General features: G+C 40.5%; 7 protein-coding genes across 26 annotated transcripts; 3 read left to right on the top strand and 4 right to left on the bottom strand.

Moving 5' to 3' along the window:
- Positions 1-8,188: 8,188 nt before the first annotated feature.
- On the top strand, positions 8,189-36,852 carry GEMIN8 (gem nuclear organelle associated protein 8). Of its 2 annotated transcripts, none has more exons than XM_059466910.1 (5): positions 8,189-8,297; positions 9,064-9,113; positions 12,715-12,754; positions 15,557-16,022; positions 34,794-36,852. In XM_059466910.1, the coding sequence occupies exons 3-5, from the start codon at positions 12,752-12,754 to the stop codon at positions 35,042-35,044; spliced, it is 720 nt and encodes a 239-aa protein (XP_059322893.1). In that variant the 5' UTR covers positions 8,189-8,297; positions 9,064-9,113; positions 12,715-12,751; the 3' UTR covers positions 35,045-36,852. The 2 variants fall into 2 exon arrangements, with proteins under 2 accessions (XP_059322893.1, XP_059322892.1); XM_059466909.1 differs by lacking the exon at positions 8,189-8,297 and adding an exon at positions 8,374-8,496.
- A 15,172-nt stretch (positions 36,853-52,024) lies between these two features.
- On the top strand, positions 52,025-158,276 carry GPM6B (glycoprotein M6B). 7 transcript variants are annotated; one of them, XM_059466523.1, is made up of 8 exons: positions 52,231-52,249; positions 133,424-133,543; positions 144,093-144,279; positions 147,652-147,808; positions 150,910-151,081; positions 152,948-153,021; positions 153,341-153,406; positions 155,708-158,276. In XM_059466523.1, the coding sequence occupies exons 1-8, from the start codon at positions 52,246-52,248 to the stop codon at positions 155,855-155,857; spliced, it is 930 nt and encodes a 309-aa protein (XP_059322506.1). In that variant the 5' UTR covers positions 52,231-52,245; the 3' UTR covers positions 155,858-158,276. The 7 variants fall into 7 exon arrangements, with proteins under 7 accessions (XP_059322509.1, XP_059322506.1, XP_059322508.1 ...); XM_059466525.1 differs by having other exon boundaries at positions 154,074-158,276; XM_059466529.1 differs by lacking the exon at positions 52,231-52,249 and adding an exon at positions 125,653-125,956 and having other exon boundaries at positions 154,074-158,276.
- A 437-nt stretch (positions 158,277-158,713) lies between these two features.
- On the bottom strand, positions 158,714-188,255 carry OFD1 (OFD1 centriole and centriolar satellite protein). 2 transcript variants are annotated; one of them, XM_059466514.1, is made up of 22 exons: positions 188,113-188,255; positions 186,056-186,256; positions 185,233-185,301; positions 185,120-185,147; positions 184,243-184,350; positions 183,405-183,541; positions 181,215-181,388; positions 179,174-179,280; positions 178,164-178,283; positions 175,774-175,847; positions 175,036-175,127; positions 174,699-174,888; positions 173,917-174,047; positions 173,441-173,552; positions 171,351-172,007; positions 169,002-169,137; positions 166,123-166,223; positions 162,621-162,740; positions 161,296-161,447; positions 160,545-160,715; positions 159,839-159,909; positions 158,714-158,898 (listed from the first exon to the last, which is right to left on the bottom strand). In XM_059466514.1, the coding sequence occupies exons 1-22, from the start codon at positions 188,206-188,208 to the stop codon at positions 158,853-158,855; spliced, it is 3,093 nt and encodes a 1,030-aa protein (XP_059322497.1). In that variant the 5' UTR covers positions 188,209-188,255; the 3' UTR covers positions 158,714-158,852. The 2 variants fall into 2 exon arrangements, with proteins under 2 accessions (XP_059322497.1, XP_059322498.1); XM_059466515.1 differs by having other exon boundaries at positions 161,296-161,444.
- A 204-nt stretch (positions 188,256-188,459) lies between these two features.
- Positions 188,460-193,511, top strand: TRAPPC2 (trafficking protein particle complex subunit 2). Of its 2 annotated transcripts, none has more exons than XM_059466537.1 (5): positions 188,460-188,519; positions 189,327-189,437; positions 191,067-191,215; positions 191,939-192,020; positions 192,836-193,511. In XM_059466537.1, the coding sequence occupies exons 2-5, from the start codon at positions 189,345-189,347 to the stop codon at positions 192,932-192,934; spliced, it is 423 nt and encodes a 140-aa protein (XP_059322520.1). In that variant the 5' UTR covers positions 188,460-188,519; positions 189,327-189,344; the 3' UTR covers positions 192,935-193,511. The 2 variants fall into 2 exon arrangements, with proteins under 2 accessions (XP_059322520.1, XP_059322521.1); XM_059466538.1 differs by lacking the exon at positions 188,460-188,519 and adding an exon at positions 188,601-188,846.
- Positions 193,512-195,870: 2,359 nt separating this feature from the next.
- On the bottom strand, positions 195,871-207,251 carry RAB9A (RAB9A, member RAS oncogene family). 6 transcript variants are annotated; one of them, XM_059466530.1, is made up of 3 exons: positions 207,085-207,248; positions 203,572-203,659; positions 195,871-198,894 (listed from the first exon to the last, which is right to left on the bottom strand). In XM_059466530.1, exon 3 carries the CDS (start codon positions 198,856-198,858, stop codon positions 198,253-198,255), a length of 606 nt encoding a protein of 201 aa, XP_059322513.1. In that variant the 5' UTR covers positions 198,859-198,894; positions 203,572-203,659; positions 207,085-207,248; the 3' UTR covers positions 195,871-198,252. The 6 variants fall into 6 exon arrangements, with proteins under 6 accessions (XP_059322513.1, XP_059322516.1, XP_059322514.1 ...); XM_059466533.1 differs by lacking the exon at positions 207,085-207,248 and adding an exon at positions 206,572-206,990; XM_059466531.1 differs by lacking the exon at positions 207,085-207,248 and adding an exon at positions 206,340-206,541.
- A 5,873-nt stretch (positions 207,252-213,124) lies between these two features.
- TCEANC (transcription elongation factor A N-terminal and central domain containing) lies at positions 213,125-225,313 on the bottom strand. 5 transcript variants are annotated; one of them, XM_059466518.1, is made up of 4 exons: positions 225,214-225,302; positions 223,061-223,188; positions 222,829-222,930; positions 213,125-214,325 (listed from the first exon to the last, which is right to left on the bottom strand). In XM_059466518.1, the coding sequence occupies exons 3-4, from the start codon at positions 222,839-222,841 to the stop codon at positions 213,229-213,231; spliced, it is 1,110 nt and encodes a 369-aa protein (XP_059322501.1). In that variant the 5' UTR covers positions 222,842-222,930; positions 223,061-223,188; positions 225,214-225,302; the 3' UTR covers positions 213,125-213,228. The 5 variants fall into 5 exon arrangements, with proteins under 5 accessions (XP_059322501.1, XP_059322500.1, XP_059322502.1 ...); XM_059466517.1 differs by lacking the exon at positions 225,214-225,302 and adding an exon at positions 224,942-224,980; XM_059466519.1 differs by lacking the exon at positions 223,061-223,188 and having other exon boundaries at positions 225,214-225,248.
- A 9,707-nt stretch (positions 225,314-235,020) lies between these two features.
- EGFL6 (EGF like domain multiple 6) lies at positions 235,021-265,034 on the bottom strand. Of its 2 annotated transcripts, XM_059466210.1 has the most exons (12): positions 264,901-265,034; positions 260,913-261,025; positions 258,619-258,711; positions 255,691-255,810; positions 254,734-254,853; positions 253,899-254,033; positions 252,050-252,172; positions 245,011-245,337; positions 240,260-240,340; positions 239,027-239,113; positions 237,414-237,679; positions 235,021-236,240 (listed from the first exon to the last, which is right to left on the bottom strand). In XM_059466210.1, exons 1-12 carry the CDS (start codon positions 264,966-264,968, stop codon positions 236,145-236,147), a joined length of 1,629 nt encoding a protein of 542 aa, XP_059322193.1. In that variant the 5' UTR covers positions 264,969-265,034; the 3' UTR covers positions 235,021-236,144. The 2 variants fall into 2 exon arrangements, with proteins under 2 accessions (XP_059322193.1, XP_059322194.1); XM_059466211.1 differs by lacking the exon at positions 240,260-240,340.
- Between the last annotated feature and the right edge of the window lie 23,324 nt (positions 265,035-288,358).

The raw sequence follows: 288,358 nt of genomic DNA, 5'->3' as shown, positions 1-288,358 counted from the left end.
ACCTCAACAGCAGAGATTTTCCCACACATTTACCATGTGATGCATAAACAAGTACTTCTGACATTTGCAAGACTCAGATTTCACCCCCCTGCCCAGAAGCAGAAATCAGCTTCCCACAGATCACCAACAGTCAGATCCCATGGCTGAGAATATATTGAAGGCAAGGCTGACATGACTCACTTTCCTCAGCACTCACATAAGTTTTTTGAGAAAAGTTGTTTCCCTTCTTATGCCCTCATTCCTAGGGAAGACGTCACTGTGGTAGTCCCCAGGTACTTCTGCACAAGGACAAACTACATTGAGGGAGCAATAGCCAATGTTTCCATGCAAACAACAACCCAGCAGAGCATTCTCACTGAAATAACATAATGGAGGTAATTATACAGAGGAGCTAAGTCCAATTCCTGACCAGAAAAATGAAGTAAAACAAACTGATGATGCTCAAAATACTTAACTTTTTTCCCATTAGTCATTCCTACTGCAACAAAAATGCTATTTGTTCCCCTAAATAGTTTTTTTTTCTCTATGTTGGCCAAAATATTTGTGGCTGGAGCACTGTAGTATCCCTGGCTAAGCCAGTAGAATGGCTTGCCAAACAATGTCTGTGGACACACACAAACGCTGGAATAGAAAACAAAATGTTGATGCTGGCCTGTCAGGAGTCAGGTTTTCAAGGTCAGTGAGAGGTAAGTGATTTGTTTGTTCTCATGGGGGTAAGTATTAAGCCTCTGAGGCTTAGAAGGGAATTAAGCCCAGACATTTCATTTTCTAAGGAAGTGATGTACTCAGCAAGCTATTCGATAATCAGAGGGGGCACATTCATTTCATTGCCACCTAAAAGAGAGATGTGTTGTTTTTTGAGAGAATAGCTGCAGATAAAGATCCCTCCACACAGCAGTTTCTTCACTTGTTCTCACCTACCTTTAAATACACAGCAGAAGTACCTAAGCTTGTATCTATGTCTGCTTAAAGGTCATTGGAGGCAGCCAGAGAGCTCAGCTCAGAGGCTAGATGTGATTTCTGTCTCCTGGAGATGCAGGACTTCAATGACTATAAAGGAAGTACAGGCACTACAGCTGGGAGGTTAAAGTTGATAGAACAAACACAGGTAGCAGTACAAATGTTTTTCAGGAAACTCCCTGGGACATCCAGCTGCCTTCCTGGTTTGAACAGAAAACCACAGACATGGCTTTCAGCTTTGGATCCCACCTTGTGAATTAAGGACTTAAAAGACACGCACCTGTCTTCTATAATATCTGTCCTTTTTCTCCTCTCCTCCCTGTTAGTCAGCTCCTCAGTCAGCTTCAAGTTTTGCAGATCTAATGTTGATCCCTAGAGAGCTACTCTGGAAAACCTCAGGATCCCTGATACTACCAAGCCACATGTAGCTGCTCAGCTACAGGGTACTTAGGAGCAGTTCAGAAGTCACTTTTACACGAAAGCTGTGCCTCCCGGGGCTGTGCTGGCCCCACAGCCAATGGGTTATCTAAAGCCTTGGCTGCTAGAAGAAGCTGCTGAGACTGACTTTGCTGGGTTACAATCCACCTTTGCACGTAATTCAAGAGCCATTGCCATCTCCTGTCATTGTGTCTAGAACGTTCTGTAGCTTTTGGAGCAGTGTAACAGGCATCTTGTTGTTCTCAGACTGAGAGCAATGCAGACATAGGCAGCCTCCACTTATCTGGAGCAGGTGAACATGAGTACACACCCAATCTATATTCTGCACTCCTTCCCAGTGCACTTCTAGTGTCAGTTCAAAGCCTCTGTGGCTAAAGCCACTGATAGCCAAGGATATAGATAACACCTTGTGAAAGAGTTCCTGTAGCAGGGAGATTGGCCAGCATGCTGTGGTTTGCCTCTGGATCTCAGTGCAGCTTTCTGTAGAATTACTATCACCCACTGTACTGAGAACAGCCACTTACAATTGTGGAAATTCAAAGGGTCATGGAAACACCATCAGTGGGCCAGTCTGCAATAACAACTCATGGTGAGAGCAAGCTATGGCTCACAAACAAGAAGCCATTGTTAATAGCTGTCAACACAACAGGTAGCTACAAGAAATAACAGAAGAAAGGAAGAAAAGAGGAAAGATGGAGGGCAATGCTAAGAAATCAAGCCTTTACAAGACCTGACTAAGTATGTAACTGAGAGATTTTAATTGGATTCAAGGTGTTATTCAGCTCTTCTGTGATTAACCTCTCAATCAAAGGTTTATTTTTGAGGTTATGCAGAAGTTAACACTTGCACAATAATGGAAAAAACTGATCCCAAGGCACTGGACTTGTACAAACACTTTGCACACATAGATGCCTATTCATTTTGGCGAAATCTGCTTTTCCACACCTCGCAGGCAGTTCATGATATTTCAAAAACCAATAAAGACATTCAGTGCACAAATAAAACCAATAAAAATCTATAAATTATTTTAAGAAGCCAGTTGCATCCCTAATATGCCATGTTTATCAGAGAGGAAAACAAACAAACAAACAAGACAAAACAAAACAAACCCTGACCAATACTGTATTAAAATGCTGGAGGTTATGTAATCATTATTGGTCATAAGTAATTTGAAAATTCTTTTAACAATAACAGACAACTGAGTGGACTAAATATTAGTCCGGGGAATTACCCTGTATGAGTTCTGTGGACTAGATTCTAGTAATTAGGGGAGTAGGTATTTCAGTATGTGTGCATCCTATATGCATTTGGGAACCTTTTTAGAGTTCGTAATGTTACAAAAATGGAAGGAGAAGCAGAATAATGAAGACAGGTAGAGTGCAGTTTGATTCAGCACTCTTTCTTGGGGCTACATTGAGGCAGGAGAAGCTGATATCACACACTTTGTATGCAGCAGCACTTAAGGCAGGAGAATTGCTGAAGGGATGGGAGCTAGACAGAGCAAAAGGATTTACCCGGAGATCCAGTCCCATCCCCCACTGCCGTGGTCACAGCATTTGGCTGCACAACTCTTACCTGATCCAAGGCAGAGTCTCTCTGGGGGCAAAGGAATCAAAACCTGGCCACATCTTCTGATGTCTTTACAGTCTTCACTCTTACCATGACATTTTCACATGTTACCTGCCGACTGCCTGAATTTAAAGCACTTCTGGCAATATTCATGTTTTCCCAGTTAAAAACAATAATGACAAATGTGAAACACTTACATTTTTTTCATATAAAAGAAACAGTACTATGCCATCTGTAGTTCCTAATAAAAATTGCTAAATGCTCTTGCATAATTATGCCAAAATAACAATGACACATGAAATAAAACCAATTACTAAGGACCAAAAGAATTAAATTCAAAGAAAGATGAAAATATCAGAGTATAATGTTTTATTGTGTCTACATACTGAATACAATTACCACACAAAATTCTCATATAAATCATCATAAGCTGCTATGCTGCATGTTCCAGTGTTAAGCGTCCAGGAACAGAAATTTAAGAGTTAGCTGAATATTCAGTTTTCTTTTGCTTTTCAGACTCTGAAAACCTGAATGGTTCAAGATTCTTTTGTTAGCTTTCAAGAAAAAGCTAAACTTTGTGCCATCTGGAAGGTGAGAGGAGGTGGCACATTTCAGCAAGCCAGAGGTCGAGTCAGGGCTATTTGGGAGATCTTTTACTACGGCAGAGCAGCCAGCTCAGGCTGCCTTGTGCCGCTGTTTCAGACAGAAGGCTCTGCTTTACCATTTACAATGCTGCCATCTATTGACCCCGTGGGCTTTTATCTCACGAACCGTGGCAATATTTTCCTTTAGCAACTTTTTGCACTTGTTTTTGCACTTGTATTTTTCTCGATGGGATTTATCTGACTAAACATACACACCTGCAATAACAGCACCATGTAAGAATTGCCTCAGGCTCCCTTGAAAATCACTGGAAGAAAAAAGCATTTCTGGGGTGGGATTCACATCTACCCCAAGTAAATAACCAACATATACCAGATGAACAGCACCCAAAATGCATTACTGTGCTTCGCCCGTGGCAACAATGATATCTGGAGAGTGACTAGCTCAGGTGTAGAGATCACTGTCAGACTGTAAGTGAGCACAGAAAGACAGCAAAAGGAATATTATCCCGTCCCAGTGGGGGAAGTTTTTAGAGGTGCCCCTGATATTTAATTTATCCATGTACAGTGGGGCCACAGGAGCTACAGAAGAGAGATATGAGCTACATCTAACTTTAGATAAAAGTATTGGTCTAGAAGTCTACCCTCACTTCATATTTTCTTTGGCTGTAAAATTGTTTTAAAAGATATTTTACCTCTCCCCAGCTCTGCCTCTGGTAGCCTGTCCCTCAGAAAGCCAGAGGTAAGAGAAGTCTCACATGTAGCTTCCTACACACAAATACAGCCACACCCCCCTCCCCCATATCCACCAAAAGAGGTATCTTTTCCTGTAAATTTTATGAATTGTAGGTTCACATTATACAGGAGCTAGACCCAAGAAGGATTTATTTTAATCCAAGCAAATATTTTATATAATGATTGAAAATCTGCTAGAAACAATGTAAAATATTATTTTGTCTTAGTAAAGCCCAAGTGGAGTCAATAATTGCAATATCTTGGACAATATGCAGTTCTAAATGTGACTTATTTTGAATTACATTTAACTCATTTCAGTAACACAATCTTTGCAAAATAATGGTCTACCCACAAATTTGCACAAGTTTTGCAGAATCACACACTTGAGTGTGACAGATATATGATTCTTGAACAGTGGAACAAGAAAAATAGGTTACTGCCTACTTTCCAACTTCCAGTCATTGCCACTGTGTGCTGGAAATGACCTCCCCTTCAGATCTGATGCCCAGAGCGCTCTCTCAGCTTATGTAAGTGTGCTGCAAATTTAAACCTTCTACACTTCTTTTTTTACAAACCTCCAGTCATTGAACTCATAGCTCCTTAAAGAATAAGTTAATGAAATTAATTGGCTAATTAATGAATCTGAGTAGCTGACAAATGTTCTCTAAGACTTGACAACTGCAAATGCTGTTTCTTATGAAGAAATTTCCACACTCGAATAGGTAGCAACATTTTTCTTGCCAGGAAACATTTCCCAGCAAAGAGTGTCCTTATTTTTAGCCTATTGGAGCAACATTGAAAGCTACAAGGAACACAGTCATGGAAGAAAGTAGTTCAAGAGGGACGTGCTGCATTATGGGACACCATTGACAAAACTGATCAATAAATCCAAGGCTCCCCTGTGATGCTTCTGGCCCTCAGCCTGTGAGAGATGTCACACTGGAATCAATAGGAGCTATGCTTTCATCACCAAATCATTATTTTTGAGAAAGAAATTGCAGGGGTATTCACTTCATTCTAGACTCAGTTTACATTATTTTATGCTTCATGGGTGTAGAAAAAATGTATTTACGAATCAAACTTAACGTGAGATCTTTTCTACCATTGGGTTGTGGGAGGGACCATGAAGGGGGCTTCCTTTAAAAGCAAACCTTGCCAGGGTGCTCCTTCTCCTCTGATAAGACAGATTTTAAACTCATTAAATATCTACATGGTCTTCCAAGGCAAACACAGCTCATACAACAGCAGATATCTTGTGAAGTGAAAGATTCAGAAGTCATCCAGGGAAAGTGAGGTGAAACACAGAGAAAGAAATTGGTTTTCAGCAGACAAGAAGTACTGACTTAACTGTTTAAAAATGTATATAATTAGAGGTTTATTTAATGTGATATTTCTGTAGATCCCATAGCATAACTTTTTCTGTGTTTCCAGACAATAACTGTGCAAGTGCAAATATGCATAAGTAAGGCAGATAGAAGGAAATCAGCCAGAAGCAGTGAACCAGGAGAATGTACATTTTATAAGTAAGGCTACCCAAAAAAGTAGTATTTCAAACTGAAATATTAAAAAACTACAAAACATTACAATGCTGATTGCATTTTCAAAATCGACATAGCACCAACATTACTAGACATTACTCTAAGTCTTTGCCTGAGACTGATAAGTTTAACAAAACCAACACATATGCCATATCTTTCTGCACATTGCCCTGATGCCTTTCTCCCATACAAAGTGCAGAAGTTCAGCAATAAAGCATGCCTTGATTTTAATATATGTGTAACATAATCACTATAATCAATATAATTTACTCCAACTAAAGATCTGCAAAGTCCATCACCACTTTTTCTGAGAGTGGCCCATGTCAGTGTCCTCAGGAATGAACAGGGCAAGCATAGAACAGCTCTTTCTTAGTGCACCAGGACTTCTCAAGTCAGAAGTGTGTCCTGATGACTGACTAATAGATTCTCCACTTATGATTTGTCTGATTCCTTTTTTCACCTACTGACTCTCCAAGATAACCTCGGTGTGCTGCTGTCCACATCCTTCTGCCGTCAGTGTAAAAGCAGATACCAATGTGTGAGCACAAAGCAACCCAGATGTGCCTCTAGGAATACACAGATCAGAGCAAGAAAAGCTGGAAGAGCCTCTGAGTGCACTGGGTGCCCATCAGACAAAACAGGCTGGTAATTGTATAAAGCACTTCTTTCTTGGAGAAAGGCTCTCTCTGAGTTTTTTGGCCATGCACAGGGAAATCACAAAATACTTGGGATGCAGGGGCTGAATGGGGCTGAATTAAAATCCACTGCAGTATCTAGACTTCTCAGTTCTGCACAGATGCCTGACTTCCATGGGAAACTATACAGTGACACAGTAACTGGAAGAAAAAAAAATACACAGATGATGTAGAAGCCAATAGAATTTCAGAAGCAGTGACTTAGTGCTCTGAAAATGCTGAAAATATATTTACATCCTACCATTTTTACTACTTTTAAAGAAGATCTTGTGAAGTACTAAATGTGATACCCTTACCAGGCAGATTAGTAACAATTATTTTTAAAACTAACTTTAGTAGATATATGGGAAATAAATGTAGAAATCTGCTATATGAGTGAGACTCAATATGAAATTTCATTTCACAATGGGCATTTTTAATTAAAGCAGGTAACAAAGAGAAGTTGTCTCAATATGATTGCTGAAATTTTCAGCAGGCAAGCAGCTAGAGCAGTAAGCACACAAGGAGAGCTGAAAAACGGGAATAATCCTGTGCTGAAAGTATTAATTAAAAGCATGGAAATTACAGAAGAGAGTAGCCTTAGTGGAGAGAAGCCCTAGGGGAGCCCTTCTTGCTGGGATCAGGAGCATGAGCCATACTTGCGTGTTACAGCCCATCCATGAGGTGCCCAGAGAAAGGCACAGACAATGGGGTGGCACAGTATGCTGAGGATCCTGGGCTGTTCAGAATGGTACAGCTCAGTGGTTTATTGACCATGAAGAAACACACACTAACATTATGGCACCAGGTAATAGCTGGCAAATTTAATACAGAGAGTGTAAAATGCTCCATAGGGGAAAATGCAGTCCCTGCTCTGCCAGATGTGACAGGTCCCTAAGGGACTGCTCATTCACAGTCGCATGAAAATACTGGCTCAATGCTGAACAGAAAATTAGATATTAACTATGGAAAATATAATAACCAGAGGATAAAGTATGGCAGGGCCACAGCACCACCACTATAGCGCACACATATTTTGAGTAACGTGTCAGCTTGGTGAGCACTGTGTGCGTGCTCTGGAACTGGAGATGGCGACCAGGGGTCAGGTGGGACAGCAGGAACTCAGAACTTGCTAGAGAAGGGAAATGAAGCTGGTGAAGGGTCTGGAGCACAAGGCCTGTGAGGGGCAGCTGGGGGAGCTGGGGGTGTTTAGTGGGGGTGTTTAGCCTGTTTTCTCCTGTTTAGCCTGGAGGAAAGGAGGCTCAGGGGTGACCTTACCACTCACTACAAGTCCCTGAAAGGAGGCTATGGTGAGGTCTCTTCTTGGTCTCTCTTCCGGGATTGCAAGTGGCAGGACGAGAAGAAATAATGTTAAGCTGTGCCAGCATAGATTTAGATTGGACATAAGGACAAAGTTTTTCACAAAAAGGGGATTAGACATTAGAATAAACTACCCAGGGAGGTGGCTAAGGAAAGACTGGACGTGGCACTCAGTGCCATGGTTTAGATTTTCGGTCATAGGTTGAACTGGATGATGTCGCAGATGTTTCCCAAACCAACTGATCGTGGAATTCTGTGGGCCGGCAGCTCCAGGGGCGGCTGTGGGGAGCGGGGCCCCGGCCGCGCCTCCCCACAGCACCACGAGATGGCGCCGCTGGCCCGGGGAGCGCCGGCGGAAGCGGCGGGGGAAGCCGCGCTGGGCCCCGCCGGAACGGAGCGAGGGAGCGCTGGAGGAGACCGTGCCCGGCTCTCCGTGCCCGCCGGAGCCCCGCGCTGCCCGGGTGGGTGCGGGGACGGCGGTGCCCCCACGCAGGCTGCGGCCTCCCGCCCGGGAAGGGGACCGGGCTGAGGGCCGTGGCAGCCGGGGCGAAACGGCGGCGGAAGCGGGAAAACGAAGGGCTCAGGAAGGCGATGTGGGAACCCGAGCGCCTGGCGGGGCCAAGGCCGGGGATTGTGGCCCCAGGCGGTGGTTATGGTACCGTACGGGCGCGGGGCTTTGGCGTTTGTGTGCAGTTTTTCGGCCCGGGGCCTGAGGCGGCGATGAGCGAGCTCGGGCAGAGCGGCGCTCCGTGCGCTGGGGCAGCCGGGGCACAGGGCCCGTGCTCCTGGCAGCCCTGGGTGTAATTGTGTGCCCTGCTAGCACGGGCCGGAGCTGCTCAGCGCTGCTCCAGCCTTTCGGTCACTTACCGGAGTCTGGGCACGAGGTTTGTGAGACAAGGAAATTACTTACTTCAAAAGCTGCACTGGAGAAGTGCCATCCTGTTCCTTGTTTATGACTTAATTGACCAGATATAGATATAAAACTTAAGCTAACTGGGCTACTGATAATTGTACAGCTTTCACAATTTATTTCTTCCCTCTGATTTTTGGCCAAAATAGCTTTTGGGTTTATGTCCTGAAGCTCAGAGAATAAAGACCCTCTTTTGGGGACCCATAGTGGATTACACTGCCTCAACTTCTGATAGGGCCAAAAGATCTGTAATACATATGCTAAAGTTTGAGGACATTATTTTGCTTTATGCTAATTTGTTTCCCTTCCATTCACAGGAGTTGCTGCTGTTGTTTTAAGGACATTGATGTGAACATCATAGTGATAGGTGGGTGTTCATAGCATTCCTGTTGGGATGAGAAGGGGATGAGAAGGGGCTGTAACTGTATCCTAAGTTCTGGACAAGTCTTGTATTTACAGCCATTGTCAAACCAGAACACAGGGTAAAGTGTTGGGAATTTTTACCCCTTCTCTGGAAGAGAAATAACTTTTGCTGCCAGCTGTCCCAGCAATCACAGGCTTGTGTTTCTTTGTGACTGTAACTAGGGCACTTTGGTATTAAAGTTAACGTCACAGCAATGCGCAGCGTTAATCTGAAGCACAGAATGTCAGACCACTTTTCAGACATTTCCCTCTTCTGGTGGTAATTCTGCATCAGAAATATAAAATGAAATAGTGTTCATGGGAGGATGCAAGCTATTGATGTTGTTATGTTCACATTTTTTTAGCTAGTATGTACTAAAGTGAGTTCAAAATACACAGCACAAAATTATGTTTCATCCCTTAAACTGTGAAGTTTACTGCCAGGGGATTTATTGGAAACACCTGTTACTCATGGGGGTTTTGGCTTTAAATGCCAAAACCAGTTTGGGGATAAAAAAATAAAAGTTTCTGAACTACCACTTGCTGAAATCAGGAGAAATGTACCTGGAAAAGTAATTCCTTTATGTTAGCGTCACATTTTACTGAGTATCTCCTACTAACCATTGCCAGAAACAATACTGAGTTAGGGCAGCTCTGGCCTGACTGAAGACAGTTTTCACAGCAGGGACAAAAGCAGCAGTGGGCAGAGGGGCTGGTCAGCTCTCTGTTGTTAGGGTCATTTCCAATTCAAATGTAGTTGGCTTTTTCATGAAAGTTTTGTAAAAATGTGTTTTGTTGAAACCTGCTGAATTTATTGAAATTCCACCTTCCTTTTATAACATACTATGTTTTTACCATAGTATCATGCAATAGGTTAGTTAATCTTGTGTCGATGGATATTGTGAATAGTGGAACCCTCACTGGTCTGCACTGGGCTTGGGAGTTGTCCCTGTTTCCTTTATGTGGCCACACTGTATCCAACACACTACTAGTCCCACAGTGGTCCCAGAGTGGGATTTACTTACCAAGTTATAAACCCCAGTGCATTGAATTTGAGTTTAAGGTATTACAGACATTGTCTCCATTTCTATTGACTCCAAGGGAGTTAAATGCTGTCATTGCTTTGATGGGATTTATTTATTTTTTCTAATGCTCACCTGCCTCAAGCTGGTAAGGGGGACAGATATGTTTTGATGAAAGGGAGTACATCCCTGGTTCATTATCAGTGGAGGAATATTTTAAAACTGAGACAAGAAACTAGAAAAAATGTCCATCATTAATGATCAGTATAAGCAAACAAATCTCTTTCCCATTTTAAATTGTACATTTGGTCATGAGTTTCATATATTCAGTGGCTACATATTTCATTTTTTGAAGTATAAATTATAGAAGTAGAACTATTACATTTATTTTTCTGCTGCTTGTCATGTTTCAAATTTGATGTAGTTTGTTTTGGAAGAGTAATTCAACTGAAAATAAAACAAACTCACTTTTTAATTTCATTTCCTTGCTTGCAGCATTTTTGTGTTCTGCTTTATATTTGTAGTCTAATGTTTCATAAATAATTTATGAAAATAATTAATGTTTCTATGTTTGGCAAAACAGGTTTTTCATATTTGGTAAACTAATATAGTTGGATGGTTTTGCCAGGGTTTTTCCTCTCCTTCCCTGTCAGAAACATAGGTACATGTTTTGTGTTAATAATAAAGTATCAGACTTTACCAATTACTGCTTTAAAAATTATTTACATTGAGATCAATCCTGATTTCTGTTTATTGTGAAACTGTTTCAAAGACATTTTTGTCATGTAGGAATTAGAGTGAACATGAAAATTAAACAAACCTACTTTTCTGTAGTAGAAAAGGAAAGAATTGGATATCATGAGCTTAGGTTTTTAAGTATGAGAAAAAGACTTTATGGCAACCTTGACAGTATCCAGATGTATCTGGGAAAGATATATATGGGGAAGAGACAAAAAGTATATGTGTACATCATGAGAGTGGAGATGAAAGTTCTGAAGAAGGCAGTGGTTGTAAATGAGACATTTGAAATGCACAAAGAGGGATGGCACAGCAATCTTCTATCTGTGCATGGGTTTTGGGTGCTAAGTCACTGCAGTGTTTTGCAGTGATCTCAGAGCTGGGTTTCCTTCTTCCTCCAAGCAGGCAGGAGAGAATCCAGCCTGCTTTAGTTGCCTTATGCCTGAATCTGCAGCCTTTGCTGGCATGAGTGTTTCCATCAACTGCAGTGGGACTGCTCCTGTGTTTAGAGCTTCTTGCAGACATGGGGTTATGGTGTTACCACGGGTTTATGGCTTTGAGCTTAGTGTGGCCTTTGGACACATCCAAAAGGACCATCATTTGCTTTTGTAGTTGCTGCATGATTTGCATTTTGTTTGGCCATTCCATTCTCCTTTCATGCAGTATGGCTTGTCTTAAGTGACAAAAAGTTGCTCTTTACTGAGTATTGTTAAATATGAGGCAGAACACAACTGTACTGTATTCATATGCATTTTGGAAAACCCTGGCTTTATCCTGGTATGAATCTACAGGGATTTTAAGTGCTGTCTTGGCTATATTCCAGTGTTTCTGGGAATAGCATTTGACCATATCTTGAGAGTTGCAATAGGTAGTTTAGTGTACTCTTATTTCTGTTACCTTTCACTGGCAGTTAAATAAAGTTCAGGCTGAGGGTGAGAATGTCAGGAGAAATATGTGAATGAAGCAGCTAACCTATTAGTGTAATAAAATAATTGTCAGATAAGAGGAGATTAAGAATATTTCTCAGTGATACGTACTGGTAAACCACCCTGGATATTGGTTTTTATTGGTTGGTGATTATACATCCTGCCTGGTGGTTATAGAGTTCTTATTCTCCCTTTCTACCCTCACAACCATGTTTTTCTTTTATTTTTTTTTCCTGTCTGGTTGCCCCTCTTCCTTATGCCTTTTCCTCACATTTAAAAATTGTGGTTGCAACTTGAACTGACCTGTGTTTTCTTCATGAGAGGCAGGATCAGATGCTGGAGGGAGGGAAAAAAAAAAGAGAGCCAAAGAGAAAGAAAAGACAGTATGTGGTCAAAAGTCCACCACAGGTTAAACAGAAACCTCACTGCATGAGTGGAATCAGGATGGGTTTAATCATTTTATGGCAATTGCTTTTTTTAATGCAAGTTCCTGTGCAAACACAGCTAAAAAGTGAAAATAATTTGTTTCCTTTAAGTTGATGGTTTTTGTTTGGCATTAATTTGGAGAATAAAGGTTGAGGAAGCATGAAAAAAAGAGAAGAGCAATGGGAGAAATGTTCAGTTCCAGCATTTCAGACTGCATTTTGTAGAAGGCTCTATTTTAACTTTCTCATTGTAGTGGAGAGTTTTAAGGAATGGGATTTTTATTGCTGCTAATCAAGATCTATCAGTAAGAGACTTCAACTTGCCCCAACAGGGATGGGATACTTAACAGCTGTAGGTCATAGTGCTCAAATATAACAAAAAATCTATTCAGTGCCTGTGACCACCTTAATACATATATTTTTATGAATTAAAAAGCTACTCTTTTCTTTTCTAGTTCACCTTGATCATCACCAGAACAAACTCCACAAGAGATGGTAAGAGGTCTTCACAGGTTTCTATGGAATAGCTTAGTCACATTTTATATATAACATGCATATAAATACTTTCATTGAACTGTGAGTGCAGACATGTAAAAATTAGATGTAAAAGTCACTAAATTGCTTTGAAAATAGATTTCAGATTACAACAATGAGTGATTTGTCTACTCCTGGGAAGACTCCAGAGAAATAACAGGAGAATAACAGAGGACTCTGATCATTTGCCTTGGATTTATAGCTTTTGTTTCCTTGAGGAAATCTCTTATTTCCATTTATTCCACAGCTGAAAAAGCACAGACACAGAATTAAGTGAGACTAAAAGTGTTCCTTTCCATTTCCACCCAAATGTAAAACATTTCTGTAATTTCTTTTTTAACAGATGTATTTTTAAAATTCAAATGTAAGGAGGTTTTCAAGGGTTGCTTTCAACAAAAAACCCTCACAAAAAGTAGTTGGACAAGCACCAGCATCACAGTTCCATCTGTATGAACTGGCTTTTTGTCTTCCTTTCCCCTAAATTAACAACTGGAGCTAGTCAGCCAGACAAATCAACCAGCTTGATTCCAGAGCTTTCAGTAAAGTCATCAAGTTCCTTTTTAGAAACATTTTATAAGAACTGGAGATAATTTTTGAGCTTTAAAAGAATATATTGTCTTTTTTGCAGATATATAGAATGTAGGAGATACCTGCTTTTGTCAAACATCATGGTCTTTCAAAACTGGATTTTAAAGTATTTTAATATTTAAGGAAAAAAATAAGCAAAATGTTTTAAAAGTAACTTGTTAATGTATCAGGTTTGATAATAGGACATTCTCATCTGTCTGCTGAAGGATGAGGAGTCAGTATGACATTCTTAAGCAAAGGGAAACAGTAAATAAAGCATTGTTCATCCTAGCTGTTAGGTAGTTGGATGATTAAGGATGAAGAAATTCCATATGGAAGGCAGATGCTTTCCTTCTACCCACTCATCCTGAGAATGCTGCATTTTGGGAGCTCCAAATGCATGGTCTTGGAGCAGTGCAGTGTTAGACCAAGAGGAGAATAGCAGTGAAGTTTCATCTCCATGAATTCTTTCTTTTCAGAAAAGATAAATTGACTGCACTTTTAAATCACATAGCTGAGGTACACAGCCCTTCACAAATAGGGTGCAGTTTTTGATCAGGAATACCGTAAGGAATGCAAATTTGTGGAGGTTTTCTTTATGTACTCTGTTAGCTGAAGATATTTTGTTTCTGAGAGCACTTAGGAATGACCTAAAAAAGATATAGCATTGATCTCTTATGGAATAATAGGCTAAATTTTCCAGAAAAAAAGCCAGCATAAGAGTTGCAATTTTTATTCCAAACTCACTAGCATTTGCTTTATTGTCTTAGAACCAGAAAGTGAAAACAAGTGTAAGTAAACTAAGTGAACCTCTCTGGATAGTGTTAAATGGAAAGTATTTTTTAGGTTTGAGTTTTCTGGTTTTGCCTTGGGATTTCTTTTCACCACGGAATCATTTTTTAAAGGGACCAAATGATGCCAGGGTAGATCAAGAAAACAGACTTAAAGGTTTTTGTCCTGTATGTCCTTAAAAGGAAAAACAAAAGGAGAAGAAACCACCTTAATAAAAGACTGTAAATGTCACATGCATCTCTGAAAACATCAGCTAGTTTTGCCATAGTTTTGAGTGTTTGCCAGAACATGGCTTAATTAAAATTTTCCTATTTAAAGTAGAGGCATTCTGTTTTACTCCAGATAAAGTATTTTCTATGGAAGTTAAGACATGAGGGAAAGGGAGAAAATATTTGCTTTTTAGTTTACTTGATCTAGACTCTAGTGTAGTTTATAGCTTTGTTTTTTTAAGATCCTCTATTCTGCTTTTTGAGGGCGGGATGAGGTGGGAGATGAAGTGGCTTGTATGAAGGGAGCTTAAGGCTATAGGGACTGTGGGGCTTTGTAGTTGCTGGTGAAATCTGAACAGCATGAAACTTCTTCAAGAAAAACTAAGATTAGCTGGAAGACAGGAGAAGGTGTTTTACACTATGTTTCTTTGTATAGAACTGTTTTTCTCTGTACTCTATCAGTGGCACTTTATTGCCTCTTTTCATGTTTTGGTTTGTGATGGATACAAAATGGAGATTTACTGGCAGCTTGCATTTGCCTAAATGCAGTCTCATTTTTGATTGTGGCCACGGTGGAAATACGAACTTGTCTGAATTGCTGTTTGACCTTTTCTGAGAAACTTTGGCAGGAAGATGGAGGAAATACATTACTGGAGGAAATATGTTACTGTTAAAATGAATGCATTTGTTTAATGCAGAGGAATCCTAATCTCTTGTGTTTTCTGTCTGTGGAGTTGGAAATTAAGTATAGGATGTAATATCTACACCTTGGAATTACTCAATTCTTAAAACTCATGTGAGTGTCTAAGGAATTGTGGACTATATCCACATGGCATATTTCCTAAAACAGACTGTTTCTTACTGTAGTAGCTATGAGCACTTGGAAAATACCTTCTGGACACTACAACTTCTCTGTTTCCAGTTCTTCAGTGATAGTTGATGCCAAAAGAGTCTCTTGTAGGAGTAATGAGGTGTGGTGCAAGTGCGCTGTGCTCACACACGTTGTTTTTCAAATCTCTGTGTTCTATCATAGCTAAAGGATGACTAAAGATTAAAAGGCAGCATTGTGCTTGCATTTAGTTGCTCCCCTCATTTCTCTCTCTCTTATACCTTCTTTTTGGGGGGAAGCATGATTGCTGTGGTGTGTGGTTGATTGTCTGTGTTCTTTCCCTCTCCCTGTGTGCTCTGGCTGCAGGAGGACACGGAGCCGTGGTACTCTCACAAGGTGTACGCCAGGTACTGGAGGCACTATGACTCAGCCATGCGCTGGATGCACAGGCACCAGAGAGCCTACAGGAGAGCCATGGAGTCCTTGTACTGCCTGCCATGGCATCCCTGGCATCCTGCTGCAGCCTCTCCAGGCAGCCACTACTCAGATTGGCACGGGAATGACCTCCCACATATCCAACACTATTCTTCCAGCTACGGACCAGATGTCAGAGCTCCGTGTCATGGGGGAGCTCAGCAGTACGCAGGTGCCTACCAGGAGAGGGAGGATGCCGATGAGGACTCCGAAATGGAAGAGGATGCTGAAATGGACTCTGAAATGGAGGAAGACTCTGAGTCTGAAGGAGAGATAGAATATGACTTGAGTAACATGGAGATCACAGAGGAGCTTCGTCAGTTTTTTGCAGAGACAGAGAGGCACCGAGAAGAGCTGCGTAAGTCCATGCTTGTTCTGTGTTTATTGGAATTATTACCAATATAAACGGATGGGACATGCCTAGGCTTGTCTGGCCCTTGCTGCTTGACCAAGGCGGCAGCTGTGGTGGTTTCACCCCAGAGACACCTTTGGCTGGCTGGATGCTGTAGCTGGGTGCTTGGGACAAGTCCAGGCATGCAGGAGCTCAGGTTTACCTCTGGTGGAGAAGCTTTAAGGTGAGGTGAAGGAAAGGAGTCGGGTTCTGCTGGAGAGTTTCGATCCAGAGCTTTATTCCTGGCCCACAGGCCTCTGAATCCCATAACAGCTGTAACAGAACCTCCCCGAACCACGTGGTTGTTGTTCCTTTTAACCCCGGGGAGAGGGAAGGGTAGGGATCCCACCAACCAGGTATGGGGGGAAGTCTCAGAGGACAAATGACGCCTGGATGGTCCAGTGTCCCCCAGGGCTGAAAGGCATCTTTTGAACTCTGTCAATCACTCTGGAATGTCAGGACTGACAGACAGCACTCAGCAGGGGGCAAGGGAGGGGGAGGGAGAGGTGTTTGGCAGACCTGGGGCAGGAACCGGGATAACTCAGACAAGCTGTGGCATCTCACTGCAGTATGTGTTTTGTGGTATTTGGTGGCCGTAACATTGAGTGCTGGGTGGCTTCAACATTTACAGGTTGTGTAAGAATTCACAGAAATAGGCACTGCAAGTGAGGAAGTCAGCTGACTGAAATAGGCAGAACTGATGGGTACACTTAAGTACCACTCATTAGAAGTAAGTGTCAGAAAATGTTTGGAAGTTTTTGGTGAGAGAGAAAAAAAATTATGACTGCAAAAAAGAAAATAATATTTTTGTCCAGAAGACAGTAATTTATCTTTAGTGCTGAGGAAAAAAGCTCCAGAATGTTTATGAATGAATCTAGTTAATGTGCTGTATGTTTGAGGGGGAACCCACAGGAAATGCTTGAATACATCACGGAACACTAGAGTAACCCTCAATGTATTTTATAACATGGAGCAGCCATTTTGTTTGTTATTTTTTGGCTAACCTGGCAGTAAAATTTCATTACCCTTTTCTCCTCCCCCTGCATCCTCTTCATTCTGTACTATACCACAAGTTTCTCTTTGTTGAGCATCTTGATCTGGACCCAAGTCCTTTGGTAGGGAATGTAAGTCTTATGATTTTTCTCAGGTCTTGATCCTCAGAGGTATTGGTCATCTTTGTTTCTGTGAAATCCTTAAAAGAATAAAGGATTATTCTGTACTTTATTGATACTTTACTCATATGCAGATGTTGCAGAAAAATTTATCTGTTTTAAGAAAGCAGAATAATAAAAATAACTTTTCTCACATGACTCCAGTAGAAAATGTGTAATGAATGTTTATTAGAGCTTTTTCTGCTTCTCTGAAAGAGAAAACATTCTAAAATGTATAATAAAGGCAATGATTGAAAGGGAAATAAAAAGTATTTTAAGTTCTTTGATCAGCAGGTATCAGAGGGTGAGTTGATAACTCAGCTTAACTTTACACTTCTCATCAATGTGATGCACAGTTGATCTAGTTAGCAAAGTGAGTTAAGGAATTCTGTGGTAGTGCCTGATATGAATCCCTTTCTCATTGTGCTTTTGCAGAATCAGCATGGTGTTCTCTGTTGAAATGTTCCTTTGATGAGATACATGGTGCTTTAAGACACTGGGCTACTTCTGGGAATGCAGAACATTTTCTTTGGATTTTTTTTTTACCAGTATGATTAGTGGTATTTAAAGGTATGTGAGTGATTGAAGGTGTTGTCCTGGAAATTGGGAAATCAGGGCTTAGAGATGTTCTCCTGTATGACCTTGGTGTAGCTATTTAGTCTCTTCCCGACCCCTCACTGGCTGTGTTTGCTAAAAATATGATTTGTTCTTTATGATGAGCAGGTGAATAGGGAAGAAGTTTGTGACTCAGAATACAGATTTTACTTTTGTTCCTTTCACCACAGCAGTACTCAGAGCCTTTTGGAATGATTTGGTCTCTGCTCTGTGCTATGTAGTAACCTAGTTCTGGATGAGTGCAGCTCCATGTGCTTCAGTGGCACTGCTGCAGGTGTTCATGCAAGTTCAAGCAGGCTCTGGTCTTTCACTACTGCAGCTTCTCTGATAAAGTGAGGATAGTGCTGAGTAAGCATCATAATTCCTCAGAGCAGAAAAGAGTAAACAAGTACTTGACTTACATTAAATTTAAAAGTGACATAGAAATCTAGGGTGAATGGTGCTTTCTAAATGCTAATTTTGTGAGTAATTGAAAACACAGTATTATCTTGTTTGTGGTGCATCTTTTCTTCCATGGTGAGGGAAAATGAAAATAGAAGAAATTTTTTATTCTGTAAAGTTTCTCAAAAGAAGAAACATAAGCAGCAGGAGGAGGGGAAAATCATTGTTTCTCTAATGATTTGGAAATGAGCTGGTATGGAGACCATGTTGAAGGCAGTAGTACTTGACTTTAAGAGGTAGTTTTATTAATTTTCCTGATTGCTGTTTATGAACAAAATTAAATTTAGAGGTTCATTAAGCTGTGATCCATAATGATGCTATATAATGTTATATCTTTCATAACGTTTAACAGTTGACATTCTGTATTGGTGCTTGAGAAGATTGAGATAATGCATCTGCAAAAGAAACCCTCAGTTACTTGAGCATTTTCTCTCTAATGGCTTTTCCTTTTAATCCCAAACTGCATGTCTTTAGGAGCAGATTTATAGAGAAACTTGGGTAGCATTAACCTCAGTAATGCCTGAAATTTACACCTCCACTTCTGAGAGAGACGTTTGTAAGGGTGAGGCAAGAGTTTCACATAGCATTGAAAGCAAATGAGATTGTTTGGGTGTGCCACGGTAGAATACCAATAGGGACCTTGACAATCAGTTAAAGTAAAAGCCAGTCGTTATGGGACATTAAGGGAAGGCTGTGTCTCATGTGTTCTTCCTCTGGCATCAATAAGGGGCTCCGGGTGGAATTCACAGCCTCTGACCCCTGCACCTTGATATTCATTCGTCTGGGAGAAGACACACACAGCTTGCTCTTCTAAAGGCAGAGTTTGCAAGAGATAGATACGCCCTTACGGGCAGCTTAATGAGCTGGGAGTCACAAGGGAGCAGAGCATAAAGGGGCAAATAGGAACGGGAATTTGGCTCTTAGGGAAGGGGATACCCATCTCTGTCAAGTACGACCTCCATTAGTTTGGTGATTTTCTACCTGTCCAAGTTAGGAAATACTACACAGCATTAATGCATCTATTTTGGACACGTGTAGTGAGTCCTGATTTTTCATGTGAGATACAGCTGGTTCCCACACCTGATCCACAGATGTCTCTTAGGCATGTAGAAGGATAATCAAATAGATTAAAAGGAGTCCTACCTGATATCAGTCTCTTCACCTGATCTAGAGCCTACTGGACATAAATGATCACATAAATGACATCAGAGGATAAGATCTTGCAAATTTTAACTGTGAAAGACTTAAATAGGCCTGAGGTAGGTGGGAATGAGGTGATTCAATCTTGGAGGTCTTTTCCAACCTTAATGATTCTGTGGCTCTGTGAAAGGCATTTGAGCCTAGATGGTGGCATACAAACCTTAATGCTAATTGCCAAGAGAAAAGCTCTACAGATATGAAAGATGTTGTGTCAGAGTAGCCAAAGAAGAAAGCTTAAGTTTTATTTCATTTCTTTGTAGCAGCCACAAACTTGAAGAACAAGCGGATTTCTAACCTCTGTAGGATTTTTGGTTTTGTTTTCTCAGTGGGCATTTGCAGTGATTGGCTGACTTGCAAAGTAAGGGCTTTGAAACTGGCAAACTTGCTGCATTATTTAACACTTCTGCAATGACGCAGTTCACAACCAGCCTCTTTTAAACCAATCTTTTTTTTGTCTTTGAAGTCACATCAATTTCTTACTAGTTTTTGTATTTGTATCATGTATTGTAGTCAATTACATGTTCCTGGAATGGCGAGAAGTAATTATGAGTAAATTTTGGCTGAGGCTGTATGAACTCAGACATACTAATACATTACCAACTTATCTCATGTTTTAGATAAATGGCATTTGGTTAAGACCCTTACAGACAGTTTTAATTCCTCTACATTTGTTTCTTGATATGCAATCATAATTATATAGTGATTCTCTTTTTAAGAGGGTTTTCTTGTCAAGCTAGTCTGTTGTTCTGGTTCTTCATGTATCTGGTGATCCAAACATTCTGTGTGCATCCTGGGCATGTTTATGGTTGCATTTAAGTTTTCCCTCTGGCAGCTGAAAAGCATGAAATTGTTCTGCTGGGTTACCATACCTGTCAGACCTAGATATGGTAGCAGATTCTTCAGGCATCCTAGATGTAAAGGATAGGATGCAGTAAATTGCCTTTTTACATTTGCAAGAATTAAAAGGGCAAAAATCAAGAAAGGAAGATTCACAGCCCTAACAGTTCTGTAAATTGTTATTGCACATATTTATTAGACTTTTAAATTTAGCCTTTGAAACATGTAGTTTGTCCTTATATAAATTTTCCTTGTTTCCTTTTGCATATAAGAGAAAATCACTGCTAAAATTGAGTGAGTACAGCATTGCAAGTACATTGATAACCATTCTGTAGTAGTTAACAGGACACAGACAGAATCCTTTATTTAAAAGCAAAGAAAAGCAAGGGAAAGTACCATCATGTCAGTTCATTACCGAAGGATAATAGTCTATCATTTGTTAATGCTCTAGCTAGTTTTTTCCATCAAAGCCTCTGTTCCTATTGCCCACACATAGCCTCCAGCTTTTCCCAAAAATAATGTCTGAACTTAAATTCTTTTTATGCTAGATGGAAAATATTTTTTTTAGAAATGAACGGAAATGGTGAATGAAGATGTTTGTTTCAAAACTGCAATCTGCAGACTTTTCCCCTCAGGTTTTTTCTCTCTGAAAGATGGTAGTTGCCACTGTCTCTTCTGTGAAGAGGAAGTAATGGAATTTTCCATGTTTTGTAACTTGCTTGAATTGTACCAGATCCATGAAGCTTTTGGTTTTGTTTAAAGCTTGCATGCCTCTAGGAAAACAGACTTTGATTCAGGGGTTTTGCCACCATGTTTTCCTTCTTTCCTTCATTTTTGGTAATTGCTTTTCCCTGGTTTTTATCTGCCTTTTTCATCATAAGACTGTAGCTCAAATTCTTGGAACTACAGACTCCCCACCGTTTCTTTTTCTTTCTTCTTCACTACCCTAAACTGTCCAAGCAGTGTGGATGGTGAATTTATAAATATCTGCTCAACTTCCCTGCCTTTAACAGCCTTTGTTGACAAACTTTTTGACAAACCAAAAAAGGCTTGTTTGGCATGAACTTCAGCCACAGTCTGTAGAGGCTGAGATGCTGAAGCTTCTGAGAAATGCCTGTGAAATAAGAGTGCTCTCTGCAATATGTGTGGGTGCTTCAGAGATGCTTTTGAAACATGTTGTTTTGTGAACTGAAGGAGAAATGTGAAAGTTACTCTTTTGTACCACATCTCTGATCCTCATGATTGAACCTTTTGCTGTGTAGCAGCAGAATCCTCTCAAGTGCACACACTGTGTCCAGCAGAGGCTGTTATTCAGTACCAGAAGGCAACAATTGAGAAAATGCCCCTTACCAGAGAAACAAGGAAAAGTGCCCCAATTTTCACTGCTTTAATATTGAAAACTAATCTCTACTTGCAAAATTAGAGAGTCTGAAGAGCAAGAGTTGTGCAGAGTTTTAGATATGTTTCATGACAGACAAGGTTCTCTTTATACAAAGCATATTAATTTGTAAAATATTGTCAAGAAAATGTCCTTGGATCCTATGGTAAAGACAGAATTTGAGCTTAAGAGAATGTGTATCTTTGCTCTGTGAAACCTATGGCTTGCTGCTGCTGGAAGTAATGGAAGAGAGACATTGGAAAGCTCAAGGTACTGCTGAGGAAACTGAGCTGTGTGCTCTGGACAGTTGCAGAGGAGTTGATACATGTACCTAGAAATTATATATAAAGTCTTTGCTCTGTGTATGTGCCTCAGGCTGAGTCTGTCTGACAGTGTTGGCAACTCCTGAAAGTACACCAGAGCAAGGCCAGGCTTCTTGTTTTCTGCTAAGGAATGCTGCAGGCTTCAACTCCTAGGTGGCATCTGGGCCTTCTGTGGACCCAGCTCCCATGGGTGCAGCCAGGACAGCTGGGTGGAGCTGGTGCATGGAATGCCAGTTCCCTGGGACCTGGAATGCCAGTTCCCTGTCTGCCAGTGGCTGTACTGATCTTAGTTTATCTAAGCATGCTGTGGAGTGCTGGTATTTGAGTTACAGCAGGTTTATAGCTGGGAGTGTGGGAAAAGAAGCTCATGTGATTCAGTGTGACTTTAGTGTAGATGTTGCTTTAAGAGGAATGCCAAGATGTTGAACATCTCTACTTCCTCTTAAATTTGATGGAAATGAAGAATGCTGTCTTAATATGAACATACATACTAAACTTCAGAAACCTGTGTTTGAAGTTGTCATCCTTTATTTGTCTGCCTGATGTGTTCCTGTTATTGTAGTGAGACAGTACATACACTAGGGGGCTTGTTGAGAAGTTCAGCTTATTCATCTTTATAAGAGGTTTTGAGGACCTCAGCAGGAAGAAAGCAAAAGCCTCAAATGCTAGAATACTGAACAATCTGATCTAAGTGTTCTTTATAGACTTTTTGCTTAACAGTTAACTTAGATGTCATGCCTGTGACCAAAATGCATCTCATTGACAGCACCTTTGCTGAACAAGCACAGAGTTTAAGTGACTCTTTCTCCCAGGAAGCTCTTATCCCTAAATTATTCTTAACTCAGTAAGAGAAGTCTGGTAATCTTGTACTGTTGCTTCCCTGGTAAATCAGTAATGCAGTAAAATTCCTTTTGACTGGACTTGTCTTGAGGATACATGAATAAAAACAGGAGAGACAGGTCATTGCTCCTCTCAGCAGCTTTGTTCCTCACAATCTGAGATCTATTTGATACCTGGGTTTGGTAGTTAATTGGTTACAGAAGGATCCCTGGTCAGTACCTTTCTCTGATGGATCAGCCACTGGAACTTTCTCTTTACAAAGAAAATAGATGTGGTAATTCAGTTTTAGATCATGCAGAGTGTCAGCACCTGTTTTGTGTCCATCAGGTTTCCAAGGATTGAAGGTACTGCTGTGACACACTTGGGCTCTGCAAAGTTTTGGCAAAGAACTGACAGGTGGGCCCCAGGGCTGAGGCCACATGGGCAGCAAGGAATCTTTCCCCAGTCTTGTTCCTTTCAGAATGCTGTTATAGAAGATTGCTTCATATGGGAACAGTTTGGTGTGGGAAGATGCAGACCCTCAGACTGCTTACAGTCAGAACTGGTGCTGGTAATTTTTTGAAGGCAGGTTTGCCTGCTTGGTTATTTCATTAGCATCTGCAGCTGCTCTGAGTGGCTCCTCTAGTCTCCTCTTCATTCTTTGTCCTTGCAGGGAAGGCTGTTAAAGCAGCTGCAGCTGCTGTGGAAAAGAGCAGGTGAGACCATGCTGACAGACACAGCTTTAGGGAAAAATGGCATAAAAGTATCTCTGTGCTAATCACTCAGCTTGGGCAGTCTGTTTTCACAGTTGATGCACTTTTCCCTTTTCCCTAAAATTCCTTGATTACTGGTTCCATCTGGGTGCCACATGCAGCATTTCTGGATCTCTAAATGATCCTAGGGAAGAGCTGTGTCTCAGTTCTCTGCTGATAAATCTGAATTCATCTGCCTTTAGTGTGACACTTTCAACCTTGTAAGTGGCCAGTGACATTGTGGATTATGAAGTATTTTCTAACACAAGCTATTTTGGTATCTACTGGGGGAGCTTTTTTTTAGAAAGAATGTTTAAAGTTTCAGGGTATCCAGCACTGGAGTAATAGTGAAAAGCAAATGCCGGAGAGCAAGGTAGAAATGGATGTAATGATGATGTCTTCTTTCTACACTCATGATGTGCAAAATCTGCTCAGAAGCTGCAAGAGAGCATGGCAGCAAAATACCTTGGGTGTAACACATTTTAGGTCTCTCTGTTATAAAGCAGATCCCCTGTACAGACAGATTTGCTTGGAAACAGGTTATTTACCCTGGCTAATTTTAGTGGGGTGTTGTTAGTGCCAAGACTTCAGAGGCACCATTTGCTTTTCAGCATCTCTCACTGTGCCTCACTTTTATCAGAAGCATCCAGATGGAGTTCACATCCTTTGTCATTAGGGAAATGTGGGTGCTGGCATGGCAGTTCAGAGACTTCCATGTGCCTGGGTCTTTTCAAAACTCATTTCCTTGGATGCTAAAAATCAAGTGAGAGAGGCAGGCAGAGTTTGTTAGGCCACCTATCTCAGACTTGGGTGGCCTGTACAGACTTCTATCACAGCCTTGGTTATGACTAGATCTACAAAAGCTTTCAATGTAGGTAGAATTCAGAAACAAATATCCCAAGTCTTTGTCTTCCACATGCCTGCCAGGAAGAAAAAAGCTAGTCATTTATACCCAAAGGATGATGCATCTTGAACCCTGAGGATACAAGGGAACATTGTCCTTCTTGTCTTTTCCAGTGACAAGGGTGAGCACCTGTGCCACTATGTGATGTCATCTGCTGTGAAGCTCATTCCAAAGAATCCAGAACACCTCCTGCTCTAGGAATTTGTGTCCATTTCCTGTGTGTTTAGACCTTTAGCAAAGGGGTGATAGCACTTCCCTGTTGCTCAGAGAAATAGAGAAGGTTGATATAGCATCATACTGAGAAACACTGCTGGAACCTATGAAGTACCCAGTGCAGAGCAATCCAGCTGTTCATTGCTGGCCTCCAAACTACCCAAAGCTGTTTATGTGACTATTGAAATTTCCCACAGTATTTCAAGGACACATGTCTGAATTTGTCAGATCACTGCTCTGGTACACTGAAATCATGGAGATAAAGTTAAAAAGTGAAGGCTAAATACTGAATGGATATTTTTACTGAAATAATTAACATGGGTGTTACACCATTGAGTGTTATCATTTACATTTAGCTGGATAAGAATCTCCTGGGTTTCATTTCATTTGTAGTTGCTGTAGTGATTGTTGCTCTAAAAGTCAGCTCTGTGTTCACAGAAGTTGTAGAAAGGAATGTAGGTCTCTAAAGAGTGTGCTGGGCCTCAGTTTTTCTGTGGTTGTTCAAATGCTGAAACAAATGCTGCTGTTCTCACTTTGTATGAGCCTTGCAGAATACCTTGATTTCTAGAAGGTCTGCAGTTTGTGATGTGGTTGCTGAACAGAGTGTTGGCAGAATCACTCTAAAATTCATCAGTTGTCATTTCCTTGGGATTTTTGGCCACTGGTAAATGTAGAAGTGTCCAGACTGTGAAGATTGCGTCACGTACAACATGCTGATGGAGGAGGTGTTGAGGTGGTAGATTGCAGAGCAGCTGTCTGGCTTTGGAGAAGCATCTGCATTTTTCTGATCTCTCCATTTCTCACTAGTTGATGCTGGGGATGTGAAGACATTTGCATTCTCTGCTTTTGCATCCTTCCCTTGGCATTAGGTACTGACCTCTGTCATGAGCAGGCTGTCAGACTGGGGCTTTTAGACTGGTGGCTCTCCTTGTGTAAAGTCTTCATCAAGTCACTGAAATACTTAATGTAGGAATTATCCCCTTGAAGTGACAGAGAGGAGACAGAAAGCTCCCAAGTGCTAAGTACAACTTAACTTTCTGACAAGTGGGATGCCAGCTGTCTCTCTTAAAGAAGAGTGCTCAGGTTTGTGCTCCAGCACCAAATCCTAGAACTACTTTTGAAATCAAACATTCCCATTTTGTGGAAGGTACAATGGATGCACATCTGCAGGTTTCTTCTGGCATATGTCCCCAATGTTTTTTGTTGTGTTTTTAATACTGGGCATAGGAGTCACCATCATGGATTCAAGTATATTTCATTTAATTTACTAGAGTGCTGAAGTGAGCAATGAGAAATTCAGAAGGTCAGAAGTAAACTTATATTTCCAAAGTTACTCTTCAACCCTTCCTTCCAAAAACTGTAATATGTTTCACCAACTCCTGTAGTTTGACCCTTTTTCCAGATATATCTTTCCAAATGCTTGGTCAGGCAGCACACATAGTTTACTAGCAGCATGGAGAAAATGTGTATTTACTTGCTGAAATTAATTTTCTCTGGATTAGACCTTGTTATTTAATTCTGCATGTCTGTGGTAATACTGAATTTTGGACCTGCCAGTTAACTGAAAGGTCAATTCATAGCCTTGACTATACTTCCTCCCAGAAAATCAGCCACAAACATGGCTGCAGGTTGTTCTCCAAAATGTTTTTCAAGTGTTTTTGATACAGATGCTCTCTCATATCAAGCAATAAACCAGACTTGAATTCAGCATTGTGGTGTGTCTGGAGTCAAGAAAGAAATTTCAGTGTGAAGTTCAGATGTGTGAGTTTGATCTAGAAGACTGACACAGGCTATTTCCTTTCTTTTTTTCCTGCAAGTACCAAACTCAGTATTATTTAGCTGTCTAGCAGCTTAGTGCATTGTGAAACATGTTCTTCCAAGAGCATGTGTTTAATTTCCATTCAGGGCACACATTAAAAACTATTGTGAAACTCATGTTTCTTCTGTGTTTTGGTTTGCTTTTAAAGTAGTGCTTTTAAAATTTAACATTTCCTTGTTCAGTCTCCTCAGACTGTGCCATAAATGTATGTGAAGACATAGTTATATATAGATTTAGGTAATCCTTCTGTTTACTCCAGCAGTGTTGTCTTTGTCTGGTGTCAGCATTGTTGCCATCAGTGACAGATTGGAGTTGTTTTGGGGGATGGGAGTGCAGAGTCAGCTGGTCTGTGTTTAATCTTATTGAAGTAGACTTGATCCTTACTAGAGGCAGCTGCCAGTGCCTGATCCTGTTCTAATTTCTTAGCAGTGGTCGTTCAGCAACTTGCTATCAGTTTGATTGTGTCAGATGGCACCAGGGCACAGACACCTTGGTGCCTCTGGTGTGCTGCAGACCCCTGACTGCGCAGGGCTCTCCTCTGAGTTTTCTTGTCTTCATCAACAAATCCCTGATTGTGAATTACATTTAGTGCAATCAAATTCTAGAGCAGGCTTTCACTTGAGATTCCATTGACTCGGTGATTGTTTCATATTCATGAGGTTTAATTGTTTCAGTGCATTTTCTGGTTGGACTAAAAATACTCCTTTTTAGGGGTTTTATTGTGGAAAGTAATAGAAGAAAATAAAGGTGATTTGATGTTTAGCTGGGCAGTAACCAGTGTAGCCTAGTGCTAATGTAAACATGGGCATGAAGGCTTTTATTGTTTCTGTGTAGGATCCTTGGCAGTTTGTTTTGGAGACCACAGAACAATCCTTGGTTTTTAATCTTATTTCTAAAATAAAAATCGGCTTCTTTATTCTCCAGTTAGCTGTATAACTTTGTGCCAGTTGCTTAACCCAAATAACAAAATAATGAGAGATAATTAATTCTTTAAAGTATTAGATTAATTTTACAGATTATTTACAGTGAGGCATGTGGTTAATTAACTTGAGAGTGACACATACCATTAAGTACCAAACCTGAAAGTGGAGTACCTTAGTTCTAATCTTAGTTCCTTGGTTTCTATTCATTTTTATTTCAAAGGTAATTTTTCTCCATTTTCTGTCTTGGTAAGTAGTTTTGCCCTGTTTCTACAGAGCTGTCCTCTTCAAGCTGTGTAGAAAAATTGGATTACAGTGAAAGAAGGTATTGGAGTGTGTCAGATGTGCAAAATCTGCTTGCTGTCTGTTTTGACAGCCTGTTGCAACTGTGTCTGAGGCAGTGCACTCTCTTACCTGAGATTATTTCCTGCTCTTAGCAATAGGTTTCAGTTGGGCTGTGCTTCAGTAAACACATCTTGGTGCCAAAGCCAGGCTAAGCAATTCTTCTTCCTACACATTTGCTCCTGCTCTGGTGTTTCCAGGGCACTGAACTGTTCTAGAGCTAAATATAATGTGTTGAAGTTTTGTTTGTTTGGGGGGGTTGTTTGTTTTTTGTAGGATTCTTTGTGTTGCCCCTTACACAATTGTAGCATGAGGGACCTGGGAGCTGGAGCACGCAGCTAAGGGGGAAGAGTAGAAATTGCATAAGTTGGTTTTGTAGCTGAGGAAGGAAAAATGTCCATGGAACCATGGTTTCAAGCTGCCACAGGCTTGCCAAGGAATCACATCTGCTCTTACTTCAAAGCCTGTTAGGGAACGTTTTTCTTGAGAATATTGCATTGCTTGTAGATATATGTGATGAAATAGTCCATTTCTTTTAACTCATTCTTTCCTCAACTAGCAAATGGAAATTTTGTCAGTGTAGATATTTGGGGTTTTAATATCCTCAGGATTTTTGGTAGTTTTTTTTCATGATTGTCATGACTGGTAGCTGAAAGCTTAACATTGCAGGCAATAATTCCCACCAAAAGTAATTTTTATTCTGAATTAGTGTTTTCCAGTCAGCTACAGCATTTGATTTTTCTGTATTGGTGAGAATGCTTGTATAGTAAGATAGGGCCTAGCTGTCCTTGAAGATCAGACTTCTCCTAAAAAAGGGAAGGTGAAAGTTATGTGGTGTCAGAGGGAATTCCTTTGTCACATCTTTTAAAGCATCTTTTAAATTTAAGAAGTTTCAAAAGAAGTCTATTTTCCCCAAGCCAGCATACAGCTAGAACAAGGCTGTACATTCTGCTATAAAATCATCATTCAGTATGTTTCCACAATTTCAGTAAGTTACTTAGTGTTCCATGTAACCTGCCAGCAAGCAGGACCATGCTGGTTTTAGCTACCAGGAATATTTTATCTTTACAGATGTGGGGGTAAGTCACAATTGTTTGTATCTTGTAGACTCCCACTGATGGAAACTTGTTCTGCAAAACTTTGCTCTTGATAAAGGGTAGTACTTGAGATTCCAGCCCTGTGGAAATCTAGAGCTCTGCAGAAATTAAACTCCTTGAATATCCTGTGTACAAATCCTGATTTAAATCCCTGTTTTGGTGGAATTCCTTGAGGCAAAGATTTTGATTTTTCCCATGTTACACCCAGTTCATGCAAGTATGGGTACAATAAAATGGTCTGATTCTATCACATCAAAAAACTCTTATGTAGGTTTATGGTGAAGGTATTTATCTTTTCTAGGAAGATGAAGAAGATGGCATTTTGCATGGAGAAACCTGTGTGGGCAGAACACTTAGCACAGCAGATAGGCTCGTGGGAAGTGGCATTCAAAGAGAGAACTAGGAGTTTCTAATCAGTAGAAATGGGTAGTGGTTTTAACAGTTAGTGTGGGCTGCTCAAGATCAGCTCAGGTAGCATTTAAGATGAAAAGCTCACTAAGAGCACACACAGCAGTAGCAGAAAATAATTAATCATTTCAAATAAGCAGACAACTATGTGAACACACAGTCTGAAATCATGGAAAATTAAAAACACACCAAGACTGGAGAAGGTGCAATATTTCCTTGAAAAATAATGTGCTAGCTAAGCAAGCAACTGAAAGTCAGTAATGGCATTCAGCACTTGGGAGGAGCAAGCCCTTGGCCTCTTAGCACACCTACCATTGTGTGAGGCAGCACATGGCAGCCTGCTGAGTGTGGGCACCTACAGACCTGTGGGGGGGAAGAATGTCTGTTAAGAAACGTTGTCAGATGGAATTATTATCACTGGCTGCAGTGAGCTGAGGGTTGGATGTATAAATACCAAGAGCTAAAAATGGTACAAGAAACCACACAATGCTGGGTATGAATCTTTCATTTAAAGTCTGACATAGATAATTACCTTCCTACTTCTGTCTCCTTTTAATGTTGCAAAGTCTCTCCAAAGAGACTTCTTCCTAAATAAGGAAATTTATTTGGGTTTTGGTTTTGAAGTTGTTTCTTTTCCTTGGTTTATTTAGCTGGGTTTTTTGTTTTTTGTTTTTCTTTTAATAAGAAGAGGATAAGTTCTGGACAGGAATTTTTTTATTATTACTGCTTAAGCTTCTCAAAGGATATTACAAAGAAAGAAATGTAAAGTGGATCAAACTTGCAAAAAGTGTGAGACGTTTTCCCTTTTATAAAATAAGAGAAACAAAGCAGCTGAGTTTCTAAGGACCTAGGGGGGAAATAGTTTATGTCTTAGGTCACAGTCTTGCTGAAAGTAAGAGGTCATTTGTGTGCATATGAAGGCCCAAATGCAGTGAATGGCTAATACAGTAGTTAGTGTACTCTTCTGGCAGTTCCAGAGCATGGGGGTAGTTGTCTCTATTTGTTCACTTTTCTTTTCAGCTAGTATACACCTGATTAAAAGTCATTCATAAAAAGTGGGAGAAGTGGTGAAGGGAGAAACAGTAATCTGAAACTTTGTTTCATAAGGCCTAGAGTTACTAATGATGGTCCAGAAGTGTAGCATGAGTTAGGTAGATGCTCTGCTTTTGGCTGGGGTAGAATTTATTTCCTTCACATGACTGATTTGGGGCAGTATTTTGAATCTACACTCAACACAGGGTTGATAATATAGAAATGTTTTGTTATTGCTGAGTGGTGCTTACACACAGCCAAGGCCTTTTCTGCTTTTCCTGCTGCCATGCTGGTGAGGACCTTGGTGGTGAATGGGAGATTCAGAGGACCCACAACTGGGACAGGTGACCCCAACTGACCAAAGGGATGTTCCAGACCATCTGCCATCATGCTCAGTGTATAAAGTGGGGGGAAGAAGAAGGAAAGGGGGGACATTTGGAGTGATGACATTTGTCTTCCCAAGTCGCTGTTCTGTGTGTTGGAGCCCTGCTCTCATGTACATGGCTGAACACCCTCCTGCCTCTTAAAAAGCCCCAGAAGAAAACCACAGGGGAGCTGCCACCAGTGCTGCCTCAGCTCTCTGCCTGCAAGAGTGAAAGGAAAGAGCAAGAGCCACGGGCAAGAGAGAGCTCTGCCTGCACAACACCAACTTCAAAATGGCCAGAACCTGCTGGCCCCAAGGCTCCATTTCCAGATGTAGTGTCTTGAAGACACACTTCCCATTCTGGGCACAGATAGATATGGACTACAATAACCTTTTGGGCAACCCAGGACACTGGGTGCATGACAGAGCTGGACCTTTTTGCTTTGTGGTTAAAGAGTTCTATTTACTGTGTTTGGGAAACGATGCCCCCGCTGTTTTTGGCCAGTTAATGATGACTTCCCAGCAGAGCTGAACTTGGTAGGAATAAGTTAATTTTGGAGAGAGCTTCAAGAGAGAGAAACAGCATCTTAGAAAAGAAATGGAACTGGCCAACTGGGAAAACGACAGCAATGCTTTTTCTTTGTGCAGGAACCATCCACCACTGCAGCTGCCTGCCTTGTCAACATTTGCAAAATACTGTTCCTTGATTGGGGGAAGCTTGCCAGTAGTTGAAGATGAATGCTGTAAAAGAAAGCATGTTTATTTTAGTCTGTGTGAAATAGAAGGAGGAACTACTTAGAATTGTGTAAAATTACTTGTTTTACATTTATAACTTGGCAGCCCAATGACTTGAGAATTTGAAATGTGAAACTGATCTGAGAGTGAGCTGGACACTTTGTTGCTGCAGACTGGGAATTAATATTTTGATAACCATGCTATCATCTGCTTTGTGGATGAGGATGTGTTGCTTGCTTCAGAGAAATTCTGGTTGTCTCCATAGGCTTGTGGTTATAGACAGCTTATAATTTTGTTTGTATTTCCATTGTCAGATTCTAGTTGTCAGCTTTTTGATGAAGAGGTAGTTGCACATTTGGCTCAAGTTGTGCTGCTTTGTATTGTTTTTAAACTAAACTCTGAGGTAATGGATAGAACCCAGACTGCTGGAAATTACAGCACTTCTACTTCCCAGCCCTTGCCCCACCGAAGAAAGTTTAGTGTGCATCTCAACAGGACAATACTTTCTCTGTTATCTATTCCTTATGTCTATTTTTGGAAATATTGTTTTTGGAAAAGCAGTAGTTTACATGCCCATTTAGTTTCATGACTTCATTCCTTGATAGTCTATGAAAGCAAATAATGCTGCCTACTGTGAGGGTGGTGAAACACTGGAACAGGTTGCCCAGAGAAGCTGTGGTTGTCCCATCCCTGGCAGTGCTCAAGGCCAGACTGGATGGGGCTCTGAGCAACTTCATCTGGGGGACACTCTCCCTTCCTGTGGCAGGGGGGGTGGATTCAGATGATCTTTAAGGTCACTTGTAGCCCAGATAACTGATTTGAAACTGCAGTGTATTCCCTGCAGCTGCAGTGGTATTACCAGCAACAGCTGTCATGTTCTGTGCTCAAATCCAGCCTTTGGTGCAAAAAAATGTGGGTCCTTAATAGCACATTTCTGTCCTGAGCCTCTGCCTGGATTCTAGACCTGATTTATGTGTCTAAAACTCTGTAATACAATCACTCTGGGACTTTTTGAACCAGTAGCTATGGAACAGCAGAAATAAAGCTAGAAAGTTACAGGCACTATATCTGATTAGTGTAAAGTAAAACACTCTAGACATACATCAGGTAATTCTGAGAATGGAATTTAAATTGGTATTATTATTTTGATTGTTACAATTAGGATCTACAGATTTATGGACTACTCTGTGTTGAGAAATGGAGATTGATGCACACTAAACTGTAATCCACTCATCCATCATGAAGCTTCTGCTAGAGACCCATTTAATTTCCAAACAGAAGAATTCATTATCTATCTCCAGAGAAATTTTTTTCTTAAGGATCAGCGTGTGCAGTGAGCTATCAGACAGCATTCTACAGCAAACAAGAGAGGAAGCAGCTGTCTCTAGCATGCAGTTATGAAACTGAAGAATTAAAAATTTCCCTGGGCAATACAGAAGTACAAGAAATTATCTAGTGTCCCAAGAGAGTTAACAAATATGGGTCCAATTCATTGCCTTGCCAGTTTTCCTGTGTAATCTACAGTGAGAAACATTGGTTTGCCAGTATAGTCTTGTTTGGTTTTATCAGTCTAAAACTATTCAATGTAATGTGCAAGAAGTTTGTGCTTAAAAGCATGCTGTGCAGGTGTGGGCAGTGTGGTGTCCCAGGAGCTTGGTTTCAGTGGGGTGCAGGGTGTAGCCTGGGTGCTATACTGTGCTGAGCTCTCTGTAGACAATGTTAGTTTCTTTAATTCAGACCTTCTGGTTAAAATGGCCCAACACCAAATAAATCTGACTCTTCCAAAAACACATATGGACTCTAATGTATATTTCCTTGTGAATTCTGGCAGTGCAGACTAATGCAGGGGTGTGCCCTTAAAGCAAAATCACAGAAATGGCTTTCTGGAATAGATAGCTAATAACTCCTCAATCCCTTCTATGACCAATACAAATGGTGTTTCAAATGACAGGACAAAAGCTTTCTGTGTCTGTAGCACAAACAGATCCCAAAGTTGAAGTTTCTGATCGTATTGTTTAAAATATCTGTTTTCTGTGAATGGTGTTCAGGGGATAATTCCTTTAGGAAGGCTGACAGTCACTTGGCTGCTTGGTACAGTACTTTCCAGTATAAAAATAAACTGCAGATGTTTGACACACAAATGTCAGGATATTTAACTTTGGGTTAGAGTTTGCAGATGCCATGTGTGTTGTGGAAGCTAAATCTCTGGGTTAGGGTGAAAGAGAGAAGAAGTACATGGCACCAAACACTGAGAGAAGCATGTCTTGTGTGTGACCAATGCATCCTGACCTGTGGAGACTCTGTCCTTTTTGATGTTCAAAAAAAACCCTACTGCTGTCATCAGTAGTGAATTGTGCCTGTTACACGGTTTTGAGGATGCTCATTTGTTATTGAGGAGTTCAGCTGCTGGGTGATTTTCTCTCTCTTGTAGAAATGCCCCCATAAGAGGGGAGTTTTGTGTAGCGCTCTGATGTTTTAACTGCACAAAGCATTGTTTCTTTCATCAGAGCAGTACCCAGGAAGCAGAAGTAGATTTGGACATGCCACAACCAAGTTCTTGCTTCCAGTCAGGCTTACCACAGCATTTTTGTTGACAGATTGGTCCAAATGTTTCACCTCTTGAATTGTTTTAAATCCTCTCTAAAAGACGTGATGCATGCTTTATGTTGGTGGTGTTTTGTTTGTTTTCAAAGCAATAGAGTAAGGCTGCCAGCTTTGAACTTTGCAAGTCTTGAGAAATGGCTGAGTTTGGACAGTTTATCTAAACACGATGCTTACAGCTGTGTTCCATTGAATGCACTTAATGGCTGACATGACAGACCCATTTGTTCATTTTCACAGAGTAGTAACTGATTACATTTCTCTTGGCTATCATTCAGCTAAAGTTGCATTGTCCTGTGCATTGTTTCCTTTCTCAGCTGCTAAGTCATTATTTTGGAAACAACTCTCCTTTTTGTTTGATTTTTTTGGTGTGGGGAGTGGTTTGGGATTTTTTGGTTGGGTTGTTTCAGTTTTCTTGGGAGGGAGAGGGGGGTTGTGTTTTGGGTTTTGTTGTTTTGTTGGTTTTTTTTCAGGGCCATGTGTGTTTGGGGGAGAAATGGAGCAATGTTGATTTTTGCTTAGTAGTACTAATACAGAGGTTTCCTACACGTTTAGGATTCAGTTCCAGGATCTTCTTCATTTCTCCCCATTTATTCCAGCCTGGCTTTATCATCACATTTAGTAGGAATTTCTGTATGGAAAATGAGTGCAGCTGCAGCCTAGAACATGTGGATTTTTTCCTTTTAGACTCAGCTAAAATATGAATATATAATATTTTTAAAGTTAAAATAAAGCATGATTATTTGACAGCCCAGTAACTTACATCTCTTATGGTTTATTTGTCTAGGGAGGCAGCAGCAGCTGGAAGCTGAGGACCCCTACGTGGAGGCTGATCAGGACCTGCACTGGCGGGTGGAGCGGTCAGTGGAGCCGCCCACAGAACGGCCTGGGGAGAGGCGCATGGCAGAAATGAAGAAGCTGTATGGTGCTGAAGCTGCCAAAATCCAGGCAATGGAGGCTGCCATGCAGCTTGTCTTTGACAGGAACTGTGACAAAAAGCAGCCCAAATACTGGCCCATTATTCCCCTTAAGCTGTGAGTACCTGCACTGTGCTCTGACGTGGCAGATTAATCACACCAGAAATAAGTAAGAGATAAATCACACCAGTGCTACAGGGTCAGGTGCCTCAGGCTGGGCTGCTGAAAGAACAAACTGCAAGTTTGGTTTTGGACTTTAAGGGAGAGTCTGGCAAGGACAGTATGTATTTCTTTGGCCTTTTTTCTTTTACAGTGTCTGTCAGTGATGTTCACATTCAACACACATACAATTGTCAAGTAGTAATAGGAGGGACAGGAATATCAAACCTGTCTAAAATTCAATCATTTGATACTCACTTGCCTTGACCACACATGCAAGAAGCATAACAATGTCCATACCCAGTGAACTGGGAAAACTTAAAGCAATGCAGAGAAGAGAAAGACTTTACAAATTATCTGCTCTTCCTGTTTAGGAATTTGAGTGATCCCATTTTCTAGTCTTATTTAACATAGTAGTATTAGGATCTTGTTTCACACAGCATAGCTTGAAGTGTTATGTCTGCTAATCTTGGATTTTTTTGAGAATCAGGAGCCCACTGGCCAAGATACAACTTATCAAATTACCATAGCCCAGACATTGGAATTCTTTTTAAAAGGTTTGTAATAAAGCAGGAAGTTTTTCTTCCAGACTGATACTTGTCTGGCAGGAGTTTGACTCTAAAGCAACATTATATAGAAAAATGTTTAATGAAAGGGTGGGAGGATGGGGCAGAGGCCTGATGTGGTCCTGTCTGTTAGAGATGTGTTTAGCAGAAGAGAAACTTAAGAGGACACAGTGCTATTGGAGCCAGTGCCTACAGTGATTTTTGCCTTTCTAATAAAAAACAGCAATGGGCTTGAAGACTTGAAGGTTTAAAGAAGGCTTATTAGAGTGATAGACTGTATCTGACCAATGTTTACAGAGCATGTACCCCTGTGGGCTATATGTCAGATTTATGTGCAGGTTTCCAATGGCCAAGTGCATAGGACATGCACAAAATTTAAGCATAAGCAAGTAGATCTGTTTTCATCCATCTGCACAGAGATGTGCCTCTGTGTGTGCTCATCCATCTGCACTAGCTGGTTTGGTCCTGCTTCTGTCACTCTTTACTTTGGGCCAGTTGTGTTTGCCCCACAGAGTGAGGCACACTGGTGGTTTGTGTAAATGAAGCTGAACTTGCCCCTCAAAACCTGTGGCTCCTTAGAAAATGGCTCCTTAGAAAATGGTGCCCTGAATGCTTAAAAGGACTCTCTGCTGATAAAATATCATTGTGGATTGAAGGGCAGTAGTTTGTGACATTGCTGCATTTCCATGCCAGGGCAAAGGAATCGTCTGCTGGTTTCATAGTGACACACTCATCTGCCTTCCTGGCAACAGAGGAAGGTTACAAGTAAAATTTTAACTTCAGTTTTCATGCTGACTGAGTGTCCAGAGTTTCTCTGTAGCATGTGTAGTTTGTAATGCACTCAGCAGTTGCTGTGCCCTCTGCAGCAGCCAGCTGCAGCAAAACAAGTCTGCAGTGCAGTTTGGAATATCTTTGCTTTCAGTAGTAGTTACTGTTTTTTCAAAGCAGAATTTCCATGTCAGTTCCACATCTTTCACAGATGAAGTTAAACTGAACACTGAAATGAAAAAGCCTCCAGTTTCCAAGACTTACTTCTGATGTGATTAATCTGAAAAACTTCAATGAGACAGGAGAGAGAAAAGGATTATTAACAGTTCTGCATTTGTTGTTACTCTTGTTTTTGGTGGGTTTTGTCAAAAATTCAGTGTTTTGTTTGGGTTTCCTTCCTTTGACCAAATAAATTTTCTTCTTAACACCTTGTAAATTACTTTTATTTTTTTATATAAACAAACTTCCGTACTTAAAACTCTTCAGTTCTTAGATAGTAAAGCTTTCTTTTAGCTGCTGTATTGTTTAAGGAAGATTGAACTTAGAGCAGGAGTGGTTTTAACATATGGAGAAGCACGAGGAGTGTTGACAGGACTTTCACAGCAATGTCAGGCAATACCACACATGCATGGTGTGGTGCAAAATGAATGGGAGGGTTGCTGTATCCACTGGGGGAAAACCTTGTCACAGATTAACATGCATAAATTTCTCTGTTCCTATTTGAAATGTTTCCAGTGTGGTGATGGTGTTTTCCCTGTGCAGTTCAGTTCAGAAAAAAAAGGAAGAATGGGTGAGGTAGGACTGGGCTGTTCTTACTTTTCAATACAGGTTCCAGTTCTTGCTGTGGTTGATTCTTTATCCAACTGGTTCTGCTAGCAGAAGCAGAAATTCTGGTCTCAAAAAGTATTTGTGGAGACCTCATATAAGACAAACATTGAATTCCTTTCCTACTTCACATAAAATGTAAAATAAATCTATAAAAAGAAATATATAAAGGAAATTACCTTGCCTTTGGTTCTTATAAGTATTTTTAAGAGGGTTTAATATGCTTAAAAATGCTATGAGGTTAGAAGAAGAGAGAACTGGATGAATTATTCCTTAGGAGCTACCTACTAACTCCTGAAATACCCTTCTGCAGATTTAAAAGTTGCTGCCAAATAATCTCATTTCAGGGGATAGGCCAGCAAAAGGGGACATCTGGCCAACTACCCCTAGATGTAGCATTTTGCTGGAAATTCAGCAGAACTTGAAAATTCTGTGTTGCAGTTCTTTTACTCTCTCTTCCATGTCATTTTACATTTCTGATAAACACCTCACACAAAATCATGTGATCATGAAGGAAATGCAGCAACAACTCAAAAATGGCACTTCAGTTGTCTGTAACATTCACCTTTCTTGCACACATGTATTCTGCTGCAGTCCTCAGTCATGGGAGCATGTGCCCCTTGTTTTGCCCAAAGACACAATGTTCCTTGACTAGAATGCAGCTGTGGTGCTGCAGATTTGATTCCTCCTTCTCCAGAAGGTTGCACCTTTGCTTTCAGTTATGCCAGCTCTTGGTGTAGTCCTGCCCAAAGGGAATTCTTCACTTGCTGGTGGTACTGTTTCTCATGAGCTTTTCCCAGCTCCAGTACAAGGATTATTATACCCTGAAGTCAAAAATTGTCATCCAGTCAGTCTTCATTTCAAAAACTGGTTTCCTCATTTGTTACAAACAAATCAGCCTTATTTTCAAGAGAAGAGTTTGTGATTGGTTGTAGGTGCTTTGAAGATAGGAGAAAAATGTAATAGGTCTTTTCTACTAAAAGCCTTCTTAAAAGGAATGAGCAAAAAACCCCTTTCAGAATTGGTGTGATACAAATGTGACATAGAAATGAAGCAATGACCTGTTTCCTACTGAAAGAAAAATTGCTTACTTTTATGGTGACGTTGTCAAGGGCTCTTGTTCTTTTAGAATTTTTTCCCCATACAGCAGCTGACAGCTCAGTGTGCCTGTGTGTACAGAGAAGAGATTCAGCCCTTTTGATGAGCATCATTTTCTCAATCAACATTACAGGTAGGTATTCATCCTTTTTGACAGGGGTCTCATTAATGGCTGGCTGCAGACATCTCACATTTGGAAAAAGTGTTAATAAAAAGCAACTTAAATTTCTCTAACAGCCTTTATGAAGGATAAGCATCACATATGTAACACATAGAGATTTGGTCATTTGTGTCTTTCTCTTAGTAAAAGCTTCTCATTCATTATGTGAAATATGTTGTAAATATTGGTGTCTTCATCTCTTGTTGCACTAATAGCAGTCTAGCTCTTGATGTAGAAATTGAGAAAAGCAAGACACAGATTCAGCTGCTTGAATTTTGAGTTTTAAGTGTGATTTTTGGCATGCTGGGCTGAACATTTTGGCTGAAAGAATTAGAGAGGGGCCAAGATAATTGCCCAAAATGTGAAATATAGTCTGTCAAAATGAAACATCCCAACTCTGTTTTCCTTCTGGTTTCTTAAAAGTGTAACCTCCTGGAAAATGTATTATTTGATAAACAATACATTCATGCTGTGACAAAAATCTTTTTTCATGTTTGTGTGCTAATCAATCAGCTGTCCACCCTGACTAACCTGTTGTCTCCTGTGTTCCTGCATGGATAGTCCAAAGGACACTAATTCTAATGGGCTGTATTTTAGGTAGGATAGCAGCCTGTAAGGGAGTCTCAGCTGCTTCTGAAGGGTGGTTCTGGCCTCAGGGTGTTCAAGGCTTCACACCTCTTCCTGGATTCTCACATAACTGGAATTGCTGAGCTGGCACACAGTGACAGTGCAGAGGAGCTCACAGTGGGTGGGTGACAGACCATGACATTGCCATTTGGGTGTTGTGTTGGAGACCTTGGCTGTCATGGCAGAGGAATTGCTTGGACTCAGTCCGTTCTTTGGTATTGGTTGTACAGGCATCAGCCTCAACTACTAATATTGACAGGCCAGGAATGCTCTGTCTGGCTTGGCCAAAAGTGGAGAAAGACTTGGTTCTCTTGAGCTTGCAGGGAGTAATGGAGATTCTCTGAGCATGGATTTCATTACACAGTCACAGAACAAATTTTTTCCCCTTCAGTCATTAATCCCTTTCTTCTAAGAAGGCAAGCAAACAGAATAAATGCAAACACACATAGCTTTTGAAAAGAAAATACTTTTCAGCCTAATGATGCCAATACCACTGCTGGTTCCCTAAACTACATTGAGATCTTTTGCCTGCAAAGCCTTTTGAAAAACCAAAATACACATAACTGCTATCCCCATGCCTGTTGTTTTCAGCCATCCCAAAGACATAATTTGTAGGGAGGAAGGAATGAGAAAAGAGGAAAGAATTGGTGGGGATTTCTTCTAAATAGAGTTACAAGTGGTACTCCTTAACTTTAAGAGTTTGTTTTAAATAAAAGCAACAATTTCTTGACTCAGTAAGAAGTGAGGAAAAGTCTATGAGGAGCTATTAAAAATACACCACTGTCTTTGGATGTCCGTAATCTGGACCTTACTGATAGCTTGGGAGGGCTAAAAAAATAGTGTTTTATTCATGTCCCCTAGACAGCTGCCATCAGGTGTTGGCACAGGAAGATAACAAGATTTCTGATCTGTTTATAGGGATGTTTAGAATCTTTCCACATGCTTCTACTGAAGATGAAGATTGAAATCCCAGTCCTGAGGTTCAGCTTTCAGCTATCTCATACATTTTCTAGTTAGAGCAACCCCTCCTGTTTGGTGATTCAGCTCCACCAAAGTTTACTGTTATTGAGGTCAAAAGGAGTCAAGTTGGAAGACACCTAGTGCTAAGCTGTTTAATGTAATCCCATTTACTTGTTATTTAGCCCGAGATTCAGTAAACTCTTTTGGTCTAGGCTTGTACAAGCAGCCAGCATGAAAAAGTCTCTGCATTGTATTTCAGCAATTTTGATACTCATATAGCTGTGTTACTCCCATCCTTTGCATTGAACAGGAAAAGATGTCAGTCATCATGTCTGGTTTCTGCTACCTCCAGCAATAACATCATCTCATACATTTCAGAAACTAATTAGGAAATTCCATTTCCTGTCACCTCCACATCTGCTTGTTAAGGCTGCAAGGCCTGCTTCTCACTTGCAAAGTGTAATAAAATACCAGGAAATTTAAGTTGTCCTTGTCAGAGAGTTGCAAAAAATGTAAATGTGGTTACAGATTATGTATATTAGGCTTTTTTTAGAATTAAGATCCTATAATATCTTCTATGTGGACTGAAGGCGGGGACTTCACAGAAATAAATGTTTGAAGTATGTTTTTACTTAAACAATAACTCATCAAAGGCCGTGCTTCTGGTCTGTAGCATATTCCATGAAGTGGCTGAGTAATAGCTGAAGGCTCCCCTTCTGCTGTCCTTTCCTGAAAAGTGGTAAGGTTGAGATAAAACCTCAGCCAGTTCTGCTGCAATGCACTTGAAACACAAGTTGTGTCAGTTTCTCCAAACAGAATAATTCTTACGTGACTGCAGAATATAAATCTGAAATGCATTTTAAACCAATAGCAGTCAAATGAATAATACACTGTGTAATGGGAAGGTAGTAATATTCACTACTTTTTATCAGTTTTTCTCTATATATGTTGATGAATTTAGGATTTCCAGTAATGCCAGACCACACTGCAGTAGAGACAAGAAAATATTTGTTGAGCAAAGCATGACATTTTCATTGATACTGCTCTGCAACAGAGTTGTGTCAGCAGTGCCACAGCTGTTTTGCTGTCCTGTTTTATTGTCACTGCCCTGGGTGTTAGGGGCACACTGGAAGTCCTTCCTCCTCAGAGAAGCCCCATAACTGAGCATGTTCTTACCAGCTGTTTTTATCATTATATTCTGGCCCTGTGGTGCTTGTCACCTTTTTCTGGTGCCTGCTGGACTCAGATGTGCCAGCTGCACTGTTTTGCTCTGAAAGGATGCTGAGTGTGGGATATGTGTGATGACATGATGGTCCCATAGCAACAGGCTGTGATATCATCAGTGCCAGATGGTGAATTCTTTCAGGGACACATCAGAAAGAACAGCTGTGCTATAGAAAATCCTTACTCCAGAACTGCTCTTCTCTATCACCGCCGAAAATAGAGAAAATGGCAGAGAAAATTTTTCCTCCTTTGCTTTTTGTGTTGAGCAGATCCCTCTTCAGGTCACCTACCGCTCCAGTGTGAGAGCATAAACGTATCTCCAGAGTGGAAAGTAATTTATAGAGAACTTGTTAACAAGATTAGTTATTTGCCCTTCATGAGTGTGTTTTCCTATGCAGACCTGCTTTAGAAAGATGTCCTGTACTTTCTCTGTCAACAGCAGTTAAATCTCATTTAAAAGCAGAAAAAGAGCTGCCTTGCTGTCTCTTCCCTTCAATAGCTCTTTTAGCCTAGCTGTGTTACTTGCATTTTCAGGTCTAACAAAATGAAATCTGTTTCTCTCGTATGGTTAGAACTAAAGCTTTTTGTGGTAAATACATTGATAATAATTAGCAGCACTGGTGATTTGTGTTACTTTTTGAAACTGTCATTCCATGCACAGCCTGCAGTGCAATAGTCCCATCAGCATGACAGAATTGTTCACCTCAATCCAAGAAGATAGGATGTTCTACTGGAATAAAACATACCAACTGCTTGTATTGTTGGAAATTTTTAAATACCTCCCTAAAAGCCAGTAATTAAACAATTTTGTTTTGCTAGTTAAACTTCCTTCATGACAGGCTTTTGAAGTCAGAATTTATGTAAAACCCTTAAAATGCTAAAAACATTCAGCAGATTTTCAAGTACAATGCAGATTTTTTTCATTCTAGTAGGATGCCCAAAATTATTATAATAATTGTAAAGAAAATATGTCCAAAAACTGTGTTGTGTTTCTTGATTTTCCGAAGTTATTTTGATTTCCTGATTTCCAGTATTAAAATCTGAGGTGTTTTCTAATATAATTCTTAGCCGAGCAACCTTTAAAATGTTGAGTGGCTTAGCAGCTGCACTTCCAAGGCCTGAAATAACATCTGAATGTATACTGAATGTAGGAAAAACACCTACACTGCCTCTCCCACCACTGCCACCCCCATAAGCTACCTGGAATGAAATGAATATGCACTGTGATGCATTTTTCTGGCCACATCCATGACACTTTGTATCTCCTAGAATCCAACTGAGCAGTTTCCTGGGCTTCTCATTTCTTCAGTTCTTTTCAGCACACAAAGTCTCCTTCCTGACTGTGTCTCTCCACCCCAGCACACGCTGTTCTGCAGGCTGATGATGCTCTCTCAGCCCCTGCACTCCTGTCTGCCTCGCACAAGGAGGGCAAAACCTGTTGCCTGGACACTCAGTTGCTGGCAGAGCACATGAGAAGGACTGATGGAGATGACCAGATTTTCTGATCAATGCCTCTGGCACTATAAATGCTGAAAGCAGAAAGTACCAAGACCCTTCCCAAAGTATTGCCCCTGGCCTGTCAGTGGGTAAGGGAAGAATTTTCTCTCCTCTTTTCCTACCTAAAAGAAAATATCCTCACTGTTGTGCAAATGGTGGGAATTGTGTCACTGCCAGTTTGTTTCTCTCCACTGCAGCCAATCACCCAAAACCTTTCTAAAGTTGCAGTGCAATGAACCACCACAATCCTGTTGAACACCAGGGAAAGCCTTTTGTAAGACTTTCCCCTAGTGGGAGAAACAATTGCTGAATACAGTGCCTGGCCTGCACAATCCATCTGTTAAATTTATGTGTCTCAACAGTACATCTCAGTCAACTGCACCTCCAAGGGCTAGGAGTAACTGTATCTTGGGAGCTCAGCCATTTGGAAGACCAACCAGGCAACTGTGATCTATTACCACCCAGCAGATGAGGATGTTGCTAAGGCAGTTTCTCAGTGTAAGAATGATTTTATCTCTTTTTTCTCTCTTTTCAGCCCTCTTGGCCAGCTGGCATCCCGTTTTTTCCTTTTCCAGCAGGCATTGGTTCAGTTTGGCGTGATCCTTCAGAGTGGGAGCAGCAGCCTATTTAGAGCTTCAAACACGTAAAGACTGACTGGCTGGAACCCCAGAGAACAACCTAGCAAGAGGCTGATGAGGGCACTTAGCCAGACCATCTCTGAAACAGTATTGTTAAAAGAACCTGATGTGCATGTTAAGTAAACATCAAATATGCAAAACCCAGTACATGTAACTTGCAGATAATAGCATAAGGTAATGGGCCCTATCTCCAAATAAATAATAGCACCCTCATAATCACAGGCAGTTTCAATATTTTCTGTTCACTTTCAATGCCCTCTGGATGGGTCAAATCTCTAACACAATAAAACTCCCCCAGGCTCCAGCAGGAGCTGGATTTAGTATTAAACCCTGGGTAAAATGAGGGAAAGAAATTTCTCTTGCACACAAACAGGCAAAAGCTCTAGAATAAATGTGATCCAGGAAGTTATTATATAAAGGCATTGATAATTTCATTTGCATATAAAATAGTAACAAGAACGGAAGCTAAATTATCCCATATATACAGAAACCCTGGGTGTTCAGGATTGGCTATTCATTATTCTCTTGTCATATAAAGCAATTCAGTCTGCAGCTGCATTTCTCTTACAAATCCAATTCAATCAAGAGACCCGAAACATCGTTAGCAAACCCACTGATTTATCCACCAGTAAAGTGCTGATACAGGCCTCTGTTCCTGCTGATAATAAATCTTCTGCATAGCAGTGTTGGCTCTCTCTAGGGATCTCCCATTATTCTAATGACTACAGATTTCAAACTTAACCACTGGAATTTTTCAACCTGAAAGTCTATAATGGTAGGGTTCAAAACCTGTGGGAGTCATAGGAAAGAAGGGACATGAGCCAAACCATCCAGTTGCCTCAGAGATGTGTCTAGATGAAACTGCAGATAGAGCAGCACCTGGTGCCTTAGAAAATTGCTGTAGTAGGACCTTTTTTTCCCCCGTTCTGAAAGACATTGTCTCCCGTTTTGCTCATCACTTCTATTTCCCTCAGTGGGCTTGCCTGCAGAGCTTTGCCTCTCTCTCTGCACCTTTCCCTGGCTCCTGCTTGGTTTGTTGCCTTAATTGCCAGCCTGCCAGGCTCATTTACCTGTGCCTCAACCTCTGTTCTCCTGCAGAACTGCAGGAAATGCTCTGATAACCCCTGGTGGATGTTGTCTCTGGTTCCTCCTGCACACTGTCTGCCACCAGGGCTCTGGGCAGTCACCTCCGCGCTCATCACAGCATCACCTTGTTGATACTTCATATTCATGAGCCCTTACACACTCCTTCAAGGCCTGGGATGCACTTCTGCTTCCTTTCCAAGGTGATTTCAAACAGTGTCATTTCTAACAGCCCAACGGGTGTTTGAAGTAATGTTGTCTTTTGGGAATAATTCTACAAGCAGCAATTTCTGTAGCTTCTGTAACAGCCTTGGGTCATTTTGTCTGCCAGGTTCTTGTGATGTTTGGTTTGCCTGTGGCCCTTTCATCTTTTAACACAAAGAAGCTATTTCCTTGGAATATTGGATGGCAGAATTAATGTTCTAGGCTATCTGGCAGTTACAAAACACTCATGTTCAGCCTGAACTTTATTAAAAGAAGTACAAAAAGTAAGAATCCAGATTCACCTATGACAGTATAATGTGTTTAATATAGCTTTAATAAAAAGTTTTATTACATTCCTCACTTGGAATATTATTTTTCTATTTGCTGAACATGATATCCAGGAGAACAAGAAGCAAATAACAAGAGTTTTTAAAAAGTGTTCTTTATTTTAAAAACATAGGCACTCCTATCTATCTTATGTATGCTATAAATAAAGGATAAAATTATTATCAATGTAAGATACTTGACACTTTCATTTACTTTTTTATCTCTCCTAATTGAAGAATGGATACCTATAGGTGACTAGTGTGTTATGCTTTTATGTTTAATCATATACTTGTGCATCTGCAAAAAATTAGCTGTCTGTACTGAAAGTAGGAGGAAAATGCTCTTGTTTAGAATAGATATTTGGATTTTTTTAGGAAAAAATCACCAGGCTTAGTCTAGGGAATGAGAAGTTACATTAATCTTCCAAACTCAACATTTAATATCAAAATGTCATCTTGTTACTTTTCAAGTTCCTCAGTTTCATTTATCAGGTTGAGCTTTCTGGGATGCTCTCGCTCATCTGACCAGAGTGGCTTGAGCTTTTTTATTCCTGAGTGTCATATTTCTGGCAGGTCTAATGTGTTTGGCTTCCTGTGAAGTCAGAAGGAGGTCAGAAGCATTTCCATGATGTCAGCAGATCTGAAGCCACACCTTCCTCCCAGAACCACATCTCACAGAGCTGATGGAGGATGTTGTGCTTAGAGCTGCTTCTGTTACCTCCCAGTGAAAAACCTGCAGGGCTGTGCCAGCTCCTGTAGCTCCCCCAGCCCAGGACACCCATCCTCTGCAGCCTGTTGGCACTGTGGGCACAGCAGGGATGTTACACTATTGCTGGCTAATGGAGTCTTTCCCATCTTTCCTCCAACACATCACAGTTTTGCCACAAACCACAGCTCTGGGTAAAGCCACTTGCCAGAACTGGACTGTGCAAAGCAGGAAGAGCAGTACAGAAGCAATAAAAGATACTGTGTGTGGGGAGGGAAAATCCCAACACAAAATCCAAACCAGCATTTTGGAATGTGTGTTGGTAAAAAAACTAAAGCTGAGTGGCCCTTTAGGAGAGAATTTAACTCAGCTTTGTGATACAGTTTAAGGCACCATTCACTTTTACAGAGCAGCATTAAAACCTTCTGTAATCAGTTATGAGCTTGTACCTATTGGCAGAAGTAAAAAATGAGAACTAAAGTGAAATCAGCTGGCTGTTTCTCAGTCTCCACTGCCCAACTAAAGCAAGAAAGGTGTTAAAATGACTCCTGCAATTTTCCTCTCCAGTTTTTTGAGTTTGATTTTTCAGTTTGCAAAAAAGGCACCTGAGAATGTTCTTAAATGCTCTCTGTGCCTGCCATCAAAGGAGTTCTCTACTTTGGAAAGAGAGAGAGAGCCTTGTCTCAAAACGTACTTTGCCAGGAATTCTGTCCTGATTAGGCTGCCTTGGAGCGCTTTCTTGGGAAGTTGCCATGCTGAAGTTGTTGGATGGCAGCCATGTGTTCAACACTCTCAAAATAAAGTCTTTTCCCTTATTTGCAGTGCAATAGAAAACTGAGGTTAAACCTATTGATGCCACTGGAGGGTGGGGCTAACATACATATGTATGCAATTATTTTCAGAATATTGCAATGAGTGCATATATGCTCACACAGAGGTTGCTCTGAAGTTGAATACTAATGTTCCTTGGGTATATATTTTGCCTCCCTCTCGTTTCTTCATTTGCAAATTATTCCACATTCAAATCTCCCCAGTGGTACTCATGAAAATGTTGGATAATCCATACATTTGAGTCAGCTCCCCCTAAAGACCCTAGGCTGGCCTCTCCAGCCCACATGATCATACCTCACAATAGGAACTCAGCAAAGCACTTCAGTAAGTGTTTATATCCAAGACTTCTAGACTGAACTCATCATCTCTGATCAATCTCAAGTGAATTTTTCAGCCCAAATGTTTTAGAATGAGGTATGTGGAAGAATGCCTTCATAGGATTATTGTATCGTGATTCACATAGCAGGAGGTAAGACTTTCCTCTCTCTCACTAGGAGAAAGGGTTGTCAGCATTTCTACATTTCACAGATCCATTCAGGAGGATGAAATGAGGCAGGCTGCACATGAAAGGAAAGGTTGTATCCACTTGTGGTTTATTCTGTATAACACTCATCTGTTTTCAGATTGTTGGTGCACTCATTCACTCTCAAGCTTTCTGCTCCATATAATGCTTTACTGAAACCACTCGTGCTCTCTCAGACCACATTTCATTTCCTACATGGTTCCCTACCAGGTGTGGGCTATATATGTGGCATGCAGACAGAGAAAGGCACAGACGCAATTGTGTGTATCCAGAATAAAAACAGCTTATACCGTGATACATGGTGCCCCCCCAGACCTGGATCTCTCAGGGACACTCACAGAATATCCTTGCACATAATTGACAAATTCTGTGCTTATGTAGGGCTAAGTAAAAACAGAGATCCTAATCAATATATTAATCCTTTGTTTCCAATGATATCTCCTAAATTTTGTGCCTCTAAACTCACAAAGCAACACTGTAAATTCCACAATGAGTTCCACAAGGGATGTATGAAATAGAGATGAGTCTATCTTTCAACACTGAAGATGTATTTAGTACTCCATAATTAACACAAAAATGGTAATCACTAATTTTCAGATAAAATTAACTGTGGTGCATTGGGAAAAAATATGCATTTTGTTGAATATATAATTATATATTTTTCAAAGCAATCACTGCTTATATTTCCATATTGAGAAACAGTTGTTAGAAATGTGACCTACTTGGTAATAAGAAGCAGTTTTCATTTTGAATACTATTTATTTCTTATACTATCATACCTGAATGTTAAATTCTGGGAGGGGTACCTACATGTTGGCTAAACTGCATCAAATTACTTCTCAGTTTTTATCTTTCCCTTTCTCTTTTTTCCCCTGGACTAAACAGTGCCAACGATCTGAACCATTTTGTTCAGCATTTTGCAGTGACAGCTCTCTGCAGTGAGCACCAAAAAGTAGTTTTGGTAGGAGCAGTTGGAGTCTACAATGGATCAGCTTCACATAACAGGTACAAAAGACAGAGGAGAGCATGAGTCATTCCCCTTGATCCACCTCGAGCTGCTGAGAGGTGACCACACAGGTCACCTCTCCTTTACACACAGATATAAAGTGCACAAAGTGTACAAAGGGATCCAGCTGTCACCTTATTTCTCTTTAACATCCACGGCCTCTGTGAACAGAAGATCACATGGGAGAGAAAAACCATAGTGTGCCTCAACTGCACATGGAATCACAGAAGCTCAGTACAGAGAGGATGGCTGAACCCCCCTTGAGAAAGGCCTCAGAGAACACTCACTGCAACTAAAACCAGTTTTTATCACTTCTGATTTCCCTAAAGCTAAAATACATTTGTGTTAACATTCAGAAGGAGGCTGTTTTATGGGTCCCTGATTTTATTAGGTTTTGGAAATTTGCAGGATTTTTGCAAAAGCAAAGTAGCACCCCATACACTCACTCTAATCCTCTGGAAAATGGCCATGACTGCTACCCACTGACACTGCCTGTGTAGTAGTCAGAGGAAGGAGTATCATGATTAACCATTAGCTTCACTCTTAGCAGAGGGAGCCATGGATAGAGCCTCACATACAGCTGATGTGGGAGCTGAGAACCCACTGAAACACACAACCCATTAGCACACATTTTTATTAAACCACTATCATTAATGCACCAGAATGTTTAGTCAAAGCTGAAACATTAAGTGGAAACACACTGCCTTTGATTCAGTTTTTAATTGGGAAGGTTTCCTACCTAGGGCAATCTGTCTAGTTAGACAGCCTGAGGAAAGAGTGGGAGTGGGAAACAGAGACAAACAGGTAGGAGCAGCTATCACACCATTCCATCCACAAAAAAGGGATTTGTTTCAGAGCTAGGATGTTCTGCAGTGGAGAAGTGGAGAAACAGATGGAGTCTGGTAAACTAAAACCACAAAAAATAATTCTGTGCAATGAGCCTTCCCTTAATCTAGAAATCTGTTTCACCACTAATTGCTGGAAATGGTCAAATACAGTTAAATATGATATTTCATACTGATGACATGACTAGTTACAACTAGTGAGACCCCCACATTCCATCTTGGCTCTTCTTGACTAATCTTGAGACTGAAGTTAAATCTCCTTCTGAACATCAAATGGCCTCCTTAAAACATCTCCAGAGAGGAGCTTACTGCTCCAGAATCAGTTAGGAGGCAATCCAAGCATATTGCTACAGGGGATGAAGGTGTCTCTTGAAACACCTGGTATCGTGATGTTAGTATTAGGGTAACTGTGCACATAGAAGAATGTTTGCAGATTGTCACCTAAACTATGGAAAAGGTTTTAAGCACCCAACATAGACAATGACATTAATCAATGCAGAATTCTAACTTTCTCTTTCTCTTTTATGGATCAAATCTGCAACAGTTATTTTATAATCCCTTGATAAGAGATTGTTTGGATCAGTCTGGCTTCCAGCATCATTTACAGCAGGCCTGTATCCCTTCCTTACAGCTACCAGCTATAGCATCCAAGGGACCATTCAAACAGGGAGACTTGCTGAAATGCTGCAGCCTTGGTCCTCTGCATTGTGTGCTAGATACAACAGCAAGAGCATGGACCAGAATCCAGTCCTAAGCCTTTCCCAAACAGGGAAATACCTGTTTCTACATCCATCTTGGTTTTGAAATTAAATCCATTAGTTTCTATTCCTAACAGAAATTTCAAGTATTCCTGTCTCCTGGACCTCAATTGAATATTACAATGTAGTTTTGCTTAAGGAACCAAAACTTGTGTCAACTTCTGTCTCCACTTTTCAGAGACTTGGTACCTCTGTGAGTGGAAATCACCTCTCACTGTGGAGCCATAACCAATATTTGGACAGCTGTTCTTTGCTTTACCCTTTGGAGAAAAAAAATACCAATATTTCTGAGAATGGCAGAAAGTGAGTCCCTCCTCTCCCTGCAAATGTGTTGATATGGACAACTTCTTCTGCACTCCCTCAGGAATATCTGCCTCATACTTCAGAGTAAGTGTGCTAATCCAGCCTGGACAGCACTGGCCAACTTCCCTTGAAGAACTCATCCTATGGATTTCAGTGATGTAGAGTTACCCTTAAGTGCAAGTACAATCAGAACTAAGGGGCATTTTTCAGCTGATTCTATTACAAATCAAGCAGTATGCTGTACCAACTTCAAAGAATATAAATTTTAACTAATTTTTATTTTTAAAAAAGAAACTAACTTACACCTTCACCAGCACATGGTGCTGTACACAGTGGGATGCTCTTACCATTTGCCTCTTGTTCCCTCCATATTTCAGTACTATTTAGTGCCACTCTAGTTAAGGGTCACGTGCTAGTTCCATAATTAATGTAATTTTTCAAAGGTGCATAGCTCATCTACTTTAATTCCCAGTGGGGCCTGGAAGCAGCTTGCTAGTGATCAGTTTAGCTATGATTTTTTTTATCTTTATAAAATGGCTTACTCCATAAATCCACTTATTGCCTGTTAGAGGAGAGGCATTTACTCCCTGATCCCATGGTGCTTGCATGGTGTTGAGCTCACAGACATTACTGGAAAAACATATATGTTCATTAATCAATGCAAAAGCCTCAGATCATTTTGGCCCAGGAGACTGTGATTTATTTTTTTTTTTTTTTGTTAATGGAAAAGAAACCACACATTAACATTGCAACTTTAATAATGAGTGCACACGCTATTTTGGGAGCAGGGGTCTGAATTTCCGAAGTATGAACTAATTTCCCTAAAAATTGGTGTTCACACTTCTGTCACTCTTTTGCTTTTGAACATTATTAATATGTTCTTAAGCAATTGATCTCAATTTGAGTTGGAAAATATTGTTACATAATTGAATAGATTGATGTGTTAATGATCATAGGAGGAAATGAAATATTTCCTTACACTGCACATAAATAACAGAAGATTAGTGTATTATTATTGTGGCAAAGACAAAGGAAATGCATGCCAAGTACCCAGTTAATGTAAATCAGCACAATCTGATTGATATTAGTCACTGTATGCACTTATTCTGTCTAAAGCACAGACCTTTGCAACTGAAGCAATCAAATTGCTCTAATGGTAAAAGTCCAATTCAGGAAAACAACTAAACTGGAAAAGCTGACTTTGCCACTCTTTTCCATACGCATCTTCAGTGTGTGTGAAGGATCACTCCTGCGTGATCTTCACTGTTATTTTACCTCCAGCATCTCTAGGTATGGGGAAGGGGCTACTGGTAATCTCCTAAAGGAGAAGCCACCTATATGCCCCGGAACTACCTGGTCTGTTTCTTCCAGGGTCCCATTCACCGAATTTTCCCAAAGCCAAGACACATTCCTCGCAGCGCCTAAGGAGTGGCAGAGTCCCTGCGCGCACCGTCCCGCGCGGCTGTGTGGCTGGAACGCGCTCAGGTGGAGCTCCCGCAGTGCTGCGTGACGCTGGGAGCGGCATGAGGCGCTTCGGAAGGGGCTGTGAAGATAAGGATCACATTGCTGAGCACGGGTACGCACAGTAATGACTGAAATGATGTTGTGTTTGAGCACACTCTGCCCTTGCCATTGTCACAGAGAAACATTAGGGGGCAGGTGCCTCTGAAGGTCAAGGGTGCCCGCAGCTCAGGTTCCCAAGGTTTCCCAGGCGAGAGGGTCAGGGGTCCTGCCCGCGGCGCGGCGGCTCGTCCCTGGCAGCCCCGAGGAGGGGGATGTCACACTGGAGGAGGACAGGGATGTCACACTGGAGGAGGACGGGGATGTCACACTGGAGGAGGACGGGGACAGGGGCGGAACCGAGCGCGACCCCCGGGCGGGGCGGCGGCCGCGGGGGGGCGCTGTGCCCGCTGCCCCGCTCGGCCGGGCCGGGCCGGGCCCCTGGAGCGGCGCAGGCGGGGCCGCCCCGCCCCTCCCGCCCCTCGGCCCCTCAGCCCCTCCCGCCCCTCGCTCCCGCCGCAGGCGAGCCCAGCCGAGCCCGCCACTGCGAGAGCTGCGGCCGCTGCCCTCTGCCAGCCCGCTCACCCGGCACGGCACAGCCCGGCACGGCACAGCCCGGCACGGCACAGCCCGGCACGGCACAGCCCGGCACGGCACAGCCCGGCACAGCACAGCGAGCCCCTGCCCTGCACCGCCCGGACCACGCGAGCCGGCCATGGGTAAGCGAGCGCGGCTGCGGCAGAGCCCGCGCCCCGGACCGCAGGGCAGCCGCGGCTGCGGGAGGGTGGGCGCGGGGCAGCCCCGGCGGGGGCAGCGGCAGCGGAGCCGCCTGTTGAGCGCCCCGGCGGCGCGGGGAGGGGGAGCGGCCGCCCCTCCGCCCGCCTCGCTCGGCGCCGCTGCCGCAGGAACTCCGCGCAGGCAGCGGGAGCGGGGACGGGCGCAGGGACACCCTGTCCGGCGGAACAACGGGACCTTGCTCGCCAGCTGCAGAGCGCTCCCTTCCTCTGGAAGTAAATCATTGATGTGGGTGATGATGATGATAACAATGCAGAATGCGGGATCTGTAGTTTCGGAGGCGGTTGTACGCAGCCGGCCGGAGCTCCTGCATCCCGTGCTCCATCCCTCAGAAGCCGAGGAAGAGGCGCACTCTGGGGGCAGGGGCGGCCGGAGCGTGCCCGGGGCTCTCCGCGGGTCTCGGTGCCGCCGCCCGGCGCTGGGGGCTGGCTCGGTGTCCCCCGGCTGCCCTCGGCATAAGGCGGAGCGGGGGGCGCAGCTCCTCTTCGCCAGACACCGTCCCCAAAGGTGCGGGTCAGCTTTTGCGGGGCTGTGAGGTTTGATCGGGAGGGGGAATGGCCTCGGGACACAGGCGGGAGAGTGGAGTGGGCAGTGCTGAGCGCTCCCGTGTGCCGGGCGTGATGCAGCTGTTAGGTGTGAGCGCTGGGGAATCCTGCGGGCCATTGGGATAACGTGCTGCGCTGTTCCCTCGGCTGCGCTGGGTGGAAAGTGGCAACTTTTGTTCCCAAACTTACGGGGAGGGTAGCGCTGCATGAGTGTGTTAACAGGAGCAGAAATGGGGCCCTAGGGAGGGAGAGATCCGTAGTGCACATGGGTCCCTCGGCAGCCAGCGCTCACCTTCAGCACTCCCATCCTTTCAGCGTGGCACTTTAGTATATGGGCTGCTTCCCGCGAGCTCTCTTTCAACCAACAATACCCCCAAATTAATTAAGCAGTAGTGAAAGTTAGGAGGTTTGGGAAAAGGAAATATAGAAAAATACAGCTCTGTCTTTGGTCTGGTTTGCCACTGGCGTATTATTGCTGAGAGGTTGCAACTGCTAAAGCAGAGCTATCAGTGCGTGCCCGAGTGTTAATATGCACATACTGATGCTGGCACTCTCTCTGGTTTTAATTAAGAAGAAAAAAATTAATTACTCAGCCAAAGCTAAAGGAAGCTGACGGAATCCTATGGCTGCTACTTTGTTAAATTAATTCGCATCACCTAATTCCCTAATTTCTAAATGCTTATTAACTGGTTTGTTCCCCAGCTTAGTGAAGATCAGACTCCTCTAGTATTAATGTCTTTTTGCTAAGCTTTTTAGAAGTTTTCTACACCCCTTTTAGTACACAGTAAAGTACTGATTCCTGTAGCTTCAGCAGCTCTGATGGTTGAAACAAACCAACCAGCTGTATTAGCAGCATCAAAAACTTTATTTTTTATGTCCATATTCTGATACTCATTTTTTAGACTATTCTTTTCCTCTGTGAACTTTTGATATTAAATGAAACTGCAAAGTGGACAGCCTCTTCTCTTGTCTACATCTTACTACCTTCTTCCTAACTTACACTTTTACTGGCATGGATTGATGTCCAATAAATCTTGGAATAGCAAGGGAAGAAGGATAGAAACAAAGGAATGTTTTTACTGCCTTATTAAGGGAAGAGTATCGATTTCCATGTAAAATTGTTCTTAAATGTCTTTGCTGCTAAGTGTATGAAATTGGTTTTCCTTCAGTGAATTAAGCTATTAGCAGTTTGAAATCAAAACGCTGTTTTAAATCTTCGTGAGTGATTCATCTTAAGAAGAAGCCCATCTTTATTTCAGTCGTAATAATCTTAAAAACCCACTAAAGTTAATCTTGCACATTGTGAGACTGCAACAGTGTGTGAAGTATATAATTTATGTCCATATAGAAGGTGTTGTCCTGAATGTAGCAGTTGGGAAAAGGGGAGTGGAGACAAGAAAACTTTTCTTGAACATTTTGCTCATAATGATGATAGTAACAACACAAAATCCCAAGGTCTGCCGAGTTCTTTGCTTAGAAGCATTGTTGGATGACCAAGCTGTGCCTGAGTTAATGGTGGTTTGGTCCGTCAGGAGAGGGGACTTGGAGCAGAAATTTCATATGAAGTACTTCAAAAAGAAGTCACAAAAAGAAGCCTTTGTCAGCTGGTGATCCAGTCGCCCATGAATACAACGTTTTGTTTCTGTCATTGCATAACTGTTGCCTTGGCATTAGGTGGACTGAGGCTGATGTGATTGTCTCACCAGGCCTTGTGTGGAGCCCCAGCGCTGTTGCTGAGCGTCCTGGCCTGATGGCAGGGATGTGTTGGACTGCTTCTCATTAAGGCAGTTTGAGTTGTCCTTGCTCACACAAAACTTTTGTGTGGGACTGGCTTATCCAGGCTGGTTTTTTGTTTTCCTTTTTGGAGGCTGAGAGCTCTCTGCAGCCATTATTGTTCTTTGGGCTTTTGGCTCCCTCAGCACTTCTGAAACTTGGGCTCCCTATTGCCAGCACTGGCTGGGGTTTGCACTGGCTGGATGGAGGGTCCTCAGTAATGACCAGTGCATTGCTTTGTGCATCTCCTGTGAGAATTCCCACCCATGGGCATCTTACACTGTGGCACACACTCTCTAAAACATAGTGTTTCACTTAGAAAGTGGAGAAGGGGGCTGTTATTTTACAAAATGAACAAAAAAACTCAAAAAAGTTTTGGTTCCTGAAAGTTTGAAAAGCATGATACAACATCATTTCTTGGGAACTGTGTGTTTTCGTAATTTTACGCTTTTTCTTCTTTGTATTCTCTAAGTTGTTGCTTTTTACTTAAAAGAAAAAAAAAAGTGGCTGGAGCAGTGTGAGTATATATATTATATTTGGGTTGGTTGGTTTTTGGAAAAGGAATAATGAAGAGAACACTGTCTGCAAACAGAGGATGAAATTCTGCCTGTCTTTGTGTGGGTTCTAGTCCCATTTCTTTCAAGTCCCCTTGCAGGAACTGCTGCCTTGTGGAACCTAAAGGCCTGGGAATTCCCAGAGGTGTCACACTGGGGCCATTTCCTGTCCTTCACACCTTCTCCAGCCCATCCAGCTCCATCAGCAGTACCTGTTTCTGTGTCCCTGCAGTTCCTCCCTGCATCCCAGAGCAGACCATCCCTTTTCTTGTAGGCATTATCTTCAGGAGTTCCAGCTTAGGGGCTGTTGCCACCCAGAGAAATGGTCCTTGCTTTTACACTAAATGTGTCTGAGGTAGGTTCAAATATTCCCTAAACCAGGCTTTCTTCTTATAAACAGTTGAGGGCAAATCCTGAAAGAGACTCAGTCTACTTTCTTTCTATTCAGCTATTCATTTCATTCAGTTAGGAACTGAAATCTTTAGTGTCTAACATTAATAGTAAAATCTGATTAGCTTTGGTCATTAAGGGTGGCTGGATTTCAATTGCCAAGTGGTGTAGTCCATATTTTCTTAAATCATACACCTCTTAAACATATTTAACCTTATTCTTATTAAAAGAAAAGAAACTAGTGTTCAATTTGTCTTCTCATAAAACCTGTGAAGTACAAAATTTTGTACTGCTGCCCTTCCTTTATCTCCACAGCACCTGTTTGTGCTGTTAAAAGTTACTTAATTTGCCTTCTTACTGTAATCCTTTTTGTCTGAGGAGGGGGTGGAGGAGAAAATGTTGTGTATCCTAAACAATTTGTGTTTTCACTATATTTACAGGTTCTTCCTCATCCTCTCTTTTGAAGTGTGTGGTTCTGTAATACAGGATATCCTCCATCCTGTGTGTTAATTCTGTGTCTGATAGATCTTGAATTGTTCCATTTCAGAAAAACATACTGGATGATAAATTGCATCCCTGGGAGCTCTGAACTGTCAGTGCCTGATTGCCTGTCTTTTTCAGACTGTTTATGGAATTTTTAAAACCAGTTGAAGTCTCCAGGTGTCTTCTAATCATAGCATATTTTGGTTTGAGCTTTAAAGATCAAATTAATCCAACCCCTCTGCTAGTGCAGGGACATCTTTTCACTTGCTCAAAGCCCTGCCTAGCCTGATCTTGAACACTTCCAGGGAAGGAGCATCCAGGGATTGGGCATCCACAACTTCTCTGAGCAATATTTAGTAATATCTCAAGTCCTTACTCTAAAAAAAGTAAGTCCACTGTCCATTTCAGGGTAAGGTGAAAAAACCCTTGAAACCAAACCCAGTGAAGCCCACTTCCTGGTATCTCTTTTTTTCCTCATACTGTGGTATCACGTTATCTGAGTCGTGCACGTTTTCATTAGCGAGGATTTTCTTTTCTCTGAGGTACACAGTTGTTGAAGGCAGATGCAAAATAACTCCTCTTATTGTATTTCCACTGATAGTTTTTGGTTAGAAATGTGTTGTTGTCTTTTCAGAAGTGGGAGAGCATTGTATCCAGTGACATTTCCCTGAAGCAGAGCATTTGCTGAGGGAGCTGCTGTGCGCTGCTGCGTTACCTTGTTCCCCACAACGGCTGCTCTTCCCACTGATGGATTTCTCTTCTGTTTGACCTCCCCCACGGGCACCCCAGCTGTGTGTGCCCTTTGCTTCCCCAGACATGCACACAGCTGGTCTCCATGAGTGGCTGCCCCACAGCGCCTTGCCCCTGTGTGCAGCTCCTCGTGCCATTCCCACCGAGTGCTTGCACGGAGCCATGGGAGCTGCATTCCTCGAGCCCACCTGTGGAAAATTCCATCTCTTGGTGGCCCCACAGTGTTAATGTTGTGGAAGATGATGGAGCACATGGCATCTCACTGGGCTTCCAGTGAGGTGCGTGGTGAGACATTTGGGAGGTCATTTTCCAGGGTTTGCTTAAGCACGCTTGTGGCTGCATTGGTTTGATAGAAATCAAGATTCTTTCTGTTTCTTCTGGCTGGTTCCTTAAAATCCATTTGTGTACAGATGCCTCTGGGTTTGCATTGGTGTGAGCAAATGTAAGGAAAGGTAGTTTAGTTTCTGTGTGGAGCATCAAAGATGGTTGTATTCAAGTGATGTGTCCCAGCTGAGCCTGCAGCTTTTCTCTGTAGCGGTGCAGAATCCTGTGCAGGGAGGATTACTGGACCAATACCCACAGTGGTCAAAAGGCAAAACAGAGCCCATCACATCCATCTCATAAGCTGGCTTCTTCCAGGTCATGTGCAACGTAGCCTGTGGCCCAAAGGAAGCAAACTTGGCTTGACAGTACCCAGAGAGGAATCCACATCTCCTGATCCTTTTCTATCATTTATTCTGCAGGCAGGTGTGAACTTGAGATAGCTCTGGTGCAGGGATAGCTGTGCCAGTCCAAATCCTGTCACCCCCCCCCCCCCCCCAATAAGGACAGTGGGCATCAGTGGAGATGTCACCATTCAGTGTAACAAGTAGGTAGCGCCCTGTGTACCACTTAATTCTCAGCTGTTTGTTGCTTTCTATTGCTGCTCTGTCTTGGTGCTTTGGCAGTCTTCCTCTCCATAATTATTTGTCTCTTGGGTTTTAGGCTCAAAAGCTTGCATGGGGAGTTGTGGCTTGGGAAACATTTACAAGCAACACAAAGAGCTATGAGAATTCAACATCTTTTGTTCTCCCTGGTTTTGGAGCTCTTTGATGAGCAGCATATTTCAAAATGTGAATGGAGCTTATGTTTCATTAACAGAAGGATGTGCCAGCCACAGCGCTATCAATAGATACAAACCTCAGTGCCTTTCTCTGCATCACTTTTGGGCATATTTGTTTTATGCTTTGATAGTTGTGTGTATGTCACATTTGGAAATTGTAGCCTAGAATTATATGTACAGAGAAGAACTTTCAGAAATGTACTTTAATATTTGGGATTTTTTAGAATTTTTTTTTCTGTGGGGAGATGTTGAAAAGGACTGTGGTTCAAAGCTAGCTGGGACTTGGGTCATGAGCAAGACTGGATTTCATGAATTGATTTGGAGTATCCAGTGTAAGATACAACCTTCATAATTTTGTTTGGGGTTTTTTTTAATGTCTGTTAAGTAAAATCTGTTAAGATTGCATAGAGCAATCATTGCATATTGCAGCCTAAAGCTCTTGTCTTTGAATACACTCCTTCATTGCCAGTGGAAATACAGGAATTGCCCTGGTGTAAACCATACATAAATCAGAGTTGGATTGCACTGAAGGCAAACAGGACAAAAGTTTTGCAGGAGTAAGGAGGCAGCTGGCTTGCCTTGCAGGTGCTGGTTTGTGGATAAATAGAAAGGACACCTTGTGTTAACAATGCAGCTGCTCAGGAGATCCAAACCCAGAGTAAATGATGGGAGTTCAGCCAGAGGAGGTTTATGTTTTGAGTAGTGTGCTGGTTATCTCAGTATTGGAAACACACCCTTGGGTTTATTGGTTGTTCTGCTGAGCTGGGGCAGTGGAGCCTGCCCTGGTGGCTAACTGGGGAGGAATCTGACTGCCCCATGCTGCCTGCAAGGCACAGCTGACTGGGACTCCCCAATGTCTGGCTTTACCCTTTAGTCTGTGTTTTTGCCAGCTTACATGGTAACAGATTCATTGAGGCTTCTCATCCTAATGCTGAGTGTGTATCAGGGGAGCGGCTGGGTGCAGGTGAGCACTGTTTGCCTGCAGTCACCTGCTGACACCCTTTGGGAGCCCACTTGGCTGCTGTTGGGTCTTAGCTATCACTTCAAGAGAGATTTCACGTGCTTTTTTAATTCTGTGAGTTTATATGTGTTTTGTGACTGGGCACAAATGTTTCATAGCATAAGACAGTGCTTTCATCAACTTAAGACTTCTTTTTAAGATTTCTTAAGTTCAAGGTTCTGCAAAATTCTGTAAGGATTTTCTGGAATGGAGTCCTTGACACACACCATGCCAAAAAACACCATGCAAGTTTGAACTATTGCAGAACACTGGCTGGGTCTTCAATGCTTTTTTGTAAATTCTTTACTAAAGTAGTTTTCATTTTCTTATTCTCTATGTTTTCTGTATCCTATATTTGTAGCTTTTTTTTCCTTGATTTTTTTTTTGAAGGAATAACTTTTGCAAGGTTTTAAGTGATTGCTACTTGTGTCTAAACTTATGCTTTTGTTACCAAAACTGTGTTGACATAAATGTCGTGCACTTTCCCAAACAAAAGCGTAAAATGAGTTTTTGTATTTGTTAAGCACACAGCTGAAAATAAGTCTGCCACATGGAACTTCCCTTGTGGGAAATTAAATGCTTTTCTTGAGCTGTTTAAAAAAAAAACAAGTCATGAGGAAATAGAAATGTCTAGTGGGAGTATTTTGGAGCTCTTTTGGTGCAAGCACAGGGATCTACTCCAGCACATCTGTCAAGAACCCACGACTTGCAAGGTGTGAAAACAAGAACACTTAATGCAACATCTGCTCATGCTCTGTGACGGGCACAGGTACCAAAGCCTTGAAATCTCTGAGATATTTGTCATGCCATGTCAAGGGATGTAACAGAATCCAGTCCATACAATGGTCTGTTTCTCCAGCCAGAGAAGTTATTAGGTACTAAAGCTGATAACAGTTACATTGAGCCAAAGTTTTGCATAAGCCAATGCGAGGAATGCAGTGCAGAGGGGGCTTTGCTATGTGTGGCTGATGTAGCCCGTGTTAGTAATTATTTCCCTTATGCAATGTGTACCTTCACTTCATAGACATTTCCCCCATCCTGTGCTGAAATTGAAGTGGTGATTTCTTATGCTTGGTAGTTGTCTGATGAAAATCCCCCAATTCAGATTATGCCTGGAGACTTTAAGAAAAAATGATGTGGAATAAAAAATATCCAGTAAAGTAATATTTGCTGGATTTAGCCTGCAATTTTTTGTCTCTCCCTTTAAATTATTTTTAAACAGTTTGAAAATACCTGTTTTTCTCCTCATGCTTTACTAGGAGAAGCATACAATAAATGCTTAATCTTTAACCTTCTCCTGAAATTCTTGGACATTTTTCATGTTATCTTGTTATTTGCCACTGATATGCTTGCAACACCAAGCTTGAGAAATTGCTGTAATCTACCACATACTAAATTCCTCTTATTCCTCAGTGGAAACCTCAGAAAAGAAAAAAAAAAAAAAAAACAACCAAAAAAAAAACCAGAATAAGGAAGGAGTAAAAAAACCTCTTGAAAACGTTGATTTAAAGTAGCTGTGGCAGACTGAAGGTAGGTATTTGAGGAGTGGGTGGAACTGAAACAAAACACAAGTGAGGCAGCAGCACGACTCAAGACTCAATTAGTTTCATCCTTAAACAGTCTGCAGATTTCATTAAAATGATTTTATTTTCCTGTAAAACTTTATTTGTGGATTTTTTGATGTTTCCTATGGCTGTCATTATAGAATCTGCTGAATGTTTTCCCATAACCATCAGATTTCCAGCTTGTCCAGTTTAGGCTCTTTCCATTATCCTCACAGAGAGGAAGTGCTGGATATCATGGTCAAACCTTGTTCCTTCCATCCCTCTAGGCTGTTTTAGGTTTGTGGGCAGGGATGTGTGTGGGTAGATAGTTCCCTGCCCCCTTATTCCTGTTGGCATTTGATCCTCCACTGAAGACTTTCCATGAAGTGACATCCAGAAGCGCTTGCTGGTTTTCACACATGGTAGGTGAGTGCAGCTGTGACTGTGACTTGTGCTTCCAACTAAGTGATGTACCTCTCTGAGAGGCAGAAAACAGGAGAGACTTTAAAAGAAACAGCTTTAAAATAAACAGAAAGTCAAGAGCTTTCTTAAGGCAAAATTAAGTGCCTTACTGGGGGGGAGGTTGGAGTTTTAGATTTCTATTTCCACAGGAACAAAAAGGCATGGTACATGTGGAATATTAAGTGTTGCTGCCAAGGCTAATGGAAATGTCCCAGCTGCTGTTAAAACCTGACATATAACTGTGTTAATTACTGCACACTGAGTCTTCCGTTCCTATAAGAACATGCAAAAAAAAAGGTTCAGGAAAATGCCAGGGTAGTTACAGTCAGCGCTAGTTACTTGTCCTCCTTACAAAAATGCATTTAGTTGATAAAAATGCTTTGTTTCATGTTTGATTAGTTGATCTTAGATAGCATTGGTATTTTTTTGGCTGTAGAGATACCTGCAAAATTGGTCAGTGTGATGGCTGTAGAACAGCTATCTACTTTCTGAAGATTACCTACCCTCTTAGAAAGAACTATGTTCAAAGTGGTTAGAGAATTGGAAATGTTCCTTATTTGCCAGAGTTGTTAGGGTTTAGCTGAGGGATGAGAATGGAAACATAACCTGAGTTTCTGTTGAGAAGAACCCGAAGAAACCCCACCAGTTACTTGGAAGTTTGGCATCCTTGTTCATTAGTTGTTCTTTGGCCTGCTAATGGGGTGCTCTGTGCAGGACTCCTGAGAAGAGACTGATGGGGATGTTCTGGTTTTGGCCAGTATTTTCTGGTCTTTCTTTGGTATTTTCTTTGCAGTAGCCATGAGGGGCAGAGCCTGGAGATGTGTGGGTACATCTGGGTTGCCATTCTGTACCACCCACATCATTGCCAGGGATGGAAGGAAGGGACTCCAGCTCACAGCTCAGGGGAAGAACATGGGCATGGCTTTTGGGTGGTGTGGACATGTGGAGGGCGTCTGCCACTGTTTTTCACTTCGTGAGCATTTTTGCCTGTAAATCACCTTCTCTTTATACACTTCTTTTATTAGTTTTGTTACTGGTACTGTTCCTTTTCTTATCTTGCTGCTCTTTCTAGTAACTTGTTCTTATCTCAACCCATAATCTCTTCCTTTTGTTTCCCACCAGAGTGGGGGAGGAGGGGAGAGGCTTGTTTTCTTTCTAGTGGGAGTGCTGTACTGGGGAGTGCCCTTCCTAAACCAAGACATTGGACTTCATAAGATGACACAGAAGGGGAAAAGCAGTTCTCCAGCCAAAATGTGAGTTCCCAAAGCACTCCTTCATCTTTCCCATTGTATAAGGCAGGTTTATAAATTCAGAAAACCCCATCATGCTTAAGTTCTCGTCTAGTGTATTCCTTTTAAAAATACTTGGTCCTTAAAACTCTTGTTTTTTAGGGAAGAGACTGGTGAGATTAGTAGGAGGGAAGCATGCCTTTTTCCTTCCATATGTGTTGGTGAGCGTGACTGCTGTGCCCACTTCCCACATGGTCAGTAGTCTGTCTTCTTCTGCATGTGTGAAACATCCCTTATGTTGGCTGCTGTACCTTGTAAATAAAGTGTTTTCTATTGCCTTACTCAGAAAATATGTCATGCTTTTTGTTACATATGCTTCATTGCTCCAACACTTGAGCTTTGCATTTGCATGTGGTTCTTAGATCTCTATGCAGAGAGATTTATTTTCCCTATCCAAGTTTAAATATAGGAGAAAAATCATGGAATTGTAGGATGGTTTGGATTGGAAGGTGCCTTAACAATTATCCAGTTCTAATTCCCCTGCCGTGGGCAGGGACATCTTCCACTAGACCAGAGCTCCATCCAGCCTGGCATTGAACACTTCCAGGGATGGAGCATCCACAACTTCCTTGGGAGACCTGGTTACAGAGTCTCACCACCCACACAGTAAAGAATTTCATCCTAGTATCTAGTCTGAACCTGCCCTCTTTTCAGTTTAAAGCATTACCCTTGTCCTGTCTCTACACTCCTTGGTAAAGGGTCCCTCCATATCTTTTCTGTAGGCTCCCTTTGGGTACTGGAAGGTGCTACAAGATCTCTCCAGACCTTCTCTTCTCCATGCTGTACAGCCCCAGCTCTCTCAGCCTGTCTCCATAGGATCTCCAGCCCTCTGATCATCTCTGTAACCTCCTCTGGACCTGCTCCAAAGGGTCGATGTCCATCCTGCCTTGAGGACGCTGCAGCCCAGAGCTGGGTGCAGTGCTCCACCTGGGGTATCACACTGCCAGAGCAGAGGGGCAGACTTGCCTCCCTCAACCCGCTGGCCGGGCTGCTTTTGATTCAGCCCACAGTACAGCTGGCTTTCTGTGCTGCAAGTGCACACTGCTGGTTCAAAGTCAGTTTTTCATCAGATCATTCTTGGCAGAGCTGCTTTCAGTCCACTCATCACCTGGCCTGTGTGCATGGTTGAGATTGCCCTGACTCAGGTGCAGGACCTTACTCTTGGCCTTGTTAAGCTGCCTTTATTTGCCATTTTAACACTATTTTCTTGTGTCAGGCTAAATCACTGACATAACAGTAGTATCCCAGAATTTAATTTATCCTCAGCTGTTGCTTCTGGTCCCAGAGACATTCAGTACAGCCAGAGACATTTTGTGCACTCAGGTGACTTCCACATCACGAGTGGGCTTGTAGCAGTGACCTGTGCTCTTCTGTGGCAGACACAGATGGAACTGTGACACTTGAAGCCATCAGGCTTGGCAGCTGTTGTGTGCCCTGTTTGTCCTGAAGGGGACAGCTGGGGAGGGCACCCTGGTGACAAGGCTGCATCTCAGACCTTCCACAGCACTTGGGCCGTAAGTGCAGTGCTTCCTGCTAGCAGATACTGGCAATTAATTTAAAATCCTCTCCCTAGGTCATCATGACTTTAAGGAGCTTTTGCACTTACTCAGAAACTGCCTTTCTTCTTGAGTGTGACCTGCCAAGGCAGCTGTGTTTCTCTTAAGCACTGAAGTTAATGACACAAAACATGAAGCTTGAGAGGAGGAGATCAGGATTCCAGCACTTCTTAGCTGTGTACTCACTGTCAGCGTCCCTTCTGTGGGAGAGCAGAATGATCAGGAGATTTTGTGGCTGCAGGACAAAGTGTAGGCTGTGGCTTGGACATCTGTGATACTTTCTGCAGTGGCTTTTGAGGATGGTCCTCATATGGCCTTCCTGGGCTGCTGTGAAGGAAGACAAGCTTTCTTTTTTCTCCCGCCGTCTTTTTGTTCTTTGTTCTTTTACTTGTTTGTTTTATTAATGAAGTACAAAGGAAAATACACTCTTCAGGTGTAACAGTAACATTGTGTAAGAGGGTCCTCCTTGATTGTGTGGAGGCTGCTGACACACTCTTTGGTTACATCAAGCCCTGTGGAGTAGGTGTAATCAGAGGTAATGACAGTGCCCCTGTATGTGCTATGGCACAAGTTGCAGAGTGTGGAAATCTGGCAGTGTTCTGCCCAGCTGTGTAGCTTCTCTCCTCTCAGGGTTATGTAGTAACCTAAACTTAACCTCTGTTCACATAATCCTAAACTGGCCATTAACTCAATCGCACATGCAGACTTTTTCATTTCCAGTTTCGCTTGGGAACACCAGCTCTTCGGTCTCTTTTCATGAAGCTGTGTGTGGGCTTACCTGCATTTGCATTGGTAGGAGTTTGCTCAAAAATACCTTCCCAAATGTTACCCCCAGCAGCTGTGTCCCCTGCAGACACGTGGAAGGGGCAGGACAGCAATTGCCAGCAAGCATCAGCACCATCTCTTGTTTCCCTCATAGCTATGGTGAGCCTGGATGTGAGAGCAGGAATGTATGCACTGGAGATGATTTAAGGAAATGTGCAGCACTGCATGCTAATTGATTGGGGTCATGGTACTCACAGGATAAGTGCAGCAGCTTCCTGCCTCCCAAGTGGTTCCTGTGCTTCTGATGTGAACCTCTTTGGCTCATGCCAAGAAAAAAAAACTGTGTAGTAATTAAAATTAACCTGACCTGCTTTAGAGGAGCCTGGTTTGAATTAGGGCATGATTATTAACTCTAGCAGTATTTGGCTTTGCTAAATCTTTCCCTTTGCTTGCACATCGTTCATTTCCTGCCATTCCATCAGCTCAGTAACTGGGGTGTATCTGTTTATATGAGACCCCTCATCTCATCTAAAGGAGGAGGAGGAGACCAAGGCTTGGCTAAGACAAAGCACAGGCTTTGTTGGGACTCTGTCAGGGCACAGGGCCTGGTGGGTGACAGGGTCTCATGCTGTCCCATGTGCAGAAAGCCAGCACTATGGGAATAGAGAATGGGGACTGAGAAGATAACTTTGCATAACTGACCTGAAAGCTGTTCTTCTCATGGGTGTCTAAAATAGTTAACATAGTTGGGCTGCCTGGAGTTTACTGCATTAAATCCAAGTCCTCTGAGCTTTAAGGGTATTGTCTTTTATATCTGTGTGTGGAAAATTCAAGGAAAGCAAGAGTGCAACAGAGTTTTAATCTCAAACCATGGAAGCTTCACCCATTTGAAGGCTCAAAGTCCCTTGCTTGTGATTTTTGTTCCCATGAGCTAGATGATGTGTCTATTTTTTCATTATATGAAGATGACACCATTTTAATGTCTCTTCAAGCTCTCTTTGTTGGCTGGGAAATAGGTGAACAGGAATTTTCATTAAAAAATGCAGTAAGGCCTTTTTGAAAAGGAACATTTTGCATCTGGTTGTCTTTCCATCAGGTCACAGCTACAGAGTGCCAGTTTCAAGGTCTCTTATTTGGTAGTTGTGCTACTTGTTTTCCAAGGCATTTTTCAGACAGGAGCCATTGGGGGCTGCTGAAATGTTTTCCCAAATTCTTCCCTGGTGTAGTGCCTGGATGCCCTGATGCTCCTGCCTTGCTCTGCTGTGCCATACAGTGGTAAGGTCCTCCATGACTGATCTCTGGTGATATAATGAATATTCTTATTTTTTCACCATTTGTTTGTTTTTACAGTGTTTAAAAAGTTGATGTTGGCAGAAAAACAAAAACCAGTAGGATTATTTTTTGATCCAAAGAAGCAGGATATTTGAATTAGAAAGGTCTTTCTCTCAAAAAACTGAAATATTTTTTTGGAAAAAAATGTTTAACGTGCACATTGCGTTATGGTGCCCTTTTTTTCCCTCTGAAAGAATTGTCTCTGCAGTGAAATGAAATTGATCCTTAGTTTGAAGGCTTGTATTGGGCATTCCTTCAGCTTGGGAACAATTGGAAAGGAAAGCAAATGTGTGACTTGTACAGAGAGGCTGTGGTTTTGGCTCTCATTTTCCCTGATTCTTCCTTTGAAGTTCTAATTTGTCTTTAGAAAACATGAGAAATTAGAGGTCACTAAACATAATCTTCTGTGCTCCTACAAAATCATTAACCACTGATAATACCTAAACATGGCAGTCCCTTCTCCCTTTTTGAAGAATCACATTTTTGCAAGATCACATTAACCCCTACTAGCTGTAAAGTGTCCCATGTTCTCTAGAGAGCATCTCTTTGATGTCTCCTTGCTTTCTGTGCAAGGATCAGTGTCCTTCAGAGAGCTGCAGATGCCTAGTTCTTTAACACTGCAAAATCTTTGCTCTTGGATCCTGCTCCTATCCAGCCATTGTCTGTTGTAGTCCTTGAATGCTGAAAAAAAAAATCACAAGACTCGCTATTATTTTGGAGGCTTTTGTTTGCTGTTTGTTTTCTGAGCATTTAGTGGCTGGTACTTACTTCAAATTTTCCTTCTTCCATGGTGATGAATGGATTTTTTTTTTAATTTGATAGTAGAAAATGAAGGCTTTCATAAATGCTTCAGAACTGGGATTTGAGCTGGGCACCTGATCTTGATAAAGTTGCTGATGGTATTGCAAGAGGCAATTCAAGTGTAGCTAGCATATTTCTTCTTGATAAACTCTTCTCACCTTTGCTGTTGCTTTGGGAAAAAAAGGCTCAATGTGTTCCACTCTACCTGCCCCTGCTTTTCATGCTCTTCTCCTTTGTACAGGGATTACTGTTGCAGATCTGTAGGAAAGCACAAAGCCTAGGCAAACACTGAGCCTCCAGAGCCTATGAAAAACCTGTGTTTTAAGGAAGCATATCCGAAAGGAAGTTGTGGAAACAAAACAGGGATCTCTTCTTTTGGTAGGTGGTACCTGTTTGCTGTCTGGAGGAGAAGTACTGTGGTATACCACAGGGACAGTACATTTTAAATTCTGAAAATACTCTGAAATGGGTTTCTTCCCCCATCTCTTCCGCCTAGTCAGACAAGATCTTGCTATTTATTTTCTTTGTTTGAGTGATGTTACATGTTTGTCTGATACTTCAGTGCATTCCCTGTTGGGTCATTAAAGAGGCTCCATCAGTTGTTACATCTTTGTTACAAATGTGTAGTTTAATACCAATAAATTTGAGAGTGTGGGAATGGGGATTTTCATAGTATGCCATTAAGGAAGTGTTTCAAGACTGATGTAAGGGTCATATTCTTTTGCTTTGCAAGCTCTGCATTTTTCAGGCAAGCTTTGCCATAACAGAGCAGTTAGGAAGCAGTGGTTAGTGGGTCAGACAGGCCCAGGGGGCTGAATTGTGGTTTGCTCAGCCAAATGTTAGTGCTTTCTAATCAACGCTGAATTTTGCGTGCAACATTCTCTTCCTTCCCCAAAGCCATAACAAAAAAAACGGTGTTCAATTGGGTCATGCACAACATCTGTCCTTTGCTAAAGCAGTCAGGGAGGTACCCCAGTGAGGGAGGAGAAGCTGCCTATAGCTGCTGTTGGAGCATCTTTTCACCACTCTGGCTTTGGAGTCTGGGATTAGCAGCTGTCAATGAAAATCTGTGTGCACTCCTCAAACCCCAATTTAGAAGGAAAAGGAGAATTTCCTTTCAGATTTTGTGCTGCATTATTACAACAATTCCAATAAAACTGTGTCATGAAAATTGGAAATGCGATTAATTTGCAGTGCTGTGAAATAATTGCATAGATTTCTTTTCGCCCTGTTCAGCTTCCTAAGGTGTTAGGCTGCTTCACACTAAGGAATTGTTTTGTCAAATCTCTCTGCTGCCACCTGTTCAGTCTCTAGTAAATGTAATTAATGTGATGGTAGGAATGACAGAGGCTTTGGCCTCTCTTGTCTAGAGGGTTTATGTATTCTCCACCACAGACTATGTGTTAATTGGGGTATCCTGATAAGTTTCAATTTGCTTTGGTACAGACCTTTTTTGACAAAAGGCTCCATGGAGGCCAATTTAACTTTTTAAAAGTTCATTGCAGTTAAAAAGCCTCAGTGAACATATAGTGCAGGCATTTTTGATGTGAAGTTTTTAAGTTCAGCTGAACTTCTTCCAATTAATGGAAGTTTATTGAATTCATCACCCAAAGCAGGCTGAGTCTGTGCTGTATTTTAAGCTAAGAATCACAATTTACTGGATACTTACCAGTGGCTGCTGCAAAGGAAAATAAGAGCAAAAACTGATAATTTTTTTTTTTTTTTAAAGTTCTGACGTAATTCACTCTTCCATTAAGAGAAATAGGAGGATTTGTTTGAAGGGACTCACAAGGATGAATGGAGTCCAGCTCCTGGCCCTTCACAAGACAGCCCCAAGTGTCACACCATGTGGGCGACAGCGTTGTCCAATAATTTCTTGAACTCTCTCAGGCTTGGAGCTGTGACCACTTCCCTGGGGAGCCTGTTCCACTGCCCAACCACCCTCTGGGTGAAGAACCTTTTTCTAATATCCTGTCTAAACTTTCCCTGACACAACTTCACGTTGTTCCCTTGGGTGCTGTCACAGCTTGCCCCGTGCTTTCCTTCATGAGGAAGCTGTAGACTGCTGTTGCTTTACTATTGCAAAGAACAGGAGAGTTAACCTGCTTTTGCATTGTTTTGGGTGAAGAGCTTAAAAAATAAAAGCAGTAATTATTTATAAGGGGTGGTTTTCTACAAAATATTGTGGCAATGGATGGCTTGCCTCTGAAAGGTCCAAAGCCAAATAGTTTTAAAGGTAATAAAGATTGAAGTGGATAACTCCTCTCTGGAAAGCCTGGACTAGTTGTCTTCTCATAATGTTCAGTGTTTGCCTCTCATTTCCCATTATTTGGCAAGCTGCAGAGAGAAGGTGGGTGCAAGTATAAAATGCATATTGATAAAACCCAAAAAACCAAAAACCCAAATATGCTAGAACACAGATCCAAATGCACATTTATTTAAGTAACTAATTCTCAGAGGAGAGCTGTGTTTCAGGGTACAATCTGTTAGTGTCACATCCTGATTAGTATGAAAATTCATCCCAGTTCAGCAGTGCACTGATAGACAGGTCTCCTCAGATGCACCAGCGAGCAGCCTTGCGAGCCTGAGAGGCAATGCTTGCTGTACTGGCAGCAGAACATACAGGGAGTCTGCTTGCTCAGGGTCTCTGTGTGCATGCTCCTGTTAAAAGACATGTTGGAAAACACCCGTGCACAGCAGGCAGGATTTAGCTGATTTGGGACTTTGCAGTAGTGGTTTATTGCTATTGCAAACGCTTGCTTGCTTTAATGGACAGGAAAAGTCATATTTTATGTTAGACTTAGAAGCAGAAAAAAATGGTTTGGAACAGTGTATAAAGCATGACTTGGAATAATTTTTATTTGGCTGAAACATTGCATTAAAGACCAAATGAAAGACTTCCTTAGCTTCATTTTTCAGGTAAGTAATTACAGAAATATGCATTGGTATGTGATAATCCAGGAAACAACTTCTGATTATAATGAAATCTACAAAACATGATTTATACTATGAGCGCCATCTTGGAGATGTGATTGAAGATCACCACCATGGAAATGAAGTACAGTGCAATTATTAAGCTTATGCAGAGAAATGATTTGTGAAAGCATGATTACTGGCCCCTAACAGATGTTTCAGGCTAGGAATGGGGTAATGTGTGTACAAACTTTGGCTTGGAATTATTTTTTTTTTTCCAGAACCACGCAACACTTTGTTTTTCCAGCTCTGTTTTTACCACTGGTTTCTATCTAGTAACCAATTGTAATAAGAAAAAAACTTGGTCTGTGGTGGAAATTGTAGTATAATTTCAAATGTTTTGCTGTTCCATAGTTGCAAAATACATTAATAAAAACCAGGGTTTCTGACAGTCACGTATGTGTTGGGAAGTGTTGTATTGATTACAGATTACAAGGACTGCAGCAGAGCAGGCTTTTCTGAGTCGCGTCTTTCAGTCTTTTGTAAAAATGCAGAAACACCCCCAGATGTGAGTTAATTTTTCAGTAATGAAGTGCTAGGAATTACTTTTACTGCAACCTTCCTGGGTAATAATTCTTCTATAGATAACTCCCCTTGTATGGGCATCTAGTGGTATCAATTAATGCTGTAATACACTATTTCGAAACTGCATTATATTGGGAGTAAACTTTCGTCTCCTTGAAATGAAAGAGATGAAAGTTTATTCTTTCTGAAATAAACTGAAATGCTGAAACTCCTTTAGATACAACCATACTTAAACCTACATGTAGCAGCTAGGTGGCAGAAACTGTGCCTTTTAAAATAAAGTGGTACTATAAATGCAGCAGTGTTGCTTTGTAGTGACTGTTCAGTTTCTTTAAAAGAAAAAATTTTGTGATACCTTTGTATTGCCAGAAATGTGTCCTTTGAGAAGACAACAGTAAGCAACTTCCTTCAGTTTTATTGCTGGTATCTTTTCTCTAAGTGTCTGAATGGTCAGAAATACATTCTTCTGTTGCATACCTGCCATCTACGTGATTATAGAAGAAAAATAGCTGAGAGATGTCACCTTGTGCTTTCATAACTGTGGCATTCTCAGTGTCTGCTGCATCATTTACCTGTCATACCTTGCACACCTATAAACATACAACAATTAAACATGTGAGTGTGCCCCTGTAGAACAGGAGCCTTGAGTGTTAACTATTTAAAAGCAGGGACTGTTTCATGGGTTTGTTTATCAACGATGGCCCAATGATCTGCTGGGTTTTTCCTCTGCATAAAACTTTGGCCCAGCAGTGTGTGAAGGTGCAGTCCAGTCTGTGAGCTACCTGTGCTGTGGCAACAGCAAATACTATTTTAGCATGCACCATCTTATCAAAGTTACACAAGTTAGTTTGTTTTAAGAGTCCAGTAGACTTACTGAAGAATGACTAAGTTATTTTGTGTGACAGGTTGGGAAATAAGTGCCTTGTTACAAAATGGAGTATTTAAGAAAATGCTTGAGGATGCAGAACATCTGACCTCTCTAAATGAACACTTCATGTGCAACAGCTCTCTTAACTCTTGGCTTTTCAAAAAGCTTGATTTCTTAACAGCCAGGTTGGTTAGAATTTGCAACACATGAGCTGCAAGGTGGGGTCGTGATGCTTAGCCTTCATTAAATGGGACATTAAATAGAATTGTGTAACTTTACTAGACTCAGAAGACAATATGCAAGTTTTCCTCGTAGCTGAAATTGTCAAGAGCAGGATGTCCTAAAGGGCAGTGAGAGGGATTTTGGGGTATCTTACATGTATTGAACATTGAGAAACACAAGTCTTACATGGCAGTTGAATAATTTGTAGGGTTATTGTAAAGCCCTTTCAGTCACTCTTGCTTTTTAATGTCAGTTTTATACATTAACATTGTTGAGAGAGGATTATGTTTTTGAGTACAGAAAGTGTTGTCTGATTAAAATGTTCTTGAGAATCTTCCCAAGAGCTTTTCTTTATAAGAACAAGCATATTGACTTAGCAAAATGCTAAGCTGTTCATTAAGGCAATATGCTGTAGCTGCCAGACTCAAGTGATTTACATGAATTTGAAGTCATAGCTGTACCTGTTTCTTGGGTTTATGGCTTTGAGCAAGTGAGTTGAATTCTTTTAGCCCACTTCTCATTCTTTTACATATTCAAGGTGCTTTATGGGCAATTATTGTCTTCAAAATGCTTCAGTGCCTAAATGGAGGGTGATGCTGAAGAAGTTTCTCTGTGGAAACACGTGACTCAGAGTTGCAGATTTTATTCATACTTGTTCTTGGCATTATCAGCTAGTGTGTGTGTTTGCACTCTCCAAAAGAGTGATGTCTGAAAAGGCTCATAAATCACATCCCTTTGGTTTCTTCTGTTGCAACTATGAAGTTGAAGACTGGAAGGCAAAATGAGTGGTAGCTGAAAAAGAGGCATTGCCTTGCCTTTAAGAAACCAATGGCAGATTTTTGCTGCAGTTTCGTTTCCTTCCAGCATTCTCATGGCAGTGTCCTCTCTCTCTATGTGTGCTTGTCTAAATATGAAAGACTTATAGTTTTTTATCATTTTAGAGGAGACAGACAAAATTATAAAACAACCCCCAAAAACTAAGCAAGAAAAAACCGTGGAGAACTCCACTGCCACCTCAGAATTTTGACTTGAAGCTCTCTTGGAGTTCTTCCTTCCACCTCTGGAGATTCATAAATATGAAGCATGTCCCAGCTGCCAACCAGCCTGTAATTGGTTTCTGTGTTCACCTTGGAAGGCTGAGCTCCATGGTCATCCAGACAGCAGAAGGATCTCAGCCTCTGCTACATGACTGAGAAGAGGTGGCAGACAGGGTTTAGGGTTTTGAAAAGTGTAGCTGCATTTCCTGGAGTTCCTATGCTTGGCTACTCTTGAATGGAGAAACTCTTGTTCTCCTTCCTGGTCTTGAGACATGCAGTCCCTTCCTCTTTGTTAACCCATCTTTAAAGACTGAGTTTTCCCTTGTGCTCTGCTGGTAAAGTCGGTGTGCTCTGTCAGTGGCCATCCAAAGGAAGGGAGAGAGCCCACAGCTGGAGCAGGAGGAGGTACATCTGTGTGGGGCCCTGCTCCCTGCTCCACCAGTGACTGGGTGACCTGGGTTAAAGAGGAGAGGGAGCGGCTGTGAGCAGGGGGATTACACTTAGGGATGGGAAAGGCTGCACGTGGAAAAGTGGAAAGTCATGGGAAAAGAAGCACTCCTTGCACATGAGGTTAATAAAGAAAAAAATTGTCTAAACGGGAAGTGAGTTAAAATTTGTGCTTGGGACCCTGTCAGTTAAATCTTGATTTATCTCTTCACACAACTTCTGTATGTAGTTCAATACATTATTACTGCCATAGATGTCAGTGTATGCATTTTATTTTGGATACGTAATGCTAGTAATGCAATGTGGCATAAATCATCTGGAATTTAAACTCATGTTGTGCCCATTTCACAATTTAGTACTTCTTTCCACTGTTAAATTGAGTTATGGTTTAACATCTGTTGGGACAAATTGGGCTACATGGCAAATTATGAGAGGGAAAGTGTGTTACTATTACTCATTACAATTTTAAGTCTAATTTCTCCTTGTCTTTCTCCCTCCCTCATTTCATAAACTAATCTCAGTCTTGGCTTTAGAGCCACTGATTTACATGTATGAGCAGTTTCTCACCTGAGCAGCCTCTTCTCTAGAATTATGGAAGAATTCCTCATGAATTTAATACGGAATTCACAGTCTGGTTTAGAAGAATTTGGGAAGCTGTGTCAATACTTTACATTTCTCAAGGACACAGGTGATCATGGTATTTTCAGGCCAGATTCTGATATCTCTTCTTCATCAATAGTTTTCACTGCAAAAAGGTCCAAATCCAAAAGCTGAATGTAGAAATCCAATAAAAGCAGCAGAATTTTACTCTTTTTGGCTTTTACCATGTCCACTGTGAACTTGAATAATGTTTTTTCATCATGTTTGTGAGATAATCCCTTTTTTTTTTTTTTCTGCTTGATTTATTTCTAACAACTCTGAAGGCCAATGAATATGGTATTTTCTGGAATGAAGTGTGTGTTTGGAGGCTGGGGGGAGTGTCAAGCTGTTTTTTGTGCTTTTGTTTTGAACTGCTCTTCCACAGAAGACGCGGTGTCCTACAGACAGATAGAACAATGCTATATTCCGCTGTAGCCTCGAATCACAAGCAGGGGCTTTGGAATTAAAGCTGGCGAATTGCCTGGATATGTCCAGTTTTTAACAAGCACTGCTTTGTGCATTAGCACCCTACGCTTCCTCCCTCCCTCCCCCCGGTGCTGCCACTGAAGAGAGGAGGAGAAACAAAAAAAAATAAAAAAAAAAAAACCCCAAACAGAATAAAAGCATCTGTTAGAGTGAAAATGGGGAAGAAAGAAGGGATGAAAAGGGCAGGAAAAATGTATGCCAGAACAGCTGTCAAATTTGTCAAAAGAGCTGGAGAGCTGGACATTTTAAGTTAGTCACACTGCTGAGTATCTGATTACCTATGTATAATTCCTTTTTTTTTTTTAACATTAGGAAGAGTGTAGTTGCAACGCAACTTTTTGTACAGAATACAGCTCAGTTTTCATCAGGATGTTTGAATGCTCGTTTACCAGGACTTTGTACCCAGGCATGAGCATGTGAAAATTTGACACTCACATGTTCCTTCAGGGAAGGGCACTGAGGCTCATAAAGGCTCTAGACAGTGAGTCATATGAGGAGTGATTGAGGGGGCTGGGGGTGCTCAGCCTGGAGAAAAGGAGGCTCAGGGGAGACCTTGCTGCTCTCCACAACCCCCTGAAAGGAGGCTGTAGCCAGGGGAGGGTTGGCCTCTTCTCCCAGGTAACCAGGATGGGAGGTCATAGCCTCAGGCTGTGCTAGTGGAGGTTCAAGTTGGACATCAGGAGGAATTTCTGCATGGAAAGATTTGTTAGGTGTTGGAATGGATTGCCCAGGGAGTGGTGGCGTCACCATCCCTGGAGGTGTTTAAGGAAAGACTGGACATGGCACTCAGTGCTGTGGTCTGCTTCACAAGGTGATGTTCATAGGTGGAACTCTGTGATCTCAGAGGACTTTTTCAACCTAATTCATCCTGTGATTCTGGGATTCTTTTTTTGACTCTGCAATGGAACATATGTTGTGGTGAGGAGTACAGGTTATTATTGAATATAGTAGCTAAGTCAAGGTTTGACAGACTTTGAGATACATTTTAAAACAGTATTTTATTAAATATTACTGTTTGTGCTGTCTTTCTTCTTAATTTCCTGAAAGATAAATAAATGGAAGTGCCAAGCTCACAGGATTATTCTTCTTGAAAGAGATCTGTGAAAGTATTTATCTGATGACCTGAAAGACAGTTACCCATGAAGAAAAGTACAATCCTATGGTTGATAAGCTTATTGACAAAATGGTAGGTGAAGAGCCCCTTCTGACCCCCTGGTACCCTGTTTAACTTTGGTCAGGCAGGGTGATTGATTGCAAATCACCACTGAGGTACTATTTTTACTCACCTAAAAAATGTTGGTCTGGTACATTTAATGCATGTAACATTTCAGCCTACCTACAGAGCATATTTCATATTTAAATGAGGATATGTTCCTAAAATCAATTGGCTTGCAGTAGCTGCATCCAGTACTGCACTCCAAAGAGGAAGGAATCGTGAACAAGTGTGCAAATAAGCCAACCCTTTAATGAGAGAGGGGATAACGAGGAGGTGGCCCTCTGTGCTCCCCAGCTGGGCTAAGCTCATGGGAGCTGGAGTCAGCAGACAAAGCTGAAAACTGAGAGCTGTGAAGCTGAACAGAATTCTTGCAATTCTTTTGAACTGCAGGCAAAATTGACAGTGAAAATTGTACCAGAGGAATGTATAAGCTCAAATATTTTCAGTGTAGAGAGCAAAGGGAAATCTATAGTCAAGCAAATAACCATAACAGATGGTGGGTGTTTTCTGCATTTGCATTTTATTTTTGACCCAGGAATGAGGCTCTGGAGCAAATCTCATTTATCCTTGTGCACTGTGCTTTGGTTCAAACCTCAGAGCAGTCCTGGAGTCCATGACCTGGTTTCCTTTTGGATGAAAATGGCCTGAAATTTGCCCTCCAGGAGGGCACTTGGGAAGTTGCCGCCACTGAGGGTTGCTCAGTTCATGGGATCAGGTTAGAGTTGGTTTGAAGTCACCTCCTCTCCCCTGGAAGTGCATGGGCACTGAGACCTCAGCACAGTGCCTATTCCCCCTGCAGGTCTGCTGCTATTGCTTTGCAAGTTTACTTTTCTGTTGAACCTCCAGTGGCTACTTAAAACATGTTGACTAAGCTATAGATAGCTTTTTTGGTAACTTTGCATGTGGTTTTGTCATGTATACAATATGCAGGTCTATTTTCAGAAGATGCATAATCAAAGTTTTTTAATTTATTGAAAGATGGAGGATAAATAATAAATCAGTGTATAGTTGTTCTTGGTTTGAAGGAAAAGCCCATCATTTTAATGCACTCCAACACCTTCAGTATTTACCAGTTAACTAAAACAACTGTATAGCAAATCTGCCAGCATGTGTGGAGCTAGTAAGCAGAAATAGTTGCATCTGATCACTCTTGACCATGTGCATGCTGTATTTTAAACCCGCATGTGATCTGCCACATGCTGCCAGTGATCCACACTTGTTTTGTCACAAGTCTTTGTGAGAAGGGGCACATCTGAGGGAAGCTGGAGAGTGGGGAGCCCTTCTGAGGAGCTGAGAGCTCACCCTTGTCCCTCTCTCTGCGGTGAGGGTGGGCTGTAAGTGCCAGGGCAGCCATGGGCTCACCTGGTGCCTTCAGCACCTCCTGAGCAATCCTGCAGGGTTGGTGAGGGCAGAGCACTTGCACTTGGGCTGGCTGGTGCAGCCTGGCAGTGTGCAGGACCAGCTCTGGGAAGCACCTCCTGACCCCTTGGGTTGAGGTGGTGGCTACAGTTGGGGTTTTTTCCCAAATCTGAATTACTCTCTCTAAGCAACTGGGCTAGCAAATAAATAAAATGAGCAGGAAAATGAGATTTTAAAAACAAAAAGTCATTTCAGTAGTCTCTAATTGTGGGTACTTAGCTAGAGACTGCTGCTAATCTGATTTGTCTTTCTTTGAAACCTAACCAAAAGCATAAGCTTCTTGAGTATATGCTGCACATATACTGTAGGTGATAAATGTGTGTAAACCTCAGCTTAGGTTTTCAAAGTTTCAGAGGTAGTTATGTGTAGCAGCGTTTTGCTTATGAGGAAAGCTTAAGAAAGTATTTTATTTAGTTTTTGATTTGCTTTTATGGCACATCTCTTTCCACCCACCATAACTCCCCAGCTGTGCTTGAATAGCTGATCAGGGTTCAGAGTAGTATCTGTGCCAAGGAAATGGTGCATGTGAAAAAATCAGGAGGTAAAAGTTATGTCACAAGGGAGTCAAGTTATCATGACTCATTTCACTCTGGCCTTTAGATCTGATGCTTTTTTTGATTTTAATTAGTTTCTATAGTTCTCCCTTTAAACTGTGTTTTGGTTTGGCAGAGCAGATTTGATGAACAAGTAAAACAATCAAGTGATGCTGAAATGGTGGTGCTGACTAGGCTGTAGCACAGCTTCTGAGATTCTGGAGAGTTTATTCAGGTAGAAGGGCCACCAAGTTGATCAGAGGGATGGAGTTCCTCTGCTGTGAAGAAAGGCTGACAGAACTGGATTAGTTCAGCCTGTAACAAGTAGGCTTTGGGGTGACCCAATTGAGGCCTTCCACTACCTGAAGTGAGCCTACAAGAAAGATGGAGAGAATCTTGACAAGAGCATGTAGTGACAGGACAAGGGGGAATGGCTTCAAACTGAGAGTAGGTTTAGATTAGATATTAGAAAAAATTCTTTACCATGTGGGTGGGGAGGCACTGGAACAGGTTGCCCAGAGAAGCTGTGGATGCCCCATCCCTGGAAGTGTTCATGGAGCTGGAGCTCTGAGCAGCCTTGTCCAGTGGAAGGTGTCCCTGTCCACAGCAGTGGGACTGGAATTGATTTATCTTTGAGGTCCCTTCCAACCCAAACCATTCTATGATTCTATGATATTTTAGTCAAAATGGGGACACACCATGGCTTGTTGCAGCCCAGCAGTGGAAACCCTCATCTCTTGCTGGGCCTGGTGGGAGCTGTGGCTCTTGTGCAGGAGGTGCAGGTCTGCATGGGGCAGGGCTGTGTGCAGCCAGAGGTGGCTGTGGCTTCAGTGCTGTGGCTCATTAGAGTTGGTTCCATGGAGTGAAACCACTGCTCCCAGTGTCCCTGCTGAACATTTTACTGCAGGGTGGAGAGTCATGTCAGGTTAGCTCTGGTTGGGGTGCTTTGTGTGCTCCTGGAGCATGTCTGGGTTTAGTTTCAAGGAAGTAAGTTTGTGTGCTCTGAAGCTACACCACCGTGTGGGACAGAAGGGATGACTGGGAGATGTGTCAGAAGCGCATTTATCTCTTCATCTAAATAGTAATTGTTAGGGTTTTTTGCTCCTCAGCTGTTCAGTCTCCGTGTGTTCTTGTAAGAGGTCAGTGCTGATTTTGCCTGTTGAATTTAGCATTAGTGTTCCCTGGCTATTGAAAGGATCACTGCAGTGTCCCTAGCTTTTTGTTTGGTTTGGGCTGAAGAATATCACTTAGTTATAATTCACATGATATTGTCTGTCACTACTAAACTGCAGTGTTGCCCTTGTCAAAACTTGGCTCCAGCTGTTCACCAGAGTGGTGTGAATGGTGTTTGAGTGTGCACATCTGGTCATTTTGGAACAGGTTTAGTACATTCTTTTCTGGTTTAGAGTTCAATTTGCAGCTGTAAAGCAGACAGACACAGCACTAAATTACTCAGTTTCAGATAAATGCTTTCTTTGTGACTGCTTTGTGAAAAAGATTTATGGCAATACTCTGAATCCTGTTATGTTTCTTCCCCTTCTTCTGCCACTTGCCCAAAATCTGACATCCTACAACTTATGTGTTAGTCTTAGCATCTGCTTACCGAGTATATAATTATTACCTAAGCTGAAGATACAGATTGTGTAATTAAAGCAATAAGCTGAAGTACAAATTTAAATTGCATACCTTTTGGCAGCTGTAGAAATTGAGAAAAATTTAAAAATTTAACTTTAGCCCATGAGTATCAGCAATTTCTGTGTCCTGCACTTGAGGCACATTTTTGTAATACTCTTAAAATAAAGCTAGGAAAAGGGATTTTCACTGTCTGGGAGAGTCAGAAATGGATTCACAAAAAGCAAAATTAGATTTTTTTTTTCTCATAGAGTTTCACTTGGATGTGTTTCAATTAGTAAGGCCATTTTTTCAGAGGGGAGCATGAGCAAAGATAGTTACTGATCTGGTGTAGGTCTCAGTGATGCTGAGATTCAGCAGAGTTCTATTTTAAAGACTTAAAATAATAAACTGAAAGTATTTGTTTTCCCTTGTAAGCTTAGATCTTGGTATTTCTTTCTAAGTAATACATGATGGAGGAGAAATGGAGAGTACCTCTTGGCCACAATTGCATCTTTATCTCTGCTCAGCCTTTCACTTTGTCACTGGTAGTGTCTTGGTCTCTTGCCTCTTCTCTGAGTGAAGATGTTAAGGCTGTACCTGTGTTACCTTTTGCAGTTTCTAGGAGGATCAGTCTACTTAATTTTTCATTAATAAGGATCAATCCATATTAATTTGATTGTAAGTCATTGTAAGAGAGACGTATCATCTATTCATTAAATTTGAGCAAAGAACTGGAACACTTACTGTTACCTGTGCTATAGGGGTGTAAACCTTCTGGGTTTTAAGGTACAGTGTCTTTTACAGAGAGTTGTTGGACTCTGTTTCCTTCTTCAGTTCCCAGTTGACTGGCTGAGAATGCTTTTTGTCCCACCTCCTCCCAGCAATTTCTGTCTGCACCGTTGCTAGAACCAGCTGCTGTGAGCTGTTACCACTTTGCTGCTTTAGCAGTTCTTGGGATAGAATGCTCAAGAAAGTGATGATTCCAGGACCAGTCAAAACAGGTGCTAAGTGCTAGACAGAGAGACCATGGGAAGTGTGGGTGGTGATAACTTGCTGTTTGCCACCTGACCTGAATTATTGTACATTATTGCTCCTTTTTGCTTGGGATGCAGAGAAGACCTTGCTGCAATTATCTGTAGTCTTATCATAAAACCCTCTCCATTTTATTCTGCTCTGTAAAATGGCTTTGAAAAATGCCTCATCCAGTTCCAGCAAAGGGCAAGCCACTTACCTGTTTGTTGGTTGAACCATTTGGAAGATGGGTGTTGAAGTGGAAACCCGTGAAGTGGAAACAGAGATGTTTGCTTTGTACCCTCATGAGCCACACTGATCAGGCACTTGATGGTGGAAGCTGCATATTTGAATTCCTCTCTGGACACATATTACACTGCTCTGTATTCTCTTGACAACCTTTCTACCTGTACAGACTGAAAAACAGCATGGGTGCATTGACTATGATGTCTTCAGAATTATGCACTCCTGTGTGTTCTCTTTGCCAGCTTAATTTAGCTAAGTTAGCACACTGCTAACTTTAAATCATTAAAATGCCCTTACTAAGTAAATCACTCAAAAGTGATTTACTCTTAAACTATAAGTGACTACTACATGATTTTCATTTGGTGTAGGTCAGTTTGAAGCCTCATGCTTTTTGCAGACTCCTGATAGAGAGGTGGCTCATGTGAGGAGAAGCACTTCCTGAGAAATATCTTCTTTTTTCTTTTTTCTTTCTTTTTTCTTTTTTTTTTTTCTTGTTTTTTTTTTTCTTTTTTGTTTCTTTTTTTCCCCTTTTTTTCTTTTTTGAGCTGCAAGAATTCTATATCAATGTGGAAGGTCATGTTTTGTTTATTGGGAGGGAGGCAGAATGCTGTTTTTCAGATGGTTTTATGCAGCTGAGTCGGGGCTTGAACAGTTAAATTGTATTTATTTGTAACAGATTACTACTCCTGTAAAATCAGTCAGAACACAGAGGTTTTCCCTCTTCTAAGCCTTTAAAACTGCTTAGGGCACATATGTGCACTAGCACATATATATGTGCATATAAATATAGCAAATCTCTTCTACATGGTCCAAGTATTTATCTGGTATTGTAATCCTTCTGTTTTACCATGAAATGCAGATTTGCTGGAATATTTTATGTGAATTTCTGTTGAACTTGCTAGGTGTCTGTTGCAGCTCATAATAAAAAAGAAATCAACTCTTCATGTCCAGTAAGTTTGGTTTTATCCTCATGCTGTCTTGAAGGCTCTTGGTTGTTTTTACAGTGCAATTAAATTTATTTTTTTCTCTGTTGTGGTAGAAGACTTTTGAGAAGTGTGGTGGCTCTTAGCAAGAGGTCAATGAGACTGAAGTCATTGACAAACCTCTCTGTTGTAGAAAAAGAAGAGCACACCCTTTGGGGTGCTTTGTTATGATCACTGCTTGTTCAGAGATGGATTCACTGGTGCTGCTCTGTTCTGTCAGTGTGAAAACCACTACAATGTTCAAAGCAGATTAATAATGACTTTTGCTCCTTGATCTGTCACTTCTTTGTAACTGCTTTATTGAGAGATCAGAGAGGGAAATCCAGCAGAAATCCAGTGAAATATTTAGGGGACCGGAGCATATGAGAAAGGAGTCAGAGGGAAGGAGGAAGGCTGGGATTGAGGGGCTGGTCTAATCCCCAGATCTAAACCCCAATGGATCTGTGTGAGAAAGTGGAGGTAAATACTTCTTATATGTGCACACCACAAGGACAGGGACAATTGTCACTTGTAGCAATAAAAGCAATTTTTTTATTGCACACAAGAAGAAAAAACTGTAGTGAGAGTGGTTAAGTGTTGGAAGTCACTCAACTTATGGAAATTTTGATCTTGGATATTTTCAAAACTCAACTGGTCAAGGCCTGGCAATCAAGTCTAACTGCAAAACTGTCCCTTTTGTAAGCAAGAGATGGGATTTATTCACCTCCTGAGGCCCCTTCAAATGACTCTGGCTTAATTTGCACAGTTCGTAACACACCTTTGTGGGGGAAGAAACACCCCCATTTCTCCTGCATCCCCTCCAGGGAAATACAGACACAACCAACTGTGGGAGAGAAATCCCTGGCACAAAAAAAGACTTTGTAGGTTTATTATCAAGTAGTTGAGAAGGTCCTTTCAGACAACTGGTCTTTCAAACTGCTGCCAAACTTCACAGGGAAACTTAATTCTGTGATTTGACACCACACTCTAGGTGAAAATGATGCAAGTCAAATTTTAAATAGATACTAAATAGATGCTAAATATCAGTAAATATATGTTCCTGTAACTCTTAATAGCTTTATGTGACCTTGTAGTCATATATAACTTATCACACATAACTTCTTACAATGTCCTGCTGTGAAGACTGCAATGAGGTCAAGTTTCAGCTCTCAGTTAATGCACATTTGGTGTCTCATCCAAACTTATCATACAGACTTAGAGCCTGTTAGTAATTTTGGTAATGACCAGCACTTTCAAATACTTCATTACTGGAAGATTTAGTCTGAGTGCTTGTTGTTTAAGCATTATGTAACGAGTCAGGCCATTTATGAGTATTCCTTCACATGATCACTGCATAATGCTGAAACTAGGCAACCATAGATGGATGATGGAAATGGCATCAGTCAACACAAGATGATTTTCCATTTTCATTTTGAAATAACAAACATTTATTTAAAGGGTTGATGAAATTTTTGTCTTTTCTCTATACATTAGCTAGTCAAAGTAATTGCTTTACCTGTGACCACCTCTGCTCAAGGATCAGGTCACTATTTTAAGAAGCCAGAATAAGTAGTATAGCCAGTGTTAGGTATTGAAAAAGTATTTGTTTGAAAAACTATTTTGTTTAAGCTAAGGTTTTTTTCACATTTTCTGCCACTTGAAATAATCAGTGACTCTTGTGTTTCAGTGAAACAGAAAAAGAAAACAGAAATAAACAGGATGCCTCCTACAGTGCTGATTGGTAGCTGGGAGCTTTTTCTCCCTGCTCAATCACATAAAGGATCTACATCAAAGTTGTCAGTGCCACCGGTCTCTCATTAGGCACATTAGCTCCCTAATAGGGTGAGAAACCAGGGAGCCTGGTGCACCTCAATCCTCTGTGTCACCATGGAATTGCCCAGCTCCTCAGCTGCTTCCATGTGTGAATCGTGTGGTGTGACTGATTTCATAGACACACAAAGATTTGAAATTATTATTCCTCGTTACTGGAATAAAAGATGTGTGTGTTTTTGAAGTGTTTCCACAGACACTCATTGAAGTGTTTTCTGACATCCAGAAGAGCTGAGTGTTTTGAACCATCGAGACTGGGTTTTCACTTCTTGTGAAGGTGTGTCTAAAATATAGCTGTTGGGTTTTAGACAACTGTCATTGAAATTTGCCACGGTTATGTGGTTAAGGTTATTGTATTACAGGTTCAGAACTGGACTTTTCCTGAATGGAAAAATTGCTTTTAAGAAACTGATGACCAAACAGAACAAATATGTATGTTGAATAGTTACATTTATGGAGTGCAGCCAATACCAATGTGTGGAAAGAATTGCATAAGTCTTAGGAGATCCTGGAAAGATCTGCTCACTATTGAACTATAAAAGATTTTCAGAAATTCCTGGTCTTTTTAAAATATTTTTTATTGCTTTCTGTGACAACATTAAGGACAGAGATGCCAAAAAATCTGTGGACAAAAGCTGTTATACATTATCCAGAGCATTACGGTATCATTTCTTTAACTTCATAGTTAAACAAAGAAAAGTAACTTCTAAAAAATTTCATTTTAAAGGATTAGCATATATGAGCATAAAACAGGAAAAAAAGAGCTTAGTTGTACTATTCTTGAGTCAATAAAAACCCTAGCATGATCGACCTTATTTTACTGACCTGATGAGAAAGAATTGTTATGTTTTCAAAATGCAGTTCCTTACAGCTAAACAACAAAATGCCAAAGGAATTACCCTCTTCTGTCATGTACCATCCAGTAAAAGGTATCTGGGTAGCTGAAATTGGTGGGGAAAGCCTTTATTCCCACGGACTCTTTGGATCAAAAAGGAAATTACAATGTTGCTGTTCCTAAAACCCTGCCAAATGCCTTGGAATGGGTCTTTGCTTCACGGTGGTAGTTCAAGTCATGAGATGGGCAGGGGTGAATTGTTGGGGCTAAGAGCTTCTCCTCCTCTATTCAGACCTTTGAAAATGTCTTAAATTGCCATTCACCTTTGGTGAATGCATTTCCTTTAAGTGCTAATCTCCTGTCAGCTCTCTAATAGATACATGGCTGTTGCTGAAAGCATTTGTAACAAAACAAGGTGAAATAAATCTGGTCATCATGTCAACCATGAGAAAACACACTGTTACCTATCATCCCCTCGGCTCTCCCCATCTCCTTGCAGTCTCTGTGCAATTCCAGCACACATTTGTGTCGCTCCTTGGAAAACCTCCGGGGGCTGACACTGGGGGCAGCTCTAGGGGACCTGTTCCGGTCCTTACACCTGAGCTGGGCACTTGTCTTTGTTTTTTCTTTTATTCCTCTTCCCTCAATCACCACCTCCTCATAATTTCCTAATAACCAGTCTAAATTTCTTTTTATCATCACTTCAGGCCATCTGTACTGTTTGTCCTGAGGGAATAGGGAGGATGTTACACTCAGATCCTCTCTGCAGAAACCTTTCAGACATCAAAATCTTCTACCATGCTTCTTTCTTTTCTTTATAGACTATCAATCTAGTGACAGAGGGAGGTCTATCAGAGTTTAAAAAGTGAAGATATCTGTGAGCTCACAGGTGTGTTCAGTAACCAATATGTAGCATAAGCAGTTGGGGAAAAGCACGTGTACACTTTCCTTCTGTTGACCACTCTTACCTTGATTTACATGGCCTTTATCTGTGATGGTCAATTAGTGACCCACAATGCTCAATAACACATTGCTCAACAGAGAAGAATGACTTAGAAACAGCTGGGAGCAGTAATTTCTTGGAGTTATTTGTTTATTCTTGCCTGTCCAGTCCAAGCAGTGTCTGTAGGTGGATTGGGAAGGTGGGCTTGCTTTGCAATGCTGGGGTTTGTGTCTGTGCACCCAGCCCAGACCTGAGCAGCTCCTCATGCCCGGGTCAGTCTCCACAACACCTGCAATGAAATGCTTCTGCTGGAACCAGACTGGGGGATTTTAATCTGGCCTTGCTTGAAGCTGCTGTTGCATTTTTATGGAGTGCAAAAGGCAAAGAGAGGTAAGCATCCCCATGCAGGATCCAGAAACAGTGCCAGAGAACCTGGCCTGGGCATTTCTGCTTTTATGGTTTCTTTAAAAAGTATATTAATGAGGTGGACCGTGCAGACTGCCTACAGAAGTTCTAGATGTTGTTGCCTGAAAAATCTTCCCACTCAGGAAATAAAAATGGCTTTTTAATGAAAGCTTCTTTTGGATTAAGCAAAAGCTTAATCCAATTCAGAGTGGAGTTTACGTTCGTGTGTATAAGCTCTGAAATAAGTCTTGGTTTGAGCTACATTTGTTAGTCCAGTGAGAAATTATAACTCTTAAATTGAAAGAATCTTGTTTGGAGGTACAGATGTGGCCTCTTGCATGTTTTTCTGCATACTTTCATCAGCCAGTAGTTTTCTAAGGAGGCAGTGAGTATAAGGATGGGGATCTTTGTATATGTAGGAGTTTGAGGTGATGATTTAACTGGGGAGAAAAGAGAGGAAAAACAGCTGGCCTCTATTAGTTTCTCCTACCAGAAATGGGATTTGACATCAGTAGATGAAGCTTTATTGTGAACTGCAAGAGGATGTAGGGATGACAGCTTAACCCCAGCCTCTTAGTGAAGATTCAGTGGGATTTCTGTTTGCTGAATGCCCCAGCACTTTACATGATGCCCAGGAAAAAATGTCATATTATTTACTGGTTTTTAACTTGGGCTCTTCTGAGTATGATAATGAACTTCAGAGTGAAGAGAGGAGTTAAAACAAAACTGAATAATACATTAAGAGATTCTGAAAGCTGCCAGTGATGAAGCTTGCTTTGATGCCTTGTTCAAACACTGGTCAAGACATAATTGAAACCCTGATCCTGTCTCCAGTCCCTTTTCCTCTTGGTGTGGGTGAACCCACTCACCTGCCTCTGTGGCTGAAAGCTTGCTCAGTTGGGTTTGTGGTGGCCTCTACTGGTGTTCCTCTGCAAGGGAAAAAAGTTTTTACTAGGAACTAGAAAAGTTTCCAAGCTCTGGAATGTTCTGGTCCCTCCTGGCTGTTGTAGTCCAGGGAAGGTGTAGGCTCCTTTCTTTCTTTGTTTAGTTTTTTCCCCCTTGGATGCCCAAAAGTTGACTCTCGAGCTGTTAGAGCAGGGGGTCAGAGCTTCTCAAATCTGTCTGTGAGCTGAGCTGCTATGCTTATCTAGCTCATGAGGATGGCAGTCTGGTGCAGAAAGTCAGGTTGTTGGAAAGCTGTGACCCAAAAGCACATGGTTGGTTTTGAATGCTGTGCTTTGAGTTTATCAATTTTGTCTCTTGGTCAATAGTTAAAGGTTACATATTTAGGCTTCTTATCAGGAATAAAATCCAGGCTAGAAAATTTGGGTTTGTATTTTGTTTTAGGCACCTTATAGCTCATGTTTAATGGTTGAAAAGCTGAAGCCCTGTTAAAAGCATTGAATATCATGAAACTTGAGATAAAATCATGAGATGGCAGTGTTGCTTCTAGCAGCTGATCTCTTTGGCAGTGCTTCATTTTCTAGGTCTCTGTGCAAATGCTTTTTGCTTGCTAAAAGCCTTGTATTGACAAATTACAGCCAAGGCTAAATGCATGATTATTTCCACTATCTAACCTGTTTATCACTTTTGTGTTGCTTCTGGATTTGTCAGTTGAATTTCTCACAGGCACAAATAAGTGCACTTGTTTTCCTGGCAACGCAGAGATTTGGAATATGGTTAAATGTATTTAAATTAATCTGACATCTGGGGATGTGGGTAGTGAGAACAGGTTTCCATGTTACCAGCTAACTTTAGCCTTGTAGCTGAGGAGATTCTCTCTGTAGCTGTGTGGGGTGGCAGGAGGGAGCTCTGGCATTGCTGACTGTCAAGAGTGCCTGAAGGGACTGGCCTCTTGACTGATGCGCTTCAATTTCATCCAATCCATTTCGACCACAAGGGCATTGTTGGCCTAAGAGCAGCCAGGGAGCTTTCCCGGTCAAGTTCAAGTGATCCTTAAACTCCTTCTGGCTGCTTCTGTCCTTAGCTTTTAGCCTGAGTCTATTTAGGCATGCTTTGAAGGAGGCATTGCCAGTGGGTGTGAGGGTACCCTTGATCTGGTAGGCAGTGCCTTATCAGTTTGTGTTTAAGTATTTGAGATTTAAGTGGGTAAGACCCTGCCTCCTTGGGCTCGCCAGGTACGTCAAGACTCAGCTGACATTTGCCACCAGAAGAGGTTTCTGTGAAGTCAGTGTCACATGCTGCTTGCTTACCGTGGTCTGCTGGCACTGGAATAACACTGCAGTGCTTCCACATTGAGCTTGGAAAAGGTCTCAGCTTACTTCTGCAGCCCTTTAAACAGATCCAGTCCTTAGCACGATCCTTCTCTGTGCATCAAAGAGTAGCTATGCCCTTTAGGCACTTGGGAGTTTCTTCCCCGGGTCTTTTCTTCTTGCCCCAAAGCTTTCCTGCAGTTTGTATCCTCAAAGGGTGACGTTTTCTTTCCTTTCAGCTGAAATAATGGCTGCTCTTGCTGCACTTGAATAACATTGATGTCCTTTGAGCAGGGGGAGGCAGAATAATTTCCTGGCTAGACAGCAAACCAAACTGGCACAGGGATAAGCTTTTAAACAGCTTGCATGCTGTGTGGGCAGCCTTCTCCAGGGAATTCAAGGATGGGAACTTCAATATATGGAATCTGTGCATGGAAATCAACACAAATGTGCCCTAGAGAAGAAGAATGGGCTGTGGCTGAGCACAGTGGTGGCAGCTGCTTCAGAGCTACAGCAAACTCAGGTGGCTGAGCTTGGCTGTGTGATACCCTGGTGGTGGCCTCTTGGTCTTTGCAGTGCTGTGAGACTGTGGAGGCAGTGAAATGTGGCTTAACAGTGTGAACTCAGGAGGAGCAAGTACAAAAATGGAGGGTTGAAACAGAGCAATGAAATGTAAAAATATTCCTTCCTGGAAAGGGCCTTCATGCCATTTAGAAAGGAAAAGAGATGTGCTTGCATTCTTCTGCCAGGATCCCCAGTGCATGTTGGCTTGGCTTCAGTAATTTTTAGTAGAATTCAACTTCAAGCACTTCCAAATGAGCAAACAGGAGTTGAATTAACTTAAAGGACTCTTCTCTCTTTGAAAGACAGAGATAACAAAAGAAAAATTCATTATAGATATGAATGAATTGCAGATACTTGCCCATGTCTTGTTTTGGGGCTTTTTCGTGTCACTGAGACTTGTGTGCAGCTGTTCAAGGTCTGTAAGAGCTGTCCTGGTGAGGGTTAATTTTGGAAGGCTGTAATTTACAGCTAAGAAAAGATTCAGGATTTCATAGAAAATTTCAGCCATGTTCCAAGTACCCACTAACAGCTTTAATAGAGCAATTCAAAACCCTCAGGGAGTATAAGGGGAGAGAGATACAAAAAATGGCCAGATTTACTTTCTAACATCTGCTTTTGTCACTGGGTCAGAATACCAGGTTATTGCTCTGACACAGCTGGGCATCATTACTTATGTTTTTAAGCAACATGAAATTCCTCTTCCCGTGTTCCCACAAACATCATGCTATAGATATTTTTTCTGTATATACATATGGACATGTTTATTTCCTAGGGGATGGATGGACTCTCATAGTGCTTATTTTCCCATGCTGTTATTTCAAGACTGGTTGATGGTTGCAAAAGATAATTCCCCAAAGAGGAAGATACCAGATCTAGCTTCTTTCAAAGCTTGTCTTGGGCCCAATGCTCATTAGTTAAAGGGGAGGTTTCTTGCTGTGTACTGTGGGGTTGAGAAACCTGAAGGGGACAGCAGAATATTTTGTTGCTGTACATAAAAGAAAATAATTTTGTCCTCCAAGTTGCTCCACCTCATTTTTTCAGTTAGGTGTTTGCATCAGGCTGTGTGGATACAATCTCTACTGTAGGCTGGAATCTCCATGAAAACTTTGAGTTGTCTTACACAGAGTACCTTCAATGGCAACTTTGTTAAAACTTTGTCACCTTGTTCTCAGAAATACCAAGTGAGGAGTTCCATCTTGATTTTCTTAAGTGGATTAGCCCTGGCATAGCTCCAATGCTACTCAGTCTTCAAGGTGCCTTCAAGGTTGCAATGTCATAATGGCTTTAGCAATATTGCTCTCAAAATGCGCCTGTTAGCAATTTTCAGCATTAATGATAAACAAAATGAAGTGAATTCATGTAGAAAAACTTTACAGGTAGTTTAATCTATCACATTAAATAGCTAGCTGATACGTAACTTTTTGTGCTTTAAGTGTTGTGGAATTCTGGGGGTTTGTTTTAGCAAATCTCCTGTTGCAGAAACTGTTGCAGCTGGTTTACAGTCAATGTGTTTGGTTCAGTTAGTTTTGGAAACAAAATTCTAGTTTGAGGTTTAAGGAGCCAAGACACAGCAATATCAAAGTGGGATCCCCCTAATAACTTCAGGTATTTATGAGCAAACTGGGGGAGGGAGGTTGTGAAATTCTGTGCTCAGGACGAATGACTGGGAGGCTGACTTGGGTTCACCTCATGGGTTGGTGTTCTGTTGAACTTAAGCGTCAGTGCCCTCAAAGCTGAGGATGGATAACACTTGTTTCAGTGGTGAAAAGGGGCTTTGGATGGATGTTGTTTTCATGTGCAGTTTCCACAAGCAGATCAGTACAATGTCTGTCAGGCTGTTTCAGGTAACTCTTGACAGTGTCGCAGAGCGTAGATTAAACAAGGCTTACGCCTGACTTTGAAAATTGTTAAAATTGTTAAAATTGCTGCTGTTCTCTTGCAGATGTTGCTGTTGCAAGGGTGCTTTGGGATTACAGCATTATGACTCAGAGGTGCCATCCTATCTCCTCCAGTGCTGTTTATCCATCTGTGCTGACAGTTTTCTCCTGACTCTGTGCAGGGAGAAAGGGAAAGAGACAAGTCTAGATTTGATGATTTGCTGTATAATTCTCCTACTTCAAAGGCTATTGCGTGTTCTTGTCACCTTCTGCACTATTTATGTTGTATGTAAATCATCTGATCCATGTTGTGCTCCTAATAATTCTCAAGCTGTTTGCCTGAGTTGCTCATCACTGTCTCTGCTGCTATGGAAACAAATTGTTCCCAGTTTCCTAGGAAGAATATTTACTTTTTTCTGTGATTCGGTTACGATGCATCAAAAATTGAGAGTCCAGGCATTGTTGTCTAAAACCAGGTGCTTTTGGAAGAGTTTTTGGATGATGGGTGACACTGCCTAACATTTGGTGTTTGTTCTATTTGGAAAATCAAGTGAAAGAGGCCGGGGAAGGGTATTCAATCATATTTGCTGCATTCTGTTAAGGGAAGCACTGCCCAAAAGTCTTGCAGCAACACGTCATTTTAGAAAATGAATGACTGCCATTGTGTTTTGCTTGTCCTTTGTACCTCCATGACAGTATGACTAGTGTGCTCCCATTGACTTTCTCTATGCCAGCATTGGGCAGCCACTACTTATTTCACAGAATAACAGAATATTCTGAGTTGGAAGAGACCCACAAGGATCACTGAGTCCAGCTCTTATGTAAATAGCCCAACAGGTAGCAAATCCACATCCTTGCCATTATTAGCACCATTTTCTCACCAATGAGTTCTTTGCCTCATTGTGAACAGGAAGTGATGAATGCAAAAAACCAATCTTTTCCTAATTGTGATATCCTTTGCATGCACTAGTGGGATTTATGGTGGCACAAAGCCAACTTTTGCCTGCTCTTAGCTGGATGCTGGATTGTTACTTAGTATGTTCCCAAAAGCACTAAAGTCATTAAATTGTTTATCCTTTTTTATGTACATGAACAATGCAATTTTTTATGCATGCAAACCTTTTTTATGCATAATGAAGGGTCTGGAGGAAAAGCTATATGAAGGATGGCTAAGGTCACTTGGTCTGATCAGCCTGGGGAAGAGGAGCTTCTGAGAAGTCTACATCTTCCTCACAGGGGGATGCAGAGGGCACCAATCCCTTCTTTCTGGTGACCAGTGACAAGACCCAAGGGAATGACAGGAAGCTGTGTCAGGAGAGGTTTAGGCTGGATATTTGAAAAATGTTTTTCCTTCAGAGAGTGCCTGAGCACTGGGATGGATTCCCCCAGGAAGTGGTCACAGCAGCAAGCCTGATAGAGCACACAAATTGCTTGGACAGTGCTCTCAGGCATCAAATCAGTGTCTCAAGGTGTGATTCTTGGGGCTGTCTTGTACGGGGCTAAGAGCTGGACTGTGATGGTCTGTGTAGGTCCCTTCTAACTTAGAATATTCTGTGAAACAAGGTATTCTGATATGAGCTGCATTGCTACTCAGACAATTCTGTTGATTTTGTTTGTGCCTTTTTTTTTTTTTTTGCACAGACTTTCTGGTTCTTCATAATAGTGCCATGTGTATATGGAAAGAGCTCCCTGTCTGGAAAGGTGATTTTTAACTAAATATCCCTTTCCTATCAGGCCATGATCTCAAACTACTAAAGTCTCAGATTTTGATAAAGTGTGCCCTAGTTTCACTATTGCTTTGTCCTTTTAGTCAATGGATATTTCCTCCCATCCATTTGGTTTGGGTTTCTTGGGTTTTTGTGTTCAGCTCCACTTATCTGAATGGCAGAGGAATCTGTCTATGATGACAGCAGTCTGCTTTCTTCGCCTCGCTCAGCAGGAGCCTTCACCCTAATTGAGCATTGTAGGTGCTAATGCAGTAAAATCTTTGCTGATTGTGACAGCTGACAGCATATGGCTGCTTCTCCGCAGAACAAGAATGCCCTCACACAGCAGAGCTGCAGGGTGGGCAGATCAGTTGCATTTTTGCATTTCACCAGCTGGAGCAAACTTGCATCAAAATGGCTGTGGATTCCCCTTCTTGGTACCTTTAGTTAATTTTCATCCTGCTGTTATTGAGTATCTGTGGCTCTGCTAACAGGGCTCTACCTGTTAGCAAAACTGTAGGAGTGTTTGATTTCAGATTTGGTGGGACTCACTGCTAGCAAACTGGAGAAAAGGGAGAGGGAACAGGGGAATTGAGGATCATTTTGATTTACTGGGCTCACAAATCAGGTCCTTGAGTGACAACTGCAATAGACAGAGGAGAATGAGCTGCATCACTCCCAAATGTGTCTTCCCCTTTCAGTACTTTGGACCTTTGAGAGTACATCGTTTTAAGCATATCTAAATTATTTGCTCAATTTTTCATCCTTAAATTTGGCAGGAAATGCTTCAGAAAGAAGCTGCCTTTTTTTTTCTTTTTTTGACATCGATGGTTTTAATGTAAAAAAAAAAGAGATTTCTAATGAAAAAAGAAAAATTGCAAGCAAATCATTAAATTACATACTAGCTAATGATCTGTGCCTGTCTCATACCATCCTGAAGGTAAACCTTGATATTGGACATGGAAATGAAGATGAACTCTTGCAGTCTTTGTGATTTACAGCCAATGAAACTTGACAATGGAACAGGGGAAGAGAAAGCTACAGAAATACCCTTTTGTCTCCCAGTATAAGCCAGGGAGAGTGAGCAGTGCCCTGCCAGGAAGATTTGGCTGTGTGGCATGTGCTGCCATCCTGTTCTGAGGCGGATCAGGTGCAGGGCTCAGCAGACGCTCCAGAGCGCGAAGGGCTGGGGGCGAGCGGGTGAAACACTGACTGACTTGTGTTGGCAGATGGGAATTGAGGGATTCATTAGTCATGCTGTAGTCTCTTGTTTTGCAGTTTGTCACGATGAAATGAGAAAAAAGAGTTGCCTTTCGATAGCTGCAGAGGGCTTTTAAATACTGCAGGTTGGAGGCTGCTCTGCTTGTACAATGTTTTTCTCTACAGCGTTTGATCATTGAGACAGTTGTCTTGCAGATCAGAGGAGACATACATGATGGGATTAGCATTACCAGCTCCTCTTGATTGCAGAAAGTGCTGGATCTTATTTGGGAATAAGCAGAGAATGGTCCAAAGAGACACTATTCTAAATGCTTTTTCTGTAAGTAAGACCACCTCTTTCAGCTGCTGTATAATCATGCACTACTGTGGTTCTCATCTGATTGATTTAAGGTCTGTTCCAGTAAAAAACAGTCAACTGGAAGATAAGCAATTTATTTTTTTCCAAAGCATCTTACTAAACAGTACCTATTTGATACCCAAATGTGTATTCTACATCTGTCTTTGCTTGTTCTCTCCCCAGGAGGCTGTAATGTGCTTACTTATGAGATATTTTGCCTTGCTGTTCTACAGTGATTCACTTTTTTGTGTGGAATTGGGTCTAGACCTGTGCTGTCTGTCAAAGAAGTATAGGATATGAGATATGTTGTCCTGGTCACATTATTTTAATTTTAGATCACAAGAGGGAGGAGGAAGACAAGCAAGTCTTTCCAACCACCTACATCTTCAGGGTTGAAGTCACAAGTGTCTAAAAGGGTGTTAGTAGAAATGATTAGCTATGAAATCATCCATGTAGGTTAATAGACGGGTAAATATACAATGAAGTGGAAAATGCCATAAAATTAATAGCTGAAGAGACATGAGCATTTGTAACCTTGCTAATGTCGGTGGCAAAATGAAGTACTCTGGAATAAATTAGAATAACAATGAGAGGAGTAAGCTTACGAAAAGTTTGAAGGCTATTCTATCAGATTTGGGCAGCATTTCTCAACCAGTCACATCTCAGAGGCACACTTCTGCCTGAGAAAACACAGTCAAGCCTTGTGAAACAATCCATCCAAGAGGAAACCCAATTTATGGGCCATTTTGCATTGCTTGCTTGGTACAGGAAAATGCAAAATTCCTCCACAAAGTGAGATCAGTTTAAAGGGACTCAGTGTTGGCAGATCCTGGGTGAGAGACTTCAAAGATCAGTTTCACCCTTTCTTTTACTGAAGTGTAAGTAAATAGAAGGGTTTTAAATAAGTGTTCCTCTGGGTAGTAAATGCCGTTTCACAGAAGTCTTTCACCAAATCTTCCTCTTAAGACATTAAATGTTGTGCTTTCCCCATGCTCTCTTTTGTCCTTGTTGCTCTGCAAGCACTGGAAATTTTTCATGTTAGCTGTAAGCAACTACTCTTTGTGTTGTGGTGCTTGTCACAAATACCCTTTTAGCTTTTACAGGAAGGGACATAACCTGCCCTGTTTTAGACAATTCAGGTAAGTATGATATTTGGAGAGAATCCCATCCTTGAACATTTTTCTTGAATTAAGGGAACTGGTAATTTTTTTTCCATTTCCTTGTTAGCTTTGAGTAACCAGTACAAGAAGCTGATGGCTGAGCTTTCCAGGAATGGTGCCTTTGGGGCGCTTAAATACAAACCAAGAGGCCTCATTTGCTTATCTCTTAAGGGGCTGCTTCTGCACAAAGATGACCAGGGTCCTTTCAATGCTGAGGAAAATTAACCTGACAAAAACTGAATCTCCCATCTTTGAATAGCTTCTGGATATACGTGCAGTGCGGGAGCAGCTTTTTTACACGTGTGTGGGGGGGAAGAATTGAAGCATTCGGTATATCCAAAATGTTCTAACCATACTGTCAGTGTTGCTTAGCAGCAGAGGGTTTAAAATAGCGGTATTACTCAACAGTGTGAGCCACATTTGCACATGGTAATGTTCTGTGTCCTGTATTGACTTGCTGCATTATAAAAGTGCTAAGTTAATGTAAGGAAAGTGAAGATAGCTCACCTCCTCCTCTCCTAACTTGAGGAACAAATGGCTGCACAGTGCCATGTCTTCCTTATGGTTTTAACAAGCAGATGTCCAGCACAGGGATGCCAAGGTGTTTTGGTCCCCAGGTGTGTGCATGCAGACCTCATTTGTGTGCAGAGGCCTCTCACACCCCTGCTTGCCTCTGAGCAGGTGCAGCTCTTGACCCAGCACCTTGTGCTGGTGCCAGCTTGGGCTGTGTGGTTGGTGCAGCATCAGCTGGCTTGGGGGGGCCTGGCAAGGGACAACAGCAGGTGTGAACAACACTCAGTGGTCTCCCAGCATAATTTCTCAGTCCCTGCTAGTGCACATTCCCACCACTCATCTGCTTCCTGGGTGGTTTGGTCTTCTGAAGTGATGCTGAGAGTACCTGAGGTGGAGGCATCACTCACCCGCTGTCTGTGGGAGTCCCAGCCTCCACTGGAGTAAGTCAGAGGACCTGCAAGACTGCAAGTCCTGTGCTTGCTGTCATGTCCAGAACAGTGGAATACTCTAGTGATGAAGGCAGTAGATCATGGTGGCATAAGTAAAAAGTCTGACTCAGGTATCAAGGAGTTCAAGAGTTTTGGCCTCTACAGGATTAAACTAAGGGTGAATGGTAGTTAAGATGTATGGTAGCTACTGTAAATACTATAGATTAATATAATAATTTCATGTAACATTATAGATTACTATAAATAATATTATATAAAGATAAACAGCTCAGTGTGGTACATGTTTTACCTGCTTTGAAGATTTTCAACTATTGCTTTAGAGCCATAGCAATACTCCCTTAGCTTTGCTGGTGATTTTCTTAACAAATGTGAACTACATATTATTGTGTCAAAATAGGGCTGTATTTTAAAGCCCTGAAGTGAATTAAAATAGCAACTGGATCTGTCTTTAGTGTTTTGTATGCTGTACTATGGAAATAAAATGTTCACCAGATGCAGATATTTAAATGCTGACCTTAAAATAAGGCAATTATGTTTCTTAAGCGGATCTCTCTGTTTTTTTCAGTATTTAAAACGGTGGCCTATTTCTTCAGTGAAGACTCATAAACAACCCATCTTAAATGGCACAGTTAGAACATCATTCAAATTTACAGCTATTTTATTTATGCTTTGCCTGAAGTGTGGACAGGCATTCTCTCACACACATGATATGTACAGTGGAGAAGTATGGCCATTAAGCGTTAATCTAAGACTGGGAGTTGTGCATGTAAAATACTTCACTCAACCACTTGCAGTTTACAGGGTAATGTTTCAGAAAGAAATGTGGTAGCACTTGTGACAAATAGCACAGTATAAATTACAATGATTCATGTTCATTTAAACTGCTGGTTTAAAGTTTCTGAGGAAGAGAGCTGAGCTCAGTCAACTGTTTTGGGTTGGGGATAGCAATGGATTTAATACTTTCAGGACTTACCTGCCATTGCTTTACCACTGTAGAGACTAAATACACAAGAGAAAATGACAGTGAAAAATTGGGCTTTTTTTCCAATTGCTTGGAAAGATGATGATTTTCAGTTGTTAAAAGAAAACAAAACAGACATCCCATCTTAATCAGAAAAAGATGTGCCACAGGCTTATGCATTTTTTTCCCCTGGAATGGTTATGAAATACATGAAGGTCATATGAGACACCTCAGATTTCCCTGCACACATGCTTTGTACTTCAGAAAGCAGTGAGTCTCTGGAGATGTCAGTTGCTAAGAAAAATATCCTTGTGTTTCCAATCAGGCAAGCGGGGCTTGTAAAACCATCTCTGCAACCTCCTGTAGCTTTGTTTCAAAGTTCCTCCCAGTAGAGGTGCATTCGCAGGAACCCAACTTGCAAATTCTTCAGGTGCACAGGAGATGGTGCAAATATTTCTGCACTACTGGCTTTCCACACTGGGGCCATGTTACCAGCTGATGTCACATGCAGACTGAGGATGTCGCTGTCCTTTGCTCCTGGTTTGCCTGAGAGCTGGCAAAGCCATTTAGAGAGTATGCTTCAAGGGCAGTGCTTAAGGATACACTACAAAGAGGAGAGAACTTTTTCAGCTGGGATCCCTGTCAGGGAATTGCTCTGAACAGATTCTTGGCTGGAGGAGAGGAAAGCTGGGGAATTGGAAAGTGCTCAATACAACTCAGTGGTGCATAGGTATTATTTACTCCTGGTTAGTCCCTGAGCAAATGATTTCTCTATATAGTGTACAGGTACAAATATGTGTGCTATGACCAGCTTTGAAATGTTTATCCTGTATTTCAGAAGTAACTTGTTCTTGTGATTTCTAGTAACAGTGCTCACCTATGACCTTTTTTCTGGATGGCTTCCAAAAACAAAAAATGTATATAGTTGGAGGAAAGCAGCTGAATGAAAATTAGCTGTCCGTATACACAATATTGTGCTTTATATGGCTGACTGCCCTTACTGACACATAGAGATGAGCAGGATTTATTTTGTTTGTTGTAGATGAAAATCTTGCTAGAGCTTGAAGTTTTTCACAGGTTTGTAAAATGAGCTTTTAGTAGCCTTACAGGAATCACCTGGGCTTCAGCAGGGCTTGGGTTTGGCCCTTTGACAGCATCATTTCTGCGTATGTGCTCAATACAAGTGTTGGCTCAAGGCTTGTGTGTTGCCTTAGATTGCCAGTTTGTTTTCTCAGAGACCTGGTGACTCCATACAGGAGGAGGGATGGGATTCCAGTTCTTTCTACCACTCGGTTGGTTTCCTTGTTCCATTTTTGTGTCTGTGCGTGCTCAGGATCATGAATGTAAACCTCAAGCCTGTTGCTATGTAAAGGAGGAAGAAAGCTGCACGTTCAAGCTGCTGCTGGCACAAGCCCAGGTTTGCCATGAGTGTCTCGCATTAGGCCCTGAGGCCAGGCCAAGCTGAGGGATACATTTCCGGGTTCCCTTTGGCTTTAGAAAGTAGTTTCACATCTGGAGACAATGCTTCCATGAAATGCTTATTCCCTTTGGGCAGAGGCAGATGTGGGCCCTGCACACAGGCCACGTCCCCACACCCGGATGTTTGTTGTGCTCTGCTCAGCTGCTCGTCTGAGCTCTGGGTGCCTGCGGGGGTGGCAGTGGCAGAGCTGGGGGAGCGGCACCCTCCTGCTCACACGTGGGGTGATGGGTGCTTCAGGGCAGCCAGGTGGGGCTCTTCTTAGTGGGGCCCGGGAAGGAACCTTTGCCTGCATCTTCTAGGCCTTCCCAGGTGGATTTTTCTGGTCAGCCAGATAAGTGTTGTAGTGAATGGGGTGGTATTTCTCTTTGTTTTCAAGTCTTGCAGAAGCTACTGCTGAAGTGTATGCACATGCCTGACCTAAGTTCTATTCGTGTGCTTTTGCACCTTGCCAATGCAGGATCTAAATGAAAAACAGAGCTCAGCTGCATGGGTATGACTTCACTTCCCTGAAGTTTGTTGCTTTCCCATGTTTCCCAGTTGCACTCTCCTTGCCAGATGTGCAGGTAGTCATCAGCTGTGGGGAGTTCTTACACATCATCTCCTGTTCTGGGATGAGTTAGCCTTTTGCTGTTCCTCACTTTGCTTCTTGCTTTAAAGAGAGTTATTCTTCTTAATTTTTTCCCCACAGCCAAATGAACAATGTGGTTGCATGTTTTTGTTTAAATCTTGGTCTTTGCTTCTAAACGCGGACTGGCTTTACTCTGTTTTTCTACCCCGGAGCAGCAGTTGTGAGTAGCTGAAAAGGAGTTGAGCTTTAAGTGTTATAAGTGTTTCCTTAGTGTGTGCTGTTGCAATTAAGGGGCAGGCCAGAACGTGGCAAGCTGTAACTTTGTGTTCTGTCTCTGGCTGCCTGGTAGATGCTTATGTTTAAAACATCCGTCTTGGTCTTTGTTGTTGAGGGAGAGTTTGAGATGTCCCTCAGGTGCAGCTTCTTCTCCTCCAGGGGGTGAGTGTGCTCCTGACAGTGCCTGTGTATAGACTGGTATGGTTTGGTAGGAAAAGCTTGACCTGAGGCAGAGCTGGGATCAGCACTTCACTGCTGGCTGAGGTGTGCTGTCCAGTGCCTTGTTTCTTAAGCCTGTTTTTGTTTTGATGGGTAGAAGTGTCTAGAAATCAATCCAGGAGCTGGTACTTGCAGAACTAAAGCCAGCACAAAGTCCACTTAATACTGAGTAAATATTTTTGGGGTCTGTCTGCATATTTCCTGTGGTCTTCCCTCTGCAATTTATATGTCTTGGAGCTGCCAACACACAGTGGTGTGTATGAGCTGCAGGATGGGGGGGTGTGATGCAGTCCTAGATATCTCTGCTGCTTCCTGCCTCCTCCAGCCTAACTCTGTTGCTGTGGCAACTCGGAGCACCTACAGGCATGGAGCTGTTGTTGCCTATCCTTGCCATCATGCTTCATAATCCTCATATTTCTGTGCCTCTCCATTTATCACATGTTTTAGGACTTGGGGTTTCTTTTGACCAAGGCTAGAAACTGCTAAATTTTTAGGAAGGTGTTTGTCTAAGACAAGATGCCATAGATTACTTTTGGTCATGCTGTATTGTGTGTTGTGATTGTGTTTGATTAAAATTCCTCAGGCTTCTTTTCTGAGTAAAGCAAAGCACGTGGTCATGCAGTGTCCCAGTCACACCGTAACAAAGGACTCCATTGCAACATTTCATTAGAAGTCTGTGTATATCACAGTTGCTCCTATTTCCAATAAGAAACCCACGAACAACCCAAGGGAAAGTCAAATGTGCTGTCCAGCTATCTGCAGCTGTTTGGAAAGTGTTTTTGGAATCCCCATCCTCTGTTTTGTAAAAATTTCTTGTGCTCTTTTCAATTATAAGACCTTTTTAGTTTTATCAACTATTAAAAAAAAATTATACAGAATCTATTTTGCTGTCACTTCCTTTAATGTAATACTTAATCTTCCACTAATTAAGGTCTTTATCATGAGCAATTACTGTCATCTTATACAAACAATTGCCAAAAGGTTATCTTCCTCTAATAAGAGCACAGGAAATTGCGCTAAGGATTACAGGCTCTATGGAGGTTTGCCAATAAATCTTCTACATAAAATATTTGTAGTGGTTGTAATTGCATACTGTACTTCATGCTAGTGCAGAATCACAGTCTTCCCTCGAGTTCATCATGCCTGAGTCTTAGGGCTTTTATGGTGCTTATGTGTTTAACATGCACTTGCTTCTGCAGCCACAAAGTAGATTTAAATTACAGAGGAAAGAAAATGGCAAATATTTTGCTTATCTCCATTACTGTGCTGCAAACAGTAGTAACACAGAAGCAGATACAGGCCAGTGGAGGGGATACTGTCATGCCTGAAGGGCTGTGGCAATCCCTGTTGCTGGGTATGCCTGAAGAGAAAGTGCAGGCCAGAACAAGGGGCATCAAGTCAGACTCATCAAAGCAGATTTGGTTTCATGGGGTCTGCAGTGAAATTGTGGTGTTTCACCCTTCATTTCAGATGAAACAAATTCATGCAGCTGTTCTTGCATTTCTTTCCTTCTGACTTGGCTTGTGGTTAATAAAAACACAAGCTAGAGAGAATGAAATTTGTGCATGTCCTCTTTTTGTGCCACTGCACCTCTGACAATAATGTGTGTCTGCTGGAGAAAAATGTATGGAAACTGTACAGGTCACTGTGGATACTTAGCCATACCCACTCCCATTTGAGTCATTCTTTGACTAATTAGATTGCTCTAGTCAGGAGTCCTGCAAAATTAAACATTGGGTGTTAGAATCCAAACAGAACTTTTTTTTTGTTTGTTTAATTGTCTTTTGACTAAGGGAATGACTTCTTGTCTCTGGAATAGGATTGTTAGTTTGGTGTTGACCCCAAAAGGTGTGGTTCAGAGACATCTTTCACTAGCAAACTACTATCTCAGCTTTGCCAGTTGTGCATCCATCTATGGGAAAGGCCATTCTTAACATTTAATTGTGTGATGTGCAGTTGTGGGAGGCACCTCTCATGGCAGGACCATTCTGCAGCTGATCTGTCCAACCCCTCTGCTCCTGTAGTTCATCACCCTAGCTTTTCCTCAGCCTTCCTGCATATGTTATGTTTTTCTGGTGCAGATAGGATGTCTTGGCTCTTACATGGATTAGAATCTTAGGAGGCAAACTTCATTCAGGAGCGTTGCCCATACTGTGATCTAGCCCATTTTCTTTAGTACATCAAGGGCTTTCTTCTCATTCATCTAAAACATCTCCTTACTTATTTAAAACATAGCATTTGAAATTGCCTTAAGTAATCCAGTTCTAGTGCTTACCAAAATGCAAAATTAAAACAAAAGCTAAATTTCACGTTTATAGTCTATTTAATATAAAAATAACATATTCCAGCCTCAGTGCTGACTTCTGAGTCCGGTTCTTCAACACCTCAGCAGGCCTCCAAATCTGCTATGCAACTTGCAAAAGGAAGCTACAGTTACTCTGAAGCCAAAACTGGCCATTATAAAACCTCTGTAAGCTGGCTGCTAGTCTCTGAGTTCATTATGAGGGAGGTCATTCCTCCTTACAGCAATGAATGTAGCTTTTGAGTACATTTTGAAAGTTTCATTTAATCACAGTGTGGATGAATTGTTTCAGTTGTGATCGCCTGATGGGAAACTAACTTTCTTCTTCCTGGGAGAAAAAATACTGTGTTGATTCTTGCAGCAGCTTTTAGAACTACAGGATGTGATTGCCTTGATTTTTTTTTTCTTTGTTTTTTAAGACTTGAAGATTTTGGTACTAACAAAGAAAATTTTTCCTTTCATTTTTTAAATTACTGAGTAGTCAGTTTTCTTTTGAAATTGGTGAATATGCAGAATAAGATCTTCAACAGGCTCTTTCTGTACATCTTAAAGTTTTTTCCCCCCAAAGTGTTTTCCAGTCCCCCATAAAAAACGTTTGATTGCAAAATGCTTCAAAGAGTGTGTCAGTTTCAAATTTGGCTGAAATGATTTAAGTAGGGGAAAGAAAACAAGTTGGTTGTTGGATTTCTTTTGTTTGTTTGTTTCTGTGGATAATCTTTTGTGCCCTAATTGGAAGAATTTGAAGAAGACACCAGGTTCATCTTGGAGATGTATTAGGATGAAAAAACATGTCCTCAAGCCAGAACACAAGAATTGCCAGTGAGATCCAAGGAAATGTTTTCTGTTCCCTGTGAGAGTGGTTAAGCATTGGAAGACATTGTCTGGGGAGGCTGAGAACATCCTTAGAGATACTCAGTGCAGAACTGGACAAAACCATAAGGAACTGGAAACCACCAGAAATCCCTACAACCTAAATTATTCAGTGATATTAATCTTGTTTGTGTGTGCAATATCTATGGTATTGGATGAATTTGCTGCTCTATTATACAGTTGTATTTTCTGCATGATTGATGAGAACTGCAGAGAAATGTTGAGGGGGAGTCTTGGCAGAAGTGAGGAGTCTCCAGCAGCAGAGAGCTGGTGAGCAGCTCGGGTCAGGGGTCCATTGCAGCTGGCTGCTCCTCGTTCAGGATATTGTCCTGCAGCCATGGAGGGATGGGGTGGCTGTGCCAGTCCTCCCTGGCCACCTTGTGAGGACTGTCATGTTGTAACTATCTCTGAACAAGTATGCCCAGCCTCAATTTTCATCATGCACATAAAAATGGGTTGCTGAACAGAAATGGTAAGTCTGAAGTACTGTGTAGCTTTACTTTCCCTAATAGTGACCCTTTGCCAGGACCAGTGTAGAAGAATCCTGTCTCATAGCACTAGGCCCAGAATGCTGGGAAAAACAAATAGCAGTGCTTTCTAACATGTCTTCTCCCAGCAAAACTCCAGAACTTTTTCCAAGGAAGTATGTGCTTCAAAGCGTGTTGAAATGTTAAACTTTCACATGACTTACACTAAACATTTAAAGTATCAAAGATATTCAGTTTTAATCCTCTGTAATCTTTTTGATTACTCTGTGGTTGTTGGAAAGGCTATTGATTACCTGTTGCTGGAGAGATTCAAGATGATCAAAAAGGCATGTATTATGTATTACTTCCCAACACAATAGATCAAAAAGGGAAAATTCTTTGGCATTAACTATGTTTAAATATTTCAGCAGAAAGTCATTATGGTTTTCAGAAAATCTTGTATTCTCTGTTCTATGTTTCCTTCCTTGCTATTCTGAAGTAGTTCATTAATTCGGGTTATCTTAGTTTTTAACATGGATGTGTCAGTGCTGTCCTATTGCAGATCCATAGAAATTCTGAGCTATAAACATCAAAGAAATTCTATATCAATGAGGTGTGTGGTCCAGGCTGGAAGGAGATAGGTAAGACAATTTAATTTCTGGTCACATTCTTCGTATTTGTGTCCTTAATGCTTATTTTCTAAGATGTTGGTGACAAGGAGGACTGCAGACCTTAGGAAGCACTGCATAGTGCTCATGAAAGACAAACTGTTTCATTTTCAGATAGATCTGAAGAATTTTTTTTCCTGAAAATTCAGACAAACAATATTGAGATGTATCTTCTCTGCTGTATAAAGTTGCAGAAGCTATTTAAAACTGTCATACTGCAGAGCTGAGATGAAAGTCTTTGTGGCTGTTAGCTGTAACTCAAAAAGAAATCCCTGGATTTTTTTTGTCTCTCCCACCATCCTTAGAAGTGATAAAGTAATTCCTTTAATATTAGCTGTTCATGAAGTACCCAAGCTGCATAGTCCAACCAGTCTAATTAAGGATGACTGTTACATTCTTATTAACCAATAAGGAAAAAAAAATGCATAAGAAAATTTTGGTCACACCATTTAAACAGTAAAGAAATGCTATTGTGAATAAATTATACACGACATAAAATGTCTTCATGAAAATCCAACAGCTTCAAGTAAATGTTGAAGCAGAGGAAGTGGTGCATGGATAGAGGAGAAAGAGAATCTGGTTTTTAATTAATTTAACCAGCTGTAGGTGATGAAGATAGAGAGTATTGATACACTTGAAAAAGGGATGCATCTAGAATCCAAATGTAGGTCACAATCCACAAGAGGAATAAATTGCAGTTTTAGGCCCACAGAGTGATGGATAATGGAATGTAAACTCTTGGTGTAGAGCACTAGAGGAAGAGACACAGCTGACCCCCAGTTACAGGAGTGATGAAGATTCAGTACTGCGTGAACGGGTTGATTCACATGAGTAGCAAGGAGAACAGTAATTGTAGAAAAGGTGTGAGAGTGTGAGGTTTTGCCATGATCCAAGAGCAGGTCAGTCTCTGTGTGGGGGAATATTTCTACCAACAGAGTTTGGATTCATAAGGCAGTGGCATAACAAGTTCCAGTGTCTGGAAGCTGGAACACAATATGCATGCTACTGATCTAGTAATACTCTTTATTATGCTGATGATTCATCTATGAAAGAACTAAGCCATAAATGTAGTAGGTCAGTCATCTGGCCAGTTCTTTCAAGATAGATTTAGCTGTCTTTCTCCAGAAGAAGTGTCATAGCCTTGCAGGAAAGGTAGAAGACAGTGAGATGATGGAGGACTCACTGGATGAAGTTGTGGGCTATGATAATCTGGAAGCTTTGTGATCTGGAATAAGTCTGTCAGGAACTGGAGTGAGGCCATCAGGTTTTTTTCAGATAGGCTGCTGAACAGCTGTCAGACACTAGCTGCCAGATAACATAAAGAATGTGTCCTGCGTTGCCAAAATGTCTAAGTGATTTTGGCAGTGGAGGGAAATGTGGGCTTGTTTCATAGTCTTTTCACCACAGGAAGGGATGATGCACATTATAATCTGTTCTAGCAGAGCATTTGTTTGGGCACCAGAGGAAACAAAAGAAAATACAGGACAAAAATCCAGATCAGTGCCCTGTGGAGAGAGTAAGACCAGGTCTTGGAGGCTTTTATGTGCAGTTAAGTTTCACTTTTAGGATGACTTTTAGAAGCAGATTCACTAAATCATTTAGTACTTTCTGCTGACATTTCTGACTTGTTTGAAGCTGTTATACATCATTGCTTGAGAGTAGCCTCTACTGGACTCACCAAGGTTAGAGATGGGAAATTTATGTGCTTTCATGTGTCTTTAGTCCAGCAAGCCTTTCTTCTCTTCACTTAGACTGTGCCATTTTGGGGCTACTGCCCTTTCACAAGTGTCAGATGTGAATGTTGTGCTTTACATCCAAATGGATGCTAACTTCCTGCTGATTTAGGTGTCCCCTTTTCTCAAACCCAGCCTCCTGGAGGCTTCACTCCCGTCATGATGCACATAGCTTGAGCTGCAAAATGTAGACCATGGAAATGTTGAGAGGGAAACTGAAATCTCTTGTGCTCCCAATCTTTTCATTTTCTTTGTGACTCTGCAATACCATTTAAGCATGTGTCCTGTGGGTTTCGGAAGGAGTACCAGACTCAGTTTAGCTTGATGGGTGTTTATGTGCACATACTACCTCCAGTTAAATCCCAATAAGAAAGTCATCTTCTGATGCAAGTTGGTCTTGTCCCCCTACCTGTCTTGTGACACCCTGGCCTGTTAGAGCACTGTATCACTAGCAGGTGATGGCTGGTGCAGTGTTTTGTCTCCTGCCTTTCAGGACAGGCTGAGGTCTCCAGGTCTTTCTCTAGAGCCTTCCATGTGCATATCAAATATGTTCAGTGATTCTTCATTACCAGCTGGCTGTTGTCACTCTTCTGAGCTTTCTAATGAGAAAGGGATAAAGATGGTAAAAACATTAAACAAACCTGGAATTCCTCAGTTTATAGAAACAGTGATGCAGTCTATGGACATAAAATGGGTAACTATAAGGAACCCTAGATTGTACAGACACCATTGAGTGCTGTCTTGCTCCTCCTACTTGAAGGTGCCTCATCTTGAGAGAGGCATGAGGAAGATACCAGTGCTTGTTAACAGGGATAACTGTCAGCCATTCCCAACTTCACAAGCTGATAGTGAAGATTTACATTAAAATAGTGACTGCTAAGTTAACTTAGCAGTCAACTGGAAATCAGGAACCAAGGAAGGATGATTATACTATATAAGCACAGCATTGTTCATATAGTATAGAGGTTTAAAATATAACTTTCCTGCTAGTACTGAGAATCTGCTGGAAGTCAGTCTTAAAACATAATCAATTGCAATGAAGCGCAGCAAAGAAGTTATGATTAATTTTTTCTCATAATAATAATATTTAGATATAATTTGTGACTGTTCAGTTCTGTGAGAGTCTTAGATCTCTAGGAAAAAAATTCAGGAAAGCCACCAAGGTTCACCTGGAAGTGGGGATCAATGCACTTTCAAGTACATTTATTTGCTCAGCCAAAAATGAACGTGTGCAAACATTACAGGGTTCAAGGGGAAATCAGTGAACCAGCTGGCATCCAAAGGAAAGATCTTACTGATTATCTGTTTCCACAGAAAAGCAACTTTAGCCATTACTATATTTTGCAGGACCACTGTTATTGGGTATTTTCTTCTGTAACTGGTGTATAATCAAGAACTACTAATAGAAGTTGAAAAACAATTTTATAGTAATTCATAAGTAGTTCAGTATTATCAAAGATGAATCATTCAATTAGATGCTATCCCTCAAATGCTTTTTCTGTTGTTAAATCCTTACTTCTTTCTGTGAAGTACCTGCTTTGCTTTGCTGAAGTTTCCTCACATTTCACACAGAAGATCCTCTCCCCCACTGACTCCAGACTGTGCCTGTAGGTCAGATCTCTCTCCTCATAAACTGGCAGTTTGCACTTCATATGTTATTGGGAAGTTGTAACAAACTTCTTTAATTTGTTATGCTTTTCTGCAAACAGTGCTGGATTGCAAACTCCTGCATGGTGCTGTGCATGATGAAGGAAGAGAGCACAGCTCAAAGTTCTTCTTTGGGCCATCATGTGCTCAGGTTATTTCTGAATAGCAGCCCCCTATCTGGGGCTGTATATGTGCCTGGTGTGGTTTTGTGCTGCTCTGTGATAAAATGAAGCAATGTGGCAAGATCTGAACAAAAACTTACCAGCTTTTACCAAAAATATATTTTTTCATACCAGCTTTTCTCAGTCTTCAGCCTTAATTAATCCTTTTTCTTGATTATTCACTTGAAATGAGTGAAGTGCAGCAATTCACAAAGTCCACTTATCTACATAGAGCCATGAGGTGTATCTACATATAGGATGATGAGTTCCATGTGCTTTCCCAGGAGTTTTGTGACTAGTTTTCTAGGCCTGGCAGCAGGATTGAATTACTGGCATTGTAATGCCTTGCTGAGTTGTGATGGGGCTTTTGGAGAGTATCTTGGGTATCACATGCTGGAGGGAGAGAGAGGAGTGCCCATCCTCTACTTGTAATGAGATCTAGGGAGAGTGAGAATAAACCCACTGGCAAGTCCAGGTGTGTTTACACTGCTGTACCTGCATTTGTAATAAACAGATAATTCCATAGTCACAGGCAAAATTATTCCTTTTCCTCATCAGATGAGTCAGTTCAGAAAGAGATAAAGTTTCTATACCACAAGGGCATTCCTGCCAGAGGACAGATTTTTGTATCAGATGCATCGAACAGGCTGAAATTGTATCTAATTAATGACTGTGTAAGCTGGCCTTGTGCTAGAAGGCCATATGTTCATTTGTGTAGACATGATGAAGACAGGCAAACAGCATCTGCAGAGATTACAGATCTGCCCCAGAGCTGCTTACTCACTGTGAGGCACTTGATGAGGAAGGCGCTGCTGATGCCAACTGCCTGAAGGAGCACTGATACTCACGGATTGTACATGATAATATGTGAATTTCCATGGCATGTTGCTGCCTGCAGTCTTTTGTCACTATGGGATGGGGTCCTCAGCATGCTGATTGGTTGGGGGTACCTCATCTGTGGAAGGGTTGTGATATAAATGTTCAGATACTCAGGGAAGCCTGTGTGTGGGCAGTAATGTGGCAGGTAGTGTACAACTGTTTGTTTTTAAAGAGAGGAGGGAAGCAGGCATGAGTGGGAATGGCTCACCTGTGTGGACGAACAGCTGAGAGCTTTTCTCCAGCCTGGTGGAGGAGTGTCTTTCATTATCAGGTCCGCTGGTCCTGAAGGTGTGTGCCATAGCCAGCAGGAATGTGTGTGTGCATGTACTTCTGTTAAATATATTTCTAGCCAATGAGGGAAGGGAAAGTGTGTTATAAAGGTGTTCAAATAGTAGTTCTATTTGTGTGTAAAATCTGTCCTGGAAATCTCTCTCAGCCTTTGAGAAGACACTGAAAGTGATTTTTAGTTGTTTTCCTTTTCTGGTGGAAGACATTGATATCAATAATGTTTCAAGGAGTGATGAGGAGACTTTGGGAAGGGCCAGAGGAAAGAAAATAATTTTGCTGTGATCCATTTTGTTAAGAGGAATGGTGACCATTTACCTTTCACTAGAGTTATGTTGTCTCAGTAGTGACATGATGGCTTGAATTGCATAGGCAGAGTCTGGAAAAATTCTATTGAGCTAGAGGAGAAAGGCATTTCTTTGTCCTTGAGGAGTTTTGTATTTGTCCTCTGGGATGAAGGATAAATCAAACAGGCTACTTTTGGAAAACTAAGAAGTCACATCATTTTTCCCCTGGTATTTTTGCCATTTCAGACAGCTCTGTCTTTTCTTCTACTCTTATTCTGCCAGAGACCAGCATTCTGGGTGGATGGCTTCCAGTGCTCTTCTGCCTTGAAGAAGAAACATTAGGCAGAGTCAGAGAAGGGATATTGTTCAGCTTTGTGGCCACATATATCCTCACTGTCTCCATACAGGAGCCCTTAAATCCTCCAAAAGTGTGGGTTTGCATTAGAAGATGGGAAGGTTTACAGCTACTTGGCAGTGATCTGGAACCACTTTTACACTTGTCTGTACACCATCAGTGGGCAAGTGGGCTTTTCTGATCAATTGCAGAAGAAATTGGAGAGATTTAAGTTGTCTCAGTATCTCTGTGGGTTTAGTTCTTAATTATCCTTTTGTGCCATTCTGCTGAAGCATGTTTGTTAATCACTCCAGAGTACTTTAGCTTCTTTCAATATATTGAATTCCACTTGGATGCTTTTAAAAGTGTTTGCACAGCATATGCCTTTCTTAGGAGTATGGGAAATATCCACAGTCTGAAACAAAAGTGCAGTGTTCCAAACTCAACATCCATGTTGTTATCCCGTAAATTAGTACGCACTGTGCTGTTACGTAAGTTTGCCTTGTGTCAGAATAATAAAAGCTGAGTGTACTAAAAGGCTGATAAGGCTGCCATGAAGAATTACATTGTTCAAAATTTTCTGTCTTAAAATAACACCTGTTGCCTTACTGACATGCTGGTAGTATAGTGTGTCTTGAGAGCTAGTAGAAAAAAAAGAAAAGGCAATCTTTCAGGCCGTTCAGGTCGGAGTTTTGGCAGCCTTGAATTTAGTATTGTCTCAGAGCCACTCTTATACAAAAGGACTTCGAGAAAGCACAGCTGTTCTGTATTTTTGGATATTAAAAATGGACAAAGTCACTTTTCAGTAATACTGCCATAGCCTCGAGGACCGAATGCAAAAAACAAGTGCTCCTTCTGTTGGCAGGTGGGAAGTTCAATCCCTTAAAAAGCAAAATAAAAAATAATAAAATAGATGGTTGTGCAGATTCTGAGGGTAGCCTGCAATGAGGGTGAAGGGACAAGCACCCACAGCTGCCAGAGAAAATCACTGCTGGCAGTGTGTACGTATAAAGTGACAGCGCACTTCCAGCGGCCCCTAAATGAGTGGCAGGGGGGAGAGGGGAAGTTCACCCCTGCCACCACAGCCACGCACAATGATCGCCTTTCTGGGTGCCGAGGTCACAGCTGCTGTCTGGAGATTACTTACAGAAGCACTCTTCTTCTCTGGAGAATGAGGTTTCCTGGAGGATTAAGCACAGGCTGAAAGCAGGAGGAGTTATTCAGGAGGGAGACAAAGCCTGCGAGCCCAGGGCTGTGACAGGCGACAGGGGCGGAAGACTGGGCAAGAACAGGACTGCCAGGAGTTGCTGCTGGGATTGGAGAGCCTCCAGTTAGGGATCCTGAGGTGGTCCAGTTGTGGGGTGAAACCCACTGAGGGTCTGGCATGACCTTGCCTGCTGCAGGACTTGAACTGTTGCTTTCCCACTCATGGGGAGGTGGATGGAGTCTGAAGGGCTCTGCCACCTCCTGCATCTACAGTCATTTCTTGCTCTTAATCTCAAGCCTTGTTTATTATTCAGAAATTGTGACCAATGCAGTAATCTGAACCCCCATGTAAAGGTGCATATGCACTCCCCATCTGCTCAGAAAGTGATGCTTTTTGCATTTTCTTCTGTCACTGATGTGTTTCACCATGCCTTCTAAACCCAGTGCCTTGGTGCTTCCTTCCTTCTTCCCTCTTCCTTCTTAGCTTTTTTTTTAATCTCGTTTTTTCTCTCTTATCCTACTATTTCACCTCTTGGGTACACACATTCCCAGGCAAGTATCCAGAATATCCTTCACCCACGTATCATGTGCCAGCACCTCTGTTTTGTGTAGGAAGGTCTTCTATATTTGAAGCCAGGGCCATCTGTCTCAATGCTAAAAGAAAAAAAAAAACAAAAAAAAAAAAACAGGTTTCTTGCAGTTTTCTGCAAGGGCAGTGGCCACAGTTCTTCTGCATAACTGTAAAAGGAAAAATGCAACCAATTCTATAGCAATAATGTCTAAAACTTCTATTTATCAGTTCTAAAGTTAAGTCTTATTTCACCTGCTGGATCAAATTTCCCACAGATCCCATATGCTGGCAACTTCTTTTGAGTAGCTTCAGAATCCTAGTGCTTTTTATAATCTGAAACAAATGAGTGCTGGAGTGCTGCACATAATGTAGGAAAGTAGAGGTGGAGGCAGAGGAGGCTGACAATGCATGCATTCAAACAAAGTGAAAGTGCAAGTGGGAAAAATCTGACTGTTGGTAGAGCTTGTCAGAGGGCGTTTCAGGCATATCATGTATTAGGAAATCATAGTTATTTTAAAAGCAAAAGAATGAAACTTCTCAAAAGGAGCAGAATTCCAGAAGTAGGCTAATGAGAAGTATTGGATGCCAGTGTTTAAATGTAATGTCATAGTTGCTAGTTGTCCCTGCTGTATGGATGTTTCCTAAGTGCAGTGTGAGTCTTAACCAGATCACATTTTAAACTCTATTTCCATTTGCTTCTCACTCTGTAAAATCCTCTCTAAAAAGGAGCGTTGTCAAATAAATTGGTAAGAATTAAAATACTGCTGTTGTAGCTGAAAATAGTTCCTGCTTTTGATGTTGATGCTTAGGCACAAACAAAAATAAACAGGAGATCATACAAAAACTGTTGAGAGGAGAAAGTGTGAGGTAGAAATGTAACCTGTGCTACTCACTTCTGGCCCTGGCCAGAAGTGTTAAGAGCAAAATGTTGAACAGTGCTCACTTGCAACAAGTATTACATAAATTCTTGCAAGGAGGAACTGAAGCAACTTTGTTTTTATTTTTTTTTTTTGAATCACCAGTCTAGTCAAGAGTACTGATGACTGGCCACATCTGGTTGGTGAATTGGATTAAAATTTAATTAGCATACAGAGTTTAGAAAACTTTTACAAAGTTTCAAAAATAATGTGAAAGGAATAAGGAATAGCTTAGCTAAAAATTCAGAGAAGAATTACTGAAATGTTTCTCTGAGCATAACTTGAAAGTTGCTTTCCTGCTCCTTAAAGATGTAGCTCATGTAGCTCACATGAATGGTAACCTAATTTATGAACATTTTCTGTTCAGATAATTTGTTAAGTTTAAAGATATCTGTAGTATCTAATTGACCCCTGTAGCTGAGAGTCCATTTGGAAATCTAGGCACACACTGAGGAAGATCAATGAAGTTATTTTACTGTTTGTGAAAACAATTTTTGTGGCCTAGTTTATGCATCAAAAAGGATAATTCACCTGTCCTATGTTTGTGAAGTACCTCAGCAAACACAAAAGGATAGTCTATGCACTTTATGTACTTACTTTTTCAACACTGTGTTTAATGGCATGTTTCCAAGCAAAAACATACTTTCCTCTTCAATCTCATTCACTTACATATACATCAACTATTTGGTATAGCAAAGTGGTTAAATTCAGGCTGAAATGTGGTCCAAAGGAGAAATGGAGGCAGAAACACCTTCTGTAATTCTTACTGTAGAGGAATAGAAATTCTTTCCCCATGTCTCTAAATTTAGAGCTTACACTAGCACTGAGAAGCAGTATTTTTAAAATAAAATGTTGATTTGTGAAACAGAAATTACAAATATTTTAAGATGCAAATGGCTGCTTTTTTGTCTTCCTTCTCCATTGCAGTTCTGAGTATCTGCTCAGCCTTAGGAGTGCAATCTCTTTTTCTGTGTGACTGCACAGGGCTTATATACAGAGCATATCCATAACGGTGCTTCAGCTTGCAGGGGTGGGAAGTAGAGCCCACTTTGTATTGGCAGTATTTCTTTTGTGTCCTTAAAAAAAAATTCTTAAACAATATTTATGAGAAAGGATCAGCATAACACTACCAGATGATTCAAAGTAGAAAAATTACATTTCACTTCTGTAGGGCATCCCACATACTTAGTTGCTATGTCTTGGCTTAGTTGGGATTCTTTTGCATATATATATATATATATATATATATATACACACACACACACACACACATACATATTATTTTTTCTCTTTGATCTATTTAGAAGAGAGATAAAATTATGCCAACATCTGCAGTGATGTTACATTGCATGCAGATAGAGCATAGGCAGAAATAAAGGAGGAGTGTGTCTTTTGGGGAGAAAGGGGTTTATAGGTATCCAGGTCCTTGAGTATTCCTGGGCTTCTTGGCTTCAGTGGTACAGCTCTGTGAGGAAAGCCCCTCTGGAGCAGAACACAGGCTGTTTCTCCCTGGTTTGGGATCAGTTTGTGCATCAAGTGTGGGACCATGCAGGATCCCTGTGGAAACTGCAGTGCTGTAGAATCATGGGTTCTGTCCAGCCAGAGCACTCCAGCTAGGATGCAGTAGGATGATGTGGGGAAGCATTTACTTCTTCTCTCACTCTGCTCTACCCTGCTTGCATCACTCTCTTGATCTTGGCCATGATGTAGCTGGTGGCCCAGCTCTTCAGTATTTGGCATTTCTGCTTTCCAACCTTGACCTGAAAGGAATTTTATGTTTTATGATCCTGATCCTCTCTCCAAGGACAAACTTGAAACCCATAGTATTTTTTCTTTAACATCTGTGTGTCTGAATAAGTTTTGGGACTCTTGCAATTGGAGCAGAAAATTCAGGCTAGCAAATTTCTACCATTTCTTGAAAGGACTGAAAATCACCTCTGCCTTGACACCTGCAGCAAGATCTCCCCCAAGTCAGGGCAGTGTTTAGAAAGTAACAAAAATAGTAATGATCCTTGAAATTGGTTTTGTTAGACTGAGTTAAAAGGACAAGAAAGGAAATGTGTGGAGCTTGTCCTGCTTCATAGCCCATCAATCTCTTGTGTGAGTGCCAGTAGTTTTGGGGTTTGGTTTTTTTCATGAGATTAATATAGAAGGCCAGAAACTATTTCTGCCTACAGGAGCAGGCATAGTATATCCTGCATTCTCTGTGTCTTCCTCCTCTGACTGAATGCTGAAGCATGAAGCATATTCTGTGATGTTTCTATGCTGTGCACTTGCACAGCAGAAAACAGCAGTAGGTGGGATATTGGAAAAGTTAATAACACTTACTCAATGTGGAGGTGAGAAGGTAGTTTTGTTTCAGCAAGATAGTGACTCATGATGCCAAAATGAATGTGATGAGGCTGGTTTATTTTAGCTTAGATATCACACATACCTGTTGAGGTCTGAGATAAAGCAAGCAAACCCTCAGTAAGCATACTGTCAGAGTTCAATACCCTGTAGTGATCCAAGTTGTAAAAGCCTGCCTCATCACATGAGAGCACAGAGGGCTCTTTCTGGGGCTCTTTGAAAGGAAGAGTGGTGCCTTTGTTGGCAGGGTGCTGCCCTGTGCCAGAACACCACAGCGGATGGCAGCATGTGCTCTGCATTCATCGTTGGTCTGAATCCAGGGATTCTGAAGAATAAAGGAAATTTGAGAATATTTCCTGGATTGGGGAGTGCTATGAACAGGTCCCATTGGGTGTCAGCAACATGAAAGGCACTGCTTTACCCTGGTCTGAGTTCGTTCACTTCCTTTCTTCTTCACACCCCAAGATGCTGAAGAGAAATTCTGCAGGTGAGGCACAGTATTTCTAAATACATGGAGGCTTTTTTTTCCCTCAGCTTTCTCTTTCCTTGGTTTAAATTCAAAGTAATGACACTGTTTTACTTGAAGTTTCTTTTGATAGACCTTCATTCCTAAGAAGCCGAAAATCTCATTGCTGAGTTTACTGGGGATATCTCTTATCACCTGAGGTGGGTTGACCCTAGCTGAACATTCAGTGCCCACCAAAACCACTGCCCTCCTCAACTGGGTAATGCAGAGAAAATGTAGCACAAGTGTCATGGGTTGAGATAAGGAAAAGTATATGTGAATGGAGCTGAGATCTGTTTTATTTCATTTTCTGTGTCATGCTGTTGTGGCATTTGCTTCAAAGGACTCATCTCAGAAAGAGTGGTTACAAAATGAAGTTCTCATTCTAGTGTAAATGAGAAAACCAGTCCTCGTTTTGGTCTTTAATTCCTCTTTTCTCCTGCCTAGACTGTTTTGTTACTCTCACCCATCTGTTAATAACCTAATGAAGGCCTCTGAAGGGTTTCTTAAGTCGCTTCTCCTTTTTTTTTGACATTAGACCTTCCTGTGGTGACATGACAGCCTTGTATAGTGTTTTGGTACCAAGTTGTGAAATGCCTCAGAGCACGGGAAAACCATGTCCAGCCTTTAAAGGCTGTGGTGCCATATAATGTGATAATGTGTAGTCCTCTTCAGCCAGATTCCATAGTGTCCCTGAACAAACACATTGAAAGTGAACCTGTGGCTACTGGAGACTATGAAAAAGCTTTCCAGGGAGTCAAGTTGGCAGAGCTGGTGCATCAGAGGAGTGTGAGTCACTAAGGGTCAGACCCTTGGGCTGTGGATGCTCAGTGTTGCAGTGTTGTGGGGAGAAGGGGAGGGTCCCTGCTGGAGGGAGGAGGATGCCCACAGTCAGACCTCAGTCGCTGCTGCGCGGCTGCCATATGGACATGGCTCTGTGCCAGTGCCAGCAGCTCTGTCACTGCCTGGGGACCGGTGAGTGACATGCCTCTCCTGCCAGGTCATGCAGATCTGCAGGGGCTGGCGCTCTGCGGGAGGCAGCGCGGTGCTGCGTGGGCGCTTGGCACATGGCTGGGGATGGTTGAGAGCAAAGTGCTTGTGCACAGCAGACACTGTTGAGTATCTTGAGCTTTGCTGCAGAAGAAATCAAGGAGGAGAGATGGTTGCTCATCCTCAGGAAAGTTTCCTGAAACAGAACAAAAGAGTGTGAACAAAGCAGACATTTCTCCTACAAGACTTCTTCTGCAGGCTGCAACTCAGGCTTTTTTTCTGAAGAGCTTTTATATCCACCTCACTTGCAAGCTGCCTGCCTAGGATCTCATTGGCATTCTGCTTTTCTGCTGTAATCTCATGTTGTTAAGGAGTGTGATTTTTCTTCTTAGCTGTGCCACATATAGAAGATTACATAAATACTGTGGAAATTTTGGGAGAGGGAAATGAAGAAGAAGAAGAAAAAGAAGAAAAACCAAACCCAAACCACAAACCCTTCCTCTAAGAAGCACTTTGACTTTGTAATCTTATGTCTTCCTCACAGAGGAAATTCTGTTTAATGTAGGAGGAAGGCAGACATGCCTCTTTACCAAGAAAACCACAAACTGGCTTCCTAATGCTCCAACTGTGTTAATGAGCAATTACAGACAAACACACTGAGCTGAGGTAGATTTATTCTCCTGGCAGCTGTTGACCAAAGATGGTTTGATGCAGCAGTGCTTTTTTCCTTCTCTTCAGTGTTGAACTCATTTCCATCTCCTTCCTCTTGCCCTCTTTTCCTGGATAAATAGAAATTCACTTTCTAGATTGAAGCCATTTCATAAAGGTGATACTTCTGAGATTCAGCTCTCCCATTAAACCAAAGGATAATTCTAGGATGGACAGGAGGCTTTTTTTTTTTTTGCTCCTCCTTACAGCACAATGCTTCAGTTTCTCATTTTCAAAACAGGTATTTTAAAAAATGTGCCCAGGATACAGGGGTATAATTTAGCTTTGAATACAGGACCCTTTCTGATGGATTGTCATGAATGTGTTTGAGTTCTGAAATCCTCGATGACAGGGTGTGTGTCAGTGTTGAGGGCAGCCAGGCCAGCTCTCTGGGGGGGACTCTGGGCTGCCGTTCAGTGCTAGCAGTGCACAGACACCGTGTTGCTCTTTGCAGTATCGAAAGGCTCTTTTAAAGTCTGAAACCAATCAAATAATAAGGTTTTATCGGTTGTGCTCCCTTCTTTATAGAAAGAGTGAAAATTTGTTAAATATGCTTGCAACTGGCGAAGGAGAGGAGGAATAAAACTTCAAACAGTGCTGCTAAAAACAGCCTAGGCTGCTTTTGTTTGGACTTGCAAAACGCGGCAGCTTAATGCCTCCATTGTATGCAGGGGGAAATATGCTAATTCAAAGCACATTTCCCATCAGAAGCCCTTTCAGGCCTGTCATCGCTGAGATATGAAGGATGATAAAAGCGGGGAGCAGGGGAGGCCGCTGCTGTGGGAGCGCGGCTGCGGGCATTGTGCGCTCAATGCGGCTGCCGAGCCCGCTCACCCGTGAAGGCCCGGCCCGGCCGGGTTCCCATGGGCGCCGCCTGCCCCGCCAGGGCCCGGGCCTGGGGCGGCCTCAGGGTCCGCGGTGTGCGAGCACCGGCTCCAGCGCCCATCCCGCAGCCCCCTGACCCGGGGTTACTCTCTGCGTAACACGGACAGCTACTTTCTGTTCACTTTAAGTGCACTTTAAGCTGAAATAACAGATTTTTCGTGACAAGGCCTCCATCGGTTCTTTTCCAAGTTGCTGATGCGTGCAGGGCAGTGCCGCTGAGCTCCCTCTGTAAAGGGACGCCTTCAGCTCGGGAAATGGGGGATGCTGCAACTGGCAAGAGTTTTTTCTTTTCAGTTATGCAGCAGAAGGGAGTCTGTGAAAAGCTGCTTAGTCTGTTACCATATCTATATGGTTATGTTTGAGGTTGAAATAAATGCATTCATCAGTGTTTGGTATGTCTGTTTGAGGTTGAAATAAATGCATTCATCAGTGTTCGGTATGTATTAAAGATCTTTAAATACTGACTGATATGTATAAAAGCCTAGAGTTTGGGATTTTTTTCCCTTCTCTCTTAAAGTTGTGAAAAGGTCTTTAAATGATGGGGTTTGTCCCAGGACCCTGTTGGTCCAGAACTAGGGAGATGCTCAGTTTACTCAGGAATACATTTTCTGTCTTCCTTTAAACACGTGTGTGTTGTTTTATTGTAGAGAATTTGGGCTTTAGTGAAATTGACGACCTGATAATGTTGCTATGATATTTGCTTGGAAACAGTTTGAAGTGGCAGTGAAAAATCAGTTATAGCTTGTTTGGTTCCATAAACCTGCAGTGTACTAACGGCAAATGAAACTAGGAAAATGGGCTTTTGATTGTGTTTGCAATCTGGTGATGTTCTGTCTGCAGTAGAATATGTACTGCACTTGAACACACAATTAGTTTCTAAGACCATGGGTAGAAGTAAGTGCTTATAAATACTCTTAAAGCTGTGGCTGGTCAGTTTCTTCCCTGTGCTAATAAACTTGTGAACAAGCAGTTTGGGCTGGGTGATTTTGGCTAAGCATGAGAAACTATGGTCTTTTTCTGCAACTTGTGGGCAAGTCTGTGAGCTGCAATGTCCCATGTTGAGCAACATGCCTTTGGTCACATCCATCTACACTTGACATAGTAGTTTTTTTCTACATAGTGTTCTTCTTCTGTTCTTCAGCAGAAAAAACCTTAGTCAGAGCCTTGGGTGTTGTTTCTGCCTTGGGCTTTTATCTTGATTTAATTTTAGGGAATTTTTTTTTTCAATATATAAATCCCTTCTCCCTTTCCCTGGTTCCTTAGCTCCTTTCTTTTCCTCTCCAAATGGTGCAGAAAGGTGGAGCAGATAATTGCACTTCAGGAATCAGGAGTAGTGAGATATACGGAAGATGTGTCTGTAGTAGTACAGAAATCAAAAATGCCAAGGGCATTTTCAATAACTAATGTGAGTGTCTCCAGAGGAAGCACACAAAGCATATGTTTAGTGTTTACACCTGGGAAGCTGTGAGTGCAAGAGAAATGGTTACAAATGTGCTGAAAACCAGAGAGTAGAAATAAAACGGGATGGGAATGATGGAAGGAACAGATAAAGAAAAGGCAATGCTGGATGAATTTCACTCTGAGTCATGACAAAGTGCAGAAATTATGTCTTTCAGCTGTTTAAAACAAGTAAATGTCACGTTTGGAAAGAAGCAGAAATGGGGATGTAACTAGGCATTGCTCAAAAGAGAGTCTGGGCAGTTTTCAGGCAGCAGGAACAGGGGCCATTTCAGAGGCTGGGACCCTGCTCCTTCTGCACTGGCTGCAGTGGGGCCCGGGCCATTGTGCAAGCCCTCCTTTGTGCCAGGCCTCAAAACCTGCTGAGCCACAGAATGGCTCTTCTCATCAAACATTGAAAGGCTCCAAGCTTGAGACACTTAGAAAATTAGACAAGACAAAGTGTTGGAAATATATACTCTAGGGAATAATCCTGCCCTGGCAAGGGATTTTACTTGACAGCCTATCTGGGAACCCAGGCTGAAAGCTGTTACTTTGTCCTTAACTCACCCTATAGCACTTTTGTCTCCAAGCTCACTTTGTATGCAGGATCACCCACTGCTGAGGTTCGGCAGAAATTGAGGCGTGACATGATCCAGACGGAGCTCCAACCACACTCGTTGTTAGCAGGTTAAGTCATTCCTTGTTTACAAAGGTAGAGGGGTGGAGGTTTTTTCTTAATTGTGCCTAGCTCCCTGAGTGCACACTTAGCTTTTTGTGGGCTCAAGAAAGACCTGTAGAACACTTGAGCGGTGTTGTTTGCTGTTCACAGCGGCGCTCTCAAAGGTTTTGCAAAGTGCAAAAGAACCACTGCTTTCGACATGACTGGGATCCCAATCGCTGCAGCTGGAGAGAGGGGACTGGAAAAGCTAGACTGGAGAAGTTGCTTGGCACATATTTAGTCGATGAGTTAATTGGACACTCTCAAAGTGGGACTTGTTAATGTCCTGCTGCTTTCCTAATGAGGATATCTGCTGTTGCAAAGAATACAGTGATTAATTGGGGACTGTTTCGTTAGTGTCTTAACTGAGGATTTCATGACTTGTGTCTTATGTGTGAACAGAGACTACATTTGCAATTCAACAGGCAGTCCAGCACTGCATGACAGAACTGAACTGGTCCGGGATCTTTCCAAAGTATAGTTGAATTACACTAGAATGAGAATTTTCTATCTTGGGGAAACAGCTACAGTCGTCGTGACTTACAAGGTGCTGAAACCTCAGTGAATTTCAGTACCTCATACCAATCATTATTGTGATGTTTTCTTTTATCTCAACATTTTGATATTTGAGTTCAGTGGGCTTTTCAAAAAGTTGTTGCACAACTGCCCAACAATCCATGAGCTGCTCTAGGAGCAATGTATGGCAGAGCCTGGGGCCGGTGGTGCTGGTTTTCCAACCTGGGATACTGAGATAAAATGGTAACAGTGCTCCCAAGGTGTGCTTAGCTGTGCTGCAAACTCCAGTCTGATCTTGGCTAACTTGGTTCGTGTCCCTGAAACCTTGACCTGCAGGAGTCTGTAGCAGTCTGTACACTGGGATGGCTGTGCATTCACTATCAAACTGAATACCTATTGCATGACTGTAAATTAGTATGCATTCCCCACAGCTGTTCCAATGGTGTTCATATGGTTTACTGTTCAATAAAAATACATACATAATTGTATGCATTTTCTTCATATACATATGAATATGCAAACATGCGTGTTTTCTGCATGTGTACATAAACACACATATCTACATCTGTGGTTTATGCATGGACTCCTTTGTGACATTCTAGGAGGATTCTTCATCCTTGTCCTTCCCCATGTACCCCCAGCAGTGTGAGGTACCCTTCTATAATGAGTGCCCCTGGTTTCTTTTTGGGGAGCTGTAGGCTTTTGCACTTCTTTTTATTTCCCTGCTTTTTTCCATGCTTTGTGAAAAGACTGGACTGAAGCCAAGACTGAATAACTAAACGAGCACTGAATAGATGAGAGATTGTAGGTGGGATGCTGAAGTCTATGCGAAGAGTGGGAGGGCAATTTTGAAAATCAGAACTGGATGTAAAGTTAACAGAGAATTGTCTGAGTAAATGTGACTTTGTGGAGTAAAAGGCTAAGTTTGTGTAAAGGCTGAACTCAGTGATGTTTATTTATAGACAGAAAAAAAGAAATCAACAGGTAGCCTCCCAATGCCAAGCCTGTGTCAAGCTCTTGTGTTTTGAGATGGAGCAGCTGTATTAACAGGAGTATATTATAATGATACCTTTGCTGCCTTCTAAATTGCTGGCAGAAATAGCTCTTCTACAAGTACAAGAGGCACTTCTACTTGAGTGCTGGCAAGTGTGACATAAATATCTAGGATGCTATTTCAGTATGTCCAAGTATTCAGAAGCTCCAGTTAGTTTCCTGAGATGGCAGTAAGCTTTGACAACAGTATTGGAGGAGAGGGTTCACAGCAAAAGCTAAGTATGTTGGATTGTCTTCAAAGTGCAGAATTCAACAAAGACGAAAGGCTTGAGCATATTTTTTTCCCTGCTGGACTACAAGGCAAAGGCATGGTAGCTGAGAATTTCCCTTCAGTTGTGATGGACAGAGGGAGCAAACAAAGGTGGTTATGTGTGCCAAAGGCAAAATGTAGCCCTTAAAATTCTGGAGGAGCATTTGAAGCACTGTTGAAGGCTACATGTACTAGTCATATATGTGAGGATCTTGCCACTGATGAACAGAAAAATTTATGGAGATTGGGTAACTCAAAGGCTTGTTTTGCTGCTTCATTGTAAAGTTAAAGCATTTGAAACTCGCCATGCAGTGCACTTGTGAAAACTGTGCCATAAAATTGTGGAGCTGGAGTAGAAGCTGAGGACAGCCACTGGAGCTGGAGCTCTGAACACTTGCCTAATGAAAGTTCCTCCTGGGGGAGATGCTAGGAAGTCTTTGCTTTCATTTTCTGTATTTCCATGTTCTTTCTACTGTAGTCTAAATGGGCTCTAGTTTGATACCATATTTTTTTCTGGCTTGCCAAAAGGATGGTGCTTCTCCAGGCAGCCTCACAGGAGAGGGATGCAAGAGGTGATATTGATTCCAGCTTAGTTTCAAATGTACCCTATTTGTTTTCATTTTTTTGCCTTTCCTTGGAAGTCTTTGGGACGGTTGAGAGTCCTGTATTTTGTCTGTCAAGAGTTTTGAATTATTTTCCCCAAATTTTTCTTTTTTAAATACAAGTTTCTAAAATCCAGGAAAATGTTACCAAGGCCCTTAGATTAGATAAATAAAATCCATCACTTTTAAAAATTATTTCCTTCTGTGCTGTTGTCTGCCTTTCATAAGTGGAAATGGAGCTCCCACCTGCTTAAGAAGACATCAACTTTTTCTTTCATTTTGACTTTCATTATAGTTCTTCAGGCTTTTTTCTTTGGTAGACTTAACATCTCTACAGCTATCTTTGAGACTAGAACTTGATGAAACCTAACTATGGAAAAGCCATGCAGAACCATCTGCTCACTTTCTAAGGGACTTGTTTTTTCCTTTTGTGTTCCAACTAAATGTTAGCTGTTGGTGTATGTTCTGGGTCTGGGCTGTTTATTACCTTTGATTCTCAGCCGTGGCTGTAACTGTAGTGGTCCAGCTGGAAACAGGCAGGCTGGACAGAGAGCTGTACATACCCCAACAAGTGAGTGACATCTCCTTTGCCTGCTGCTTGTCACCAGGCATTTAGCTTGGCAGCAGTCATTGACATCTTCATGAGGCTTTGTTAAGGGAGTCACAGCACTGGCATCTTCATGCTGTTAAGGTTTGCTTACCCTCCTGGGTAACTCAGCGATTTTCTTTGGCTGCAGAGATAACTACTATCCATGCTTAAGCCTTTGTTTTTGCTCTTTCTAACAGAAATTTGAGACTGAGACCCCTAAGTGCAGTGCAGACTCATGTCTGTGTTTTATACTGTAGTATAAGTGCAGAGATTTACCACTGTTATTTGCTAATTTGTATTCCATTTTCCCAGTAACCTAGTATATCTGAAAGAATGAACCCCAGTTTTTAAGTTTTTGTAAGGTACTTGCAAGATCTATGACTGCTGCACAACTGAAAACTTGTCATGCTTTGATTTTATCCACATGGAAAGTTTGCCTGCTTTTGCATAAGCATTTGGATTGGGTTTTATAAGCAAGTCTTTGGTAACTGGTTTAAAGCTGAACATGAGCAATTACATTGCACCAAGTGGCTTCACGTGTATTTGTTCTTTCTCTTAAATATTAAAAAAAAAATATTCTACAAGTCATCTTTAAAATTATTTGTTTGAACTATGTGTCAGTCTTGTTTGAAGGACAGTCTCTGTATTTTAACTTCTGAGTCTTGGATCTCATAGATAATCTCAAATTGCTCTTCAGCTATGTGAGAACACTCTTTATTACAGCTCTGTGAAGCCTTTGTAGAAATGGCAAGTGTGTATTCATCTCCTGAAAGCTTGTGAAGAATTTGCTGTAGCTTATGGTAGAGCTTCTCAGCCTGCAGGAATGTAAACTAGATTCAGTGACATTAAAGATAGATGTTCAAAAGAAACTGGCACATGAACAGAATAGGGTTTCTAATGTATTTTTTAACTTCTGCAATTGTGCTATTTTAATTGACTGAGCAAAAAGATTAAATGTGTGGTTTGGGGTTTTTTTTAATACCTAGATAAAATAGATTTAAGTCTTTTTTTAAAACTATTTTGCAGTAAATGTGACTTGGTCTGCAGTGCCTTCACATACTTTCCTCCACTGCTATTCATCCTGAGGTTTGGCAGTAGGCTCAGAGCTGTGCTTTAGCAGCAGAAACCCTTGCTGCTCAGCCCCTCTCCTCATTTTCACTTTTATCTTGTTCTGAAAAAACAAAATGCTGGGCTGAACTTCTCAAATGTAACTAGCTGCCTGCCCTGTTGCTGGTTATCTAAATCAGCTTGGTCTGTACAAGCAGGTTTTTACTGAATATCAGTCTTAAAAGTTTTGGGTTTTAAAGATTTTTTTCCCTTTGTGGCTTAATCTTGTGCTGTGTTGTCACAGGCATAAACTTGATGTCTCCCAGTCTCATCACATGTTATGACAAGGATGTATCTGTTTAAGGGAGGGAACATTGAATGAGACAACTTGCTGGCTGAGATTAATGCTTGAAGCACAAGATCAGCACCCATATTAGCACTGGAGGAAATAGTATAGTTTGTTTTATTTGCTGTATTTATCAATGATGGTGTAAAAGTTTGAAAATCTAGAAATTACTTAGGATGATAAGTGCTTCAAACCTGTCATACATTGGAGCAATCCAGAAAATAGTAACAAGGGAGGGGAGAGAATTTTACACTCATATATCACTTGGAGCTTTTAGAGGATTATTTACTTGGTAGTGTTAATGCTTTTGAATAGTTGGGCTTGATGATTTTTGAAGCGCTCAGTTCAGGTTCTTGTGAACTTGATTCTGGTATTGTGCACGGATTTTTCATTGCCTGTTTGGGGAAGGGGTTATTCTGGGGAAACAGTTGAGGAAATAGTCTCCCAGCCTGTTAGTTTTGAGTTTCTGAAACAGCACAAACTCTGAAGTCCTGAGCCTGCCTAAAATTCTGCTCACCAGTAGGAGAGTGTGCAGCTGTTTGAAGGAGTAGATCTCACTGGTAAAGAGGGGAGGGCTACAGTCATGGGCTTCCTCCAGGGACAGTCTGTAACCACAGGTTATGTCTAATGTGTTTTCTGTTTAAATAAAGGAAATTCCAGATTATGTTTGTATCTTCTGTGTGTTTATACTGATAAGTGCATTGATATTGCACCACTTCAATTAGGTTATGAACAGACCTTTTGTAACTTAGGATAGTCTGAAGGGGGGTTTCAGCCTTTTAAAGTTTTAGACCTTTCAGTCTAAAAGCAAAGATCATTAAGAAAGAGAGATCTAGACTGTGACAGAAGTACCAACTGCACAATGAGGCGTTCAAAAAGAGAATTTTATGTCAGAAGCAATCAAGTGCTTTGACCAATTACTAAAATTTATGTGACTTTCAGCAAGGAGAGTGTATTTGGTATGGAGTTTCAGTCTTACTGATGTTAAATGGGGAAAAGCCCCACTCTTCGTAGAACCTTTTCTTTGTGTAATTCTTATACCAACAACTTATAGTAATGGTTGAAAGAATACAGCAAACACATCAGCCATGCTTTCACCTTTTGGCTGATTGTTTCAGGGAGTGTGTTTGCAGTGCATGGTCTTGCTGGGGAGGGATTTCAGTCTGTGTGTGGACTGCTGTCTTGGCACTGGAGAGGAAGGTGGGGGAAGTATGCCTTGCCACCTGGGTTGAGGTCTCTACTGTGCCTACTGATTTGATTACTTTCAGGAACCCAACCCCTTGTCCCACATTGGCTCCTGAGGATACTGCATGCCATCTACAAATTACTGCCATCATCCTGCTTACACAGAGGTCTGCTGAAGTGGGAGCTTCAACAGCAGACTGTTCCTGGACTCCAAGGAAGCATTTTAGGCAAATGCTGGGCATCAAGATTTATGCTGTGATACAAAACCTTAGGATATGACCAAGACCTCCTGGCAGCTGTGCTGAAGCCTGAACTCTGAGCAGTAATGCCCAAAGCAAAGTAACAGCTGTGTTGGTTGAGGTGAGAGAGGAGGGTTTGTGCACTAATTTCTTGAAAGAGATGAGAACCTTCTCTAATGGTTGGGTCTGAGGGCTTTTGTGCTTTTCACTTGACATCTAGAAATAAAAATGCACAGCAAAATTGTGGGTTGTAGTATCTTCAACTAGAAGAGACTAAATTGCATCTACAAATCTTTGGACTGCTTCCCTCTTCCCACTCTCCTGTTTGAATTTGTTATAGGGAACATGCAGGGTGTAGGTTTTGACATTCTCAGCATTTGCTGAATCTGCTGTGAGTCTTTGCAGGCTGCAGAACTGGCTGCAATGGCTGGACCACAAAGGCCATTACTCCACGCTTGCTCCACCATCCTACACACACAAAGGGTGCCTTTGGGCACTTGTGCCCTGTGCTGTGCGTTGCACTGTAAGGCATTGAGACAAGCAAAGTGACAGGCAAGGTTAATTAGCCCCAGTGCAGCTTTAAATGTGTCAGGTGTCCTGGGTTTTGGGAGGGGAACAATACCCCTGTGTGGTGTCGCCCTGCTCTGTGGCTCCCCAGCACAAGAGTGGGCTGGGGACACCTAAAGTGACCTCATGCAGTGCAATGCTGGCATGTTTGAGTTTGTTGCTCCCAAGTGCAGCTTATTTGATCATGTTGCAGTCTGTCTGGATTTGGGGAGTGATCAAACGTGCTGAACAGCAACTCTGTGCTCACTCCCAAGCATGGCTTTAGGTCTCTAGTGGCAGACCTCCTTTTAAAGCTCAAGTTGTGTTTTCTTAAACATTTTATCCTTTAGAGTGTTGCACGTGCATTTTAGCTCACTTGAACTAGCTTCCTGTCTCCTTGCTTGGATATTTTTTCTTCTTTTTTCCCCCCCCATTGTGCTCACGAGTCAAACAAAGAATTAAAATTTTCCATGTACGTACATATATATGCCCGCTTTTGCTTTTATGCTTCTCTCGCACAGTCTTTTACCGTGGGTGAGCGGATCTCTCAGCAAAGAAAGCAAACAGAGAGAGCAGACCCATCACCCCCCACCCCTTGAAAGAGCAGAGGGCATGTGGAATAAATCAAAATGCAAAGCATAATAACAAGGTCCCATGGGAAAGGGAGCCGTGTGATTGTGTGCCGGCGTGCACTCCCCTTGGAGACGGCGGCCGGGGGGCTCACCTCACCGCGGCCGGGGGCTCCTTTCTTTCTGCCTTGCATCTCCCCTCCCGGTGTCACCAAGCCATTCACTACCCGGAGAATTGATTAACGTTGGTTGGGAGACGGGAAAGCGGGGCAGAGCGGAGGGCAGGAGGAAGGGGGCGCGATCGGGCGGTGCTGTCCCCGCGGTGTGGCACGGCGAGGCACAGGATGGCTATTTTATAGCTGGGGACCCTGGTGACGTATAGCTGAGCGAGCTGGCACAGCTCCTCGTGGACCAGTCAGCGGAGCGAAATTGAAGCTGACAAGACTTTTCTGGCATTTTGGAAAGGACTGTAATCTACTGTAGGGGAGAACAGAGCCGCTCAATCACCGCCGCTGTAAATACGAGACGGAAGGGAGTGAGAAAGGAGGCGAAGAGAAAAAGTGCTTGCTGGGGGGGGAGGGGGGGCGGCATTTTTGGTGGATGGTATGAAGCCAGCCATGGAAACTGCAGCGGAGGAAAATGCAGAACAAAGCCAAGAGAAAAAAGGTACCCAGGGGTCTAACAATAGCCTGTTTAAATCTTTTCATTCAGGGGGCTTAAAGAGGTTTAGGCCAGTTTTGTCACTTTTTCAAATAGCTCTTAAACAATCATCACTGCGTCTTCGGGCTTTCAGCCGTCCTTTCCTGCATGGCTTGACAACAAATTAATAGAGCATCAACCTTTCTGTCTGCGTCTGTATTTGCTCTGAATCTGTCCTAACCCTACCCGAAATGATGCTTGCAAAAGAAGTCTCGTTATTGCTGCGTCTTTGACAGATTTTGGTAAATTTGGTTTACAGAGGTAGCGTGTGCCTGTGTGTTTGCATGTTGTTTTTGGAGCCGTGATCTGGTGTTTTCATCGAGACTAGCCATGTAGCGAGGCTTTGCAATGCAGTGTGGGAGACCTAGGTTATAGCAACATATAATAGATTATAATGTCACACAACCTTCGTGTAGTGAGTTCCATGCCAAATGCTACTCTTATTTTTAAAATTCCTTTTCTATGGTGTCATCTGGCAAATTTTACTTTGGTAGCTATCTGCCTGCACTATGATGAGGGAGAACAATGCAGTGAGTTTTGCAACATTAGATTTCAGGATGTGTTGATCACTGAGAATTGCTGCTTAATGGAGAGAACAATTCCATGGTTATGGTTCTGTTGTAGGGAGATGGCAGCGCTGAAAGAGAGGGGCTTCATCCATCCCAGCTTTAAGGTTGATTCTCTTTGGTCTGGAGTGCTGAACTTCAGAGCATAAATTCAACTCGCAAGGGATGTTATCTTTCTGTGTTGTATAATTTGTGTCAAATAACCGTTCCTCTTCAGTGTAGCAGACTGCTCTACAGATCATAGCAGTTTGTTGATTTTTTTTTACTGAATGGTACAACAGCAACAAAATTATTTAAATTTCCACTGTCTTTTTACTTGAGCCATAATACATTTTTAACCTGTTGTGTATCGTTTATAAGCAATCTGAGTATCTCATCTGAGTATCTCATAGGCTTAAGCAGCTGATAAACAACTAGTGCATTTCCCCAAGCAGAATTCTTTCATCGATTGTTAAGCAGTTCAGATATAAACATGATAAATCCCAGTAGTGTCCAGTAACAGATTTTTTTTTCCTGCTTTGAATCTGACTCCTGCTACACACTTCATATAAAACAAGCTTCAGTTTCAAGTAAATGAAATTTGTCAAGTGATTAGACATAGTACTACATAATCCCCTAGGGATTTCACAAAAGGAGGTCCACTGATGAGAGATTAAACTCCGAAAGCCATTAGTATATGTGGACAATAACCCACCTCACTGCAGATTTTGAGTAATTAATGTACAAAATGCCCTGAATAGATTGACTATAAAACCACCTTGAATTGATAGATCATTCTTCAAAAATTACAGCAATTCTTTCTTCTGATTGAGGAGCTTTTTTTAAACCAATGGAATTCATGTTACAATGAACACTAAAGAAAGTTATCCGCATGCATTAGCAGCTGCGCAAAACAAAATGTGTTGCTGAGTGTGTTTATGATGAGTTTATGGCTTCCCTTTTGTTTTGGCAAGGATGAAAGAACAACATGTAGAACAGTAAATCTGCTTGCAAGTCAAGGAGGTTGATCTGTTGCTTTCATCAAACGCAAGCAGGGAGCCTCCTGTCCCAATGTTACCACAATTTCTTATTTTTTTCTATGATAATTTTATACTTTGGATGTGTTACATAAGTATATGTATGTAACACTTGTAGGCTTTGTTCCTGCTGATTCTCTGATTCCTGAAAGTAGCATACGGTCTCTCACAGTATGCTCTGTATTTCTCTTCACTTAAATTCTCAATATGCTTCACAGCAAATTAAAATGCAGAAAGCTGGAAGTCCTACTCCTAATTTCTATAGCAAAACAAATAGACCAGATCCCCTGCAAAGTTACTGCTGTGAAGTGATCATGGAGAAGACGTATTTGGTTTTGAGGGTCAGGTTTTCCAAAGTGCTAAATCTGTCGAGTCCAGTTGGGTTTTCAGATGGGCTCAGCAGGCATCACGTACCTCTCAAATGTCAGAATTTTTCAATAGGGCTCTTTCACCAGCAGCTTCTGTGGAGGAAAATGGGCTTTTTCTCTGTGTAAAGAAACTCGCAGGAAAATGCTGCTGCTTTATTTTGGGGTACAGAACAGAAGATTTCATTTACTCTCTGGACCACATCTCTTACTTGTTATGGCTCACATGCTTACCAGCCTTGCAACATTTTCTTCCTCTTCGATCCCACCTGGACTTGGTAATGGCCATCCTTTATGAGATGCCCTAGATCCAGTTATTTCAAGGCAACTGCCACAGCTTGAAGCAGCTGAAGTCCTATCACAGGGTCTTTTAACTCTTCCTTCTAGAAATTAATTGCAAAGCCTAAGCAGATAAACCACCATCTGAAGGGGTTTGGGAGATGCTGCTCTTGCTAGGACTGAGCAAGGGAAGATCATGAGCATTCTGCTTTGAGTACTCAAGTTCACAGTCAGTATGCTTTTCACTGCCAGGTTCTGGGAAAGTATCTGCATTTATCTAATAGTAAATCGTGCTTTTAAGCTAAGAAGTATTTTCCCTTAGCCAGAATTTTAAACTGCCTGTTTCTGGGGTGTGTTTCCAATGCAAGGGCCTCCTTGATGATGTGTTGCAATTTTGTGGAATAAATACTTGGAGGAAGTTGGGCTAGGACTATGTGCTGTCTGTGTACAGGTCTCCCAATATTGGGAGAACCCTGGAGAGCACTGCTGCTGGAGCCTTTGGCATGAGCAGTGAGGTCTGTTTTCAGTTTGAGCACCCAAAGCAATCGTATGTGAGCACTGGTGCCACACAGGTATTGGGTTGTGTTTCCCATCTCTGTGGCAAATGTGAACAGCCAGCTCTTTTGGACTGCAGTGTAGCTGAGACAATTTGCACAAGCTAATGTGCTTTATGAGTAGTTACAGATTGATAAATGAAAATTGTTGAAGATTATTTAGCCTTTTTAAATTTCCTAACCCGTATAGACCTAAACCATGCTATCTTTTAATAATTTTCATGAATCCCCTGCCTGATTCAGGCAGCAATATTACCCAGCTGATGGATTCAGTGTTTATCTGACATTTGTTTCTCTGCACCCAGATGAGTGGCCGCTGTCCCAGTTTTTTTAATTGGAATTGGAACAACCCTCATGTTGATGGAGATAAGAAATAAGTCAGCTTTATGCTGTGTATCAGCAGCCCTTATCAGAGGAAAACACCATGAAAGCTGAAGCAAAATGTTTAACAGATACTTTGCAGGGCTGCAGGACAGATTGGATGCATTTTAAAGATGAAGGTTTACAAATTATTACAAATGACAGGGTTTATCTTGCAGGCATTAAATTAAATCAGAATGCGAGGACTGGGCAGGCAGATTTACTGAGGTGGAATAAATAAGAAAAACGAAATGCCGTTTTGCATCAGCAGTGAAGGATATAGATCTTGATACACATTAACAGAGACAAGAAGTTTCCCTTTTCATTTAACTGTGAGAAATACCACCAAGTTGCAAAATAAAATTAAAAAAAAAAATAAAAATAAGAAAAAAAAGAATATAAACCCCAACTGTGGATGACCATGGTGAATTCACCAATTACACATGGGATGGAAGAAAGCCCTGATACTAGGGTTTAGGTTCCTTATATGAATACATATGATGTTCAAATTGCCTATGCTCTGCTGAGGAATAATGAAGACCAGTTTGAGCAGCTGTACCAAAGGTCCCTTTTAATTGGCTCTTCCCTGCTTATGTTCTCTTGATAAAAGAAGACCTTGTGGTTAGTAATAGCTGTGAGCTCTATTATTTTTATAGTATATGAAGCCATATTTCAGCTTTTAAGCTCTAAATAAACAAGTATATACTAGTCCAAAATGGAAAGAAGTACTTTGCTTGTCTTACACTATTGCACACAGTTGTACAGTTGTGTTTAAATGAAGCTGTAAAGTGCAATGTGAGAAAGGAATGGATTGTCGTGCAGTTTATTTCACTTTTAGTAAAGTTATTTTTACATAGTGAGCTTATGACATTTTGATGCATCACAGATGTATTTTTCATTCCAAAAAATTGGAAAAATAAAAGTATTTTTTAAAAATATGTGTTATGATCATGAACCAAAATTTCCAGGGTACCCACCTAATGTAAGGCTCACACAGTGGTATCAGAGCTGTCAAGCCATTCAAAGATATTTAGTATGCTGCATATTTCCCCCCATTTTAAGCAGTTGATTGGTGTTTCAGATCCACTGACAACAATAACTGCTGTAAGCATAAGTCCCTGAAGAATACGACTGTAGGAAGAGAGGTCCAGCCCTGGGAGAATCTGGGACACGCGATATTCTGGGGATAATAATTTGGCAGGCTTAGTGATTTAGGTTTTAATGAATAGGATTTGGTTTCTAAATAGGAGGGGGTTGAAAAATACTCAGAGCATGTACTCATACTGGTCTGAACAACCTCATGAAAGCAGAAAACCTAGACATATGTGCCATGGGATATGGTAATGGGGGTGGAGGAAACCCAGATGGCACTGGGGTGTGTGTGCACAATGGATTTTGCAGCAGGAGCAAAGGGGGCAAAGAGGGGGGGAAGACCTCCTTCAGTTACTCTGACCCTTCCCCATTTTCTGCCCAGCCTTGCTCCTTGTCCATTGTTCATCACCAGACCATCAATGACCAAACAACACCCTTTCTTTGCTCCCATGGACTGCTTCATCCGCTGAGACAGATGAATATTAAAACTGTGTTTCCTCTAAACCCAAAAGATAAAGGCAGCAAGCATGAGGATGTTGAGCACTGTGAGTTTGATTACAGGCATGCAGGATGATTCATCCCAATGAATATTGAACACCACAGTCTCCATCCGTGTGCCTGCGTGGTGTGACATGGAAGCACTGTCAGTTCTGTAGCTGTGCAGGACTGAGGACAACCTGATTCTGACAGGAGGCCTCGAGCTTGGCTGTGGGTGGGGGATATTGTAACCTAGACCAGGGAATACAATTAGTGCAGTTAGTTACTCAAAAAGCAAAAGGTAAAGACACCATTAAGCCTGTTTCCTTTCCCAGTTACTTAGGGTACAGAGTTAAATTCCAATGAATATGGACTGTGTGTAGTAGTTGTTAAGCCACTGAAGCCTGAGGAGCTTTTGACCTGGTATGGATTTTACATGAGTGGACCTGGGTGGGTCCCAGCAGAGTCACCCAAGATGCTCTTCAGCTTCAAAGGTCGTGTCAGGCATGCACTAAGGGCTACCAAACAGCCATTGCTGAGTGGCTCTTTCCATTGAGCCAGTGCTCAGTGGAAAAACTGAGATTCCTTATGGAGTTTGAACTGCCAGCTAATGAAAGGAGCCCTGTTACTGCAAAACCAGAAATTGCTAATTAAAGAAACCAACTGCATAGAATATTTTCGCTTACAGAAATGATGCTACAAAGTTTACATGATGTCTCTGTGTTTCAGGGTTTGATGTTTGTACAGCAGACAGGTGACTTCACCAACATTCCCCCAGGCTAAGGGAGAAAAGGAGCTGCCTGCTCTGCTGCTCTGAACAAGTGCTTTTTGTGGCCACTGCAGGAGAAATCTCAAACTGTGGGTTCAAGCTAGTAGGATAAAATCTTCTTGATGTGGAAGGTTTGGCTTAAATGCTGCTGCAGTACAAATGAATAATGCTTTTCTTTTTGGAAGTCTTTGCAGCTGGTCATTTTTAATCTTAATTAAAAAAAAATCTGAATCTGTTACCAGTGTCCAGTAAGTAGCCTCAAAAAGGCAGGGGAAGTCTTTTTTGGAAGTCTTTGCAGCTGGTCATTTTTAATCTTAATTAAAAAAAAAATCTGAATCTGTTACCAGTGTCCAGTAAGTAGCCTCAAAAAGGCAGGGGGCAGACATTGGGGAGGCAGAGAAGGAGAAGAGGTATGATGTACTAGCGAAGAATTTTGTTTTCTGTTTTGTGTCCAATTCCATTTTTATGGCTTTCTTTGTGATCTCCCAAGCAGGATTGTTCCTCTCTGAGCAGAAGGAGATGATATCATCCTGAGAGTGTGCAGTCATTTTGGAACAGTACTTTCAACACATTTTGAATTTTGTTATGCTCATAAGATGTGAAACTTGTCTTTCCTAAGAGGAAGAATGAGCCACACAATACAGAATAATGTCTTCTGTGGAAGATTTACTGATACCTGCTTGCTGGTTTGTGTGTTAGATGCAGAGAGGAGAAAATTACCAAGCCATAAAGTATCCTTTAGAGAGCTGTTGATGCTAAATTTGTGTAGAAAACCCAAAAGACTCTTAGTATTGGAATTTGTTTGCTGATAAAGAAGACCAACAAATTCTTGGTTTTTATCTCTAGATCCAGCATTTGGATTCAAGGCTGAGATTTTTTTCTCTTCTTGACATATGCAAATGTGGCTGTGCCAAACTCCTCATTGCACAAGCAGCCAAACCATATGAGAGGGACTGGGTCCAGGACCTTCTGAGCCTCTCATAGGCTTGAAATTTATGGCATTTCTACTTCTCCTGCCCCTCGAAATTTGTCTGTAATCTAGTCTACAGTAGATGACAACCTTCAGGTTCTCCATGTGCCCAAACGCTGCTGAATTGGATTTGCTTCAGCCAGAAATAATGGTTGCTTTCTCATTTAGCCCCTGCAGAGGGGGACTCTGGTGCATTTTGAATAAAGGTCTGTCAGTGTCACCCTAAGAGCTTTGACAAGGCCACAGTGGTAGCAATGGGGACATGTAGGCTCAGAAGTGGTTTGGTGCTGTTTCCTGCCTCCTCAGGGGCCCAGAAACCCAGTGCCAGTGAGTGTGCCATGAGTGTGTGAGTGGGTGAGGTGAGTTACTGCATGTGGGTCTTGTTGCTGGGCTTCCTCTGAAAAGACAAGGAGAAGCAGGACTGCTCTTGAACCTGGAACAAATCATTTTCAACACACTTGGTCCACATTTTTGGATGTGAGCAGAGCCTAGGTGAAATAAAACCTAAAAAAAAACCTTTTATATTTTTAATGTAAGATAGTATCAGTGCAAACCTCTGTGTTTGCCCTACCTTGACATGAAGCAATAACCTTTTTCTTTGACAGCATTAGAGTATTTTTAAAAAACAGGTAATGTGATTTTCCATGACTTTACCTTCCTTTTCTGCTGGAGCAGAGCTTTTTGTCATGGACAAAGAGAGGGATACATGAGAGTGGGTGGGGGTAAGGAATAGAGGGCCCTTCCTTATGTGTTTTAACTCAAATCCTAGGTAGATTTTCAGCTATTCAACCTTTCTTAACACCTGTGTGAGCATTTCCCTCTTGATCATCCCTCCTAATCTCTTCCCTTAGTCTGTAAGGTTATTTTGTTTCAATTCTGAAACTACCGTGTGTTTTTCTGGGCTCTTGTTTTTAAAGTTAAATGACTGAAAGTACTGAACTAAGACTTGCTGGTGACACTGACTTTTTACCACCTAAAATTGGCAGTGATCACCAGACCAGAAATGGAAATTGGCAGGTACCACTGGATGTACAGGAGTTCAAGGCCACACCGGTACCATCATGTGCCAGCATTGAGAGGCAATATTAGTCCTTTGGGGATTCAAGGTAAATAAAGGGCTGGGTGAAAGGGAAATGAAGAGTTCAGAAATGGTAGTAGCATAAACTTAATGCTTTGCAGTAGTCCTAACAATTTAAGATAAAAGTTCCTCTGTTTTTCTTGTTTTATTTGTTAAGGCTGTAAGGAGTCTACTTCTTTTTGTATGAATACTTGACATAAATTTGAATTTCCTTGTTAATGCTTGAAAGACAATGTGTGGTGTGAGGGACAGCTTCCTTTTATCTGTGCTCCCAATTGCTTCAAAATTGTTTACGGATGAGATGAAATAGTTTGGGGGTTTATGTGGATGAATCTATCAGACTTAGCAGCCACAAATGCAGAAATGACACTAAAGCAGTGACAGCAAATCTGACTCACTGGTAGCCTGTGCTTCCTAGACAATATCCTGTGGTTTGGTTTGCATTTGTCCCTTGCCAGAAGCACTAAATGCATCTGTGAGAGTCTAGAGGAGGATTTCAGGTGAGGCTGTAAAAATGGTTTGGTGATTGTTCATGCCTGTCCTTTCGATGTCTGACTTGAGACCTCAAGAAGATCCTATTTACTTTTCATGAAGCCTTATTTTAAGGGTCTGTGGGGGAATTGAGTTTTGAAGCATCTCAGAAAAGCACCTGAAATGAAGCCCTGATTGATCACATTAGAAAATTCCAGTCTGACTGATGGATAGCACAGCAAGGGGTGTATATGCTCAGAGACAGCCTTTGCAGCTAGCTCAATCCAGAATTTTCCTCTCTTTATGGAGCTGAGTGACTGAAGCCTGCTTGACAGCTTGTTTGCTGGAGAGGCCTGCCTCCGCATCAGAGACTCTAATAGCAATGCAGGGAAATATTCACCAAAGCTTGCTGCCTCATCCTTCCCCTTCCCATCATATTTTCATACTCATGTGCTTTAGGATTCAAATGTTTATGTATTTCAAATGGCTTTTTTTCCCCAGAAATACTTAGGTCACAAATTTTGATCTGTCTTCAGTATCAATATTTATTTGACTATATTTTATGACAAGTTACCTGGGTGACAGGTTTGGGGCTGCTAGAAGACATTTCCAAGCCTCACGTTTAGTACACACGGGATATTTTACACACAAAGGAAATGCTTCAGGGAGTAGTGGTAGATTATGAATGCTGCCTCCCTGAGCTGTGAAGGATGTGGAAGGAGCAGGCTAGACCCTGGTTATCGGGGTCTTGGGCCTCTTCAGCTGTCCCCAGTGATGAGACATGTCCATATGTGCTGGCACAGATGAGCCAGGACACAGAGATGCACAGCCTTCTGTTACAGCAGCTGGGAGTCTGGCACCTAAAATGGTGCTAGAAACTCTTGTTTAGGCAACTGAACCCTTGTCAGTCTGCCTTGGGAATCTTTCTGAACTATCATGTAGGTAAATATGCCTGTCATGAAGGAGTTGAGGATGAAAGGGTTCTTGGTGATGATGAAAAGCCCCCCACGCCCACCAAAGCCCAGAAATGCCCGCTCAAGGGAAGATGTTTTAAATGCACTTCAAGAAATTAAAAGTCTTTTAGGCAAAAATGAAACCTCTCTGAACAGGTCTTGAGTAAAACCAACCTGCCAGTGATGGATTAGCCACTGTGAAAATGCTGGTCTTTTCTCTATTCCCTTAGCTTGCAGGGAATATGTCACTTCAGTCCCAACACCAATTCCTGCTATAAAACACCTCCCTTCAGCACTGGCCTTCAGCTCCCCGCTGCTGGGTGGCACTGGCTGCTGTGCTGAGATAACCTCTGCTCCCTTGACAAACCACAGGATTTCTTGGGTGTCTTTGTCTCCTCTGTCAGTGTCCAAATGGCATCACTATGAAGGCTCCTCTGTGGCAGTCCTCATGGCATTCACCTCTTCTCCCAGGGTCTTCAGGTACAACATGATCTCGCTTCCCTAATTTAAGCTTGAATCCAGCTCTTGAGCAACTAGGGAAGAGTCAGTGTGGAAGATTCACTGCAATGCTGGAGCCAAGACATCCCCAGAACACCTGCAAGCCTAATGAGCCTTTCAAAATGCTAAAACATTTTTTTCCCAGAAAGCAAAGTGCCCATCTTTTTCTCTAGAAAGAGAAACTTTGCAGTGGTTGTTTAACATGAGCTTAGCTGTAGGCACAATTCCAGGTTGTGTGGGTGTTGTTTGCTTTATGGAATTTTTTTTTTTTTTTTGAAACCTGCTTCCCCCAGATGCTGGGAGGTGTTTCAGCTGCTCTGTGAACACATAAGGGCATGTGAAGATGGAGTATCTCACTGAAACAGCCTTACTGCTCCTTTGCTGAAACAGGCTCAAGTTTTGGAAGTGATGTGGGGATTCAGCTGGGGAAATAATAGCATGAAAGCTGTTACAGAACAAAGGACTTCTACAGTTACAGTTCAGTTCTCTCACTGCTCCTCTTGTTCCATAGTTGAGTGAATGTCTGGGAAGATCTTCGCATCTTCAGTTATCTCTTAAATTGAGAATTTTCCTTCTGAATCTGAGATCTGCCAGGCTGGAATACATACACACACAAACACACAGGTTTTGGCCCTGTTTTGAGCTCTAGGGAGAGAGAGGTTGTGTTTCTTGTTTGCTTCTTTATAGCTTAGGGAGGAGTCAACTGGGGAGGCGTTCAGTAGCGGTGGCTGAAATCCAGTGAGGCTAAAGTCTTGCTCTCCTGCTGGGTGCTGAAGGCTGGTGGAGGGTGAGGTGAGTTACAGCTGGCAAAAAGGTGGAGCTAAGAGTTTCAACTCCATTCTTCCAGGTAAGATATTCACCTTTGATTAAAGTAAAAGTCAGCTTTCAAAATCATGTCAGCCAAGATACAGGTGGGTGTGGAGGATGGTTGGATCAAGGAAACTCAAGTGTCCTTACAGATTTTCACAGAGCTATGGAAGTCGCTCATGAAACCAAAATGCCTTTGTATTTCCACACTGAGCTTGTCTAGACCTCCAGGCATTTGGATGTCTTTGGCAGTTTGCCTATTGCTTCATCTCTTTTACCTTTCTGCCTTGAGTTTTTCCAAAATTATCTCCTAGGCTGGCACCTTTTGAAGCAGCAGTTCCAGCATTTTGACCCTCCTGAGCGTTTCTTCAAGGAGGAAAAAGTAAGGGGAGCAACAGGAGGAGGGCCAGGGCAAGGGCAGAAAGGAAGGAGGATCTTCAGGCCTGTTGAGCAGTGAACTGAGTGTTACAACCCCAGTTTGGACCAGAAGCTGCCCTTGCTGGTGCAATGTGTTTGAACTTTGAGCTCTGCATGCCAGTGAGCATTTCCACATGCTCAGGCTGCACTGAATCCCAAGGGTTATTTTGGATATTAAATGCTAGAACAAGTCTCCAGGAGAAATAATACCAAAGCATTTATCAATAATGCCTGATCTGTCCCTTATGTGAGAGTCTATTTTTCAAATCACCAGCTTATTTTTTTTCCTGCAGAAGTAGCTTAGAGTAAGAAATATCCCTCAAGAACTCCTACTGAAACCTGTTTGAAGTAAGGCCTTTTCCAAGGTATAAATTAGGTATTTTTCTTCTGCTATGGATTCCACTGTTTCATAGGCCAAAAGTAAAACAGAGAAGACATGAAATAAAATGTAGTCCTGCCTGACCTGACCTCTGTCCAAAAGCAATAAAGCTGGACAAGAGCAACTCTCATCCCACCATCTCATGGGGCAGCAGTGTTCTTCCTGTGCAGGTCTGACTCCTTTCTCTCATACAGCAAACAGCAAACAGCTGGGATGGGCACTTCCAATAAGGATGGATGTAGTGATTCGTGCTCTGAGGATTTTACTGCCTGAAAAAGATAACTTCAGAACACCTGTGAGCTTAATGAGGCTTGCAGAGATTGGAATGATATAGATGGGGAGTGTGTGTATTTCACTAAATTTGAAGAAGGTAAACTAGATAAGGCATGTAAAAAACAGGTTCAGATAATTTATCTTTGCATGAAACAGGTTTGGTTCCAGCAACGGGAGTGCAATTTTTTTCCTGTAAGAACTGCTGATTTGGGAAGAAGAGATTTGGAGAAAAAAAAAAGGGTTATGATTACTGCTGTCTGTTCTTAGAGTCTTCTCTGCATCATTTAACACCATTCAGAAGAAACAAATCTTGCCATGGTGAAACAGCCTTTTCTCCAATTTGAACATCATTTTTTCCTTAGTGAGAGAAAAAAATATATTTTGCTGTAGATGAACGCTGATAACCTCTGAAAGGCTGTTTGGTTTGTTTGAGCCCTTTTGATTGTTTGTTTGTTTATTTGTTTGTGGGGGTTTTTTGTTACTCATGGTAGAAGAAAAAAAAGTGCTTGATTTTAAACCTGTGCTTACTGTATTTTTGCTAACAAGTTTAGGAGCCACTTATTATCATTATTCATACAGTACCACAGCAATTCTTGGTGCTTTGTGGATTTGAAGAAGGGTCTGCTAATGGTTCCTCCAGGCTGTGAGATGCTTGTTCTTAGTGTGCACCAATTCTCCTGCATTCTTTGTGTTGGTTTCCAGCACAGGAGGTGTGAGGACTTTAAGTTCTCTTCTGCATAAGAAGATGGAAGCATCTAACTGATAACAGAGAATAAATACCTTCTCAGAAGAGTGGAACTAGCTGTATGACAGTGCTGAAACCAAATATCTTGTATCTGTATCAAGAACAACTGGAGAAGTTACAATGAAAGCTGATGACCTTCAGAAAGGAGCTACTTGTTCTTCAGGTAGCTTTTAAATAGTAGAGGTTGGGGTGAGGTTTACTGGATGGATCAGGCTACCCCAGATCTCACGGGTTTTTACTTGAAAGAAGCATCTTGTGCTGGCCACTTGGAGGGATAACAGAGGTGCTCCTGCTGCATTTCAGGTCTGATCCTTCATGGCAGCCCTGATGGCAGTGTTCTCCAAAGGTCATGTCCCCTCACCACAGGGACTCTGCTGGCCGGGAAGGAGTTATTGATTAATAACCCTGGAAAAGGGGAATGCAGATACACTGGGGAGATATCAATCTGGCTAGACTAAAGTGCATTTACATTAAGTTTTCTGGCTCTTATGAGTCAATTTTCAGTATAAGTTAATTTCACAACTTTTTATTTGTGTAGGACAAAAAGGCAAAATTAGGAAATAATGAAAGGAAGTTTCTGTGGAAGAGCCTTAAGTGGTTTGTGGGAGGAGAAGAAAGGATTTTCTCTATTTGAGTTCATCACTTATTTAATCTGTTTAATGTTAATCCACTGGTGAGTGAACATTTATTCTAAGTAGTAACAGCACTTTTTGCTTTGTGTCATGTTTTGTAAATCAGCAAAATTTAAGATGAACAGGAATGAGTAAGGATAGAGCTTGGACAGAGACTTCCATGTGATTTAATGCTGAGCCTTTTCAATTTAGTCCCTTATTAAAGCATAGAGATAAATTTGTCACAGGCTTTAAACTTACGCTTGTAAGGTGAAATATTTTATCTTATTGTGTTGTTACCACTGACCCTTGGCTGCAGGTGTGGGTGACAGATGTGAGGAGTTACCTTATTTCCAGGCACTGGCTTAAGTCTCATGCAGAGAAGAAAGAGGTAAATTCCAATTTTGCTTCTGAAGTATTAGCCTATTCCCACATCCCTCACTGCTTCTCCTGCAGCTGCCTATCATGCAGCAGGTAGGAAAATGTACATCCTAGCATGCATAAGCCATTCAGAATGGAAATTTTCAAACATACGGTGGGTGGCAGACAGTAAAATTGACAGTTGCTTTCATTGACATAAAGTTCATTTTCTGACAAAAATCCATGGTGGTTTAGGCCTCCAAGGGTATTATTCATGCTTGCTATTGGGTAGTCTTCAGCACTGGGGAAAGCAGGAGGTAAATGTCAAGTACTGAGTTGTCCTCTTACATTTATTTGTGAATTGGGAGTGATGCTACCAACACTAGGCTCCTGTGGATGTGTAGTAATGAGCCCGATTTAGTTCTATGGCTGCATTTAAGATGTCATCTAGTGCTTTCATTTAAGGTGTTATCTAGGGCTTTTTTCCCTTGGATTTCTTGCAACCTTCCCTTTGTTAGGACAGTTCCTCCCCCCCTGATTGTGGTTCTGTGTTGGAACATGAAGTGCAATTTCTGCCGTGTATTAACTGGGCTGATGTCTGACAGGCCAGCATTTCTAAAAATGTGTTACACAATTACAGGAAGTAAGTGACAAGGAGAAAATGATGCCCATTGTTTTATCTTTCATGGGAGGGGAAGAAACCAAACTTCTAAGGAAAAGAAAGTGGGAACTAACAGCTACAGGATCCTGGAGATTTAGCTCCCTGAAATGGGAAACTTTTCAAAGCTCCTTTCAGGTTTTCTTGGTTCTGTGGTTTTTTGTTCCATACTGATCTTGACTATGGGCCGGTGGTTAGAACCTGAGATGCACTAAGGCACTAGTTCAGCCTAGGAGGTGTTTGGAACATTAGACAATAGGCTGGTTTTCTTTCCAAGAGGTGTGAATATTCTTTCTTTACAGCATGTTTAACATGCTTTGCTTTGAGGGAGGGCTTTGTGAACATCAACCTGTCTCAGCTTTTCAAGTCTGGGCTTCAAGAACTGATGTATGATGTTCCTAGAGCAAGCCCTAGGAATACTCAAGGAAGCTACCTGATCCTATTGCATTGTCTTTTGTAATTTCCAAAACACAGATTTGACCTTAATAGGATAAGGTACTGTGTGAGAACTGCTTCTTTTTTCTTTTTATTTAAAGACCATTTTCCATTAATTCTCTATTACCTTGCCATTCTGAGTTTAAATCTTAAAGCTGTACTTAAAGTACCAAAGGAGGTTTAGCCACACAATCACCATTTGGCATGGGAAATTGAATGGCTAAGCCCCTGCATGCATGCAGTAGGCTGTACAGTGCTGAGCAGATTGTATAATTGTTCATCATACATTAAGCAACCAATTGCCGATTTATGTACATATGTAGGTTCATCCTTTACCAATTTCCTGTGACTGATAGCTGCCAGGAGATTAAAAGAATAGCCAGTTCCTGTTTCTTTCTCTTCTCTTTATTTTTGTCCTTTAGCAAGAATATTTGTGTGTGTGTGTGTTTAATAGCATTCATTCCCTAGAGAATAATCTCAGTCTTTGTTTTAGCTGGCCTCCTTCTGAGAGTGTGTTAAATCTGTAGCCAAGATCACAGGCAGCTCTGGGCAAATCATTGGGCTGTTATTAACCTGCCTCCATGGCAACTGCTGCTCACCAGCCTGAGGACAAAAAATGTTTTTATTCTGCTGAGTTGCACAAAAGGTTCTAGTGATGCCTTGCACAAAATGGCCATTGAAAGGGAAGATGCAGTGATGTGTGTTTGCGCTGTACAGTTTCATATTTAAATAGTTTTACACTGTTTCATTGGAAGTGGATATACAGCTGAACAGTGCAGCACTCTGGCCATATGGAAAGTAAAAACTTTGAGCTGAAAATTTGAGCTGAACTTATTTTAATGCTACTTATTTTTGTCAGCTTGAGTTCACAGGCCTTCAGCCTGCAGTTGTCATCAGAGTGTTAGCAAGTTATTTTGTGAACATGAGCTAGGCAAACATCTTCCTGGGGTTTCAGCTGTACTGTGTGAAGATATTTGCTCACTTATAGTTGCAGAGAGAGAACATAATGGTTTCCTGGAAAGCTTTTTAATTGTTTTCAGAAATCCTCTGCTTTGCTTCAGTGCTTCTTTGGGAAGCTTGGTAAGCGTATCTCAGTTCTTGATCAGCTTCAAATTGTAGTTTTGAAAGCTGCTCTTAGCAGTACAGTTTTAGGCTTAAATGTGTTAAAATTATAAAATTGGCTGTATTGCTTGGGCTAGGCATGGCTTTAATCTGCTCATAAAGAGTGTTCACAGTGGGATCTGGGGGGAGGTCTGGCAGCCCCAGCACTGAGATGAGGTTGCATCCTGCAGTTAGTTACCCTCTGGCAGGAGGCCGTGCAGCTCTGCTGTCAATTTGGGTGCAGAATGACAATGTATGGATGAATGCTGTCTCTTGGAAACATGCTGGTTTGGGATGCTTCATGTGCTTGCAAGCTGGCTGTGTGCTGTTTCCAGGTGTACCAAAGTCTCTCTGATTCCTGCTTTAGTCTTGGGGTCAAGGTGAGTAGTTCCTGCAGTTCCACATTTGGGCAGTTTTCTCTGTTCAAAATAATGTGGTTGCCTTAGACACCTCTGAGGGTGTCTAAAACCAAGATACCCTTGGCTTTGTTCTGCACTGAGAAAACGAAGGCCGTCCAAATTATCTGATGCCTTTTTACTTGGACTGCAGAGGAAGACAAAGAGTATGGCCACAAAGACAATTTGTGTAGCTGCCAGTTGCTGAGAGGTGAGACGGGGGTCTGCCACTGTTACCTTGTGTTTGAGGGTCTGTGGATTAGTGGCAGATACTGTCATGCGTTTGGGTAAGAGATCCAACAAACTCCTCAGGGCAAATGTTCTGCCAATGGCCTGGAAAGCTGGCTTGGCAGTATGGGGTATTAAACATCAATTCTGGGTCTACACCAGTTTTTAGCTTTGTCAGGCTGCTCCCATTTTCTGAAACCAACAGCTTTCCTTTTGGATCCTGTCAATCTCTTGGTTTTGCTTCCAGCTGTTTCATTTTCTGTCTTTGATGGGATCCTTCACTAAAGCAGTCTGTGGGATCAGCACAATTTAAGTGATCAACCTCTCCACACTAAGCAATGATCAGGTGTTGGGTCTCCTGCTTTAGGAGTGTGGCTCAAAAGGTGGTTTGTTTTGTGCTGTGACCACAAGTGTGTTGTCTGCTGGGTCAGAGCATGGTTACTTTTGGATAATCTTGCATGGCTAATCCTGCACCAGGTGCATGCATTTCTTGGATTAACTCTGGGAGGTTTGGACCAGATGCTACGGAGGAGAGCCAGGCTCACATGTATGGCTGCTCTTGCATGTGAGCTCTCTCAGGCAGATTCCCCAAAGCAGAGGATTGCTCTGCAAGGTTTGTTGTCTGAACTCAGCTCTGGACCTCTGTGATAAAATGAAAGCCAGAGATGATTTCCTCTGATAGCGTGCATTTGGATTTTGTTTGGCCCATCACTGCCGAGTTGCAGTGTTTGCTCATTTGGCAGTATTTTTGTCATGAAAATAGTTCCTACTGAGTGGACTCCAGCTGTGGACTGACTATAAAACCTTCCCAGGCTTGTTTCTATACAATCAAATCTTGTCTGCAGTTAGTAAAGTAAGTAATTTTGATGGTGATAGCTGCTTAAGCCTGACTAGGGCATTTGCTAGTAACTCTCTAAAAGAAGAGTTTCTCACTTATGAAATGGGAAATCTTTCAATTATCGGATGCATATTATTCCCCAGTGCCTCACAGAAGTGCCTGCTCTGCAACTCATTCATTAGTGGGAAAAAGAGGGGGATAAAAATAAACTTGCCTCATGTGGTGGCTGGAGACTTGCTGATCTTTGTGAGGAATTTTTTGGGTGGGAAGATGTGATGTCCTCATTTGCCAGCTGTCTCCTTGCCTTCAAATGCTTTGTCAATGCAGCGCCTTGCCATAGCAGCAGTGGCTGTCGTGCGACGCTGGCCGCTCCATTAAGCGTTGTCTTAATGGCTTGTGTTCTTTGCAGTTGTATGAAATGCACATTAATGGGGACAGCTTAATGCCATCACCCTGAAGTAATGAATTGCTATGGATTGCCATTACCATTACAGCGCAGTTAAAAGCTGCGTTTGTTTCCGATTTACATTTCCCAGCTTTGTAAGCAGATGGGTTTTCAGGCCACGCAGTTGGAACAAACCTGGCAATTCAGCTGCAACCTCCTTATTGCAGTGTTCATACAAATAGCAGCTCTGGGGGGGATATTTTGTTAACTCAGGCCAGTTAAACAATGCATTTCACTTGATCATGATACTGCGAATTTTATTTAGGGATCACTGTAAATCCAGTGTATCCTATAAAAAGCTGGAAATGTACTGTCTATGTAATACAGCTTCATGCATCTGCCCTTCACAAAAATTGTTACTCTTTGGACTCCATTCAGTTGTTCTGTTGTAAAAGTATCTGTATCCCTATAATATCATGGGGATTTATATAAAAAGGTAATTTTTATATAAATCCACTGGGAGAGTGTCTTGTAGCTAAGTTTTGTGGACCTAAAAGTATTCATCTTCTAATGAAAGTGCAAAGCATCTCCTACTTTTCCAAAAGGCTTCCTTGTCTTGAGTAGTTGCCTGTCTAGCTCCCAGAGTGCTGCCAGCATAGGTGCCATTAGTAAAGCTGAAACATGGTGAGCTCTAGATGAGCAGCTGAATTGCAACGGATCACTTTAGACAGTGATTTTTTTACTTTTTCCATTTCATAGGCTGTCTCATCGATCTCCTCTTGATCCTGTAAAGACAGGAGCACTCAGCCCACTTTCTGGGCTTTGAGTCCATACCAACAGATCTGAAGGTCACTGCTTTAGAGGGTGATGCTGTCTTGTACCACCTATAGATTTTTTGCTTAGCATGTCAATGCCTTGGCCTTTTATTCCCTCTGGCTTTTACCAAGTGGAGGACGAATATTCTTTTCCTCATAATTTGCTTTTTGCTCATGACATTTCTTTTGCTTTCTCTCTTCTGCTTAGGTTGCTTTGAATGTTGCATTAAGTGCCTAGGAGGAGTGCCATATGCTTCACTCGTGGCAACCATTCTCTGCTTCTCGGGGGTAGCGTTGTTTTGTGGCTGCGGCCACGTGGCGCTCACGGGAACCGTGTCCATCCTCGAGCAGCACTTCTCCACGACTGCCAGTGACCATGCTTTGCTGAGTGAAGTGTAAGTATGCCTCCCAGTCCCATTATTCATCATAACACCCTCATGCTAAACAAGCAGAGATGGCTTCAAACCTCAGTCTCCATCCCTGAGAATTAGGTTGCTTGCTTTTGTAATGGCGCTCAGTCATTTACTGGTGTTCACATGCAAAGAGTCAAAGGGTCCTGGTATCTGCTTATCCTGGGACCAGCACTATGTAATCTTCAGCACTATCAGACAGTGGAATGGAGTGCACCCCCAGCTGCTTTGCAGATGGCACCCAAGCTGAGTGGTGCAGTTTGCTTACCTGAAGGGAAGGATGCCACCCAGAGGGACCTTGAAAGCCTTGAGGAGTGGGACTGTGTGAGCGTCATGCTGCTCACCAGCAGCAAGTGCCAGGTGCTGCACCTGGTCAGGGCAATGCCCAGTATCAATACATGCTGACACATGAAGGGATTGAGAGCAGCCCTGCCAAGAAGGACTTGGGGGTGGTCTTAGATGAAAAACTGAACAGGAGTAGGAAATGCGCACTTGCAGCTCAAGAAGCCAATTATATCCTGGGCTGCATCCAAAGCAGCGTGACCAGCAGGGTGAGGGAGGTGTTCCTGCCCCTCTGCTCTGGTGAGACCCCACCTGGAGTGCTGCATCCAGCTCTGGGTGTGCTCAACACAGGAAGGACATGGACCTGTTGGCGTGACTCCAAAGGAGGCCACCAAGATGGGTATGGGGGCTGGAGCACCTCTTCTGTGAAGACAGGCTGGGAGTTGGGGCTGTTTAGCCTGGAGAAGAGAAAGCTCTGGGGAGACTTTAGAGCAACCTTCCAACACCTAAAGGGACCTACAAGAGAGCTGAAGAGTGACTTGTAGCAGGGCCTGTTGTAACAGAACAAGGGGTAACAATTTTATTTTAAAAGTAGATTTAGTTTTTGTTGATGACATACAGTTGTAAGGGATGTCAGGAATAACAAAGAAGCATGGTTCTGACCATCCCTCTCATATACCAGAAGCTGGTCTGGTATATGAGAGAAAAGAAAGAAAAAAGTAAAAAGATAGCCTTTGGATATAACCATGGGTGAAATATTTGGGTCATTTATGTTCCCAAGGCTTCTCTGTGAGGTCAGAGGAAGGCCTGGAGTGCTGCCTCAGGTCCCATGTCCAGCAGCCAGCCCAGCCATGTGTGGCTGTGATGAGGGGCCCTGGGATGAGCAAGGTGGGCATGGTTCATACAGGAGTGCACAGGCAGCAAGCCAGACAGGTGATATTGAAGACTCTGATATCAGGGCCCTGTGCAGCACACTTAATTCTTATTTTCTTTTTAATTTCTGTTCTCACTGACTCCGTGTGTGCTTGCAGGCATAGACCTGCCAGTTTGCTGCACACCCTCTGAGCACTGGGGCTGGTCCCACAGCACCATTTCAGGGCTTCCCCTGTCCACAGGACCCTCTGTACCCTGACCTGCTCTGGGACTGCTCCCCACTGGGTCCCCCCTTCCAGCACTGCCCACACTCGGTCCCTGGCTGTGGCTGGCAGTGTGTCCCCAGCTCCAGGGCATGAGCCACCAGGGCCCTGCAGTTATACAAAATTAGTGACAAAATGTAAGCAGCTGTTCTTCAGCAGCTGGGTAACAAAACACCCTGTGCTTGCATCAGCCTCCATTTGAGCAAAATAGAAGAAATTGCAAAAGCAGCAGTCACAGGCAGCAAGTTTTATGTTTTGGAGAGTTGTTGACAATGTTTCTTGTCATGTCAGCATCAGCAGCTGGGGAAATGCATAATTCCTACCAAAGCAGCTCAGGGCTCACCACTGTGGAGCCAAGGGGGTGAGAAGGGAGAAGAGGTGTTAGAAAGGGGCAAATCTGAGGCTACAGCAACATTAAAAAAAAAAAAAGAGTTAGTAACACACCCTTTGGAATAGACTTTTGTAACCACTTTTCCTGTTACTGATTTCTGGTAGAATGCATTGGGTCTTTCCTGGACTATTGATGATGGTGAGATGATTTCTTCTATACTCTCTCAAATCCTGAGTTAATTTTTTTGTTCTTTACAGCATAGATGTAACAGATTTATCCAGTTATTTTTAATCAGTTTGGAAAACAAAGATAACACTTCCCACATAAAATTTTAAATGAGCAATATCCTATTTTGATACAAGGGTAACATTTAACTATATAAATGGTAGTCATCAATTTTCCTTAATCTAAAACATTCAGATGCCCTTTGGAGATCTATGCCAGCAGCTACTTGGTGGAGAGTGGCAAGAATCAGAAAAAAATATCTTGAGCAAAGCATACTTATCCTCAGAAAACTGGTAGTGTAGATGTATAAATTAACCTCTTAGTTCTGTGAATAACTTCATCGAAAATAACCATCCCAACAATCAAATTCATTTTAAGAAGTTCCAGGGAAATCATGCTAATAACAAATTATGACTTTTGAAGACCTGAAATGTTGTATGGAAGATCTGGAATTCTGGTCCTCCAAAATAATTAGCTTTGTATACAGAATCTGGCTGATAATATTTAGAAATTATTATTTTCATCTACCTATTCTAGCTAAAGGAAAAATACTGTTAGAGTGTCATTGCAGATGGGAGATTTTTAAGAAATCAAGAACTTTCTCAAATAACATCTGAGGAAGTGCTTATACCATGTGCCCTGAGATGATCTTCCTCTGAGTGGTTCCAGAGTACCTAAAACGGAAGCATTTCCTAAATAACTCTTCCATTAAAAAAAACCAAAACACACATTTTGAGGCACTCAACACTGCTGTGACTTAAAGCACTGAAACTACCAGCTCACTGGGAACTACTCTTTCAGGCTGTAGGGCAGCCTCAGGAGAAGTCACTGCATGTTTGCTGAGCTTTATATCAAATATAAAATATTGCTGATCTCAGAAATTTTTGCAAACTTAAGTTAATTGGATTTCACTGGTGGAAATGGTGAATTTCAGGGACTGCTTCCTTTCCCTGAGCCAAAGGAATGACCACAGAGCCTGGTAGTTCAGTCAGGGGTGCAGCTCCAGGCTTTGCCACTTCAAAGCCCTGCATTGTCCCTGTCAGCCATTCCCAAGTTAGGAGCAGTAAGAGGAAAAAGGAAAAGCTCCATAGTGAAGGTGTGAAATTGCAGCTTTAACATGGTGACTAACACCAGTCAGTGCAAGGACTGCAGCACCAACAGGGGATGCTCAGGTGGCTGCAGGACTAATGCTCATCAGGACTGCTCACCTGGGAAGGGGCACAGTTGTACCAGTGTTTTCCTGCAGTCTGCTTGCTTCAAATGCTGAGGAGCCTTGAACTTTGTTTCTAGGAGTTGTCTCTCATTTATTCTAATTTGAGAGGACTGACTTTGTTTTTATAGGACTGAAATCTAATTATATTATTTCTTTATTTTCTATTTTAGAATACAGCTAATGCAGTATGTAATTTATGGCATTGCATCGTTTTTCTTCCTATATGGCATAATCCTTTTGGCGGAAGGTTTTTATACAACAAGTGCTGTGAAGGAGCTGCATGGAGAGTTCAAAACAACAGCCTGTGGCCGCTGCATCAGTGGAATGGTGAGTGGGATCAGGAATGGGAACATCAGTCTTTGCTGCCTAAAACCTGTTGGGCTCAGTTTGATTCCTGGGTTTTGAATAACAGAATGTTGTTGCCTTCTTTGTTTAATTCCTTGTGTGTGATCAGGGTCAATCCATGTCTTGGTTCTTATCTCAACTTCCAAGGCTGCTTGGTTAAATCAAAATGCTTCAGATGGGCTGGGTGAGGGCTGCCATGGTCTCCCCTGTCATAAAGCTGAACCCACTGGTCTAAAGTAAACTGAGGAGACTGCTAATTTTAAAACACTTAATGTGAGCCAAAATGAAATTCGTGCTTTTCAACATGGAACACTTGAGTGATGCTTAAAGCCAGACTGTAAAATGGCTGTGGTTTGCAGAGCTATTTAAATATCAAACTGTAATGGCTCTGACTTCCATAGTCAATTGTACTTGAGTGTCTGGATCCTTCAACAAACAGTAATGAATGAATGAAGCTTCACAACATCTTTGCACTTGAATCAAGTATTGATTTGCAGATGGCAAAAGGCAGACAGATAGAATAGCGAGGCTTTTTCGCAAAGCCCTGAAGTTACCAGCCATATTCTCTTCAGCATACTTCTGTGTTAGAACAAAATTGTAAGCAAAGTTTAACTAAAAATAAAACTTCAGATTCTCACCCACATTGTCCCCAAGGGCACACTCTGCAAGAACAGCCATAACTATGTTTCTGAGAGAAGATTTCAAAGCTATTACTGAAAATCTGAATTCAAAGCTCGTAGTTATGGAGGAAGCTAAGCAGTATGACAGATCGCCCACGGGAAAGTGTGGGTGAAAAGAGAAGAGGCTTTTGATGTGATTGTTGCATTTTAATATACAGTCTATATCCTGAACTTAAAAAATATGTACTTTCAGCTGGTTAAATACAAAAGAGATGCATGCTTATTTTCATGAGAGCTAGCAATTTTCCACTGTGCTGTTGGGTACTTATTGAATCTTTCAAGAGCTAATAAAAATAAGGCATCTGATAATTTCCCAGTTTAGTGGCTATTTGCTCAGTTTTTTTCCCAGCAAGTATGGTCTTCACCAAGGAACAAAATTAGATCTAAAGCAGTGTTTTCAAAATATCCAGAATAAAGTAGAAAAATACACATCCATGCATCTCATCAGTGCAGACAATTGCTTGTGCAGTTGAGTAGTTGCAGGCACATGACTGTCAGCTGCTTATACAAATACCAGTGTGACACATGGAAATAGGGCAGAAAAATGTGTTTTCATGTTTGTCCATATTTGTCCATACAATGAAGGAGAGAATTTACCAGCTGAGGAATGGCTTGGAGCTGTGATAAGCTGCATTAATGTTTGGTGGTGACAGGAAAAGTGCCTGTGTGCTGCTGTATAAAACCTTAGGGCTAGAACAAGATTTGTGAGGACACAAAATGTTTAACAGACTAGTGACTGGAGCTGGGTACAGGCAACAGGCTTTTGGACATAGTGACCTTTTGCCATTTTGATCAAGAGCTCCTCCACTTCTTCTTTCATTACATTACTGAGCAAAGTCCTGAAAGGCAGTCCCATCTTGCATATGATTGCTATAGAAGACAGACTTCCATCTTCCCTGAATTATTTGTGTTGGCTCTGGAAATGCAGAATAGCCATTTCCTACAGTTATCACATTAAATGTGAGAGTGAGTATATTTTTTTCCTGGCTATTTTAGGATTTAAAGGCTTTGTGCACTTCCTCTCATGCACACTTCCACATACACATATGCCAACTCATGTTTTATTTGTAGTGTATCTACAGAAATCCTTTAACCTTTGGTCCTTCCCAAAATCCAAAGGGAGGATTTTCAATTCTCACAGAAAACATACAGGTCTGGTGTATGGTGCTATCTAATAAGAAATAGGGTATTCCAGTGGAGTTGTCTATAAATTAAAGTTTACCTGGGGTTTTATGGGCCACAGTTTTGCAAGAAATTCCACCTCCCCACACACCACCTCCCTTGGCTGTACCCTAACCAGTTGTTCAGCTTTTGCTCAAATACTTGTAGGGTTATTCTGGAAAAAACCTGTGGGGATGCAAACTTCCACCACTGCAGTATTAGTTCAGTCCCTTGTTCTGGGTCAGGCTGAGAATCCTCCCCCTGAGAGCCTTTCCCATCCTTGCTGTTGTCCTCTGGCACACAAATTTTAAGGTAGTAGGGCACCAGTGCTTTACTGAAAGTGAAGCCTTTCCAGCCCACTGCAGCTGAGAGAGAACAGCCACAGCTAACACTGAAAAGAGAGCCCAGGAGCTGTAACTGCATTCCCCCACCTTCCAAGTGGGATCCAAATCCTGGTCTCACCAGGAGGAGGGAGCTGGGAACTGATGCCAGAGCTACTGTTTCACCATAACACTTTGAAGAGGAGGGAAAAGGGAAGGGAAAAGCAATCAGTGCCACATCTTTTAATCTAACTGAAGAAAATGCATGTAATGTAGCAGGTTTTTTTAAAGAGCAAACCCAAACCAGAAAATTTTAGTGGATAAATCCATGATTTTCTAAAGTGAAGTAATTCATTTTCTGCTTGGCAGTGAGTATTAGACCAATTGAATCCTTCTGATCTGCTCTTAACAGTCATGGTATGTTTGCAAAAATAGGTATTTTCAAATGTTACATTCCAAATTGATTTCAATACATCAGGGAGTGTGGGGGAGCTCTGTGAGCATTGATTCACTGCATGGTTTTGATTTGCAAGTTGTACAGAAATGCTAGTATGTTACAGTTAATTTTAAAAAAAACCCCTAAATTGATTTTTGTTGGAATTTATTGGTTTTAGCCTACAACCAGCATCCCTGCTTAGCTGAGAATCTTGAGAAATCAATGGGCTGCTCTTTCACATGAGGGCAATCTGTTTACTCAAGCAGGCTGATGAAAAAGGAAATGTCTGAATTACTTTCTCTGTAGCACTTAAACTACCAAAGTATTTGTAAGCAATGAGAATACTGATTTTGTGTGCTTGAAAATCAAATGCTTTCTCACTTGAATTCTGAAAGAATGCTTAAGATTACTTTGAAGCATTTTTAAGGAAAATTTAAATAGTCTTTTCAAAGATAAACACAAAGTGTTTGTGTTTTCTCTGCCCAGTTTGTTTTCCTCACCTATGTGCTTGGAGTGGCCTGGCTCGGGGTCTTCGGCTTCTCCGCTGTGCCTGTCTTTATGTTCTATAACATCTGGTCAACTTGTGAAGTCATCAAATCTTTCCAGAGCAATGTGACAGTTCCAGGGGACCAGATCTGCGTGGACATCAGGCAATACGGTACCACTTCAATGCTGATTGCATCCTTTATCCATCCTCCACGGTCTGGCTGCAGTAGTTTTGTCTCAGCCTTATCAGATGAATCAAATGCAAAAGCATCTTCCATCTCTGAGCGTGCTATTACTTTTCTAATTAATTCACATTACACTGATCTCTTTCCACATGCAATCAATTTAACTGAACTGACAAGTCACTTATCTGAAATGATTTTGTAGCAGCTTCCAATACTGTAATATTAGATCAGCCCTAAAATAAACTGCTTGGACACAGTGCTGAGAAATAGATAACCAGATTGTAGGTTTTGAACCCATATGCATATATTCTGTTCTTTCAGAAAACTGTTTTACATTTCAAGATGAAGTAAATGTCTGAATGTTGCACTGACAATTACTTTCAGTTAAAAAACCAAAAACCTGCAGTTAAAAGTCTGCCATAACTAATAATGAGTTAATGCTGCTTTCTGATGACACGCAGAAATCTGAAGGAGCTGGGACAATAATTTTAAATAAGGTCAGGCTTTTCATTCCTTAAGGTGAGTTTTTCCTGAAGTTTATAATTTCAGCTTCCCTTGTGCAGAAGATCTTATGTCACCATTACCTTTGGCTTCATTCTAGCTAGCATTTTCTAGGAATGTTTCTTTATTTGGACTAAGTCATTCAAAGCTGAGAAAATGGATTCAAAGTTGAAAAAGTAAGAAAGTTTGGCTTTGCTCTCCTGTCCAGGTAAGTACAGTAGAAGAAATGACACACTAATTTTAAAAGCAAGTCTTCAAGTCAGTTAAACATCTACAGTCTATTTTAGCAGCTCACAGCAAGAGAGGCTGGGAAGACATTTTCTTCAGCAGCAAAGCCCAGGAGTGAAGGGAGATATGCTTCTCCGCCTTCCTGCTTCTCCTGGTTGTTTTGCAGCTGCATTAGTGCTGGATGGGGTTGTATTGTTCCCCTGAACAGTAAAACCATTTGGGTTTCAGTGTGTGATGGGAGACAGCAGCTCCCTAACAGACAACGTGTCACTGAACTTCCTTCACATTTTTGGGTGGAAGCAATAGCTAAAAGGATGGAATTGTATGTAGCAGTTGCAGAGACGAAGCTGACTTGGAAGAAAATCCTATAAAATCTTTCTGAAAGCCATGCCATCCTGAGATCATTTCAATGACCTGCCACATATAGAGTTGCTAATTCCAACCAGCTGAGTTGAAATGCAAAGTTTTATGGGAAAACAAACTGGGTTGCTCTTAATTCAAATAGGTTTTGCTTAAGCTTTACATTTGTTACTGGCCTAAAAGTTTATGTTATTTTAAATCTGCTAGATTCTGTTGACTTTTCAGACTTGCAATCATTATTAGAAAAGTCATTGGGAGTATATGAGGTGCAGCAGACTGAACTTTCTTGTGGCAGTGTTCACTTCATGTTTTTTACCTATTGGAACTAAACCAGAAAAAAATCCTGTAATTTTTCCCTCTAGCTCTGTATTCACACCCTTCCACGGTAGTTTCTTGTTCAAGTGGAACCTCATCTAGTAATGAGTGCCAAGTACCTCCGAGATGCAGATTCTCTCTTCTGTGCTGAGTGGGGGGAGTAGGCAGAGTGTGCAACTGGACCCAAAGTGCAAAAAGCCAACCCACTGCTAGGCTGCCAGAAGGAAAAACCACATCTGAGAACATGCCTTAGCAGCATTCCTCAGTGTGAGGAGAAGGCACAACCTGAGGGAGTTGTCTGAATTCCTGCTGCCAGTTCCAAGCTGTTCTGGTCAACGCATGGACACCCAGAATGGGAACACAACTGGCAAGTGGGTGAGAAAGATGAGAGGAATAGAAAGCCTGTGTGGATTGCTAAAATTAGTGGTTTCTTTTCTGTGGTGTTTCAGGTATTATTCCTTGGAATGCTGTACCTGGCAAAGCCTGTGGCCCAATTTTAGAGAACATCTGCAACACGAATGAGGTACAGAAATGTAACCTGTGTGCAGCTTTTGCCTACAAGTCACTTGGGCTCCATGTAATAAATAACTGATTGATGTTTTTGGAGAGAACTCATGCTAGCAGTATAAAGAGATTGCTTTAATTGTAACAATGAAGTAATTGTTACATCATCCCCAAAAAAAAGAAAATTATTTTCACACTTTTATTTTGTAAAGCTTTGCTGCCATGCTAGATGGTTTTATTATCCTTATTCTCTAGAACACTTGAAATGCATTTTATACTATGTTTTATACTATTCCTAATGAATTACTTCAATGTTTTAAATATGTTTTTTTCTCTAGTTCTACATGTCTTACCACCTGTTCATTGTGGCTTGTGCTGGAGCTGGTGCCACTGTCATAGCATTGGTGGGTAGTATTTTTTGTTGTTTTATCATTAAAAATGTTCATTTTAGACTTAAGATATGTTAAGATTAAATTTTGTATATATTAAAGGTAGTGATACTAGACATGAAGGGGGGTGAGCTGTAATCACAATTATTTGCTGCTGTGGTTTGGTCATCACAAGTCAGCAGGTCCCCAACTTTTGCTTTAGGAAGTCACCTTAACCCACCTTCCCCATACTTAGGAAAAAATGATTTGCATGTCCTTTCAAAATCCTACTTCTATCCACTATTTCTGCTTTTATTTCCACTATTTATTTTCATTTTTGTAGTTTATTTGATCAGCTGCTTATAACCTCTTGGTTTCCTTTGCCTGGAGCCAGGCAGATTGGTCCAACCCTGCAGTGCCCGTTCAGGTAGCGGTTCCTATGCCTAACGCTTCCTTTAGTGGCCAGCTTCTAACCCTGTGCCAGCCAAGGCTGCTGTAGCACTCACAACTGGCTGACAAAATGGCCTTAGGGCTTGAGCTGGGTTATCCTCCCCAGAGAAATGGCAGGTTTATTTATTTGCATCTTCACCCTGGAAGGAGCTCAGAGTAACATCTGTTGTAAAAGTATCGAGAGTTGCCCAAGTGGGCTCGAGCCGTCACCTTGTTGTATCTTACTCTCCTGTATTTTGTTCTCTTCCACCAGCTGATCTACATGATGGCTACTACATATAACTATGCTGTTTTGAAGTTTAAGAGTCGGGAAGATTGCTGCACTAAATTCTAAATTGTATAAGCCCAGTAAAAAGCTGCATTGCGTAGCTTGAAATACCACTGACACCCTAGACTAAAAGTCTAGCTTTTGGATTTTGTTACAGTAATTGTAAATAGCTTCAGTAAGCATCGTTTAGCTTATCAGATTAATGAAATGACTTCTTGTATATGAACTATGATGTGGATGAGATCTGGCTATTTTTTCATGTTGAGAGGATTCAGTTACTGTAGGGGTGTTTATAAAGCATCCTTCTGAAAAAGGGATGTTTTCATTTCAGGTCTCCACTTGATTTCTGACAGTCATCTCAAACAAATACTGGAACAGTTCAGGGTCAGATGCATTAATTTATTCTTTGCCATGAACACCAAATACAAATGCCCCTAAGCATGCAAAATATATATGGTGTGAAAGAAAGGAATAATAAAGTAGTGCCAGTCTATGCTGGCAGAGGTCAGAAGCCCAGGTATTATGAATTAATTTTCTTGTATTTCCAAGTGATTCCATGGATGATTAAATCAGTTATTTTCTCTCACTCTTAAGTGCGTGCCAAATGATACTCTTTCTCTAAGAAAATAAATCCTTGTCTTAGCTCTGCGTAAAACAATCACATTCTTTCTTTTGGACCCTGAACTAGTAAGAAACAGCATATAAATAGCTTCTGCTCTTGTATGGCTGCACTTTAGTAACTGATTTCTCAGTAGCCAGATCTCAAAATGTAAGTATGACTGCACAGGAAGCAAAACCATGCATAGATCACAGGGACCTTTTCACAGTGTTGGGGGGAAAAAGAAGGAGAAGTGAATCAATGTTTTCAGATGTAGATGTTTTTGCATGAAGTATGGGTAAAAGAAGTTGGCAAGAGACGAATGCACAAACTAGAAAAACAAACACATAATAATTTAAAAAAGAGAACCGTTTGCTATACACAACTCTTCACCTGAGGTTGGACAATGGAAGTTTAAAATGTAGCTATAAAAATGCAGGATTAAGACTTCTTAACCCAGACATTGCATGCTTTTGCTTAGATTTGGATTCATGTTTTGATGTTTAATTTTTTGATGTGTTAATGTAGCCTTGTTTAAGTGAATAAAACATTCACAGTTTCAGGTTTTCTTCCAGGGGGAGGGTGGAATTCTCATCTGCTTGTTGGGGGAAAAGACCTGCCGGGCTCTGGGCTTGGATATGCATAAACACCACGACCTTAGAGAGCAGTTCTTCTGAGCACCTCGTAGTTTACAGATTCCGTATACTGCCACGTACAAAACTGTTTGTTCCTGCTTCCCCCATTCTGCATTTTAATTGACCCGTACAACTCTGTAGCTCATTTTAATACTGTTGTACTAACTTTCTCTAAATTGTGAATAACCAACTGAATTATTAGCATGCCAAAATCTGGAGATCTTTGAAAAATAGCCTCTGTGCTTGTTTTAATAACAGAATGCTTATTAACGTAGAATAACTATTTTTTATGGTTGTTGTTTTAAAGAGCGTCTATTAATCTGACTAGCAGCTTGCTTTGCCTCTTGACATGCTCACTCGCCATCATGCTCACCCTTCTCTTCCAGATCCACTTCCTCATGATACTGTCTTCTAACTGGGCCTACTTAAAGGATGCAAGCAAAATGCAGGCCTACCAAGATATCAAAGCAAAAGAAGAGCAGGAGCTTCAGGATATCCAGTCTCGGTCAAAAGAGCAACTCAATTCTTACACATAAATGTTTGCCACAATAATTCAGCAGAAGAGTTCTGTAGCTCTGACAAATCAGCAAATAGCTGCTCTGCAGTACAGATGTATGTCTAGCAAACGAAATTAGAGAGAAGTGTAAAAGCTTCACATTCCAGCTCCTGGAAAACTTTTTTAGGGAAATCATCCCATTGGTAATCTTCCATCCTTTCTAAAAGAGAATGGAGGGTTTATTCCAGGCATTTTAAAAGGCAACACTTTACAAAAAGTGACCAATTATTCTTCTTCTTCTCAAATTATTCTTCTTTGAGACTTGGTGTTTAACATTTGACTTGTTTTGGAGCATGACGCCCTGCACAAGCCGGTGGCGGGTGCCCCGGCCGAGCAGGCAGTGATCTGTGCAGACCTCAGGCAGTGCAGGGTGTGTGAGTGAGCACTCCCAAAGGAACCCGTGCCCAGCTGGGATTCCTGAGAGAGAGGAGCTCCTGTGTTTGTGTGTGTGTGTGTGTGTGTGTGTGATGGCACAGCTGCAGCAGCTCCCAGGTGGCGCAGGGGGGCTGTTTGGGAGCACCCACACCTGGGCCATGGGAGCAGCTGCACTCCTGTGCCACACACTGCCACCACGAAGCATCCCTGTGCTCACCTGAGGGGCGAGCAGATCTCCCAAGTTCTAATCCTTTTATTAACTATTTAATGGAATGTAGACCCCTGGATCTGGATAATGATCCCCTTCTTTGAAAATAAATGTCAGCTTTGCCTTAATATTTATTTTCTATAAATGTTGTAGCATTTATATAGTGGCAGGAGACCATTATCCTACATTTTAAGTAAGTGAAAGTGTTACCTTATTAAAATGACACTGATCTGACAATTCCAAATGAGCGGATGGGAAAGTTTGCAGAGTTTTACACAAACAATAAAATTTGCAGCCATAAAAATAATACAGGATGTCCACCTTTCTCTATCTTGGTGCTTAGCAAATTTATAGTCAGTGCTTATGTGTTTTCCTTTTTACAAATTAATTAGCACACTAAGAAAACGTGGTGTTCAGAAAAAAAAAAAACAAACAAACTGGTGCCATTTTAAAGTCATTTCCCATAGAAGTCTGCCTTCTAATTAATGTTTTTTTTCAGAAGCATTCAGTGATATCTTGAGTATTAGTGATGGTATATTTGGTGTTTGTTCTATATGATATATATATATATATATATATAAATGTTGGGGGGGGGAAAAGTAAAAATACATCATTCATTTGAAAAAATTAAATATTCAAGTCATACCCCTGCTAAGCTGACGTGTGGTTTGGTAGTTTTGACTGTTTGCTGAATATACATCAAAGGAAGCACAAATTCCTTCAAATCAGTATTAAGAGAAAAGGCATTTTTTGGGGGGTATTAACTTCAAATATAATTTCTTTTGTTAACTATTGAAGTCTAATTTGACAGTTTCAAAAAAGGGGCAAAGTTGATTGATGTAGAGCAAATATGACAAAATAGCCTAGTGTATGTTCTTACCTGTTGCATGAAGGAGACATTTCTACAGCAATGCAGGTGATGTTCTAGCCCAGTGTTTGCATAAGGGTAATAATGGAGGCAGTGTCTTAAAGCCTAATTCTTTTCTAATTCAGTGTAGCTATTACTGGGAGTTTTTGAAGTTTTGTTTAAGTAGTCTAATATTTTTATGTAAAGAGCATTAAATTTTGCTATGTATAAATTTTTGTAACCTAACAGTGAATCAATATTTTCTATCAGTGCCAAGGGCTTCCTGTAGTTACATCCAAGTGTTAAAATAAATATTTGTAGATAATAGACAACACTTGTGTATGCTTATTTGAACCCAGACCTACAGCTACTCCATGGCAGTGCATCTCTAGGCTTTATGTCTCTATCTGAGGTGAAACACGTTCTGTTCCAGAGCTCCCTGCCCTCCTGCATGGGCAGGGCAGCTTTGCAGTTGCAGCTGCAGCAGCAGCTGTGTGCAGCATGCAGTAGTGGTAGTTGTTCCAGGCCAGCATAATGCAACAAGCACTACCCCATCCCAACATCCAGAAATTCTAAGTCACTCAAACATTCTGTAAAGGCCAGAGTGGCTGCAATAGCAAATTAGCAGTATGCAAAATCAGAGTAACAACCACAGCACATTTTAGCTCCATTTCAAAAAGCAAAGCTTGTATCTGTCACGGTTTTGGTACATTGTGTTTAAACATCCAGCAAATTTAAGACAGAACTTTGGTTTTTTGCCCCTAAATTCTGTCAAACTTGGCTTCATGTTCTTGTAGTTAGGTCAAGATGAGCAGCCTCAAATGCAGTGCAAGTTGTAATATATGCTGCCACCCAAACTTACTTCATTGATAAAAACTACTGTATTTTATACTGTAAATAAAGTTTAATGATCTTGCCTATAATCTACCTACAAAATACAAAGCTTAAATAAAGATGAATTAAATAGCATTTTTATTTTAATCTCTCCATTCTGGGCTGGTTAATACCAACGAGGTGATACATGAGAGGGGCTGCTTTTGAAAGTGGCTCCTGCCCCTGCTGTGCAGCAGAAGGGACACCTTATTTTGGGTCTGTCACACTCAGTGCTCCAAAGCTGTGTGAGCCAAGTGCCTCCACGGGACACCTCTAAATCAGGTGACGATGAGGGAATTTTTTCTGCCTTTCATCCACACTTTGAACCATTTGCAGAGGGGACTGGGGGACGGGGGTTGGCAAAACTGACAAAGTTTAGAGGAATTTAGTGCCAACACACATCTACCCAAACATACTGATCAGTTTCTGTTCCCTGCTTTGTTCTTTCTCTCACCCCACCCAAGGGCTTCCTCCTGGATTAGTAACACACCAGGACTCCCTGTTTGAAATGAGTGACTGAAGTGATGAAACAGATCAAAATCAGCTTTATTAATTTATAATTACACAACCTGCAGTGTTGGTGCCTAACATTTATTAAAGGCACAAAACGACTTTAAAAATATCTTTCTCATAATAATAATAATAAAAAATTTAAAAATCAGTAGTTATTGTTCACCAGAAGCTTTCATCCACGTCTCCATGAGAAATGTCTGCAAGACTATATTGATTATAGGAGGGAGGAAAATAAAGTGGTATGAGTTAATGTAGTTTATCTTAAATCTTAAGTTCTGTTTTAAAATGAGTATTAAGAGACTGCCTTTGCTGTTTCAGTGAACTGCTGGCAATAAAACCAACCCTAAAGCAGGAGGATTTGGGCCTTCATTAACTGAAAGGCATCACCTCAAAAAGCAGAATGAACTTCTGTAGTGCTCACCAAGTGAAAACAACACAACTGGTGCCAATTCAGGAGCAGCAGGGTAGGGTCTGTTACATTTAACAGCACAGACAATATTGAATCATTACTATGGTTATAGTGAACCTTTATGGGTTTTTTTTTCCTAATTGCTCCATATTTTTTGCTTATTTTCAATTCTACATCTTGGAATAAACTGAAAGATTTGGAGGAGGATTGTTTGCTTTTTCTCTTGCAAGCAACTAAAACACTCATCTGTATTTATCAATGCCTAGAGAAAACCAGAGGAAATGCCTGGGCTGTTGTGACTCAGTGCAGGCAGACAAAATCTCTGAATGAAGCATCTTAAAAATCCACAATGCTACTGAGGAATCAAAGCTAGAAGCAGACTATGGTGAGGTGCAGCACAGACAAACCTTTACCCAGGGTGTCGTCACCCAAGAACAATCCCTCAAACTCCAGCTCTCTGTGAAAAAGTTGTGAGTGCCACAACTACTGAAACAGATCATAAAGTGCAGCTCTCAGATGTGTCACATACAGTGCTTAACTTGCATGTACAAGAATTGGAAGGATCTTCAATTTTTCTGACACGATTGCTTTTGATTAATAATTTATTTGGGTTTCTAAGGAGGCAGATGTTTCTTAACATAATTAATACTAAACCTATTAAAACTATATATTAGTTATATTATTATTATTATTTGTTAATATGGAGTACTAGAAGTGATTAATACATGAACCTTACCTGTCATCATTTTCAGTAGATAGAAGTCCTTCTGAGGGTGACCCTTCTCTTATTTCTTCTTTTTTTGAATCCTGGTAACCAAGAGGAAAATACACTTTCTCTAACCAGTTCTAATGTCAAAGTGATCTAATAATAGTATCTACATTTTTAAGGCTCATAACTGAAAATAAAAATATTCCAAAGGACCAGCCCTATTTCCACAAATGCTACACTGGATCTAGAATAGTAACACTTAGGAAATTTAGATTGGGATCATGTCTGAACAAAAGCACCCTGCATTCCTTCACTGAAGTCATGTCCACCCATACCTCTTCCTTAACAGTCTGATTTTCCATTTTGCCAGAATAAATTCTGTTGTGTTACAGGAACACAACCTGACATGTGTAGCTTCAAACTGTATTTAAACACAGTTTAAGCTAAAAATTGAGGACTTTAAAATATTGTCCTAGAACATTAAAAACCAAGTTAACAAATCCCCCACCCAGAGGACACCAGTAACCCTTACAGAATAAAGTTTTCTGTGTTTTTTCTTTGGATCATCACACTTTTCCAATACAAATCCAAACACTCTGCTCTGCAGATTGCTACATAAAGTTTGTAAGTGAAGAAAAAATTAAATGTGAAAATTGTTTTCATTCTAAGCATGCCTAGCAAGACACAAATTTGGCCAATAATATTTTTGGGACCATGTTTTGAGAATAATCACCTTGTTTGCCAGTTCCTGCTCTCTGCTCTGCTGAATTATTCTCATATATTTTTCTAATGGATTGGAAGGAGGATCCTTTACATTATTTTCAGCAGCAGTGCTACCATGCTCAGATTTTACTCCCTCTTTGTCTTCTCTTTCTTCATCTGTTTTCATTGAGTCTTGGATATGCTTTAAGACACAAAAATAAAAATAAATACTGATTAGAAAAATACATTTCTGCCTTACTACCTGCAATACCTGCAGAATTTCACGTTAAACTCAGTAAAACACACCAGTCTAAACAGTATTAAACAGGACCTAAAAATCCAGAACACTAAACACTGAGGGTTTAAGCTCAAAGGGATTTAAGCAAACTCAAGGTCTCCTTATACCCTCTGCTTCCCAGAGTACCCTGGAAGTCCTGACAGATGGACATGAACATATTGTGGTGGTGTCCCCACCTGCAGTGGCCACACCACAGAGACAGCAAATGTTCAGCTTGTTCCAACAGCATGGTGACAGTGGCCATTAAATTGTATCTTCCAGTTACATGAGGCAGGGAAGGAAAGGCATCTGTTTCCAGTGAAAAAGTCACTTGGCATAAGGAGACACTCTAGTGAGACTGGTTAATCACACAAGTACAAAAAATAACTTAGCCTCTACTACTTTCACTTTATGAAATAAAAATCTACTTTTAACCAAGTAACATAACAACCCTAAAATGCAAGCCACTACAAGGCTGCATCACTGTCAGAAATTAAATTACTACCTCTTCATTAAGCTTCTCCACTTCTTTTTGCTCGTTTTCCAAAGCTTCCTGTTGTTCTTTCTCTTTTCTTTCTTCTCCTGCTTTCCTTTCTTCTTCTAAGTTTTGCTCAACTTCTCTGTTCTGTTCTTCAATCTGCCTTTGATCCAGCACTGCTGTGAAAAATTATGCCAACATCTGTAATTTGATTTATGTAGTTCAGTAATCATTACAAGAGCATATAAATCAGTACCAGGTTCCTGTATAATGTTAACAGCAAATGAAAACCAACTGCATATACTGTTTGTACATACACTGAACTTACTCTTGGGTATGGGCTAATGTGTTTTCCCACCTCCAAACATTTCCTAGTCTGATAAATGTCTCACCAAGAGTTAAAGAGTAGAGCCAAAGTACAGGCCAGAGATTTGACAGATCTGTGCACTTCTCATTCCTTTCCTGGCTATTCTTATTAAACAAACCTTTATTATCCATGTTACTGTATTCTTTCCCCCTCTGCAATGTGGTTGGATACAATTCTTTAAAAAGCAAAGTATTTGAAATCCCTTGGAAAATTATTGCCGGACATGCTGCTGATATGACCAATGTATTTAAAAAGCTGTGTACAAAGAACAGCATTAGATAGCAATGAGATGGGCAAATTAAGGACTGGGAATCATGAGAAGCTAGAAAGCCCTTCTCTAAAATAAAAAGAATCATAATGTTTGCATCTAGAACAATGACAAAAGCAGTATATGCTGACTATATATGAGATATTATTCTCATCTAGCCAAAGAATTAAAACTGCATTGTGATAATAAAGTTCACCAACAGAGTCAAGAATAAATTTTTTAAAATCCAGACAAGCAGTACATAAAATTCTTCAAAACATTAAATGTCTCATTCCTATCAAAAGCAGGAAAAATACCCTAAAGCAAATTATATATATAATTATAATATATAATATATTTATATTATATATATATAATATATAACATAATATATATAAATATAATATTAAAAACCCGATAATATATATAAATATATATAAATATAAAATTACCCTAAAGAAAAAATAATCATCTTACAAAGAGGCTGGATGGGGGGGTGGGATGGGTGGCAAGAATGTTTAAATTAAAAGCAAATTTAACTAAAGCCAGGATGAAAAACGTCATCCTCATGCAAAAAAGCAAAGGAAAACACTCCTTTCTCCTTATTACAGAAATGGCACTTTCTGGAAAATTTTTCAACCACACCAGCCTACATACCTACAGACTCTTAAATATTTGTCTTTCTGTGTTACACATTTGACATTTTAAAAGGGTACTTTCTTTTGTGTCTGAACTCACTCAAGTCCTGCAGTGAAGTGGCTGCTGCTGGCACAGGGGCTGTGACACAGTTTCCATCCACAATGTCCCCAGATGGATGCAAGACATCACTTTCACACTCCTCTGGTATGTCCCCCTGATCTGGAGAAGAAATGTGAACAATGGCTCCTTTATTTTGTAATTGCAAAAGTGGAGCACAGCAATGGACAGAGAGTGTGGGAATGGCTAAATTAGAACACAAAAATATCAGCACTAATTGAGCATTTTCCCTTCAACTTGATCATCTCCCTGAGAATTAAGAATTATCATAGGCTGTACTTGCTTCCTTAATTACAGAATTGTTAGTTTTGAAATTAGCTATTGGAACACATTTGTTTATAAAGCCAAAACTGTAGAAATATACAACAGAAACCCAAGATGTTTTCATTTCTTTACAAAATCAAGATACAAGTAACAGAAAAATTGTCTATCCAAGTTCAGCTCATAGTTTTTATGCATACAAAAATAATCTTTAACTATCTGGTCACACACTCTTTAATGGGGTCTTTGCCTTCTTCAGTGCACAGGATGGATGCTGCTAACTCAGATATTCTACATTACACTATCTTTTCCCTGTGCAAGGTTGGATCTGAATTCACAAAAACACAATTACTGTCCTTCCTCTTTGACCATTGCTGTGATACAGAACTGCTTTTAAATTACTGATTTGCAAATATGCTGTCTGCTATTACCTCACTTGATGGGAGACAGAAAAAAAGAGCTAAAACAAGATGTGGGTATTATCTCTAGATAGCCAACCTGAAATACACAGGACTGTTCTCCCAAGCACTTGGTCTAACATAGCACAGATACTCTATATATCTCTAAGTTTTGGGTAAAGCTTTAGAAAACATCAATTTTCATCCTTTATATACTAGCAATGTCTCAAGCTTTTTTTTTTCCACATAATAATAAAACCGAAATATTTTACATGAAAAAACTCAAGTCAACCAAACTGATCAGCCTCTTTCTCTCTGAACTCTCTGAAAAATTGTCCCTCTAAATTTCTTTAAATTAAAACTCTTTTAAAAGAACTGTAGATGAAAGCATAACAGAAAATTTCTGTCAAGCTGTCCTTCTAAGTTAGGAGAATGTTTTCAGTTTCTTACCAAAGCAAGAGGAATTCCTACCTGCTTCACCTAGGAAAATAAATTCTATATATGGGGTGTTTTGTAAGACCAAAATAATGGGCTATCACACTCAAAAGAAAATCTATTCTGTTTTGCTGCTCTCTCTTAATTATAAAGCTATCAACAACAACATTATTTCCATATGAGGCACCAATAAGCATCAGGTGTGTTTAAATTTTAAAAAATCCTTTCATAAACTTGTCCCAGTTAAATATTACTTCTAACTTCAAAATGACTGCTAACAACATAAACAAACAAAGAAACCCAAACCAGAACCATTAATAGTAAAAAACATGTCAAATTAACTACTCTGCAAAGGAGGAAAAAGGTAATTCTGTACACTTCCACTCCCTTTTTAAGGATAGACAGCAAGAGATGCATTATTCCCTTAAGCACACCACCCAGTTGCTGCCAAAATAATCTGCTGATCTTTTCTTTCTAGAACTCACTCACAGTAGGACTAAAAGATTTCCATATTTTCTGGTATCTCCTTTAAGTCATTGGTTTTTTACTGTTATCAACTTCATCCTTCACTAAATCTTTTTCGGTATTTACTTCTTAGATTTTACTTTCTTACCCACCTCTCCCTGCAATTTCTCCTGAGCCACCTCCTCCCCTTTTCAGCCAATCTGATTTCCTCCTACATACTGAGATTGTTTCTTGATGCAGGCTCACCCAACTAAAGTACTGTTGATTGAGTAATCATCAGCATTTGTGAACTCTTACAGACTGACCACCACACATCAGCAAATGATTCATTAGCACCTTACCTGGGCACAGCATCCACTCTGCCCTACTTGCCAAGAAATGCCAGTCTGTTTTCATTTGTAATAAAATAAAAGTGAAATATGTAATGTATTCCCAAAAGTCTCCCATACAAAATTTAACAAATAAATATAAGTCTAATTAAAATGTGAGATGAGTAGAAACCATTAGTGGCTACAGGCTTGGTTCATATTCAAATAATGCATTTAAAGCTTATAAAAGAAATAAATGAGAGAAATCAAACCAGCTGAGTAATGAGTAAAGCTTCACATAAATGCACAGATGAGGCATTATCTTCTGCCAGTTATCACTAAACACTATCAGCACATCTGCTATTTAAACAAACATCTTTTTTGGTTGCTTGCTTTTAAAATACTGAAAACCATATTCTCAGAGGGTCAGGAGAGTGAGCAAGGGCTCCACTCCATCTTCCATATGATCTAACCACAGCCAAAAGAATAAGCCAGTCTGAAAACACTCACACCAGACAGAATCACTGGTTTCAATGAAAATACCCCAAACTCTCCCAGCAACAACCACAATCTCTTCACCACCTATGAGCTGAGTTACACCACACAATGCCACATGTCCACCAAGCCTCAGGACTTTACAGACCTCATGAAATCTGCAAATAGGAAGGGGTACCTGGCTGTTCACATCTTCCTCATTGACAACTTCATTTACTTTAAACTCACAGTTTCATGGGAGATAAGGCTGCTAAGGTTCAACATTAGGATGTCACTCAAAACTAAGTAAGGTCTGTAACTGCTTGTATTTCCCACTCCATATACAAATGGCTATAAAGGACATCAAGTTTGATTACCCTCTTCTTTCTACACTACCTTACTTACATCAAAGATTTATGAAAACTGACCCTGCAGCATACAGAGAGAAGAAAACATTTTATAGCCTGCAATCAACAGAGAGAAGAAATGCAAATAAATGGAGTACTGACCTCAGAGGAAAAAAAAGGAACAAAATTCAGGTTTCAGTAACTGAACCACATGTTCCAAAACTACTCTTATGCTGATTAACTGCATAAGAGTTCCTTTGATTAACTGCAAGAGTTCCTTCTTCCCACATTTACATGCAACCTAAAGGAACTTCTATTTCCCACTACTATTTAAGCCTCAGTTACTGAAGGAAGAATCAAGAGTGCAAGCAATAGCTACAGAAACCTATCTTTAGACTTATAACCTGGTTCTAATTTATGCAGCAAATATAATAAAGCCTCAATTTAGTTCACATACTAATATACTTTTCTGTTTAAAAAAATTTATACACAATTTTAAAACATTCCAAAGCAACCATCAGACCTACAGTATTAATCAGAACAAGGTTATGCAAGATTTCTGAACAAATTTATGTTACAAATTTCAGAACCAACTCAATTTAATGTCTGCTTATTACTACATACACTTACCTAAAAATGCAAGAATGAAGAAATTTAATACCCCATCATCTGAGACATTGGTTTTCCCTAATTCCAAAATCAATCAGAAATTTTTCTCTCCAACTAGAGGCATAAAACTATGAAGACAGTTATCCTATACTGTTAAACAAACTCTCTGAAATGCACCAAAACTTACCTTCAAGAGCGGAAATGTGTTCTTCAAGATCCTCATACCTTACTTTCTCTGGTTTGTGAATATCACTGAGATCTTGTTTATCTGTCTGTTGACTCTGAAGTCTGAAAAAAATAAGGAAGAATATAAATAAATTAATAATTATAAATGCTGAACTTCTAAGCAAATAGCCATCTGAAATTCACTCACATGCTAAGCAACAGACTAAACCAAACCTAAAATCCATGAAACTTTCTGACTCAAATTTATGGTATTCAATCCACTTCTCTAACTTTTACCAAAAGTCCACTGCATTTCCCTTCAGCCTTTCCCCAAGGTCTTTACATGACATAATTTTATTACATTAAAACAAAATAAAAAGACAAAGAAAAAAGATAAAAAAGGAGAAATACAATGAATTGTGACAGTCAACTGAAACTAAGAAATTTGCCTCTTTAAGCTTTGTGTTGCAGTTTAATTCCCATTTTGATGTCATCTTAACAGATGTATTGGAAATGTATTAGGATTAGATGTCTGGCAAAACAAGAGATGCAGGGTTCTATCAAAATGGGGTTAGTGCCCTCATTCTAAATCCCCGTTTATCTCATCACAAAGATAATGTGAAAGAACAATGTCTCCCACGTGACCCAGCTACTAAACTCTGACCAGAACCAGAACAGCAAAAGGAGTGCAGATCACTAATGAAATTCAGCATCAGCACTTCATAAAGGAGCTTACTTCACACCAGCTGGTGCCCTTCATAACAGCCTGTTTGTGCTTACAATTTCTAAGAAATACAGGTCTTCCATGGGGCAAAAGTGGTGAACAAACAATACAAACAATACCAAACATACCCCCAACAATGAGATTTGTTCATAAGCAAAAAGTGAATCTGGGCACAGACAAATAAATCTGCATTGCCAAAAGGATACTTCAGTGATGTCAGTGGGGCAAAACACCCTGTAAATTAAACAGGACAGAGTAAATGAAATTTCAAGTTTTGGAAATCTATTTCATGTTTTGAGTCTTTCCTTCACAGAAATGGTTAAGTGCTAAATAATTCTCAAGGGTGTGAAGTTCAAGGACATGCATGTCACTTTCTTCAATACTGTGTCCTGCAACACTGCTAGAAAGACAGAGAACCCATTGCCTCAGTAACAAACCTCAACTGGTTTCTTCAGGCCTAAACAAACAAACAAACAAAAAATTAGGTAATAATCTGCCTTATCACTTAGTCTTCCTGTCTGTGTTTACTGGTTTCCTTCATACCACTCATATCTTGTAGCATAAATAAACAAGGAGCTCCTGTAGTTGCAGAAGCAATTGCTCTTCCCCACTGACAGAGCTCTGACTTCTAACAGCTTGTCACGGATGGTCCAGCATCACATTCGCTTCTCTTGCCTTTTCAAAGAAGTTCCCATTGCCACTACAAATCTACAGGTCATAAACTAATCCCACAGTACACATCAGTGATGTGGCATTTGCCTAATAATAAGAGTAAATAACTGGAAAAGCCCACACATGCATTTCTCAAATATTTCATGTAACAGAAAACAGTCCAAGGCACATGAAATGAGAAAATACGCAACAAAAGAATGTTTTTCCTTTGAGAAAGTCTTGGGAAAGCAGCAAGTTCAAGACAATTACTGGGACCTTATACCCTTGCTTTGTCATAAGAAACCCAAGAAAGCAACAACAAACTGAAGCTGCCTTCCCAGACCCAGGTCTGTCCTCTGGAACACGACTTGCTCATACTGTTCACTCTCCAAGCAGGATGAAGTCTGCAAAATCCTTCAAAGTGCAGTCCCTCACAGGATTAGAGCACTTTCCCCTATCACCTTAACATGCAGGTTAACATTCAACCTCCACTTTTTAAGGTCTGTCAGAGAAGTACAAGAAATCTGAGGTATAACACAGAAAATGTGAATGGGCAGGGAAAGGAGACACAGCCTCAAGGGAATACTTAAAGGAAACTGACCTCACAGTCCCTAAATATCCCAACAGCTCATTTTGCAAACAAAAAACATAAAAGCTCTTCCAAAATAACCAGATAAGAGACCCTCTCTGCATTAAATGTATGTTGAGGCCTTGATAAAAGAAAGTAAGAAAAGCCTACAAATGCCTACTAGAGCTGCCCCAGCACAAACTGTCTTTCTTCAGCCACCAAATCACGAATGATGGCTAGCAGGCTAAGGACAATTCAGCTGTCTCTTCTGTGGAAAAAAATCTTAAAAGTTAAATCCTAGAGCTGCTTCTGAAGACCCATATTCAAGATACTTAGTTTTGGAGAGTGGAGGCAACACTGGCCATTTAGACCAGAACTCCAGACATGGAAATAGGAGATACAGAGACGGAAGAGAAGCCATTCTAATGCAGCCTAATTTTGTCAAGTTATTCATTTACCTTTAAATGATCTTAAATAAAAAAACAAGGAAAAGAGAAGAGTTGTGTACCCATCCCATTCCCACATGCAAAGAAGACTGGAAAATCCTACTTTGAAAACAGGCACATGAACAAGCTCTTCAGAGAGAGAAAAGAAGTAATAAATTCAGCATTACAGCTTGTTAATGAATGAAATGAGAATGTAGAATTGCCTTGATTTAAATTCTCAAACAGGAAGCAGAAATTCAAATGCTTGAATTAGCAAAAGCTCATCAGTCAGGTCACAGATGTGAAAAATAGAGACAATGGCTTTGCTCAGAGCAAAGCGTTTCACTTTTTTTATAACTAGGTTCCACTTGAGGCATGATATTTAAAATGGAAATCCTTATTCATCTTTAGAAAAGTTTTCACTTATAAAATCAATGTCTTGCTTGATTTGTAAAAGCAGCTACCACTGTGAGCAATTAGATAAATGTTTCTTTAAAAAGCAGGTTAAAATGTTGCTTTGTAAACAATGTTACCTGATTTTCTGGCCATGACTGGATGGCGAGGAAGGAACAGACTCAGAAGATGAAAGCAAACATCGCTTTGAAATAGGAGAAAGAACCTGGTCAGCACTCTGCTGTGAAGAGGTAAAGGATGAGCTCTTGATGCTCTCTGCAGAATAAAAATTCCACAATTTGTATTAGCTAATTGTGCTACTATTTCTCAGACAAGGTTGTACAACACATGCATTATTGGTTCAATGTGCACAGACCTAGGAAGGAAAACAGTCAAATGCATGAGGTAGTTTAAAGGAAAATAAAAAACTGCATAATCCTTGCACTTGCAGATTATGCACTAGAACAGCTGTTGGATCTGCAACTGTAAGTATTTTAGAGGAGAACATACTTCCTTTCACTCTCCATTCTCCAGAGACAGGTGCTGACAACTGAGCAGCACTTAACCTCACTTAAAGGAAACACCAATCCAGACTCACATGCATGGGATCTTCTACCTCTTTAAATTTACCCTGAATTGTTCAGACTAGTATTTCCAACAGCACCAAAAAGCTCCACAGAAGCTTCCAGAATGACTTAAGAGTTTTCTAGCAAAACCACACCTGGTGCTTCATCCATCTTTAGCAGAAAAGAATGCATATACACCATTATAAAAGCACTCCTCAGAAGACTCATGAGGGAGAAGTGACATCTCAGTGGGGAAGCAATCTAAGTGGGAGCTGACAAATCCCACTAACAGCATTGAAGGTAACCTTAATATCCTCTCACCCAGCTTCAGCCTGGTTTCCTAGACTCCACACCACTCCATTTCTGTAACTCCTGAGTCAGGTAATGCACTCCTTTGTTATTCAATTATTACCCCTCTCCAGAACCAGTCAGTTTTGTGCATTAAGCAAAGAACAGATCCAATGGGAAAAAAAAGAGATCTACCGTCCTGTAACTAGCTTCTGAAAAGTACTAAGACAGGACAGATTGTTCATGTTATGCACACAACTATAGTTTTAACATTTCATAATTTTTCAACAAAACTCTAGTGTTATGAAAGATTTTGCCTGTGTGCAGTGCTAAACAAATAGTCTGTGGGAATTTTATATAGAAGCTGACAGAGAGAACTTACAACATGGAAAATTGCTTTGGAAGTTGAAGTCTCAAAGATGTTTTTAGTAACATCTAAGAGTATGATACTCTACATCCAGAAACATGCAGGGACAGCCACCATCAATTAGTGTTTGTAACCTGTTTCTAACAGTGCCCACTACCAAAGAAAACTAAACTAAAATTGAAAAAGGAGAATACTTGTATCTTACTGCTGGCAACACCCATCCCAACCTTTCTCCAATCAATACTTTTTTGGATGATCCTGACAGAGAAGTTGTATTCCTGCATCTGTGCTTGCTCTCACAGAAGCAATGAATTACACAACTTACTCGTGGTATGAAAAAGTGTTTAATTTTATTTCCTTTCAATGTCAGGGGATTCTGAGGTCTTCGAAACAGTAATCAGTTGATCCCTTTTCACCTTCTTCACATCAGTCATTGTTTTCCAGATTTCCCACAGCCACCCTTCTTTCAAACTAAGCTGCCCTTGTATTTAACCTTCCTTCATGGAGCAGTTGGTCATTATCTTTTTTTTTGTTACTGTCTCTTTTTTTAATTGTATTAAATCCACTTTGAGCCAGGGTGACAATAATTGTGTCACTCAAGAAGCAGATGTACTGCAGATTTGAAACAACAGATTGGTTTTTTACATTTTGTTTCTATTTTGCTTGCTTTTCTAAATACTGTCCTTAAAAAAAAGACTAAGCAATTATTAGAAACTGTGACATTAATAGCAAATGAAATTTTTTCAAAACTAGATCCTTTCTCCTTACAATTGCTAAGAAGTATTTTATAAAGATGTCACAAAAAGAACAAACAAAAGGAAATCTGGACCTTTCAGACTGGAAAGCTCGATTTAAGAGAAGCTAAAGACATCTTCTGCCACACACTTTAACTACAACAGTTAAATGAAAGGTTAGAAATATAGGAGGGTTAAGAAACTACAATATGTTCAAAGTTTTACTTAATAGCAAGTTTTGAATTAAACTCTGTATATCATGAAGTTACACCTGTAGGGATATATATGGTGTAGTCTTCTCTTGAAAGCTCCCTTTCAGTTGAGGGACTGTAAACATGCTTCTCCAGTCCTTGTTTCCAGGAAGAAGCAATACTCCAAGCAGCTGCTATGTTCTGTCTCCTGCAAAATCACATCTCCTGCATCTTAGCAAATAACGAGTTCATGACTAACACTGCTAAATCTTTCTGTTTCCAGAGCACAAGAGGAACAGTAAGCAAAACCCATTACTGCACCCCATTAACAATTGAGACTTACCATCTGGAATTTTCTTGTTACTGAGGTCTTTCTTTGGTTTGGAAATGGGAGTGGAGGAAAGGCGCCTGGAAGATGCTCCTCTGCGTGGTGGCGTGAAGGAAGTTTCATAGATATCAACCTGCCCAGTTCTTTTGATGTGCTCCTCGCCTCTGGGACTGCCCAGGGGGGAATGTGGGCAGCTGGGATTATGCTCTAGCAGTTCCTGCTGGGCAGTCAAAGGGTTGCTACCAAGAGGACACTGCAGAATTAAAGGAGGCTGCATCTTGCTTGGTGTTCTGCTGGCAGCTGCACTCAGCATGACTCTGTGCTGGTAACTCCTGTAGGCTTCCTCCAAGAACTCGGCCTCCTTCTCCAGCTCCTTCACCCTGGCGCGGGCCTGCGCGATGCACTCCAGGTCAGAGTCCGGGGAGGCGCCGCGCGGCCCTGGCACGGCGCTGGCCGTCCCCACATCAGGCCTGGGCAGCTGCAGGTGACAGCCAGGCCCTGGCACAGTGCTGGCCATCCCCACATTGGGCAGGAGTGGTTTCCTTGGGAATGCACCATCCACGTAAATGTCGTGGGGCACCAGCTTGTCCCCCGTCCTGTCTCCCAGGAAGTCGAGGACGGAGCGGTCGACGAGCGACGGCTTTGGGTTCCGATACACCTCATTCTCCAGAGCTAAACGGCAGCAAGAGCAATAAGTGACACTAAAGCAGGGAGGGAGACCCACAGCAAAGCAAAAATAGTAAAACATGGCATTTAAATTCCAATTTGATCAAAATTATTCTACCACGCAATTGGCTTACATTTTGAGAATTTAATGGTTTAATTGAAATTGATTTAATGTATTTTTAATGCAGCTTCAAAGCTGCAAATTACTGCTATTCTTAAAATATATAATTCTTCCACGTAAAACCACCATTAATTTAAAAAATAACATTGTAGAGTACATAGTTATGTTTAAGTAAATAAACAAACATGAAAACATTACCACTTTTGACACGTTAGATCTTATCATGCTGGTAAAGTCTAAGGAACACAGGGCATGCAACAAGTCTTACCATTTTCCCTTTATTTAAATAAAAAAGTAATTTTGGAGAAAAACAACACAGGACATAGAAAATGTTTTGTTTTTTTCATTAAAAGTACTCTAAAATTGTCAATTAAATTGAGTGTTTTGGGGCAGTCAGCTTCCATACACTTCCATGCTTCAACAAGTCCAAAAAACCAATCTGCTGTATCTTTCAGCAAATTTACAGCCTTGTTTTTATTCTACACAAATGGTTCTTCAATGACTTCATTAACTGTGATGTAAAATGAATGTTCCTACAGTACTTTCAGTCATTTAATTAAACTATGTATTTGCTATTTTCATAAAACAAATTCCAAATGGTACCGATAAGTATACCATAAATGTACATGTAAGTCTAGTGAATATATGAAATGCAAAATATTGCATATACTGAGCTATGAGACATGTATGTAATGCATAATCATTGCAGAATTGAATTACATATTTTTACATTAAATACACATACTAACCCTTTTATTGATAGTACTTGATATTAACAAACTGACAGACAGGCATCTTTAAAAGAACATTTCTTCAGCAGACTGAATTGCTTTATGTAAGTGCCCATGTTTCTAATGCTCTTAGATAAGTTAAGCATAAGTTAGGCAAAAGTTATTAGACTTGACTAAAACTGTTTAAGAGTTAGACCTAAATTTCTGAGGTACAAAACAAAATTTCAAACTGATTATTTTTATTATGAACATTCAAGAATCAAAACATTAAAACACACATTGCCTGCCGGAAAATGTTGTTTATGTTACCAGCAAACATTAATGGCCTTATACTGAGGAAAAACAGACAATAAAAATATGCAAATGCTCAGGGAGGAGTATTTTTCTTCTTCTGCTAGGTTTGTTTTCTGAAAGAAGGTTAAAATGAGTCTTCTTTATTAAACTGGGCTTTAAATAGATTTTGATTTTAAACTTTAAAACTTACTCCCTGGTGATGTGCTGGCTCTACACAATTGCAGTCTTTTTAAGCTTCTGGAACTTCTTTCATTTGTCCTTCATAAAGGACTGCTCTGATGTAAGATACAAACCTGCCTGTGTTTGCTTCACTTGCAGTTTCAGCTCTTCAACCTGCATATTTAACTTCCTGACAGTAGCTTCAGAGTCTAACAGCTGGGCCTTTAACTGGGCACAACGCTCAATCTATAGGAAATCAAGAGAAAAACAAAAACCATCATAATTCAAACAACAAGAATAATCTCAACTAGCTGAATACTTGGTTTCTAAATGTTTTTCAGGTCCAGTCAGATCATATATACCTAGTATCCTACTGAAAGTCAGCACTGACAATTTGGTGACTTGGTAAGACTTGGTAATGTTGGGTTGGCTTTATTTTTGGTGTGGTGATATTTTGTTTTCTTTAGAGTTAGTTGTATATATAAAAATAAGCACTGTACAAACAACCCTTGTAACTGCATGCCAAATGGCCTGCACAGGCAGATGGGTAATTGTGAAAGAGACGACAGGAAGAAGAAAAGATTCAAATCATTTTGAAAGAATAATTTACCTCACTTTGTAGCTGTTTTTCCAACATATGCTTATGACTTTCATATTCATCCAGCATCAATTTTGTAGAATGCTCCACTCTCCTCAGCTCCACTTGGCAGGCCAGGTACTCTGCTGAGGGCTGGGACAGCTCTACCCCAAAAGGGAAACACCAGACACTGAGACAAAGAGTAACAAGTGTGCACTTTGCTACATGATACCCCATGAACATGTAAAGCTGATTTGATTTTAGGAACATAACAAGGCTTTGTCTGAATAAGTACTTGGAGATATTTTTCTTCTTCCTTTTACAAAGGACCAAAATCTTCATTGGTGTAGTCCTTTAAGAACTAGACCCAGACTATCCTACACTGGAAGAAAAATACATATCCTTATCTTATCTTACATAACTGCACACACATCTCTACTCTCCTGTACTCTGAAATGCACATTAAAAATACTTTATTTACTACTGTAGTCAGGCAAGCACTTCAATAACAATGCCATGTTCTTTTACCATGATTAACCATACTCATGCAATGGTTAGAAATATTGCACTGCTTTTTTCAGAGGGTCAAAGGGATATCCTTCCAAATTACAGCTACCACTTAATTCAGGATTTCCCCCATACAGACACAAAAAAGAAAATAAACTTGTGCCAAGGACTGCTCAGCCACTAGCATGGGCTTCATGCTGACTACTAGCAAACATAATACAAAGAAAGCATTTTAATGAAAATTTACTTCTAAACAAATACTTGTAGAGAAACATAAACAAGAAAATAACTAAATAATTCACACTGACTGTCTCGAAGATGCTGGTTTTCACTCCGAGTCTCATTCAACTGTTGCCTAAGTAGTTTATTCTGCACTTGGAGCTCCACTTTTTCCTCCTTTAGCAGAGGGTAGTCTGATACCTCTTTCAGTTTTTCTGTCAACAAATTATTCTGTTTATTTGCCAACAGAACCTGGGCCTTCACTGACTCCAAGTCCAGCTGCAGACAAAGAACAGTTTAGAAGCTTATGAACTGCTGTACTACTCAACAATTATTTTAATTTAACTTTTTTTTTATTTTATTTGTAACATACCTGAACTGCACCAATTAGAATACAGGATTCTTTAAATTCATATTTACAATTACCTCAAGCTCTTTGGCACGTGATACAGCTTGCTTGAGTTCCTCCTTTTTTGAATTAACAGCAATGGCTTCTTCTTGCAAAAGCATAGCTTTCTCTGCAGGGAGGATTACAAATGCTGAATTAAAATTAGTAGAGTATTACAGCAAAAAACTGTATCAGCAGAAAACAGTTTTAAGCTGCTAAGCCCAAAATTCAATTTAATTTAAGACATAAAAAAGACTGTCATATACATGCCTTCAAAATTAACTAAATCATGATGTATATACAAATGTATTCACATGCATAAACACATTAAGAATTAAGTAAATCAAATTCATATGCCTGTGATACATCATTTCTTACACATCCCTAACTTTAAAGTCTAACCCTGTTATCTGTTCTGCTCTCTTCCACAAGCTCCAATTAAACATTTTGTGCACAATAAATGTAGAAACTGGCAACTGTGCCAGCGTCCAGTTAAAGCCTGAATGAGCCAGTAGGACTTCCAAAGGAAATGGGACACTGAAAAACCAAGAATGCTTTGCAGCCTCGGTGCAAAGCAGCAGTTTATGATTCCCACTGCATTCTGAACAGCAACAAGTTGCTGAAATGCCACTGTTGCTGAATGTCACCTGTTCTGATGGCTCTTCTGTCCCTTATACTGATGTTCCTGAACATCAGGACTGCTCAGGAACAGTAGTGGTTTAGTATATGACAGCTCTAGAGATAAACAGGTACTTTATCAATCTCAGACAGGTTACCTTTATTTCTTTTCTCATCTTCAGTAACTTTATTGGTTCTGGCTATGTGTTCTTCTTTTAATTCAAGCTGGTATCTAGAAACAAAAAAGATTATGTACTCCCAAAGGATATGTGTGCACACATGGCACGGGCATTTTGTGTTAACTCCATTCTTCGCCAAATTAAACTATAATCCCACAATTATTTATTAACAAAATTAACTATCACAGAGCCACCAAAAGGGTTGTAAAGGGCCCTGCCAATCATCTCATTCCACCACCTCCTCAAAAAGCCAGACTACTGCCACCTGTACAGCAGGGCAGACGTGGCTCTTCCTAGCCAAGTCTTGAAAACCTTAAAGGGCATATATCCACCATCTCCCTAGATGATCTGCAGCAGTGCTGCATTACTCTCCTTATAGATTTTCTCCTTATGCCCAAGCTAAGTCTCCCAAGCCACAACTTCCAGCCCCTTCCATATGAACTCAGAGGTCACATTTGGGAGTCCAACTCAAATGGACTATCCTGGCAGACTTTACCAAGTTTTCCAGTTTCTTCACGACCTTTTAGAACTGGGGAGCCCAAACCTGGGCATGGCATTCCCAGCATGGTTTCCCCAGTACCTTTCAAGGGACAATAAGTTCTCTCAGTCTGCTGGCCATGCTGCTTCTAATCTTACCCATCATACTGTTTTGCCTTATTTGTCAGAGCATGCTGCTGGCTCATAGTCAACCTGGCATTCACTGTAACTCATCCACCTCCTCTTCAGAAATGCAGCTCCTCAGTCAACTATTCTCTCCATTTATACAACCTCACAGGGCTATTCTGCCCCAAGCACTGAGCTTTACCATTTTCTTTGTTAAAATTCCTAAGATTTGCACTGGCACAATTCCCAACTTTGTCAAAATCTGCCTGAACTGAAACTCTGTCACTCATTGTAGAAATGATTCCTCTTAATTAAGGGTCATGTTCAAAGCTGAGGATGCCCTGTGCCCATATGCAGATGAAGGTGTTGGACAGTAAGGGCCCCAGAACTGGCCCCAGGGATTCTGTGCACACCACCAGTCACCAGCCAGACTCTGAGCACTGCCCAGGTACACCACCATTCATAGCCCACTAGTTCTCCAACAGTGCCATTCCACTGAACTGGAATTTAGAGGAGCTAAGAAAGCTCAGCATTCTACATGACCAGGACATAATTATAAATGGTTTCAGATATAGACAAATCCATCCTCCTGCATTTCTGCAAAGTGGTCCAGACCACTCAGATCCTTCTCCCAAATATGGCATTTAATGTTTACTGCAAAAATGAAAAGATTGATTTGCTAGCAAGCATCACTACTTCTGTATAAGAAACAGTAGTCTTTAATATTTTTCATCAATGATTTGGGTCAAAAGGACATGGATTTTGTATTTCTAGGCACCTGCAGCATGCCTTAAAATATTTTGTATGTAGATAAAATAAGCAAAGCAGCAGTTTATCCTTAAAATGCTATGCTTCTCCTCATGTACTAAAAGGACTTTGCAACCACTATTTGTAACTAGCTGTAAGGTGAGTCAATTAGTTGCATTTCACTGGTTTCTAACAAAATCATCAAATGCCAAGGGATTATTTTTACCGAAACCTACTATCAACATCTTTGCTCTTTAATTTAAAGACCTTAAAACACAGATAATACTGGCTTGCAATAAAAGTAATGATTCATCAGTTGCTTGCTTTAACAGCCTGAGACAGGTTCACAACATCCAAGAGCTCTTGTCTGCATTGAAATATCGAGGAACCCTTCAAGTGACCAAGGTACCACAAGGAAGTGCTATAGCAAAGTTAGGATATACCCACTGCAACACCCCACAAGAAGCCACCGATGACTGCCAATTCCTTAAGACCAGGTTCAGACAGAAGGTAACCAGTAAGAGAGAGATCTCTATCACAGAATCCCTCTTCAGAACTGGGTAGGGGCAAAGGTAAGAGCCAGTCTGTCTGTACAATGGACTAGTATGCCTCTCACCCCTTTTCTTGTAACATCTCTTTAATGCTGATTTCCCTTTCATGCCTCTTCTGCAATCATAAAAAGCTCACTTCTTTTAACTGTGGTGAAAGGAAGTAACTGCTTCAGATCCTCTTGTCTAAATATACAAGCTAATGTCAGATCTCTTTTCCAGATACTGACACAGAATTTAAACTACAGCAACAATATAATCAATAACCAAAAGAGAATTCTTTTCTATAGTAAACTTACTAGCAAATAGCTAAGCAGTAATGCAAAAGATTCAATCTCACTAAAACAAAAACATAAGTGCACATTTTCAAAGTCCTTGCTTTGCTATGCTTTTCTAAATACATCCTATAGAATTTATGACTCTGTTTTCATAAGAAATATTATGTGTCCTACTAGAGACAAAAAAAATTACTTTAAGAGCTCTGTCTTCAGCTTTTGGTCATATGTCTCCTCTATGTTCTTCACAGCAACCTCACGACGCCGAAGTGCATCTTCTATAGCTTTATTTTTCTCCTCCTGAACTTTCTGGGTGCTGAAATATCCAGAAATATACAGACAATGACCAGTTATAAAGTCAAAGCTTTAGTCTGGGATTCCGTTTCTTTTTCAAAGTAACAGTTATAGACATCAAAGGGCAACATGCTTGTTTGGAATACTGTTGCAATTTGAAATCACCATCAGACTGCCACTGCAGTTCATTAAGAACATGGTGATGTTACAAAACTAAATTGCCCTATTTAAAATTCAGTAGCAATCAATTATGCAGCTATCCCGGGTTAACCCTGGCTAAGTTTCCCACAGCAAACACACTTCAGAGGAAAGAGCTGAATAGCTGAGCATGCTATTCTATCAGCACCCTCTGCTGGGTGGATAAAAAACCCCAAGTTTTTGTTAGCAGGATACTCTTTTCACTATGAAAACCAGATGATAAAGTAACAACATTAAGTAGCATTGAAGGTTTGGCCAAAAATTGATTAGTTACTTCTTTTTTATTTAACTAAAGAAAACAGATCTTGCTAAGGACAAATAATTAAAAAAAAAAAATTAATCCCAAAACATAGGACTAATAAGCAAAATATTCATGTGTAGATCTTATGAGTGTTAGGGTTACATACTGTGTTGTTTGGGGGTTTGATTTTTTTTAATTTAAGCACTTGAAGTAAACACCTGGTTCCTTGCCTGCAAAGTAATGCTGAACTGTTTTGGTTGGATGAGGCAAAATAGAAAAAACCAGAAACATCTTTTTGTATGGGGCATCCCTGCTAATAGAGACAGTATACAATACTGCTAAAAATGTAAAATTCTGGGATATATTATCTATATCAACATCACAGAAGCAGAAACATCTTAAGGCAAGTTTTGCAGAAGCATCATTTAGCATTGTACGTATCCACACATTGTAAATATCCTTTAGCAACTTACATTTCAAATGCCTCCATCCTTTGCTTCAGTTCTGCCTCCCTGGTCCTTATGGCTTCAATATCTTTCAATAGACTTTGTCTCTGAGCATACACTTCCTTTGCTTCTATCTGCACCACAAAACATCATCCTTAGTTTTGCTTCACTGTAAAACTTCATTTACTGTCTAACACACTCAAACTTTAAAGGATCTTCTTCAGGGACTGACTGATATTACTCCCATACATACTATTTATATAGTCATTACATGAAATAACATCTGGAATAAATCTGAAATATCTTTTTTAAATTCCCTTTCTACTTTCACTCAAGAGTAAAAATGTTTTAGATGGAGTCACTTCTGACTACCCATAAACAGTCTTCCTTTAAGAAATAGCATTGATTAAAACTTAGGTAAAAGTAATTTTTTTTTTTAATTGCAGGATAAACATGTTCAAACACTTGACTTTTTTTTTTAATAAACAAGTTTTGTATGTTCTTCACAAAGCTGTAGTTGAAGAAACAAATACCAAAACCCACTGATAAAACATGACTTAAGAGCAAAACTGAGTAAACCAACAGCCTTTCAATTTTTGCAGTTTAATTTACAGGATTCATAAAAAATTGTAAAAGGGATTCTCCAAGTGCTGAACATATTAACACCAAAACCCACATATCTCCCTATTAGTAACAATGGGGTTTTTTGCCCTTAAGCAGAAAAGACGTTACTTCTCTCAAAAAACCCCAAAAAAAAGTCTAAGAAGAAAACTGTGCTTTTGTCATATGGACCCTTATATCAACTTTGAAAGCCATGTGCATTTGAACAGTGCTGACAGATTTAGCTGCAGCTCCTGGTACAAAAAGTAAACCAGTTTTTCAAGCCACATTTCCTAGACCTAAAGTCATTATAGTGAAGGGTTAAATGACCTGACATCCTGAATGTAAATATACCTGAACTCTGTTAAAAGAATCCCCAGGGAATTGAAACAAAGCTCTCAGTGAGTGCAGAGGCTGACAAAAGAAATCAAATATTTATACAAAATACTTGACAGATACATTGATCTAGTCATTAGTAGGGGTTTTTTAATTACTGAATTAATTTCATGCCCACAGAAGAAGACTGATTGCATAACATAGATGTTTTCTTGTCAGCTTCAAATACATAACCATGAAATAAATTCATGGCATGGTGATAAAATATTTAATATTATAGTAATTTATATAGAGACCTGCACAACTGCTTTGTTAACCAATACCCCATGTTCTCAGGGGAAAAAAAGAGACAAACAAAACCATAATGCCACCACACCAAAGCAAAAATACAGTTAGCATTTGTGGATAAATATTATTTGGATATGAAGGTCTACTGCAGATAGCAGGGAGGTAGCAAGGCAAACAGGCAACAGAAGAGCAAACAAACTATTCTTTCAAAAACTGAGAAGTAACAGCCTGAGACTGGGATAAGCAGTTGAGAACTACACACAAATTATTGTGTGCTGTAGTAACAGTTACTACCCTGGCAAAACACCAAGAGTTAACAGCCCAGAGGAGTAACTCATCAACACAAAAGTGTTCAAAACAATGAAATGAGATGCTAGCTTACAGTAAAGATGGTGGCTATTCATAACATTCAATATATAAAACCAAACAGAAACATCATATCTGTACCATATGAGCTATTTATTCCATTTAGGTTAGAGGCGTCTGAGCAGCTAAAAGAACTTAAGAGTGTAACTAAAAGCTATGTTCAACTTTCTGTGAAAAAAACCCCAGTGATCTGAATTCAGAAAAATTATTGAAACAGAATTAAAACTATTTATTACATTTAGATCCCAGCTTGCAGAACTGTTCCTTTTCCAGCCACTTCTACTTAGATGTTTAACCATACTCATTCTTGCAGTTGCTAAATGCATTCCCCTATTTATAAGAACAAATGTGAATTCTAAGTTTTCCCTAATCAGCCAAGTAAGATCTGAAGGTAAATCTCCCAAAGATAAAAGAACAGTCTAACCAACTCACTGAATCAGTTTGCAATAGATTAGGAAAAAAATATTTGGAACTTTACCTCTTGTTGCTTTTGAAGCCTCTCAATAGCATTCTTTTCACGAGAAATCAAGGCTTCAGTCTTTGCTTGATGCGTCCTCTCTAACTCATGGCGCAGCTCAGAGATTTCTTTCTGGGTCTGCACTTTCTCCTCCATTTTAATCTTTGCTATTTCAACTTCTTTAAAATGTTGAAGCTTTTACATAAAGGAGGAAGAGAGGGTTAAATAGGGCCATCTTCAAATCAAAAAAGACAATTCCAAATTTCACCCTGAAATTCATGTTAGGAAACGATAAATTGATAATAAATAATTACCATGATAGAAAAATCTTAGCAGCACATACTATCTGCACATCTCACATGGTTTTCATGTGTTTATCCCAAAGCAGATCTGACACAAAACTATCAGCTTTAGACAAGAGCACAACAGAAGCCCATGAAGAAAAAAGCACTGCAGGAGTGATACTCTGCTTGGAATTAAGGAATGGCCACAGTCTTTTACTCCTCTTCTGATGCTGTCTTTATTCTTGTCCCTTTGCTAAAGAACCACTTCTGACTAGTGATTCAAGAAATGGCAGAAACAGACCCACACCCTGAATTGCTCAGAAGCCACAGTAATTCACCTGGACACAAAAGAAGCGCCAGAAATGCAAAAAAATGCAGAACATGTAACTTCATCTAAAGAGGATTACAAAAAGACAAGTCCCAATTCACTGACTTCTAAGCACAATTGAAAAAAGGTAAACACCCACAAACAGGAGAGTACAAATCTTGCAACTTCACAGAACAATCATTGGGAACATGACCATACAGAGTGTGAAGGACAATATATGGGAGAACAAATGGGATTATAAAGAATTACAAGAAAAATTTGGAAAAAAAATCGAAAGCAAGCATACAAGACAAAAAATGTGAGGAAAAACTGAGCAAAAAAATCAAAAGAGAATGACAGAAAAATTGTGAGAAAGGATTAAAGAGTGGAAAAGGCACAGTACAAATGTCTGATCAAGCAACTCGGGTCTGTGGGCATAAATTTTGTGAAAAATTAAAGAAATAGTGAGACAATATAGCATCACTTGTATATATAGAAATTTGATTAGAAATGTCTTACAGTAATTCACATCATGTTGCCAATGAATTAATGTAAAGTTCATTGAATGTAGAAGAGATTCCCATCTCCTTTGTTACAACTGGTTTGCATAAACTGATACAAACTTAACACACCAATTAACATGTTTTACATACTACAAAAGACAGAGGCAGTTGGGGAATAAAGACTAAATGAAGAATGATGGTAAATGGAGGTTTAACTCTCCATCTTTCTACTTGTCTGGCTAAATAAATGACAACTACACTGAGTGCCTCTAAAACTGTGTGGAAGAATTCTCATTATCAGATTATCATCTTCACATCTCAGTGATTGTGACAGAAATTAATGAAAAATATATTGAAATGAAATACAGTTGACTTACTTTTTTTCTACCTAAATAAACAGATGATCTTGACTGAAATTTATGGAAACAGAAAAAGATTATTTAAATAAATGTATTTAAATAAATAATAAAATACAGTATATTCCCCCTGCTCCATTTTTCAGACAAGGATTATCAAAGGATTATGTGACAAAACTTTAATCTTATTTCCAAAATGACGGAAAATTCTCTAAAAGAGCTGTCTTCAGTTACAGGAAGAAAAAAAGTTAGAAATTATTCATAATACTGTCACAACTTTAGTGTTTCTGTGCAATGTTTTGAAATAGAATGCAAATTCTCATCAGTATTAAAAATTAATTATCTGTCAAGCTACACAACAGCAATTCACACCTCTCAGTTGCTATGCACCATACAGAAACTCAAGCATCAAAATATTAACTGAGAAGGAAAATGAAAATTGTGGTATAAACATTTCTCCATAAAACTAAATAATCAATAGCAGATAAAATTTACCAAATTAAGAAAACCAGAGTAAGTAAATGTTATGTTACAAATTAACATCAGAATACAAAGCTTTACATTCTGTGCACATTTAACAAAAAAGAGGGATGAAAAATATATATGTTATATCATCAAATTAACAACAGATATTGTATTAATTTAGCCTTCTGTGCTTGTTGTATTAGATTTTTTCAATTTGCCTTAAGTATGAAAAGTTTGCAATGTGTAAAGTAAAAATTAACAAATGTCTCCCTCAAATTCATAAACCAGAGTTATACCTTTTGATGCATTTCTTCTTGAAGCTGCTTCTCTATTTCTTTTCTATATTCATTAAGTTTTACTTTGAAAGATTCATATTTCTGATGCTGAGGATAGGAGTCTGCAAACTGTTCATCAATCAGCTGAAGCTTCTCAGCTATAAAAAAGCAACACATCCATCATAATTTAAAAGCATTCACTGCAGTTACCTTACCAAGACTGCAGGAACCTCACTCTGCAGGACATTCCTCAGCTTATTCAAGCAGCACTATCCTAGAAACACTCTGTACAAAAGCAGAGGCAGCACAGAAATGCCATTTATCTGCTTTATTTATATAGGCTGTTTAGGCACTATTTGTGGTATTACATAGTCATTCATCTTCTTTACCACGGGTGGACAAGAATTTCCTTTTGTATGCAACTTGTAGCTTTTTTGTATTATATATTAATTGTGCAACCTTTAGCTGTTTTGTATTAATATATTAATAAGAGCATGCATATTATACATTCAAGAACTCCCAATCTATGCCTAACTTGCTCACAGAAAGAGGGTACACATTTACAATTCTGTTCTCCAGAACATATTCCAACACATAACATTTCCAGTCCATTTGTCATAGGTCTTAGCTAAATGCCTAAGGAAACACAAGAGTGATATTTAAAAAAATCCTATTCTGACTTTGCCTTATTTTAAGAAATTTTAGAAATCCCATGCTCTAGTAACAGACATGACCTTTACTCATTGCAACTTTAGGTTGCATTGAGTAAATAACAAAGTAATACCATTCATGCAATATATATATAAAGCCATACCACATACCAGTATGAAAATATCTGGGGAGACCTGTTTGCACTCACCAAGAGACTCTCTGTAAGGAGGCACTGAGGTGGTCTGAGTTTCTGTGCTGTGAGTTTCCCTGTTAAGATGATGTTCAGTAAGTCCAATTAAAATCTGCATAAGGAAACCTAGCAAGATCCAATAGATTAGTAATTAGTAAATCAGATTTGTAATTAACAAAGCAATTTTCAATGTACAAGAAAACCTATTTGATTTACAGAAAGAACAACTATTTCAGTAAAAATCAATACTAGTGAACAATTATGTTTTTATTATAAACATAATCCAGTCCATCTCAGTCAGAAAAAGCTGTCCTTTGCAACTTTTCCTCCCATCGATGTCTCTTGATTTCCAGGTCAGCTGAGAGTGAAGATTATTATTACTTAATTATGAGGCCTTTAGGCAACAGGGGGTTTTCAAGATCAAGCTCCTTTAGGTTATACAGCATAGCTAGGTTTTGTTATGCCATATAAGAATTAGTTCTTATATAATGCGATGGAAAATCAATTAAATCTGTAACTAGTTTTTGAAGTATATTCTGCAGGCTAATACAGTGTTATAAAGACAACCCAAAACCTGAGTTTTCCAAAGTTAGTATGAAAAGCCTCCAAAGAGCATTATATGTAATACCTGATTACAGATTTTTCTCATATTTCTAATGTACAAATCATGTATTTTATAAGTAAATGTCAACAGTTAATCCACAAATATGAGTTGGATAATCCTGAAATATAACATTAATCATCCTGGTGTACTGCAAGTTTCAAAATCCAACTAAATACAAATTACTGCATACCAACACACATTTAAGAAATCTGTCTTTTTATTGCTTACATCTTAATAAAAATTAAGCTAACACAATTATCTCTGTCTGCACTGCATGCAAATATTTTGTACCTTTATTTTCCTTCCGAGTTCCTGAAGTCTGTAAGAAAGAAAAAAAGTTTTAGCCAGTCTATTTTCATCACCACTGTAATTTAAGCTTATTTTCAAAATCAAAATAACTTTACCAGTGATTTGTAAAGACTGGATTCTGGATTGATCCTCATTAATTGGAGGAGATCTTGCACAGTCCACAGCTTTGGGGAAAATAAACATCAGTTGGAAAAGGTTAACAAATTTAAAATAATTTCAAGTAAGCAAATGGCACTATTTCATAGTTGTAAATGTTTTCCATTTGTTAATTATCTATTTACCTCCTGTAAAATAATTTTCAGAGGCCTGCTGCTTTACATTTACTTATCTTCACTACTTCAGACATACAGCAGCCAGCATGTAGCTTCATCATCAGCTGAAGCTGTGAAAAGAGAGTTTTGTTCTCTCCCCTCTGTCAACATGTGCTCGCTACTTTCCTTGTCTGTTTTCTTGATTTATCATCCAAATCAGATGAGCTCACTAACCCAAATAATAATTAACTAGTCACCAGGTCAAAAAACTAATTTTCATTTAGAAACAACTTCACTCTATCACACACTTGCAGAGAAGCAAAGGCAAGGCAAGGACTGCACTTTTCAGCCACACTTTGTAGTTAGAACAGCTTGAAATGACCAGGAACCACATTTTCAGGGAACTGAATGGCCAAACACACTTTTATCAGGTTCAGTTCCCCAGTGCTCTGCCACACAGCCAGAACAGCACCACTAGCTTACTGCCAGTTCTAAGTATTCATGAAAATGACTCTGAATGACAGAATGTTTTGTGGAGATGATCAGAAGTTTTAAAAATATTTTTATTTCCTATCACAAAAAATGATCTTTTCAATTGTTAGAATATGACAACCTCCAGAGAACAAAGCTCCTAGATATCATGGAATAGGCAAAATATTGAACTTACCTTGCTCTTCTCTAATCCACTTTCTGGAAAGAAAACAGAAAGTGAATACTCGTAGCCACATCTCTCTAGATGATCTGCCACCAAACTGTTGGAAGCAGTGATCAAAAGTGAACTGTCTTCACTTGGAACCATCTGTGGCTGAAGCTCTCCACTCAGAATCGGGTGCATTAGTTCATGGATTAGCTGGTTTCGGAGGTGTGTCTAATACAGAAACAAACCATTGTATTATCAGTTTACATCTGATTCAATGAGAGTTTTAATTTCTCAAAATCCACAGGGAGCCTCATTTTACTTATACAACCTACAAACAGAAGAGGGCAGACTAATTTTGGGAAAATCTGGAAGTGCACTATGAACACCCTGCCCTTCTTCAAAACCCTCTAATGGTGGATACAATGAACTCTGACTTTCCCTCAAAATGTACCAAACATAGGACTAAAAAGAAGTTCCCAGTCAAGAGCTCACATATTCCCACTCTTGTATCATCATTTTCAGATCTCTGCTTTCCTGTTTTCCTTCCCTTTGGCTTAAATAAAGCCTTCCTGATGTGGCCTTCATCTCAGGTGTTCTTGGAACCCTCACTGGTCCTCTTTTGAGTCTCATTCCAAGAAGCTGCTCATGCCATCACAAAAGTAGATGGCAAAATAAACAAAAAAGTTCAATGTATTTAATATAAATAAATTACTTTGTAGGGAAGCAAAAGAGTACTAACCAAAGATACCTACAGGCACTAATAATAACTAAATGGCATTTTAAAATTATTTATTTGTATTCTGTAAGTTAAATAGAAGGGAAAAAGTAACCTAAAACCAGATCTCCCTTCCATGAAAGGAAGAAAGAATTATTTTCATTATACAGTTATTCAAATTGTTTATACAAATTGTTTATAAGAAAAAATAATGGCACAAATAGTGTTTTAAACTTTCAAAAGCAGGTATGCAACAGTGACACAACTGAATAAAGAGGCAGTGTGTTACCAAAAATGTGACAAAATAATTACCACAACTGAACAAAGCTGGATCATCAGACCAGCCTGATATTTTAGCATGGTTTTCAAGAGAAATTGGGCTGACAACAAAATTACAGAACTACAGAATATTCTGAGTTGGAAAGGATCCCTGAATCCAACTTTCAAACTCAACTAAAAAAACTCTTTCCCATATTAATTTCTGAACTTGTTCAGTCTCAATCAACTTTAACAGACATAATGTTGTCTCAAAAACAACCAGGAACAGCAATCTCTTATACATCTTGTGGCAAAATGAAGGTGGAAAGCACAGGGCTAAATCCTTATCCCTAGTACAGAAAAGGAAGGCAGAAATAACCTTCTAGACAAGTTAAAGCAAAAAATTGAACTTAAACATGAAGTAATCTGATAGAATATTAGTTAAGTTGAGCAAGAAATGGTTCAAGCATTGCAAGCTTGGTATGGAAGTCAGTAATGCAGAAACAAACTGTCCTGAACAGCAAATTCTTTGCTATTGGATTATCAATCATATTTTTGAAATATTGATCTTGATTTTTTCCCTATACATTCTCCTGAACAAGCACACAAGGACAAAACAGCTCAAATAGTTTTAAAACAGGATTGTAGTATTTTAGAAATATTATTCATATAGCATACTTAATTATCATAGGTAATAAGCACATCCTGTATTATTCACATAACATGCTTAATTATCATCGGTAAAAAACACACCCTGTAACCTGAGAGATTCTTTCCTATTTTATATTCTAATTTATTGTTCTCTCCCGTGCCTGATTTCTTTTTTCAAGTATGGGTATTTCCAAAGACTTAAATTAGGCTTTTAACCTTCCTCGGAAAAACACTCCGAGGCCAAGGCATAATGAAAGGCCATTCTGTTCAGGGAGAACCTCGCAAATGGGGGGAAAACCCCCAAACACAACACACCCCACACCTCCCCAAATAATAATTAAGTTGTGGCAAAACAATACTTGGTGGAGAGAGCGAGACGCTTGTACTCGGCACGGCTTTTAGGGATGTCTTAAAGCAGCACAGAGGACCACGGGCAGCACCTGCTGAAAACAAAGCACACCTTAAGTGTGTCCAGCACGCCTCGGCTCTTAAAAGTCTGATACAGCCTTTTCCGGAGCTCCTCCTGGGACAGTGTTTCCCTTTCAACCGATGCCATCGTGCCCTACAACACCGAAACAAAAAGGGCCACTACTGACTCGCAGCGAGACCCACAGCCAGCGAGACGCCGAGCGCTCTCGCCGCCTCCCCTCGGCCCGCTCGGGCTTTCCCGGGCAGCCGCCCGCTACCCACGGGAGGGCGCCGGGGCCGGGAGCGGGGCCGGGAGCGGGGCCGGGCAGCGGGGCCGGGCAGGGCAGGGCCGCTCGGGCGCGGTGCGGCGGCCGCTGAGGCGTCACGGTGGCGCCGGATGGGGCGGGAGCAGCGCGGTGCTTCCGGGGCCGCGGGCGGGCGGACGGGCCGCGGCGCAGGGTAGGCGGCGGGCCCGGGCCGGACCCTGCGGGCTGGGGCTCTTCTCCCTCACCCCGTGTGCCGCTGCTCCCCTGGGGACGGCAGCCCCGCGGGGTCCGGGCCTTCCCCCGGGGGGCGGCGGGACGGGTCGGCCTTTCCGGGCACCTCTGGAGGGCCCGGGGATGGAGCCGTGGAATTGTCCCGGGGAGGAGGCGCCGCCCGCCTGCCGCCCTTCCCCTTCTGCTGCCTGTGAGCAGGGCCCGGGAGGGACAGGCGAGGAGGCTGCTTGGAGCCGGGTGCTGTGGCCTGGGATCGCTGTGACCGGGGGCTCCCGGGGGTAAACCATCGGTGAGCAGGGCAGGAGTCCGTTTAGGTACCTGGGTTCACTTCCAGGTCCCCTCCCAAGGATATTCTCCGGCTCCCCCAGAATCTGTCAGCTTGGGAGGGAGCACGGGCATCTGGCTCAGCCTGCTCAAACAGGGCCGGTCTGGAGCACAGGGCACAGAATTGGGTCCAGACGGTTTTAGAATAACTCCAGGCGTTCTGGACAGGCTGTTCCAGTGCTCAGGCACACGCACAGCAATAAGTTGTTCCTCGTGTCCAGGTGGAACTTCCCGGGAATCAGTTTCTGCCCCTTGTTTCTCATCCTGGTGTGTGGCTGCACCAAGAAGAGCTCGGCTCCATCCTCTTGATGTGCATACTTAAATGTTTATCTCTCTTTAGCCTCTGGTAAATATGGATGGGAGCACATTGGCTGACTTTTAGGAGCTCTTCTACATGGATTGAGAGTTTGTATATAGACCTATCAGCATTTTTGTCTTCTTGTAGGGAGCATTGTTTTGAAGAATGTCTGGAAGTTTCTACTTCGTGATAGTTGGTCACCATGATAATCCCATATTTGAAATGGAATTTCTGCCTCCTGGAAAAGTAGAGTCAAAGGTGTGTTTTTTTCCCCCTATGACACTCCTGTGATTCTTTTATATTTTTACAGTGTATTAGAAGCATGACCAGCATTGTTGTTAAATAAGTATCTATTGTTTTCTGGGGTTTATATTAAACAGAAATTTTGCCATAGGGAGTAGAACTCAAGTTCTCAAGTCTCTTAAAAAATCTTTGCCAGATTATGCTAGTTCTTCACGAAACACAGTTTTCTTATATATTCCCTGCTGTATGTTATAGAATATATATCTTAGTTTTGCTTTCGTAATTTCTCTTAGTGTGCAGAGGTTTTATAATAGCTGTTCATTGTTTAATGCCACTTACTTTTTAAGACATTTATATTACAGTAATAAGATAAAGTAAGAAAAATTTGAAAGCTCTAGTCACTCCTTTATTCTTTATGCTATAAAATACCTAATTTTTTAATCATCTTCATTAGTCATATTTGCTTTCAGTTAAGGAAGGCTAAAAACTCATATTGATAAATAAAGACTTTGAAAATGTGATAAATGCAATACTACTCAATAAGTATTGTTTCCAGTGGGAAAAGAACAAATCTATCTGTAAGTGGCATTACATCAAAGAAAAAATAGATTTCAGAATAAAAGTGTGTGTATCTGAGAGTGTATCCATAAATGGAAGTATATGATGTCACTGATTTTATGGCATCATCTGTATTTTGAATTAATGTCCCATAAAAGATCATAAATAAGGCTACTCAGACTAGACTTTGTGTGAGGATGTGTAAAAGCTGATTGCAGGGAAAACCTGAGAGGTGAGAGTGGCAGTAACAGCATCCTGTTACTTTGAGAAACAGTACAAAACTGCTTATTCTTCCAGTCTGATAAAAGCTTCCAGTGTGGTTTTATCCTGTATCTCTTCTTGGCAGATGTCCTCTGGTGTTCTAGATTGCCTACAAAGTACACAGGCCAAACACTGTGGTCTCATGTTTATTACAGGAAGGGATGCAGTTTACATCTGCAGGCACATATTTAATACTAGTTGCAGAAAAAGGAAGACCCCAAACCCAATAAAACAATCCTGGGTTTAGGTAAACAAATGAGAAAAACAGAATCTTTAGATTATTTTACCAGCATACCTGCCCTCTGTATTTATGTTTTCTGCATCTGTCCCCCAGTTCTTACCCATTGTAACCTATGGGTCAATTTCTGCCAAATTTGACTGAAATGTTACAGTCCAGAAAATGCTACATTTTATGTGTGCTATGTAAATATCACAAAAACAGATGTCTGGAAAGAAGAGAAAAAGACATATGAGGGCCTATATTGTGGAATAAGTTAGCAGTGGGAGTTTGCCCATCAGTAAACAAAAGAATTCATGCTTGAGTTTGTTCCTGAGACGTAATACAGGCTTTACTGATTTTGTTGCTCTCAGGACTGGGTTTGTGATATCTTTTTATTACAACCTTTTTTCTCCCTTGAAACCAAATATCATGAAAACATATGCTAGTTTCATTTAATTACAGGATGGCACATGTAACAAAAAAGCAGGGTAAATGTAACATTCTGTAACTTGAACATTGGTTCTGTAGCAACTGGAGCAAATGATTGTTTGCATTTCATTCCTTTCACTGAATTCCTGCTCTGCTGTGTTCTGGAAATGTACCAGGATGATCATCGACACCTCAACCAGTTCATTGCCCATGCTGCTCTCGACCTCGTAGATGAGAACATGTGGCTTTCTAACAACATGTACTTGAAGACTGTGGACAAGTTTAATGAATGGTTTGTTTCTGCTTTTGTCACAGCTGGACATATCCTTCCCTATTCTCTTTCCTTATATTTATGTAAGAAAACCCTTTCCCCAGAAAGAGGTAAGTTAGATAAAGTGAGTTTGGAACAGATTTCTCTGGCTATTCACCATTATTGTTAGAGTCATCAGCTTCAGGAAGAACTATATTGGGAGGCACAGCAGCTGGGAACAGTTGGAAAAGTGGATTTTTACCTTTGTAGGAGCCAAAATAGCATAATGAAATGTGGTACATGTAGTAAAGAGGTATGAGAGGCTCTAAGCAAGCTTGTATGTATGATCTCTGTTCCCACCCCTTTGACTGTGCTGGAGAGGAGAAGTGACAGTGAACATGCTTGGTGTCAGTCACTCCAGGGGTGGAAATGCAGTGCTGGGGCTTGATACTGTGTACAGGTAGTCCTGGAACTGTTTATTGAGAAACATTTGTTTCACATAGCAAGTAACATTGAATGACATTTTAACTTTAGGGGTACATGGCTGAAGTGCAGGGAGATGCACTTCAGATCAGAGAGGTGATTATTTTCAAATAGGGGGATGTTAAAATATAAAGGTAATGCTTTCCAAATTTTATTGCTTCAATTACTTTTTTAAATGCTTCCTCCTATGAGTCACTGCTATTTCATGTACAGCTAAACATTTGAGGTATATGTTGAATTAGGTGTAAATGCTTATCTCAGGATAATGTCTCTTATCTTTGTAAAAGTTTTATTCTCCTTAATTACTGTACATATGAGATTTATAATGCTTCATGATGTAAGGCAAGAAGATGGAATCAAGAACTTCTTTACTGATGTATATGAGTTGTATATAAAGGTAAGAAATAATTTTTTGTGGTCTTGCTGCACTACTTGTGTGTTCTGCTGTTTGTGCTCAGGCACAGCTGTATTAGCACTTTTTCTCTTGGGGGCCTATATAAGCACCTGTGCAGCCCACATCAGCCAGAGCTGGTAATGTGTGACACAAAAGCTGTATTTTCCATTAAACAGAATAGGTTTTTTGAAATTGTTATAAACTGTGCTCTTTCAGACTTCTTCACTTTAGTCCAGTGATTTTTTTTTTGTAGAATAGGTTAGAATGTTTTGGGTAGGAAGGGACCTCAGAAACCATCTACAACTTCCTTGCCATGGGCAGGGACACCTTCCACTAGACAAGATTGGTTAAAGCCCCATCCAACCTGGCCTGGGCAACAGAGAACTTGTGGGGCAGCTTCTTGTGATGCATTTTGTGGTAGTATGGTATCACTAATGATGATAATGAAAGCACTCTTCCACAGAGCCCGGTAGCTTTGCTCTCAGAACACATAGCCCTTGTTCCCAAGTCCTGGTGGTACTTCCACTGCACAGGGTCATGGCAAACAGTCATGGGAAGCATCACCATCTCAGCCTCCTACAGGCACTCAAATGATCCTCATTTCCACCAGTGTGATGGGTTTGTTCTGAGGGGCTGGTGCTATGGGATGGCTCTGCACATGTATGGAGAGAATGCGAGAGCCTGGAAAGCAAGGACTGTTTAGGAGGTCTGTGCTGTTAGTGACACTAAGTAGGCTCAAAGCTAGTGGTAGATGTCACCTGAAGTGACATTTTTCAGGGCTGGGCATTGTGCTTACTGTGCTTTTCTTCTTTCCCCAGTTTGCAATGAATCCATTTTATGAACTCAATACTCCTATTCGGTCCACTGCCTTTGAAAGGAAAGTCCAGTTCCTTGGGAAGAAACACCTTTTAAGCTGAATAAATAAACCAATCTCCTGAGTGAGTGCTTTTTCCCTACTTTCCTGATTGTTTGAACTGTACTTCATCTGGTTAGTCCCCTGCATGTTTTATACTCATCTTCTGAAGACTGACTAATTGGATGCTGAAGCAGCTTTTTCTTTTGCTGATCTAGATAAGAACAGCCAAGCTTCTCTGGTTAAAAAAAGGTGTATCTCAAGAAGTTTCCTTTTATGTGATATGAAAATAAAGTTTAAAACTGTCAGAGGCTGCAGAGGTACAAAAGAAGAAACTGAGACAGTATGTGTTAATGCATATGCAAAGTGTAAGCCTCTGACTCAGGGTGGGAGGAAATGAGACCTAAATGCAAAAGATGTCACTAGTCACCTGGTTTAATGTGAGCAAAAGGGAACTCTTGACTGTTTGGTTTAAGTGCTTAATTTTATAATAAACTTTCCTAGTTGTATTCTTTCAGTAGAGAGCTCACTCTGCAGACTAACCAGACTAAGATTACACTCTAGTAGTAAATCAAGCTTTTATTTATTGATCTGTAATTGTATGTATATAAAGTACTCAATAAAAAATAGAAAATCAAAAAGCTGTCTCCAGTATATCAAGAAATTTTGAGGAAAACTCCGAGAGTTTAAAAGTCTCTCATTTCAAACTTTCCATGTATTTAGTGCAATACACATTTAGCTGCAATGTTGCATTAATGAATGAAATAGACCAGAAGAGCCAGATCTGCCCTGACATTAATTCTAATTCACACATGGGAAAAACCCAAATGAAATGTTTAAACCCACTGGTTTTTTCCCATTATTTCTTCAACTGCTGAAACTTTCTTTTTGTAAATAAATTTAGAGGAGGATCTTTGCACCATGAAACTATATTTTTTGAGGTTTTAAGAAAGGCATGATTTGACCTGTCTGGCTCCTATTCCATTGTAAAATGTTTTAGGAACCATTTTGCAAAACTTGACATCATTCCAAACCAGTAATTTTTAAAAAGATCATTTGGCATATATGTACCGAATACTTTGCTTAGGTTTACAATCTTAAGTATTCTCTTTCTTTTTGCAGCAAATCTGCATAAGCTATCTTGTACTTTTTTTTTCAAAAAAGTCTGAAAAGTAATTTCCAAAGGAAGTGGCATGCTATTCTAAGAAGTATTTTGCATAGTCTGTATAATTAAGGGGACCACATCTGTATGTGCTCTAAGTGTACAGTCAGTCATCACTTCTGCACTTACTGCTAAGTTGTCACTGTAAAATGTTCCATGAGAAAAAAGAACATATTTACCTTAAATAAAACATGAAATGTTGTAGAATGGATGCCTGTTGAGTATACTTGAAGTGATTTAGAAGAAAACTAGATAACCACAGTAACAGTACCTGGTGGGGTGGCCAGTGAAGATGGGAATACCTGTCTTTGCAATGTTTTTGCATATAAACTGCATTGTACAGCACTTTGATAATGTCACGTAATTTTATATAAATCTTTTTTTTTTCTGTATACATGGAAATAACAAACACACTTGAGGTAAAGCATTCTTGATCATGTGATAAGGAGACACTGAGCTGCAGTTATTTTCTGCCTCCTCCCCTGTAGCATGATATCTGGAAAAATACTAACAGTTAAGATTCACTGAGGAAGTACTTTAGTTAAATAATCACATACTTAGCAGGAAGAAAAGGCTTGGCAAATATGAAGGATTTGTGCTAACAGTTTCTACCACTTCTAGAAGCTACATTTTTATAATTGCATTTGTTGCTGCAGTAGGACATTAAGAAAAATGAAAGCATTTTCTTTCTTGCCTGATTTCTGAGGGCAATTAGCCAAATGGTGCCTGTTCTTATGCCTCCCCTACATCTTTCCCTCTTTCCTGGGAATATAGGAATTCTAGATGGGAAATGCAGACTCAGGTCCACCGAGGCTTTATGAAAACAGACTGTTACTGGCCACAGGAATGGAAGAATTATGTCCTAACTCATCACCTTTGTCCTAGAGTTTGTGGTTCAGGGGCATTGTCTTGTGACAGAACCCTGAAGGCCTTGGTGAGGTAGCTCCAAGTTCTCTGTACATGGACAAACACTTGTTTATGTTTTAGTTTGTGACTCTTCTCAGTCAGCTGAAAGACCACTAGCTGAAGTGATGGGTGAAAATTATCTTGTCGTCAGCTAAAGTCACAAATCTGCTCTAGGCCTGACGGCTGCAGTTCCAGCATGCTTCAGAGAACAGTTTCTCAGTGAAAAGACACCTCCTTTGCAAGGATTATGTTCCTACCCCCTCTCAGGAGCTTAAGAATAAGAATTCAAAATAAAGTCTGTTGCAGTACAAGAAAACAGAGATAATCTGCATTATGCAATAAAGGCAATAAAAAGTTTATGAGTTAAAGGGATTAGAATTAACCTAAGTCATTCAAAAATCAAGCATAAGGAGATGAGAACATTAGCACAAGCTAACATGAAGCAACCTTAGTAAATCCAGGCTGGAAATGCAACTCAGACTCCACTTTCTACAAGGTTCTATTACTGTTTAGGTAACCTGTCAGGTGACTTAAATGAAGAAATGAGGTATGGGGCAGCTGTTAAAGCAGCTTATGTAAGCATTGATACAGTTTGTTGTGATAGAAGCTGCCAGCTGTCCCCAGGTGGCTGCTTCTGCCCCCTGCCATTCTGCTTTCTAACAAGCACAGCTTCCAGCAGTCCCAGCAACCCACAATAGTTCTTTTTCCTCATTTTAAAGGACACCTGGAACTTTGCATACATGTTACACAGTATGCTCTGTCAATCTACAGAGCTCCACATACTGCTAACAGGACACTGTAATATTTGAGGTGTGTCAGCTCTTGAAACAAATCAGTGAATTGAAACATAAGCCACAAATGCCTACCTTACATCCATCTGGAATGAAACCTAGCTTTTACAAAGTACAGAAATTAATGTTTATTATTAAGCATTATGATTTTCTACCTGTCACCTATATGTGCTTGTCAAAAGATTTTGGATTCTGTAGACACTAAGTAGTTTCCCTCTGAGACCAATTCCTGGCCCAATTCCTATACTGTCTTATTTACTAAGCATGTCCACACCTGTTTATCTTTACTGGCCACTTCTGTGATGAGTGTGCAGTTGTGATACAGCAGCTCCCAGGGCATGAGTAATACACGTCTATGGGATTATGTTTTAACTTTATTAAACCTACTTCTGAGATGGAGGCTTGGTAACCATGATGTGAAATAGAAAGGGGACAGATGGGGAAACACAGATGCCTGCACAGAAGAAAGATGACAGTGGTTCTCATCCTTCATTTTTCCCTTTTAGCAATCTTACTTGAATGGTATCTATAGTACTCTAGTCACAGTATCTTCAGTTCCTGTTTTATTTCAACCTTAATCTCTGCTAAAATGAATGTTAAAGGAAGCTTTAAGTAGTAAGGTAGTGCTTTTACAACAATTTCATGTCACTAGCTTCGTAGCCCCTAACACAAGCAATCTTAATTTCTGAAGCTTTTTCCTCTCTCATCCTAAGATTAAGAGGGATTTAGCTAAGATTTTCTTCACAGATCTTTTCATTCACTGACTAGAAATTAAACATAAGTAGCAGTTCAACCTATATTTAACTGCTCAGGGACTGAACTTTAAAACACAGTTCTGTTGGTGTAGATGCAGGACTGCAATGATGAATCAGACTTAGGAATGTACAAAAGATAAAAAGATGGAAGTTTTAAGCAGGAGTAGCAGATCTGCAGACTAAAGTTGTCCTGGACAGGTCAAGCAAGAATAAATACATTCAGAAAAGTGTACTAAGAGCAACAAGGATTTGTTTTTGCAAGCTTTACTTCCAAATAATTACACCTGGTACAGATTGAGCAGATACTTTTAAGATAAAGTGCTTGCTGGTAATGTACTCTTCAAGAAATGCTTTTCCATTGAAACAAAAAAGTTTCTGTACAGAAAGCAGTTGTTTAATCAATAACATGGCCTGTCCTGCAGCATCAGACTTCCTCTCAGACCATGTGCACATGTGTGCCTGTTAGCAGTCAATTACAGATGGAAGCAATTGCTACTGCACTAGCAATTTTGCTACTGCAAGGACAGTGGTTACTCTGAGAGCCAATAACCATTTCTCATACAAGTATTCTACCACTTAAACTGCAGCTGAAAGCCTCAAAAACACCTGCAAGTTTTGTCTGCCTGACAGCAAAATACTGTCCAACAAATACAGTTCATAATTATGAAATTAATTCAGTAATATAAAAGATATTATCTCTTAAAGGTACAAGTCCATATCCTAAAATAGCAATTTTAATAATGATCAAATTCAGCTCAAACACTATCTATAGTTATATACCTGTATTAGGACTGAAAGCTATCAAATCTACTGTAAGTCAAGAGCTTCCTGAGTTCTCTACGTATTGCCATTCCTTAATATCACAGTGCAGATATTACAGGTAAACACATTCATAGCTCAGGGTAACAAACAAGAAGTTTGGAACTTCTAAGGCTGTACACAAGTTTTCCTAAAAAACTGTCACAATGTGGATCCTTTCAAGTGCTATTAAAGCTGACTGAATAAAGCATTTCTTTTTCAAAAAATGGTTATATTTCAGTTACTCAGATTTTTCACCTTATTGATCAGAAACATGCCAGAATGGACTTAAGGCAAGGACACACATTAATTTAAAAAATGATCGGTATTTTCCATTAAACCACTGGAGAAATTAGTGCAGCATCAGATTAATATATGGGAGAAAATGGACATTAAATACGTAGGAAATTTAATTCCTACTTACAAACTTACACAAATTACAGTAACATTAGGCAATTAGAAGACCTGGATGTAATTTATATTAACTTATAATAACCAGATTAGAGATGAAGTACCACTCACAGCAAAAGGAATGTAATGAGACTGAAGTTTAATATCTAGCATTGTTAAGAAACTGACATCTAATGAAGCAAAAGTGGAATGCCAATTTCATAAAAATATACACATACAAAAGTATCTTTGTGCCTGAATTCCAGAACAGCTTCTCCAAAGTAGTGCTTCTAGAACTTTCAAGTTTTAATTATATTCAAATATTTATCATTTGAATAACGTTGGCAAATTATATTCTTATATTATTTTTTCCTTGATGTCTTCCTAAACAGAAAGCATCACTAATTCAATAACGGGTCACTCATGAATGGAGATTTTTCTTTTTCTCCCCCATGAAAGCAGCAAAATATTACAATTTTAATATTAGAGTGAAATCCATTTGTTATTCTATCTACTACACCTTCCCCATTCCTTTACAGAGCAAGCTAGTCAACAGTAATTTGGCAAAAAGAAATTTAAGTCAACAACAAGATGAGCTGGGCTTCGGTTTCCGATGAAGGTTTACCGTATCTGTTTGAATAAAGTGATCTGATCTATCTTCAGAGGCTAGAACTCTTCTAACAGCTTCTTCAAAGGCTGCTGCAACATTAGTGGCATCTTTTGCACTGGTTTCAAAATAGGGATAGTTGCCATTATTCCTGCACCAGTCTTGGGCTTCCTCTGTAGATACTTGCCTTTCATCGATATCAACTTTGTTACCCAGTATCACAAATGGAAAACTTTCAGGCTCCTTCACATCTGCATAATAAATGAATTCTTTCTTCCAGTTACTTAAGTTTTGGAAGCTTTGAGAGTCATCCACGCTGAAGGTTAGCAGGCAACAGTCAGAACCTCTATAGAAAGGAGTCCGCAAGCTCCTGAAGCGTTCCTGACCTGCCGTGTCCCATATCTGCATGGTAACAAAGTGTCCATCCACCTCCAGCTCTTTATTTAGGAATTCCACACCTATGGTGTGAAACAGCTGCGCGTCGAACTTGTTGGTGACATATCTGTTCATGAGGGAACTCTTCCCAACTCCACCATCTCCCAGCAGTATTACTTTAAGGAGTGATGATTTTGTTGCCATTTTGTTAGGGGAAAAGATCCTCCTGTTTTCCTAGACCTGTAAAGATTAAGGAAATCATTAGAAAGGAAAACAGTTGTGAGCATCAAATTTTGCACACATAAATATCTAGAATGTGTTTTAAATTCCACCAACATTAAGTCTCATGAACAAAACCAAGACTCCACTAAACAGGTGAACTGCAGTTATACGTCAGTAAGAGTACCCACTCAAGAATATCAAATTAAAGAGGTGTCTTTTCCACACACTGCAGTCTGCATCTCAGCAGTATGCTGCATAAATTACTGGTCTGTCACTTAGAACTATTTTAAACCCCCAAATCCTTCAAACCACTCCTCCTTTGTACTGAAGGGGTATCACATCACATTCAACAAGTGCTATAATTAATTTATGTTCACTGGAAAAGGTTCATGGAAAAAAGCAGAGAATTTTATAGAGCATGTGCCTTTAACTAGTCACATCAGTGCTGTATTTTATCACCGAAGTTACTTTTTAAACCAAAGCACTAGAAACACAGTTATCTATGAAACTAATGCAAATGCTGTCATTTTATTTAGATGAGCATTCAATAGTTTATAGTTTACTCTTTGCAGAACAGCACTGATGAATGGAAAACTATTAAAACTTGCACAAAAGAAAGTCAGCTGTCACTACTTCAACGATACTCAAAATGCCACATACCAAGCCCAAGCCTACAATGACAGTTCAGTAAGGAGGTGTCAACTTCCCATAGTAAAACTGTCAGAAATTCTGGAAGTGCCAGTGAATAGTCTGGCAGCCAGCATGGGGACGGCAAATTAGTGACAAAGAAAGCTTTTTAACTGTTAGACTTAAAAAGAAATTTAAAAAAAAATCCTTTAGCACTAAAGTAGTTTGCTTATTAGTGCTTTGTACCCAACCTTTGCCCTCACAACTGTACTGTCATCTAATACTGTAACATGGTGTTTTAATTGCTTGGGGGTAAAGTTTCATTTTATCAAGCCCAAACTGAAGTTTCTGTATGAGAACTGCGTTCCTAAACCTACCTGATAGTCTGGGCTTCAGCCCTACCAGGCTTTTCTGAAAATAGCATCTATTTAAAATGGAAATGGGTCATAAGTTGCCTAGTCCCTCTCTTTCTTTGAAGGAAGGAATGTGGTCTTGCTAGTTGTAATTAGCATTACTGGCATATACATCACCCACAGTGTGGCTGTAGAATTAGAACCTGATACAAGCTGGTGTGAGAGTCATATGACTCTGTGCTGCCTTACAATCAAGGCCTACAGTAGGAGCAAGAAATTTCAGGAATTTTTTTTATCAGTGACTTTCCATCTTTGAATATTTACTTGCTAGACACAATCTACAGTAAGACAAAAGGGGTAGTTTGAAGCCTCAACACACAAAAAAAAGTCAAAATACAAGGAAGTGACTGCTTCCATTAAAATGTTTTTCAGAGCAAGTAATTTAATTCATTCATACCGCATAATTAACAACGTTTATAAAATCTTAATTCTGTACAGGTTTGTACGATAATAAAACTTATTAGAAGCTACAATAAGATAGTTCACTTACCCTTCAGAGAGCTACAGAATAATGGCTAGGGCTCAGGTTATGAACAGATACATTTTAGTGCATGCAAAAAGCCTCATTAGAGTCACTGGACTACTTGTGTAAGAACTGCAGTTAAGAGACGCTAAACTCTTAACTCTGAAAATGATCTAGTGTATTTATTTATATCTCCAGTTTCTACATCAATAGATAGGAGCTGCTTCTTAATAAATAATGCTTTCATGGGCACAGAGGGTACTGAATGTTCTCCTGTTCTTTCCACCAGTGCAGGGAACAAGTTATAATTTATTTTTCCAGTCCTGCAGAAATCGGAAGTTCCGCGGATGACACAACGTGCACAAATAACTGGCTTAGGCAGTTCTGACTGGTGCTAAGCACTCTGCATTGTTCTTTAGCATCTGCATTTCTATCAATGGCAGTTATCATCATGAAATTGTCCACAAAGCCACATTTTAAACAAAATACACATAAGCAAGGTGTTAACAGTATCTACTGCTTTGTGCATCTAGAACCTGCAAAGTTAATTTGCACAATTTCAGCTATGTGGGCCATTCCAGTGAGGTCTAAGAGACTGATGACCATAAAATTAGTTTTACTGGGCAGACAATTACAGACCAACCACAAACTATTAAAAGTGGACCAAACTGGTCCTTTCACACAAAAGCTACAGAAAGAGTCTTCAGTGATGTTGTAAGCAATGTTGCTTTTCAGTACATTCAGTTTCCACGGCTGCCATGCTAGGCTGCAATTAAGTTTCTGTAAAGTTTTTAATCCAAAATAATGGAATATACATTGAATAATTTAAATAGATGCTCACAAGCTGTATCTGAAGCACCAAAGAAGCATGTTTGAAAGTATTAATAAGTATTTTTGTTTGAAAGCATGTAAGACTTAATACATTTACAGTTTTATTATTGTATAAGGGACTCATCTGCAGCCACAACTGATAAAGCGATTCAGAGTATCTGCTGAATCAGCTGTATTTTTCAAAACAGTAAACTGCTGCATTTATTTTCTAGTTGTGATTTTAAATAAGTTAAGATTTTTAAAAAACTCAATTTTTTAAATTGTTTTTTCTAAAGTTATGAAGCCTTAACACTCCAATAAATAATACAATGATAAAATACTTAAAACACTACAAGAATTAATATTATTTCTCCTATTATACAATTTATCTGTATAATGTGCATTTTGACAGTGGTTTTGGAAGAGTTGGTTAACATACAATATGATGTTTCTGAAAATTTACTATGTCAATTTTTCAGTTTAAATCATCATTCATCATCTGAAAACAAAACAAAAGCTTAATTCCTAATGTGCATCTGATTGTTTTACCCAGCATTAGGAATCACAAAACAGTATAGAATTAGATGTAACTGTTTGTTATAGTTATTTCTTAACAATTAGTCAATGTAAAAGTAATCTCAACCTAGTAGACAAAGGGCCTGTAAGAACAATAATCTTCCTCATCTTCTTCAATCATGTCAATATTCAAAAAAAGTCAGAGCAAATAAAAAGCAGCCTCACTCTGGTTCATTTTGATAACCATTTCTGAATTGCTTCCCCTAACTAAAAAGGATTACAGTGCTTAATCACTGACTTCAATATTTCTGTTAAAAGCAGGGAACATTTTCTACTAAATGTAATTTATGATATGATCATATACCATAACACAAAACAGTAAATTAATTTTTGCCTTTAAGGATGTCCCTTTTAAACAGTAAAATTAATTGCAAGTCAAATATTTCCACTATCAGTCCAAATATTTGCTGTCACAACAAAAGACAAACAGCTAAGCAACCTCAGAAAAATCAGTTTGCATTACAAAATGCAGTCCTGCAAAGGTTAACAAAATACCACTGCCTTGTCCAGTCTATCCATCTAGATTGTGTTACTTCCAGCTTAATATCTGTCTTTGAGTACAAATACCTCTCTTATAGGTACTGAGGCAGCACTCAAAGAAAAGCAAGACTCTTGGTCTGGAAAACTATTGTAGCAACATGTGAACCCAAGTCTAAGAATTTGTCCTTTTTTTACTATAAAAATAATTTCATAGATTAAGGAGGACCCACTCACACCAGTGTACTGAGGGCTGAAGACAAATGCTGAACCCAAGTTCTTTGGAAAAGCAGTGCTGGCCAACACAGTAACTGCACTGCCTCTGTAATGTCAGCAAGCTGCAAACCCCATGTAAACTATTAAGCAAACCAAGGCAATTGGACCTATTTAGTTTATTTTTCCCATGCTGATACCAGCCTCTGCAGCACACCATTAAAAATCCAAACAAAAAAACACATAGCAACTGAAATCTCCCCGTTTTTAATAGGGCACCAAACCCTGGATCTATTGTAACACCACCACTGAACTGCCTCAGCATTTTTGAAGAAACAGATGTAAGGGACACTTCTAATTTCCAGACAATTGCTTTTCCACTTGTATTTACTTTCTAACTTGGAAATAGGCAAGAAAATTTGTTTCGGTTATCACTGTCATTCAGTTTTCACTTGATGAATCACCTACTATACAAAACCAAGACTAAACCTAAAGGTTTTCTTGAGGATATGTGGTACACTGTCCTTTAACTAATGCTGTTAAATATAAAATAGACTCAAGTTTGTTCCCATCATGTAAGTAATCATGTTTACTTACAACCTAATGTGCCATCAGCCAAAAAGGGCCATCTTTGACTTAAGAAAAAGACACTTAAGTTATGGACAAGCAGAATTAGCAGTTCTATGAGCATAACACTGACCATGTTTCACAACTTCCTATCCTCAAATTTACACATATAAGCACATCCGTTTCAGTTTTGAAGCTTATTCACAATTTTATTTTTTTTACTAAGCCACCATATTTTGTTAAGCCACTGGTATCAGATTAGAAGTTTAAAAAGGCACACCACTGCAAGCATTTTGACTGAAAAAACACTTGCCTTTCAGTGGAAATGTAAACTCCCTCCCTCATTAGTAGTTGGGTTTTTTCACAGAAACAAAGCATTTGACAATAATAGCCAGACTAGCATAGAAAACATAGTTTGTTAGTTAAAGCAGCCCATCAAAGAATGACATTAATTGCTTCTCTGTGAAAGGTCTGAAAAGAAGTCCCAAGAACTACAAGAGTAGCAGCAGAAAGGGCAGAATCCAAAACTACATAGTTTTCAACACTTACTGTTTGTGGAAGATTTACATTTCTCAGCCCTCAATCACTACAGTGGTAAAACTTGTTGCCTATAGCAGATCTGCAAGTTTCCAAAAATCTGAAAAGAAAGGACAGTATCATGTTTTCTCACTTTTCTCCCCTTAGTCAATCCTTGTTCTTTGATTTGGGAGGTAGTGGTTTATACCCTGGTCAATTAAGTGGCAGAAGAATACTTTTTTAGTGCATAAGAGGCCACAGACATGTTTGACTTTGAAAGACTTTCTCAATTCAAAGGAAAACAACCAGATATGAAGGCAAGAGGCCAGAGGCTTTGTACTTTCGAATGTGCTACAAGCAGAGACATTAATCAGCCTCCAACCCGACCCTCCCCTCCACGGGGCATTGACGTAAGAGCCGTGGATCAGGAACTCCCCTTTGCTGACAGCCACTCATCAGCTGCCTCAGAGCCAGCCCGACCAAAGTCCTCATCTCCTCACCAGTCTTCCTTCCTGTATCTCTGATTTCACCACTGCACTATGAAGATAACTTGTCAGCAAATTATTAAACATCTATCCAAAAGAAAACACAGACTATCTGAAATTGCCTCTTGTTCTAAGCAGTCTTGATCTAACACCACTAAAATCACTAGAATTTACTTGTAATTTCTTATATGAACCCAACCCAAAATGAACTGTCATTCAGCTACTGCCACTCATTCAGATATCAAAAAAGGTTTTATTTGGGGGTTTCTTTGTAAGGTTTTGACTCCTTTGAAGCTCAGGATTCTAGTTCAAACAGTTGCCTGGCATGACCCAGGACTATGAAAGACCCAGTGGCCAAAGGAAGGAATCCTGAAGTTCACATAACCCTTGGATCATTAAATCATTTCAGCACGTACTGCCAGAATCTCTTCATTTATTCTAACTTCTAGCTAGACACAAAGTCAATTAGCAAAATCTCTCCCAGTTTAATCTTGCATAAGCCTAACCTTCACCTCCAACCTCATTCCCCAAATTCAAGTAAAATGAGCAAACTTATTTATTCCAATTTAATCAGTTGACATTTCTCAGCAGTTCACAGTTAAATATGTTCCATCTTAAATATTCTATTACTTTCAGCCAACTTCAAAACACCCTTCAGTGCTGCTGCTCCTGGTCCAACACTGCTAACAATGCCAGGGCTATTTGACATTCTCCTTGCAACCTACTTCTCTATTACTGCTTCCACTCTTTCAAAAACTTATCCAGCAATTATTTCTGCCCAAATGTGCTCATCCTTCTCCCTTGCATTAGTTTCCCTTTTCCTTCAGGGAATCTTAGTAATAGCAGCCTCTATTGGTTCAAGGCTACCTTGTACATTCATATTCCTCCCAGTGTAGCTCTTGTGACAAAAGCCCATCCCTAAGGCATTAAGTGGGTTACACTGTACCAGGCCAACACACCTGTCTGCTCAGAAGGAAAACAAAAACAAAACACAGGGGAGAACGAACACTATTAAAAAATAAAATAAACAACAAACGCTAAGGACTTCTTACAAGTCTTTTTGCTGGGAAGTTTTTATCCATTGTGAAACATTTATGTAAAATTCCAAACCTAAGGAGCTGGAAGATCTGTGTCCCATAATTTATTACCAAATTGACACAAAATAAAACAAAGCTTGAAATCTAAATATCTTATTTGACCCTCTGCAATTCTTTTCTTACACATATTTTCAATTTAAGGAAACTGATGGTGTTTGAGCACTCAAAAGTAAAACAATGAAACAAGAACTGCTAGAGCAGGTGTTTTGGTTTGTTGGGGGTTTTTTTGTTTGTTTTATTTTGGTTTTTTTTAATACCCACTGTCTCTTTTTAACTTTATGGAAAAGGCTTTACTAAGATTAAGACAGCAAAGACAGCTCCATACAATCTGAATGGAGACAGAGTAAAGTAACTGTTCATTATAAATTTGAAGCTGGTATGAAACACAGATAGAGCTGTATCATCCTTTGATTAGGTTTCCCTGAAAATAAAAGTGCTAAGAAAAAAATGTTTTGGATTTATTTTGGGAATGTGTGCTCTCCCTCCAGTCTGCCATTACAGCTTGTTACCTTCAAAGCTACTAAGAGTAATGGAAAAACACTTTGAATAAACAAACAAAAAAAAAACCCCGAAAAAAACCCAGTCACACATAGCCACCCTTGCTCTAAAAAAAGCTAGCACTGACAACTTCAGTGTTGCACAACATGTTGAAAGTAAAGACAAATAAAACCCACATGCTTATTTAGTGTAGCTGTAAATTATTATGGACAAGAAGGAAAACAACATGTAGGGATGGGAGGCTGCATGAGGGCTATCTGCAGACAAGCATTTCAGTTCCTGAACAAAACTTAGCCAAGACGTTCTCTACTTAACTTCCCACTTAACTTTTATTAGCTTCCCACCCAAGTTAATAAAACTTAAATGCTCTCCATGGATCTAGTTATAGGTAACCTTGCTATGAAGGCACTAATGGAGGTTTTTAAAACTATTTCTCTTGCACTATCCTGTTAGCCACTAAATTGTTTTGAACAAGTTACCTGTAACACGGATTTACTTATACCGAGAGCAGCCCAATAACCACGCAGACGTGGGCGATTCCCAGCCCTGGCCCATCCCTATCCCTGCCCACACCGGGGCCCGCAGAGCCACCTGCCCACACGGGGAACTCTCCCGGCCACCCCTGCCCACACCGGGGCCCGCAGAGGCACCTGCCCACACCGGAACTGTCCCGGCCATTCCCGCCCACACCTGGAACTGCCCCGGCCACCCGTGCACACACCTGAACCCGCAGAGCCACCTGCCGCCACCGGGAACTCCCTCAGCCGCCCCTGCCCACACCTGATCCCGCAGAGGCACCTGCCGCCACCGGGAATCCCCCGGCCCCGCAGAGCGGCTGAGCCGAGCCACTGCTTCAAAGAAGAAGTGAAACCCAAGGGCGCGCTGGGCAGGCGGCCGCTCTCCACACAGACTCCATTGGGTTGGAAAAGACCTCTGCGATCACCGAGACCAACCTATGGCCGAACACTCCCTGCGAAGCAGCCCGCGGACTGAGTGCCACGTCCAGCCTTTCCTCAAACACCTCCAGGGACGGTGACTCCATCACCTCCCTGGGCTGCCCGCTCCAAGCCCACAGCAGCGAGGAAAAGAAGATAAAAGGAGCTTCAATACTTCTTCTGTTCCCAGTCCGAACCGTGCTGAGCACACAGGTACGAAGCCGAGTTTCAGCCTGACAGATCAGCGACGTCTCTCAGACGGGAGGAAGCGCTCCGGGGTCGGTGACCGGCCACAGGCCAGCTGGAGCCGCTTCCCAAAGGAGCCGCCGCCTGCCCCGGAGTCACGGGATGCCGGATCACGCCACATTCCCCGCCACCCGCACCGGCTCTGGGGAGCGCCCGGGGCGCCCTCCCACCGCGGGCCCGGCCGGGGCTGCCCTCCCGCTGCCGCCAGGGAACACCGGGGAGCGCGCCTGGGATCCCGGGCAGCGGCGGGGAACGCGCCAACAAGGGAAAGGAAAATAACACAACCTGACTCGGCTCCAGGCCGCGGGAAGGGAACTGCCGCCGCTCCCGAGCGCGCTGGGGAAGCCGATCCCTGCCCGCGGGAAGGGAATTGCCGCCGCTCCTCCCGCCGGTCCCAGTCCCCGGCTGCGCCACCGCCACCGGGCGCTGCGGAAGGAACGAACATGGCGGCCAGGCCGGGGGCGGGACCGGCACCACGTGAGCAGGGCCCGCCCACCGGGCAGGGCCACGCCCCGACGGGAACGGGAGGAGTCGCTCCGGCCGGAGCTGCGGGATGGTGCGGGAATGGGGACAGCGGGAACAACGGGACAGCCGGCAGCGGGAAAAACTGTGCCCACAGCCCAACCAGGGCCGGAAAGGCTCACTGAAGCCATCTCCCACCGATCACTACCGTGCGCCGTCTGAGAGCGTTCCCGTGGAAATGATAACTTCTACTTGCTCTAGAATGCCCTGCACTGTTAAGCCCGAAAATGCCTTTATAAAGTATCTGCCGGTCAGAGTTATTTATTAAAGGCAGTAGTCTCACTGTGCTCCACACTAAGGGCCCCAGGTGCGCAAACTCACAATTGTAAGGCAGCTTCACTTTACAAGTAGAAACATTTAAGGTATCAGTGAAGGAATTAATCAAAATACAAAGCACGCTATTTTAAAAAAGTAGCCAGACACTCTTTTTCCTGTAATAATTCAGAAAAACACCAACCTGACTGTTAAAACAATATCACAGGGAGAAAAGCTAAACGAGACAGTGATAAGTCTTTTCTGTGCTCTTACAATCTCCTCACGAGGGCAAAGCATAATTAATACAAAAAAAAAAAATTAAAGAGGTTCCCACACCATCAGGAGGAATAGGTGATGACAGGCATAAGTGCACTCATTTGCTCAAGCAGTCATCACATGCTTCTGATCATAAGGCAAATGCAACCAGACTGGAATTGCCACTTGTAGAGTTGTCTTGTTTTGGATCAGACAGCAACACGGCCCAAGGAATGGAAAACAAGATCTCAGTAACATCAAAAGGAGATGTCTCCTACTGACAGAACAGGATTATTAAAAGGCAGGCCATGCTAGAGGCGAATCTTATGATACCAGACCCACTTTTATCTAACAAAGCTGGACTTCAAAAATTTTTAAGTGCTTTTTTCCCTGCAATCTGCTTTCATCCAATTCTAGAGTAAAAGACAAGCAAGTACTAAAGGAGTAGGAAAGTGGACTTTAAATTATGGTAATTCTAAGGTATATAAGCTCTGATCAGTTACAAATCATTATTTTATGATTTATACAGAAGAAAAAGCTGCATTTAGAAATGGAGGAAATAATTACTCTATTTTATTATGTTTTGGGGAGAAGCTACCATGTTTTTGTTTTGAAACAATACTAGATTTTGTTTTTAAACACTTTGGATACATACAAATTTAGAATTGCAGGATAGTTTGGCTTGGAAGTGACCTTTAAATGTCATCTAGTCCAATCACCCTGTAATGAGCAGGGACATCTTCAACTAGATCAGATTGCTCAGAGTCCTGCCACCATCAATTTGGGTAACCTGTTACAGGATTTCATCATCCTTGCTGTAAAAAAATGAATTCCTAGCCTGAATATAGTCTGTCTGTCCAGTCTGGATCTATGGTCCTTTCTCATCCTACTGGAACAGGCCCTGCTAAAAAGTCTGTCCCCATCCTGGAAGGTTTCAATGTGGTCTTCACAGTCTTCTCTTCTCCAGGCTGAACCCCCCTAGCTGTCTCATCCTTTCCCCATAGAAGAGGTGCTCCAGCCCTCTGATCATCTTGGTGGCCTCCTCTGGACCTGCTCCAACAGGTCCATGTCCTTCCCATGCTGGAGACCCCAGAGCTGGATGCAGGACTGCAGGTGGAATCTCATGAACACAAAGTAGAGAAGCAGAATCGCTTCCCTCAACCTGCTGTTCATGCTGCTTTTGATTCTTTTTGGGCTGCAAATTCACATTGCTCATGTCCAGCCTCTGATCACCAGCACCCAACCCCAAGTCCTTCTCCTCAGGGCTGTTGTCAATCCATTCAACTCCCAGCCTGTATGGACATCAGGGGTTGCCTTGAGCCCTGTACAGCATCTTGTACTTGGCCTCACTGACCCTCATGAGGATCCACTTTCAGCTTGTCCAGATAGCTCATTTTTTCAAGTTCTATTTGGAAACAAAATTCTTGAACTTCTCAGATAGGATGTATTTTATTTCCTTTACATGGGAACGTATAAGAAAATAGAAAAGAACCATGGTGTAACCATGGCTACTATGCTCATGATTTTATAGGCACAAAGGAACATTGTAGGGTCACTCTCATGGTTAATACACATGCATGAGTGCTTGAGGATCAGGAACTGAAGGCCCTTTTCCTTGTGTCCACTCTGTTACATACCATGTATGTAACAAACACAGCAATTGCTACAAAACAACACAAATTGTAGAACAAATAATGCTTCTGATAGGGCTGGTCACATGAAGCACACCTGCCAGTCCTGAGGTCAGACAGAAGAACATGCCCAGTTAGGATGCAGTTTGAAACAAGTGCACCAAAGTCATTCCTGTTCAAATTCTGACAGCACGTCCCCAGACTTGCCCAGTTCCCACTGGAGTTTTGGCAGATCATTGTCACCAGACCTGCCTTGCTCTTGTTTGCCAGACAGTGACCCTTACAACTGAAGCCATTGTCCCTGCACGCCTAGTCACCCACCATCCTCCCCTGGCTTGCCTCCCCCTGTGCAGCAACCCAGCCTTGCTGCTCCCTCACATGCACCTTCATCTGAAAGCTGACTTTGCACTTAAGGGATTTTGTTCACAGAGGTGCATTCATGTTGTTATGCCATGTCAGAGAGGACAGCACAAAAAACATCCAATGGCAAATAAAGGGCAACTTTCTGTGAGTGGAAGTTCTGTATCAGCAAAGCTCACTTATAATAAGAGCTTGTGAAGAATACTTTTTACTATCTGTAGCTGGCAAGGAGACTATGTCCCATCCTGGCAAGTGATGACATGGCCTCAGTAAAACATTACTTTGTCACTTCTTGGCTGAATTACAACAGTACAAAATAAGGGGATATGAAGTCATTTATGGCTCTCTTAATACCAGAATGCAGCAAGCCAGCTCCCAAGCAATCCAAGAAATTATCAAAGTGCTCTTGTTTCTTTCCTTATCTTCCAGGCAGTCAGTGAATTGGACCATTACACCCTGAAGATTCCCTGAAGGACTGTAATATTTGCTCCTTAACCACTGCCTGTTACCAGGCTTGGCACAAAAAAAGAGCTGGTTTTTGTTTAAAGAGCTGCAGTTCTTTGCTTTAGTAGCAAATGTAGATAGCACAGCATTTGGAATGAAATACACTTTAAATGAAAAATAAACAGCAAAAATTTCCTTTTAGTTTTGAAAAGAAGAAAGAGTTATAAACAACAAATGGCAGCTGAGTACCTCCCTAAAAAGTGAACAGGAAGAGGGATATGACAGAGATAGAAAAGGCACTCAACAGAACAGATGGAAGTGGATCTGGCAGGGGATCTCCAGGAACCAGAAGGAGTTATGTTACTGGTGTTAAAGGAGTGGCCTTGACTACAATTAATAGAGCACTTCAGATATAGAATAGTGCCTTTGTTTTTACACTGAAAATTGTGTGAAATTCATTGTTAATTCAGCTCTCATCTTCTTAAGATATGTAATCCAAGTTCTGCAGCTACAGGCTGCTTGATCTTTGAGAGTAATTTATGTTAAGACTTTATTGCTTCTGTTAAATCACAGGATTCAAGGAGCTGAATTTACAGCATTTCTGGAAAATCCCCTGGAGACAAATACAGACTTTAGCCTTGTTCAGTGTATATTTGTCCTATGTTTGTGGAGAGCACCTCTACAGACATATTCCTTGTAGGAGTAGCAGTACAGACATGCTAAACATTATACCCAAATTAATGGTCTCTGCTTAAAAAAGTCCAGAGAGCTTTTTCTCACCTGGAATGAACTGGAATAAAAAAAGACTTCAACAATATAAAAGCATCTCATTTTTCAAGGCTTTTCTTTTGTTTCTGGACTCTACTTCCTGTACTCTAGTGATCTACACCCTCCTGCTGTTGTACACACTATGTAGTTGCAAGTTGGCTTTTTAAATACATTTTGGGACAAAGCATGTAATATAGCATATAATCTTAGCCAGCCAAATATTTTAAGCCTGCACAGTTACACATTTAGTGATGGGCAGTTCAAAAGAAAATGATGTTACATATTATGTCACAAATGTAGTCAGTGTTACAGATACAAATTTTACCTTGAAATATATTCAGTCAGAAAGACCCCCCATGCCTTGTAATATTTCCCTTTGCCAAGATAAAACTTGGATGAGCTGTACATTACTGGAATGGCTTCAAAACCAACTGCAGGCAGAAATTATTTATAAGTTGTTCAGAGCTAAAATAAAGTCTTTTGCTACATGGTGTTCTGACACAGCACATTGCTGGCATAAAGCTCTCCTCAACAGGACCATGACCTTCAAAATGACTGCACACAATCCTGTGCTTGCTGTGATCCACTAACACAGGAGTGTTTGCTCTCCTGTAGTTTCACTGAAAGCTAACAATAACACTTTACACAAAAGTACTGCCACTAAAGCAGGACTACTCATCAGCATCAATTCCAGCACACAAGTAAGGGCTGGGAAAGAAGGCCACATAGTAACTCCTTGGTTACACAGCTGAACACTGGGGGTCTGGCCTAAAGCTTTAATGTGCATTTTACATCAGTGCAATTCCCCAAAACCGCATGTTTTTACATGTTAAACATCTAACTAATGCTGCTGAAAGTAATGCTGCTTTCTCTTCACAGAAGAGAAAGATTTTTCATCTTTTTTTTTCAGTAGAATACTTTAGGTGTCTCTTTGCAACATCAGGTTACACATAAATTTCCCCATATACAGATAAAGGCCGGTCTTTCAGTCCTGGCTGGCATTCAGTTCACCAATACCTATTTTCTAATGTCATGCCTCCAGCTCCTTTCTCTGAGAGGTCATGCAGCTCAGCCCAGAGGAGCTGGCCAGCCTCAGCTGTGTCACAGTCAGATGGGTGCAGAACTGTCCTCAATTCCTCCAGCAAATACTCAGCAGGTTTCTCTGCTCTGCTGATACATTTTAACCTTGAAGTGCTAAATGCCTGTTGTGTATTTGTAAAAGATACAAGTCACTTCTATAGTGAGATTTCTTTTTTTTTAATAAATACTTCTAGTGAACAATGAGTGAGAACCCTGTTGACTCTGGAACAAAAATATGTATAAAAACTTCTGCTACTGGATTTCCTTCTATTCATTGTTTGTGGGTAATGTGTGATATACAGAAACATCAATTTTCTCAGTTCAGGACAGATGTCCCAGTTCCAGAGAGGGTATCCACTCTTATTAATTTTTTTATTAAATAAACATACATCCAGTAGTATATTTACATCATTTTCTGAAATAATTGTCTGATCCTGCACTAATTTATTTGCAGTAGCAGGACACACCATCTTACATTGTAAATCCAGCCTGCATACTGATAGACTGTCACAAGTCCTGCTTTCCTTCTAATAGCTAAAAACACTAAAGCAGAATCTCATTCTTGCTTTCATTTGCTAGCTGCTTTTTACCACCTTTAATGCTCTACTTTTAATTTCTTTTTTCCCTGTTAGAAATCACCTCTCAAATCAACTAAATGATCTAACACTTGCTTGCAAAAAGTTATTTAATTAAGGAGTGAATCCATGCTGAACATTCTGCAATGCACATAAGTATGTGAACTGCAGCTTTAGAAACAGTAAATTATTGACTGTAAATGAAACTTATGTTCTGTGAAAGAACTCCTCCTGAAGTTAAAAAAAAATTCCAAGTATCCCTTCCCTTCAGGAAAAACTCAGCACTTGGAATAATTTTAATGGATTTACTAGAAAACATTCCACTCACATAGAGTGTAATCATTTTTTCCTTTTACCCTTTATTTTTTTACATATTTACATTACTTAAAAACATGTGAGATCCATTCAAGCCATCTTTAAAAATACATTAGCAGATTTTTAAAACTGATCTTGCTGTTTTTAATTTTTAAAATTACAGAGTTTCAACAGAGGTAAGTTGTCATACATGTTTCCAAGCCCTTTATTATAGAAGGACAGCATTACAAACAAATCCATCTGCTGTGGTACCACTGTTCTCCACATCCATTACAAATAACATAAGTCAACATTTGTTCATCTGGATTTGTGTTTCTCACCCAAGCTGGAAGGAAGAGAGTTCCTCTGGCAATCATGGTGACAGTGCAATCAAATTTTTCACAGCGTCTGCATTTTATTTTGTTTGTCTGTGTGCCATTAATCACCTGTGGAAGCTGATGTTCCTGAACAGACGATTTTGTGTACAGAGCCCTGAGCTGTTTCAGTTCATCACTGGCCATTTCCATCACTGTCATCTCAGCAAAAGCCTTTGGGCTCAAAGTTCCTGAAAAAAGGTTATGCTTTAAGTGGCAGCTTTTAGGGTTCTTAAGGTTAGAGATTTTACTTCTGATGCAATTTTTATACTTTTTATCATTTTTAGCATGAAGAGCAAAAACATGTTCTTCAATTTCTTTAGCTAACTCTAGCCATTTAACAGTTTCTTCTTCATCCTTGGCAGAACCAATCAAAGCTTTGTAAAGAAGATCCACACATTTCCACCTCAGAGCTCTCATCAGGTCCTGCTGCAGACTGGCTTCGCTAACAACAGATTTAGAATTTTCATGAACACTGTACTGTTCCTCAGAAGAATGCTGATTAATACTGCCTTCTGCATTGTTATGTACCATATTTTTAACAGTTTGTGATGGGACCAAAGTGTTGGAACTAGTACCATCTAACGCCTCCTGCTGACATGGTCCTTCAGGTCCTTCAGACAGCAACTTTTCTGTAGGAACTACACTGAGATGCTCAATTTCTTCTTTCACATCCACAGAAACCGACTTTTTAACTTGCAATGACTGAGCACAGTTATTCTTGTAAAGTGTTTTCCACTTCGACAATAACTGCTTTGCTTTCTTTTTCAACTCTCCTGAAGGGCAGCTCTTGAGTACTCTATATACAGCCTTGGTAACTTCTGTCCCCTGGAGATATTCTACAGTCATATCAACATCTGCAAGTTCTTTAAGATGATCCTCAATATCTTGCAAATTGTTCTCAGACAGCAGGGTTTCAATACAATGGGCTCTGTGTACAATATCTTTCAGATCAGATATTTTTAAACCTAGAAACAAACAAAAAGATCATCACCTTTCCAACAATTACAACATTAATTCACCTCCTGTATATTCACACAAGATCTTCTTTTAATTTTATGCTATTTTATACTATTTTGTTTGTATCTATCACTGGGTTTCCCATAATTTTCTTAAAAACACCATTCTGGTTCCTACATGTCCCTCAACTGTTCACTTGCTGTGCAAGAGATCATCTCTTTCAGAAGTCTCTCCTTACAGCTATCAGAGAAGCAAGTCAGAGACTGAGGTCCCATTGCTGCCCTTCCCTTGCTAGCTCTGGCATCATATTACAGATGGATTACAAGATGGGGCAGCTCAAAAACAATGACACCTGCAGGGTTTCAAAACACTGACATCTACAAACTTTGAAAATTCTCAAAGGTTAAAGACAGATCCCTCTATATTTTCTTGCAGCTGTAGCATTATTAAAGCATGCTCCCATATATTCTCACACATAAAGGAAAATCAAAGGGGGTCTTCAGAATGCGGAATCTCATGGTTTCAATAGTATTTCCTTTTGATTCCTTTTCATTAAGCCCTTTGATTAAAAAATGTTCAGTGCATTGTTAGTGAAAATTCACATGCAAAAAATAATTTTATATTCCTAACAGTATTCTTCTTACTGATAAGGAGAATCAAATGTAGAATGCAGAAATGAATGGTGTGTTCTAAGTGTTGTGTTCTTTTCCACAGTTAGTCTTCTAAGTTTATGCACAAAATCCTTGTTTTGTCTGAAATTGCATCCATCCTGATTCTACTCCAGAAAAACTCCTCTGCCTGGCAGAGACAAGGCCAGCTACACACATCCCTATGGGAAGAAGTCACAAGCTGGTTACTTGCAGCATCAATGTTTCCATGATGAACACTCCTGAGAACAGGGGTAGGGAAGGGACAAGAGATACAGCTGGGTGAGATACACTGTTGTTTCTATGACCACCACCAGCTAACTTGTCCTTTACATGACCAAAACAAGTTCAAACTTTAGGTAGGACCTCAGAGCTCCACAAAAGAGAAGAACAGAGAGGACAAGTCTTCATTTTTTTCGATAGGAACAGAACCAACCCATCCTCCAGAGTAAATGTTCTGAGCATTCCCTTAAGCTGTATTTAAACACTTGTCTTACATTCTGAAGTCCTGCAAAACCTCAATAATGGCGATTTCAGAAACCAATTTATTACTCAAGAAGTTTCAAACTCAGAGAAACAGGATCCAGTTTTCACATACTTAAGTTGAGCCCTCTGCATCCTGACACTAAAAAGAATGTCAGTGCATCCACTGCTCTGTTCTGCTACAGGAACACAGAGGCTGTGAACAGAAGGAAGAGCTTTGTCATGTAGGAGAGCCAAGATACAGCAAGAACAGTTCCCTGTCTCCAGAGTACCCAGAGGAAGAAACTTGTAATTACTGATGCCATGGTAATACTGCAGTGTATTTTCTAGCCAAAGCTCACTGGGAACCCAAGTATAGCAAGCCTGAGTCCTCCCCTGCTCAGACTCCTGTTCTTTGAACTCTGATGTTTCTGTTATAAATCAGATAGAACAGTAAGTTGGGAGAAGCCCCAAAACCTTTTGAAGCGAATGCAAGTGTGTCACAGAAATCAAGCTGCAATTCCAAATGGAAAATTATTCTACCACTTGAGGGAGCTGTGGCATAGCAAACCCATGAAATCTTGTGAAATGTGCATGAAAAACTCCAGCCTCTGAAGAAAAAAGATAAAATGACTACGCTATGAACTTTAGTAGACTTCACATTTTTAAGGTACATATTTGCCTAATTTTGGCAAACAAACCATGCAGAGTCCATAGATGCTGGGATACAGACAGGAGGGAAAGAGTAATCCCTTATCCAGTTACTATCTGTACACTGTGCTTTGATTTTTTTTTAAATTTGGAATTTGACTGCTTTTCTACCTGATTTAATGCAGTTTGACAAATGCTGCTGAGCAAATATTTATAAAATTAACTGAATCGAACTCAGTCAGCACTGTTCTGCAGTTCAGCAGTGTTCCTGATTCTAAGAGACAAGAAATCTGAGAAAGACTAGTTTTTTTCCTAAGTTACAAAATGAATCATGCATCTCTGTTAAGGTGGAGCTGTAAGAAAAAGAAAGAACAAATGATAGTGTCACAATTTTGTGCAGTAGAAAACAAACACCCTCAACCCTCCCACAACAGCACAGGGCATTTCAGTTTAGCACTGACAGAATCACAGAATGGTTTGGGCTGAAAGGGGCCTTAAAGAACACCTAGTTCCAACCCCCCTGCAATGGGCAGGGATGCCATTTACTAGACTTGGCTGCTCAGAGACCCATCTAACTGAATACTCCCAAGGATGTGGCAGCCACATCTTCTCTGGGCAACCTGTTCTAGTGCCTCATCACCCTCTGCATAAAGAATTTCTTCCTAATATCTAATATAAATCTGCCCTCTGTCAATCTAAAACCATCCACATTTGGTCTGGCACTATCTACCCATATAAAAAGTCCCTCTCTCTCCTTTTTATAAAGACCCTGCAGTACTGGAAGGCCACAGTAAAGCCTCCTCAAAGCCTCCTCTTCTCCAGGCTGACCAAGTCCAGCTCTCTCAGCCTGCCTTTATGGGAGAGGGATTTCAGCTCTCTGAGCATCTTTGTGGTCCTCCTTTGGTCCTGCTCTAACAAGTCCATGTTTATCTGGTGCTGGACCCCACACCTGGATGCAGCACTCCTGGTGGGGTCTCATGAGGGCAAAGTAGAGGGGGAGAATCTCCTCCCTTGACCTGCTGGCTGGGCTGCTTTGGATGCAGCCCAGGGTGCCATGGGCCTTCTGGGCTGCAAGCACGCACTGCTGGCTCATGTGCAGCTCTTCATCCACAGGAGCCCCCAAGCCCTTCTCTGCAGGGCTGCTCTCAGTGACTTCCTCTCCCAGTCTGTGCTCATGTCTGGGACTGCCCTGACTCAGGTGCAGCACCTTACCCTCAGGCTTGTTGAACCTCAGGAGGTGCTCACAGGCCCAACTCCTCAAGTTTGTCCAGGTTCCCCTGGATGGCATCTTGTCCTGCTGTGGTATCATCTGCAAACTTGCTGAGGGTGCACCAATCCCATTGCCCATGTCACTGATGAAAATATTAAAGGGTGCCAGTCCCATGAGAGTCCCATGGACTCACTCACCACCAGCCTCTACCTAGACATAGAGCCACTGACCACAACTCCTTGGCTGCATCCATCCAGCGACTCCACATCCACTGAATATTAATGAGTCCATCCATAAAACCCATGTCTCTCCAATCTGGAGATAAGGATGTCATGAGGGACTATAACAAAGGCCTTACAGAAGTCTAGATAGATGACATTGGTCAGTCTTCCCTTGTCAACCCTTGCTATCACTCTATCATAGAATGCCACCACTGGCTACCTTGAATTGCCCCCCTATCTCTTATGTGCCTTAGCACATCTTCCAGGAGGCTTTCCTAGGCACAGAGGTGAGCCTCACCAGTCTGTAGTTCCCTGGATCTTTCTTTCTCTCCTTCTTAAAAATGGAAGTGACATTTCCCTTTTTCCAGTCACCAGGGACTTCACCTAATTGCTATGACTTTCCAAATACGCATGAGAACATCAGTTTGAATTCCAAGCTACACTGAAGGTTACAAGGCTCATATTTACAGTGAGACTCTGTAATGCTGTGCTGATGAGGCACTTTCTTGCCAAATCATTACAAGCTCTCACTCTGACTGCACGGTATAATGAGTCACTTGTGTGTACAAGAATAAATGATGACAATCAATAAAAACCTTGTAAGCCAGTTTTCTTCCAAAAAAAAAAAAAAAACAAAAAACCAAAAAAAACCACATCAGGCTACCTCAGGTTTAAAATATGGCCATCGTGTAATAATACCAAGTTGAATCAGAACATTTTTAAACAGTAAAATGACTAAGTAAGAGAAAATCAACCAACAAACTAACAAACAAAAAACACAACCCAGGCCAAGACGCTGTTAAGTGTAAATTCAGTCCCTGGGAAAAACACTGCCGCCTCCAAAAGCATTTGGGATAAATGCTTTGTCTTTGCTTTACACCTTCTCTTGTACAAAGCCATTGTCCATTTTGTCTTAACCCTGAAAAACCAAGACAAACTCAGAATGCATCCAAGCAAGTGTGCATGAATGTCTTCGAAGGGTGAATACCTGTCCTTTTCTCCCTCATCCCAACCTCCACTGCAGGTGAGATTTTCTCCAAGAAATCCTATGCAATTGGAAAAAAAATCCAGACCACACCCCAGATAAGAATCAGAAGACAAGTACTCCTAACATTGTGTCCTGGTGTCCTTTGGGGTAGAGTTAATTTCCTTCACAGTGGCTTGCATGGGGCTGTGCTCTGAATTTGTGCTGAACACAGGCTGATAATATGGAGATGTTTTTATTATTGCTGAGCAGGGCTTACACAGAGCCAAGGCCTTTTCTGCCTTTCCTACTGCCTTGCTGGCAAGGAAGTTGGGGGTGCATGGGAGACTGGGAGGAGAGACACAGCTGGGACAGGTGACCCCAACTGACCAAAGGATATTCCAGACCATCTGACATCATGCTCAGTGTATAAAGTGGGGGAAAGAAAAAGGAAGAGGGGGACAGTCAGAGTGATGGAGTTTGTCTTCCCAAGTCTCTGGTAGTCTCTGACACATGGTAGGCTCTTCTGGAGATGTCTGAAGACCTGCCTGCCCATGGGAAGTAGTGAATGAATTCCTGGTTTTGCTTTGCTTATGTGTGCAGCTTTTACTTTTCCTATTAAACTGTGTTTATCTCAACCCAGGAGTTTTCTGTTTTTTACCTTTCCCATTCTCTCCCCAGTCCCACTGCTGGGGCTGTGAGTGAGAGGCTTTGTGGGACCTGGGGTTAAACCATGACACAGGGGAATAAATGTTCTGCAAACATTGTGTTAAAAATGTTAATGCTACAGCAGAGATGGTGCATAGCATAGTCCTAGAAACAACAGCTTACTTTGGGCAACGTAAATCCCAGATAAAAAATGAAAATTACTGAATGCTATTTTAAATTCAAGAGCCCAAGCAGAAATCAGAGAATTCTCTCAGCCAGCCTCCAACCCCAGAAACATTTTTTTATCCTATCTACAGTGGGAGAGCAGATATCAACTGTGGGATCTCAGCACCTCAGGACTGATGTGCCGAGTCACCAGGACCACCCTTGGGGGGCTCGGAGGTCCTGGAATGTTGCCAGGGGTGTCGGTGGCTGGACTTTGATCCTGCACGGGAGACGACACCTGTATGAGGATGGGAGGATTTCACTGGGGTAAATGGTGAAGGGATAAGTTAATTAGAGTGTGAAACACAGGGTTTAGAATTTCTGTACAGGGGGGTCTAGAGAAGTAAGATGGAGGAATTGGGGCGTGTCCTGTCCTTCTTCTTCTTAGCCTCCATCTTCTGTGGTGATGGTGGCACTTTGGGATTGGTCCTTACTGGGAGTGCACTGGTCAATAAGGGTGAAAGGTATTGGGGGAAATAGGTAAATATTGTATACGTAGTTTTGAGTATAAAGATAGGTGACCGCCCCGGGGGCTCTCAGTGTGCTCATGGCTGGCTGCTGTGCAGACCTCTGTCGGGCCGAGAGAAAATCTTTTAGATAAAAAACTAATAAACACTGAAGACCGAGAAAAAACCTGAAGACTCTTCTCGTCCTTTGGAGCACGGGCTGCCCAAGGCCATCCCGAGCCTTTCCAGGCCATAAAACAGCCGAGAAAGAGATAAGTGGCGTCCCTGGGTGGGCTCGAACCACCAACCTTTTGGTTAATTTCCAGCTGTCCATGGCCACTGACATCTCACTGACCAAGAGTCACCTCTCACTCACAGATTCAGAAGCACTAGAGTACACAGTACTAATATGGAGAAGTAGCTTTGTTCAGCACGTTTTACATCAGTGACTGCTTGAACTACAGCACTCTTAACTAATCTGGAGCTAAACTGTCTCCACCCTGTGTTTCTCTCAGTGAAATCATTCTCCCACAGCTTTCATCCCAAATTAGCAAGTTTGAAGAGGAGAGATGGTAGAGTGTATTCCATTCATGCGAAGATGCACAGAGTTTCCCCTTTTCAAGGCCAATTTTTAATCCTTATTTGGAGTTGCTTCTTCTAGACCCCTCAATGTTTAATTAAATTCTTATATACTTAAAAAAATAATTAAACAATCAATAGAGCACATAATGAAATTCTCAAGCCTCAGGGATCAATCCCAATGCAGAGCTGTCAGCACATTTTTTCTAGTAAGATCAAACATGCATGGACTTAATGAGATAGGAAAAGCTGTTGTCCTTACCAGACCGCTTAGCCACTGGCTTCATTTGACACCAGTATGTAAGACAGAGCTCACGAAAAGGTTCAATATATTACAGCTACACCAGATAAATTAAACCCTGACTTGTTCCATGGCAAAAGCAAAATGAGAAAATACTTTACAAATTGAACAGCTACAGCTGCTTTGAGTTCTAGGATGCTCTGCTGATGTTGGAGAGGATGCACATCCCAGCAGACATTACCTTGCTAAGGGCTCCTTTTAATAACTTCATTTACAGTTAAACTGATTCACTCTGGAAGATATTTCAGCTTTTCCTATATCCTGTCTTCCTAACCATGTGAATTTTTCTACTGAATGAAGCAGCTAACTACTTGGAACACTGAAAATGTTACAAGCAATGCATTATTCCACTGATATGAAATCTTTATTTTTATTGATATTGTTGACATTGTTATTAAAATTTTATGGAGTTAAAAAAAATTACAAAATTTACTTTTAACAAGTTACAGGTTACAAGTGTCAAGTGGAGATATTAGCTAACCTCTTCCACAACTGGACAGATACACAGACTCACAACACATTCTAATAAATTACGATTCAGGGGGCAATAATAAAATGTATATATATAGTTCTGAGAGATTTGTCATCAACAGTTTTATTGGCAATTATGTATAAATAAAGTGGGTGTCTATTTGCTTTAAAATTTGTACCATTTCACATAAAGAAACACTTGCAGGGTTTCTCTAAGGTACAACCAGATTATTTTTCAATATTAAATAACTTTAGTCTAAAATCCATTTCCTAGTTTGGACACAAGGTCCAGAAATGTTCCATGGAGCTCCCTGGTTTTTCAAATTTTCATGACAAAGCCTTGTCAAAGCTGGCAGAGGAATCCCTTTTCTCTCAGCCACTTTCAACTATGTCAGTATGAGGTACTAGCTGGGGCTTCAAGCAAGTCAAAAGTCAGGCCTTTGACACACAGGGCACATTTTCTAACATGAACTCCTATTTTGGCCTCAAGTGACAATAGATAGGAAAAGAAGTGTGTTGAATGGAACTTCAGCAGATGACTGAGACATGACTTAATGCTGCTACAGTAAGGTTTATCATGAGATTCAGCCTTTTGTGCAGCTGCACACAGTTTTCAACAAACCATACAGTAACTTTAGTGATTATATATTAACAGAGTCTCCTGCAAGCTAAAGAGTACAGCTTATCATCTGCATAAAAATCCAAGCTTCTGGAAAACCCGGCATTTTCCCAACACATCTCTATCATGAAGAGCAAAACTAAAGCTGAGCCAAGCAGAAAATGCTAATATCAATCCTTTAACATCACCTGGCTCAGTACTGAACCAAAACTTCACTGTGTGAAAGAGTTCTTTGCACTTTATGAAATTACTGCTTCATTTCCTAACATTCACGTTTCTTTAACAGTAACAGATTTTAGAACAAAAAAGAACTGTTGTTACATCTGACAGACAACATGAACAATGTTTCACCATTTTCCCACAGCAAGAGGCTACTATAAACATTCTCCCTCACTCAAGAAACATACCTGGCAATAGAAATATGATCTAAGTTGATTTGTGTAATCATTTATTAAATAACTACTTTTATGCAATATAGTTTAGACTCCTAACTGTTCATCTGGACGGATGCAAATGTTCATATCCATATTTCCAATCACTTCAGACAGCAAACTAGCCAAAAAACTTCAGGAAGGCCATGATACCTCCAAGTAGAAGCCAGTTTCTTCAACATACTTTAACTGTATTGCCTTATACAGGTAACAGTTGCAGTTCATTGGTTCATTGTAAATTTGGGATTGTATCACTCAGCGGCTCCGCTCCCTCTACTCAATGTCTGTGCACAAGAAGCATTTGCAACATTGTCTCCCTAAGACTGGGATATCACAATTCAAAATTCCTAGTACACTGAGAGTGGCTTATACACTATGATGCTCTTAGAAGGAAAAAAAAAGGGAACCGTTCAGCATTTCTTATGAATTTGTAAGTCTCTAGTTTTCCCATCTTTCCACTGCAGACAAAATGATTGGGAGTTTACACCCTTTTTAAAAAGGAAAGGTTACAGTCTTATGTACAACATGGCTCCAGCAGCCAGTACTTCAAAAAAAATTCTGACTTTCATATGTTCTATTATACAGTCTTCTACAATGACTGAAAATTCTTTCCCTGTTTCCCTATACAGACATTACCTTTCATGTTCATTCTTGGCTTTACAGCTTTCCTCCACTATTTTGTAACTTCGTCTTAAATTTTTTGTTCATTTACCCAAGGAGAATTAGCACTTTTTAAACCTACAGAGAAGAAGAACATATTGTGAGCTGCAGGTTTAACATTGGCTTTTAAGTGAGAGATCTCATCAAACTTTCTTCCATCTATTTTTTAGTCTCCATAAATGTTGTTTATATCCTTTTGCAGACGTACCTATTTGAAACCTTGACAACCTCAATGTAAACAAAGCTTTCCTGAGGTGGATCACACTTCCTTCTTTCACTGAGCTCTGCACTGGGGCACAGAAGTCCAACAAAACAGACTGTCTTGAAAACAGGAGCCTAAATCAGTAAGTAAAAATGTACTTAAAACTTATTTGTTAACAAAGCACATTTGTTAACTTAATACTTCAGAATAAAAATATGAATAATTTTGGAGAGAAATAAGCAATGCTTTCTCTTGAAGACATTTCCTTGACAAAATAGCTTTAAAGATTATTCTTTATCACATACAGCTAGCAAGGAATTAAATTCTAGCACACTACAAGCAAAGGTAAATGTTTAGTTTGCAATGTCTTTTTATGGAAAATTGTGCTGACAAATTCATATAAGTAATGTATGAACATGAAAGTAATAAAAACATGCTTTATGAACTTCTGCAAGCTTTTCATCATTTGTCAGATGAACACCATCTTTTCATTGCTTTAACATTAATTTTTTTAGTTAAGTCTTGGCTCTACACTATCGCTATTTATCATTCCATTGCTGGGGCCATACTTAGATTAAATATCACTGTTGTTGTTTTACAGGTTTTCCACTGAAAAATTATAAAACTTTTTTCCTTTAAAAATAAATCCTTTGTATGCAAGAGAGTACATATGCTCTTGAAAAGACCATCCATCCTGAATGGATAAAGTGTATGATTTAAACAAGTGGTATTTCTAAAATATTATTAGTGTCTGCTGACATTCCTTATGCTAAAATATGAACACTTAAAAGTGAAAGTACATAATTTCTTAATACTTTAGAGTCTTGATCAAAGACCCATGATGTACTGGTTCAAGCAAAGGGTGAAATACACTTGAAATGAAATAGATTTTTATATATTTAACTATTAAAATAATACTACATTTAAAAGCATGAACTTTAACTCCTTTCTATATTTATGCCGGCATATGTCTTATTTCAAGACATCAATGCTGCATGGAGACCAATATAAAAAATACATAAAGAATTCCTATAATAGCACCATTACAGATATACATCCTGCAGCTTCCAATCCAAGGCCAGCCTCTTCTGTGAGCGGAATTACAGCCACTTTCGATATAAATCAGAAGGGAGGTTACAGCAGCTGGGAGCAGCAGCCCAGCCGTGTGCGTTTGGAATCAGCTCACATTCTCTTGGTGCTAAAGCCAGCCACAAGTGACAGCTTGTCTGGCCGAGGCTGGGGGTCAGGCTCATGCCACCAGCGGCTGAGAATCCCCACTGGAACCTCCATGTTGGTCAGCAGCCCATGAAACCTGGGGAGATCAGCCTGCAAATGTGCCCGGAAACCTGCGGGAGATCAGCCTGCAAATGTGCCCGGAAACCTGCGGGAGATCAGCCTGCAAATGTGCCCGGAAACCTGCGGGAGATCAGCCTGCATATCTGCCCGTGGTCGCTTCCCAGGAAACAGGTGGGCCCATGCACGCTTTAACTGTGACCCAGAATGCCACGGGTACGCTAACTCTGTGGGGTTTTCTCCAAATTCTTCATTAAAACGTCACAAAATCATAGAGCTAATTAGGTTGGAGAAGATCTGAGATCATCAAGTCCAACCTATGACTGAACATCACCTGTCAACCAGACCACGATACTGAGTGCCACGTCCTCAAACACCTCCAGGACCGGTGACTCCACCGCCTCCCTGGGCGGTCCATTCCATCTAATCACCCTGGTGAAGAAATTCTTCCTGATGTCCAAGCTAAACCTCACCTGGCTCTTCACACCCGTTCCTGCCACACACCCCCATACCCGTCTAGCTTAATTCTGACGGGGGCGAAATGCTGCCCCGCACAGCCGGGGCAGGAGGAAAAGCAAGCACAGCCCTACCTACCAAACCCCCGCTTCTCAGGGCGCTGTTCCCCGTTCCCCTCGGTCCCGAGTGCCAGCCGGTGCTCGCACCGTGCTGAAGGGCAAACCCGGGCTGCGGAGCACCTGGGCCGTTGGTGCCTCCTGCCACTTTTCCCTGGCCTCACCGCCAAGACAAGAACGGCGGCTCCCCGGGCACTACTGAGGCGGGGAAGCCGCCCTCCTGCTGCCCCCGGCGAAACACACAGCGCTGCTCCCGCAGGCCCCGTGCCCCGGCAGCCCGGCTGGCGCCCTCACCTCCGCAGCGGGGCCCGACATGGCGCCGCCCGCTCGCTTCCTGCTGCGCCGCCATCTCCGGGCCCGGGCGGCTGCGCGCTGCTCCCGCTGCTGCCGGGGCGCCGGCGGACACCGGGCTGGGCAACGTCGCTGCGGGCGCGGGCTGTGTCGGAAAGAGAAATCACTTCCCGGTGTAGCAGGAATATCAGTACCACGTCCCGGTGTACCAGGAATACAGGTACCAAGTACCGTTGTACCAGCGCGGCCCGCAGGACTAGGGAAGCGATTCCTCCCCTGTACTCGGCACCGCTGAGGCCGCCTTGACTACCGTGCCCACTTCTGGGCGCCTCACTCCAGAGAGGGCACTGAGGTGCTGGAGTGTAGCTATGATATTTTCTGAAAAATCCTTTCCTTAGGATTTTTTCTCCTGAGAAACTGAGTGGCCTCAGGAACAAAATGTAAACAATGGTTATCTGCTGCTTTGGAATGCAACAGGTGCATCTGTGATTGGTCTCATGTGGTTGTTTCTAATTAATGGCCAATCACAGTCAGGTGGCTTGGACTCCCTGTCAGAGACTCAAGCCTTTGTCTTTCATTCCTTCTTTTTCTATTCTTAGCTAGCCTTTTGATGAAATCCTTTCTTCTATTCTTTTAGTATAGTTTTAATATAATATATATCATAAAATAATAAATCAAGCCTTCTGAAACATGGAGTCAGATCCTCGTCTCTTCCCTCATCCTAAGACCCCTGTGAACACCGTCACACTGGAGCCTGTCTGGAGAAGGGTTGGGAGCACATGTCCGATGGGAAGAGGCCGAGGGAGCCGGGGTTGTTGGGCTGAGAGAAAAGGGGGCTTGGGGGTGACCTTATCACTGTCTGCAACCACGTGACAGGAGATTGTAGCCAGCTGTGGATCGGTCTCTTCTCCCACCAACTAGTGGCAGGATGGGAGGATATCACCTCAAGCTGTGCCAGAAGAGGTTTAGTTGGACATTAGGAAGAATTTCTTCACAGAACGAGTGACTAGATGCTGGAATGGAGTGCCCAGGCAGGTGGCAGTCACCATACCTGGAGGTGTTAAGGAAAGTCTGGATGTGGCACTCAGTGCCATGTTCTGGCTGACAGGGGTTGCTGGGTCAGGGCTTGGACTTGCTGGTCTCAGAGGTCTTTTCCAAGCTAAATATTCCTGTGAATCTGCTGTGGGATGTGAATTCCCTGAGGGCTCCTGTGCTGTCCCTGGGGCTGCCGCAGGGTGAAAAATCTCCCGAGAAGGCAGCAGCCATGGAAATAATTTGCTGTCCCATGCAGCCTCCTGTGTGAGGGCACAGTTTCCACAGAGGCTGCCGGCTGTTTTGGGCATGGATCTGGCACATGACGTGGACACCATGATACTGCCCTGTGGCCCCTGTGCAGGGCATGACCTTCCTTTGGTACCTCTCTGCATGGCTGGGGGAGCCCCACCATGCTCCTCTCAGCCCTAAGATGAATGAAAAATAAATTATTTTAAACTTTAACTTCAGTCGTGATATGGTCCTTCCCAAGCAAAATGGCTTGGAAAGGCAGTGTAACACACAAGGTAAATGAGTATCAGACCTAAGGCTAACACAGAACAGCAACAACAAAATGTCGGTTTCTCGGCTGTTTCAATGACCTGGAAAGGCCCGGGGTGGCCTTGGGCAGCCCGCGCTTCAAAGGACGAGAAGAGGCTCCAGATCTTTTCTCGGTCTCGGTGTTTATTAATTGTTTATCTAAAAGATTTTCTCTTGGCCCGACAGAGGTCTGCTCAGCAGCCAGCCATGAGCACACTGAGAGCCCCCGGGGCGGTCACCTATCTTTATACTCAAAGTTACGTATACAATATTTATCATTTTTCTCCAATACCTTTTACCCTTATTAACCAGTGCACTTTTAGTAATAACCAATCCCAAAGTGCCAACATCACCACAGAAGATGGAGGCTGAGAAGAAGAAGAAGAAGAAGAACAGGACACGCCCCAATTCCTCCATCTTACTTCTTTAGACCCCCCTGTACAGAAATCCTAAACCCTGTGTCTTACACTCTAATTAACTTATCCCTTCACCATTTACCCCAGTGAAATCCTCCCATCCTCATACAGGTGTCGTCTCCCTTGTAGGATCAAAGTCCAGCCACCAGACACTTCTGGCAACATTCCAGGACTCCCGAGCCCCCCAAGGGTGGTCTCGGTCACTCTGCACATCAGTCCTGAGGTGCTGAGATCCCACACAAAAAAAAAAAGTTGTAAAACTTCCTATTTTCAATATAGTACTGTGTTACTTTTGGTATAACCAACTAATATTTTGGATACTAAATGGAGCTATTAATATACACAGAGAAAGAAAATAAATATAAAATTTTACAAGGTTACAGCTTTTTGATATGATGAAGTCTGCTGGAAATGTCTGCTTATGCAGTAAACGCCTAAAAGTAAATATAATTTAGTCAAAGTAAAGGTATTTGTTATTGCCTTTGTTGTAGTGCTTTCCTCTTTTACATGTATTTCCTCTTTCATGTATTTCACATAGATGTTCAAAATGATTTTTTAAGAGATTACTACTTCCAGAATTTTGGCTCTACAGCAAATCTATAGATGATGCTAGGGTGTATACTCCAATACAGTAAAATGCTGGTATGATTTTTTGATACATATTTGTGTCTTTATTCAGTAATGAGGTCTGTGTTGCCCTCTGCTGTCAGTAATCTGATTTTACCTACTTGAAGGCACTAAATATGTTTTGGCAAGAATATAATGTACTGCAGACCTCTTTTTCCTTATTTTGACATAATGTACATCACCATTACTAACCACACAGGGAATGCTCTTGCATTGTTGTATAGGATGTAAAAAAACTAGATAAACAATTTATTAAATGATTGTAGTGAACTGCTTTATCAGTGCTCATCACTGAGTGATCTCAGACCTTTCCTTGCTAGTGCTGCAGTGGTTGCATTATACACTGATTGCTAATGCTGTTCAATTCTTCATTCACAGTGTGTGCCAGACTCATGAATTCATCAGGGATTGAACATGTGATACAATGAGTAAGCTGAATGCCATAGTTACACTTCCTTTTTGCCTTCTCTTTGTGTCTGACAGAGCAAAAAAATATGTGTGACAAAACCTGTGCCAAAGAGTTTATGAAACAAGAGATCAAGAATTTGAAGCATGTGTCCAGAAATGGCACAGTAATGTACTAGCAGAACAGGATCAGAACCTTCCAGCTTCAAACGTGGCCTGTCATCCAGTGGCCTGTGTTACATATTTTGAAGTATTTCTGCAGCCTACATGTGTCAGCAATTCAGCAGCAGCTCTTATTGCAGTATCCAGGAGTTTGCAGTTTCATTTCAGTTTGGGGCTCCAAGGCTTTAAATGCCAGTTTTGTTTAATCATTCTGTACCTGTGTGATTATGAGAACAGTACATATTGGATTCCTTATGTCCTCAGCTGAAAGTGCCTTGCCTACTACAGAGGCACAGAGCTCCCTATTACAGCGACCTGAGGAGGTCGCTTGGGGTGAGAGAAGGACGAGAATCTTGTTTCTTGATCAGAAGGCTAGATTTATTGATATATGATATATAATACATTATTACTATACTAAAAAGAATAAGGAGAGAAGTTGCATAGGCTTGCTAAGCTAAGCTAAGAATAGAAAGAATCTATAACAAAGTTGTGTCCAGGGACTCTGTCCCCAGCTTGCTCCTGTGATTGGCCCTTAATTATAAACACATGGAACATGAACCAATCACAGATGCATCCTATTGCATTTCACAGCAGCTGATAATCATTGTTTACATTCTTCTTCTGGGGCCCTTGCTTCCCAGAAGATGCACTATCCCAAAGAAAGGATTTCTATGAAAAAATGTCTGCGACAGCTCCCTTGGCAGGAAGGCAAAACAAGCATGGCTTTTCCCTTGTGATTAGCTCTCCTTTGAGATGGGATCAAAACTGGGGATGCCTCTCCTGGAGACTGGTTTCTCCCTCAAGGGACTCTTTGGGCATCTCCATTAAATTGTCTTTGATCCAATGAATAAGGGATCATTATTCCAGTTTCCCATTTATAGAACAGATGCAATAATCCTTTCTCAAATATTAAAATTATACACTCAGTAAATTTATACTTATATGTATATATGTGTAATGATATATGTGTATGTCTTTATATGGTTTTCCAGGATAATATCAGTGTTACTATAACAGTGATGACTTCCTTGAAACTTCAGTACTGGCTGTGATAAGTATCTGCATTTCTAGAAACATAGGCTTCTATTCAACAGATGGAGATATTCTGCCAGCTGGAAAGTATTGAGTATCCAGAGAACTATTTGGAAAAATGTTGGTCCATCATAAGGTTTCTGTAGAGAAGAGTATATGCCTCAAACAAGCCTCTGTAATTTGTTTTGGTTCTTTTTTAATAAAGCAATTGTTATTTTTAAAGAAAAAAAAACCAACAAAACCAAATACATGGATATAATTCATTCATAATTTTAAAAAATATTTTTACTTTATTTTTAAAATTGTGTCCTATCTTAATGTCATAGTAGGATCTATGACATTCATTTTGTGGTCCACCACTGTAATTCTTCATTAAGAGCTTTCTTCAGTTTAAGATTTCTTTGTTTAAATATTATCTTGTCAATTAGTCTCAATTTATATTTATTTTAGAGTTTCCAGAAAAAAGCCAAAATTTAGAAATGTGATTCTGTTCTTGAAAAGGCTCCCTACGGTCTACTAGCAAATGAGGAAAAAAACCCCAAAACCATAATATGAACCAAGAAGCAAAGGGTTAGAATTAAATTAAATTAAATTAAATTAAATTAAATTAAATTAAATTAAATTAAATTAAAAACACCAAAGTGTTTTGAACAGTCATCTCCATCTATCCTTAATGATATGCAGAAGTGAATCCTATATAAATGTCATATTCTGAAAATCCAAGAATTGGGCCATACTTTGGGACTCAGATTTCATTTCATGAGAGCACTTTCAATCACAGCATTTGAAGTTTGTTGGTTCACACAAAGAGTGACTTCTTGGGTGGCTGTTCATTTCAAGAGTGACTTTCACATTTTCAGGCTGTGATCGAGTTCTGAGAGGGAGGTGGATGAGGCCCTGGATTTCCTTAGGCTGGTGTTGAACTGATGCAACTTCTGTGTGATGAGATAAAGGCTCCAGCACTGAGCAGTGGATGAGTTTGAGCAGTAATGCTCCTCATGCTGTTTATTTCCATGGCTTGAGATTCCTGTGCATTTTCTGTAACACTGGAATGTGCTGAATTTAGGATTATGAGGATGATGCACATAAAGTTAACTGGGTAGTGTGGTTGAGAGATATTTCCCATGTGTTTCCTGGCTCTTCCTCCTGGCAGGAGTTCCAGTACATGGTGGGGGTATCATACCCCCTGGAAGACCTGAAATTGAATTGCCAGGAGGATTATGAAGAAATTCTGCCAGAGTCAGTGGAGTGTTATGAAGCCATCTGAGTAACTTGCTTAGTTAAGCACTGAAGAATACTTCATTTGAGGGAAATTGAGATAAGCAGCTCTCTCTGTGTTTCTGTTTCTGCTATGCATAGGCAGTGAACCAGTCTGGTGTTGATGAGCCAAATATGAATTTGTTGTGGCACCCCTGGGGTTGTTTATTACACCCAGTGGTCTTGAAATAGTTACATCTGAAGGAACCAGCAAGAAGATCAACTACAAAGTGATCCTGTGTTCCAGCACTACACAGCTTGGTGGACTGCAATGCCAGTACTGAAATATGAGAAAAATATATTGGATCTTTTTCAGTGCAAGTGAGTTTCCAGAAGAAAATTCAGTCACCCTCAGATAATTTTCCTTAGAGGTATTAGCTAATTTGGAGGCACTGACAATATTGATGTAAAGTAGATTGATTATTTTTTCTAATTCCATTACTTGTGGTGACCCACAGTTAATTTTCATATCCCATTTGCTTGCACAGTCACTCAGTATCACAATACTCTTTGCAGCCACCTTTCAATTTAACTCTCTTGAACCATAAAGGCAAACATCATTATCTTGCTATTCACACCTTCACGTGCATTTTCAATAGTGCACATACTTGAGCCAGTCTACAAGCGCCCCCTTGCCTCTACAAAGGGTGACTATTCAAAAATCTTGGCAATTTCAAAGAAGACAAAGAAAATTAAGACTCCCATATATTTACATTCTGGTCACGAAGGTGATACTAATCATTAACTCACTGTAAGTGGCTTAACATGTGGCTTTCTTGAGTATTTCTACAGTATCTGTTCTAGCATTGTTAAAATCAGCTGTTAACATTACTTAGTTTAGAATAAAATTAATGCTTGAGAGAAGGATAATTTTTTTCTGGGTGATTTTGAAATATATTGTTTCTGATTACTTTATGGGATGTATTTCTAGAAGTTTTTATCATTAGTTTGTACCATTTTATCCTGTTTATGACTTTTGGCTTTTTATGGTATCGTACAATTGTAAATTGAGTCACTTTTCAAGTGGGAAGGCAAATCCTTGCACAGTACACAAAATACCATGAATTAAGATATCAAATATAGCAAGAAAATATAATACTGCAGTGAGTCAAAGCATGGGGATTACAATAACTGTAATAACCTGCAGTGAATCAAACCTCAGGGATTTAACATTAAACTGCTATCAACCTGAAATCAAAGCCAGACTCTGGCTGATTGCTTTAAAGTTAATAATCAGTTTTCTCAACAGTTGTATAATATACCCTTCCTGAAGAACTGGGGAGTGTCCAAGAGACTGTATGTCTAGTTTTGTTGAAATCAAACTTTAAAGTCAGGTATTTGAAAGGTTAGTAACTGTTAAAATTAGAAATTCTTTTTCTATTAAAAATCTTTAGCTGTGATGAGCTTTAATGTAACAGTTGCACATATGACCAAGTAAATTACTCACATTTCATTGCTATTTACCTTTTCATTAGTATATTGTCATGAGTTACAATACCTCCAGTACATGCAGTTGTATGAATCTGTCATTAACAATATACCTATTATGAAGTAAATATGAGCAGCAGTTATTGAAAACCTCTCTTCATTATCTTGATCTTTTTCTTTTGATCCTGAAAAATTGCATGTCGGAATAATTTTTTAATATATAAAATAACATTTAATGGCTGGAAAATGTTTTAAGTTCCTTTCAACTGCAGTTTAAAAGATAACCATCTTTTGGGAACATGCCTCAGTATTTCCATGTATTCACCGTGGTCAAAATGAAATGCTTCTGTTAGTTCTTATGGCAGCTGAAGAAAAGTGAATCAAACCTTTTGTTACAACATTCAAGATTAAGTGATCACATCTGCTGAGTAGCTTTTGAAGGATGCAGTATAAATTTGGGCTATTAGCCAGAAGCTCTTTTTTTTTCATTAACTTGCAGGCAGGGTAGTCTCTAAAGTGTGTTATCAGACTTGAGAGTTACAAATGATGATATCAAAGTTCAAGCCACTTGATTACAGCATAACTTTAACTTGCTCAAATCCTCCCAGTGCAGTTTCCTTGCTGTCTAAAATAATCAAGCAGATAATGGATTTCACAGTAATGGAAAACTGTCAGGAACATTTTGAGGCATTAATGACTATAGGCATAATATCTCCTTTTACTGTTTTCATCTGAAGGAGAAATATGTAGGTTTGCCCTTAGCAGTTCCATCTTCAGGATGAATGTTGCAAACAATACCAGTTAATTTGCTGATGCACTGATGTGGTTTATATGACTGTCTGTACAGAATGTATTTATTTTGTTGCTTCTGCAGAAGCTATCTTTGAATTTATGCACAACAAAAAAAAGTTTCGGTTTTTCTATTCAGATCTTATTATGCTACAATTATGCTATGATGCAAGCTATCTTGTGAACGATAATCCGTTGCAAACAAATGGGAAACCACTTCTGCATCTACTACAGAAAGCCTTATGGCAGTTATTGCAGTTAGTTGGTACTGATATGTGCAAATAATTTTCTTATTCCATGAAATACAAAATCTTTTTGACCTGACTTTTGGATGGAATTCTACCACTAAAGTATTGGTCCCAGTGATAATTCATGGTGGGCTACGATTCAACCAACAACAAATAAATATTAGCTCCATATTCATTGTGTTTGCTCTCTGTTGTTTGCGTATTGAGCGAATATCCTTTAGATATCATGCCTTCCACAGGCAGTATTTATCTTTCTATGCCCAGTAACTGCCCACACAAGAAATGCCCAGGTGCACTTTTTTTAGGTGGACTCAGTTTGCCCCACATATATGCATCATTTGCACTTCAAACACTGCAGCACTCAAGACTGTAATGATTCTTAGGCTTTTTAGTATTTAGAGATGCTACATAAGTTATTGCTGTTTGAAGCTAGACACAGAATTTTACTTCAGTAAAATTGAACTTTCACTTTTTGATCTTCAGTAAGAATAGTTCAACTTCAGTCAGACAAGGAGGAGTGAATCCAGAAAAATACTTGTTTCACATTTTTGCCTCAGTGTGACCAGGATATTCAGGCATTCTGACATAATCACAGTCAGCATTCAATTTGATATTGAAGGAACTTTGCCCTCATTTTGAAGCTACCAGAGTCTTTGCTCTTAAAATAGAGAGTTTGCTTTACCCAAGTCCTTTTTCTGCAGTTACCTCAGCAACTCCAAAGATACCAGGAAACAGATCCCCATGTCAAAGCTGAAATCTGTGTACACTTCCCAGAGCATCTGTTTTGTAACACAAACCAGTTCTCACAAAAAAGCTGCATTTCCTGGTTGCATAGCCATTGTAAACTTTCCAGATATTTCACTTCTCCTACCCTTTCCTCACCTGTGTGCACAGCACAAAAATACTGTATTTCAACAAGAAATCTCTCAAGCATTCCTTGCTTCATGTGTGTAATTCAAGGTATTTCGACTGGTGGTTTTTTGTTAAAAAGCTTAGGTTCATAAAGGCTGAATTCTTCAAAAATCTTCAGTGTTAGAGCACAAAATTCTATTCAGTCATTTTGGATGTGCCCTTCTTCATATGAAAACTAAAATAAGAGGGTCACTAATAATAAATAATGAGCAGCCAGCCTGGAAGGGGATACACAGAAATAAGAGGAAAATGTATGCACATGTATTTAACTGAACATTGCCTGAACCAGGGCTTTTCCATGGACTTCTCTGTTCTCTTAGAATCCAGACTGTTAGGTACTGGATTCCACAGAGATCACAAGACAAAAATAATGTTCTCATCTTTCACAGCATTGTCATTTGACTTCTTTTCAGAGAAGATGTAACCTGGACTCTGGTTCCCTCAAATGTGTATGTGTACATTGACATGCACTTGTGAGCATGGACAAGCATGGCAATGGGTGGCAGCTCCTGCTCTGTGGGAGAAAGTTCTGCTCACCTTCCTGCTCCTGGGGATGGTGGATAATCCCCACCCTTTTTGTTGATATTTAAAGAGTCATGAAGGAACTCACAACAAAGATTATTTTTTTCAGTTGTGTAAGAGGAGACTTAGTATGTGGCCACTAGGTCATACTGTCTCCTGGACAATGAAAATCATTCTTTCTCACCTCTAATGGGGTAAAGTAGGCCTGCAGTCCAGCAGGAGCCTTTTGTTCAGTACATAATGTGGAGCTTCTTAAACATTAATAATGGGTCATTCTTTTTGCTCTTGTATTTCCATGCCAGTTGGTAACATCATCTGCTAATGGTGAACATTAAATGCTTATAAAACTATAAAGGGATCATTTCTTATCACTGATTTGTGTGACTCAAAGACATTGATGACAATCACGGTATTTTACATACTTTATTGGTAATGAAAATATTCCTCAAAGACATGAATCCGCTTACAACTTTCTTAGCTCCATCAGAAAGGAAGAGAAGGTCTTCACTTTCTTCCTAGTGGTTCAATAGATTGAATATTTACCTCAGGCCTAATATAAATTATTTGTCAATAGAATTACTTTATTAAAGTTTAGGGCTTCACATGCCTCAAAGATCACTGGGAACTGGAGTAAGCAGCCTGCAGGATCTGTAGGACCCACTGGTCACTACTGCAGCAACTTCTGCAACATTTCTGTGTCACAGGGAAAGAGAGATGCTTTCAAACAAACTCGTCCAGACTCAGAGGGGTAACAGAATTTGGGAGGAAGGGTGTGCTACTGCAGGACACCCAAGATAAGAAGAAAACAAAGCCAGCTCAGCACAGCTCAGCAATAATACAATAGTAAACACTTATAGTAATAACAATAGTAAAAACCATCAGGCTGCCCAGGATAAGAAGCCAGCTCAGCACAAGTCAGCAACAGTGGAGTATTAAACACTGAATATATACTAGATAAGGGGAGTATATCAAGATTAACAACATATAAATAGTGGTCATCATTTCTGCTTGTTGTCCTGACTTAGTGGATTTACCTAGCACTCATCTTTGCACAAGTATTTAAATAAACACCTTGGCACTGTGTGTGATTGTCTTACTGCACACAGGGTGATGCATACTGATTTTTAGAACAGCATACCCACTAAGAAGTTAATTATGTCACCAGAAGTAGTAACATTCTCTTAAAAACTGCTTTATATTCTTATGGAGTAGATGAAATGAAACAGAAGAGTAATGAATAGCCTCAAGAAGACTTCGAAGAAAAAAAAAAAAGTAGAATTGTAAAAACGCTTAACAAATAATACTTCAGAAACCCTGACCTTGAATTATAAAATACAGTAGTATTACATTCAATGCATGTATCAAAATTAGAAGAATTCACAAAAAAGTGTATTCTGCATTTTGAACATCAGTTTTTCTGTTTGCATTGTTGCATTAGATTCAAGGCACAATTTTATAGGTTTGTTTTGGTTTTGTTTTTATAATTAAAAAAAGAATACAAAAAATACACTACTAATAAAGTGTGAAAAATAGGATTAAATCTGGTATACTTCAATGTCCATTATCAGGCATCTTCTGGGCATGGACCAGAAATTAGTATAACATTGTCCACTCCAATTTCTCCAGTTTTACCCTTCCCACGTTCTGATTCAAAAGTGACCTGTCATAAGAAGAGATATGTATTAAGGGTGAAAATGTAGTTTATTCAACCATTTAGCAACTCCTAATTAGTTATATTGCTATAAATAAAGAATATTTTATTACAACACAGGACTTAATTACTTGAATCTTTGCCATTTTTAAAGCTTTTGTGCATTATTTGAACTAGATTAAAATCCTCTGCACAGATTAACAATACCAGATGGATTACTTTAATAAGATTATTTACTTTTATTGTAAAAAAATGCAAATTGAGTGAAATCCTCTTATAATAATGCAGTTTTATCACAGCATGTGATGTTCATGCTTTTCATTTATTCAAGACATTACAATTGCTCATTTTTGATCTATTTGGATCCTCAGGTTTTGTGTGCATATTCTATATATATTTACACACTCTTGTATGTATTGAGTATAGTATGTATACTATATATAAAGAAGAGGGTTGTTTTTATGAATAGGATGTCTGGGTTTTTTATTTTATATTCTGATTCTCATTTATTTAAGGGCTTTTCTGCATCATTCCAGCTGTGCAAAGGACTTGAAAAGGGCTTGCATTTCCTGTACATTCACTATATTCAATTATACAGTAGAAGCCTTTACACAGCACTGAAAATATTCCATCACACAAATGGAAAACAGGCCCCAGAATTTTGAGGAGGAACTGGCTGAAGTCCTGTTAGAGGCAGTTTCTGGCATACATCAGTGCACAGTGTTCCCTGTTGGTACTCCCTGCTCCTATGGTGATGGGCCCCCTTTGATTATACATGATGTCTCCTTTTGCTGGAATGGTCTGGTTTAGTGTGGTTTGAGAGCAACTTCTTCTATGAAATGAAAAATTTTCATTTTTCTAGGCACATATGTAGGCTTCTGTTGTGTGAGATATTAAGGGCAGATTTTGATTACTTTTGTTAATTTATTATGTTATGCAGTATTTTTACAAAATGATAGAATTACTGGCATCAGTATTCTAACCAATTAGGATGATTCAGTTTTGAAATTATAATCAGGTGATAAATTTAATGCCCCCTAAAATACGGGCTCCTGTTTCCCATTTCAGATAAGCCTTTTGGTTGCTGATGCCTATAAAACATTTAGTGGAACACTTGAGAATTAGGAAATCAAATCAGCATGTTGGCTGTGGTAATTGGCTAATAAACCGTGTTATACTTACACTGTTGGTTGTTTCAGCCCCCTGAAATATCTCTATTTTTCCAGTTCTCCACTTTTCATCTTTTCCTTTGTTCTCTTCCCAGACAGGAGGAGTTTTTTTGTTTGCCAGGAACACTCGAAGCTTACCCACTTTCTCACCAGCAAGCCGATAACTGAAAATCAGGCAGTAGCTGCTCTTTGGTTTGAGGTCAGTGAGGAGAAGTTTTAAACGCCCCATATCATTCTTGTGCCCCACAAAGGCTGGAACTGCCATGTAGTAGCCATCACCTTGTAAAAAGAAAATAATTTTAAAAAATTATCTTTAATGCACTTGTGTTATTTATTAGCAATTTGAATATATTTGCTAAGAAAATAAGGGGAAGCTCAAAGTAGTTTTCTTGAATAATTTAAAATCACATTGGAGAAAAGCAGCAGGAAGTGTACTTAGCAAGGAATAAACTTGTAGGGTTGGAAGTCAGATCAGTTTACAGAGGAGATGAGTTCATATTTCACTGGTAATTACAGTCATTCTTCCTTGCACTATCTTTTGAAGGCAAAACCATCTGTTTTCCAAATGCAAGTCTGAAACAGGCTGCTGTGCCTCTGTGGTCACATTATTTCAGTACTTGAGCTAGCTCAATATTCTCTCCACTGTCCTCTGCATTAATGACAAATTCACAAGGGAACTGACAGCTTATTTCCCAAGTCCTGGAAGACCAATGAAGTAACAGACACGCACAAAATCTTAAAGGAATAAAACATCTGGGGCCATAAATGAAGTCACAATCAGCATATGTAAGTTCAGGGAGACAGGATAAGGCCAGGGTAAGGTTTTCCTGGAAGTGACAGCACAGGGAGGGGATTTAGGGAATTATGTGGAGCAGGAGAGGAAGGATTAGTGAAGACTAACATGGAAAAGCTCTTAAAGAAGAAGAAGAAAATGTGTGTGTGGTAACTGTAAGCAGCCTTCAGGATCTGTAGGATCCACTGGTCACTACTGCAGCAACTTCTGCAACATTTCTGTGTCACAGGGAAAGAGAGATGCTTTCAAACAAACTCGTCCAGCCCCACCTTTTCATGTGCACCCACTCAGCAGTCCCACATTGCTCTCAGGGAGCTCTTTCTCAGGTTTCAGCATTTGTACCTATTCATGTATTGGTTGTTCTTCAATAGGCCCCTTGCCCATGGCTTATTCTGAGTTTGTCTTGCAGAGTTTGAGATTTCTGAGCAGCTATCCCAGTGATATTTAAGGTACGTGGGTGACTACATTGCCACATCCATGTAAATGACAGATGTGTGATTAAATGTCCTACCAATCTTGGAGAGACACAACCAACAAGTAGTTAATAAGGTTTCCATTGCCTTGTAGTTTGCAATTCTGAACAGTTATGTTCTAATAATTTTTCTTACATTTTGATTTATTTTTCTTGAAATATGTTGCTGATTCATATTTTCTATTGGACATTTCAAAGAAACAATATCCACTCCTATCATCCTCTGCCTCTTTTCTTCTATTATAAAGATAACCCACTGATAGAAAAGAAAAATCCTGGATTCAGTTTCCCCTCCGCCCTTTTTTTTGGAGGGGGTAGTCCATCAAATCAAAGCCTATGTAGATGGCAGATATCTGAATACCTCTATCTCGATCAGCAGGATTCCAGTCAAAGTCATCATCAGCATCTTGTTTCCAGTCACAAACTCCCCGACTGAAGCTGCAATCAACTGAAAAGAAAATTGGCAGAGATAATAGGAGCATTTAGGAGCATATCCTAAGTACTGTTAAAAGACTTTGTTCTTTATTCATACAGTTATTAATGTACAGATCATTCTAAAATGATAATCTGAATTCAGATAGTGTGGACCGAGATGCAACTGCAAAAAATCAAAATATTATGTAGTAATTATTTCTTTACCTCAGTGTCTTTTTACCCACACCTGCACATGAGTTTATATGCTGTGACTTCTGTTTATCAATGGCCTGCAAATCCCCAAGTATAGGTGGACCTGTTAGTGTTGAACTCGAGCATCAGGAATTGTTTGAGATCTGCCAGCTTTAGAGCTCTCCATTCTCCATTTGTTACACTGCTGTAGCTGCAATCAGCTCAAGTTCCAGTTCTATCCTTTGAGAGAAACTGGCCTCCCATGAGAAGAATCCCTTACATCAGCACCTGATAATCCAACTACATGGAGCTGGGAATAGCCCAGATCAGCTGACCTTTAGAGCACCCTGAAAAGGGCGTCAGCCAGAGCACACCACGGCCTTCATGACTGTGCAGATGAAAAGCATCACACACACAAAGGGACACTGTGCAATGCAAGCATGACAGATCAGATTAAGAGTAATGCATCAGCCTCTGAATTTCCTCAGAAAGAAGTATACTTCTTGTTATTTTAATGTATTTTATCATGAGACAGAGACGTGCAGTACATGGCATTTAGAGAGCTTTGTTGTCTAAATCCATTGTTTCTGAGACTACTGCTTTCTAAATTGGAAAAAAATGTCAACCAGCACATCTGTCTATTTTGTTTAAGATTATTGTGTGCTATGCAACATGTTTTCATTTTATAGACAATGGAAGCTACTTTATTTTTTCATGACTATGAAATTATTCAAGTGAAATTCAATTGCAAGTCAAGTTCTAATGTGGGGAAACTTTCTATGCATGGGTTATAAACAGTAAAATATGCTTGGAAAAGGACACGTTGGAACTGGTAGCATAGTTTGGCCAGATACTGTCTCTAACATGCTCACAAAATCTTTGGTTTATGTTAAAGGCTTTTAAACTAGTTCTGACTTGGCTAACACAGGTTGTCACAAAAAGATAGAATACACAGGAAAATAAATACTGTATGATAAAAGTAAGCCACCTTCTTGCTCTGGTCTCGACACTGGAATTTTCCTCTGTGCCAGGTGAGGGCCAAAGGCAGCTGCTTCTTTTACCTTGGGAGCTAGGGAAAACAACTTGTCAAGTACTGAGTCATCACAGGAACAGAAAATGGAACTTTATTCCTTTACACCAGCTGACATAATTTATTTAAATAAGTCAATATATGTATTTTCCACTCTACCACCAAACCCATATTCCTAACAGCAATTAGATACTCTGAATTTAAAAAAATTGCTTAAATCGCTGTTTTCCACAGCACTGAGCTTTCTAACCCATAAGCACTGGAGCTACAGCTCCATTAAATTACAGATTCCTAAGGTCATAAAATGGTGATCTGTCCTCAGAGGCCTGATCTGCTTTCTTGCTATAATGATCAAATGAAACTGAACTCTGCCAGACAGCAGAGACAGTGACAGTGACTTGGCAGCAGTTTGCCAACAGCAGCCTCAACAAATGGATAATGTCAGAGAGTTTGTAAAAGTTAGGGCATCAAAGGCCCACAGATCTGCAATCAGGGCAGTGATAGCTGGTGCTGACTGGAAGAATTGGTAAAGCAGCACCAAAGAATGTTAGGGGTGTTCTCTAAGACACTGGCCTGAAAGAGGCATTATTTCTCAGCCTCAGAGACCAAGGGAAATCCTCTCCTGTCTGCTGAGATAGAAGATTCCATATTCTTGTTTATGCTAAATAATTTCTAGATTACTATAAGTCTTTTAAAATTCTATTATTAAGTTTAAGTGATTAATAGATAAGTGTACTCACTAAAAAACAATCATAAATCTCAACTTCTTAATGCATACCCTGTGTAAGTAATAAATCACACATGAGATAAGGGAAGGATCTGCTTGCACTGGTGTTCTCTCATTTGCAAACACATAAGCAGGTGGTACCTGTGATATATTCATGACCACCTATGAAAACAGGAGGAGTTTAAAAGTGCCATTTTAGAGGAGTGAGGGAGAAGCCTTTGGATTACTGCTTACAGAACGTATTAGGGGAAAGCCTGAAACAACTGAAGTTCATTTTTCAGCCCCATCCCATGGGCAACTGTGCTAAGAAAAGCTATGAAAATTACTTTTCCCTACTCAGCATTGCATCATATATGCATATGCCAAATATTTTAAAAGTCATTATTTTCACATGGATGCACATTTGTTCAGAGGGGAGGTTTGTTTCCCATGAGTTTGACTGAGCTAGGGCTTTCCATTTAAATACTCCAATATGCTCACACATACTCAGTTTTAAGAATATACTCAGAAGTGACTGCAATCCAGAGCCTCCTAGCACTATAAAGACTATGCCATCCACTTAACCTTTCTTCTCCTTCAAAACTGTCAAAAATTGCTCTGTGTACACCAGTGACAACACACAGTAACAAAGAGGCCCAGAGGCACTTCCAGAAGTGCTGAATTGGAGAAGATTCATGCAATCTTATGAGCTTTCTGATGAATTGCCAGGAGCGTGTCATCTCTTGTTGTCCTTGCAGCTTCCCCCTAACCCAGCCCATTGCTTAGATCACCTGGATAATATTCATACTTAAGGCAAGGACTAATATACATCTTTCTCCAAATTAATTTTTGTTTACATATACACATTTAGAAATAGGCACATCCAGATTGGTGTTAAATTTACTCTCAAGCCATAAATTTGGGCTTGTACTTGGTGAAAGAGGCTCAGGCTGTGAAAACTTTTGCCAAAATGAAGACAGCTATTAAAATATGATCAGTTCTGGAAAGAGTGGTGTGATTTAACAGAGGACAACAGCTGCCAGAATTATTTATTTGTTAAGTTATTGAATTACACTTGAATTCACTTGAGAGAGATACGTGCAGGTGTAGCCATGTGCTATGAAGCGAAGAACTGTTATGGATAGAAAAAGAGTCCAGTTGTGTTTCCAAATCTATTTTTGTTTTCAGTCAGGCATTACAATCAGGCTTTGCACTCGCTGAAAGATATCAGCTGCATATTATGAGAAACTGCAAGCTTCAGCTTACAGAAAGGTTTCAGATAAACCTTACTGTTTGGAAAGTGCTGATATTTTAATCAGATCATCCTCATGCACAGCCAGGATCCAAAGTTTACTCCCTCATAAGTAATAGGCAGGAGACATAATTAATCTTTTAGCTCTTCTGCTATCAAGTGGTCTTGTAGAAAGGCAGGTCTCCTCTCATGGTCCCTAAGAACAAGATCTCACCAACAAAAGCACACATATGTCCCACTCTAGGCGCAGCAGAGTCCATCCTTCTTTCTATACTGCAGATGCCCTCACATCAACTTACACGCAGCAACAGCTGATAGATATGTAATCTCTACATACAAACCCCTTCATATCGTGGTGACACTTGTTCTTAACCACTGATGTCATCAAACCCATTAAAAACATCAAAACCCAGAAAAACAGAGTGGGCATTATAAAAAATAATCAAGCAGAATAAAAGATGTAGTAAAGTTGAGCTTCCTATATGTATATGGTGTACCACTAGGCTGGACTCACAAGAATATCCCATTTCTCTGCTACCACATCCTGCTCTGAAAGAATTACATTTGCCAGTAATTTGACATGTATAGCTATGAACTAAGCTGCGGTCTGAGCATTAATAGCTCACAGAGTGGTGTAATTACCAGAAAAGAATGAGAGCAAACATCGTGATTAACTGAGGGAATTCTCTTGTTCAGCATCAAGACCTGTGAAGCCATAAGGGAAACAGTCCACTTTTAGTATTGCCAAATACTAATCCCTCTTTATCATTCTTGATGCTACCAAAGGAAGTGTCTCTGTATAATAAATGGCTGGATACGTGACACTACAGGAGCTCTAAGCATGATGTGAATTTCATAAACTGATGAAGTACAGAATATAGAATTTAGTTGCAGTTGGCAATATCATTCTCAATTACCAATGACAGCCAAAAAGCAATAAAATGTTAGAAACTGTCAGAATTAAGGTTGTGCTTAATTATTTCAGTGGAGCTTGAGTGTATCATCTCTGCAATCCTTGCTTATATAACCAAGTACTTGGCCCAGCTCTCTGTGTCTTCTCCCATATGCAGAAAGGGCACTTCTCATGTAATAAAGAGCTTTCCAATATTATGTCTACTCTCATTTTATGATTAAGTATTTGATAATAATGAATAAATAATTAATGATGAATATTCACATCAATAAATAATTAGTCTATCAATAAATAAATACTCTTATTTATTAAACTGCACCTTTCACAAGAGGACAGGTCCTTTCTTCACCCTGGACAAGGCAAGAATCCCATGGAAAATAGTAATTTGAAGTAATTTCAAACTGTATCATAAGATACAAAAATATAAGGAAAAAAAATCTAAGTTTTTATTGATCACCTTAATTTTGACATTTCTTACATGTTGTGGGCTTCATTTAGCTGTCTTTAACTATTGTGTGGGTTTTTAAAAAAATTGGTAAATACCAATTTTCACGAAGGTCCACTATTTTGGTAGTTGGGCCCATTTTAATAATTTCCATGTTGATATATTTCCCTTTTTTTTTTACAATATTTTTCTATGGCTCCCTATGTATTTATCATGTAGTATAACTACTATGATAAAATAATAAATCAATTTAAAGAGACTTTTCTATTTTTTCTAATTAACTACTCTTCCTGGAAGACAAACAATACCAATATTAATAATACAAAAGGCAGATGCTATGTGAATACTCGAGGGGATTATATGGAGGAATTTAATGTTGTCGTGAAGGAATCTGCTGAATAGACATCAGCAAAGAAAGGAAAAAAAATGTACAAATTTATGAGCTGTAAATTTGAGCTAATGATCTTCTCTGAAGGATCACACAATATCATTAAAATTGAAAGTATTTTTAAAGCCAAATGTTAAAGCAATTAAGCGCCTGAATCATGACTGAATTTTTATGATAACAAGGATGAAGTACAGCACATGGAAATTTAAAAGGAAGGAAAACACACTTAAGTAATGTAGCCTTAAATGAAAATGGCACAATGCTTTAAGTTCTTGAATCACAGCTGGTGTCAAACAAGAAAGCCACAGATAATACAGAGTTCACAAACTTAATGAAACTACATCTTGGGCATGCTGCTATCTTCACATGAAGCAGCACACCAACTTTCTGCCAGAATCCCCTAGCAAAATAAAAATCTCTGTAACAAATTCAGCATTTTAATCTCTGAGATCTATAAGGGAAAATTCTGGCCAGGCCAGATGTGAGGACTTTAAAATTATCCTTCCTTTAAAAAATATATACTTATCTCTCCTTCCAGGTTAAATATCAATAAAGTGAATGTTAATTTTATTTTCTCATTTTTATTATTACAATTTTAATGGCTGTGGGATAGTATTTATTATTTTTCTATATTTTGGAAAGAGCAAATGTAATGAATGAAATATTGACAATGTGTGTTCTTCATTGTAATTGTTTTTGTCACTACCTTGAAGAATGTTTGACTGAGACAATTGTATTAAAAACCAGTTATAATAATAGAATTGCTTGGGTTGGATGGGACCTTAAAGATCATCGAATTCTAATATGCTGTACAACTTCTTGCTGTGTTTTTCAAAGTCTTCAAACATATTTTCAAAAGCATTAACTAGAACCTAACCATCCTATGACTCTATGATTCATTTTCTACAAGTAAATTCTGATAAAGTGTCTGCAATGTTTTGTGATGATTTTTTAGTGTTTAGACATATTTACATTGAAGCCAGACATTTTAAAAAACAAACTTACAAAAGACATCCCCTCTAAGGCTTCGCTCATCAATTTGATTTTCAAAATCTTCCTTCTCCTCTTCATCTGACTCTTCAGCCTCCTCTTCTGCAGCAGCTGCAATTTCTTTCTCTTCCTCACTGTAGCTCCCACCAAGATCAATAGCACCTTCATAGTCCAGCAACTGCAAGTGGGTCTCAGAAGGTGGGGTCACAGCTGCTTCTGGGATTGCATTCTTGATTGTCTCATGCTTTTTCACACTGCGTTTTTGCGCAAGAAGTTTCTTAATTGTGTCCTTAGCTGTTCCAGAGCTTCTTTCAATTTCCTTCACTGACTTTTCAGGGATAACTACAACCAAGAAGAAAATAGAAAATATTCATCTAAGGAATCATCCAGCAATGACAATGTTTTTAAATGGGGCTGTGGTGTCCTTTTCAAGGTCCAGAGAGTCTCAGAATTAAATTCTCTACTATGAGATGTAAGTTCAGTTCTGCACAGAACTGAACTCATGTGCACATGTTCAGCTCTGCACTACTGACAGCTGTGAGTTACAGTGAAAAGACCAAAGCAACCCTCAGTAATGATCTCTTTGGTCTGTGTAACAAAGGAGTAACACAGGCCATAGAGCCCCTTACTTAAATTACTTTTACACTGGAGCTCGGGCAAAAAAACCCAAAAATCCTTCTTCAATTTTTGGACTAAAATTGTCCATGGAGATAGGATCCCCTCCACAACAACTGCAGCCTAATAATAATAATGAGCATTTCTCTTGCCTGTCTTTTGTGAACTTCTCTGGTCTAATTTCCCTTCCATGGCAGGCTGAAAGCTACTGAAATGAGGATATTTTGAGACAACATACATCAAGCTCCTCCATCATACTTCTTTTAGCTCTTTTTTAATTATAAGGGATAAACACCAAAATTCAGAGAAGAATCCAAAAATGCCAAATTGTTACCATAATGCAATCCTAAGATGGACTAGAACATAAATGCAACATTTGCTGAGAATTTACCATTTTATGACTCCTCTTGGATGTGAAATACTGTATCTTATAGTTTTGAATAAAGTGGTGTTATTTTAATTATTCTGGAATTATCCTTTTGGATACTACTATCAAATGTTGTGCACAATCATGTAATAAATGACTGACAGTTTGAGTCTTTTATGTGAACTACCTAGAAAACAATGAAAGCTGAGCAGTTCCAGTGTGCTATAAAAAAGCTCTTTCAAGAGAAACTATTTTCATCAGTGGATCAGAATAGTGCTTCCCACCTTTGATTCTCAATCAGTATTGATGCTGCAGTGCCTACAGTCTTTTAGGATTAAAAATAATGGTGGAAGACAGCTATTTTTATTTCCCTCTAATGATTATATTATCAGGGCAAGAATACATTCCTATTTTGCTCCTCACTATATATTTATGAAAATTTTATAGTAGTACTTTGAGACAGATAGACTGGACTTGGTATCTTGGGTAGTCTGCCTCCATGAAAAGAGGCACACTATTTTCTCTGTGCCTCTTTTCATGGAGACACAGCAGAAGAAAAACACCAGTAAATAAAATAGAACTGCAGTCTAGTAGGAAAAGAGGAAGGTTCCCTGAATTTATATTCACTTCTGGAAAATACAATCCTATTACTGTGAATTTGTCACATTTTATTTAAGGCAAGTGCAGCTACATGCTATTTAGTATGTCAGGAAAGAATCAGACTCTTGGTGTGCTCACTGTAGCATTTAGGTGTTTTTGAGATTGCTGTTGAAGTAAACAGATGCCAATAAAATCAAAGTCAAACTTGAGGATTTGTTCTTCCTTCTTTTGGATAAAACTTACAGGCTTGCTTGTCAAATACTTGCAGATAAGCTCTTTACTAATACTCCAGTAAGTATCCTCTGGAGGATGATGCCATGAAGGATTTAAGGTTCCCTAGGTCTAAACTCAGAATTCAGCAATAAAAATTAACAGGAAAGCTTAATTCCAAACAAATTTCCTCTTGACTGTTAGTAACAAGAAACTTTTAACAGAGAGGCTATGGGGATTTTCAAGGCTACAGGACTGACTGCTCAGCAAACCTGAACATCTGCTTTTAGTTTCTGCTTTGAAGTTTTCTCCTGAAATGGAAAATTCTTACAGTTCAACATAATACCCTCTGTGGTGTCAGAAAACCAATCTCCTTGTGTGTGCAAAATTTAGCAGAGTGGAAAATCAACTGACAGGAGTGACAAAAATAGGGGGATGAAAAGGTGTAAATTCCCTTGTGCCTGCAGATTCCAATTTGCTGCTGCACTATGAAAATCTCCATGCTTGTGGAGACAGAGACTCTAGACACTAAGCATTATTTTAGGACACAGCACTAATCTCCTTTCAACATTATATCTTTAGAGTAGCCAGACGTGTAGATTTTAGGCTTTTTATATCTAGCCATAAATTGCAGGAGGACTAATGCAATGCAATGATACACCACCTTAAACTCAGTCTGTTCCTTTGAATCCATGGCCTGTGGATTTGCCTGAATGAGCAGCTCACCTTCTCTGGTACTCTGGGGGCTACACCTAAGGCAGTGATTTTTCAGGACGCTTTGCCTCAAAATATGTAGATAAATGCTGACATGTTTATATTTATGTTGGTCACAAACATTTGTGCACTTATCTGTCTATGTGACTGCAGAGAATTTTGGAGAAAGTGCAAAAAATTTTTTTTTGTATTTTTGAGCATTCCATCTCAGTTCAGCTCTTCCTCACCTACCTTTGATCAAGAAGCATGCAATTTCTGTTTATTGCCCTAATATGAAAATATCTCAGTTTTCAAAGGTATTTTCTTTTTTTGAATTAGAGAGAATTAAGGCAAGAAGTAGAAAAAACAAAGGCAAACAGTGGCCGGGGGCTAAAAGTAAAACTTTTCTGTCATCAGAAAAACTCACAGAAATTTTACAAAATTATAAACCTGCAGAAATGGATTGGTGTAGGATGTCTAACGACCAAGTTGTGAAAGTTGTGTTGAAAAAAAAAGAATATATGCCAACACATTGTGCTGCATTGTGTAAAGGGAAGTACTCAGGGGATGATACAGGAGAGGGACAGACAAGGGTCTGTCTTCCTTCCACAGCCCTGTGACTGCAGCTGCTGCTGGCCCTGACCAGCCAGGGCATGCAGTGGGAGACAGCTTGCTCTGCACTCCAGCAGGCACCCACTGCTTCCACCCCAACACCTCACAGAGCATTTAAAAACCTGGTCAGAGACAAGCCTGGGAGACTGGCTTACAAACCCTTTCTTAGCTCCCTTTATAGCTTCTCTGTATAAGAGTTGAAGAGGTGTTGAGGGAGACAGACAACAATCTACCACGTGTAGGTGGAGTCTGTAGATGTGAGTAAAGATTAGATCAGTGTGACATACTTCCAGAAATCATTCTAAAAGCGATCAACTTCTTTTAGATATTCTTAAGAGAGTTGGAAAGCTTTCACAGATAGGTTAAAAGACAGATTATGGTCTATTATTTTCTTCTAAGCACCATGGAACATCATCTATCAATATGTTATGCTACCCTATATAATTTCTAAAATTTTTACTGTCTTATTTAGGGAAGGATACTTTGAGAAATCAGGGCAAGTTTGTTACACTGGACTGTGCTTAATACATGACTACACCAGCCAGCAAGGCATCTAGTAGGAAATGTGTGGTGACAAAAGCCCAAGTGTTACTCACTGAAGAGTGACAGCAGTATTTGACTCCATACTGAATTAAATTTTAAGAATATCACCAGCAAAATGACAATGATAGAAGCTTTGAACCTTTATTATGTCAAACCAACCTTTCTCAGGACTGGCAAGTTAAGAAGAAAGCAAAATTATATATAGGGTCTAAGGGTTACCCTATCAGCAAAAAATGAATGAGTAATACAAGAGGCAGAGAGAGAGCCAACATAAATTTTTATTGACACTTAGATACCCAGCAAAGCATAATGAAGAAAAGTAACCTCTGCCTCTAGCTGGGCAATAACAGGAGTGTCATTGTTGAGCTCATTAGAGTGATACCTGTACACTTAAAGATAGTAATCCTTTTTCCTGTTATTTTATAGGACCAAAAAAAGTTAATCAAAAATGGGTTATTTTTTTCCCCCAGGAATCTTAATTGCTTATAGAACCTTGTGAGACTCTATTCTTAAATAAAAGTTGAATACACATAAAAGCACGTGGCAGGGGAAATGTGGGTTTTCAATGCACAATGGGAAATCAGGAAACACATGAACCTGAGAACAGCAACAGATTGCAGCAAGATAGGGGCCAGATGTGGAAATGACTAGGACCCTTTTAGGGATTGTTCAAATCTATCCATCTCTATGGATTCTGAAACATGTCCTACAGACAGTTCAGAAATGGTCTCCAATGTTTCATAGATATAGGAGTGTTAAATGGCAAAAGGGTGCCTTAATAATCACAGATCATATCCATACCAGCAGCAGTGTTTGCAGCCTGACATTTCAGCAACTTTCTCCAAGTCACTGTATTGACACAGAAATTGAATGAAAGAATTTCCACCACCTTCTTTGCAAAGGTGAATTATATATTATATCACTTATTAGGTCATTTGATAGCATGAGATGTAGCCACAGGAATTTCATTATAAGCAATGTGCTTAACTGGTCTCCTTTCATAATCCAAAAATTAAGTTATATATTAAATAGTTTTCATTTTTTGAAAAAAGCAAATACTGCTCCATGGTAGCCAGGTTGGGTTTTTTTATACTAGAGACAATTGCTATTAAGAACTAATGCTTCCCTGTGAAAACAGGATTCCATCTCTGTGGGAATAATTATGCGGAGTACTGGAGGCTTATTTAAGGGGGTTTTTGCTTAGCTGCAGCACAAGCCCTGCTGGGAACTGGGCCACAGGAACTGTAGCCATTGTCACCAAAAGAAGTGTGAAGCCACAGCCTTCAGCTCCTAAATGCCCAAGATGGTGTCCTCATCCCATTAAACCCCATAGCAAATTTTCTTTTGGCTGCAGTAAAGGCAAAGCTTTTCCACAATTGCCACATGACATGGAGAACACTCAGTATTTACTGTTGGCTGGTACATACAATTGTTTGCGTCACTATTTTAAAAAAACATTTTTCCCAGTAGCAAGACACGTCCTGCCCCCATGAGTTACACTGGTCAGTTGTTCTTGAGGATTGCAGTAAAAGTCAGCTATTGAAACAGTCAGAGCTAAAAGAATCTTCTCCACTTCCCTCTTAAAGAGAAGGTATATGTGGGAGAATTACCACCAGAGAAACCAGTCTCTATTTAGCATCTCTCCATTTCAGGGTTCACCTACCACTGATTGTATTTTAATTTTCCTCTATTGTTGGTTACCACTTTCTAGCTGGACCCTCAACTTCTGACCTGCCTGTGGCTCTGATTGCTCTCTATGTTATTCTTCTATCCTGTCTTGTAATAAATCTCTTTTCCATTTAGTGTGTTCTATTCACTTTATGAATCATGGGTCCTTCCCATGCTAAACAACAAATGGATTTTAATAATTGGAAATATGACAGGAGGAAGTAGGCAGAGGGCAAACTATGTGAGAAAAACACCTGTGAGAAGATAGGAATCATCGGGATTCAGAACTGATTTTTTACAGGGCTAGACCTCAAAATAACTCTCTTCATAAGTGAAAAAAATTTTGCTATTTATTTTTAAGCAATCATTCTTGTTGAATTGTTTTTGCTTGATGATAAAGTATTTTATATGTAGAATATATATTCTACATGTAAAGTCAAAAAGAACATTTCCCTGGAATTTTTACCATCTCATTTTGAAAATGCAAATAAATGAAAAAAAAAAGACCAAAACCAACAGGTTATTTTTCTCAGACATGTATTTGTTTAACATTTCACCTGTGGTACATTTTGTTTTAACAAAACCATGCCAAGATGTGTCACGTCAGTTTGCTTTGGTATCTAGTCAAATGCATCCTTCCATTTCAGTGAGCTGCAGTGACATATCACAAGACATGTGGTCTAGCAAGAAACCTGGCTCATAAATTGAATTTGAGTAGAAGAATGCTCTAAACATCTCTGCTGTGGTAACCTATGTCCGTATCAAACCATTCAGTATCAGTCAGATTTTTGTGTATTTTTGCATATTTTTGCATGTCAAAAGTCAACATTTCTATACTGAAAGTTGAAACTTAACAAAATGGTGCTCTCCTGTGCAGGGCCAGGAGTTGGACGCATGGGTCCCTTGCAATTCAAAATATTCTGTGAAAATATTAATTTATCAATGTGTATTGTAAGTTTCAATTGCTAGCACAATGAGAGTAGGAACATGAACAAGAGAGGGACTCAGAGAACATCTGTGACCATGAAGTATAATCATAAGACATAGCTGATCAACCATTACTATATATTATGTAGACTTCATCTGCTACAGACAAAAACTTTTTTAATGTTTGAGCAGAGGTCAAGTGTCCTCTTGAGGAAAACACCTTTAATGATGTTGCAGGAGAAACATCTGCGAGGATTAATAAAGGTATAAATTAAAAGGTTCATTTTAAATATAAAGACAAGGACAGCCTTTCTTTCTTTCTTTTTGAAAGGTCATATTCAGTTAAAGTGGGAAATGACATCTTTATATGACGTCTTCCATATTCAATAGACAAAAAAGTGAAAACAATTTAACAGAGATGTCATAGCTTTTCTCTCTTTTCTCATTTTTTGTTAAGTTAGCCTTCTGAGAGAGACTGTGTATCCCTCCAAGGAGCTAACCTTGGGAATTCATTGAGAAATCACTGTATATTTTTTTAAACTACTTTCTCTGTTTCTTCAAGACAAACTAATTTCTCTGTTCTACTTGCAATTCCTAGAGATGAGACTTGAAGACTTACAGGCAAAATTAATTTGAACAAGGGATACTTGTATTGACTATGCTATGAGTCATGCAGTTAATATATTATTTTGAGGAGAGGTCTTGCTTTGTTGGTATTGCAGCACTGTTCAGCATGACTTTTCTCAGAACACGCCTTGTAATGATCAATTATTGGAGAAAAACAGCACAGCAGTATTGGTGCCATCCAGTGGTACTCACCAGCACAGTCAAATCCACTTCCTCGGTAGCCCTGCTTGCATTTGCACTGGAAGGATCCCTGGGTGTTGAGGCACTCTGCATGGAGGTTGCACCCGTGTGTATTTGTCACACATTCATTTACATCTGGGGGAAGATATAAATGCCTCAGTGAAAACTCATCCAAAACAAGGCTCCTGACAGCCTGTTTGTGCCACGCATCTCATCCAGGTTCTGTCAGCACTGATGTTAGACCAAGCCAGTGCAGAGACCATCAGAGGCAGAAGGATCCACACTAGGACAGAAAGCTTGGGGTCAGCTCCAAACACACAGATGCTGGCATAGGCATCCATGGAAAATGTTCATCCCAGTAAAGACAAGGTGAATGCAGTGATTTCCTGACTGAGGACAGGATTCAAACTGCAGGTTGCACACACTCTTCTATTACCAAAATGCACAAGAGAATGGGTGACAACAATTAAAAGAGAGCTCACCAAAACGTTCTCATTCTTTCATTCACTGTAGAGAGAATGAAATGGAAAGTAACCCTGAGCGTGCCAAGATGTCAAGATCTATAAGCTACCTCTCACATTCCAGCATATATATGATGCTGCATGAAAACAAGTTAAAATAAGGAAAATTCAGTAGAAAATACTACATTCAACTCACAGCAAAATGTATAGGCATCAAGAGTATTTGATTTTGCTCCGTTACAAAGATGTTTCTGATTTATCCCACATGAGGGAGTCATGTTGGTGCACAAATGTTTGTACCACTCACGTTTAATCCAGATTGCATCATTTTTAGCAGCTGACAGGTCCTCTCATAATGTAAATCAGCAAACAAACAAGTAGCAGGAAGACTGACTCAAAAGTCTGGTGTGTCTGAAAGTGAGATTTAAGTTTGCAAATAAAATCCTCCCTTCTGAGACTGTTCCAATTTTTCTCCTGTGCACACATAGTGTATGAGAAAAGAAAATATTTTTTCCACTTGAAGTCTCAGGGTTTGCAGACATGAAATACAAGCCTAAGTCTCCAGACTTGCCTTATGATCTTCCTCCCACTCCTCACTTCCAATATCAATTAAACATAAACAAATCCCATTAATTGTCTTTTTTATGCACGTGTATTAGTTCCAACACTTCCAGGCCCTTGTGTAGTCAGCAGCTTGAAAAATACTCCTGCAGAACCTGCTGCAGTAACTTATATTTTGCTGTTCTTCCAGCATTCAGTCAATGGATTGAAACGGGAGTTAAGCATGTTTTGACATTTGTTTTAACACCTGAGAATGTCAAGATAACTTTTTGCCTGTATTTATTTTTGTTAGGGAGAAACTTGTTCATGCAACAGAAACCTGAAAAGTAATTGAAACCTACTATTTTCATTCTTTTTTTTTTTCCTCAAGTTCTGTTCAAACCATCCAAATAACTGTTTTTACAGTCATGAAGGCACTTCACATTCCTCAATAATGACATGAAAAAAGGGAAAAAAGTATAGTAGGTCTGCTTATTCATCACAGTTTGAAACCAAGACAACAAAAAAATGATTCTTTAACTAAATCTTTAACAGAAGTAGCATTTTTTTAGTCAACAGTTGCCAACTTAGAGTAAGCTCTTGCACACCTTGACTTGGCACAATGAGGCAATTTAAATTGCAAGTGCCAGTGATTCAGTTTTTCATAAGGCTACAGAAAAAAAAAAAATAACAGAGAAAAATTCAAAGTCCCATCAAGAATATTCTTAGTGTGACATCTTCTACCCATTTCTAAGGCAGCATCCCCAGGACAGGACAGTGTGCGGGGGGCAACCACAGGGAAGATGTGCTCTGTGGGAATGAGAAGAATGAAGAAGGAACAAGCATGGGCTGGCTCCTACCTGCACAGCTGTAGCGGCCACCGGTGTATTTCAGCTCATATCCCTGCTGGCACTTGCAGTAGAAGCTCCCAAATGTGTTGACACATCTGCGGTTGTACGAGCAGACAGCCTTGCCCGTGGAGCATTCATCAATGTCTACAGCAGGAGAAGGGATGCTGGTCAGATCCATGAGAAGGTAAAATAGGAAAAAAACTCACTGGGATTTGCATGAGAATGGTTTGTTCTTGGCTGTCACAAATAAACTTAATCAATAAATCTTGTGATTTCATATTTGGTGGTGGCTTTCACACATGTCCTTATGAGTGAAGCAGTAAAATGTGAACTAACTTCATGGAAGAACATAGTACCAAGTATTATAACCAATGCTTTCTTCATCACAGGAAACTCACAGGTGATGTTGAAGCTTCTGGAGAAAAACTGAGAAGTTTGTATTGTGGGTCACTGCAATAAAAGAAAGCCCCATCCAAACAAAATGCCCAAATCCTATAATATGTGATGTCAGCAGGGCAGCTTCCTGCAGGTAATGCACAGTAATTAATGGCCTCATACCAATAGGGAGAAACCAAATCTGTTGATGACTCTAAATCATGTCAAAACATTGAATTATTTAATGGGGATGAGAGTTATCCAAAGAATTACATGGCCAATAGTTCAAGAAAAAAAATTTTTTTAAAAAATATTAAAATTTTTTTAATATTCTCAACATCACATTGAGAATAACAAGAAGCATTATTTAAGCCAGTGAGGAGGGTTAACTACTTCCTAACCTTTCCCCAGAATCTTATGGCTTCAGGGATCCTGCAGAAAAGAAGCTGAGTGAGCTCTCTAACCATACCAATGCATGTCCTTCCATTTGGTCCCAGCTGAAGGCCACCTGATGGACAGAGACACTGCACCTGGCCTTTGACTTCTTCACATCCATATTGGCAATTCACCATGTCACATGTCCTAGAACCTGAAAACAGTATTTAAAATAACAAAAAAAAGCAAAATTCTAGGCAGGAATCACACAATTTTAATTTAGATATGTATAAACACAGAAATTAATCAGAACAATAAAAATCCATTCATTATAAAGAAAGCTGTTTATAAATTAACATATAAAAAATTGAGGAGTCCATGAGATATTTTCTACAAACAAAACTCTGTCACCAATAAACTAGAAGGTTCTCCAGGTCTGAAAAATCAGGTTGGCTAAAAAAGGCAGAATGCTTTCCATTTCATGCTGGCTTAAAGACAAAAAAGATAGGTAGAAATACCTATTTTCATAAGCCTTAGATCATACAGCAAATGTTTGCAAGAACAGTTTTCACCAACCGTCAAAAGCATATTAACACAGATAAAATAAATCAGTGGTGGAGCACAGAAAGGTAAAGCAAAGAATAATGCACGAAATTCAGCACAGTCAAAAGTTATCTGTATTGGTGCTTTGCTTGAATCCATTCAGTTATCCTTATTCAACAGATGAACTGGCAGGAATGTACACTGAGATTGTACTAGCTGTTCTTCATCTGAAGCAACAGATCAAGAGACTGTTGCTTCAGATGAAGAAGACTTTTACTTCTATCAGGACCAAAACACCTCTGAAGACCAAACTACAAGTACGACCTAGTTTACTTCACCCAGGAGCTACCAAATAGGAAATCTCTTTCAGCTGTGACAGTACCAGGGAGCAGGGGCAAAGACCCTATCCTGAATAAGCTAAATCAGTTCATCCCAAGAAGAAAATCTGCTGGGGTTGGATGTGATTAGGTGATTTTTGTGTGCCTGTTCCATCAGCTCTGGTACTTACTTGCACATGTGCCATCTGGCATGAGCATGTACCCGTTGAGGCAATAGCACTTGTAGCTGCCGTGTGTGTTCATACATCTGTGCGCACAGGGACGTGGCTTCAGCCCACATTCATTCACATCTGCAGGAGTCATTGGAACTGAGTGAGTGCTGGTCTTTTATACATACATTCATGCATACAGGTGGATAATATTGCCTAATGTGTGGAGTTCCCCAGAGTGAATTGTCTGGATGGAAAATAAGCCAGCCCCTTGCGAGATGAGAGTTGAGCAGACCATCTGGCTGAAAGACTGCTAGTAAAACCAACATACACAGACCTCTACACTTGAAAATGTAATTCAAACTCTGGCCACATCTGGCACCTTGTTAGGCAGAAGTGGAGGGGTGGAGAGAACTGTAGCTGATCTTTTTTTTGGGAGTTTTTTAATGGATTTTTTCTGGTCCTAGCCCTCCAGTTGACCTCTGAATTAGAAAAGCAAAAACATGAGACTAAGAATAGCAAAACAGTTTGAGATAATGTGAAACAAAGATTTTTACTTTAATTTTTCTGAGCTACACACTGGCACCAAGGCTATCAGTAGCAGAAATGAAATACAATTTATGATAATAATTATGTGACTTTAAAAGGATCTCAAAAATATCAAAATCCTGAGAATCAAACATCCTAAATCCTTCTCAAAATCCAGGATTTAAAGGCTTTTTGGAAACTAAATCTATTTCAAATTCCCAACATCTATCCTTCACAGAGAGAAAATGAGAATTCTGAAACGTTTATTTGTGTGGTATAGGGTGAGCAGTGCTGACAATGATATTTTGCCTATGACAAGGGGACAACATCTGTGTTTTTTACTTCCATGACCTGACACCTCTACCTCTTGTAGTGATTAGTAAATAGATAGAACTCATTTACAGAATGCACCAGCATATGCAGCCCATTCAATATGTGTTTAACAGCACATATGACCAATAAAACAATTTCAGTAAAGATGCAGCTCTCCAGGCAAGCACTGAGGAACTCCACTTCCAATGGGAGAAGCATTTGTTCTTGTGTCACACCCTGCAGACCACAGGAACAAAATCTCCAGGCCATTTAAAGCATAAACTTTGTGGAGGTGCACAAGTGCTTGGTACAGCTCAGTCCAGGGAAGAGAGACGGTTGCATTCTATTATTCCCACAGGGTCTGTTTGAAAAATGACAGTCTGTCTGCTTGCAAATCACACTGGATTTTTGTGCTACTATGACTCCACTAAATAACTAAGACTCTCTTAACAAAGAAACTACAGAGCACACTAGAGAACAAAAGTTATTCCACTTAGACCATACATTTTCAAAAGTGCTTATCTGTACCTATCTCTCACAATGCACAGAGAGCATACACAGCTCTAAAAAAGAACCTATGGAGATAAGGCTAATTAGCTCAGACTTGGTGGCAGACTAACACAGGCCCCTTATCTCTGTTATTTTAGTTAGCTCTTGTTGAGCTTGCTCAGCAGGACATTCTGCTGTAAGGACAGACCAAGGCTACATCTGCCAGTGAATTAGAAGTGGGTATTAGCACTCCTGGCTGATGGAACATGACCACCTATACAGCTATACTGGTGAAACAAACAGCTCTTGGACACTTCTGGCCTGTGCCAGCCACCACTCCACTGAAAAAATCCTGCTCCTGCTTCAGGAGGTGGAAAAGCCCAGGAGCTAACAGGGAGTCTGTGCAGTGCTTCCTCCAAGCCTCAGCCTCAGAACGTGCTGAAGTGCACAGAACTGATCAGGTTGCCTGTGGAGAGCATGTCAAATGCACATGGAATTACTGCACAGAAAGCACCTAAAGGCTGAGGGCTTCTCTGTTGCCTTTTAGCAACATTTAAGATGCCAAATAATTTTTGAGGTTAAACTTCTGTGTTTAGAGGCTGAAGTTTTAAGTGGTACTTATATATCTGCTACACATAACCACAGCTGCTGTTTCCCTTTCCTCTCTAGTGGTGCTGAGGAGTTAACTTCTTTCCCTGTGAGGAACAACAAAAGATGGATTTTTCCAAAATACTTAATAGCATATCTTTAGGGCATATTGTTTGAAAGATACTGTGTAATAAATGGGCTGGTTTGACTATAAAAAAATGTGTGTTTAGCATGTCAATGGAATATTTTCAAGCAAAGTCTGAAGGAGCTCAGGAAGGTAGCAAGGACAGACCTAGTCATTTGTGTGGTCTTTATGTCATGCTTCCATCATAGCACCTACAGTTCACTCATTTGCCTCTCCATGCACAGTGACCTGCTCCTTTCATCTGATCCAAGACAGGGCTCTCATATTTTGGAACAGGAAAAAAAAAAAGCTGAATTCTTAGCAATGTGCTAACTCAAATATTTCCATGTCAAATTCCAAACTCATGGGGGGAAAATGGTGCATTTCAAGTTTCTGAAAATGCAATTTTAAGGACTCCCAATGATGGTTCTCAGAAATACCATCAGCATATAAAAACAGCCCAGGCAGATTGATAAACTAATATCTACTATTGGAATATGAATCAATCTACCATATAATAATGCAAGTCTTTCTGACTAGAAGATTAATTTACAAAGAAACATGGGCTGCTAGTTAAGAAAATAACATGGGTTCTGGAATTGGCTTCCATTTCTTCTGATATCTTCCTAAATAATCTCTCCATGCCTTAATCTTCTGACTATAAACATGAGTTTGCCCTTGTCATCAGCCCATAGGAGATAAACAACATAGGTCCAAACTTTTGTCTGCTAAAGGAGGCTTAGAGTTTGCCTGGGATGCTGGAGATGCAAAAGCCTGAAATTCTCAAGTTCTTCTACATAAACAAGAAAACATCCTGGTTTACTGCTTTGGAAGATTACAAAAACCATAGTACAAGATAAGGAAACAGAAAACCAACAGCTTCTCCTTTCTGGAGCATATGCACAAACCTTGATTACAGGTTTTCCCTGTAAATCCAGGGAAACATTTGCATTTGTTTGGTCCCATGCACTCGCCATACTTGCAACCATGTCCACAGGTAGCTGGTGGAGTCAGGCAGAGAAAAGAGAGCAAAAAATAAAAAGTTAGAAATATTCTATTTGAGAACTTTTGCCCTGCTTAGTTGCCTAAAAGGTGGCACTAACTCAGACTAGCGGCACTAACATTAATTACAAGAATTTGGTTTTTTCCAGGTTTGTAAAGACAAAAGGTCTCTCCCTCTTCTCTCCCTGTTTTTTGTTGTTTTTTTTGTGGGGGTTTTTTTGGTTTTTTTTTTTGGTTTTTTTTTTTTTGGTTTTTTTTTTTTTTTTTGGTTTGTTTTTTTTTTTTTTTCCTGCAATAGTTACAAGGCACATTTCGTTTTGTACTCCTGCCTTTTTCCTTTCTTTAGGAAGCCTCTGTGAGAAGCAGCTGGCCAGCAGCTTGAATTGCTATGCTTGGCATCTGGAGCAGGAAAGAGGCAGCAGCACTCTCCTAGAGCCAAAGGAGACACATAATCCTACAGCAGTTTACAGTCTTGGATCTCCTCAGTTACAGCTGAGGAACGTGTCTGTCCCGTGGGGAACACCCAGAGCACATCTGTCATCAGGCAACTGTCCTTAGCACACATCCCAGGGAGTATATTGGCATCATGTTTACAATAATTTGAGAGGGCTACATTTAACCTGGATGCATTAAAGAGCAACTCTAAGTCATCTGGATCATCAATCAGAAATTAAATGCTGACTTTTATAAGCCTTAAGGCTGCTGAAATCACTTTAATTGTCAGCATGGGGGTTATTCAGGAAGAGCAAACCAAACATGCATTTATGTCAGGACTGCCGCTGAGGAAACTGTGAAAGAGTGTGCACCAGGGTGTGAATCTCAATTCCTTATGTAGTTAAGCTGATCTGCAAACTATAGGAAAGTTTAGTTGCTATATAGTAAAATTAATATTAAAATTCATTTTTCTGAATTCAAGTATCTTCCCTCCATTAACAGATACGTTCAGATGTACTGACGGTACTGACTCTGCAGACTGAGGCATTTTTCTACATTTCTTCCAGCCCTGAATGCAATGTGACACACTGCAAGACCAGCTTGTTCCCCTGGGATCCAAAGCATCCCTGCTTGGGGCGTTCTCCCATGGGATGGAATGGACCCCTTTCTCTTCTGTAACTGAGGGGATGCCAGACTGCAAAAGACCAGCTTGCAGTGTTAGCACTGAAGCAGTGAAAACTGGCACATCTGGATTTACAATGCAGAATTACATTATGGATGGCTTAAAGTGATTTGCTAAAGGACAGTCTTAAAATTTTATGAAAACCTATTGCTTTAAAACAAGACAACCTACTTCACTGGCTGATCAAAAGTTACATTTGCCAGTTATCTCTTCAGGTATTAATTTGCATCAAAACTAAAGTGCAATTAAGCAATGCAAGAAATACTACAATATCCCTTTTTCTTTTGTTAAAATGGCATATCATATATACAGAGCAGAGAGATTTTAGCATCTTTCCCTTTTAGCATATGGATTTTCAGCAATGAATAATCTTAAGCCTCTATACAAATTCACTAGATATAAAAGGCCAAACTCTTTGGGACAACAAGCGCAACATCTGAAAAGACCTAAAACATATATTTTATGATTTTGTTGTGTTTTGCCCAAGCAAAATTGGATAGAGAGATTCTACACTGCACTCTCCTTGGGATATGTAGACCTTTCACAAATTAGAAGTGTCCTAAGAGTCATTGTCTCTTCATTAAGAAAACGATCCACAGACCAGAACACTGGCTGGCTACCCAAGCTCAAGTCAGGGGCACTTATTATTGAGGTTTTTTTTAGTATTTTTAGAAAAATGGTTCTCAGAGGCTGTGTAATCTGAAGATAAATGATACCAACTGATATGAAATAATTTTAGAGATCCTTATATAGCATTAGAAAACACTGCATTTATGGCACGTACTCAACAGCTGTAACAGTGCAGCCACTGACCAGGGCTGTGCAGGAGGTTAGAACAGATGGTGCCTTATGGATCTAAGAATTTTTGAACATGCAAGTTATGGTTTGATGTTATTTACCCAAAGCTCTGCTTTTTTTGAGGAGATGGTCTCTCAAGCATGTTTTATTTGGTCTCTCACAGATTTGGAGATTTCACTCCTCAGGAGTTTTCCTTCTGTAACTTCTGGCAGACATGTAAGAAACCTGCTTATTAGTACCAAGTAGGCAGCAGCAGAGAGGAAACAAGCAGAAAGGTAATGTTACCTTCACAGTGGCCCTTGTTGTTCTTTCTCCAGCCAGGACAGCAATCCCACCTGGAGCCGTAGCGACACACCCCAGGCCAGCCCACAGCCCTCAGCTGCCCACGAGCTCTTGAGCTGTGTGAGGAAGGACAAACACTAATTCCAGCAGGAAAATGCTCTAGTCCATTCCTCTGCACACCCCTTTGTACAATTCTCTTTTGCTTTATCCACTTGCAGCCATTTTCATTTCCCCAAACCTACAGCAGTGCTCCTTGACAGGAATGCAAGCTTTCATTTGATCAGAGAAGCTGTGATGATGGCAATGTTTCACCTGCAATAAATTAACTGTGCAAGGTAAACACTTTCTAATGAGAAACACTGAAGGGCAAAAAATACAGCCAGCTCCTTGCTAGAATGAGCCATCTTAATATCAGTGAAGTCAATAGGGCTGCCTCAGTTTGTGTCACATGAATAACTGGATCAAGTACATGATGCCATAACTGACAGCAATATTGCCTTGGATGATGAAAGACTGATTCCACAGAAAAGCATGTTGAGAACATCAGTCAGCCCCACAAAAGCTAGTGAATTACAGGATCGTAGCCACTGCATACATGCAAAGTGATTGCATAAGTACTGACAGTCCCAGGTTCTCTGGTTGTATGAGACTCCCTGACCAACAAATTAATTTTAATTTCACCTGCCAATAAGCCCAGGGGTTCAAAGTCATTGTACAGATCAACAGCTGCAAGAGTTGGAAAGCCTGCCATATTAATTGCCAAAATTACAAATCTGATGGAAATTCACAAATGTGTAAATCTTCTAGACTTCCTCTGTGCTTCTATGAGTGCTGTGGCTTTAGTTCTTTTCTCCTTCTGCTTGCTGTAAGCTGTCCACCTTAAGCCAGTCCCCTTTATGAAATTCTGTTCTTTATCCAAAATCCTCTCACCCCATTGCTTTATCCAAGTCATAATTTAAAATGCATTTTCTTCAGAGAGTCCAAAGTGTTGGTTCTGACCCAGAAAATTCCTGTTTGGTGAGAGCTTTGTAGTAAGTGGTCGGGGGTCCTGAGGGGGGACAATACACTGCAACAGAAATTTCACAGTGGGAAAAAATGGTGGAAAAATGCCATCAGGCAAGAACTTTTGCATGTTTTAATCTGAGGCATAAAAAAGGTAATATTTTTCATATTACAGGAGTACTTTGAATGTATCCTCCTGTGCTTATCTGTAATGGTTGCACTCACATCGAAACAGTTCCTGCAAACATCACTGAGGCAAACTAGTAGAACAAATATATGCATACACTCATACACTTCAAAGACACGAGGTGTTACTCCAGAGTTTTCTTTAGTAGCTGAACCATTGGAACTAGAAGGGAATTCAGAGGAAATGCATAAGCTCATGTATCTGAGATACTCTATACAAAGAAATGGTCTTCGTGTCACCCAACAAGTAAAAAAGCTTCAGTGCTGGAATAAATTGTTCTGAAGCCACCCAACCTTTGCCATCAATGCAGTTTACAGGAGTACATGTTCTTGTACATGAACATCTTCAGACAGGTGAAAAGGTGTGTTAAACAGCTCTAACTCCTCTGTGTGTGACAAATCAGCAGCCTGCCTCTGCATCCTATAGACAATAAAATAACCTTTTTCCATTTTGTTATCCACATGTTGCTGCCTTACATCACTTGCAAGTATAAAGTTAAAGAACATATGTTCTGCTTGCAGACTAGAAAGTGGCCTTGAATTCACCTGGATAGTAAATGTACATTCTGCTTGCATCTCAGAAAATCCCTCTGAATACATCTAGATAGTGCTATGACTCCCCTGGAAGGTTAAAATGCCTAAAGCCTGGAGGAAGAATGATCTCATTCCTTTCCAAAATGCGCTCATTTTCACAGGAAAAATGGATTCAGTAATGTTTTATTTAATAATTTATATTAAAAAAAGTCATTGTAAAGCTTACAGTATCTCTCAAGATTTCAGAACAAACTTTCCTTAAAGCTGGGAAATGTTCCATAAAGCTACAAATTAAATTAACATAGCTGAACTCTATAGATATTGCCCTGGACAAGGTCGAAAGACTCGTTGTGACTTCCACAAGAAGCATCAAGATAAAACTTACCTTAGGCAAAGATCAACTAGATCCCAAAATCTGGGAGGAAAACCAGTTTTGGCAGGTTAGTCCCTCTCTAAGGCAGGTTAGTTCTCTCTCACCCATGAAGAATCAACACTCATCAGCTTAGCTATTTCTATTAGGAGTTCAGCATTTAAAAAAAAATTAGAAAGAGGAGATTGTTTCAGGTAGGCAGACCCTTTCTGGGAGAATGGCAATTGAACCTTCCTGGATATTGGAGAAAAAGTAATGTAGACTGGAGGCACAGGGCACTTCTGATCCCTCCTTGTTGGATATTCCTGTAGGATTTCAGAGGAACTATCTAAAGTACCTGAGTGAGATGGCTGGACTTATCACAGTCTGCTCTGCATGCAAAATATTCCTGGCCTTGAAGAATCTGCAGCCAAAAAATGTGACCAAAAAAGAAAGGCAAGAGAATGCACACTGTGCAGTCAGATCACGGCGCAGCGGAAGAGTGCTGTCTGAAGAACTCTGAGAGGCAGCACTGGTGCTGAAGGTAACAAATAGCTACGGAGCAGTCCAGGGTGCCCAGGGAGGAAAGAAGTAATTGAATTTTTGTGGCTGTGGTATTGCTGACAGTGCTATGAGGCATTTAGCAAAGAGCAGTGAGGATAAATAGTAACCACAACAACCCAGGACTGCCTGAGTTGAGGAGACTGAAATAAAGAGCTGGCTGCATTGGCTGTCACAAGATTGCTGTGTGACAACATTAGCACAATTTTAAACTAAGTGGGACTAAGTTGCACTGCTGCTGTAACCTGTATTGCTGTTATGGTTTAGGAATGGTATTCCCCAAATCAGTCCCCCCACCAACACTCTCCACAACCACATGGCACCCTCTCTTGCTCCCCCAATTTCCCCTCATCCTTCCCCTAGCATCAGGATGGACATGAGAACTGGAGGCAAAATAGGCAAAGCTTGCAGATTGAGGTAAGAACAATTTACTGGAAATAGCAACCAGATAAGGAAATGAACAGTAATAGCAACAATACTAATGACAGAAGGAAGAAGAAAAGAAACAGTTCACATGAAAATACCCCTATGATAGACCGGATGGGCTCCCTCCACCACGTTTTGTTGACTGGAAGGAATCCCTTCTTCCTGGAGGTCACTTCTTTTCCCTCACCCTAGACAATGGTGTGAGGTGGTACAGAATAACAAATGTCCTTTCTCTAAGACATAAAAGTGTAAGAGCAGGTCTGGAGTTAATGAACTTCCAGTTCCCGAGGAGCTGACCACTCAACAGCCTCGCATGTGCTGGAGCAGCACACTGCCACTTCTTGATGACAAATGTTTCCATGCACAGATCTCACATTAAAGAAATAAACCACAAAACATCTTGAAGGCTTCACATGCAGTTGCTGGGAATTGTCCCTTTAGGAGCTCCCTTGCTGCAGCACTTCTGCTTCTGGAGAATTGGCAGAGGGAACACTGGAATGGCTTGGTCTGGAGTAAGTGGTTTTACTGATCCTCTCTCAAAATCTCGTTAGAACCTCTGCCTCCATAGAACCCAACACCTGTGATGACAGGCTGCCGGTGATTTATGCTGGCAGACCAAGAACTGGGGGTGCTCACACCTTCCCACAGGTGCTGCAGCTATTCCCCCATCGGGACCGCAACTCAAGCTGCCGCTTTTCCCAGAGCTCGCGTCCCCAGCTCCGCTGTGACACCTCGGGAGAGCGGCTCGCACCAACCGGGCGGGCGCCGTTCAGCACCACGGCCCGGCCCGGCCCGGCCGCCGGGGCGCACCCGCGCACACCCCGCGCCCGGCGGGAGCCCCCGACACCCGCGGGGCCGCCGGGGAGCAGCGGAGCAGCCCCGGGCCCGCCGGGAGCGGGGCTGCCGTGCCCCTCCCGCCCGCGTCCCGCTCACCTGCCCGCGGCGGCCAGCCCGACGGCGAGCAGCGCGGCCAGCAGCGCGCTCCCGGGCGCCGCCACCATCGCCCGGGCACGGCGGCACCCCGGCGCTGGCTGGCTGGCAGGCTGGCTTGCAGGCTGGCTGGCTGGCAGGCTTGCTGGCTGGCTGGCAGGCTTGCAGGCTAGCTGGCTGGCTGGCGGGCTGGCAGGCTGGCTAGCCCTAGGGCCGTGCCTCGGCGGCACGGGGCATATAAAAGGACGGGGCGGGGCAGGCCCGCCTGCAGCCGGGGCGGGCAGAGCCCGGAGAGGGGCGGGGGGTCCCGGCCCGATCAGCGCAAGCTGCCCCGGAGCCGCTCACGGAGTTACAGTGATGCTGCCCCGGGGAAAGCCGCTCACGGAGTTACAGTGATGCTGCCCCGGAGCCGCCCGCGGAGTTACAGTGATGCTGCCCCGGGGAAAGCCGTGTCACGAGCCCGGTGCGAACCCGGCCCGGCCTAGAACCGGCCGCTGGTAAATCGGTACCTGGGTAAATCACCATTTACCAGTGCCCCACAGCCGGCGTGCTCGCGGGCTCTGCCTCCGCAGGCACCCGCCGTGCCAGCGCTGAGATGGGTTTCCATCCCCGGGAAATGCATTCGCACCGAAAGCTTTCCAGGCTTTGCCCTGCGGGACCGTCCCTGAACAAACTTTTCACAATCTGCAAAGTACTTGGATATTAAGAAAAAATTTCTCTAGAAAAAACTTCTCCCGAGTTGCTGACATCTACTGCTGGTTTCTTCAGACTTCTGAAAGTACAAATGATCTTCCAAAGTACGTTTAAGTCACCGTGTAGAGAGGAGCAGTGTGAAGTCAGAAGTACCAAAAGGTGGCAAATTTAGCCCAAGGATTCAAATGACATCTGATTAAAATTCAATCTATTTAAAAGAAACAAAATTGTGCGATACTGTTTGTGTTGCGCAGGATGGTAAAGACTTTTTTTGTCCTGGACACAAAAGCCATTGTTGGTTTGCAGCTGTGCTGCGGTCTTTTTGAAATGCAGCACTCACTACCTTGAGACTCCCCAGCTCCATTCATTAGATTTGTCTTCCTGTCTGGGAAGAGTAGTCTTTTGATTTTAGTTAAATCAGCACCGCGTAGAAAGCATACTAATTACTTAAAACTCAGTTCAAAGACTGATGGTTTTTATTACGCACATTTATTCCAACAAATAGACATGAGTGTATCAGTTGAGTCTGATCTTCTTGCCATTAAAATGTTGATTGGTGTTCGAGATGAAATTTTCTGGTCATAAAACAAATAATTTCTGAACTGTGATGCAGGTAGTCTGTTATGACCTATAATTATTTGCCCAAAATATATATATATATATATATATATATATATTTATTTATTTTTTTTTTTTTTTTTTTTTTTTCAGAGTGACTTGTGGATAGGTCTGTTTGCCCTGGTGGTCCCTAAGTAGTACTTCGCATTGCCTGCTGGAATGGGACTGGCCCTGGGTCTCCCCCATTCCCTGTGATTTATTAGGGAAATGTTTATTGAGGCTGTAGTCATGGCTGTCTCCCAAGTGAAAGCTGATGGGCAGTTTCTGGACCATCCTCCCAACCTTGCTCTGAGCTCTCACAGGAGCCTTTTCATGCCAAGGTGATATAAGAGGGCCCTGTGGCTTCTAGGGTCATATATAACATGTCTTACAGGAATGTCCCTCAGCTTTTAGGAAAACCTTTTGGTACTTCATATAATCCTGATCCCAAAGCACACCTCATGGCTGCTTTTCATATATTTTCTTGATATCTAGAATGTGAAATGAGAAATTAGTGGGATGACAATTATAAATCCTGTTCCTAAACTGAACACAGTTCTTGTTTCATGAAATGCTGTCCCTAGTTTTGGGGTCTTAGTTATGTCTTGTACTCCAGTTTTTCATCTCTGCACCAAAGTGAGCCCCATGATAAAACTGCTTTGCCCCCTGAAGATGCCATTTCCCATTTGGGGTGAATGGACATAAAAGCTGAATTTGTGTGGAGGGGTGTCCTGCTCATCCCCCTTCGTTTCCTCCTTTGCCTGACATGCTGGGTTGTACCAACAAGAGCATCACCAACAAGCAAAGATGAAGAAGTAATTGGCCCTCTCTATTTATCACTTGTCAGGGCATACCTGGAATACTCTGCTTAGATTTTTCCTACTTGTCTCACTTGGTACTTTCTGAAAGTTACTGTGGAATAGCTCCATAGACTCATGGGCCCTGGAGACACAATACAGAGGAGGAGATTCAGTCTCCAGAGCTTGCTGAAAGTACATGAAGGACAGGCCCTGACACAACTCTGGCTGTACCATGATTTAATATGATTTTTTCCTCTGAGGCTGTAGCTCTAATACTCAATGGGATGGAAGGGTGGAATGGAAGATGGAATGGAAGAAGTCTATGAGGCTATGGAAGAGAACTGGATTGCCCTTCACGCCACACTTTGAGTGTCCCTTTGTTACAGGGCTCGCAAGGGTAGCAGGATGAAGAGAGAGGCGAGAATGTTGACCTCATGTTCAGAAGGCTTGATTTATTATTTTATGACATGTATGACATTATGACTATACTAAAAAGAAATAGAGGGAAAAGTTCTCAGAAGCTAGCTAAGCTAAGAATAGAAAAGAAAGAATAACAAAGATCTGTGTTCCGGCAGAAAGCGAGAACAGCTCTGCCGTGAGTGGTCAGTAAATCCAAACATCCACAAGAGACCAATCACAGATCCACCTGGTGCATTCCACAGCAGCAGATAACCATTGTTTGCATTTGTTGCTGAGGCCACAGCTTCTCAGAAGGGAGAAAAATCCTAAAGAAAGGATTTTTCACAAAAGATGTCTGTGACATCCCTTCCCATGGAAAGGAAGGGGTTACATTTTCAAATTAAGCCTTGAACTCTGAAAACTTCTGCAAGTCCCCTATGAAGAACCCAACACCAAGTATCTTATACATAATGCCCCATATTATATGGGCCCTTTTTCCCCACCTGGCCTATCCTAATTGATACCTACACAATCCACGTGTGCATCAGGGATTGCCATTTCCAGCAGCTTTATGAATGAATGTAATAGGAGACCACTGTGTGGTTTTCAGGGATGAATTTTATACGTGTAGCTTCCTGGCTTTTGATGTGATTTTCTTTACTTTCAGGTCTCCTGCCAAAAAGATTTAGACATTTTTTTAGCCCCTCATATAATTTCTCTATATAGTAACACACAAATCTTTCATTGCTTGACTGCATTAACCTGTAACAAAAATAATTCAGTCACTGGTGATCCTCTTTATATAAAATACTTTCCATATGGTAGCCCAATAACATGGTGTCTCTTAGTAACTTTTGGGGTTTTTTTTCTGACAGAAAAAAACACAGTGATTTTATAGTTTGTTCAGCTACACTATGTTTAAAAAAATGTGAAGTTTGTGTAATCCATACCTTTATTTTCTCATATTAATAAATGTTAAATGTTAATTGAATGTCCTGTTAATTGACTGTAATTCAGCATTTTGGAGCTTTAACTTTGATGGTTTGTCATTTTATTTGAATTATCAAAACGTAATAGTTGGTGGGTGGTAAAAGAATCAAAAAATTAAGGATTAAACCAGGTAGGATCTGGACCTATCATGCACTTGTTATGGGTCCATAGTTGCTACTTCTCAGCTTTTGCTAATTTGCTGCTGCTGCCTTTAGAGATTACTGTATGGAAAATGGCAGCAGATTTCTGTTTTACTTGGATCCCAGGTTCCATCCTCGTTTGTCCCCCCTGAGCAGCTCAGTGCTGGCATGCTCAGGAACAAAGCAGAAACCTCAGCCCAGTGGGGAACACACACTTGGTGGAGCTTTATGGAATCAATAGGAGGACCTTTGTGGTTTCACACCACAAAGACATTTGGTCCTGAATTCTCAGATTACACTTCTGCTACCATGAGTTCAGGTTCTCTCTGTGTCCTGATATTTGGAGTAGGTGTTGGTGTAAGACTCTAACTCTTCTTATGCTGTAAATATGAATTACTCAATCTCTATTTAGGAATCACAAAGGACTGATGAAATTGAAATATAAATACTTCAGCTAAAACATTTATATTAAGCATAGATAGAATAAAAAATAACTCAGAGCATTAAGGACTGCAATATTGCTATAATAGCAATCATAGCTATATCCCTTTTCTTTTTCAGTGAAGTTCCATTTATACTGACAAGTAGTTTCAGATCAAGTTATTTTATAGATTTTTCATGGAGTGGAATAAATAGAGAAATAAAAGCAAACCATTCATTTTTTTTCTCATGAATAATTTTATAAGCTTTAATAGACTATTTTGAAAGAGTAAGATGTCATGAATGGGATTTCTGAATTGGAATTCCTGAATAGAATCATGATTATGAAATCAATTGAGCTTATTTTCTGTTTTGGTTTGCTGAGTATTGCTTCAGGATATCTTGAGAAAAAAAGTCATGTTCAAAGTTGAAATTCTTGAAATTATTTAACTACGATCTGAGGGTTTAGTAAAACTATCAAATATCCAGAGATTTATGAGATCTAGTAATATTGCTTCACTGAGATTATGCATGTGAGGAAAAAGTGGTAGACTAGATTGTTAAAGGCAGAGCACCAGGATTAACAAACCTTTGCTACTATGAAAATTTAGCTGTAACCTCAACCTACTTTTTAGCTGACACTATAAAATACTCTCAGACATGGTGTGTTTACATTCCTTTGATATTTGATAATATTTTTCAGATTTCTACCATGGTTAAACCCAGCCCTGTGGTTCATGGGGCAAAGCTTGCTGTCCTTTGTGTAGCAGAGAGTAGGAATGCATTGACAGGATCAGCCTGGGTCCCAGATATCCCTAATAAGGGCTCAGTAGGTATCTAACCAAGTTATGCTTTCTGTGAGGGAATCCTTATTTCTGCTCGAAAGTAACTGCAAGCATAAAAGCTCAGTGTTTAGGAAATGCTTTGTATTGTATTATGTTTAAATAATTAAAAATCACACACTCAGGATGGTGGGTGGCCTAACACAGCATGAACAAGAGCCTGTAAAAATTATACAGTTGGGCTGGAGATCACTTTTCTAAACATATAAGTAAGAGGTTTCACGTGTTGGTTTTATATTCCACAGCCTGGAGTTCCAAGCAAGGTTGTAAATTTATTTGGCAGAAGCAACTGAGCCAAAGGATATTTGTGCCTGTTTGATGACTGGTTCAGGAGAATGTGAAGAACTCAGCAAAAGCTGATGAAGTTTATTTTGGCAGCTAAGACAAAAGTCATTAAATGAAAGGAAAGCAACATGGAACTAATGAAAAATCTGTGGGCATCATAGATGAATATATGCATGGAAATGTCTGCTCAAGGTTTTCTTTGCTGTCATTTGGTTCTCTGGCATGGATATTCATCACTGGTTCAGTTGTGTCAGGTCTGCTTTTGAAGGACATGTTAAAGTTTCAGCTAAAATCGACAAGTCCATTTCACATGGTCCATGAACCTAAGCATGTTGAACAGTCAGTCACTTCCAAAGTGCATTTGAACTAGAAGGTGGATGTAGAAACACCACCTGTGTCTGCATTGTGGACAGTACCAGTATTATAACAAATAAATACTGGCTTTTTAAAGAAAAATCTTTCCAAAAGGACTCAAGGTTTTTATCTGCCTGCACTTATTTTTATTTGAACGTTTTCATAAGCTCTTTTCCATAGACCTTAATCTTCAGTGCTTAAAAATGTGACTGTATAATTTTTCTGAAATACTCCCCTCCTATCTCTGCTCCTAAGAGAACCACCTTGCCTCATACATGTGTAGAAAGTGTTTTTCGCATCTAGTTATCCTCTAGATGAACATTTTAGTCTATTTTCATTTTTGTCAAAAAAAGAGCGCCTTTTACTATATGAGAAATTATTTTGTGCTGTGGTTGCTTCTCTTGTTGATCAAAATAATCTAGATATGGCTTTTATTGTAATGATCATCTGCTCTTTCCACTACCCAGCAGCCATACAAGAATCATCTGGGAGTCTGGAGTTCAGTCAAATATGATACTGCAATGCCAAATGAAACTTTTGGAGGACATGTTCTTACTCTTCAGCTGAACTGTCTAAATTTCATCAACTTCTGTGAATTCATTTGGTCAGTGTCCTTTACCTCTTTGTCTCATAAAATTTATGAATACTCTTGCCCTCATACAAATATTAAGAGAATCCAGAGAAGCTTTGACCAAAAAATAGAAGTAATGCAGAATTAAGTCAAACAAAAAAATTACAAAATATGCAATATTTTATAAAACTTAGTTTATTTTTCAGTATTGACTGTTCACATAAACATTTGGTGGATACAGTTTCATATTTACAAGTGCACACATTTCATTTTTTTGTGTTGGTGCCTTTAAAACTGTTAGCATTGGTTTTGGTCCCAGTCTGAGATCCAGGTAGATTTTTGAACTGTGTTTTTTGCATAATCAGAACTGTCCTCTTGACACTGATCTGCTATTTTGTTTCAAGAGCTAGAAATCTTTGCAGGCCTTTGGATTGAGCACTGTTACTTTCCTTGGGTGATGCAGGTGTCTTTCACCACCAGCACTTCTGTTCCATGTCCATCTCTTTTCCAGGTGGGACTTAAATCTCATTTCTGCATTTGAGAGGAGGCTCCCAAGGAACCTCATTGGGGTTTTCCAGTACTCAAAGGGGGATTCTAAAAAAAGAGGGAGAGTGATGCTCTGCATGGACAGATAGTGAAAGGGGGAAGAGTTGAAAAGCAGGAGAGGTGGGATTTAACTTGATGTTAGGAGGAAGCTCTTTGCTGTGAGGGTGGTGAGGCCCTGGAAAAGATTGCCCAGAGAGGTTATGGATGCCCCATTCCTGGAACTGTTCAAGGCCAGGTTGGTGGAGCTCTGAGCAGCCTGATCTAGTGGTAAGTGCTCCTGCCTAGGGCAGAGGGGTTTCAGCTAGAAGATCTTTAAGGTCCTTTCCAACCCAAACCATTCCGTGATTCAGTGATTTGCCTTTCTGAGTAGACATCTGTCTTTTTGGTTTTAACCACTCTGTCTTGGAACTTTTTCCTTCAACATGTATTCCTCTCCTTTAAATTTTGCACATGACCATATATTTTCTATGTGGAGATGTATTATTAGAGATATTGTTTAAAATAAACATCTGTTTAACATATATCTGCTGCTAATATGCAGTGTAAAGTTAAGTGTATGACTTAAGTCCCTCCTGGAAAATAATTTGGCTGCTTTTCTTCCCCCTTCCCAGCTGTGTACATATTGTAAATAAATTAGTACTCTGAAGCCATAGTGTTTATGTCCAACTGCCCTTTCCTTTCCTTTTTCCTTTCCTTTTTCCTTTTTCCTTTTTCCTTTTTCCTTTTTCCTTTTTCCTTTTCCCTTTTTCCTTTTTCCTTTTTCCTTTTTCCTTTCCTTTCCTTTCCTTTCCTTTCCTTTCCTTTCCTTTCCTTTCCTTTCCTTTCCTTTCCTTTCCTTTCCTTTCCTTTCCTTTCCTTTCCTTTCCTTTCCTTTCCTTTCCTTTCCTTTCCTTTCCTTTCCTTTCCTTTCCTTTCCTTTCCTTTCCTTTCCTTTCCTTTCCTTTCCTTTCCTTTCCTTTCCTTTCCTTTCCTTTCCTTTCCTTCTGCTTTCTGTTATCCTCTGTGTCAAGAAGAAAACAATAACAGTGCTCATTAGGAAGTTTCCATGTTTAGCTTTTGCAAGGCAACATTCAGAGAAAGAAGACCTCCCAGTTTTTTTCTTTAAGAGCTTTGTTATTTTCTCACCATAAACTCTCCAGAAGGCTTTTGGCAGCTCTGTCATGATGCTCAGTTTCTTGTCTGGAAGCCTGACCTCTGAAATATCCCATTCTTACACTCCTCAGTCTTCAATCACATGGGGTGGTGTGCTTACCACAGTAACTGCTGGAAAATGACTGCTCTTAAAATAATAGCTGTTGTTTCAAAACATATAAAATATTTCAGAACCTCCTTGTTGACACCCTTAACAAACAGTTTGTTCCCATGAATGCACAGTATGGTTCTCAACCCATCCAGACAGACAATGTAAGCTCAAAAGCAATCAGTGTTTCAGCCTGCTTGGTGTCCGTTCATTTCATCTGCAGTTACCTGTGGGCTAAGTTCAGGAGAATGGAAAAGCTCTGCTTTTCCCTGTTGCCCAAGAAATGTGAAATATGTATTATAAGAAAAAAATCCTGAATGGGAAAGGAAGTTAATAACGTTATATTGATATATATTAATTTTTAGATTATTTTATTATCTGGTTAAAAGTCTTTTGAGACCTCATAAGAGAGGTCACCCTTATGGAGGTGGCTGTATGGTGTTTGTTTGTATGTTATACAGCTAAACTTGTTGGTAAGTGATATAGCAAAACAGATTAGGTCTAAAAGGAAGGGAAAGGTGAAAGTTGCTTGCAAAAGCTCTGAGTAAGTTGATTTTACTCACACTCATTCTTACTTCCACTTACCACAAGCACCAAGTGTGCCTGAGTGGTCTGACACTGTGTGGGATGCAAAGGACCAGAGAAACTACAGAGCCCTTGTCACAGCTCTGGGGTCCTTCACTGGGGCTGGCAGTGAGGAATTACTTTTTAAAGAAATATTTCATGTCCATTTAGGAATAGCGTTTATTGTCCTGTTGTGATAAGAGGAGAGAATGGTGTGTATGATATTCTGCAGCTTTGTTGCCATCCCTTCCTGTGTTCTCACAATGTCCTACATTATGAGTAATTTCCACTGAGTTTGTATCACAGTTGTCTGGAGGTGACACATTCCTCACTGTGACTGACTGGGAGCTGCCTTCTTCATTACAAGATTTTTTAACCCTTGTTCTGCTGTTTTCTTCTAGTGCTGTCTCTTTTTCTCACACACATTTCCATTCATAAGGAATTCTTAGCAACCTCAAAACCTTGGTTACAAGTCATTCCATCCTGGTTACAGTTCTAGGAAAACCCTGGAATTACAGCTGTGCAGGACTTATGCAGTGGGAACAACTGGTGCATTCCCCAAGAAAAGACAAAAGTTGTGTGTGGTTCATTATAAGAACATAATCTGGCAAACAACACAACTCTGGAAGATGCATAACTCTAAAGCTTATAGGAAAGCAGAATGTAACAAAATCACACACCTTCTCCTATGTATAGTTGTGTAAAATTCATTAAGGAGAGGCCATGTCTGTGTCCCATTCAAATACTGCCAGGCTATGTGTCATAATGCCAAGACTGAGAAAGCTTTTAAAGTTCAGCTTGAGGATTATCTTTCCTTTGAAGAGAAAAATAATGAAATCATTATCGATGGAGTATAATTATTTTTAAATTTTTTTCCTCTTTTTACATATTTATTGCTGCTCCATGTCAGAATTCTTATTCTGGAAAAAGAAATTTATTTTTTCAACTGAGTATGTATTTCCTATGTATCTTCATTTGTATCACCTGTCAATAAACTCTGGGAACTTGATGCCATTGTGTTTGAGGAAGCAAGGACCCCATAACATAGATTTAAAGATAATAGATATTGTAGGATAACAGTGCAAGACAACACTGATTGATGGTAGGATTGAGTAGACAGCTGTATACCTGCTGGTTTTGTTTAGAAATGTTGTATCCTGCTGTTATCTGCTGTGCTTGAACATGTAAGAGTGTTCAGTTTTCCTTTTTCAACTGTGGACTGAATTCCCTGCTTCTCTGAATGGGAGTGTTTCCATTTTGAAATCTAAAGTACTTCTCCATGGCACAGCATTTAGTATTAACTTTCTGTATTCAGTGCAGATGGATTTATATGCTGCTTGGCTTTTTTTTTTCCCTCCCATTACTGGTTTGGCTAAGCAGACAGGTGGAGGTGGATAAGTATATGCGCAGGTTGAATGGATGCCATGTGTAGAAACCATCTGCAGGATGTAATCTGCAGAGCTCCACAGTGCTGGTAACAAAACCAGACCCACACCAGCAGTTTCAAGCATTGTCTTGGGGTGCTTTTACTGGGCACCATGTGTTTTGTGTATCATCATTCTGACCATGTGTAGTAACTTCAGATGTTTTATAAGAATGAGTGATGGCTAATCCTGCCTTGCTAAACAAAAGTCCAGTTTGGGCTGGGTGGAATTGCAGACTCTTTGTCACTGCTCTGTAATTCTGTTTGTGCAGTGTAAATGACCACCATGAGAGACTGGACACTGGGATATCCCTTAGCAAACAGATGCCTACAAACATTTTAGATCCATGTGGGCTTGTGTAGTGTGGGGTCAGTCTCATTGTAACAAGTGTTTTCTAAATGCCACCTCCTGCAGGCAGAAGGTTAGAAGCTGTTGCAAAAGCAGTGCATGGATTCCAGAAGCTTTCAAGATGAAACTGAGGACTGGAAAAGTTTATTTAGTCTTCAGCTTCCACTGTATTTCTTGCAGTATCAATTCTGCTTTCACACTATGGTTCTGTGAGTATGTGAAGGGCAAGTCTGAAGTATATTTATACATTTCCAAGTAATTCTGTCCTTTATGACTGTGGTTCCCAACATTTCTGCTCCTCAACCACTACCGGAGTTAAATAATCACCATTTTCTGGGAAAAAAATCCCAAAAGTAGGAGTTCTTTGTCCATTAATCAAATCTTGACAGAAGTGTTCTGATCTGAGATGAAACAGGGGAACTGCTCCTTTCAGAAAGTTGAATCAATCATCTAACTTGCTCAATAATTTGGATTTGAATATCTTTATCCTTAATTTCAATCAGCACAATGAAAAAAATTGTGTCCTCTCACTAGAAATAGCAGAAATTGGTATGCCATGGTTTGAAATTGCACTTGTAGCTAATGAATCCTTCTTTATGATTCTGAGTCTGTCAGAAAGCTGTCCTCCCTTTCCAATAGCATCACAGTAAAAGATACAGGTTTATTAAGCTTAGATATAAGTCACATAATATGCAGTTTGTTAAAAAGGAGAATCTGGCCTATGGGAGGCATCCAGTGCATTGGTGGGGCCCTGGTGACAGTGGAAGCTGTGTAGACACTGTGGGCTATGCAAGCTGCAGAATCTGTGATAAGGAGGATTAAAAGTAAAAAGATGAGTTGTGAACCAGAAATTCTGACTGCCCAGTGCATCTTGCTGAGAAAAAGGAAGGAACAAGAGCTTTAGAGTTTTAAAAACATTTTGTTTCAGTGTTTAAAGAGTGCTGTCTTTCTCATTGACCTTTATGTAGGGTATGTACTTTCCTGTTCTTAAAATTAATGCTGTTTATGTTTAAGTCTGAGCAGTTAATAATGTACAGAGAGGCAACTTTTGTTTGCATCTCTTGGAATTGGAAACCAATGGGCAGTGCCCTGTCTCTCCACAGCAATCTGTTAAAGAGAGCAAAGTTACATCTCCTGCCTTGAACAATAGTGGTCTCTGGAGAAAATCTCTTCTTTAGAAACAATTGCATGGCTTTCTGTCACAGAGTGTTCATTGCTTTCTGGAGGCTGATTATAATACTGAATAAATGCCAGTATCTTTCTGTGTTTTAATGAGCATAATTGTGCTGGTTGTCTCCATTTAATTGAACCTTTATTTCACACATGTGCTGCTAATTGATAAAACAGCCCCATGTGAAGAAAAATGGCAGGAAATACAAAGCAGAGAAATCCCAGACATCTCTCAGCAAAAACTGTGCTCTTTTGTCATGCACACAATGCATTCTTTTTTCTCTTTCATAACTCCCTGTGTTTTATTTGCCTAGAATGGACCTCTTGATGTAGAAGTGAGTAGGTCAGTTCCTTTGTGTTGGGTCATTCCTCAGAAACTTCAGCCTATAAGCCCTGGTCTGTGACAGGAACCAAGTGGCTGAGCATGGATTTAATGACTCAGGTCCATACAGGAATGTTATGATGGAATTTTTGAACAACTAATTTACTGAAGTGTCTCATCAAAAGAAATAATTTTTCGTCTTTTCTCACATATTTTTATTTTTGTTGTTTTCCCTTTGAGGATTAAATTGACCTCTACTTCTGGCTGAGAAGGATTTCTGCAGGGACTGAGAATATGAAATTCTCCTTGTCTCTTCTAACAAGCCTCATGTTGAACAAAACACAAAATTAAATCACTGATGACCTCCAGTACATGCTCAGTTTGGAAGTTTGATATTTAGGGAGTGTGCCATCAACTGCCAGCAGTCATCAACTGTTCTGAGTTTAAACATGGTGTGGGCAACCAAGATGGGAACAAGTTGTTAGAGGTATGAAGACGCCCTGAAGTTAGCGTTTACTGCAGCAATTACAGCATCTGAAGTTTTTCCAGACAGGCCAGCAGCAGAAATCTCACCATGACTATTCCTCAAGTTTGCTGCTCGTCCTAGTCTGGAAAGTGACATGTGAAAAGGTGGCAGCACCAAAGGGCAAGATGAAGTAATTGATGACAAACACATCCATAAGCTGGGAATGATGATGCACAGGTTATGCAGAGGCTGGACTCCTCTCTTGGGCTGGTACTGCCTGATCATGGTGTTTGGATACTCAGGGTTGGGATGGCAGCACAAACCAGCAGATACAGTCTGTACCACCGTCTAATTGTTTCTGGAAAAGGTATTGATTTTGACTTACAGGTTGTGGTCACAGACATATCAAAGATAAGAAGTGATGCATTGCCTTCAGTAGGCAACTTAACCCAACATTTACAGTCATGATAACACCAAACAGTCTCTCTGCATCACTGTTAAATTACATTCCTTGCTGAAAGATAAAGAAATTTCCTTGCTTTGTACGTCTTAATGTTAATGTTTTCTTTCTCTTCCTTCTCTGATTTAACATAACTTGGTGATTTTTTTGGTATGATTCTGAAAAACATGCATTCTTTTCCTGCTGGGACAGTGGCTTTGTTAGTAATGACTTGAGAAGAAGTGGAAATAAGTTTTGGTAACTTGGAAAAATTCTCATCTGGACAATAAAACATTTGTTTATATTTTTGAATTTATTTCCCTCAAAAGATGGCACAGCACATAGAACAGTGAGGAGTAAATGCCTTAAATAAAACTGGCATAAATCTCAATGCATGTAAATAATAAAGAAATTGCATTATGTCTGGCACTCCACAGCTCAGAAGGGCACTCTCCTCTAGTACATGTTTCAGAATCCCCAGATAGGTCACCCTGAAGATTATCTCCTTCTCCATTGCTGAGAAAACTCGGGGTTATTATTTCTCTTGTCTCATTCTTTCATAAGAAACACAGCAATAAAACTCACTAATCTGTCCTCCCACAACACCCTGCTGATAAGATGTGTAAATCATAAATGATTCCTTTCAATTACAGTAGATTTGTTTCAGAGAAAGAAGGAAAAATTAAAATGGGAACCTAGGGAACAACTGAATATCACTTTTGCATATCTTCGGAGAAAATTTTTATTACTAGTACTAATAATAATCCCCAAATTTTATTCTGGAAGGAATCTACCTCTTCTCATGCCATCCTTTCTCAGACCTTGGATATAAGGTGTGTGTTTCTAGAGATAGAGAGAGAGAGAGAGAGAGAGAGAGAGAGAGAGGGATGGATGGATGGATGGATGGATGGATGGATGGATGGATGGATGGATGGATGGATGGGAGGGATGCCACTGGTTACTGCCTGCCAGTGGGACTGTGCACTACTCATCACAATCCTTGAGACACCTCTCTGTCCAACCTCTTACCTGCCTTGCTGGCCACTGGTTTGTTGATCAGGGGGTTGTGGCACAGGCTGAGCTTTCACCAGCCACCAAGGTCACTTGCCTTTTCACAGGAGACAATCAGCTTGCTTCAGTGTGGTATCTCCCTACTGTTCCGTCACCTGTTCCAAGAGAAGCCTCCATGCCCTCCAGCGACTCCTTTATGTATATTTACATATACCTATGGAGGTAAAGAGATACCTCAATGCACACAAACACAACACATTTGAGGTGCCCTGTCACTCGTCTTTAGCAAAAGACAGCACCTTGGTATGGTCTATTCTAGACCACAAGAAATCCAAGGTGTTCAAACCTAGCAAAAATTGTTCTTGTCCAAATTTTGTCAGTGAAATGCTCTTCTTAAAGGATACAGAAACCCAAAAGTTGGCAGGATTTTGGAATTGGGCTTTAGTTCACTAAATGAGGTAAACACTGGAGGTAGGTCATATTCTCTTTTCAACCTGCTTACATTCATACTGTAGGAATTAAGAATGCCCCAAATCCTGACTAGAACCCCTTCAGGCTTATAGGAGGTTTCTAACTTTTGGAGAACTTTTGGACTGTAATTTGATGTGCATTTTTCTGTTTGCACCTTTGGACTGAGCACTTCCATCTCCATCTGCTCATTTTTCATCTCACAACAGCTCTATTGTGCTGTTGTTTTACAAGAATCTTGAATGCTTTTTTCCTGTGAGGTATTGATACAGAGAGCCAGGTCTGAGAGGGAAAGTTTTGCTTGCAAAGTTTTGTTTTGTTTATTTTGAAATGGACTCCCTCTGCTCCATTAGTAAATGATGCAAAGAAGACTGCCAGAAGCATAATGAAAACTGTGAAATTTTACACTTTCTTTGCTTCCACAGTACCAAAATTGGACAAAAAAATCTCATGGTATAGAAAAATAGAAATTCTTAATTAACCACGACTACAGTTTTAAATGTACTTATTTATTAATCTGGTTTCTTTTTTCCTGTGGCTCCCTTAGTGAGCAAAAAGATAGATGTGCATATATTTTTGTCAATATACTAGCTTCATTTTGTGGGTTTACAGACTTTAAATTGATACAACTTTGTTACTAATTTCATTTTGGGGAGGCACTAGGGGGTAGTTTAGATGTAACAGAGACTGAGAAAAAGTGGAAAAACATTTTTCCTTTATTGCTAAAGGGGAAATTATTATTATTAGATGATTTCTTCTACATCACTCTCAAAAATGCATATTTAGGGTTTTCCTAAAGGTACCAGCTGTAATAAAATACCCTTGAAACTGAGAGATGCTAATCTAAATACTTTTTTTTCCTTTAAAAAATCTTTTGTTCAAATTAACAGTAAAAAGAATAAAGAGTGTTGTTTCTTCAGCTTTGAAAATTACCATTAAATCTGTCAAGAGGATTATTACAACTACAAATCTATTCCTTGCAAAATGAGTTTGTATAGTAACTGTTGCCATTGTAAACTTGGAGGCTTTTTATAACATCCAAGTAATAACATTACAATTGTCGAATTGAGGAAATCTTTCTACTAAATTTGGATTACGTATGTTGAATATATGCTCCACATTATGAAACTGTGTTTGTAAATATGCTCCTACATTATTGCCTATCTTTGAGTGGATGATTTCTTGACAGACCTGAAGGGCTGGAAAAAGACCTGTTGAGCTGCAAAATATTTTTCCACAAAGAGTGGAAAAATATTTTGCAGCTCAACAGGCTAGCTTCCAGATTTGTAGACAGATCTTAAAAATAACTTTTTATTCATATTGGAATTGCCTCTCACAGCAGAACTGAGTCTACGCTATCATATTATAAACAGAAATCAAAATTTGAAATTGTGACCAGGCAACTTATGAAAATGGATGTTGAATCTGGTCTGAATTCAGAGCAAAGGGATGTTCAGGCCCATATCTAGTCTAGCAAAAGGAGGTACACCATTTTTCTCAAGGTCTTGGACTGAAGCTTTGAAATTTTGTGTGTTTAGAACCTGGTTGTAGGATTTGTTTCTTCTGTGGTGGCAGAAACACTACATGAGAAAATTACCCATGTTATGTGGTTACAAAAGTCCATACTTTGGTCCAAGAGTCGATAATGGCATGGTTGCTTAAATGCTGTTCCATTGTGTCTAAATTCTGTACACACTGATTTTTACATTATTTTATTCCTCTCATGGTGCTATCAAAATGTTATGTCTGCTTTTTTAAAATTGAAATCAACTTGTCTTTTTTAGATTATAATTCTTATAATCTAAATTATTTTTATAGTAAGAAGATACTATAGCTAGCAAATGGTGAATCATGCCAAAAGTGTCAAAAACTGAGATTGTAACAGAGTTTTAGATTCATTTTCCTTTCTGAACAATGACAGGAGAGTAGAGTATTTTGCTTTTAAACATGTGCCAATAAAATAATGTGTTTGAGTATGATAGTTCTAAAGCCTGCAACGCTGCCAGTCTTCTTGTTCCCCAGTAAAAGCAAACACATACCTTACCTTTCCTTCAGGATACATGGGGACAGTGTGTCCAGAGCACAGGGGGAATGTCCTGCAGGTGATGAAGTAAACCAGGACACAGTGTCCATGCTCTGCCAGGCTGGACGGTGGATGTTTGCCCACAGTGCCTGCGTGCTACCAGCTCAGTGACACATTCAGGCTGAGCCTGACCCAAGCCCCATTAGCTGTAGACAGAATTGCTTTGCACACACTGAGCTTTCTGAGGAGGATGCTACATCAGATGTGAAACTGTGAGCAGTGAAATACATAAAACTGGATATATGGCTGTGTTAATCCTGGCTTCCCCCTGCTCTGTTGGGCCACACTCAGCCTGTCACAGTCACAGCTCTGAATGGGCTTTGTGATTGCAGCACAGGGGGACACTGCTCCCCTCAGCCACGGGTAACTGTGTTCCATGCTAATTCTGAGCACTTGAGCACATGTTTCATATCACAAATGTCTCTGTTTCTGTGCCTCTGCAGTAAAATACAGGTCTCAAGGCAGCATTTACCCTCTCTCAAGCACCAGAACAGGAAGGAGTGTGTTCATAGCATTACTGAGCTGGGGATATAAAAATTAATGGAAACCAGTTCAAATACATTAAAGCTTTTGTGCAATGCTCATTTCTTGAGATATTGTGTTATGATGTTCGTTAAGGATGCCTGTGTATTTGTATCCTTTGTGCAGTTGCTTCACCAAATTAGGAATTAATTTCTAGCAAATTTTTAAAGATAAATGAAGTATTATCATTGAAATGTATTAATTCCACATAAGTTTGGCATGTAAGTAGGGAACTTTGACAAGTAGTAAATGGTGTTCTGGTTGTAGTCCACCCATTAATAGCAACCAGGAAACCAGAGAACAGAAAAGGATCAGATTCTACTCTGGGATGTATTATGGCTTGTCTTCTCAATGGGAATTTAGTATGTTCATCTCAGGGAGAAACTTGGCCTTACTGCATGGTTTTTCAGACCTGGCTGTATGGCCAGCCTCCTGAGACAAAAACATAAACTATACTGTGTCTACTGTGAGACTACATTTCTTGGAAAAAAACAAACCAAAAAATGCCTCTCACTCTTTTTCTCATCTGTGCAGTCATCTGTTCTCTAACTTAGAAAAAAGGGACTAGAGACACTTCTTTTCTGTTTCTATTGTTTTTTCATCTCCTCAGTGGTTAGATTCTGCTGTATTATTCTGAAACATAAAACTGTATTTCTTTTAGCTCTTGCAGGCTCCTGAATATGTTCCTGAATATTTGTCTTATATGTATTGTCAGGCCTTGTTTTGGTATCCCAGAAATGTTAGCGGGACTTGCATACTCAAAAGGCTGTTAAAAGGAACCTAACAGACCATTCTTCCTACCTTAAAAATATTTGATTTAGATATTTTTTATAATTTTTTATATCATGCACAACAGTTATCCTGATTGAAGGAACTTGTAGGCATGTTGTACAACATTGCACAAGAACTTGTACATTCCAAAGCCATTCTATGAGGAGACCATTCTTTAATATGTAGAAGTTTTTCTGAAAAGAGGTGAGTGAAAGTTGCTACCTGGTAGCTGGTTCTGTCTGGTGATGGCTCCACATGCTTTGGGTTGTGGGTTTGACTCTGTTGGATTTCTGTTGACTAGCAGCATTTAGCTGTGGCTGGAAAAGAAGCAGGAGTAAGTGAATCACAGTCAAGGTGGTTGATACAGGGTGCCCTCTGACACAATCATAGCTCTAAATTCATCAAGCCTTTTCTTGACAATAAATAGAAGTGACTATTTGCAGCACTGAAGCACTTTCTTGATCTCAAATCCTGCAATACTTTGTCAGAATATGTCTTAGTACTGTGGGTAAAGAGAAAAGGCAATTCGTAGCAAGTGTAATAAGCCTGTGAGGTATTATAAAAAATCTACTGCCAAGGAAAGAGAGCTAAAGCTTGTTAGTCACCATGGGCAATGTAGGTCCTACCCTTGGTTTTGGTGATAAAAGCCTGTTGAAATTCTGTTGTTGAAAAGTTCCACTTATGTAAAACCCTGGAGCAGTATAGGAATCACTTTCTTCTGTTGAAATGCAAATTAAGAACACATATTGAGCTTTTCAGTCACATCATTTTGGCTTTGAAGTTAAATTAAACAAATTAGTTATGCAGAGTCAAGCACTTAAGCAACATACTTAAAGGCAAGGTTATTCAGTCAGCAATGCACAGCTGAAGGAAATCCCTGCATAAATCCATTGGACAATAAAAGCTGAAAGTAGAGATGTACACTCTGAAGAACTTTGAATTTGCTTGTACTGCAGCAAGAAGGAGCCTTCTGAAAGGGGCCTCCTGAGGATTTATTTCCCAAGTATTTGGAAGTTGCTGACTGAGGTAAGAGCTAAATTATCAGATAATTACTCAGATAATCATCTGGCATTAGTTATTGAGCTCCCACACATGTTCTGTTAAATAAGCCCCTACTTCTGCATGATGGGTGGTGGTTTGGTTGTTATGAAGTTACATGGAAACACACAATTGCTGGGAAAAGTGAGATTTACCTTATCTAACTCTATCTGACCAGTCCCAGGCTGGAACATGTGGTTCTCTGAGGGTGACTAGGTCCTTGCTGGAAAGTGAAGGAAGGAAGGAAGGATGACTTCCCTGTGCACAGGCTTTCAGACACCCCAGCTTGGGCAGACGACTCTCAGCTGCCACTCTCCCTCACTGCTCTACAGAAAATGTTCAAAGCACCTCCTTACACACACAGTTACCTCTAACTTTCTGGTAGAATCAAATCATCACAATCCAGATCAAATGAACTAGTCTCATCTGGCCATTTGTGCAATGTCTGTCCAAAATCCACAGAAGAAAGCAGGCTTCTAACATTTTTCCAAATATACCTTAACCGGTAAAATACAACAGACTTGTACTGATGAAGAACCTCAGTCTCCCCAAAGAACAGCAGCTTTCCAGACACTTTCACCTAATTTGTGCTAGAGATATTTAGGATTTTCAGTAGCTCAAAATACAGCTTTTAACTTATGCAATCTTAAAACAAGTGGGCAAATGAAGTGGCTATACTCAAAATAGTCCTTGGTGAGCATGTCAGAAGTGGAATATTCTTATTTCACTGAAAGAAATGTCTTCACTAGTGTCACTATTTTCATTGATATGTAAAGTGTTGGTGTGCTTTGATTTGATTATAATAAAATATGCAAAAATTCTATATTTTCCATGTACCTGATATTTAATTTAGTTTTCATGTCACACACATGAACTGCTGTGGAGGACATGGTTTTTTTTCACACTGTTGTGGACCTATAGGAGATCCCTTAGGATCGGGTGACATACACGAGATAAATCTGCTTGAACATTGATTGGGGAACCAGAAAATTGGTGGAGCAGCCTTTGCAATGAAAGGAGATGGTGATGGAAAACTCGGAGGGAACTGCTGGAGCTGGGCTGTGGAAGTGTAAACCCAGTTATTTGAACTGCAGTGTTATGTGGTAACATATCTCGAGAAATTATTGTCTTGTCAGTGCAATGCTCTTTGGTGGCTGCAAGAACAAGTCTTGGTTTTAACACTTCCTCACTTCCCACCGATTAGCTCAGGAATGTTAATATTTCTACCAAAGCTTTCACATGTAATTTATTTTACTGCTGAAAAATACTTTGACACTGTAACTTTATGAGCAAGAATATATGATCATGCAACATAATATCTGAGGATATTTGTGAGGTGTGTTCCAGATAAGAAGCCCTCCTGTCTGTACAGAGCAAATTATTCCTTACTGCTGGCTGTTCGACAGGCGAAGTATCATGAAATTTAAGAACAAACTGACTTTTTAGGAACCAAGAAGAACCCAGAACCTCAAGATGACCTGCAATTGTATGAATTCAGCTCATTATTTCAGCAATAATATTTTGTTAAAGATTGGATGTGAACATATCCCATCACTTAATGTAAATGCAAGAAAATTTATAAAATATCTGAAAAAATATGATTCTCAAGAGCAAACACAGGCATGAGTATATAACACACTAATGGACAGTGAGTGAGTCCAGGTTAACTTGCAAGTAAAAGCTTGTGAAAGGGGAGCAGGAAAATAAAAAAAGTAAAAGAAGGAGCACAAAAAGCCCAAAAGACTGTGCAAAAAGCATTTAATCTAGGAGCAAGATAAAGAAAAGAAAGGGCATTTGAACTGAGTACTGTCAGGAAATGGTGCTTGAAACAATCAACAAAGCTTGAGTTTTCCTGAGCTTGAGAAACAAAAATTTTTGAAATTATTTGAAAATACTTTTACACAGCTGCATGGCAGCAACATCTGTATATTCTATCTACCTGACACTGAATACTTTTTTTTTGGCTAGTTATTCTTGCCTGAAAAACAGCTTGGGCAGTGGGAAATTTTCAGCTGAATTTACCAGAGAAAAATAGTTCAAACTACAACATTTAAAAGACAAACTTATACTTAGTGTGCAGAATTACATCTAAAGGAATATTTTATTACATTTAGTTCATATCAAAGGCTTTGAGAAGATGTCAGTAGTCATGAGTATTTTTAACAAAGAAAATATTATGATCTGCATTGTAGAAAAAATAATCTGGCTGTAATCATAAAAAGTGACTGTACAGCATGGCGAATATGTTTCCCTTACTGAATTTGGGAATGTGCTTCATTTGTGAACCATATCAATCTCTGAGAGGTGTCTTTGATCCAGGTTAGCACTTTTAGCAAACAAAATGTTGATAAAATATTTTTGTCCAGCTTATAAAACAACTAGTAATATTTTTGAATTAGTGGTCTGAAAAATCAGTCTTCGCTTTGAGGCTTCCTCACTGGTGTGAAATATATGTAAACATCTCTTCTGAAGTTAAATGCTTTCACCCTTCCCTTTCCCATTTGCCTTTCCCACTATCTTGCTGAGCTAGTGTGTGTATGGGTATTATCAAGAATTATGCATTTTGGTGCCTGTTTCCAGTCTGAGTGCAGCAGTCTGATTTCAGAGAGGTCACTCAAATCACCTGATAAGACCAAACAGCTTTTCTCTTTTACAGCTGTAGGCACACGACAAACTGTTGGAGATAACTGCACTTTACAACATGTATCCTCTTACTGTGTAACTGTAAGAAACAGACATATTGTGAAATAACTGGGCTGAGGGAGACTTTATTAGAATATTTCTTATTATGGTGGTGCTCATCAAGATAGGGACTGAATACTGTGCAAACACATAAAACTGAATACTTTGAGTTTCTTGGACCAGCTGACTGTCATCAGATCTGGAAAGATGAATTTTATACTTTTTAAAGGATTGTTCCTTACACAAAGATCCTTAAAGCCAGAGGAATGACTCCTTTGTAAATTTTGTTGATTTTGATTCAAGTTTATAATGAAATTGTGGCTTTGCTGTGCATGCCCTGAGTAGAGAGCTGCACACATGAAGAATGTGAATGTCTTCTCCAGTGAATGTCTTCTCCCAGCCACCTCCACACTGCTCCTCTGTGGCTTTCAGCACTGCAGAAAGCAGCTCACAGGTCATGGGACTGGGAGACACAGATGTGGCAATTTAGTAACTTCCAAATAGTGACCTCTGTGGCACTCAAATCATCTCCTGCCTAGTTATTCTTGTCAGACACCTTGGCAGTCTGCTCATTCAGGGCTGTGCTCAGAGGCAAGGATGCCAATAACCCCATGGGAGGCCATGTCATTATCACTGGAATCCAGAGAAGAATTCCTGCCATGAAGCAGACAAGCTAAATATAAAAATGGTCCAGGAATTGTGCATGCAACTAGAAAGATCATTGATAGTTTAGTTAGAAAAATGTAATGTAAGTTCATTTCCCCACAGCAATCTGTGAATGTCTCATCTTTCCTTGATTCTGTTGCCTAACCGTGTCTGGATCCTGGAGAGGGGTGAGAATGGACTGGGAAATATTTCACATGAGGGAATATATAGCATATATTTCAATTCTGTGCTCATGTTTGTGTGTTCATGTATCTCTTGCAGGTGCAAGGTTAGTAGCTGTCAGTTACTCACAGATGCATTCTTACCTTTTATCACTGTTCACATCATCTTGAAATTGAAAGCCTGGAAAGAATGCATTTTGGAACAGCAAACACCTTCCAGCTCCAGGTGCAGAGCAGGGTGTCCAGGGATGCTCAAGGCTAAGTGCTTTTGAAAGTGCAGTTTTGTTGCCTTGCTAAAAAAGAAGTGGCCATTGTTTAAGGAAGCTGAGAAGAAGTTGCCTTTGGTTCTTACTCTGCTGAAAGATGTGCTGCGACTCTGGATTTGTCACTAGGAATCTGTGTCCCATGTACAGGGTGAGAAAGAGAAGGAAAGTCATGCAGTGGATTTGTATGGCTTCACTCAGTACTAGACTTGGATAATATTTAAAATTTTTCACAATTTAAACAAATGTTACAATTGACACTGCTCAAGGCTGTTTCCTCAGCTGGTCTGTAGTTCCAGAGTCTGCCAAAAATGCTGTAGGTGTGCTGAAGAATCAGACTGAGAGGAATTACACATTCATAACACTCAGATGATGTTAGAGGATTTATTTTTTCTGAGTAGTCAGCCAGTTTCCTTGCAATTATCTTGCATACCATCTTGGCCTAGAAGCAATGCTGTGGAATAAATGAAGTAAGAGTCATTGGGTATTTATCCCTTTTTCTTCATCCTTTAAATAATACAGTAGTGATACTTATTTGTATTTTTTTTATCTCATTTTTCTGAAACAGAAACTACATTCACAGTGATTTTATCTGAGGGTGTTCTTTACTATTCTTCTCTTAGAGTCATTATACCAATATGTAGAGATAACAACTACTGAAATGTTCTGCCACTTACAATTGTCATTTGCATTATGTTCTCTCCTTGACTATCATTCTGAATTTTGCTTTGCAGTCATGCTGACTTTGTAGGTCTCAAGGGATCATCTTTTATATAATCTCTGTATTTGATTGCCCTAAAAATTTTTAACAGAGAGAGCTGGAATCGTAGCAGCTATCTATAATTGAAACAACAGGATTATTTAGAAATTATATATGTTAAAATAGAGTTATAGCTGTTGAAACCTGGAATATTCCGTGGTCCTAGTTCCATGCTCCTTTTAGAAAGGATATTGCTGAAACCCAGAGTATCTCCATCAGAGTTCTGAAATACCTTGAGTTTGGAATTTCTACCCCCAAATCTACTCTCCTTCGAGAATATAGGTATATGTTTGGAAAGGGTCTGTACTTGACCAGATCTACTTAGCATAGTACAGTAGATTTTATTTATAAATATCATTCCTTTAGAAAGCTCTTTGTCTCAGGAGAACTGCATATTGTTCCATTAATAACTTTCTCCCCTTCTGA

This window comes from Ammospiza nelsoni, chromosome 2 (assembly GCF_027579445.1).
Source record: "Ammospiza nelsoni isolate bAmmNel1 chromosome 2, bAmmNel1.pri, whole genome shotgun sequence".
Lineage (NCBI taxonomy): Eukaryota > Metazoa > Chordata > Aves > Passeriformes > Passerellidae > Ammospiza > Ammospiza nelsoni.
This window is presented reverse-complemented; position numbering and strand designations above follow the sequence as displayed.

Excerpts from the sequence above, each read along its gene's own strand:
- TRAPPC2 (XM_059466537.1), top strand. The coding sequence starts at position 189,345 with ATGTCTGGAAGTTTCTACTTCGTGATAGTTGGTCACCATGATAATCCC. Across the intron at positions 189,438-191,066 it reads CTGGAAAAGTAGAGTCAAAG|GATGATCATCGACACCTCAA; the intron begins GTGTGTTTTTTT and ends GAAATGTACCAG. Across the intron at positions 191,216-191,938 it reads TTTGTCACAGCTGGACATAT|GAGATTTATAATGCTTCATG; the intron begins CCTTCCCTATTC and ends TACTGTACATAT.
- EGFL6 (XM_059466210.1), bottom strand. The coding sequence starts at position 264,968 with ATGGTGGCGGCGCCCGGGAGCGCGCTGCTGGCCGCGCTGCTCGCCGTC. Across the intron at positions 252,173-253,898 it reads TGGCCGCTACAGCTGTGCAG|ATGTAAATGAATGTGTGACA; the intron begins GTAGGAGCCAGC and ends ATCTTCCCCCAG. Across the intron at positions 239,114-240,259 it reads GTCGAGACCAGAGCAAGAAG|TTGATTGCAGCTTCAGTCGG; the intron begins GTGGCTTACTTT and ends TTTTCTTTTCAG.
- GPM6B (XM_059466528.1), top strand. The coding sequence starts at position 125,896 with ATGAAGCCAGCCATGGAAACTGCAGCGGAGGAAAATGCAGAACAAAGC. Across the intron at positions 133,544-144,092 it reads TAGTCCTTTGGGGATTCAAG|GTTGCTTTGAATGTTGCATT; the intron begins GTAAATAAAGGG and ends TCTTCTGCTTAG. Across the intron at positions 153,407-155,707 it reads GTGCCACTGTCATAGCATTG|ATCCACTTCCTCATGATACT; the intron begins GTGGGTAGTATT and ends CTTCTCTTCCAG.
- TCEANC (XM_059466516.1), bottom strand. The coding sequence starts at position 225,268 with ATGGCGGCGCAGCAGGAAGCGAGCGGGCGGCGCCATGTCGGGCCCCGC. Across the intron at positions 214,326-225,213 it reads TGTCGGGCCCCGCTGCGGAG|GTTTAAAAATATCTGATCTG; the intron begins GTGAGGGCGCCA and ends GTTTGTTTCTAG.
- OFD1 (XM_059466514.1), bottom strand. The coding sequence starts at position 188,208 with ATGGCATCGGTTGAAAGGGAAACACTGTCCCAGGAGGAGCTCCGGAAA. Across the intron at positions 184,351-185,119 it reads AACTCGGAAGGAAAATAAAG|GTTTCCTTATGCAGATTTTA; the intron begins GTACAAAATATT and ends GGATCTTGCTAG. Across the intron at positions 178,284-179,173 it reads AGGATGGAGGCATTTGAAAT|CACCCAGAAAGTTCAGGAGG; the intron begins GTAAGTTGCTAA and ends TGGATATTTCAG.
- RAB9A (XM_059466534.1), bottom strand. The coding sequence starts at position 198,858 with ATGGCAACAAAATCATCACTCCTTAAAGTAATACTGCTGGGAGATGGT.
- GEMIN8 (XM_059466910.1), top strand. Across the intron at positions 16,023-34,793 it reads GAGGCACCGAGAAGAGCTGC|GGAGGCAGCAGCAGCTGGAA; the intron begins GTAAGTCCATGC and ends TTATTTGTCTAG.